The sequence below is a fragment of the Catharus ustulatus genome, chromosome 4, assembly GCF_009819885.2.
Source record: "Catharus ustulatus isolate bCatUst1 chromosome 4, bCatUst1.pri.v2, whole genome shotgun sequence".
NCBI lineage: Eukaryota > Metazoa > Chordata > Aves > Passeriformes > Turdidae > Catharus > Catharus ustulatus.
The window spans coordinates 22,745,662-22,952,579 of record NC_046224.1 but is presented as its reverse complement, the minus strand read 5'-3'; the positions used below and the strand labels follow the sequence as shown (position 1 = coordinate 22,952,579).

General features: G+C 47.7%; 13 protein-coding genes across 15 annotated transcripts; 6 read left to right on the top strand and 7 right to left on the bottom strand.

The window, feature by feature from the left end:
- Nucleotides 1-8,406: 8,406 nt before the first annotated feature.
- On the bottom strand, nucleotides 8,407-17,229 carry TOB2 (transducer of ERBB2, 2). Its single transcript, XM_033058765.2, has 2 exons — nucleotides 16,965-17,229; nucleotides 8,407-12,861 (listed from the first exon to the last, which is right to left on the bottom strand). The coding sequence occupies exon 2, from the start codon at nucleotides 12,773-12,775 to the stop codon at nucleotides 11,753-11,755; it is 1,023 nt and encodes a 340-aa protein (XP_032914656.1). The 5' UTR covers nucleotides 12,776-12,861; nucleotides 16,965-17,229; the 3' UTR covers nucleotides 8,407-11,752.
- A 5,106-nt stretch (nucleotides 17,230-22,335) lies between these two features.
- On the bottom strand, nucleotides 22,336-28,944 carry PHF5A (PHD finger protein 5A). The gene is made up of 4 exons (XM_033058766.2): nucleotides 28,714-28,944; nucleotides 27,563-27,586; nucleotides 25,975-26,141; nucleotides 22,336-23,020 (listed from the first exon to the last, which is right to left on the bottom strand). Exons 1-4 carry the CDS (start codon nucleotides 28,763-28,765, stop codon nucleotides 22,931-22,933), a joined length of 333 nt encoding a protein of 110 aa, XP_032914657.1. The 5' UTR covers nucleotides 28,766-28,944; the 3' UTR covers nucleotides 22,336-22,930.
- A 94-nt stretch (nucleotides 28,945-29,038) lies between these two features.
- ACO2 (aconitase 2) lies at nucleotides 29,039-51,202 on the top strand. Its single transcript, XM_033058763.1, has 18 exons — nucleotides 29,039-29,143; nucleotides 34,745-34,887; nucleotides 35,936-36,194; nucleotides 38,322-38,414; nucleotides 40,354-40,512; nucleotides 40,707-40,857; nucleotides 42,034-42,138; nucleotides 42,404-42,495; nucleotides 42,780-42,885; nucleotides 43,970-44,127; nucleotides 45,190-45,263; nucleotides 45,955-46,066; nucleotides 46,243-46,365; nucleotides 46,568-46,723; nucleotides 48,701-48,892; nucleotides 49,733-49,865; nucleotides 50,174-50,295; nucleotides 50,705-51,202. The coding sequence occupies exons 1-18, from the start codon at nucleotides 29,108-29,110 to the stop codon at nucleotides 50,846-50,848; spliced, it is 2,358 nt and encodes a 785-aa protein (XP_032914654.1). The 5' UTR covers nucleotides 29,039-29,107; the 3' UTR covers nucleotides 50,849-51,202.
- Nucleotides 51,203-52,336: 1,134 nt separating this feature from the next.
- On the bottom strand, nucleotides 52,337-58,807 carry POLR3H (RNA polymerase III subunit H). The gene is made up of 6 exons (XM_033059055.1): nucleotides 58,510-58,807; nucleotides 57,261-57,357; nucleotides 55,556-55,642; nucleotides 54,518-54,581; nucleotides 53,705-53,912; nucleotides 52,337-53,215 (listed from the first exon to the last, which is right to left on the bottom strand). Exons 1-6 carry the CDS (start codon nucleotides 58,618-58,620, stop codon nucleotides 53,162-53,164), a joined length of 621 nt encoding a protein of 206 aa, XP_032914946.1. The 5' UTR covers nucleotides 58,621-58,807; the 3' UTR covers nucleotides 52,337-53,161.
- A 5,499-nt stretch (nucleotides 58,808-64,306) lies between these two features.
- Nucleotides 64,307-73,439, top strand: CSDC2 (cold shock domain containing C2). Its single transcript, XM_033058586.1, has 4 exons — nucleotides 64,307-64,577; nucleotides 70,691-70,956; nucleotides 71,184-71,306; nucleotides 71,571-73,439. The coding sequence occupies exons 2-4, from the start codon at nucleotides 70,781-70,783 to the stop codon at nucleotides 71,731-71,733; spliced, it is 462 nt and encodes a 153-aa protein (XP_032914477.1). The 5' UTR covers nucleotides 64,307-64,577; nucleotides 70,691-70,780; the 3' UTR covers nucleotides 71,734-73,439.
- A 303-nt stretch (nucleotides 73,440-73,742) lies between these two features.
- PMM1 (phosphomannomutase 1) lies at nucleotides 73,743-84,910 on the bottom strand. Its single transcript, XM_033058563.1, has 8 exons — nucleotides 84,815-84,910; nucleotides 84,602-84,719; nucleotides 83,678-83,754; nucleotides 83,447-83,538; nucleotides 81,147-81,246; nucleotides 80,293-80,368; nucleotides 77,458-77,573; nucleotides 73,743-76,700 (listed from the first exon to the last, which is right to left on the bottom strand). Exons 1-8 carry the CDS (start codon nucleotides 84,881-84,883, stop codon nucleotides 76,578-76,580), a joined length of 771 nt encoding a protein of 256 aa, XP_032914454.1. The 5' UTR covers nucleotides 84,884-84,910; the 3' UTR covers nucleotides 73,743-76,577.
- Nucleotides 84,911-87,882: 2,972 nt separating this feature from the next.
- Nucleotides 87,883-103,196, bottom strand: DESI1 (desumoylating isopeptidase 1). The gene is made up of 6 exons (XM_033057796.2): nucleotides 102,894-103,196; nucleotides 94,699-94,720; nucleotides 93,731-93,800; nucleotides 92,981-93,090; nucleotides 92,116-92,238; nucleotides 87,883-90,975 (listed from the first exon to the last, which is right to left on the bottom strand). The coding sequence occupies exons 1-6, from the start codon at nucleotides 103,165-103,167 to the stop codon at nucleotides 90,882-90,884; spliced, it is 693 nt and encodes a 230-aa protein (XP_032913687.1). The 5' UTR covers nucleotides 103,168-103,196; the 3' UTR covers nucleotides 87,883-90,881.
- A 247-nt stretch (nucleotides 103,197-103,443) lies between these two features.
- On the top strand, nucleotides 103,444-116,536 carry XRCC6 (X-ray repair cross complementing 6). The gene is made up of 12 exons (XM_033057849.2): nucleotides 103,444-103,604; nucleotides 103,714-103,823; nucleotides 103,922-104,060; nucleotides 106,314-106,568; nucleotides 107,412-107,595; nucleotides 108,905-109,091; nucleotides 110,324-110,492; nucleotides 111,616-111,777; nucleotides 112,673-112,802; nucleotides 113,503-113,603; nucleotides 115,182-115,295; nucleotides 116,053-116,536. Exons 1-12 carry the CDS (start codon nucleotides 103,517-103,519, stop codon nucleotides 116,247-116,249), a joined length of 1,836 nt encoding a protein of 611 aa, XP_032913740.1. The 5' UTR covers nucleotides 103,444-103,516; the 3' UTR covers nucleotides 116,250-116,536.
- Nucleotides 116,537-118,324: 1,788 nt separating this feature from the next.
- On the bottom strand, nucleotides 118,325-121,384 carry SNU13 (small nuclear ribonucleoprotein 13). Its single transcript, XM_033057850.1, has 3 exons — nucleotides 121,295-121,384; nucleotides 120,356-120,476; nucleotides 118,325-119,781 (listed from the first exon to the last, which is right to left on the bottom strand). Exons 1-3 carry the CDS (start codon nucleotides 121,295-121,297, stop codon nucleotides 119,519-119,521), a joined length of 387 nt encoding a protein of 128 aa, XP_032913741.1. The 5' UTR covers nucleotides 121,298-121,384; the 3' UTR covers nucleotides 118,325-119,518.
- Nucleotides 121,385-121,458: 74 nt separating this feature from the next.
- On the top strand, nucleotides 121,459-158,646 carry MEI1 (meiotic double-stranded break formation protein 1). The gene is made up of 31 exons (XM_033057645.1): nucleotides 121,459-121,584; nucleotides 121,837-121,960; nucleotides 123,615-123,665; nucleotides 125,518-125,591; nucleotides 126,356-126,461; nucleotides 127,013-127,216; nucleotides 128,388-128,518; nucleotides 129,029-129,143; nucleotides 129,937-130,053; nucleotides 130,561-130,660; nucleotides 133,127-133,261; nucleotides 133,807-133,921; nucleotides 135,442-135,557; nucleotides 136,599-136,740; nucleotides 138,174-138,285; nucleotides 138,961-139,021; nucleotides 140,244-140,338; nucleotides 141,000-141,174; nucleotides 141,285-141,432; nucleotides 141,986-142,258; nucleotides 145,274-145,439; nucleotides 147,449-147,553; nucleotides 149,217-149,327; nucleotides 149,888-150,069; nucleotides 152,428-152,509; nucleotides 152,968-153,173; nucleotides 153,896-153,977; nucleotides 155,958-156,064; nucleotides 156,889-157,020; nucleotides 157,188-157,297; nucleotides 158,561-158,646. Exons 1-31 carry the CDS (start codon nucleotides 121,459-121,461, stop codon nucleotides 158,604-158,606), a joined length of 3,849 nt encoding a protein of 1,282 aa, XP_032913536.1. The 3' UTR covers nucleotides 158,607-158,646.
- A 170-nt stretch (nucleotides 158,647-158,816) lies between these two features.
- CCDC134 (coiled-coil domain containing 134) lies at nucleotides 158,817-166,515 on the top strand. Of its 2 annotated transcripts, none has more exons than XM_033058684.2 (7): nucleotides 158,817-159,248; nucleotides 162,756-162,873; nucleotides 163,686-163,807; nucleotides 164,014-164,098; nucleotides 164,332-164,513; nucleotides 164,755-164,826; nucleotides 165,187-166,515. In XM_033058684.2, the coding sequence occupies exons 1-7, from the start codon at nucleotides 158,817-158,819 to the stop codon at nucleotides 165,310-165,312; spliced, it is 1,137 nt and encodes a 378-aa protein (XP_032914575.1). In that variant the 3' UTR covers nucleotides 165,313-166,515. The 2 variants fall into 2 exon arrangements, with proteins under 2 accessions (XP_032914575.1, XP_032914576.1); XM_033058685.1 differs by lacking the exon at nucleotides 158,817-159,248 and adding an exon at nucleotides 159,886-159,906.
- SREBF2 (sterol regulatory element binding transcription factor 2) lies at nucleotides 166,484-191,799 on the top strand. Of its 2 annotated transcripts, none has more exons than XM_033058682.2 (19): nucleotides 166,484-166,607; nucleotides 171,339-171,737; nucleotides 172,623-172,804; nucleotides 173,933-174,073; nucleotides 175,911-176,132; nucleotides 177,222-177,336; nucleotides 177,520-177,701; nucleotides 178,467-178,659; nucleotides 179,602-179,783; nucleotides 180,447-180,720; nucleotides 181,061-181,230; nucleotides 181,463-181,631; nucleotides 182,197-182,317; nucleotides 183,817-183,926; nucleotides 185,203-185,335; nucleotides 185,841-186,009; nucleotides 187,175-187,360; nucleotides 188,232-188,343; nucleotides 188,963-191,799. In XM_033058682.2, the coding sequence occupies exons 1-19, from the start codon at nucleotides 166,571-166,573 to the stop codon at nucleotides 189,181-189,183; spliced, it is 3,318 nt and encodes a 1,105-aa protein (XP_032914573.1). In that variant the 5' UTR covers nucleotides 166,484-166,570; the 3' UTR covers nucleotides 189,184-191,799. The 2 variants fall into 2 exon arrangements, with proteins under 2 accessions (XP_032914573.1, XP_032914572.1); XM_033058681.2 differs by lacking the exon at nucleotides 166,484-166,607 and adding an exon at nucleotides 166,951-167,121.
- A 596-nt stretch (nucleotides 191,800-192,395) lies between these two features.
- Nucleotides 192,396-202,045, bottom strand: SHISA8 (shisa family member 8). Its single transcript, XM_033059048.1, is given in 5 exon segments — nucleotides 192,396-193,190; nucleotides 193,726-193,866; nucleotides 193,973-194,097; nucleotides 201,236-201,594; nucleotides 201,596-202,045. Coding segments are annotated over 5 exon segments (1,128 nt in total). The 5' UTR covers nucleotides 201,785-202,045; the 3' UTR covers nucleotides 192,396-192,876.
- Between the last annotated feature and the right edge of the window lie 4,873 nt (nucleotides 202,046-206,918).

Sequence of the window (206,918 nt, the reverse complement as noted above, 5' to 3'; positions counted from 1 at the left end):
TGACTTGACTATCTCTGCAACATTTTAATTAGTCATTTCTGTCTTCCCTACCACGACATGGTATTAGTACAAAATTATTGTTATTAGTACAAAATGGCTGCCGTGACACCCACTGTCACACAGCTCTTTTCAAGATGGGGCTGTGTTTCAGCAGCAGTGGGTGTTTTTGGAACCATTGGGGGAAAGCAGCATCAATAGAATGGATGCAGACCCAAGAGCAGACTTTTGCACTCCTCCTCTTTGCAGCCCACTGAGGGCCTGACACCCAAGGGCTGTAATGCTCCCACAGAAGTCAGCTCTGATACCGAGTGCAGCAGAAGAGGAAATAGGTCCTCAGGAAGGGTGGCAAGGACAGGAGCTTGGGATGAAAAAGATTCAGAGGATCTATGTATCATGACTCCTCAAGCATAAGCAAGCAGAGCTGGATTTATACTCTGCTTTATGCAGAGCCCTGAAAGGAGCAGCTTGTACTTGTAGGGTAACACAGTATGGTTATCATAAAAACCTGGCTCCCTTTTTGGCTAGGGCAATTAGCCCATACTCAATGTTTCCATTAGTAAGAGAACTGAATGATGGCATTAGGTAGTTTGACATAATCCTGTTTGCCTACAAAGAAGGTACAAACTCCTGCTTCTGTAAGCACAGTAGGAGTCAAACTGCATCAACAGCTTCTTTGGTCATAGCTCTAAGCCTCTTTTTAACCAGTTCTTCAACCTGCTTGGAGAAAGCTCCTCAAGCTCTTGCTGCATGTCAAGTTGCACGTTCTTCACTGCACTGCCTGTACGCTCCTAGACAGTTTCCACCATCACTCTTCAGCCTCCTCTCCTCTCCTCTCCTCTCCTCTCCTCTCCTCTCCTCTCCTCTCCTCTCCTCTCCTCTCCTCTCCTCTCCTCTCCTCTCCTCTCCTCTCCTCTCCTCTCCTCTCCTCTCCTCTCCTCTCCTCTCCTCTCCTCTCCTCTCCTCTCCTCTCCTCTCCTCTCCTCTCCTCTCCTCTCCTCTCCTCTCCTCTCCTCTCCTCTCCTCTCCTCTCCTCTCCTCTCCTCTCCTCTCCTCTCCTCTCCTCTCCTCTCCTCTCCTCTCCTCTCCTCTCCTCTCCTCTCCTCTCCTCTCCTCTCCCTTCTACAGCTTTGCTTTGGGATCAGTAATTCCAGACACACAGTGCAGGAATTTGGTAAGACAGAGTTTCTTTCATCAGACAATGACATTTATTCCCCTCTATCATCATCATCATGTTGCATCAACATAAGTGACATGTAAATGCCCTGCTGCCACTTTGCTTCTGATTAAACACCTTTGGAGTTTAATGAGTTTTCCTCCTGCTGTAAATCAGTGGCCATGCTGTGGTCACTGCTGCAATCCCAAAATAATTTTGGACATCCTGGGAGGGGTGGCAGAGCCAAAAGCAGCTGAAGCATCCTTCAGAGGTTAAAGGTTGTTTTGGAGACTTCCACAAAGCAAGAACACACCTTGCAAAACCCATCATCCCAGCTGGTCAGCAAAGACTGGTCTCAACAAGCTGCTCCAAAAGTGCTCCCCTCATCTCCAGCCACACTTCTGCAATCCTCACATCTGCCACCTGCTCCATCATTAGCTCTTGAGCTGCAGCCAAAGACTGTGGCAACACCTGAGCTACTAATTGGGCTATTGCAGCAGTGGTAGCAGAGCAGGGATGCTGCTGCCAGCCAAGCCAGGATGGGCCAGTGTGCAGCCAGCACTCCCACTGTGCCACCTGCTGAGGCTGATGTTTTTGGAAATGCTGTTTTGCTGCATGGAGGGCAGCTGTTGCCAGACAGGCAAGGCATATGTGGGAAGTGAAGAAAACCAGGAAGAGCTTTAGAGGTGTGGGGGGGAAGGGAATCATCTACTTACCTAGGTGTGAATGGCACAAGGGAGATGGGTACAGCAGGAGGCAAAGGGGGAGATAGTGCTGCTCTCCCTTACACTCCACTGCTGGCTGCAGTGTGCTCCTAGGATCAGGCCACAGCGTTTAGGGAAAATAATCCCTTGGAGCAAAGAAGGTAGAGAGATGATGGAGAGGAGAAGGCTAGGATTTTGGAGAACGATGTTTCCCAAGTTCCCCAGGTGGATGAGCTCCTACCTGGGGAATGTAGCACGCATAGTGGCATTAGTTGGTGTCATATCCAGAGGGCTGGGCAGCCTTTCCATACCCTTGGGGTCTTCCTATATCTTTTAGCAGTATGTGAATGTAACAGCAAATATTACAGGGATACTGTTGCATCTGTTCACCTTCATTTCTACGCCACCCGCTGAACACATCCACAAAGCAGAGCAGACACACTCATCTGTGAGCCAGTTTGAGTGTTTTAACTCCCTGGGGGTCAGACCTGCTTTTCTTGACAAGGTGTGAAGAGGCCAGCATACACCTAGGACGAGTGAATGCTTTGGCAGGGCAGGCTCCAGGCAGGAGTGAAGACAGCTGCAACCCTGGGTAAGAGGCTTTTAAATGTTTGTGAGGTGGAGAGCCACAGCCCTGCAGCCTGCTCTGCTGGTGGAAGAGCCTAGAAAGCCAGCCCATGTCACCACCAAGATGAGTAAGATCCTGCCAAGTGCAAATTACCTCTAGGAGGATCAATTACTGCTTCCCCCACCAGTATTTGCAGGTGAAGAGAGTGGCCTCACCAGGCACGGGAGCAAAGGAAAAGCTTTCTGTGCATTTGGCTGGCAGGGGAGCAGCACAGCCTGCAGTGGAAACTCCTTTCTGTCTGCAGACCTTGCAGGGAGAGAGGATAACATTAAAGACAGTGAAATAAATTGGGGGAGTGGGGCTTGCTAATTGTACCTTCCTCAACAGAGTTGTATCACAGAAAAATACTGTGGGTTTGTTGGGGGTTTTTGTGAGGTCAGAGCCAGCTCCCTGTACCCAATTCTGTCAAGGTTAACAAGTGTCACTGGGTAGAACCATTGGGTTTTTGTCAACCAGGCAAACACAGTTGACACCCCTTCCCTTTGCCCTTTTACCTCCCAGCTGTGGAAGCCAAAAGGCACATCCAGCCATTTGTGGGAAGCTTTGTCACACCACTGAGGTGACATGGCCTTCCTCCAGTATAGTGCTGTGGTCTGGCTTTTGCGGCTTCCTCATGGGGTCCACCCCCACCAGCTCTTGCAGCCCCTATGAGGGCAGAGCAGCTCCGGAGAAGATGCTTGTGCAACTTTGTAGCACATTCCAGCTATGTTAAAAGAAAATATCCAGCTCCAACCAGTTCTGAACTATGAAGCTCTACTGGCCAGGCAAGGCAAGGGTCAGCACACAGTTACTAACACAGACCTCCACTTCCTAGTTATGCTTTGAAGACTGCTATTGTGGCCTTCAGACGGCCTCATTCAACCAGTTCGTTCCACTTTCCAGGAAAGCTCCATCACAGGTAAAGATCAATCAGGTGCTGCTGGAAAACCCACAGGTCTTAGCAGTTACTCTGTGCACTCAGAGGAGTCAACAGCTAAGTCTAAAGCACCCCACAATATAAAACACTGGAGGTCAAGTTTGGATGGACTCGGGTCCTTTCATAGTGTTTTAATGTGCACACTGGGAAGCCTGGAGTTGTTTCTTTAAAAATATGAAGTAACAAAATCTTTTCAGCTGTGATGTTGTCTGTGTGCTCACATAAATATGCGGTTAGTGGCTTTCTCCTGCAGTAAATACTGGCCTCGTATGACTGATGGAGTACCTGCTGGTTACATGCTGCATTATTCTCTGCTGGCAACAGAGCTCTTATAGCCCCCACTGTCACCTCTGTCACCATTGATTTTGGGAAGGTTTCTACATAAGTTCTGTAACTGGTCAAAAAATTTCCAAAACAAGTATCTCCATGAAAGAAAACTGAATTTTTCAAAGAGCACTGTACCTTTGGAGAAGACAATAATTCCAAGATGAAAAATAAAGTCTTATCAAAATAAAATAATCTTTCTCAGCTGGATTTGACTGGTTATTCTCAATGGTCAAGTCTCTCATATGAAGAACCAAGTGATGATGTCTCTCTTGCATGGTTTTATACACTTGATCTGTGGTATGATTTATAATCCAGACCATAATTTTCTTTGTTTGTGTTTCTAAAAACCTGCAATTTGTGGTTCACTGTGCTGATGTGTTAGCACTTAGACTATGGGTTACAGCATCCAATGCCTTGTCCAACAGTGACAGCTTACACTGCTCTCCTCAGCAGTGCAGATCCCCTTCAGCTCTGCCTTGGAGCATCACAGCCCACCTGTGTTCTTTCTGGTCATGTTAGATCCTATTTTGTCTGGGGTTGTCAAACCCTTTCCCTTCCTCAGTGACAGCTGGCAGCGGCATTGCTGCAAGGGATAAGCTGCCCATCCCCAGCATGTCTCCATCCCATCCCTTTGCATCACCTCCTTTCCCATTCAGAGCAGCTCCCGGCGCTGGAGGATCAGCGTGAGGCAGCAGAAGAGACCGATGGTTGCTGACCCCGTGCTCCTACTCCCTGTGAGTGCAGTGAAGCCATGGCCTCTCCCCAAGGCTCGGCATCTCCATGTCTGTGCTGGAGACAATGACAGCACTGTGACTCACTGTCCCCCTGTGAGATCTAGCCAGGTCCCCAGAGGGGAAACACCGTGCCAGGACCAGCCCAAACTGAGAGTCAGAGGAGGATCATGTATGAGAGTTTGACAAGCAGGAGCCACGTGGGGACAGGAAGGCTCTGCTTGGGCTGTGCTTGCAAGGAAGGAGGCCTGTGCAGCTGCTGCCCCTGTTGAGTAACTGGGAACATGCACCTTTTCACCAGATAGGGATGGGAAGAGGAGAGTTCCTGCCTCCCTTGCCTCCCTGTGACATCAGCACCTGTGTGTAAACACCTCAGATGTCCCTGGGGTGCTGTCCTTCCCTCTTCTCCTCAGTCCTTCCTTCATGTTTGTGGTCTTCCAGACACCACTGCTGCTCTTTCCCCCGTGTTCTCCACTGTGCTGCCAGTCTGTCCCCACAAGGCTGCCAACTCCACTTCTCCCATGGCAGATTGGGTCTCTGTGGTTCCCCTCAATTTTTCTGTGTGCCCTTCACTTGCCCAGCGCATTGTGCAAGTGCTGCCAGTTTGGATGTTGTAGGGGACGTCCAAAGCGCCCTCCTGGCTGCAGCTCAGCAGCACAGCAATGCTGGGCACAGGCAGGGACAGAGGATGACCTCGGCAGATTTTGGAAAGGCGCCCGAGGCCTGCTGTGACGCTGCTCATGCCTCTGAGGGAGCCCGCAACAGCACGTGTTGACACTGAACCCAACCACAGGAAGATCAGGAAATGTAAGAACGCCTGTTGCTGAGGGAAGCTGGACTGGGCCCTCGAGTGAATTTGCTGAGCTCTGCAACCGAGGCCCATGAAAGCAGCATTTCCTGCTGCAGCAACATTGCCCATTGCCCTCCCTACATCTTGTGTGGGTCATTTCAGGTTCATTTTTGTCTGATGAAAGCCCCAGCTGCACCTTCTGCAAGCAGTTTCTGGTTGATTCACTAGAAGGAAAACTTTGTCCTTGGTGGAAACACCCTGCCAAGTGGGAGGGACACACTCCCTCCTGAGGATCTGCTTCCTTCAGCAGTCAAACTGTGCCAGCAGCGTGAGGCCAACAAAAATAAGCACAAATGCCCCCCCCCCACCCCCCCAATTAGGACTCAGCAGCTGCAGAATACCATGGGGACTACTCTTGCCTTCTCAGAATTCAGTGAAGAGGGAGAAAGTTCCCCACACACTTTCACCTGTACCATTCCCGGCCCCTCCTCAAGGAAAAGAGGAAAAATTCAATCCTGACCTTCTTTTCCTACCTCACTTCTGTGCCTTCTGAGGGCTTCTTAGGGAAGAAAAAAAACCACATTTCTTCCTGACATACACATGTACCATGATGGAGTCACTTTTGCTGCTGGTAATGGCCACAGACAAAATGTGCCCTTCACTGACCAGTACAAAAGTACTATGTACGCCAGACAGGACTTATCCTACACTGGAGTGTCTCAGGGATGGAATGTGAAAGGTTCATTCTTCATCAGCTTTATAAAAATATCAGCTTTCTGGAGGTGACAACACAGGCAGTGGGGGTGGACACTGGAAGAACAGCTCTGCAAGGCTGGGGGTGAACATGCTCCTGGCCGTGTTTGAATTGGAGCCTAGCCACAGAAACCAAAGGAAAAAACACAAGGTTCTGGAGGTGGCTAACCTTGGCCACAGCCTGCAGCTGGGCTGGTAGCTGTGCTCTGGCAGAGGACACGTGGGGTGGAAAGACCTGTCTGGCCCTTTGCAACCGTGGCGTCAACCTTGCCCCTCACACCCGCTGAGGCCATGGGCAGTGCTGCGGCTGCAGCCATGTGAGTATGGAGCAGGTGGCATTGGCAGGAAAACTCCTCAGGGATGCCAAGGACTCGGCGGGTCCTGGCCCCCTCAACTAGTGGTGTTTTTCCACCTCTCGGTCCCGGCATGTCGGCAAGTTCTGGGACACGGGAAGGCACCCACTGGTGGCAGCACCTATGCCATGTGTTATTCAATCCCGATAATCCCAAGTCTCCAGGAGGCTCTGGGGTAGTACAAGATGGTCTCCTGTTGAACAAAACTCAGGCTATTTTGCCAGACCAGCTATTTGCTGTATTTTAAACACAGTCCATGCTTGCATAAGGCTTTTGCTCCAGGCACCAGCCCCTTCCTACTCCCCAAACAGCTTAATTCGAGTCAGATACTGCTGCTGCTGCTGTCACAGACTGAAAAGCCCAGGGCTGAAGTGTGGCATTTTCTACCGTAGCTGTCTGCTCCTTTCAGGCGGGCGCTTGCCTTCTTGGTGACTCAAGTTGCAAGTTTCCTTCTTAATAACGGAGTCCCCTATGACGAGTGTCTAAACAACACCCCACGCCCCTTGCTTTGGAGGCTTCAGGAGACTAGTCCCATCTTGTTGCCATGCCTTGCTGGAGCAAGCTGCTCTGGGACTGACTCGGTCACTGTCCAAACATCCAGCAAACTCCCACACCCAGGCACTACCCCACACTGGCACAACACGGGGCTCCAGCAGCTCCCCTCTGAAGGCTGAGCCTCTCCCTGCACACTGCACTACATGGGGTTCAGCTCCCTATGCTCTTCATGCTCTCTGAGACAGCACAGTGACAAATACCTCGGGAGGAACTAGGCTATACTAAACCTCTTCCCTAATCCCTGCCCAGGCTGCACAGCTATCAGCTGTAAACCAACTCCAGGCCCTACCTGTGCCTAAAAAGGGAAAGGCTCCATGCCTCCCTACGTCAGAACTGAGCAAATGCAGGGCAAGGATCAGGAAGGCACATAGTCACCCTCGATTTTCCATTTCCAGAAACGTGTCTAAGGGCAAGTATTTGTGCATGCTTTAGATAAATGATTACAAGGGGTTTGAGACACAAAGGGGAAAAAATAGTTTTGTTGCCTAGTGGAGTGTGACAGTCACGCGGCACGCAGTAGGCATGAGCAGCAGCCCAGCTCCTGGGGTTCGCAAAACCAAGGGCATAGCGCTCTTTCAGGAAGAAATTTAGGCTAGAGGGACTGAGGGGGCACGAGTAAGGATGCTACTGGGAGTCAGCTCCAGTTCCTTGTTTGGTTTTCCCAAGGACATTCAGAGTAGCTCCCTTCAACAGCTTTTTAAGGAGGCAGCATGGGGAACTTGAGGCACCCATCAAAGAGGGGGCAGCAGGAGTGTGGTGGGGATATGGAAGCTGGATCACACAGCCAGTGGCACATGTGGGGCACAACAGGCATTTCAGCATCTTCCTCAGCCATCTCATCTCCTTTTGCTGAAAAGGAGATACGGTCTCTTGAACAGAAATTCTGATTGAAACTGAGCAGTGAGCACTCACAGCAGGACAGAGCCTGCACATGTACCTTGATGTTCTGTTTGCTTATCAAGTACCTCAGCCACCCTAGGATAAGCACAGTCTGGTTTGTGCAGATGAGAAAGAAACCAACCAAAAATCAGCACCTCGCTGCCGGAAGCACTGCCATGGGGAGCTTCACCTACCCCATGTAGTGACACCACAGGGCTCCTAACCCAGCCTTATAGGTGATGGTCCGAATGAGCTGCCAAGAATTTGGGCATTTTAGGAACTCTGCTGCTTGACTTGAAGGCTCCCAAAGCACCCTCCTCTCCTCCCCCTGCTCTAGGAAGCTGAATCATGCCAAGACCAGGGATGGCCAGGCATATCACCACTTTTTCCTATGTACTACTATTCTTGGCAACAGGAGAGGTCACTGAGACAGCTGTCCTGGCCCTGTTGCACAATCCTGGGCATCACCAAGTTATTCCTAATGCTGTGAAACCAGGACCTTGTCTGCAAGGCTGACAGTGAGCTCCAGTTCATCCAAAGGCAGCTGTATCCCTCCTTACCCAAAACCAGGCATGTCCAAGGCGTTCTCTGCACTGAACACACACCACACGACAAACGGTTATTATATCATGCTTTTAATACAAACTTAAAAAAATCTGGAACAATAGAAACTGTACAGATTTGATCAACCTTTTTGTGGGGTTTTTGTTTGTTTTTAACTAAATCTCTAGACACACCAATATCCCGTTCCAAAATATTGCACAACATTCTGAATACAAAACTCTGATTGTATTCCTCCTTCGCTAAAGAAAAAAAAAAAAGAAGGAAAAAGAAAAAAGAAAAAGACAGAAACCCCCTGGTTCCCTCTCTCAGTAGTCCCCTTCTCCAAAAAACCCCAAGCAGAGCACACACACAGAAACCCTCCACTTGGAGACATACAGACTTCTGTCCTCTTTCACTCCTCTCCCACAAGGCAACTATCAATTCACTCCTTGGAGAGGGGCGGGAGGAAAGGGAGGCTGAGTGGGGAGAAAGGAATCTTCACCACTTCTTTTTTTTTTAAAGTTTTTTTCCTGAAAAAATATTTTTCTCTCCTCTTTTTAAGAAAAAATCTTGAAAAGAAAAAAATTACATTTTTTTACGTTAGAAATATACATATATTATATATACCTCTTACATTTTACAAATGTAGCAAATTATTCAATACAAACGGACATCAACAAAAAGAACATAAACCCATAAAAAATTAAAGTTAAAAAAAAAATCTTCTCTCTTCTCTTCCTAAGAAACCAGGTAAATTAGTGCAGGTTTTTAAAAAATAAAATTGAAGCTGAACGCCTACATCCAAGACTAGAAAAGACCTGAAAAGGCCATTAGTTTCCATTGCTGCCTGATGCTGGAGGAACATTTCTGAAGCACACTTTTTTCCTTTTAAGATGCAAAGAGGTTGGTCCCTCTTCTTTTCCTCCTTCCACTCACACCACTATTTTTAAAGCAGGTATAATGTGTGGCAGGGCAAAGCAGCATCAAAGCTTCACACACATAAGCAGGTGGACAGGGGACATCCCCACTTCTTCCCTCCCTCCCTGTGCTGGAGGAGAGTGTGCTGTCTCACGGCAGTGGCTTGCAGGTGGCTTTGCCAAATGTGGAGACAGTGGGGGGGGCAACTGGACCAGACCCTGCCATCAGGGGCTGAGCACCTCTCAGAGTCCAGTGCAGCATGTAGGGTGGCACCCAGCAGCACCCCATCAGGGAGAAGGACTCCATGGCAGTGGTAGCATCCGTTAAAAGCAGTGGGTTCAAAGGAAAGAAAAAAGGGAAACAACAGCTGGGCCATTCCTCACCAACTTGTCCTAGTCTGGAAGCCTTCAGGGTTGAGGTTGTGGGCACCAGCTTTGGGGAATCTGGCTGGGCTCTGCTCTCCTCACCCACCTGCTGCATTGGTCATAGCTCAATAGCAAGCAGCCTGCTTGGGAACCCATGCTGGGCACAAGGTCAGGACCATGTGCCCTATCACCCATCGAGAGGAAGGGTGCACTGGAAACTCTCCTTGGAGAGCTCTTGGCAGAGACAGCTTCCCTGGGACAGCCCATTACCTTCTGTAAATGCTCACTGGCAACACAATTACAAAAGGGCTGGAGTGCCTCCATCTCAGGGAAGGGAGCAGGAAAAGCACATGGCCAAGCTCATCTCACCTGAAAGAGATTTCTTGAAAGAGCACATTGGTTCCACAAGTGCAGGAGGAGTGGATTTCAGACTGTGCTTCAAGAAGGATCAGTACAAGAAAACCAAAACTCAAGTTTGGGAAGCAGCAAAAGCTTATTTTTCATTTAAACTGAGAACTTCTAAGACTGGAGTTTCATCCTCTCCATCTCTCTCCTCTTTGCACACTTTCATGCTCACACAGCAGCTGCCAAGAAGACCTCCCTTTCCACCTAAAAAGCCTCCACCCTTCCTGGACATGAAGCAGCCCTCCTTTGGCTTTCTGTGAGGGTGGGTTTCAGAGTCCTCAACACAGAAGGGATCAACAGCCACTACTGCCTGACTGCAGCACATCATCCTGGAGAAAGCTTCAAAATCCCAGATCTCATCCCCACTGTGAAGAGGTACTATACATTCACAGCCTGAGACGACCACTTGTCTTTGGAGAGCTCATCCCAGCTCTGCTCTAAGCTTGCTGCTGTCCATGCTGATGTGATCTGGCTGGAATGAGGAATCTACAATAGGTGCTTCCTTTTCTCACCGATCCATCACCTCCTCGTGTTTCTCCAGAAAGGCAAGGGAAGGGATTTAGTCAGGTGCATACCTGGCTGAAAGCATAAACTCTTATGCTACCACTCAAGACAGCAGCTTCAACAACATCACCTTATCTTCCTGAAAAGTTGTGCTGCCTCAATAACTAAAAAGGAAGGAATTTCCTCTCCAAGACAAGAAGATAAATTCACAGCAGATAATGAGAACTCTGACCTCTGAGGCCACCACCCCAAGTGAATGCTGGCCCCCGCTGCTTGGGGAAACCATCTGGGAAGTGGGGGCAAGATCCAAGTGGGGTCCAGCTGGTTCAGTGCCTCCTCCCCCAAGCCACAGAGAGAGGCAGGTGGTGTTTCTACACCACAAGGGCTGTCATCCAGACTGACTGGGCAGCCCTGAGAGAGCATAGAAAGGACCTCTTGCTCAGGTACAGAAAGGTCCAATAACCAGAGCCACTAAGCTCAAATTACTGTCCCCCTGTAGCCACAGCTGCAAGTACAGATGAGGAATGGAGCAGGAAGAAGCCATTTCACAGTAATGCTCTGCCCTGACTGTGACGTGCTGGGAGATGGTCAAGGAGAAGAGTTAGTGCTTTTCAGCACACAGACGGAGCAGCTGATGCCAGCTTGGGCTGGAGCCACAACAGCACAATGGTCTGCACCCATGGGCACAGGCGATGTTCTCCGTCTGCATGCAGATTCTAAGAGAAAAAGCAAGCTCACCCACCCATTCTGGCTAGCACGCAACAAGAGTGTGTGTGTCCTCACCAACACTGACTCATCCTCTTCTTGTCCCTCCTCCAGCACGGTGGTATGAAGATGACATCCCTACACCCAGGTGGAAGGACCCTGTGTCCAGCATGGGGCAGGGGGTGGTGCAGGGAATCAGGGGCATTGTGACCTACAGTTGCACCAGTCCTGGGCTGGGGTGGGGGAAGGGGGAACACAAACAAAAAGCCCAAGACTCATTTTAAGGAGTAAAAAAGTGAGTAGGAAAAAAAGCACAGGTACTGAGTTAAAAAACAATTCAGTGCTTCAGGAGCATTACCAGCACAGCGCAACAACACTGAGCTCTCTCTTTTCCCAAGAACCTATACTTGTAAGGTTTTAATATTTTTTGTATATTTCTATTTTTCTTTTCTCTCCCTCTTGTTTGTTTTGTTCTTGTTTCCCCCCTCCCTCCCTGCCCCAAAATACTCTCCTTCTTTTGTATTCAGTTGGCCAGGACGACAGGCTGGAACGACTGGCTAGGATACTGCATGGCATTCAGGTTGTAGCTGAGTCCTTCCACGAAGGGAGACTTCTCCAAAAAGAGGCTATTGGTGCTGCCACTGAAGACCTGAGCCATATCAAAGGTACCACCTGTGCTGGCGTTGAACTGCGATGCTGGCGGGATGTTGCTGGCCTGGCTCTCACTGGCAACACCATCGAAGAAGAGACTGCTGGCTCCCGGCGAGGCGCCGCTGTAAACGAACTCCTTGGCATTGGGGGAGAGCTGTGACTGTGGGGCTTGGCTCCCAGCGCTCCCGACGAAGTTCAGAGAGTGCATAGACAGGGAGAGGCCCTTGTGCTTCAGCAGGTTGGTGGTGGGAGACCTGACCATTCTCGGCTGCTGCACAGCCCCTGCTCCACCACCCCCTCCTCCGGCTCCTCCACCCTTCTTCATCTTGGTTGAGCCAAACTTGGTGGCAGCAAAGGTGGCAGTGGTGAAAGTGATGGGCTGCGCAGAGCGAGGGATGAAGGTGGGGCTGGGTGACTGGCCAAAGGAGGGGGATGGAGAGTTGGACAGCGAGTTGTCCTGGCTGCCGATCGGGACAAATACCTGGGCATCGGGGTTGAAGCTGCTCTTGATTTCTTTGTCCAGCTCTGTGGCACTGCAGCCCTCACTGTCATCTAGGTAGAGAACCTTAACAGAGCCTTTCTCACCAATCTGGTAGGAAACCTCAAAAGGATCAATCCAGACACTCAGCTCTTCTGGCACATTGGCACGCACATCCTCCACAGCCAGCCCACTCCGCTTGGCTGCCAGCTCCACCACCGGATCCACCGTCTCCCCTATATGAACACAGCGATAGCCAGATCCCTTCAGAGGTTTCTCTGGGTACCAGTGACCCTCATACTTCTTTTTCAATAGGCGCTCTAGCTCCTCACCAAACAGGTCTGCCCGCCTCCGAGGAAGCTTGTTGTACAGGTACGAGATGATGAAGTTAAGAGCAACTTTGATCTCCAGATGCATACTCTCTTCCCAGCGAGCAAGTCAGAGCAGTGTATTAAAAGTGACAAAATGACAGAAACATAGACAAATTTTGACTCCAAAGAGACCTAGGGAAAGAGAGAAAAGGATGGATGAAGAAAAGACAACTCTCCACCTGTTGAGATAAACAACTGCGCTTTTTAATGAACAAAGCAGAATGAGCAGTTTGCACAAATACTGACAAGTAATGCTCTCTAGGAGAGCCACCGCAAATCTACTGGTCTTCAAAACAGAGAATGCTGATAAGGAGAACTCTCCCTGCTCCTCTTTCAAAAGAAATAAGGGTGTAGCCACTACCTGCACACAAGTAGGCACATCACACTCGCCTCGCTGCCAAGCACTGCTGCTGTAACCCAGCAGGGCACTGTCTGCTCTGGCAGAGCTCTGTCAGCACATCTAACACACCTCTCCTGCCCTGGCACTTGGCTGCTTCCAGCACAGCTCACCTGCACCAGCCTCTCCAGAGCACAAGCACAGCACCTGAACAGCCTCGTGACTCGCTCAGCAGCTTTGTGCGGAGACCTGCTCGAGCTCAGGACGGCAGGGCCAGCCTCTCCTCCGGGTGGCCGGGTGGTTGTGCTGGGTGCCACGTCCTGCTGGCACAAGCACAGAAGGGATGAGAAGGAGCAAGGGAGGGTGCCGGAGCACCAGCTGCCAGCTCATGTTTACTATCCCCTGACTGGCAGGCACATTTCTTATTAAGTGTACCCAGTTGAGACTCTACCTAGCTACAAGCATAAAATCTCAGTTTAAGTCTGCTGAGGGGGGAAGAGTGGGACAGTAAATGTGCATAGGGTCACAAAATACATACATGCCAACAGCCTGTCGAATACAGTTTACATCACTTATCCCTGCACAGAAGAAAGATGAGCTCTGCCAGGATCAGGTACTACTTAATAAAAACTGAGATTGCTTGCCAAAGATTAAAGTAATCCTCCCTCCTCTCTCTCTCGCTGCCTTGTGAGGAAGTCTCCGAAATGGAGAGAACCCACAAAAGCACAATGCAAAACCACAACACTCAACTCTCCCATTATACACAGATTTGCAAACAATGTTTGTCTGGGTACAAAAAAAAAAAAAAAAAAAAAAACAACAAACGCAAACTAGGTATGTCAGCACTACACTCTGTCACTCATCCAAAGAAGATGAATCCCACAGATATTTTAAGAGGAAGCACACTTCCAGTAGCCTCCACACCTCTCCAGGGGAAAGAAGAATATCCAGTTTTTAATTGGCAGCTTAGTCAGAGGCCTCTCTGTCTTCAGCTGCCCTCACCTTGCTCAAAGAGACACACAGTGTTCAACCGTCTTCCTAAAATGGGCTTTAGGGATATTCTTGTACAGCACTCAAGCCAATGTTTATGATGTGTGACAATTATTTGGGGGTGGAGTACAAATATACATAGTCAGCATTCTCCTGAAAAATCCCCGCAGCACAACCAGGTATCCAGCTGGTCTAAGTCAGGAGGAATTGAAAAACTGACCAGACTTGTTCACTTGGTCTGGTTTAGTGGACAGGAAGGATCAAGTAATTTTAAAGAAGCCCTCAAATATTTCAAAGCTTTACTGCAAAAAGGGGATGCAGATTCTATGCTTTTTCTGTACTATTGTGTGTTCACAGAGGCTTAGCTTTAGGAAGATGGTAACCAGAAACAGATCCCACACCTCCGATCTGCCACCAAGGAGGTCTGGAAGGAACCCCCTTTGGGTTTGACTCAGCAACACAAGAACACACAGGAACAAGGGAGTGAAAAAGAATTCTTGCCTTTAAAACCTGCTTTAAGGAACTACTTTAATGTAACAAACTTTGGTAGGTCACTGCAACCTTACCAAGTCCAAGTAAGAACAGATGAACGCCAAAGAAATAAGCAACAACGGTTTTTCTAAGAACAGTTAAGAAGAAGCCATTTTCAGAAGGCAAAAGTCCTGGCACAGAGACAGAGCCTTTTCCACAGAAATTAAGTATGAAGCAAACCCCAAAAGAATACACTTAAACCCTAACAAGCTTGTACAGACTATACTACCTCAAGGGAGGATTACATGGAGCTCTCTAACTTCTTTGGCTTTGAGACATTTAAAAGAGAGGACACCTCGGGATCACAGAAAGTTAAGCAGGAAGAGAACAATGAGTTTTTTAGTCTTTTTATCTTGTGATAAATTCTAATTCAGATCCAAAATCTATTAAGAAATCAGATATTAAAGACTGGGAAAGGAACAGTAGCCAAAATTTGTTAACATCCTATTTACTATACAAACGTCTCAATATATTGAGGACCCCAGTTCCTCATCAACTTTTTGCAGAAAGTAGTGAGGAGGTACAATTATACATTATCTCCTTTTTTCTTTTCTCCCGTTTTCCTAAAAAGAGAATACTCTGTACCTTGTTTATGAAAAAGGTAAGTTAATTAGCCTAATAACACCAACAGCTGCCAAGGCAGTGGCGTACAATTGATACCTGCCAAAGGCACAAAAAAAAGTCACTGGCTCCTCAGGTTATTGACATGGCAAGATGCACTCCCGTAGGATCCCCTCAATCTCTTTCTACTGCACTGAAATATGATAAAATAATTTTCAAATTTTTTAAAAAACCCCCAAACCCACCAAAATCCAGCTGAAGCCGCATGACTCTGAGAAAAGAAACTACTGAATATCAATTTTAAGAGGTGTTGTGAGCAGTCTTCCATAAAGGCCAGCATTTTCAAAGTAAAGGCTTACTGTACATGGGCAGAACACTGAGGTGCTGGCAGGGAACAAAGAGCAGTTTCTCTGGTCTGCGGAGGGAAGGCAGGAGCCCCCTCAGACTCCCCATTTATGTGTATGCTGAAGGGGAGAGGCCAGACGATCACTTGTAATAGAGAAGAGCGAACATGGGAACGATTCCCTCTCCTCCAAGCTACACCAACACGGTGGGTGACCTTGCGGGCATTCCCCTTCGAGCTCCCGGAGGAGGCCCGGCCTGGGCTGGCCGCCGCCTCGGGACTTAGACGGCTGCCACAGCGGTCCCACAGCCGGACACACCCGTCTGGAAGGAGAGCGCCCTTCCCAGCACCTCTCCAAGGGCAGCTGAGAGGCTCCCCCCCGCCAGATGAACGGCCCTGGGGAGACGAGCCCCGTCCCCCCCCTCCACCCCCGGTAGCGCGGCCATCCCCGGTGCCCGGCCGGCCCCGGCACGCCGGGAGCTGTAGTCCTCGCCCCCCCTCCCCGCCCCGCGACCTACTTCTCCCCGGACTGCGGCTCCCGGCGCGCCCCGCGCCCGGCCCGGCGCGTCCCCCGGCGGGGCAGGGCACAAAATTTTCCAGGGCACATGCGCGCTGGGGCCCGCCCGCCCTTCCCGGCGCTGCCCACGGCCGGGAACACGCCCCGCGGCCCGGGACCGCCGGGCAGCCACCCCCTTCTCCCCTTCCCTTCCCCTCCCCGTCGGCAGGGACGGGCGGGCGCGTCCCCACCCCGCAGCTGCTTCCACCCCGCGGTTGCGGGACGGAGCCCGGGAGGCCAGAAGCCCAGTATCCTTCTGTCCCTCTCCCCCGCTGCTTGTCCCCTTCGCCCCAGTGGGGCACGCGAGGTCGCAAACAAGGTTCCCAATGGAGCGGTCGGATGGATGTGGATATGTCAACAAGGGAGCGCTCCTGGCCCCGCACACCCACCGGGGCACGGCAGATCGAGGTGTCCGGGGGAGATGGGGGGATGGGGGGGAAGCCCAGCCCAGCCCCGATAGAGCCTTTGTTGTCGCCGGGCTTCACCCCCTCGAAGCTCGTAGTGCACGAAAGGGAAGACCCCGGCAACATCACCCTCTGCCGAGAGCCCAGGCTGCCCACCACCGCCCTCGGGCCCAGCCTGCCTTTTTTGGGGCTGCTAGGGCTGGGGCTGAGCTGCATCCCGCTCCCGCCCCCCCGTCCCTCAAACTGGGCTATAAGGAACAAAATGGTGAACTAGAGCACTGAAAAGCGCACCCGACCCAGTGCCTTTCACCCTCAATCTTCTCCTCTGAAGACCCATTAATCCCCCCGGGGACCATAGCCGCACAATAACTTCGCGGACGGGCAGATCACTACCCCTAGTGGGGAGGGGGACGATGAGCCCCCTCAGACCGACCCCACAAAGAGAACGCGCGCTGGAGGGGTCCCGGCCCAAGAAGGGGTGTGGGGGAGGGAAGCACCCCCGGCCCCACTTACTTCGTCCTCGGCTCCAGGGCCGGCGGCTGCTGACGGCTGTCGCGGGGGCCGAGGGCGCTGCTGGTGGGTCTCTGCTGTGCCCCGTCTCTTTCGTCCCCTCCCTCCCTTGTCCCCGACGGCGCGGGGCGGGCCCGGTGCTGTGGTGTGGATGCCGCTGCTGTACCCCCAGAGCCGCCCGCGCCCTGGCCCCGAGTGAGCCAACTCACGGCAAACTTTCACCCTTAGCAACCTCTCGGCGCACGGATCCGCTCCCGCCCCGCGTGATGCGGCCGCGGGGGGCGGGCCGGGACTACTTCCCCCGCCCGTCGCCGTCCGCAGCGCCCCGGGATGGACGGAGGGGGGGCGGGCAGGCCGGCGAAGGCTGCTCTACTGCTGCTCGAGCTCCGGGAGTATCCCGGATCCGAGCTCAAGGAAGGAGGGAGGGGACCGCGGCCTTAGCGGGGATTGACCTGAGGATTCCCCCAAGCGGCTTAGCCTGAGGCGACGGGGGGGTTGGGAAAGGAATCGAACGGAGCGCGCAGGGACAGGGCCGGCCGGCGTGGCCCCCGCGCACCGTACGGCCAAGCCCCAGCTCAGTGGCAAGGCCAGTCCCGGGACTCCCGAAGGGGTAATTCCCTGCACATCCCAAGCGCGTCTGCGAAGAACCCCGTGGTGGAGCCCCCCGCCCCGCTACAGTGGAGGAGCTCGGGGAGACGCGCCCAAGGGCAATTCCAGCTCCCTCCATCGTTGCAAATCTCTCGGGATCCCCGGTCCCCCACGGGGGCGAGCAGCCCGGGGGGCTGCGAGTGCATCTCCCCGGGGAACAACGGGGCAAGGCCAAACCAGGCGGGCTAGTGTCACCGCGGGGAGAACAGGAGCAGCACTTCCACCTCCGCACCCCCGAGATGGGGACGGAGACCCCGCCCTCGGCACCGCCTCCCTGCCTCCCGGACTATTTCGTCTCTGCACGCCTGTGTCCCTCCGCCTCCAACAGAGCAGGGCCGGCCCCGCCGCGGCGGAGACGAGAGACCCGCAAGGTGCGCGAGCGCCGGCCATGCTAAAAATAACTGCGGCGTGTTAGCAACAGCCTTGCCATTGGCTGGCCAGGCCCGGCGGCGCCTTCGGATTGGAGCGCTGCCTCAGCCAGTGAGCCGAAGGGGGTGTGCGCGGTGGGCGCTGCCGGGCGCTGCCGGGCGCGGGGCCTGCCGGGAGATGTAGTCACAGGGGCGGCTGCGGCCTGCCCCGTGCCGGGTGTTCACCCCGCACCGCGGCGTTCGCGGGTTCGGGCAGGGCTCGGGGTTACAGGCTGTCCTGGGGAACGACAACCACAGTGACGGCTAGCCCTGGGACCATTGGCCGATGGCGGCACCTCCATCGCCAAAGGATGAGCTGCACCGCCCACCGGCAAGCTGAAGGCACTCTCAGCAATCACACAGACAGATCTGCACCCTTTATTTCAAAGCAGACCCATTACTAGTTCCAGGAATACGAAGAAAATGCTACAGGCATCCCCAGGCCGTGTATGTTACAGTCCAAGGTCACACCACCTTCCACACACACCACTTGGAAAAGCTGCTTACTGTCCACACATAAAGTAGCTTTTGACCCATGTAACACTCCAAAGTAGTGGAAGGCACACCAAAAACACTGTTTCCAGGCTCTCCCAGACACGTATCCTGCATCTTCCTCAGTGCTGACACAAGCAGAGAGTGACACAGACGTTACCACAGTCCCTGTTGCGGCAGGAGTAGCTGGCCTGGCAACCATCTCCCAAGTGCAAAAATACAAAGTTCATCTCTTGCCCCATTTCCACAACAGTCATCAGCCTCCTTCTGCGTTTGTCCTCCCTCATTCAGGAACATTTTACTGCCTTTACCAAGGAAGAGCATTTCTTTCGAGGCCAGCCAACACCATGTGTTAAGAAATCTATTAATTCTTTCCCAGCCACCAGCCACAGCAGCCAGCCTTGCTCATTTCCCCACTGATTACAGAAAAAAACAGTAACTTTTGAAGTTGGTTTTTCCTCTGCAGGGGAAAGGAAAAGAGAAGGGGAAGATTTATGAGAGCTATTATGAGCAGCCTTATTTTCGTCACTCCTATTTTAAAAGGAATTTAGTTACAAAAGAACACCTTTTTTTTTTTCCTTTTTTATATACTTTTTTTCAATTATTCCCTTGCTTTGCTGGAAACAAAACCATACTGTCAGCCAGAGATCAGGAAATTAAAATGACTGAGCTATTTTTAGCATCATTAAGCAAAAAAAAGGCAATTACATTTCTAAAATTCTATTATTGTTTTAATAAGGTGTTACTAAGAAGGTGTCACATATTAGGGCTCTTTAAAATACCTGTGCTTTGACCAAGCTCTTTTAATTATGGCATCGCCCTTGTACACATGCAGGCAGAGGAATTCTGTCACAGTATCTGCTCCTGCATTCTCAGCCATTTGGCTATTACGTCAAAGCAAAGCTCCTGTGTCACATGTGCGTGGGGAGGCGAGCAATTGCCAAGCCACTGGGACAGAGCTCGTTTGGTTGGGTTATTTAATACCAAGGAAGGGGAGTCAGTATAATTGGGCATAATTAATATTGCCATACCCTGAATCCTCTGTACATTCAATTCAGATGACAACCCCAAGGAAATGAAAAATTCTTTCCTGCTATTGAAAGAGGCAAACATCTCCAGCTGATGTCTGTAATGAGAAAATAACAGCTCCTGTGCAGATAAGGTTTCAGAAGCGAGATTTTGTCCATGCAGCTCCCACAGAAAAAGCTCATAGGCAGATTCCAGACTTCCACCTACCTTTTCTTTTTGTTTTGTCTCTCTTTAAAGAAAAGTAATGCTTGGGGCTCAAGGGCTTTGTCAAGACAAGGTCTAGGTGGATCAGGGAACTGGATGTATGTTACAGAGCTATTTGCTGAGCTCAGCTGTAGTTGTGGCTGGCAGTTGGTCTGAAGGGGTGTGTAACAGGGAACACCTACATTTCAGAACACAGCAGTGCCTTGTTAGTACTGGCAACAGAGGCCAATTTCTTAATAGGCCAAGAGGTCCCATGTTCTCTCCGTCAATGCAAATATTTGAAATTAAAGGAGCTTTTTTTTAACTTATTATGCAATATTTTACACCAAAAATATTTTAAAATGACACTACCTAGAAAAGTAACGGCAGGAAGACACATTTAGCTCCTTGCATTAGGATTTGAAGACAGCACCCTGGGGGTTCAGCTGCCACATTGACAAAGCTGTCCCTGCCTCTCCCACCTTTCCCTGCTATTGCCACACAAGTACTTCGCAGCTGGCAGCCAGGGAGCCCCTGAATCTGGCTGCATACAACTCCATGAAGTGATGAAGCCCTCCCAAAGCTTGGCCTGCACACAGCAGCAGGACGTGTCTTGTTTCATTTTCCTCTCGTGGGGAAGCTCGCCCTTTTAGCATGTGCTCTGGTCTCCAGTACTGTAAGGCAATCTCCTTCTCCTGGACAAATACTTTCAAATCTATTTAGGTGAAAAATAATGCACTTTTCTAGAGGCCCTGCCTAGGTGTCATGTACTGGTGCACAGAAATCATTACCAAGCAAGCAAGGTTGTGTTTTTCTGGGCTACACAAATGTGTCCATTACCCTTGTCTGAATTAGCAGCTTCAGGGCAATGTCCCATCCATGCTCTGAAAGTACCAGAAAGGCAGTGGCACTGAACTGATCTGTGCACCAGCAGCATTTGGCATGCTCCCCAGAGCTGTCTGAGCAAACAAGGCAAAGGGGAAAAAGCCTGTCCCTCCCTCTCTCCACCTGCCCAGTGACTCAGAACAACTAGAAATGGCAGCTTAACTCTCAGAATACAGACCGATATATCCAGCAGTCAGCGTCAGGGCATCAGGAGTGCCAAGAAAGTGAGTATGCTCAGCTGTTTTTGGGGATGGGGGAAGGGATGGGGACACTCGTACCTCTACAGCAAGCCCTGCCTGGCTGATCCTGCTAAATGACTAGGAACAAGGAGTGCTCTAAAATTAGCTCACTGGGGTGTATTGGTTTTGAGACAAAAAGTAATTCCTTACTTCATTTCCCTCCACCTTTACTGAAAAACTTTGTCATCTTCCAAATTTCTGGGAAAGAAAAAAAATGCATACAAACCTCCTGCGTTCCTAGTGAGATAATATGGGCAGCCTGACTGAGGGCAAGTGATAAATTCTGGTTGAAGTGATAAAGTTCCAGGTACAACAAATCTGCATGTCATGGCCTGCTTTTAAAGATACACAGAATTTAAAATGGCTGTTATCCTACATGGACTTCCCAGTCTGCAGAGGCAGTTGCATGTTCCCATAGCACTGCTTTGGGAGAATAGGTTTGCTGTAACCAATGAGCTAGATTGCTCTGAACATCTTGGCAAATGGCTTCCATCAGAAGGGGATAGATGTATAGGGGAACCATGGTGCAGGGAAGAAGATGTACTGATACTCTCAGAACTGCAAAAAGCTTGGAAGAGAAATCTGACAATAGCTGGGGGCAGGAGAGGGAGGAGCAGCTGAGATAGCTGGTAGGGCCAGTGACAGCTACAGCCAGCTGCAGCAGGGAAAAATTACTTTTGAGGGGCACTTGTGTGCTTTTCACTTTTATCCAATGACTGGAGCAGGTAGAAGAGGTATTTAAGCCAAAGACTAGTTAAAGGAATTGGTACTAGCCTCAAGGGAAAAGCTGAAATCCTGGCAAGAACACAAACCAAAAAGAGCTCTTGAGGCTCAGCACCCCAAGACTGCACAAAGACAACCATGTTAGTGCTCTGCTCAGACTACAAGCGCCTGAAGGACAGGGCACACTGAGCCAGGACCCTGATTTAACCATCTGAGGAGTGTACACACCCGTGGGGAACTCAGTTCCGCCTCTGCACAAAGGCGCCTGTTCCCAGATCTTTGCTGAGCCAACAGACTGCTTTTAGCCTGTACTGGTATTTGACAAACAAGCAGCCTCTGGTTTCCAGCACGCACACAGCCAATAGCCCAGAACACAATAGTTGGTTTCCCGTTACAGCAGGGAAGGCTTTAACTTATTCACAAGAACAGGATAGCGAGTCAAATAGCTTAGTAGGTTTTAGAAAGGGATTGGATGCTTGCATGGTGAAACAACATCCACAGCCGTATTAGCTGGGATAAGGGTTACAAGCTCAGCGATCCTCATGCTACGGGACAAAATGATCAGTGGCTGGGATCACAGGCAGACAAAAGCAACAGCCGTTCCCTGAAGCTCCTTGTGGCAAGGTCACGTGGTTATAAGCAGACACTGTCAGAAACCAGATAACCCATTGTGAAGTGCTAGCTGGGCTAATCCTCCGTGTCCCCAGAAAGCTCCAGAGAGGCTAGGCACAGAATGAACCAAAGAGAAATCCTAATTGTACAAAAAAATAAAAACCCAAAAGAAAAAGCTTTATTGGTATGCATCCTACAGAAATGGTTACAAGAAACGGCCTTGGAGTTATCAAAGAAAACACAGAACAGCTGTATTCTCCCTAGGAAGGTACCAGTCATGAGCAGGTTCCTTACAAAACAGGGCAGCATGGAAATATACTGGAGGAAGGGAGGAGGGGAGCAGATTGGTACTCTGTTCTCAGCACTGATGGACGGGGCAATTTCACACAATTGAAAGGAGGCCCAGTAGGAACAAGGTCCACATTAAAAACAGCACTTTCCATTTTTACATAGCTACTCTATGTGTATGTGCTTGCCCACTCTGCTTTGTATAGATATGAGCTGGGGTAACTACTAGCAGAGCTTCTACAAAGGCAAGAGACAGTAATCTTCATTTGCCCTCTCACATCATTGGTTCTGATCAGGTTTCAGTCCCCAGTCAGTCTGCTATTTCTCCAACCTCAAGTATATTACTAAATTTGTACTGCTTTAGGGGAAAAAAAAATCAACCAGTTTTCAATAAGAGTAAAGTCCAGAGATGTTCCAAGACCCTCTTGTCAACCCAACAGGAGGTAGCCACGTACAAATAGGATCACCTCTTCTTGAAGCCATACTTTTTCCTTTCATAGAAAAGATCTGTCTTGGAACTGCCCAGGTTGACGATCTTAGGGCAACCATCTCTCTGTAAGAAAAGAAAGTGCAAGTTAGGAAATGGGCAAACACAGAACATTATAGTTGTAGTAGGTTCTCAGTTCCCACACTCCTCTCCCACGTCCTCAACACAAGACAAATTGCTCTGCAGTGCTGGTTACCAGTAAGACAGTGGAACAGAGAAGAAGATGGATGTCTTTTCAGCATTACTGTAGGACATGCTCTCCCTGAGGGCCGAAATGGAAAACAGCTCATATAACATCAGCCATTTAATGAAAAAGATGCGCTGTGCCTCAAGACTGAATTCTTTGTAAATCAGGATATGCAGGACTTCTAGGGCCCAGAGGAATAACCTCTCCCCTCCTTAGCCAAGAAGAATCTTGCTGCCCTAGATGTCACCAAACCATTCTTGTGTTTAGGAGCCCCTCAGCTGTGACAGAACTGAATCTCAGATTTCTTGCATCCTGGATTGATCACTGCAAAGGTTGTAGTGTCAGCTACTCATAGCAGCTGCATAGATAAGTTCTTGTACCTGAATTCCACTAGATGGTGAGAAAAAAAAGCCACAAAAAAAAAAAAGCAAAGGGAGTAGGGGAGACCCTCCCGAGAGGTGTGCTTGCAAAACCAAATCAGAAATGTGCCTCTTGGTATACCTGGGAACATTTGCCTACGGGCTACCTGAGCCCAGCATCTGCATAATTCTTTAGGGCAAAACATTATGGCTGGCCACAGCAGCTGTGAGGGGCCCAGCAGGCAGAGGAACATGTGTCCTTGGCTGAAGTAGAAGCCTGAGTGCATTAGATTTAGAAAGCCCCTGGGCAGATGTCAGATGCTGTAGAATCTGCACCCAAGCTGCCTGGTTCCCATGCCAAAGATGCAATCTGGTGGGGAGGATCTGCATTATAGGAATAACAGGAGAGGTGGGGAACAGAAATCATCCCTCCCCCATACACCTGCCACAACCCATTTCTAGCTACTGTCTCCTTATTTCATTTTGAACCTCAATAGTAGGACTCTTTCAAGCCTTGCCTCCCACAATCCACGAGGTCTTGTTCAAATCTTGACAGCCTTATTGCAGGGCTCTGTTCATTCTTCCACCTCCTCCTAAGGACACAGCTCATGAGCACCCTCCTTTCTCCAAGAAAAGATTACTATTTGCAACTCACAGATGTCCTGGGTGACAAGGTGGGATTCTGGCCCTTACCCACAGATGGAAGTAGGCTGAAACAATATTTCATTCTTTTCTCCACCACAATAAATGAACCAAGAGTAACCAGGTCCTTTGTTTAGTGCCCAATAGCATTCCACCTCTGCCATCCATTTTATTTCCTTTCTTGTTTCACTATCTTTTCCAGACTTTATCTGAGGATGATGAAAGTGCTGTGGCTGAAACTGTGGAGTGTTAAAAGCTTCAGATAGAGAGCTCTGCCCATTTTCTTATTCACATCAGCACCAGATACCATAATTGTGACAGGCAGCAGCACACTTAATTTTTCTCCTTCTGGGCTCCCTATGCTTGTACCAGCACTTTTCAATTCTGCAACAAATCATGTCAAATCTGCTCTTTCAGATCTGCGACATGTAACATTTGAGTTTTCTGCCACAGAGCAACTTTCTTCACTCCCAGCAGCATTCACCCAGGTGTCAAAATACTCCAGACCTGTTATTCCCCTCTAACTCTATGTTTTCTACAGTCTTCCCTGAGAGAACAGCTGGTTATTTCACACCTGAACCAAACAGGTAATACAGGTGATCTTAGGTTATGAAAAACACCTGTTGGGAATCCATATGAATTGGTAAAAATAAAACCAAGCCTATTTTACTCATGAGTTATAAAGCCAGGTATCTTCATTCCAAAGGCAAGTGAACAAAACTGTTTCTTACAGCATTTATAAAGTAGGAGGCAGCATCACCATCACAGCACTTATATCCATATTTAGATACAGAGAAAAATTATGGTCTTGCTAGATCTAGTGACTAAATTCAAATGAAGACCTGCTCCTGTTCTGGATTTGGTTGCAAGCCTCTAGAGAAAACAGACACTGGAGAGAATTAAAGCAGCAACTCACTTATCTGAGTACTCTCCTATAAATCACTCTGAACCACTCTCAACACGTTCTTCACAGTCATTAGGGTGTGTAGAAAATTACACTTGCAAAGCACCAAACAACTTTTAACTGACACTCTCACAGATACCAGGCCTATATTCTGTTATAGCAGAACTGTAAGCATCCTGTTCTTGTTCTTCTGTAAGGTCTTTCTAATGATTTGTTGCAGTTCATGTCCTGCATTCATTGTGTTAGATTATTAACGAAAGTATTACAAGGGGTGAACAGATTTCACATGGGCAGTGGCTTCCAGCACAATATTATAAAAGATGATAGCTCTGCCTATAGACCATTACACCAAAAAGCATTAGCAGAAAGAGACATATCTACAATACAGACCATTCCAGAAAAGAATATGAAAATAAAAATTGTATACCATTGAAATTATACAAGAAGCATCAAACTTGTGAAACACAATTACCAGTGGAGACACTGGACACTAAGGACCAACTTTAACTTGTTATTCAAAGGAAAACAAAGGTTTTGATTCCACAGGCCTTATAGTACCATATGTGTTCTCACACAGTAGTTCATAGTGGTCTTCTGGTGAGGAGCTGCTTCTGCCACTGCCTTGAGGTGTCTGCAATATTTCTGACACTAGTGAAACCTAGGCTGGAGCTGTAGTAAGATAACAGCCTGAAGTGGTAACAGGCAGTGTGTGGAGGAAATGAGCTGTGAGTGTGCAAAATAGTCAGAGACTCTTAGAATGAAGAGAGTTACAATACCTCAAAATGCTTTGCAAACACAGAGACCTATCAACAGGGAAGAAAGGTCTGAGGTATCCCAAACGAGTGCCAATCCTCCCAGCACTAATTTCGGCAGCTCCAAGCCCCTAAAAGGTAAGCATGGCTACTATGTAGCCAGGATGGCAACTTACATCTTTTTCCTGGATGGTGCACTCCTTGCAGTAGTAGGCGTCGGACACTCCAGGCCCCCCGCAAATGACGCATCGGCCCTGGTAGGAGCCGTAGTTACACTCGTCACAGATGCGCACCAGCGTGCAGGGCCGCACGTACGAGTCACAGATCACGCACTTGCCATCACCTGCGAGCACAGCACAGCCTTCGGTTACAGAATGTCCTTTTTGCCACCCTCACATCAGAGAAAAAGCTTCCTGGTCAAATAAATTTTCTGTACAATCAAAGACAATACCGCTGAACTGCAGAAATGTGCCTTGCAGGCACAGGGCACAACTTTGTATTGCACACAGACTCGAGAGGAACAAGGGCTGTGGCTGGCAGTATTTGAGGGTTTTTTAAAACTTAGTCGTACATTCACAGTCAGAGAAGAAACCCAAAATTCCTTCTTTGTGATTTGCCAAGACTTACTCAGATTGAATCACTACTTTTATTCTACAACTTTTCCTGACTTATCCACTTGCAAAAGAAAAAAAGCCAGACTGACAGGCTGACAGGACTAGAGCCCTTACCTACACAGAAGCAGCAGTATAAGCTTCTCCCGCAGTGCTACATCAACAAAAGTCTGGAGTTACTACCCTCAAAGTGATAAGAGATTGTACTCTTTAATCCTTCATCTGTGAGAAGGCCAAAGAAAGGGCAAACTGGCATAAGCAGCCATTTCACAAAAGCTGCTCTTGCACTCTCACAAGGAACTGAGTGAAATTCAAGTACTCATATCATACAGGCAAGGAGCCATCAAATGCCAGTGACGGTTTCTGCTGAGCTGGACCTTAACCAAAACATTGACCTACGGATGAAAGGCTTCATATCCTATTACCAGTTCCCAAGGTATTTAATCCTGACTCCCCCAAACAGCTTGCCTAACCTGCTCTTAAATCCCTGGCGTGACAGCCCTCAGCTACTACCAATGGGAATCTGTTTCACTGTCAGGTGCTCTTGGAAATGATCTTGCTTCCTCCTACCACTTTACTTATTCTCACACTCTTTTTGAGTCACAAACTACTCACCTCGTTTGTTCTGTTCCCCTACATGACCTAATGACAGATCACAAGGATCTAACAACCGATCATATTCTTTCTTCCCTTTCACAGCTAAGTATTTGATTCTGTGGAGTTTTTTCCTGCTCTAACTTCAGATATTTGCCCTCCATTTCTCCTTCTAGATGCTAATGGAAACCTTTCTCACAGTATGATGAAGGCAGAAACAAAAAATGCATTTTTTCCCCCTGCTTTGAAATGATCAGGATGATATTTTGGTATTACAGATTACAAGGATCCAATGAAGCAGTCACTGTAGCCTCAGCCACTGGAAATGCTGGCAGCAGGTACTCTAAAACTGGCTTTGTGTGAGAGTCTGTTTGAGCTTGCAACTTTTTAAATATTCCTTGAGCTACGCTTGCAACGTTAATGTAATTGTTCCCTTCTCAAAGAGTGACATCAAGTTTGTGGTTAAAGCAAAAAATAGATTCCAACCTTCGAATCCAAACTGCATGCTGTAACCACAACACCATGTTCTCAAGCAACTAAATGTGGATGCTGTACTTACATTTTTCACAGAGTCTTCCAATTGCTGGGAAAAAAAAAGAAAACAATTATTTGAGGCAGGAGAAAAATCTAAGTAACGACAAGCTGGAATGTCAAATAATTATCTTCTGCAATGAGCAGTCTTTAAAAAGATTAAAGATCAAACCACAGAAACAGTTTGAGCATAAATACAAACATTCATGATAAACAATATATATCCTCCTGGAGACATTTACCAAGACCAAAGACGCACTATAAAAGCACAATGACACCCCTCTGCCATAAGAAAACCTACATTCGTCATTCCATTTCAAACACCGTCCGTGTCTGAAGGAAATGCTGCACATGAGTCTTGGCACAGCTTTTACACTGGTTTTAGTGGGGGGGGGAGGAAATCAAGTGTTTGTTTAAAGCAGCCAAAACACCTTTTTGGCTTTAGAACATGAAAGTAGTTAAATGCATCTTAGAAATCTCGTCACTTGTCTGGGACAAGCACAACAATGATGTTAGGAACTAGGAACTTGGATAAATGCCATAAATATCGAGTTTCAAAGACTAGATGTCCACATTCACAAAGACTAAACAGTGATTCGGCTGAAGTCTGAGAGACAAGGGACTTGTCAGGACATGACTTTTCAACATAGTCAGATAGTTAGAAGCACTGACTATTCTAAAAAGTGATTTCCTATGGACAGTGCAGCTGAACATTTTGCGTTTATGGATCTTGCAGAAAGCTGCTCGCTAAATTTGCTTTTCCAAGGAGTGACAAAAACCTGGAAGGGATACCTCAACTTCTAATCTTGTAAAAGAGTTCTCTGAATTTTACCCAAAGGCGGACTCAGATGCAACAAGGATAAACCACGTTATCCGTATTACAGAGGTAACGCGGAGGATAACTTTTGTCTCGCAGCCAGAAAGATGCTCTCAAATGCTGCTGGATCCGTAATGCACGGCAGGACATCGAGACAAAAGGAAAATAAAAGGAAAGCAGAAGACGGAGGGAGCGAGGAGGGGGCGGCGCACGCTCCTCTTTCTCCTCCCTCGGCCGGGCCTAGCGGCCGCGCGCGCCCAACGCCGGGAACGGGCCCACACGCGCGCGCCTCCCGCTCGCCCCGCGGCGGGAAAAGGGGCGAAGAACCACCCAGTCCTCATCCCCCAGCCCCCGGGACTCACCCACACCCGCCTGCTTGCGGCAGAAGATGAGGTCCGGGTGGTGCTTGGCCATAGCGAGGCGACTCCCGCCCGGCGCTGCTCCTGCGGCCCCCCGGAGCCCTCACGGCCGCACCGCCCCCGGGTCCTGGCCGGAGTGAAAGCAGCGCCTGCCAAAGCGCCTCCTCCGAGAGGGAAAACGCTGGGGCATGCCGAGATAAACCCTTCCCCCTAAAGCCACTCCATCTTTAACCTTTCCCGCCCAGAATAGCCCCGCGTGGCAGCCGACGACCCTCTCCCTGTCGCGGGTGTCTCCCTGCCAGGACCCGCGCGGTCCCGCCCCCGCGCGCGCGCCGGAGATGTCAAAGGGGCCGCGTGACGCCATCGCGGCGCGACTCCATCTTTGTCAGTGAACAAAATGGCGCCGTACTGCGTGCTGGCGGCTCGGCTGAGGGTGAGTGGCGGCGGCGGGCGGGGCAGACAGCGGGCGGGACGGGCGGCGGGGATTGCGGCAGGGACAAGATCACTGCCCGCTGGGCGGCCGGGAGGGTGGCCGCTCGCCCACAGCCTCGGGGTCGGACCGTCCCCGCCTCCGCGTGTAGGTCAGCGTGTCCCCGCTGCGGCCCCACGCCCCGTTTCCATGGCGATGGTGGGGCGGCCGCGGCTTTTTTGGCGGCGGCGGCGTGGCCGCTGCTCGGGCTCTGGGGCACGGCGTGTCCCGCCAGCGGGCCCGACCGGCCGTCAAGGTGAGTGCAAGGTGAACGGGGCGGCGGGGACGCGGCCCGGCGCCGCCGCCTCCCCCGTCCGCCCGGACCCTGCCGCGGTGAGCTGGAGTCGCTGTCAGAGCTCCGGGCCTAGCAGGGCAGAGAGCCCGAGGGCACGGGCCCGAACGGTGAAATAAAAGGTCTTTCCCCGGGGCAGGCATTTTTCTTTCCCTCGTCTTTTATTGCTTCCACTTTTGGGCGTGCGGCAGCCCAAGGTGACGCCTTGTGGTGTGAGTGAGCTGTCTTTTGACTACTTTGCTTCAAAAATCCTCCTTTTGATACAAACAGAGGCCCCTGGGTGACAAAGATGCCAGCATCTCTGTATAAATGGGAGCTAGGAAGGCTGAAGAAGCAGGCGGGTCAGGCACACAAATTGCCTTTTTTTTCTCGGAGCCGTGATAGTGGCTCGTACAGTCTTGTCTGTCATGACCTCTAAAACTCACCTTTGCTAGTAATATGATCTTGCCATGGAGATTGCTTTCCTTGAGACTTTGTTGTGTTTAGTGTCTACTCAGTAATAAAGTTTTCATGATCTTTTAAAGCCTATAAGGCAGATACCAGGTGCAATTTTCTGTTTAGGGTTCCTAAGGATAAGGAAGCCTTTGCTCCCCTGTGATAAAGGCAGGCAGCGTAACTTCTCAGTTTACCACTTGTGACCTTGGCCAATGTGTTCCCCTTTCTACCCTTTCTTAGGGAACTGAAGTAAGAATTTGGTTGGCTTTTAGTATTCTAAAAGTGTTTTGTGAATCTTAATTCTAGTTTTGTTATCACTGTCTTACTTTAGGGGTAGATATTTTAGAAAAGTATAGGGATTTTTAAATTTAAATGACAGGTACAGAACAGCACCATTTCAGTTAGGTTGGTATATTTGTTCTTAGCTGTTAAATAGTTTTTAATTTGTACTTTGAACAGAAATGACTACTCATAAAATGAAGACAAATCTCTTATTAGGGCAATGAATTGGTTCTTTTTTATGGTGTGACATTGCATGAGAACAAGCAATAAAATTAATTAACAAGCAATAAAATTAATATTGTATGATGCAAAGCAAAGGCTGTGCTGGCACAGTTGATATGGAGAACTTAGTATTCCAGGAGGTTGTCATCTATTATCAGGCTCGGGGTGCATATTTCTTTCCCCCCTGTGAAGGGCTAAATCTGGGATGGAAATCAAATGTGCCTCTAGGTGATGTCTTTAGGAGGCAAGGTTGTTTTGCCCCTGTGTAGCAGCCTAGAGATTAATGAATGTGACCATCATGTTGTCACTCACTGTGATAGTCCCAGCTTTGACCATGGCACATATTACTGCTATTGGTTCTGTTTGCCTCCCATTCTGGAACTGCAGAGAAATCTTGTCTCTGAGGGAAATAAATTTGAATTAGCCTGATTTGGACTGACTGTCCTATTTAAAGTATAGTTCTAATAGCATCAGAGAGTCAGGATCTCTTTTCTGCCTACCTGAGATAATGCTTTTAGTAGCATTCCATTTTTTGGGCCACACTGGCTGAAGATTGACTGAAAGGGAAGACTGTAAAACTCTAAACTGCCTGAAATATCAGGTTTATTGAAGGCATTGTGGGTAAATACTGAAATTATACATGGGCAGCTTTGTGTATCTGGAAGAAATGTTGGCCAGGGCTAAACTGATCTTCAGAACCATAATTTTGGTTTCTCTTTTGAGGTGGGTCTAGAAAATGAGCCTGCATTTACAGTTTGATTATACCACACTGCTTTTTTTTTTTTTTTTAAAAGCTGAATCATGATGAATGTTGAAAACTTGGCCAGTGTTCTTAGATCAGGGAAGACAAGGAGAGATGGTATTTTGGATTTCAGCTGGGATTTCTAGGACAGATTTCCCAGATAGGAGTGCATATAACACAGTTGTTACTCTTCTGAACGTGAGCTTTTGCTTTTGCCTTACTGGCTGCCAAAATGCAAGTTATTTTCTGAATTCAGACTCCCCTTGCATCTGGAACGTTCACTGTAGTGAGCTAAATGGAAGATAGCTACATTAAAATCTGTAAAGAGGAGTGTTAGCTTTCTTACAGAGATTTCAGAAATAATGACCCATTTATTAGACTTCTTTCTGTCTTTTAAGGAAGCTTTTCACCTTGTGAAATACCAGTAGGCTTAGGAGCCCTGTAATGATTGCTGCCGTTCCTTTTACTGAAATTTGAACAAGAACACTTCAGCTGGAATAAGGGAGTCAGTAGCCAGGTGAGAGGAGGTCACTTGGCAGCTGTTTGGACAGCCTGGAAATAAACAGTTCCTGGATAAAAGGGAAAATGTATAGATTGATGGCTGCCTACTTCCTTCGCCTGTTGGGCTCAAGGCACTTCTCACTACTTAGTAAAAAAACACCATGGAAGCCCCCTCAAAGCACTGGTACATTCCCTTTGGAGAAGAGTGAGAGGAAATGAGGCTGGGAACTGTCAGGCTTGTCAGTCGCTTTTCCTTAATCTTGCAGGTCTGTCACCCCATTTCTGAGAATGCAATAGAAGGACAGGCATGGAGAATAGGCAGGTGTGATGAGTGATATACTGTAGATTCTTTGTGAGGAGAGATCAGACTTTTGAACCAATCAGTTTATGCTTGTGGCTTGGTGGTGAGTGGTGGTGGTGCCTTAGGACTTGCTGGGTGCCAACATGAGAACAACCATATTGAATCAAGTTAATTCCCTTCAGAAATATGGGATTAGATTTATATCCTGGTAAAATGAAGGCGGCACTTTTTAAATAGGTGCCTTTTAAAATTCTTGTGTAGAGAAAAATTAGTCTACTGAAGCTGATTGTTCTAGGCAGTTATCTTCCCTGGTCATATTGGCCATTACAGAAACACACCTTCAGTTTTCCAGACTTCTCCAGGTCCAGACAGAATCCTTTACCTTACACATGCTCTCTTCCTGCTTCTGGTAGCCTGAAGCTGTGGTCAGCAGGATTCAACTACTTTGTATTACTGATTTGTGGTTACCAGCTGCACACTGACATAGTATTAGAAAAATTATTACATTTCATTGTGCCATTTCATGAGGTGAAAGACCCATAGACCTGTATGTTCAAACTGAAAAGATTTTACCTGAATTTTGTCTGAAAAGTTTTCTTGTACCTCTTTTTGGAGTACCCTGCTTCAGATTTCTATTTTAATTGGCTTTGGTCCCAAGGCAAGAGGAAGATGCAATGAAGCCTCTGCTGTTACTTTTATTTGCATATCTGTTTTTCTCTATGATGAATTAAGAAGAGATTACTACATTAAACCACAATACATTTCCTGGCCTGGGAAAGAGATTATTTTTCCATGAACAGTGATTAAATAGCTCAGTGGTTTTTATTCCAGCCACTCCAGCAGTTGGAGACTTTCACAAAACAGTGGATATCTTGTGAGGTAAAAAAAAAAAAGGCCAGAACAAAGCAAACATGAAAGTTATGTGGCTATTAGGTAAAGAGCAGCTTTGCCTAGTTTGTATATTAAACAATGAGAAGCTGGGTGGTGTTTGATTTGGTGTGGGTGGTTGTTCTGGGGGTTATGTTGGTGATGTAAGAGGTAAAGGTCTTAAGTCTGACACCTGTGATAAGTTCTGGAAGTTCTGAAGTTAAAGTGCACAGCACAGTGAAATTTCATGACTGGGTTTCCCATGCACTCATGGAGGAGCAGTGCCCTCTTTGTACCACCAGGTTCACTTTCCTCTGATATTCTTTCATGACAGTGGTGTGCAGCTGCTGTAGGTCTGTACTGCTTCTACCAAAAGCTCTTTGTATAATGGCCTGGGATAATTTGGTAAAAATGCAAACTGCACCCTTATTGCTAGTGCGCTGAGTAGTGTCATCTTGCCTACCTTTCCTAAAATTTTTGTTGCAAAAGATACTGACAAGTGTTATCAAAAGGACAGTAAAACAAGAGATTTGGCTAAAAATTGGTGATGTCTCTTTGATTATGATTGTATCAGGCAATCTTTTCAATGCTGGTAACAAGAAAGCTGGAAAAAATATTCACAGGGAAACATTAAAATGCTTGAATAGGTTTAAAGAATTAAATAGGGTTTTTTGACAGTGGTAAGGGAAGAAAAACCAGTAGTAGGTACAATGAATGTGTTCTGAACAAGGAATATTTACAGTCACACATGCAAAAGGGGTGTTTAATGTAATACCGTTATATTTATTAACCTGTACTTAGCAAAACTTTGTAACTCTGAAGTAGTGGATGAATAGAAAAAGTGGGATTAAGGTGTAACACTGGAAGAGGAGGAGCTCTAAACTCTTTTCCTCAGTCTGTTTCCAGGCTTCTAGTGCTGATGAGTGAGACTTTGAAAGCATGTAAGAAATGCATGTGCCAAATCCTTGGAAGTTTTTATGGAGGCTGCTGTCTGACTCAGTTTTCAAAGCTGCGTGAGAGCTTTTAGCCCTGGGCACTGACCTGTCTCTTTCAGGTCGGATGCTGTAAAGGTGCCTTACCATAGCCTGCCCTTTTCCTGTGTTCCAGGAAAGTGTCTCACTGTGGAGGCTGCCAAGTGAAATTTGGGCTTTTTTTTTACCCCTGGCACTTTCTGCTAATGCATTCAGCTCACAGTACAGTTCACCTGTCATGCAGTTAACTCACCTGTAGGGTAAGCGCAAAGCTTTTCAGAGGTGAAAGGTGAGAGTGCCTTTGTGAGAGTGAGGAAAAGAGCACCTGGGTCAGTGCAGCCAGGCTGGTGGAGCTGGTGTGTTTTTTCCACATCTTGCTTCTCCTGCTCTGTGTTACATTGTAGATCAGGCCTTTACACCAAAGTCTCCTTGGGGAAATTTAATTAGTCTTGTAGAACTATGGAGGGACTCTGCCCAGGAAACCTAGTGTGTGATAGTGGAACAGAACCCTGTCTACCTGCTAGTCCTTCTATGTCAGCTCAATGCCAGCAAGCAAATACAAACCTAGGGATAGTTTACTTTAGAAGCAGCATTGGTTCTTCTCCACCATGATTCTGATGTGTCAAGAATATGGCAAACTGGTGCTTTCTTGAGAACTGGCTCTGCATTGCCTGAAAGCAGATTTCTCATTTGAAAGCATAAGGCATCTGGTGCAACAAATAAAAATGTGGAATTATGTAGTAAATGCTGTCTGTTCTGGGTACCAGATAATATGCAGTATTGTATGATGAAATGTATTCAGGTGTCTTTAAAAACCTTTGCAATTTTTCTGTTCCTTGATCTGTAAAATGCCAGTAACAAAAACTTAAAGACATTTTTGATTCAGTAGCAATTGATATATTACAGAAATTCACTCTGCAGGGTTCCAGTGCTAATACTCTCCTCTTTACAGCATGCCTTGAATAGTGGGGTACGACGCTACCATGTTGCTCCTGTCCTGTGCCAGCGGGCCAAGGTGGCCATGAGCCACTTTGAACCTAATGAATACATAAATTATGAAAAGCTGGAGAAGAACATCAACATTGTCCGTAAGAGGTAAGAGTGGAGAAGGGAAGAAGGGAGGGGTCAATGTATTGAATTGAACTCTACAGTGGCAGGAGAAGCAGAAAAATTGTCGTGGAGCCCAGGCAGAAGGAATGTTTACCAGGGAAAGCAGCACTGAACAGAGGCAGTTATAAATACAGTGAAGCATGAATTGTAATGTCTCCTCATAATGGTGGGGCACTGTGGGAAGGGTTGAATTATGTGAGGAAGCACTGCAACATGCAGAGAACCAGGCCAGTGCAGAGGAGGTGCTAGAAAAGGCTTCATCCTCTTTGTTTAATACCCTTGTTGAGGAGTCTTCACATTGGCCCTTGCTTCTTTCTGGGGCAGCAGCATGTGGGCAAAGGGTGTTATAGGCTAATGCTTCTTTGCGCTGTGTTCTGCTGTAGGTGTTAGGCATGGAACAAAGGGCTAGGAATTCATAGCATATGTAAACATAGTGACCTTAATCTGCTGATAGAGGCTTGTGTGCCTGCTAATTTGTCATTCCTGCTCCACTTGCTGTGGTTTGTATGACTTGTCCTTCAGTCTTCGTGTCCCTTGTTAAGTGCAGTAGCTCTCATTTCAGATTGGTGTGTTGATTTAGTTACTTCTCAGAAGATGTTGCTACATACATAAATAGATTCCTCAGCTGATACAGCTACTGGATGAAAGGTCTGAGGTCATGAAACTCCACTTAGTTGTATTTGCTGTGGGATCTGGTATTTGTGAATTGAGTCTGACCTCTGTCTCACCTCTACTTTTGCTGTCCTGAAGTATGACTCAAGAAGTGAGCAGTCAATGCTTTTTTTTACAGTGTAGGAAGATTAGAAAAGAAAGCATAAAATGACATCAATTCATATGTTTTTGAACTTCATGAACTGAACTCTTGTTTTAACCATGTGCATGTTGATATTTTAGTGCTGTAAGAAAGCATGAAGGTTTCTGTGTGCTAATAGGTCTTAACAATCTGAGCAATATAGGGAAGCATTCTGTTACGTGCTTAAAAGGGCAAATGTTGAAGTACACAAGATGCAGATACTAAAATTACTCTCCCCAGGCTGGACCGCCCTCTGACCTTGTCTGAGAAGATTGTATATGGACACCTGGATGACCCAGCAAAACAGGAGATTGAGCGCGGCAAGACCTATCTACGCTTACGGCCAGACCGCGTGGCCATGCAGGATGCCACAGCTCAGATGGCAATGCTTCAGTTCATCAGCAGCGGGCTGCCAAAAGTGGCTGTGCCTTCCACCATCCACTGTGATCACCTCATTGAGGCCCAGTCAGGTGGTGAAAAGGATCTTAAAAGAGCCAAGGTCACTATTGCAGAGACTTAACTTCTGTCTGTTTGAAAATGTCCTTCCAGTTGAAGGAAGAACTTTAATTTTTTTTTTTCCCCAGAAGGACAGCCAGGAGTCAGATATGGTAAAAGATTGCTTGTGGTGGTCAGATGCAGTGAAGAAACAGACTAAATGGATTTTTGGGAGGTTTTCAGCTCAGATGCATCCATTACATGGTTTAAAGGACCATGAATGTGGGAAAAACTAGTCTTAAGTTGTTAGTGATGGAAGCCCAGATCATGTGTGTTCTGGAGAGAGAAGGTATTTCAGCTAAAGGAGAGAAAAAAAATTATTTCAAAATGAAAAAAGGAAGTAGGATTACTCTATGTTGCCGTATAGCGGTGTGAAAAACTTAATGAACATATGTCTGCATTGCACTGCTATATCCTGTGAGGGGGAGGCAAGTAGTTACTTTCCCAAACCATTTGCTAGTGATTATCTGAAGAGCAATAACCGAATCATGTGCAGCTTTCATGGCTCATGGGTATAGTATAAATGTGTAAAAATATGGAGGATGTTGGGTTTTATTTGGGAATTTCAAAGTGTTGTTTGTCCAACAACCATTTTAAATTTTTCTACTCAGTTGTTTTACTGCTTATTCCTCCCCAGATGAGCTTCTGTAATATATAGACACATTTACCTCTGACCAACATACCACAATGCATCTACCAAGGAAATCTTGTTACTCCAAGTGGACTTAGCCTAGGTCCGCTGTCAGAGCCAGGTGGAATTGGACCTTGAATGTTGATACCAGAATTTGCAAACAGTAAACAGGGGTCAGCTGCATTTTAAGATTTTAGTCCACATCCATTTTCAGAAACTTGTGATGTTGAAGTATCTGCTTTTGGCTTTCTTCAGTGGGCCACAATAAAGCAACTTGCACCACTCAGGAGGGATTTGGGGAGTTCTTGCTCTGCTTGTCTCAGTCCTAAGTTGTGCAATTAACAATTTGAGACTTAACTAAATCAGACAGTTTCTTTTCTCCCATTCACCTACTGTTTTCCCCTTTCCCCTATTCCTGCATTTATTCTCAATGGTGCAGTTATATTTGCTGCGGCCCTGAATTGAGCTGAGTCCCTTCTTTTCCATCCACTCTGTGCAGAGCAAGTAAAGGTCCTGCCTTCTTCTGACTGGCTTCTGCTGCTGCCAGTTGGCACACAATGAATGCTGGCGGGCCAGAGGGTGGTTTGGATTTACTGGGGGAGGGATGCACAAACAGAGTGGAGTGACCCAACTCCCAGTGGAAAATGAGGCTTAAAGAGCTGCTGCCGCCTCTTGGGAAACTTCAGCAAATGTGTGCTGAGACAATTCTTCAATTATCTCGTTTCCCTTTCCCTTTATTCTGAAGCTTAGCTGCATGAGAACAGTCTTTAAGAAATTCTCTCCTTCTAGTGCTTATCTTATCTACTCCAGCACTCTTCTGCCAAGAACTGTTAGAATATAATACTGTCATACTTCCTTGGCAACCGTGGTTTTTCTCACAACCAATTTTCACGGTGTGACCTCCACCAACAATAGTGACAGTGCAGCAAGAAAGGCAGCATTGTGTGAGTCTTAAAGAGGGGAGTTGCTAGAATGACAAATGACACTCACCAAGTCCCCGGGCAGCGAACAACTTCCAGTTCCATTTCTTAATCTGTACAAATAAAGCCAGAATATTTATCTGAGGGATTTGAAATGTCTCCAAAGCATCTGTATAGGACAAAGAACACCTGGTAGAGAAGGAAGGAGGGGCTAGAATGAGTGAGGGAAACAGGCTTAAAAAAAGCCCATGAGAATAGGAAAAGTAAGCACAGCATTTTTAAATGCCTCATTAGCAGAGTTTTCCTTAAATTGTGCTGTTTGGAATTAGAAACTAAAAAAAATATGTTTTTAGTAGAGCTACAGGTGGGATGAAATTAAATGGCCTGTTACAACTGTGTCAAACAGTCTTAATCTTAACCTTTTGGTTTTAAAAATTATGTGCACCTCCCTCCATTTGCTGCAAAACTAGAAGCAAGCTACAGGCAGGCATGTGAGAGAAGGGAACATGTTTAAACAATTTTTTGTTGTATGGAAGAACAAAATGTGGTACTAATGCTCTGTGCTTTTCTGTGTGAATAGGACATAAACCAGGAGGTGTACAACTTTCTATCAACGGCTGGTGCCAAATACGGAGTGGGATTCTGGAAACCTGGGTCAGGAATCATTCACCAGGTAAAGCGTGTGTTTGCGGTCTTTGAATATGCAGTGGGGTCTTTTACCTTAGGGTGGAGAGGGAGCTCAAGTACAAACCCTTAGAGAATTTCACTGGTTTAGGGGAGCAACTTATTTTGCTTGAGGCAGGCGAGGTTTCTTACTTGCTCTCTCTCAATTATCTTGACAACAGTGGGGTTTTTTTAAAGGTTATTTTGGTCAAACTGTAACCTGATGTGTGATTAGGTAGTGCCAACAGCATGTCATGTGAATCTCAGAAGCTTGAAATACCTTAACTGCTTGTGGGCTGTCTCCTCTTTGTACAATTGAGACAGTAAGGTGAGGCTGTGAAGCTGGCTACATAGGGTTAATTTGAATAGCTCTTGGTGGTAAGGAAAGCAGCCTTGGGAACATACTTTTTTTAGGGTTATGATGTATGCATTTAGTTCTGTAAAACCCAAAAGAGTATATGGGGACACAACAGAGCAGCATACTTCAAGTACTCAAGAGTGGCAACACATAAGGAGTTGCTAGGTGAATTTGAATAAAATGCAAAACAGTTTCCAAGTCTGAGATTCTCTTGTTATTACAGTTGAATCTAAAAAAGAATATGACAGTCCCAAGAAAATTTACCACTTAATGAGGCTTTTTGTGTTTTTTTTTTTAAAACCAACGTCTCTGTCAGGATGTCCCTAATTTGCTTCTGGTTGGTTTGCTCTGAGAGTCCAGTAGTCATTTTTTATTGTTCCTCTGAGTCTCAGGCAGCATAAGTTGAAGCAAAAGCATGAAGCAAAAGGAGTGGAGAATGGATTGGTAAGCATCCTGTCAGCAGGGAACTTGGGACCAGGTGCAGTCAAGAGCTCTCTGCTATGTTTTCTTAGCTGCAGAATGAGTTACTAAGGCTACCCTAATGTGATGCAACAGATGAGCTGAACTCTTCAAAAGGTTACGGGAACACCTCGGGTCATTTGTGTCCTGAAACCACTTGTAATATCTGTCACGCGGCAGCATAGCTCCGTGCTGTGGTTACAATCTTCGTGTGGCTGATTTTCTCTGGCTGGAGAAAACTGGTCCTGTTGTACAGCTTCAGAGTGCAACTCTGCCAAAGTGGGGCCTTGAGAGTGACCTTTCTCACACAACTACATTAATGTTACTACAAGAATATAAAGCTGAAAGTTCTGAAAGCAGAGCCTTGGTCTTTTTTGGTAAAGGACTGCCTTCGTTCTATTCAAGCTGTTCTGTGATGCACGTGCTGTAGGTTCTGTGCTTCCCGTAAAGGCTGTCCTACTGTTGGTGTGGCACATGAGCAGTGAGAAGTTCATTAGCTTGACTTTTCTACAGTGTTGCTACCACAGAAATCTCGTTTTTTCATCAATTAATCATTTTGTAGTTTTGTTAATAGTTGAAAAGTCTTGCATGGAACTGGTAGCAGCAATAAGGGAAGGGCAGCCTCTTGGTGACATGGTGAGAAGTTCTTCTACATAATTAAGTTTTTGCTGGCAGTATGGATTGGAGGAGCCTGTTGGTATTCTACTGCCACGGGAGCGCAAAGGCTATGGAAGGGCTCGCTAGCATTGGATAAGTGAACTGACTTGCTCAGCTGTTAATTAAGGGTATGGAGATTATGGAACATACTCTTGAGCCCTAACAAAAGTAGCACCTTAGCAGAAGCCTAAACTGGAAGGAAAAAGAGGAGATTGTTTTCTAATTTTTTTATTTTCCTGGGTTGAGCAAGGATCCTGGGGCTGAGACTTGGTACCTTGTTCTGCCATTACATCCTCCACAAGGAGTTTGAAACAAAGGAGAACTTCCAATCCAATCCAAATTCAGTTGTTCTCTTCCTACTGAAATCTGCAAATACAAACTGATCTAAACTTCTGTTCTTGTTTTCTTTCTGCTATCTTCCCCCTCTTTTTCCACGAAACAAGCAAATAAACAATCAATCAATTTTTATTTTCAGATCATTCTGGAGAACTACTCCTACCCTGGGGTTATGCTGATTGGCACAGATTCACACACCCCCAACGGAGGTGGCTTGGGGGGAATCTGCATCGGTGTGGGTGGAGCTGATGCTGTGGATGTCATGGCAGGAATCCCTTGGGAGCTCAAATGCCCAAAGGTAGGAGCAGAAGGAATATTAAGCTTTGATGCCAAGGGTGAGATATATGATGTGTAAGGAGCATTGATTTTCAAGCACTACCTGTATAAGGCACCAGATACCTTTGCAGTGTGACAGGAGAACTATATACTGTTACCTTTCTGACAGGAAGTGATGTCAGTATTTTTTTTTTTCCCCTCACTGATATTGCTCAGGTTATTGGTGTAAAACTGACTGGAAAGCTCTCAGGCTGGACTTCTCCTAAAGATGTGATCCTGAAAGTAGCTGGCATCCTCACTGTCAAGGGTGGAACGGGCGCCATCATTGAATACCATGGGCCGGGTGTGGATTCAATCTCCTGCACAGGTAGGTCAACACAGATCTCTTATCTGAGTGGATTGTTGGTGGAGCTGGGTGTTCAGGTATCTGTGGAGGCTGGGAAGGGAACCAAACAAGAAGTACTAAATGTTTTCCCTTACCCTGACCCAGCAGTTTGTACATGGCAAACTGGAAGAGTGGCGTAATGAGATAGCGCTCCCTCTCAGTCAATCTTCTTGTGGTTTTGAGAACACGGAATGGTTAATTGTGAAGAATCCTGTAAGGTGGTGTGTCAGGATAAGAGTAAGGGGGGCTGTATTCCAGTGTATGCTTAGAGGGTGGAGATGTCAGCAATAAAGGAATACATTTTCATTTCAGCCTAAAATAGGCTGTGAATAGAAAAACAGGTTAATGGGAGTATATGTGTGACAGCTCTAAACAAAGAGCAGAGGTTCTGAGACCAGAAAACAGTTTGTAACATGCAGTTTATACTAGCTAATTATGGATCTTGGATGCTGAATTTGAACTAGCAAAAATTGCAGTCCTCTGTAATATGCTAGTTAGGACCAAATTGGAAGAAATGTGTCTTCCTTTAGCTTGAAGTGTAGCCTTCAAGCTGGACTTCTCTCAGTTTGTGTGACTTGGCTACAGCTTGGAATACTTGGTTTTACAAACTGACAGCAATTTGGGATTTTTCTTCTGTGAAATCAGAGGAATTTTATATCTGTTTCTAGCTTGTTAAATGTAAAACAGGAGCTTCTACAGCTTCATTGCCGTGCCCTTGGAAGGGGTGGTTGATCCCAGTGCTGTGAGCAGATATATGGGATTTTTAAATTGTATTCTGTCACTGGAAGCATCTTATTCAGTCCATTAAATTTCTCAATAATGTCTGGCTCCTTCAGTAAAGATAAATGAGATAGTAGGGAGGGACAGGACACTCATTGCAGTGGTTCCTTGTTATACTGGTGTCTGCAGATGTCAGTGTAACTTTTGGCTCATTACGTCCACAAGAGTCTGGTTGCAGGCTCTGTATTGATCAGAAATGTAGGGGGCTGACCCTGCCATTATGTTGTCAGTGTCCTCTCAGCTGTGGTTTTAGGTTTCTGTGGCTGATGGCCTGATCTCTCTTAGCTTTGCCATTTTTTGCATATACTCACTTTTGGAGAATTGGGTGGCCTTGGGCTTTCTCATTTGACCCTGTGATCTCTTCTCCCACTTCTCTAGGAATGGCAACAATCTGTAACATGGGGGCTGAAATCGGAGCTACCACGTCCATCTTCCCTTACAATGAACGCATGAAGAAATACTTGGGCAAGACTGGGCGAGCTGGTAAGAGGATTTGGGGATTGAAGTGGGTAGAAGTATGGGTTCAACTGAAGATGTATTCTGGGAGCAGTATCCTCCTACAGTGTTGTCTGATGTGAGTTTTGACCTTGTGTGGTCCTGTAGGTCATCTGCTACAAGTAAGGAGTCTGTAGATGAGGTGGCTGGGGAATTACCCAGAGGACCCCCCCCTATGTTTAGTTGTTTTAGACTTTTTTTTTCCTCCGTCATATTTGCTGCACTCTTCATATCTTCCTTATTTTTATTCTAGATATAGCTGCACTAGCGGATGAATTCAAGCAACACTTGGTACCAGATTCTGGTTGTCAGTATGACCAGGTGATAGAAATCAACCTCAGTGAGGTAAGGCTTCCTTTCTTCTTGCCATCTTGAATACTGTGACATGACTCTGCTTTGTGTGAACGAGGACCAAGCTGGGAGTTTGATGCAACACCCCTGGTGCTGTGCTAGAACATTTAAAATACATTCAGGTCTGCTTCACTGAACAGCTTGTGCTCCAATGTTCATGTAGGAGAATCCTAGTTAAACAACTTTCAGATAGAGCTGTGAAAGGAATTGATTTGCTGCTGTGTTTTGGGGTTATTCTTTGTTGCTGTGATTTCTGACTTTGTCACTGTTTCTTAAAGCTGAAACCGCATATCAATGGACCTTTCACACCAGACCTGGCGCACCCTGTGTCAGATATTGGTGCTGTGGCAGAAAAGGAGGGCTGGCCTGTTGATATCAGAGTTGGTGGGTAGCATTTGCTCTTTCCTCTGCCTTCATATTTGTGGTATAAACATTATTGTCTTGGGATAAGCTGTTGGTCACATAGCTTGGGATCCAGTTTTTTGCTGTATGTCCTTTGACCTTGGTGCAGTGTCATCTCTTCATGACTGTAAGAATTTTCTGGGAAGCGTAGTGACCATATTGGACCAAGTGTGTAGGATGAGATCCAGGATAGCAGGAGGGATTTTAATCTCAAGAGATAGACCAGGTTTTCTTCCCTTTTTGAAACTTTTGAATGTTTGGATTGACAGGAATGTTACCCATTGAAGATTGCTTTTGTTAAAAGTCTGTGGCATGGATTTGCCTGTTGCAGAGATTTGTCAGGAGCATGATTGTCAGCATTCCCAGCAGTTGGCTGTTGAACTCTTGGGACATAGTAAAGTTAGTACTTGCTGTCCTAAAAAGTAGGCTTGGAAATTTATGTACTTGCTTTTGGGATGGTAACTTGTGGGCTGGCTTCTCAACTGTTGCTGGTGGAGTAGAGGAAGGAATGAAAAGAACGGAAATACGTTGTAAAGCCATATCCCAGGTGGGAAGTTTATTATATGATAGTGTTACATATAGGATACAGTTACAGCAGCTGTAACTGAAAGAGAATTTTTGTTTTGCTGCTTAACACCAGAATGCTGTCAGGATGGTAAAGCATGTCCTCATGTGGTCTTCACACTACAACAAAGATATTTTCATAATTTCCTCCATTTCTTGCCATCTTTCTTTGAAGCTTTTTCTGTCTTTGTGGAACAATACCTCTCTTTGGTTATTTGCTTACCCAAAGTGCAAGTAGATGACGCTCAGGTCTTGTAAAACAATAACCTAGTTAGATTAGACTAGTTGACTGGGTAGTGTGCTCAGACTATGCAACCTCCAGGGCTGGACACAGTATATTGCTGGGAGGCTTGGCAGTGTTAGTTCCTGAAGCCCTTTCAGATTCCTTATCAGCAGAAAAGGTGGTTGTCCCTTGTTTGTTCTTCTGGGAGACAGGTCAGGGAGAATCTTCCAAGTACCAAGGCTGCAGTAACCACCACCCTGTTTCTGTCAAACACCACAGGCTTGATTGGCAGCTGCACCAACTCCAGCTATGAGGACATGGGACGCTCTGCAGCAGTGGCAAAACAGGCACTCGCGCATGGATTGAAGTGCAAATCCATGTTCACAATCACACCAGGGTCAGAGCAGATCCGTGCCACCATTGAAAGAGACGGTTATGTGAGTATGGCTGCTCTTTGCACTTCAAACAGAAAGGGTTAAATTCTTTAGGACAGTACTGAGGGGGCCAGAGTTAACTAATGGAAACCTCCAAAACTTCGTCTTCACTTATTGCTGGAGGTGCAATTACTGATGTAGTAACTGGTCTTGTGCTGCTGTGCCCTTGGGTCCTGCCATCATGCTGACAGTGTTTTGACCTGATACCTTTACTACCTGGGCATGCAACAACAGGATTAAAACTGAGCAAAGCTCAAAGGATCTTGGGCCCTGAGGAGATAACAGTATGCATAGCAAGCGCTGCCTCATGCCCCTGGGATTTTGTAGATGGCCATGGCTGACAAAGGGCTGCAATCCACATTTATCCCAATATATAAGGAGAGCATGCCCTTTTGTTGGAAGGTGGCTCCCAGTTTAGACCAAACTTACGGCAAAACTCATATTGGCTTTAAAATGAATGCTTCTGTTGAAGAAGCATTGCCTACTTTCTTCCTTTTTTCTGTGCAAAAAAAAAATGTTGTTTTAATTAGCTTTACTATTTAGTAAATTTTAGGTGCTGTCATAGTGGGAGGACCAAGTCTGTACATATGGATATATCCAGCCAATGCTTGATGGCTCGTCCAACCAAGTCTTACCTTTCAAGTTATACCTTTCCTTACCAGCTGCCCCTTTAATTGAGTTGTTTGCTGAGTAGACTGAGCAGGCACACATACTTGCCTGCACTGTTGCTAGTTTTCTCCTTACATGGACAGGAAGTCTATAGAATACAAATCAAACCAGACACTGTCCTTCAGTCAAATGTCTGTAAGTAGCTGGATTGCTCAAGTTGAAGCAGGCAGAGAATGAGAACATCATGGCAAGTCATCCTGTGCTCTGCCCCAGTGTTAACTTACAGTCTTACTGAGGTCAAACCCCATGTATTTATAAAAGTGACTCAAAACTGAAACAAGGAAGGGAATTTTCTCAGGCTTGGTACTTCCTGTTAGTGTCTTCTTCCCCTGAAAGAGCAACCCCAGAAACTCATTCCAGGCATTCTATGGTAACAAAGTTGTTTTCTGCACCCAGGCAAAAATCCTGCGAGAAGTTGGAGGTTTGGTTCTTGCTAATGCTTGTGGACCATGCATCGGCCAGTGGGACAGGTAAAATGAAAGATGGACCTCACTCTAGCTTTGTATCTTTTAGTTCCCAAAATGCTCTGTGAAGCCTGATTTAACTGCAAATACAACACACTGGTAATTAAATATTAAAAAACAGCTGGCCCTAGCTGTCTGGTATGTACTGAAGGAGGCAAAAAGTAGGACTACAGATTTATACTGAGCCTTTAGGTGAATACAGCTGCAGAATGGACACACATTGTGGAGGCTTTTTGTAGAAGGCAAAGAATGGGGAGAAAGATTCGTTGTCTATGAGAGAATGGACTGAAGTTTTCATGGTCCTTTTGAAATATGAAAAATTAATTGGTCCAACTTCAGTCATTGGAGTGGCAGAGAGAGAAATTCCCAATAGAAGGGATGGGAGGCACATTCTTATGTTGCTTTATCATGGCTGACCATGGGATATCTAAAGGCAATGTCATTAGTTGATTATTGTTTAGACAGTTCAACAATGAACAACATGGGCTGTGAAAACTACTGCAAGAATCAGTGTTTGACTCAAGTTTGCATTCATTCATTTTGGGTCTGTGCTTATGAGTGGAAATCATGTAGAGGCACCAGCTCATGTTTCTAAGATACTGATATCTGCCAAAACCAAGCTGGGGGATTCTAGCAGTGAGACATCTGGAAGCAGTATTCCTTTTGGATCTGATGAGCATGTTTGCTTCTTTCACAGGAAGGACATCAAGAAAGGAGAGAAAAATACAATAGTTACGTCCTACAACCGGAATTTCACAGGTCGCAATGATGCCAATCCAGAGACTCACGCATTTGTGACTTCTCCGGAGGTAAGAAACAGCCAGAGGAGGGGCTGTGGAATAGTTCAGGGTGCCTGCAGAAGAGGTCCAGTGTGCCTTGTTTAGTAGCTTGGCTGGTGGCTTTGAGACTTATATGTAGGACCTTCAGATGAAGTAATGGGAGGTATAATATGCCTTTAAATTTGTAAATTGTTTTTTTCTTTCAGATTGTCACAGCCCTGTCCATCGCTGGCACTCTAAAATTTAACCCTGAGACAGATTACTTGACAGGAGCAGATGGGAAGAAGTTTAAACTAGAAGCACCTGATGCAGATGAGCTGCCCAAGATGGTAACTGCTCTCTCTGGGGGCAGAGGGAGGGAAGACCTGACACAAGCAGCGTTTTATTTATATTGAGGGAACTTGCATGTGCTGACCTTTTCCGTGACACATGATGGTAGAGCTAGAATGGGCACAGTTGCCTGAATTGGCTTGTTCTTCACATGCTGTTGGGGGTGGCTGAGGCTGATGATTTTCCTTTCTTCTTTGGAAGGAGTTTGACCCAGGCCAGGACACCTATCAGTACCCTCCCAAGGACGGCAGTGGGCAGCGTGTGGATGTGAGCCCCACCAGCCAGCGTCTCCAGCTTCTTGAGCCCTTTGATAAGTGGGATGGCAAGGATCTAGAAGACATGCTGATCCTCATCAAGGTCAGGAACAAAGTGGGGGAGCATCAGCTATGACAGGTCTGCTTGAACAGGGGTTTGCACAGCAACTGCTAGAAGCTTTGGATGTGCCTTTGAGATACCTGATTCCTTCCCCTACAACCACATTGTTACAGAAAGGGAAGTAAGGGTCTTTCTTTCTTCCTTGTGTTTCCTTCTAATACTTCTTTCTATTATAGCTAAGTGACTCTTCTCCTTTGCGCTAGTGGTTTGCTAGTACCATGCAAAAGCAAGCTTGTTATGGCATGTAATATGATCCTGCCCAAACCATGCAGTCTGCAGAATTTGTCCCAGTTACAACCTGCAATAGAAAGGTGGATGGGTTCTTTAATTAGCATCTCTAATACTGACTGTTCTAAGATGTATTTTGTCTGAAATGAGGTCATTGGGAACTTTTCATCCATCAGTATGCATGTTCTCTTCCCACTTTATAGAAATTACTTCACACTTGTTAAACATTGCAATTTGGTCTTTCAATGGAGGCGTGGGTTTCTCCTCACTGCCTGAGGTGAGTTAACAGATGGAAACTTCAGTTGATATGGTGAGGGGTTCTGAAATGCAATCCCTTATGAACTGACCTTTGGGAACATTCCTGATTCTCAGTGACAGAGTTGGAGGTACTCCCAAGAGCTGTACTGCTGTGCAATAGTTTTTTGACACTGGCAATTCCATTATAAGCACTTTAGAACTTACCAGTTGGAAGGCCGTTATCTCTGGTTGGGAATTCTGTTCTTACAAGCTGAGAAGGCTTATGTGCAGTTGGGAAACTTAGAGGGTAACACTTGGCATCTTGTTGAAGTTCCTCAGCAGGGAGGCTGATCTGTAGCAGGAAGGGCTTAGGCTTAATTGTTTTTTGTACCTGAACAACCTGCTGCTGAGGGAAGTAAGGACACAGCAGGAGATGTCATGGTTAAGCAAATTTTTGTAATTTGCCCTTTGGAAGGGGGATGTTCTTACCCAATGGATGCAGAATGACCAGTGTGTTCTGCTTTAGAGTGCCGTGATTCTGTAACTGAGGTGCTTTTCTGGGATTTATGCCTTTAAAAAGAGATATGATAATCACAGAATGGGTTAGGTTTGAAAGGACCCACAGTGGTCATCTGGTCCAAACTCCCTGCTCAAGCAGGGTCATCCCGGAGTACATGGCACAGGATTGTGTCCAGATGGTTCTTGAATATCTCCAGTGAGAGAGACTCTGCAACCTCTCTGGGCAATCTGTTCCAGTGTGGTCACTGCACAGTAAAGAATGTTCCTCATGTTCAGGTGGAACTTCTGTGCCTCAGTTTCTGCCCTATTGCCTCTTGTCCTATTGCTTGACACCAATGAGCAGAGCCTGGCTCCACACTCTTGACACCCTCTCTTCAGATACTTACAGATACTGTAAATGAAGGTCCTTTCTCATTTGTGTCTTCTTGAGGCTGAACAGGAGATGCTCCAGTCCCATAATCGCCTTTGTTGCCCTCCCCTGGACCTGCTCTAGGAACTCCATGTCTCTCTTGTACTGGGGAGCCCAGAACTGGACACAGAGGTGGCCTCACTAGGGCTGCGTAGAGGGACAGGATCATCTCCCTCGACCAGCTGGCAATGCTCTTCCTAATGCACCCCGGGATACCGTTGGCTTTCTTGGCCACATGGGCACACTGCTGGCTCATGGACAGCTTGTTGTCCACTGGGACCCCCAGGTCTTTCTCTGCAGAGCCACTTTCCAGCAGGTCAGCCCTCAGCCTGTGCTGGTGCATGGAGTTACTCTTTCCCAGGTGCAGGACCCTGAACCTGTCCTTGCTAAACTTCAGACAGTTGTCTGCCTACCTCTTTAACCTGTTGAGGTCTTTCTGAAGGGTTGCAGAGCCCTCTGGAATATCAACCACTCCTCCCAATTAATGCTTCACGGTTAAAAGTGTTGAGGAACGGTCAAGTACATTCCTCCATCCTGAGACATTCTTCTCTTCTACTATGCTTTAGGTAAAAGGGAAATGCACCACTGATCATATTTCTGCAGCCGGACCATGGCTTAAATTCCGTGGCCATCTGGACAACATCTCCAACAACCTGCTCATTGGTGCTATCAACATCGAAAACGGCAAAGCCAACTCTGTGCGGAACGCATTAACCCAGGAGTTTGGCCCAGTTCCAGACACAGCCCGTTACTACAAGGTAAGACGTTCCCCTCACACATCTATTTTAAGAGGATGTTTACACTTTGGGCAGTCTGTGCCAAAAATAAGGAGCTCACCCTCGTGCTCTCAAGTAACAGCAGCTGCGAATTCATTCAGCATTGAGGCATTTTCTTGGTACTTTCTCTAATGATTGCAATTCCTGTTGGCGATTCTGTCCCTGCCTGCTAGGGGGAAGAAGGAGGAGGATCTCATGACTCAGAGGGGACCAGAAATCATAGATGAAAGAGGAAGAACTCCTTTAGGCTCTGCACACCTTACAAAGCATGGGTGTCATCAGACTAACCGAATCTTGCCTCCTGGAATGCTTCACCTGTGACTAGTCTAATGTTTAATGTTTAAAGAAATTATGGTCTTATCCCCTTTATTCTTTAACACTAGGCTTCAAATCTCAAGAAGTGTCCTTTTACCCTCTGGACAACTTGGCAGTTGTTTCTGATTGGCTCTTTCAGTAGAGAGAGGTTAAAATTTTCCATATCCCTTCCTGAAGTAGAGCAGAGGTCATGGCTTGTGGAAACACTGGTCTGGCATAGCATGGTGGAAGGAGAGGTGGCAGGAAAAGGAAAGAAAAGATTTGCTCTGGATCCCAAGACCGATCCTGTTCAGCCTTTGTCAGCAAAGATGGCAATGCCTAACTGCTGTGAAGCACTAAATTCCTTTATTTATCTCCTTTCTCAGAACCCAAGAGAGTCTTCTGGGAAAAAGTGTCATAGCATAGTACTGCCAGTGAAGTGCTGAAATTAGATACGTGGTTGGGTATTTATTGTTAATTCCTCACTTGAGTGGCTGCACAAATGTCAATGTGTGTCTTTTCTCACAGAAAATGGGTGTCAAATGGGCAGTAATTGGGGATGAAAACTATGGTGAGGGATCAAGCCGGGAGCACGCAGCATTGGAGCCACGTCACTTGGGAGGAAGGGTCATCATCACCAAGAGCTTTGCCAGGATCCATGGTGAGTCAGGGTTCCCCTGTGGTGTTTGTAAACAGGATGTGTTTGGTTTGAGTGGAAGCGGTGTTCATACCTTGCCCAGGGGTCAACACCTACAGGCATGAACCCTCCCTGCTGACAGATGGCAAGGTCCCTCCTGTCAGGAGTCCTGTTACATACCTGGTTAGATATGCCACAAACAGCTGATATGCTGATTTTGCTACAAAGATAGTAATTGTTGCTGGAATAGTACTCTGAGAAGTACTGGGCAGCCAGAAGGTAATCCTGCTTCCCTGGAGTTACAAGTGTGGTTGGTGGTTTGTTCTCCACAGAAACCAATCTGAAGAAGCAAGGTCTACTGCCTCTCACTTTTGCTGATCCAGCAGACTATAACAAGATTCATCCTGTGGATAAGCTGAGCATTGTGGGATTGAAAGACTTTGCACCTGGAAAGGTAACTGTCTGGGTGTCTTGCCCTACGCTTGGGGGCAGGGATGTGCCACTGATGGGGATCAGTGGTGAGTTGTGTGCTTGTGAGGCAGCACTGGCACTGATGAGCAGTGCTGCCTGCCAGCCAGGTGAGACACGGTGGGCCAGGAGATACAGGGCAGGTCAGAATCAGTGGTGGTCTGAACAGTTAAAGAGAAACCTTTGTACGATACTCTGAATTCCTGGACTTGTTGCGTTAAGCATGAGAGTTCCCTAGAAGGAACTGCAACCTCACTTTTATATTAAGATCCATCCTGAGCTGCACTTTTCCCTTTTCATCCCTTTAAAACCATATAGAAGTTTTCCTGTGAGAAGCTTTAGATAACCTTCTCCCTTGAAAGAGAAGGGAAAATAAAACTGTCTTTTTCCTTTAGCCTCTGAAATGCATCATCAAACATCCCAATGGGAGCCAAGAAACAATCATGCTGAACCACACCTTCAATGAATCGCAGATCGAGTGGTTTCAGGCTGGCAGTGCCCTGAACAGAATGAAGGAGCTGCAGCAGAAATCAAGCTAAGTGCGCACAATGCCCCAGTGCACTGGACTCGATTCAGCTTTGGCATTTTCATGAAAGTGCAATTCCATGCCTACTGTTGGAATAAATGTCTGATCAAATGTAACCATAGCTTCCTTTTTGTTATAGTACTTCCTCTTCACTGACACTATGAAAAGGGAGTGCAGCTAGGCTTACTTTTGTCTTTTAAATTTCCCGGCTCCCTTTTTCTATTTTGGCTCAATTTCAGTTTTCCCACAGTTATTTATATTTGGAAATAACCAGCGAAGGTGGGTTTGTCTGCTCAGTTGGTTGTTTTCTGCCCATTCACTTTACTGATGGCTAAGACTTAAAATGAAAATAAAGAATGTGACCATCTCTTCTGTCATGTGGTAATTGTACTCATCATCCTAATCCCTGTCAGTGTTGCTGGGAGGGGGGGAAAGAACTTCTTGTAAATCACTGCTATATGGAGATAAAAAAACAAATGGAACAATAACGCAGTGTGGTAAAAAAAGAGCCCTCACCACTGTCCTGGACTGTTTAGCTCTTGCCATTAACTTACTTCAGGCTACATTTGTGATTATGACCACCTTCCCTCCTACATTCCTGTCCAGGGCAACAATGCCACTATTGCAGTGATGACAGACTTTCAGATACTGCTGTATCTGCTTTCCCAGCACTGTGCACTTAGCTAGTTTCCTAAAGCACAGCTTAGAGCACATGTTGAGGAGTCTCTAATGAGAGCAGCACACAAAACCACATCACTACCCCCTCACTATATTCCTGGGAGCCCTGACCCTGTCCAAAAGGAGCTGAGCAAAACAGCTACCTGGAGTCGCTGGACTGTTTTCTTCCCCTTGCCCTGGAACTACCCCAGAACAGCCTGTGTGAAAGCTCCTCACTTGTTTCACCCAAATTTCCACCTATACATATAGCTGTGGGGTTTCTGCAAACAGTTGTTTCTACCACAGCTAGATAGTTGCATGTGTGAGCACTGCTGCTCTGTAGGTGGCATTCAGTAAGCTTATTGTGTGCACAGATGGACCTCAGTTACTATGTGAGCCTAAAGAATTCTAGGCTCCCTTTTAATTAGGGCATTGCACCAGGAATAACAGTTGAGAATTAAGGGGTTCTAGCGGCACTGCAGGGAGGGTGCTGATGACTCAGGCTTTGTTTTCACAGTTGGAGGTTAAGCAGACCCACTATCCCAGGGAATTACAGCTCCTTCCTGCCAAACGTGGCTGGCTTTGTAATTATGTGCAACATCACTCTCTTGGCAATGGGCCCTGCATAGATTTTACTCACTGTTTTGTTCCCTCCTTTCCTTGTACTGCTGTCAGGGAGGGTGATGGCAATTGTTTGGCATTGGCTGTTAGCACAGAGCAAAGCAATGGTCTCAAATCTGTCTGCCTTGAAATCCAAGTAGCTAAACTGCAGGAGGCAAGTGTTTCCTTCCTGCTAGGCAGGAAGCTAATAGTTCCTCCACAAATTGTACAGGAAAGCAGGCTGTGTGGTTTTTACTATTTATTTCATTTATGGTATTAACACCCCCCCACAAACAAGGATTTAGCTTGATCAACATAGCCTTGGTCCACTTCAGTCCATAATTTCGTATTTTCAGTCAAACTCCTGCAAAGTTTAGCTTATTCTGCATAAATACAGCCCACCCAAAAAAGTCATTCCATTCAGCACAATAAGCAGCCTGTAGTTTTCCAAAGTGGTCATCTTCACTAAGCCTGGGTTACTTTTGGGTAAACTGTCATTCCTGTTCCTTCTGGCTGACTTCATCCATGGGTAAAGTTCCCATTCTTAGCAGAACACCAGCACCTCCCCTGCTCTCCCAGCAGCAGCATTTTCCAGGTCACCAGAGTACCACACCTCTACTAACTCTAGCCTTTTCTAGCCTTCTTCATTTCCTGTCAAAAGAAGGGCAGGTTTCTAATCCTCTGAGAACAAGCTGCCAGCCTAAGGAGTGGTATTTCTCAACAGGTATTCTCTTCTGCCTTTACTCATTGAAGTCAACTCCTTCCTTAATTCAGGCAAGTGAAGGCCTCCACAATTTTCCCTCTGGGGCAGGAGACCAAAGCTCCAGCTGAGTTTGTAGCTGCTGTGTTCAAGGCTTTTTGTGCCTGTAAATTCACTTCTACACATCAGTGAAGACATTACTTGAAAGCAACCGTCTCTCTCTGGCAGCTTGGAAGCTGAAGGAAAAACAGAAAATGGCAGGTCTAATTCCTTATTCAGCTTCAGAGGAGCAATGAGCACCAGCAGGGTCCCATTATCCCCCAAAATATCCCCCGGAAAGACTTTCTGTGGAGCAGGCTCTGATGACAGCTAACTGTTTGTCCACCACGACAGGAGGCCCAGGCCAGGCTCACTGATTGATCCCTGTTCAGAGAGAGAAAACGAGAGCATGCAGTTGTAAACTCCATAGAGAATAGAGGAAAATGCCTAAAAATACAACATCTCTCCCTTTAAAGCTATGGAACACAGCTGCCACTGGTTCAGATCCACCTTTCTCATGCATTGTACTCAGGTGGGTTTTATGCCAGAGCACTGCAAGGAAAGACTGTTCAGCTGCCACATAAACCTTGATGTGTTGCTCCCAGCTCTGTACTCTTCATGCAGACACAGTTTGCTTTAAACCAGCCTCCCAGGGGGAGCCAGCAACAACCACGACGTGTTCCCGTGAAAACACTCAGAAAACAGAGCAACCACAAAGAACAACCTCATTTCTCCCCTTTTCTACTCCTTCCATTTTGTGACTGCTTCATGGTCAGCTTAAAGCAATCAGTCCCTTTGGGAAAGGCATGCTATTTCAGGCACTGAATACACCACAACACTCACAAGGCTGTAAGAATTAATGCACATAGTTACCACAAGAGTGTAGGGTGCCTCTTTCTTCTGGACTTCTTCTGCGGCATTTGAAGTGGAAGCCTCTGCAGAGCTTGGACCGGTCGGTGACGTATCAACAAACGTTTCATCCACAACTCGGAAGCGGATCTCTTCCCCAATGTCCATGTAAAGGTCATGGGCCCCTTCTTCTGTCTCGTATTCCCATACCCACACCTGCTCTGCTTCATCACTGGCCAAGGATTAAGGAGGGAAACAGTATTCTGCTTCACAGATCACTTTCTGACAGTTCTGAGAATAGACTGGATTCAAAGCCTTTCCACAGTTACTTCCCAAACTGCCATGTGCTTTCCAACATGAGCAGCCCAGGACCCCCATTATCCTGATTTTCCTGGATCAAGCTGTATGCTGCTGGTCTACACATCCCCTCAAAAAACCTAGCAACAGAAAAGACCCCAGACAAGCAAAACTCCTCAGACTCAAGACAACCTCGCCTACCACACTGAAGTACATCAGACACACACGTATGTAGACATTACACGATGTGGTAAAAGCTGCACTCTATCTTCAGCAGCAGCCAAGACTGGAGGCGGGGATTACAGCTGGGCAGGGGACACTGCCATTCATTTCTATCAGTGGGCACAATGATCCTGCAAAACCTAATGAGCGTGAGGGCCTGTCTAGCTGCGATAACAGTCTGTGGGACTTGCCCGACAGAAGGGCTTAGCTTCTGCTGCTGAGCACCTTCATTGTTGCAGTAGTGAATGCCTGTTGGGCCAGCACTGCACAATCTTTTGAAATGAAGTAGTAAAGTTATCAAAGGTGATCAAAGGATACAACTTAGCTGGCTGCTGCAGGGATTCTGGTGGGATGACAATATCATCAAAGAATCCAATAGAAACTGTGGAGAAAAGAATGTGGTTAAGACTGAAACAATTCTTTGCAAATGATGTTCCACAGTGACTCCTAAAATGCATTTCTAGGTTTATTCTCCTTCCTCTCTCAGGAAGGACATTGAGATTATGCAGGAATTATCCTTTGAGCCACAACGCTCAATTTCAGTTGGCAGCAGGGCAACCACCCAGCTGAAAGTACACAGAGCAACAGAGGACACAGTCTTCGTGCCCGCTGGGAAAGGAAAAGGTTGTTTGGAGCAGGAATGGAAATGAAAGTGTTCCAAGAAATGAGTCAGATGCTATAGAGGTCTGTGACAAAAAAGAGCTTAGAAATCACAGATGTAGTATGTTAAATAAAGACCAATATAAAGTTAAAACAGCCCCCTATCCCCCTTGAGATTTCATGATGTTGAATTCTATCAGGGAATGGACCATGCCCAAATTCAGCAACAAAGCAGCCAAGGTAACCTTACTGTCCTAATTTAACAACTGAGCAGCAGAGCTCCCTTGCATGGAAGACTCCTGGAGAAAAGGAAAGCAACTCATCAATTATATATTCCATGACTCTGCCAGCACTTTGTGCTCACAGACATTTCCCTGACGTGTTTTCAGGTATAGAAAATGAACCCAAGTTTGCACAGTACTATAGGAAAAATACATCACACCAACATAAGCCAATAGTTCCACTTTGGAAAAAACTAATTCTGTTAACTGAAGCAAGGAAAGGAATACAGTCTACACTGCAGACGGGCTTGCCTGTTATTCTCGGGCAAAAGGAAAAGGGAGCGTGGACAAAACCATCAGGATCAGGGAAGCTGCCAGGCTCAAGGTACCAAGCACCCTCAGATCAGGGCAGCAGTAGAGACCTGTAATAGCCATTAAGCAGCCCACAGAGAGCATTATGGCAGCCAAAATCTGTCTCAAGAGACCCAAGAACTCTGCAGCTCACGTGTCCCTAATGTCAGAAGTTGTGGTTTACCGTGGACGCCATCCTGGCTGCAGCTTTTAATCTGTCCAATCAGAATCTCATCCAGGAAGGGATGGAAGACCACATAGCGGAAATGCACTTAAAAGAAAACAGATCATTAATGTTATGTCCATGTTAGTAAACTACAGTCCTCCCACAGGGTGGCAGCCATTAAAACAAAATCCCACATCCTGTATGCCCTCTAAAACACCAAGCTTCTTTTACAACCTCTTTACAGGCACTGATTAGATAGAAAAATGGGAATAAGAGCTCTGATTCCTAACTGGTTTGTATAAATTCTGGCAGCAGCTGATCAGCAGTGTTCTCTTCCCATCTCCTCAGTTTTGCAAGAAGTTCACAGAAAGAAAGTGTAAGATGATAAACATGGAGTATGGCCTCTGATCAGCTTATGACGGAAGCACAACGCTTCATGGTCAAGACTATCAGCTGAAGTTACACTTTCTCGTAACACTTCTGCCTTTTATCTTTGTCTGCAATGTTGTATTTCCATTAAATGAAATATTTTAAATCAAGTACTATCAGATTAAAGGTTCTCTAACATAACTGGATTTTTTCCTCCAAGCAAGATAAAATATTTCCAACTAAGCACTTGGCATTTACTATTACAAGAATGCTACACTAAGACAATCTCAGCCAAACGATGCTTCTGAGAAATTGAACATCATTTTAGCTGTACCTCCTCAGTGCTCCTCTTTTAAACTAGGCAGTGCATTTAAGAAAGAGTGGGACCAGACACAGTGGGATTTATCAAAGTGCTACCCCAGATTCTGAAAGCAGACTTTTTTCCCCAAGCTGAAAGAGAAAAGTTCCCTTCTTTCAGTTCAAGGAGTAATTCTAAGTTGAGAAGCTGAATGGAGATTAAAGCAAGCAGGAAAGCCTGACATCCTCCTTCAGTGTTAGAGAAGCTTTTCTTTGCAGGAAATTACTTTGATTCTTTTTTTTTTGAGTTAAAATTTAGACAAGAGGAGGCACACATAGTCAGTGCAGTTTCCTTCTAACAGGAGATATTTCTTGTGCTCAACCTATGTTTCCACACTGTAAACTGAAACCAGAAAAATGCATCTCTTACCAGTTTAAACCCTCATTTTAACTTAAAAGAGATAGTCTTTTATGCACTTACTTACAGTTTTTACTCAGATTTGCTAAGAGTCAAAGTAAAAAAATCAGTCATTTCTTATTTAAAAAAAAATCACTAGAAATGTATGATGAACCAGATCTGTCTAAGTTGCAACTAAAGTGGCATAAAACTTCCAGCTAGTACAAGAGCATTAAATGTTGTGCAAATGCTATATGTGGAAACAGGTTTCAACATCCTAGCTAGGGAAAATAAGCTTCAAAAAGAAAAAAATACCAGAGAGAAATGTGGACCAATTATTACAACTTATTTTCTGTGTGCAGACTTTCAATAATTTTCAACTAAATTAACCCTTTCCTTACCCCACACCTATGGCTGTAATTGTAGAACAGAGATGGGCTGCTGCAGAAGGCAAGGACTGGCTATTTAAAGCTGTATTTGTATCCAAAACTGCAAAGAAAATAAGAGACTTTCACCATGTTTCTCCTGCCCTCCTAGCAGGAACAGAGTTAAGGCTGTGAACTTAAGGTTGTTACTTTCCCTAACAACTGAACTCAGCTTCCATTTCCAGATCATTAATTAACCTTCTGGAACACGATATAACTGAGGAAAAGCACTTACCTTTGGTATGTGATGCACCATCACCAGGAAATATGTATGAATCTTCCAGCTTTGTGATATCATACAGACAGATGCAGAGCCCAACATTGTATACGACCTGATAAAAGAAAAAAAAAATAAGAGCAGTAAATCAAGCAAGCCACCAGGTAAAATCAAGCAAACTATGGAATTTATACATTATGCATACCTTTTCAAAAGGCAGCAACAGAGGGATGCCAAGATGGGATGGAGGCTGTTTTGGAACACCACCAGCAGCATAGGGGAACCCCAACCCAAGTGTTGCGGGAGAACATTTTCACTGGCATTGGAAAGAACACTGCTACAAAGAGAAACCCTTGGGGAAATTGTCAGTGGTGAGAGAACTTGAGCTGCTAAGACAGCAAACAGCTCCCCATCATTCACCAGCCCCACAGCTGGTCCAAATGCTAAACATGCTTTTTGCTAGCCTTATGCTCTCAGCAGACGCTTCTCTAGCCTCGCCTTTGTCTTGTATTATATTAGCTTTGGGGAGACACAAGGCAATTCTTGGTTTCTCTGCTACTTCTGAGACAGCTTCGCTGCCAACAAAATGTGAGGCATCTACCAGTCAGCAGTGGATGAAGGAAGACTTTTGCTTTTCATAACCTGCCTGTATAATCTTATATTCACAACCCTTCAGGTTGCTCTTTTGAGTTCCTTTTATGTTGACAGCTGCATTTTGAGTTTTGCACCTGCCTCGTGTTGAAAGCCATATGCTAATCACAGTCCCAGGGGTGCACAGGGAAACTCTGACCCCCAGGTCCGCCAGAAAACTTTTTATATCCTGCACCAAAGGCCAACTTCTTACTGCCACCATGTATCTCAATTACTAAGCACAGACCAAATCAGCTATTAACAGCTTCATTTCTCTTCCAGTATTACTTCTCTACATGTGTTTCTATAGTATTTCTTTCTTTAAACTTCCCACTGGATGGATTAGTTTGTATTTGCTTTTCAGGTTGCATTTTGGATTGTTCCTTTTAGCACAAACCAGCAGCTGCTCTCACTTTTCTTCCATGCTTCTCTGCCCCATCTGGTGTCTCAGAATCTTCCCATGACAACATCAGCCATCAGAAAAATGTCCCCTTTGAGATAATACGTGGCTCTTTGTTTACACTCGTAGGGGCTGGCCTTCTCATCTAAACCCACGCTCCTCAGCAGGCACAGGTAAAAGGAAGAAATGCTGGATGTTGTGATGCCTGCATCAACCTATACGTGACCCACGCTTTACCTTATTGGCCAATTTCTTGTTTAGCTCTTCAGCAATGGATTCGTTCAGTTTCCTTTCAAACTGCCAGGGAGGAATTCTCACAGTGTCAGTCATCTCCACCAGGACAAACATGGTGGTGGGGGGCGAGGAGACGCCAACAGCCTCGGGAATTGGAGCGCTGCGACCGGGCCTGGGAAGGCACGCCAAAGTGTGGCACGGAGCCCGGCGGGGCGGTGTCCCGGCTGTCCCGAGGGAAAAGCGGCGGGAGCGGCCGGGAGCTCCCCTCACGCACCGGCCGCACGCGGAGCCGCGCGCCCCGGCCTCGCGCCGCTTCCGGGGCCGCCGCAGCCAATCGCGCTCGGCTGGCGGGGCGCGCGCCCTGATTGACACGGCGCGGGGCGGGGCGGGGCGCCGGCCGCCATTTTGTCCCTCCTCAGCGGGGCGGGGCCGGGCCGGGCCGGCCTTGCCACACGCTGTCACCGGAGCGGGGGAGTATCCGGCGACCCCCGCAGGGACTGGTTTTGGTAATATAAACGTGGAAAGGAGCTCAGCACCCTGGCGTGCTTTGCAGGGATGCTGTGTAATTCCTTCCTTCCCTCCCGACAGGTGGGTCCCCGGGCGCTATCTCCCGTGCCACAGCTAGAATGATTCTCAACTGCGATTATTCTGATTTAATTTATCATTTTCGTAAACTTCAAGCCAGATAGGCGATGACAGATCACAGAAGCACAGAACAGGTCAGATAGGAAGGGACCATTGTGGGGGATGTCTGGTCCGACCTCTCTGCTCAAGTATGGTTGAAAAATAACATACAGAATATAAATTTTCAGAGAAAGTCTTCTATGCGTCCTATGTAGATAAAGAATGCCTGCTTTTCTAATGCTTCAGATTGTGTTAGGAAGTTTATTTCCCAGCCATTTTGGTATCACTGTCATCCCCGAGCACATGGCACAGGAATTGCATCCAGAGCATTCTTGCATCCTCTCTCCAGTGAGGGAAACTCCACACCCTCTCTGGGCAATCTGTTCAGTGTGGTCACTGCACAATAAAAAAGTCCTTCACGTTCAGGTGGAACTTCCTGTGCATCAGTTTCTGCCCCATTGCCTCTTGTCCTATTACTTGGCGCCACCGAGAAGAGCCTGGCTCCAACCTCTTGCCACCCTTCATCAGCTGATACACATTGATGAGGTCCCCTCTCAGTCTTCTCAAGCCTGAACACATCCAGGTCCCTCAACCTTTCCTCCTAAGAGAAGCTCCAGTCCCCTGATTATCCCTGTTGCCCTCTGCTGGACCTGCTGCAGGAGCTCCATGTCCCTCTTGCGCTCAGGAGCCCAAAGATGAAAGTCTCTGCCTCTCTGATAGCCATTTCTTCAGCTGTTTCCCCATATCTCCAGCAAAGCCAGGTGGGTTTATAATCCTCTTTGCACCTGGACATTCCTCACAGCTGTGTCTGCCCAGTGCTTAGGTCAAAGTGCTTTTCAGGTACAAGCTGCCACCATGCAGAGCTGGAATAATTTGTGAGCATTAATTGCCAAAAAGAAACCAACCCTCATAGTATAATTTTTGAGGCCTTGGTGCGTTCTGCAGTGAGGGAATCAGTGTGAGGGAGAAGCAGCATGAGGGATGGCAGAAAACAAGGGGGTGTGCTAACGTCTGAGGTTTGTCAGGGAAAATGAAAGGAAGTTGTTTGAAGTGTGTTTAAAAAAAGATCCGCCAGGAAAACCAAACATCCCTGGCTGACAGTGAAAACTGCACTGTCAGCATCATGGCTTTGATGCGAAGGCTAAGTGTGTCATCCCCCACAGTCCCCAGCAGCGAGTGGTGGGACAGTAACGAGCAGTTTAGGTAAGAAATCATTAAATGTTGAGCTGTCTGGGAAAGGGAGGGGGAAACAAGGTTGGAAATACCCTGGTTAGGCCTCATTAAGACGATACCTGTCTTGGACAAAGAGGTGTTGATCTCTTCTCAATTACTCTGTTTCATCAGGGTCTATTGGGTTGTGGGGTTGGTTTTTTTTTTTAAATAAATGTGGCTGGTCTGCCCATGTTTGGCATGTTTGTATTAAATAGGGGGCCAGAAACAGGATTTCCCCTGTCACCTGGGAAGAGCAGCATTTTTCTTGGAGCAGCATCTACTGTCTCAGCAAGGAGCTCTGCTGCCAGCACAGCAGACACTACTCTATCAGAACACCTCAACCCAAATCCCCAGCGTTACTTGTTCTTCTTGTCCTACTTCAGGAAGCCTTACAAAGGCTCCTTTCTCCTGCACTCCAGTCACGGCTGCGCTAATCTCAGCGCAGCACAGTTTTGCTGGCACACATGCCGCATCCCTTGCTGTTCTGTGCTGGCCTCATGCAGGTCTGGCAATGCAAGGCTTGACCTTTATCTAGTGCAGCTTTTGCAGGTGTCTGTAGGTACTTTTTCCAAAGAGCGAATTGTTCTCAAGCCTGTCGTGATGGCAAGGGAAGAAATAGCTTTGGTATCACACAAGGAGAGAATTTAGGCACTCCTGTTTTTGGCAAGGTGGTCACTCGATGCGTTTATATAAGAACTGTAGGGTTAAGTGGGACTTAGGGTTAGGGGTTTAGGGAATACTAGACTGAAATACCTGGGAGAATATGGGAGATGGAGAGAAGTGGATTCCTTTTCTAGCCCATTCTTGAGCTAACATTTTCCATGCATCCAATAACCGTGCCCCACTGGGTGCTTTTGCGTGCCCAATATGAAGCAGACACATCTCCCTTCAGCCTTATCCACAGCCCCCAAAAAACAGCTGTGTGAGCAGCAGGTCTGCAGGGCCTCTCTTCATCCTGTCTTGGGTCTATGGTCCAAGTGAGGTGGGTCCTCTATGAGTGAGGTCTTTTGTGTGCTGCTTGCAGCAAATGTGCAGAATCTCCTGTGACTGCTAACAAGGGTTGAATGCTGTGGGCCACTCCTCAGTAACGATTTCTCTTCTCTGTGCAACTGTGTATTTTGGTGAAACTTGCAGGTACTTTGGTTTCATGCTGGGGAGACTGAATTGAACTGTGTGCAGAGCAAGCTGGTGATGGCAGTGTTGGTTGAGCTTCACTGCCTCTGGTACCAGGCTACAACCACCCCAGAGCCAAGTCTGGCTGCCAGTGTCTCAGCTTCCACCAGCAACACCCCAGGCGGTGGGAAATGATTTCCAGTCTCACTTTCCTCAGGTAGCCCCTCCCCAGTCCCAAATGGTGCGTGCCTAGGCTGTCTATAAATGACAGATGTTGCTCTGTTCCCACTTAGGTTTTCTCCCTGGAGGAATGCCATATTTCATAAGTGCTGTCTTCAATGTAAAAATATAAATAAAATCCAAATTATGCTCTGTAAAATATGGGTGCTGCTTCAACTCAGCTAATGGTAGTGCTCAGAGTTACACTGTATTTATTGCTGCTGCTGAAGTGTCTTGCTGTTGGAGATGATGTGAACAGTTTTGTTTTGCTGAGTTGTCTCCTTTTCTCCCAGTAGTACTGACATGGTGAATATCCAAAAATCCACAGTACCTGTACATATCTTTTTACACATAGCCATAAAGTCTCTAGGGTCTCTCTTAGCAGTATTGGGGCTTTTCCAGTATCTCAGAGCATGGGTCTCAGTTGCTGGGTTGGTTGGGTTTTTTTTTTTGGTTTTGGTTTTTTTGGGGGTTTTTTTGGGTTTTTTTTTTTTTGATTATTTAAGCTTTAGCCACTGGAATCCAGGGTTTGCAGACAAGTTTTTCTGTCCCTCAGAGAAAATACCAGACATTTCTCATTCTCTTGATTGTACAGGAAAACTGGAAAATAATATTTGAAGTTATAATATTTGAAGGATTGGAACTTTTGGGGAAAATGAAAGGAGCCCCCAAACTACTTGGTTTAAGATCTACTCTGTCCCCACATGCCCATGGCTCTTGGAGAAAACTGGCTCAGGGATGCTAGGGGAGGTGAGTGGTAATTTGCATCTCGACTGTTCTGGCCCTTATTTGATTGACTCCAAAGGAATTATGTATCTTTTCACATAAAAAGTCCTCTGCACTCCTGCCTTTGCTTCCATCTCTGCAGGCATCTCTGGCACCCCCACTCCCACTCTCTGTTTGATCAAAGCTTCCCCTCTTCTGCTTTTATCATTTTTAAAGCATGCCTGCTTTAGAGTCTCTGCCTCCTCTGCTGCAGCACATGCCCAGAGTCACCTTCCAGCCAAATGTACTTCGAGTTCCCCGTGCCTTTTCCATCAAGAGCCTTTATGTGGGACAGCCAAAGTTGTCCCCCAAGAAAGGAGAAGCCGTCTCCAGAGAAACTCAGAGTGGAGACTGAGCGCTGGCTGGGGGTCTCCTCCCCTTCTTTTGCAGAGTTCTGAAGAGTAGACTGGAGAGATAAGACTTGTGGTGTCTGTAGGGCATGAATGGGGCTCCTGTTCTGTCATGGAGAACTACTTGAAAAGCCACGGACAGAGCGTGATGGGCAATGGCAGAACCCACCGGCACTTGGAGTTTCAGTGCTTGTTGGCCTTGGCTGTTCTCTTCTGCCTGTGGAGCTTTCTTCTGCATTACAATTCATTGACAGGAGAGAGAGAAGTGCTTTGTGATCTCATCCCTCCATCCAAGCTCTTGAGACAGCCCCATATCAACACCCAGTGGATGGATGGATGGATGGATGGATGGATGGATGGATGGATGGATGGATGGATGGATGGATACAGCCAGGTGGAGCAGCTATGACCCTGTCTCCTGACTCTGTGCCATGCCTTGTGGTTCCCACAGAACTTGTGCGCCACCCTGCAGCCCTGAGGGTTGTTTGTGGAACAGTTCCAGTTGGCATCACCATGTTCAGCTACTTAGAATGTATCAAGGAAAGAGTTTAAGGAAACAAAAGCAACCCATGACCCACCCCATGTCACACGATGTCCGATGTCCGTATCAGCTCCCTGCAGCACTGACAATACATGATGGTTGTTCGGGTTGTTGTAAATTTTATTTCAGGATCACAGGAACTTGCTTGGTAAAGTGCTGATGTTGACTACCTTTCTACTTCAAAATGAGGCTGATATCACCTACATCGCCCCCGAGTTATGCCTACCCAGCCTGTTCTTACCAGCCTCCAGTGATGGAGACCCTGGTGCTTGGCCAGGCAATCTACTTGAGTAATTAACTGTCTGTTCTGTTAGAAAGTGTTTCCTAATGTCTTACATCAATCTTACTCTTTGTAATTTAAACCATATTACTCCTTGTCCTAATCCCCAATGGAATCAGCAAATGATCTGCCCTCATCCCACTGCTTTACACCCCGACTAGAAAGTCTCAGGCCAATTCATGGCACAGCCTCTGACCGTGGCTCCCCTGAGCACGGTCACACAAGCACAGGGGAAAACAGAAAGGAGAGGTCTTTTGGCACAGTGCGCTGATAGAAACGAGACCCTTAGGAAGCACCTGGGTTTGTGATGGCTGGCTGGGAGCCCGGAGGGAGTGGGGCAGTAGGATGGATTTGCGGCATGCGCCTCCTGTTCTCTCCTGCTGCATGGGGGCTGACTGCGGTACCCGGGGTGCTTGGGAAGGAGGGAAGAGCGGCTGCAGGGCACCAGTGAGACTTGGGGTTACAGGGGAGAGGTTTCACTCACTGTGAGGGACCCTGTCTGCATCCCTGCCCGCAGTGTACACCCCATCCTGCTGTCCCTACAGCCTGTGGGGCTGCCCCTGCGTCCGGCTGTGCCACCAATGTGCGTCACTTCGAGCAACCGGGGCGATGCAGCCCCCCGGGGCCGATCCTCGTCACCTCCGGGCCCCCATACAGACTTTCTCCTTTAAGCCTAGCTAGCTCAGAAATGACCAGGCTGATCCCTCCCACCTGCCCGCTCCCCCTGGCCCGGCCCTGACGTCAGGGGAAGGCGTGCGGATGCGTGTGTGTTCGAGGCGCACATCATCCACACATCAGATACCGCAGATCCATCAGCCGGCAGGCAGGCAGGCAGCCGAGAAAGCCCCCGGAGCTGGGCTGCAGGCGAGACCGCTGCTCCTCGCAAGGCAGCGGAGGAGCGTCCAGCCCCTCCGAACACCGATGCTCTGCAGAGCGCAGCTCCAGGGAGCCCGTCGCTGCTGAGGAGGTGAGTAAGGGGAGGCACAATGGCCATGCACCGCGCCCGGGCTATTGTAGCTGGGGATTAAACTTCACAGACCTCCTTTTTCCTTGAAACCTGCTTTTTCCTTTTGACGGTGGAGAGGTGAGAGGATGAAGTGTGACTTCCCACCTCCGGTGTGATTATTCCCCACCAGCCTCAGGAACAATAACTCCCCTGGGGGTGGCGGCGGCGGCAATGTTGCACGTCTGCTTTGGCTTAGGGGCAAATAATCCAGGGCTTTGCCATGGAGGGCTGAGCTCATCTGGGATCCAGCTCTCTGATTACCGGGTGAGCGGGAGGCAATTTGTGAAAAATCTGACTTATTAAAGTAGTGATGGGGGCTGAAATTGGGATTTCTTTGGGCTGGCTGCACTATTCCTGCAGATGGCAAGTTAGATCCACAAAGGAGGAAGGAAGGACACAGACGAAGATGTTTGTGCCAGGTCTTTGAACAGATGCTATGCTAATTAAAAAAAAAAAAAATCACAAGAAAGCAAACAAATCTCAAACTTGGTATTTGGGAATGATGATTATCCATACATGCTTAAAAGATAAATCAAGCCTCCATGATGGTTTCTCCTTTTGCTTCTCCTTTGCATCTGTCAGCCTGCTTGCTGTCCCTCATGGCCTCCCTGAGAACTGGGCAGCCCTGCACACTCTCCATAAGGGAGCTTTTTATAATCAATCCGTAAAGGTGACATTCATATTTTAGCGCTAAGCATGCTGTATCGTAGGCGAGACTATCTCAGCAAAGATCTCTGGAGTTGGGAGTATGATTGGCTTAGCTGGGGAGGGGATGCTGTCAGTGTGCATTGCCCAAAAACCACCTAGTTTTATTTCCCTATAGTATTTTTTTCTCATCAAATGTGTTTGTAATAGGCAGGGTAGGTGAGAAAATGGCTTTGGTTGGTATTTAACTCTTAACATGATCTGGTAACTAAAAACGGGAGAGGGAGGAGCTGAGAGGCTTTCATTAGCATCGGACAGAGACAGCATTTATAAAAATCTGCCAGACACCAAGGCTGTGAGCCTTCTCCAAGGAAGGAAGGATGGAGAAACATAGCCCAGCCAGTGTTGTGGTGGCCCTGCTCGTGGTAACCCCTGCCTGGAGCCATCGTGGTTCCCCAGCTGATTCCTGCCCTTCATGGTAGCCCCCCTGGGATCTCTGCTGGCCACTGTGTTGTTGTTGGGTCCCTCAGCAGGTGAATATGCCCAGCAGCCAAAAAATGGAATTTTTGTTTTTGCATTGAGCTCTGGGGACCCGCTCATGCGTCCGGAGGGGTGTAGCTCTTCTCTGTTTCAGCCTGTGTCTAGACAAGCTAGGTCTGGGGGGGCATCAGCCTCCCTGAGAATGGCAGCGGGCCAGAGCATTGCTTTCTGTGCTCCATAGGGTGAGGAGATGGCTGCTGGCAGCTGGCCGTGGAGATGGGGTGTCTTTTTGACATACAGAGACCTTTTTTTCCACTGGGGCAGATTTAGAGAAGTAGTAAACCTGATTTCTGTACTTGGGCGACCAGCAGTTGCAAGGGATGGAGAAAAGGTGATGGAGAGTGGCCTGTGCAGGAGATTGCTGCAAAAGGCAGCAGAGGGAAAATAACCTCCAGCTCCTTGGCTGGGGGAGCAATGGCACTCGGGAGAGCCGAGTGTGGTGGCAGGCAGCATCCGAGCTGCGTATTTACAAAGAGAAGCGGCGGCGTGAAAGGGAATTGCCCATAAAGGCGACGGTCTGGCCAACCGAAGGGTCACGTCCAGAGCCGGAGCGTGACGGCCGCCAGCAAAGCGGCCACCCATCCGCCAATCCATCCTGGGCGTCCCGGGGGTTCCAGCGCATGGGAAAGAGCACAAAGAAACGCCTCACGGGAGGGCCGACTCACCGAGGGCGATTAAGCTAATTAAATATGTATTCCCCCGCCCGGGCGAGGGAGCGTGAGGGGGTTTTTTTTATTATTTTTCCGCTGCCACTAATGAACGGGGAGTGGCAGACAGAGGCTGCTGCCTCTTCAAAAGGCTCTTTCCCCGCTTCTAGGGGGCCTTGAAAGGCTGTTTAGTTAAACAAGGTCATAGCCAGCACCCAAGTCAATGTGTTTGGCTTTAAAGAAGGGGAGAGAGACAGTGATTTTATTTGATAAACCGCAGACCTTTCAGTCGCTGTTGATGAATGGGGTACTTGGATCTTGAGATAAAAGCTGATGTGTCTACTGCCTGTCTGCCTTAATTGGCCTGGGTTTCCTGCCTCCGCCTGCAAGGGCTCCTGACTGTCAGCTCCGCTTGCTCAGGAGCCTGCCCACCAAAAAAATATAAAAGCAAAGCTGGCTTCTGCAGCCAAAGAAGACCCAGTCACCAAAGGGCTCTGGGGTTTGGCTTTGAGATGTTTTTTTTGAGGGGAGGAGGGAAGGTGGACAGGGTAGGAACTGGTTTTTTTTATGAAGAGCATCCTTCCAGGCAGCCCTGGGCTTGCAGCCACTTGCCTCCTTGGCTCGGAGGACTGTCGGACTCGGGAGACCCTCGGAGCAAAGCCACCAAGAGGAGACGGGGAGGAGCGAGGTGGAGGTCCAGCAGTGGTGGTGGAGGGTGGTTATGCTGGAAAGGCTTCCCGTGCCCCGTGGCAGAGCCGGGCTGCTGCAGTCTCTGCTTGCTTCCTCAAGTGACCCGGATTTTGTCCCTGCACTCTATACGTGCGTGGGATGGATATATTGTCCTGGGGTGGTGTCAGACAGGTCGGGAGAGACCTGAGGTGGGGAGAGATGCTCCCATCTGCAGCAGAGATTACTGTGACCACAGGAGATTGAGGAGAGGGTGAAAATGCCTCTTGTGCAGGTACTCCCTCCATGCCCTCTGCTGGCGCTACACTGTGGAGGAATGACTGGGGAGAGGATGGTGGGGTGAAGAGCAGGGAGGGAAGGAGAACAGTAGAGGTTTTCCCCGATCTGCGTCTGGGCTAGGAGGGGAGGAGACACTGGCGAAGATATGCTTGTGTTCCCACTCTTCTCTCAGCCTGCTTTTGCCCCGAGTTTAATTTCCTCGGTGTCTTTGTTTGCAGCAGGGATTTAAATGAAGTGGGAGGTAGGATACGACCCTGAAGTCCCCCATGTGCCAAAGCTCCTATTCAGCCTCAGCTTCATCAGCACCACCAAAGCCAGGAATTCAGCTGCTGGGCACCAAGGCTGACCAATAAATCTGAGATGCTTGATCCAAGTGCTGAAGAGGGGCAGAGTGCTGCTGGCTGAATGAGACAGCCTTGGCGTGGCCCCAGTATAGGGATCTCTGCTCCAGCCCTTGCTCCAAGCAGGAGTTAGAGCGGGCAATTCCATGACATGTCCAGGCAGTGCATTTGCCAAGGATGGGGATCCCACAGCTTTGCTGTGTCCTGTCCCAGTGTTTATCCCAGTGAGCTGCCAACCTACACCACGGCTTCCCTGCAACATCTCCATGGGCCATCCAGAGAGCCCTCAGAGTGCCTGTGTGGAATTGCACCTCGCTTGTTCTCCCACAAAGAGCAAGCTCAGCCCCTGGGGGCAAACAGCAGCCCAGGAAGGCACCCTCTTCCGCTGCTGCCCCCTCTGTCTCTGGAGCAGACCGTCTGCCTCCTCAGCAGTGCCCAGCATGCTCCCATTCTTCGCCACCATTCGTCCCCCAAAACAGGGAGCCTTCCAGGGCACCTGAGTCTGGGCTGGTCCCACAGCTGAACCTGGGACAAACCCATTCTTGGTTGCCGCTTCACCAGCCCACACGGTTTTGTCCCTGCAAGCTCCCCCTCCTGCACACCCCCTTGCCTCGTATTTTAATTTTGCCTCTGGGAAACTTCCATTTTTCCAGCCACTTGTGGATGCCAACAACTCCCTTGGCATACTAATAGTTTGCTCCAAGCATCCTTATTCAGGTTACATACCCTCCATTGTCCCTAAGCTGGTGGGGGAACGGAAAGGCCTCCTCTGTCAGAGAAAGCCGCACAGAGGAGGCGCACCATGGTGAGGCCATTTTCATAGTGATGGCTTCATGATGTGACAGACAACTGAGGGCCATTACCCCCAAATCATCCCACTTTTCCAATTCTGACACCTCCTAGGAAGGTCACAAACCGTGCAGCATTGCATGGGGATCACATCACTATTTGCTGTCCTAAAGTGGCCAGGCTGCTTGCCAGTGCAGGCAGGGCAGTCAAATGAGGGCACAGATGGGAGCTGTGAAGCAGTTTGGTGTCTGGTCTGGCATTGGGATGTCTCGCTCGGGTGCTCCCTGAGCCTCTCTGAGCTCCTTAGGCATGGAGGAAGGAGACAGTGAGCCTTAGCCTGGAAATGGGAGAAGGAGATGCTGAGCCAGGGTATGGGGGAAATAGTTAGTGAACCTGGTCATGGAGGCAGAAAATGCTGAGCCTGTCAGGCCAGGAGCTGAGCAGCTCCCGTGTGGGCTGGGATGCGGAACAAAGGCTGGTGTGCATGCTTCCTTCAGTTGCTGCATGGAGGAGAGGAGCCACTAAAGCACAGGAAGGGTTTGGTGTGTGTCTGGGTGGGGAGCCAGGAAGGGGAAAGACAGTTTGGAGGGGTTTGCAGCCACAAGTGGAAGTTGTCTCAGAGGGCAAGAGGAACGTGGTGGCTTCTGCCTTGGAGTAGGACTCTAGTGTGGCCCTTACTGCCTGAGTCTGGGGGTGAAGCTCTGCAGGGCTGAGAGGGGGTAGCTGTCAGGAAGCTGGCTAAGGCTTATATGGCAGAATCCAAGCTGGACTAGCAGCCATGGGGGCCCAGTGGCAGGCACAGCCCCTGGAAGAGGAAGAAAGTGGAGGTGGGTGAGTGGAACAGGAATTGCCTGGTCCCTCCTTGAAACTTCAGCTGCTCTAGAAATCTTTTCCCACGTCCTTGGTGCCTGCTAATTTCAGAGTGAAGGTGACCCCCTTTTGCACATCCCCCCAGGGCCTTCGTGTCTCAAAAGGCCACGGTGAGTCAGAAAAGAAATTAAATATTCTCTGTGTTTCCTGGTGTGTGTGGGTGTTGTCCCAAAAGATGCTGCATGCCCCAGCAGGGTGGAAAAGGGCTGATGGGAGTGTGGGGAAGGTGATATCTCCATGGGATATTGGGCTCCTCAGCTCCGGGTGATGGAAACTCCTGAGCCTGAGGAGCAATGGAAATGAGTGAGCCCCCACACAGTGCACCCAAGAGAGGTGCCCTCAAGCATCCCTCTGGCATGGGGCACCCTGGGACAGAGGCACCAGCGTCAGATGCAGAAAGCAATTTGAATAAAAATCAACAGAGCAAGGCCTTTCTGAGCAAGCAGCTGCAGTACTGATCACACATCAGAGCATCTGGTAGGCTTAAAAATGCACAACCCCTCCAATTTCATGCTGGGGTGCTTCAGCAAGGACAAGAGTGCCCACAATTGTGATTGCTTTGTCTGCAGGCTTTCTGCCCCTTAGGGCTTTAACTCCTTGCGAATGCCATGATGCCTTCAGAAACTGATGATGGTGGCAGCAGGAGGTTGTGCTTGTGTAGTGGCTCGACTGAGGTGCCTGAGAGGCATGAGGGCTGCTGGCAGCCTCCCACATTCTCCTGGTGTTCCTTCTTCCTGTAGGAATGTGCCTGGATGGGCAGCAGCTGCTGGATGGGGTTGGGGTTGTGTCCTAAGTCCTATGGGGCTGAAGTAACCTCCTGTGCTGAGAAGACCTCAGACCCCTGACCTTGATGTACTGACCTGTTGTCTCAGCCTTTTTTCTTCATGTTTTTATCAGAAATCTCTGAGACTGGAGGCCCAGACATGCTGGCACTGCATGGGCATCCTTCCCGAAATGGTCCCTGCCTGTGGCAGCCCATCCTCCACTGCTTCTTTTCCCAGGGTGTGCTTTTTAGTGATTTCTCAAATATATGGGATTATTTTGGCAATAAAAAGGTTGAACAAACCAGGTTCTTCTCTTGGGATTGATTTTCTGGAACATCCCAGGTGATATTCCAAGCTGAAAGATTGCTGGAGATTGCTGTCCAACACTGAAGGCTGGCAGCATGCTCCCTGCTTCCACAAATGGCTGGGAGCTGAGGGACAATTCCTGACAGCAAATTGTGCCAGAAACCTCGCAGAAAATCCTGTAACCCCCAGCCCCTTTTGCTCCCCAGGTCACCAGCAGTAGGCCCACACGCCTGGGCATCCTTTCTCCTGCTGCCCACCCACCCGATCCCAAAACGGAGGAACCCACTGACCCCACCATGTCATCGGACCCCAGCGCCCCGCCGGCAGTGCCACCCCTGCACTCCCCCAAGTCACCGGTGTGGCCCACCTTCCCCTTCCAGCGGGAGGGCAGCCGCATCTGGGAGCGGGGCAACCTCCTGCTACGGGATCTGCCCAGCCCCCTCCCCACCAAGAGGACCAGGACCTACTCGGCGTAAGTACCCAGCGGGTTTGGGACTGTCCAGTTGAGCTGCAGAGTCCTTGGCACCTGGTGCACTTTGCCAGTGCTGTGACCACCATCGCTGCACACACCTGCCCAGAGTGCTGTGAGTGGGTGCCATGCGCTCGGCCTGGAACCATCGTGCTCATAGCAAAAATCTCTCCCTGTGCCGCCTCCTGGGCAAGTGCCACCAGTGAAAAATCTTCCCTTTCCTCCTGTAGGACAGCGCGTGCCTCCGCTGGCCCCATTTTCAAGGGTGTCTGCAAGCAGTTCTCTCGCTCCCAGGGCCACGGGTTTATCACCCCAGAGAATGGCACTGAGGACATTTTCGTGCATGTGTCTGAGTAAGTCCCAGGGCTGTGTGGTGCTGGAAGACTCCAGGGGAGCCATGCCATTAGCATGGGGCTGGAGATTTGTGGGCTGGGGTGTGGATGTCTCCATGGGGGGGACGTGGGGTTCTGTACCCTCCATCACCTGTTTTCTTTTCCAAGACACAACTGGTGGGTGAGGTGCCTTCCTTCATTCTGGGTGGTTTGGGGCAGGGGTCCATCTCTTGGCTGCAGCACCACCACTACCACCACCACCACCTCTCCTTTCCTCTCCTGCAGCATTGAGGGAGAGTATGTCCCAGTGGAGGGGGACGAGGTGACGTACAAGATCTGCCCCATCCCTCCCAAGAACCAGAAGTTCCAGGCAGTGGAGGTGGTCCTCACCAACCTGGCACCCCACACGAAGCACGAGACATGGTCTGGCCAGATCATCGGCTCCTAGGCGCCCAGGGGGGCTGCCAGCCACTCAGCCCCATGGAACAAGCCTGCCCAGCTGCTTGCAAGGGGTGTGGGGGGAGCCAAGGCAGCGGCGGGGCCGGGGCTGCCCCCAAACATGCAGGCGTTCGCGTTCAGTGTCTTTTATAAGGTTACGGTTTCCTTTCTCTGTGTGTGTTTGTAAGTGTCTGTCGAGGGGGACAGGGGAAGCAGAGCCCTCCCTGACTGTCCCCCAGCTCCGGGGGCAGCACCGAGCCCCATGATCCATTCCTTGCTCCTGAGGCCATAGGGAACAGAGGAACCAGTCCTATGCCCCAGCCCTCCAGCTCTACTGGGCTGAAGCAGGTGCTGAGAGCAGGAGGGGAGAGCCTGGGTGGCTCTGCTCATCCTCCTGAACTCCACTCTGGCAAGATGGGCACCCCTCTTGGTCCATAGTGGGACAGCAGCAGTGGGACATGTCCTGGTGCAGGGACAACAGGGTGGTGTGGGGTGGCATATCACTGTGCGGGGTCTGGGTGGCTGAGACTCATCCCCATCACTGGCAGCTCACAGCACCCACCTGAGCCACATCCCTCCATCACAAGATCTCAGGTCAGTGGTGCCATGGCGAGGTGACTGGTTAATAGAAGGCAAAAATTTAGTTTTAAGAGGCAGTCAGCTGCTGACAGGGCACCTGGGGTGCTTGGTGCTGTGCCTGGGGGGCTGCACCCAGGCATGAGGCAGGGGGCACTTGGCACCTCTGTGCTCCCCACTGCTGCTGGGCAGTAACGCACTTTTCTTGGCTCAGTACTGACATGGTTTTGGGGAGACAGACACTTTCTCCTCCTTCTCTTGCCCCCCGGCCCCCTGGGGACCCCCTTCCTATGTGTGTGTGTGTGTGTGTGCATGTCTGTAGCTTGCTGGGGTGGTGAGGAGCTGAGGGGTCTGTGCAGCCTCGGCCATGGGGTGAGCGCAGCCACCTCCTCCCCAGCCCCTCGGTGTAGGCAGGGTCTTGTATACAAAGCACAAACTTTGTTTTTGGTCTTTTCTGCCATACTCTGGTCAGGTGGGCTCCCACAGCCCCAGGGAGCAACAGGGCAGAGGGGACTGGGACAGGGACAGCATGCACTGGGCTGGTCCTGAGCTCACTCCAGGGAAATGGTGCTGATGCTCCAGGAATTACCAGCATCTTAAGGGGTTCAAAGCAGGGTTGGGGACAGTAAGGTGCCAACAGGTTCCTCTGAGCAGGGCAGGAGGTGATAGGTAGCTCCTGGAGCACCGTGACAGCAGGAGCTGCTGGCACTGCTGGTGTTTGACATGGATGGAGTGGGGTGTTTGCCACCTTTTATTGCTGCTGCTGTTGCCGATAGGGCTAAGTGGGGAGAGAAACAGAGCAAGGCTGGTGCCACGCAGGACAGCTGGGCCCTGCGGATTTGGGAGGACCACCCATACAAGTGTGGGGATTGCCCCGGGACCCTCCCACCCCTCTCACTGCCAACCTGAAGCCTGGCTCTCCCAGGGGCTGTGGCAATTATGGCTCAGGCTCTAGCTATCCCCAGGACATGCAGTCAGCTTGGCCAAGGCAAACTGTTGGAATTTTTTTTTGTTTTTGGAAATAAACTAAAACCCTAGACTTGTTGGTGTTTTTACAACTCTGGTGTGGTTCCGCCTGTCTGACCATATGTCAACCTTTGTAACATTGGCAATAAACCATTAAAAGTGACTTTCCCATGAGCCCTGCCCATCCTGGCTCTTTGTCCTCTGTGCATGTGTCACAGTGACTGTCTCAGGTAAAGGACCTGGAGCACCCTGGAATTTATCCGGACATCAGAATGGACTCACCCACAGTATGTCCCCAGGGGGGTTGGAGATATTCCACACTCTGGGCCTGGGACAGGAGGCTGCTGCTCACCCTGAGGGGTGACCAGGAGTGGGGCTGCTCCTCCACTGCTGTGGGGACTTCGAAGTGTGTCTTGCCGGTTGTCTGGCTCACTTTCACTCCACACAGCCCAGCAGAAAGCACACACTGACTCCAAATGCTGCGTGTTGTGGCTTTAATAGGATTGATTTTAATTTTTTTAATATACATATCTATGTATTTAAATATATTTCTCATTTAACAGTTGTCATCAGCCAGACAGGAGCTGCCCATCTCACACTGATATGGATCCATACAGCAAGACAGTCCTGAGCGTGGGGCCTGCCACGTCTGCTCACTCACATCCATGGGGAGAAACCCCTACTTATGCTGTGGGCACCCACCATGAGAGGAGCATCATGGCAAAGGGGTCTCAGGGACAGCCATGAAATGCCTTTCCCTCCAAAGGTGCAAGTCACCTCAGCCCCCAAGGTCACCATGGTGCCCCACGCAGTCAGGGCCAGACCTTGCTCTTCACTCATCACTAGCTCACTAGAGGTCCTTCTGGCTATGAACAGACTTATAGGAAAAATAAACTCCCCAAGACTCACACATAACCTGATCCACAGTGAAACAGAGAGGAAGGAATCACAAAACACATTTCCTCCATGAAGGTTGCAGTGGAGGGCCAAAACCCGTGACTGGTGAAAAGGGTATCCTGCATATGAGCATCTCCAACAGGTCCTCTTCTCCCACACAGAAATCTTCCCTGGGTAGAAAGACGAATTTGTGGAACTGTTGGGGATTTCTGGATGCCAGGCAGACTGCTGTGCTCATGCAAACGTGCTGCATGAGAGATCTGATGTGCTGTAGTTAGGAGGTGGTCAGGTGGAGGAGACAGCACCCCAGCAGCACTGGTCATGCAGTATCCCTGCTCCTGTGGCCAGGCAGCAGTGCCAAGGGCCACCAGGGACTCTGCCCATGGCAATGTGGGAGCCCTGCCCTGGGTCTAAAAGCACCAGTGTCTCTCGCCTGAGGAGGATGGTGGTGCCTTGTGTAGGTGGCGGTAGGCAGCTGAGAAACTTCTCCCTGCAGTCCAGCTGCCAGTGGAAAATGGAGAGCCATTATGAGGAAAACTAGGAACAGAAGAAAGAGGGGAGAGAAAACAGGACCAAGAGATGGGACAGTGCCATACCAGCAGGGATGGTGTGAGAAAGGCTCCTGGGGAACAATGGGGGAGGGTTTGCAGAAACCTCCAGCATTCTCCAGGTCCACAAACGACAGATCTGTGTATCCTGAGGAGCTACGAGCAGGCCATCTCCCTGGAGCAGACCCCTGAGCTCCTTTTGAGCACCAAGTTGTGACAACTGTCACCAGTGGCCACACACCACAATGTAATTGCTGGGAATAAAAGGACAATGTGAAGGAGAAGGTCAAAGGCTGAAGGAGCGATGTGTAGATTTGCAACCCACAAAGCTCCAGGGAGAGAACAGGACATATGACAATTGCACTGGACATCCTGTCTCCCTAAAGGTGAGCCTGTAAACTGAGTGTGTGGGATGAGATGGGAAGGAAGAGCAAGCTTGGAGGGCACTGCTGAGCAGGTACCTCTGGCAGGTCTCTGAACCAGGTATGGCTGGTGTTGGCTCCTGCTGAAAATGTCTCTGGTAGCAGGATGGAAAGCTGAGCACTGGGGAGGGAAGGGGACTTGGTCTGTTATGAATGCCCTGGGTAAGGTTTCATAAGGACACATCTCTCTTGTGAGGAGAGACTGTGAGATCTGGGCCTATTTAGTCTAGAGAAGACTGAGAGAGGATCTCATTAATGCATATAAATATTTCAAAGGCAGATGCCAAGAGGATGGTGCCAGATTCTCTTTGGTGGTGCCCAACAGAAGGATGAGCAATGGCCATGAACTAAAACACATGAGGCTCCACTTCAACATGAGGAAGAACTTCTTTACATTGAGGGTGGCAGAGCACTGGAACAGGCTTCCCAGGGAGACTGGGGAGTCTCCTTTTCCAGAGACATTAAAAACCCACCTGGACACATTCCTGTTACCTGCTCAGAGTGACCATGCCTTGGCAGGAGGGTTAGATTAGATGATTTACAGAGGTCTTTTCCAACCCTAACAATTCTATGATTCTGTGGTGCCCAATTTCCACAGGAGTGGGAAGACCACTGGAAAGCCTTCTACCCCAAACTGTTCCATAGCATGAAGTGCCAGGATGCTACAGCTGTGCCAGGCAAGGTCTGACTTGAAAATAGAGAGTAATATAGAAAATAAACCCTAAGTGTTTTTTTGTAAGCTAAAGAGAAGAACTGGTTTCTTCATGGACCCGAACAAAGCTCAGAGCAGCAGCCCAGTCATGTTAAAGCTATCGTTCCCAGGTCATCTGCAGGGAGGGATTGGCACACTGTGGCAATGAGGGGAAGGACATGGTAACCTCTCCATTAGAAAGCACAATGGTACAACAAACTGGGATCTCAGCTGCTCCTTCCTACTACAGGATTGAAGCAAACAGCCTTCCTGGCCTCCTGCAAAGGAACAACTCTGGGGAATGCCTCGAGCCTCAGCAACTCCAGCCTCTCTGGCCAAGGTGCAAGGGGGAGAGAAAGGTGAGCCACGAGTTTCCTCATGCACAAGTGTTAAGAGAAACCAAGTGGAAAAAGAGAGGAGAGGGAGTGCAGGACAGACACACACTCACTCTTTGGCCCTTTCAAATGCTTTCCAACCACAAAAGCATCTGCATCACCGCCCACCACAGCTGAGCTGTCAAGAGAAGTTTCTCTGGAGGCGAGGAGGGTCTGGTGCCATGACCCCACACACCGGGAGCGCTGAGGGGCTGCTCAGCCAAGGCCCCCTCCTGCCACCCACCCACACTCACATGTGACATCCTGACCAGCTCTGTCAAGTGGTTTTTGGTCTACCCTGAGCAGATTCCTCAAATGAAGGTGCTTTTCCTGGTGGGGGAAGAGGGTGGGACTGGGGTAGGGCTGCAGGGACTGGGCAGTCAGCATTCGTTTGCTCTTTCTGGAAAGAAGATTTCGCGGCATCGCTGAACTGTGTCCTGTGGGGACTGGACACTATGTCCTACAGTGCGGGGATCGTCATAGATTTCATAATCGTTCCCTCCCTGCAGGGGAATAGAAAACAGGGACAGCATTAGCAGGGTCTTGCCAGAACAACCTCATCTATGAATCCACATTTTGCTCTGTCCGTGGGAAGCTGGGCTGGGAGCCAGCGGCTGGGCAGACAGGGACTTGGTGGGCAGGGGCAGGCAGGGCTTTGCTGGCCCACAGGGGCAGAAGAGGCTGGGCTGGGAGCTCTGCTCCCTCCCTCTTGCCTCCCTCTTCGATGTCAGGGGAGGAGCATAGAAGAGATGGGAAAGGTCAAAGATCAGCAAAGCTTGTCCAGGAGCCTGGATTAACCCCATCCTGCCTGTGGAGGGGCGAGCAGAAGGTGGGATCAGCACATTTGGGGAGCAGAGGCTGCCAGCATCTGGGAAGAGCTGAGTGGATGACCAAGCTGATCTACAGCAGTAAGGAAGTATCATCATCCACTGCTCTAAAGGGAAGATGAAGCTGTCCCTGCTGTTGAGGAGTCCTCTCCTAACTGCTGGGGGCTTGTGTTCTGGGTCATGCAGGTCACAGGAGTGGCTGTTGGCCTCCTGAGGATGCTGGGGCAAGGAAAGCAGTGCTTTCAGTGAATCCAAGGTGATTTCTCCACGAACCAGCAGAGCCATCATGCGAGCACTGCAAACCCACAGCACAGGGCAGCATCTTCCCCCTTCACAGCACTACAGGTCTGTGTTGGCACCAGTGGGACCATAGGACCCATGATGGAGCAGCAGAAGAAGGCAGCCATGTGTGGGGCGAGTGGGGCATACTCACAGGGGTTGTCTCGTTCCCAAAGAAGTGGATGGTGTCGAATCTCTCGTCGTCAAGCACATTGAGGCAGTAGCGCTTGTCCCAGCCTTCTGGGAAGACATCAAAGCTGATCATGCCACCTGCCAGAAGAAGGGAGGCATCAGGCAATGTTGATGGGAGCTGGCAGGGTGTTCCCTCACCCTGGGATGGGCAGGGGCTGGATATCTGAGGCGAGCCCCCACCCCAAACATCAGCCACAAACACCAGTTCTGCCTTGGTGTTCCTCTTGGAACATGGCTAGGATAGTGCCAGAGGCTGTTCCTATGACAACAGGCTGCAGTGACATCAGCATGGCTGGGGTGACACTAGCACAGCTGCCCAGGCAAGCCAGAACCAGAGGGCTCTTCCCAAGAGAGGCATCTTTGGGGGGGAGATTTTGGGTCACGCCTTGCAGATAGCACCAGCACATTCTGTGTCCCAACACAGGACAATGACTGTGGAGACTGGCACCAAACTCTCTCCCAGGCTCCTGCTAGACATCACTGGCAGGTGATGGTTCTAAAACCACTCTTCTGATGCTCCTTAACTGTGCAGGGACTGGGGGCTCCTGCATGCTCTCTCTGCACACTGATCAAGGACCTAGCCATGGAGGTACATGAACCCGTTGGCGTCATCAGGGCATGACCCCGACCTGTCACCTCTTGACACAAGTTTAGTGAGGATTGTCAACATCTGGAGAGGCACCAATTCACATGTGAGCAAGCAAGGGAGCTTTCCCAGAGAACATGTATATGGACATGGACACCCACAGCCACCAAGGGTTAACAAACCTCCCAGCCCTTGCTCTTAGACCAGGCTGAGTTTACCCCAGCACTTTTGCTGCCTTTTGGGGGTGCCTGGAGGCAGCATCTTCCTCATCCTCTCAAGGTACCCACAGGCTGCAGAGACCCTTGTCCCAGCACCATGACAGGAGACATGCTCAACCCAAAATAAATGCTGCAACTTAGGGCACATGTATGTTTAGGTCTCACTCAGAGCCAGAGGTATGGGGATTTGAGCTGGTATGTGTGACCTCCTGCCGGTCAGCTTGTCTTCTCCAGGTAATCTACTGGAGTATCCGCCAGAAATCCTGGAGTTTCATACTCTCCTTCTTAAATGATAATCCTACCTCTCTAAGGAAGAGGGTGAGTAGAGAGATAATCACAGGGTCAGTTCCTGCTGAAGGAGAGGCACCAACACCCCAGATTGCTCAAACATACAAATCCTGATGCCATGCACCTCCCCTTCCTGGCTGTTTAGAGTGTTCCTATTGGTTTGGGGATCCTGAACCAAGCCTCACTGGAGCCTGAGAAGATAGGGATGGAGCTTGTATGTCCACCTTGAAGCAGAGAAACTGGACAGGGCACTGTGATAAGGATAGGAGCAAGTGCCCTAATGAGCTCAGGGGTGGGGATGGCCCCAGGCTTGCAGCAGAATCCAGCATCAGAGCAGGAGCTAAACTTGGTGACATCCTCTTGTTTTGCATCCAAAGCCATTTACCTGTAAAAACCACTGCATTTCACTGCATTCTAGCCCTCTAAACAGAGCTGGGCAGCAGGAAGGGGCTCCTGATGCCAGCTGGAACAAGTAAGAAACAAAGGGAGAAGGGGTGGTGTGAACCAGCCAGCACTGTTACTCCCCTAGGTAGAGCAGCCCTGGGGGGCTGCAGGGAGACCTCCCACCACCTCTGGTCTTGCATTCTCGCCAGCCAGGGAGAAGGCACACAGAGCCAGCCTGGCAGAAGAGCTACATTTTTGTATGGCCTTTTTTCAGATGCCTGACCTGAGACACCCCACATTTTCTTTGTGGAGGAGCAGGGGGCCCACAGCTACCCTTCATGTTTTTACACAACAGGCCTGAGCTCTTCATGGCAGCTTCCCAAAGCCCAAGGAGAAAGATCCATTGTCCAGCTCTCACACCCTGTGCTTGAGGGCACACAGCAGCAGGGGACCTTGTCTTTCTCTGCTGTGACAAATGGTGTGTGCCAGTGCTGTGGGCAGCAAAGGATGCCCCTGGCAGAGTGCTGAAGGCAAGCAAAGGCTCTCAGAGAAAAGTTCTTGGAGGATCAGAGTGCCTGGGGTGTCACTCACTGCCTCAGTCTCACCACCCCCTTGCCTTTTGGCTGGGTTGCCACATGGGACGTTCTTATCTCACAGCCCTGCAGAGGATCCTCTTCCAGCATCATACCCACAACCTACACACCCTCGTTTTCCTCCCTGTCTTGGCCAGACACCCAGGATTGCTCAAGCCCCTCCTTCAGCTCCACACCTTTGGTAAGCTGGCCGTCAGAACCATCCCAAGAAGTGGCCCTACAAAAGCCTGTGGCAGAGAGCTGCAATCTCTTACCCCTTGTCAGCTCTCTCTCCAGGAAGAAAGATGTTTCCCTTGCAGCTAACTAACAAGAAAACCCCAGAGCCAAGACATGCATTAGGCTCCTGTCCCATTCCTAGAGAAGAGTGCATGTGCTTGGGGCTTTGCTGGCTTCCCTGCTGCTGATGCTTGAGCCAGAACAGATCCATTGGGCAGCACTGGGCTCCACTGACTGAGATTAAGGCAGGAATAATGTCAGGGGATGGAAATCTGTCTGTCTGGCCGATTCCCAGGGAGGGAAGTCTGCAGCACGGCTTATTCTCTGCACGGATGCAGACCTCATGGATGCAAACGTGACTCCCCTGTGGCAGCTCTCCAGGACTAAAAGCTCCTTCTGCTCATCCCAGGGTTTCCTGACACTCAGAGTGAACAGTTGGGATTCCTGCTCCCCTTCACAGAATTTTATGGGAAACATGACAAAGGCAAAGCCAAGGAAGCCCACCCGCTCACCTCGAGAGAAACGCAGGCCTTTGCCAGCAAATTCCCTCTGCAAGGCGGCCACAAACTTCTCCCGTATCCGCTCTTTCTGTGAGGATAAGGAGGAAAGAAAAGAGGGTTTGAATAATTAGATGTTGACAGTTTCCCAGAATCCACTGTAACCTGTCTGCTGGGTAACTCTGCTCCCTCCCTACCTGCACTGGGCCCCAGTCCCGTTCCATTTAGCCAGCTTCCACCATTCCTGCCCACCAGCTCACTCTGCTGGGAGGAGCAGATCCCAGACCTTCCTTGGCAATGAAATGCAACTGCTTCAGTTTCCCACAGCCCAGTTCATAACCCAAAGCCTCCAGTTTTGCTTAAAACGTCTTGCAAAGACCAGCTGATCCCTCAACCCCGAGAAAGTTTCCCCAGGCAGAAACTGGAATGAGCATGGCCAAATCCTCTAGAGAACTGCCCAGTAGATCTGCCATGGCACTCTCAGTTTGGAAAGCCCATTAGTTCCAGCTCTGTTGGGGCTGGGGAAGTGGGAGAGAGAAGACAGCTGCTGGGCCATCTCTGTGTACTGTAAAGGAGGAAACACGCTGTTAAACAGCTGCCTTATTCCCTAAGGCTCTCCCAAAGCACAGAGAATCCTGCTGGCCACCTCCTTGCATTGGTGGTCCCCAATGAAATCAAGTTTCTTCCATTCAGCTGTGCCTTCTCCTGGGTTTCCTGGCTCCCAGTTCTGTCTCCTCCCTGTTGCATATGCAGAGCTCAAACTTGGACCTCCCTTCTCCTTGGGGACGGGCAGGAGCACGTAAGACCTGAGATCTGTGATTGTGCAAAACCAGCCAAGGGGAGGGTGAGCCCAGGTCTGGTCCTTGTACCTTGTCCAGCTCGGAGAACTCGATTCTCTCCTCTGGGGTGCAGCTCCGACCGATGGGGGAGATGTTCAACATTCCATTGCGAAACTCAATGAAGGTCCCTCTGTGGGTGGGCAAAGGCACAAATTAATGGGGCAGGGAGAAAAGAACAACCTTTCCAGGAGAATGGCTGCTTAGCGAGGCTCTGCAAGAACATGCAGGAGGAGAGAGCCATGCCCACTCCTGAGTGCTTCACAACAGGCACAGATCAGGCATCAACAACTGCTTAAGGTCCCCAGGAGCTCAATTTTTTTATAAATAGAGAGTGTGAGAGAAGAAAAATAAAGAGTCCCTCTGTGCCCTGGGGACAGGCTGGAAGCAATGAGCTTAGGGAAAATGACAGGTAACATTTTCTAATGTGATAACTGCAAGGACAGCTATTGCCTGGCCTGGACCAGCTGCCTGATGAGGCTGTGGCACCTCTACCCCACGAGGCTCAAGAAATGCTGTGGGCGCTGGGGGAAGATGGCAGTACTTTGGGGCAGTGGGATGGCTGGATGGTCAGTGTAACTTGCTGTTGATGTCCGGCAGCAGGCTGAGGAGCAATCAGGGCCTCCTCAAGGGACAGGAATCAGGGTCTTCATATCTCCCATTTGACCCCTGCACCTTTGACTCAGGTCTTATCTAAGCCTGCACAGACAGGATCCAGTTCCTGCTTGCCATCCTCACCTTGTGCTGGGGTCACTTTTTGACTGCTTCCTTGGTGGGGTGGTTGAAAGCACTGAGCTGGCAGAAAACTGCTCCCTTCTTTTCTCGCTAGTAAAAACTCAGCTACTTCTGTTTGCTTGTCAAAGGGTCAGACAGCTATACCAGCACTGGTGGGGCAGAAACAACAGGGGATGGCATCCCTGTCAGTGTGAAAACAGACTGAAATTCTTGTGCTGGAGAGGGAGATCCCCTCCCCTGTCCAGCTGATGACCCCAACCTTATTGCCCCTCCTAGCCCTGCCTGCTGTTTCTCTGTGATACACTGCTTACCATCCTGAGTCTGGAAGAAAAGTTCTCCCCCTCCTGACACAGCGAGGAACCTCATGGAATGGACACACAGGCAGCCATGCCTGCAGCCTGGGAGCAGGATCTCTGAGGCACTGAGGGTTTGGTGGCTCATACTCCAGGCCAGGACTCAGGAGATGTGGGTTAAAGTCCTTGCTTTGCTAGAAATCCCCTAAGCCTAAATCCACAGAGATACTTGGGAGGTGAAACTACACTAAGGCTGTTGGGCAACCAGAGAGCAATGAGGCAGCCAAACAGCCTTGAGGGTTCTGGGTCCTAGCCCATGTTTTCGGGGGCCCATTCTGCCAGCAGTCCTGTTGCAACGAGGCACCCTAGCCCCTCTCACTGGTCCTTGAACTGCCACATGGCGACTCATATTAAGCAACTAATCTGGATCACAGTTTAGCAACTTCTAGCAAATTAATTTTGACCCAACAGCTTGCCTGCTTGGGTTCATTGTACAAACACAGGGGGAGAACAGGAAAAAAATCAGCCATGGCAAGGAGAGGGCAGAGTTTCTGCTCCCAACAGCCCTGGGTGACTCACATGTTCTTGAAACTGTGGTCTGAGGTGAGGTCTGACCCTGCATCCAGGCTGGTTTAACTGCAGGCTGCCTCTGAAAGAGGCCCTCCTGCTCCTTCCACCTTCATGCCATCGGTTCTCTCTCTCTTTCTGTGCTCATAGACTGAGCTGATCCAATGGAAGATTATCCTGTCTTCTCCTGGTAGTGGTCTGGTCTTCCTTCAGCAGAGGTGTACCAACCTAGCTCACCATCTGGCTGCTGGATCTCAAGGGCAAGAGCAGAGAGGAACACAGGGTAGGGAGCAGAGCAGGGCCAGCCAGCAACATTGGGTTAGAAACAGTGTGATACTCTGTGCTCAGGGGCTGGACTTCCCATCTTAAGATCCATTGTTTGCCTGGTTGGAAACACACTACCAGTGATGCCTGATGCCCTGACCAGTAAGAAGCTGGTACCATTGTCCTTAATGAGATACACAGGGCGGCTGCACCCTGCTTCCCAGCGAGGAAAATCCAAGGGGCAAAAGAGCAAACATTATGCTAAAGCATAGTGCAGACTCTTCAGAACAAAGACACTCCTCCATTATTTGCCCAAGGTGACCAGCTCAGGGAGACAGTGATCCTACACAGCCTCTGGACATAAAACCTGCAGCAAGACAAGCTCTGTAGATCTGCTCTGTTTAGGAGAGACCTGGAGCTCAGCTCCCCAGAAATCAGTGTTATATTTCCACTCGCATACAGTTGAGCTGTTACCGTTTCTTGGGCAGCTTCAGCAGTGCCATGTAGTTGAGACAGAAGTTGATCAGATCCTGCAGCAGCTCCTCCCCCAAGTGGTCCTGAATGGCCTGCAGAAATAGAAGGGCAAGTGAAGATGCCTGACTTCCCATGAAGCCCACCTAGAAGAGGTAGCAACTGGGGAGAAGAGGCTGCCCATTTGCCTGGGTAGGGCAGGAGAGCCATGGCTGCAAAGGGAGCTGGACTTACCTGCTTGGAGACCAGCTGCCCATTCTTGTATTGCACTGTGCCGTTCTCTGCGAAGACGTAGTCAAACTTGTCAATGACTGAGAGGGAAGGAAAAAAAGAGGAAACATTACTACTGCCTGGGAAAAGGGGCAAAAAGGACTGGGATCAGGACCGAGTTCCTTAGTACTGTGCTTTCCACAGCTCCTGGGCTCTGCAAAGGGCCACTGGCCATCCTATGCTTCCCACGAAGTGGATGAGGAGATTATCTTCTGCTCATGGGTGGGGAGGTGACGCATGCAGGGGGAAACGACCTGACAGAGGTCACGGGCTGAATCAGTTGCAGTACAGAGATAAGGGCTCAAAAATGTTATGCTTTCAACTACATACGTGCTACTCTGCTGTCTGCTGTGTCCTCCCCGCTGCCAGGCTGATGGGGTGATGTGGTTACTGGTTATCTAACTCCAGCCCTCCCAGCAACCCAGACACGCAGCACTGGCGACTCAGCAATCAGCCTCAGCCGGGAATTTCTCGGCCTCCCTCCACTAGCGAAGTGGAAGGCAGAGCTTGGAGCCCAGTGGCGCTTGTCATCCATGCCGGAGAACACGGCGGAGGAGGCAGGCGCTGCCCCCTTGCCCTCCCACTCCTTACTGTACCCCATAATCCCATTGGAAAGTGGCGAGGAACCTGCGGGAACCCCACCATGGAGCAGCAGGGAGGCGAAAACTGCCCCGGCGGGTGTCAAGCTGTCAGAGCTCTGAGGCAGCTCGTACAAAATTGACGCTGGAGCCGGCGGCAGGGATTGCAGCATCCCCGCCTGCCCTCCAAACACGGGCTCAGGGAGCCAAGCAGCAGCTCCCGCCTGGGCACGGCCAGCCACGGCAAGGGCAGCCTCGGGGCTGGATTTAGCGAAGGGTAACCCCGGGAGACCTCGTCCGCCGCGCTCACCTTCGTCCCCTTCCCCCAGCTGCTCGGCTATCTTGGCATAGTCGGAGCCTCCCACCACGCCGATGTGCACCCTCTCCCGCAGCTCCCGCAGGAACGCGTCCACCTCCGGCTCGATTTTCTGGCGGGGAAGCAGCGGTGAGGCCGCAGCCGGCGGGACGAGCTCCGCCTCGCCGGCCGAGTCCCCCCAAGCCCCGCGCCCCCGCGCCTCGCTACCTGCCGGGCCGGCGTCAGGGTCCCGTCCACGTCGAAGAGACAGAGCACCCGGCCCCGCGCCGCCGCCATCGCGGGCTCTGCGGGCGGGGGGCGGGCCCGCGGCAGTGATGGCGGCCGCCCGCCCTCAGGGGCCGCGCGGGGGCCGTGCCGCCCTGCCCGGCACCCCCGGCTGCTGCCCGCGTCTCCACCGCCCTCGCAAGGATGCGCTGAGGTGCGGGTCTTGGACGGCTTCTCCGCCTTAAACCCCTTCAGAGCCTGGAGTTCGGGTGCGTGTGTGGTGCGTCTCTTCAATTTGCTGTTATTACTGCAGTGCTCCCCGGAACCGAGGGGCTGTGGGGTCTGGACTGGGCTACCTGATAAGCTCAGCTCCTCTGAGGTTTTCTGTGAAGGGGACAGGAGCAGCACGTACTCTCCTAGTCAGTGCCTCACCTTGCTTTTCCAGTAGAATGCTGTTAATATTTTTACTAGGGAAGGGAAAATACCCTCTGTACAAAGCCAGTAGGTTTTGCTTTAACCCGCCTACCATTTAGCCCACGAGTCATTTAGGATTTAATTAGACCATCTGGTCAGACCATTTTCATATGGCGCCCTATTACGCTGGCCTGATGCTGACAGTCAGCCCTGTACTGCTCCTCCTCCCTGGTCTCTTACAGTAATTCCCGAATTATTTTCCAACCTGAATTATTTTCCAAAATCAAAACCAGCCTATATGGAACGTCCAAAGCTTTCTGCTCAACAGTTAGCTTGCATTCTCTTCCCCCAACAGCACTCAGTGTGCTGAGCTACGTTGTAACTGGGGAGAGATTTATTATTCTTTTAGAGTCTGACTGGTTCTAATTTGCTCCAGGATATCATGCAACCCCTTTTCGCAGTTCTTCACCAGATTCCTTTCAAAAGGAAGCATTCAGGTGGCTTCACAGATTGTTTTTTTCTTGTTTGTGGTTCATGATGTTCCTGCTCACACTCACTGGTGGGGGTACGTACAGAAACAATGTTAATAATTTACTTTTGTGCCATTGCCTTGGACAAGGTTTACCAAAATATCCTCAGCTACCTTCTGGGGAGACATTAGCTGAGTCCACCAGGACAGCTATATCCATACTGTTTCTGTGAGTTGCCTCCACAACACAGCGAGTCAGGAAGTCTTGGATGGGCGTTTCATGCGTTACTCACCCCAGCATTGCTATTTCTGTGGCCTTCTGGATCAAACCCTGCTTAGGGGCTCCTACCTCTGGAAAGGTGTACTCTTTTTCTCAGATGCCTGGAAGCTCCCAGAATGGTTTCTTAGTGTCTAGCTACTCTATGCAGTTGAGTGCTGAGTTTTGAGTTGAGTTTAGGGTTATGGTCATTTATAGCACTTGTCAAAGTGTGGTTACACATTTATCATCAGTTAGTGTGGATATTCACACAGCAGAGGCGTGAGCTAATGCCCAGGACTCTCAAAGGACAGCCATGGGGTCAGACACACAGTGAACTCCCGGGGTTTCAGGAATGCAAACCTTTATTTTTTATAAACCATGACACGGTATGAGGAGGACACTTCCCGTGTCTGGGTGGAAGTGGTGTGGAGTTAGAAAACCTGTTGTAGCAGCACTGGGTTCTGCTGTAGCCCAAGCTGCTCCATGGTCTTGTCTCCTGGCTGCTCCTACCTGCAGCTTTCTTATCTGGGAGAGAAATCCCTTGAGCCTCTTGCACTGACATTACTCTGGGTACCCCAAAAGTGGGAGCTGCTCTCCTGAGGCTCAGGTGCATCCCTGTGCTGCAAGGCAGCAGTGCCACCTTGGGACACTTTCCCGAATTGGGAGGTTTGCTAAAATACGGGACAGTGTTCACATTTTCACATTCCTGCAGTACCACTGGGTTTATGCTACCCAGGAGAACTCCTGAAACCTGAACTACCTACCGTGCTTCCTCAGCTTGGCATGCGGCTTTAGGGAGTCTCTTCACAGGAGGCACCTTGGAGCCATTTGGTATCAGCTGGTGAGGAACTGCAACAACTTGGTTTCCCTGGGAGCAATAAACCTGGGTTGTGCTGAAGTGCAAGCTGTCCACATCTGTGCCTGCTTCCTAAGCCAGCTTAGCTCTGAGAACAGGACCACCGTGGCTCCTCCGGTTGATATCCGCTTGATTATAGGCAGGAAAGGCCAGGAAATTTTGTTTGAAGTTTAGAAGGCAAGCGGCTGTAAGCTCTGGCTTAGACTCTGTCTAGAGCTGCCATTAAGGTCAAGGTTTTCATTTTAGTTTTAAAATTTAATGTAACAAATATATTAAAAAAAATTAAAATACCTGTTTCCAGGTATTTTATGTGAGGCCAGTACTAGTACTTGGTAGCAAACCAGCACCACATCTGAAGAACACGGCCAAAATAATCACAATAGCACATCTCTGTTACAATCTCCTTCTGTTACAAGACCTTGTCTGTACTGCACTGATACAGACTGTTACACAAACAGCAAACTGTGTGGTTTATCATTTGGATGCCATCAATAAGCATGCAGAAAGCTGAACCAAGCAGAATGAATTTCTTTCCCAGAGCCAAATGTTTTAGGGAGTGCCACATAAACCTCCCCAATATCCCAGAGGAAGCTCCAGAGGAACCCAGCCATGAAGACTACTTTTTACTCTACTGCTTTTTTCCTTTCTTTTCCCTTTTGAAAGTAGCATCAAGGCAATCAGGAAAATACTTTTTTTTCCAAAACATTCTGTTGGGCCTCTTCTTCAACAGCAGTCATTGGACATTTCATACTTGCAGACTTAGATGACCAAGGGCTGAACAAAAGCTATGCTGTCAGAACATCTTCATTCACCTCATCCAAGCTGTGTCAAGCCTCAGGGATATGGTTTTAAATACCATGGTACTTACAGAACAAAAAAATTCCTAAACTTAAATGAAAATATTGCCTTTGGCCAGTTAGAGCAAAGGGCAGTTGCCACCACTACTTCCAGCAGCAGCACCTGGCACAAACTGCTTGGACAATTTCTCATGCTTCACTTTCCAGGTAGGACCAGAGCGAAGATAATAATGACGGCTGGGCAGCTGTGTGGGCACATGCAATCAATCAGAAAAATGTGTTGTATTTCTTTTTATTGTAATAGAAAAAAACCCACAAGTAAATCAAAACATCACTTTCTGCCTAAAGACATTATTAACATTTTTAAAATGGCACTGGGGAACCTCAGCAATACAAGACAGATTAGTAAGTGTGGGCAGAAGGGTTCTGTTCCCTTTCAGGAGTTCAGTATCCCTGCCCCTTTGTCCATCAGCTGGCTGAAGTTCATCACCTATATACATTTACATACACTTCTCAGTCTAATATGTTTTCAGCTGGGTGGAACATTGAGGGCACAGTCCTGCAATTTACACTTAACCATCTTTGGAGAAAAGAGGTTTCCTAAAAGTCCTACAGGGGTCTCATTACCCAGTAAGACCAAGCAAAGAGGACTCCCCCTTACAGTTATTTTGCCACAAAACACAAGAGTAGGTCCAGAGCCCAGGAGCTCTTTGACTATTGCAAACAATATATGGGTGAGTGAAATTTTATCCAGTGACCTTAAAGTAGGAGCATTATCTCTGCAAAGGGGCTGCTCAGGAGGGTAAAAGGCAGATTGCAAAATGCACGGGGTGAATGTCTTTCTTTTCTTTCCTGCCCTGAGAATATGCAAAAAGTCCTGAAGTAGGCAGCAAGCAGAAACTAGGCTCAGGACACCCAAAGTGGTGGACATACAGGGCATATCCTCATGGTGTGTGTGGGGCAGAAACCATGGCACCAGTGCTTCCATCACAGGCAGCTATGCCTGAAGTGACAGTTTGCTGAAAGGCAAGCAAGCACAGCTGTGCTGCTTGCAGGTACCAAAGGAGCACACCAGGATATTGGGCTGCACTGTGTCAGCTCGAGTGCACCTGCTCAGATGAGGAAGTTCTGAGATCTCTGACATGATCTACAGCATTTTGTGGCACAGTCATGTGTGTAGTAAGATGAAAGGCTGGTTACTCTTCACAGACATGTATGGGAAAAGACATAATACATATACTAGACAGGAAGACTAAGCTATGGCTTAGCAAAACCAGATACCAATCTTTCCTCCAGGACCATCAAAAGGCATCCATAACTGACTTTCATAGAATGTTTTCTGCAAACAGAACGTTTGGGGGAGGAAAGATTGAAAGCTTTTGCATAAAGCCATCTGTAGTAACTGCTACAGTTATCTCTGAGTCTAGTCCATCAAATTAAATGCTTAAGGAGAAGTTGATGGCACAAGTTGAGAATGACATGGAAAAGAAGCATCTGGGCTGCAGGGGCCACTGCTGTGCACTGAGAGCAGGTAAACATGAAACAGCAGAATGGCCTGATAATATCCTATTCCCATCTGTGCACAGGCTTCACCAGGTGCAGGACAACAGAGTACTTGACAGTGACACAATTGTAGTTTTCATCTATTCCAGCCCCTCAAAAATACAAACTGTTATAGTCCACACAGAGAAACAATGTGATACATTTATCAATCTGCATTATTCTGGGAGAAAGAACCCAGTAAAGACAAGACATCTCCTTTAGGTATGTAAGAAGTTTCCAGTGCAGGAAGTTTGAGATGCAGGACTGAACTTGCAGCAATACTTTTCATAAGAAAGCACTGGACAAAGGGCTGTACATTTGCATAGATGCCTTTCTGGCAGCATCTGGGATGTGCAATCCCCATTTACTGAGCATCAGCAGTGTTCTGGGGTTTGTCTGATGTCTTTCTTATATTCTTTCCTAAATGTAACTGCTACAAAATTGTTCAAGAAAGTAGTGTATATACATGCATGAAAAGAAAACATTGTGCCTATTTTTTCATTCCCCTGTTCTTTCCCACTGCAAGTAATTGCAAAGCTCTAAAAATCTTAAACTAGCAGATGCAGTATTGATATAATCAAAAGTTAATCTAAGGACAGGACTGTTTCTGTATGTACCCCAAGAAACTCAGTTGTTCCACAGAAAAGCTTAATTTTACTCTTCCTCGTTTTCTTACATTTGGGGAGACCTAGATCTTACTTCTCTTAAGGAGAGCCCTGATGTGTTTGACTGCTTTGGAAAGGGCAGCACTATTAATGAAAGTTGGAATTCCTACTGTGTCTGCAATTGGATATTGAAGGCAGAATTGATCCAACTGGTATTGTCATGCAGTTGCCATGCTACTCCTGCCTTACTGTACCATAACTCTGGCTTTGTAAGGGGCGGGGGAAAAACCCAAGAAAACACAGCTCTTAGCACTAACAAGGTTCTGTCTATCTGCTGATAAGCTTATGTGTGAGAAAAGGAAACATTTCACTTCATTTACTTTCACCTGAAATTTGTCTCTACCACTTCTACTCATGAGATTCTGTTCTTTCAGCTGGTTCTTTCCCATAACTCTTGGATTACATTACGAGGCTCTTGGTAACCTTCAGCTCCAGGTTCCCTCCCACCACAGCAAGTCCCACTGCATTTCAGCTTCTCTGTGTGACACTGACATATGGTTCAGCTTCATCACCTTTCCCATGCACCTGTGCCACTGCAAATATTCTAATCAGATGAGTTCAGCTCTTCCCCTGAGGAAATGTCAGTGAAATAAGCAGACTAATCCTGGGACACCTTCACTTCCTAGGCTACCAATACTTGCTCTTCTTTTTTTTTGCTAGACTTCAGCAAATGCCCCATAATAGAGGCAGTGACAAGACAAAGACAAGATGCAAGTCTGCAAGGAATGGCCAGGACATCCCCTTATTCACTTCAAGTTGTGTAATGGGCGTTGAATGCTCATGGAATGAATTTCCACTTACCAGCATAGGAGTTACGTAGAAAGTGTCAGCTTACTTGGACAAGACAGCCTTTATAAATTAGTATAATACTATTAGAAATTATGGCAATATTTTTGGTAGCATTGTCTTACATGCACCCTGATAAATTCTCTCCCCAGGAAATTTTAAAACTCGTCTTGTAACTTCTTTAGAGTTAATCCTCATGAGAAATTATAAAATAGAAATCTGGTAGATTTGTGTTTAAAAAGGAAGAGGCCTGGTGAGGCTGGGCACACTAGGTCACTCCTGTTAGCTCTGTCCATTATGTCTGCTGAAGGTATTTCCTCCAGGTGGCTGGATCTGGATGGAGTCCAGGAGGGGCCTTAAAGCTTGTCCAAAAGGTCTGAGAAGGTAAAGAAATAAACATCTCAAACAGTTTACTTGGTCAACAACTCCCATTTACCACTGAAGTGCACTCACTTCCTAGACTGAAATCAAACCAGCATTCTAGAAGCAAATTTGAAGAAAAGACTTCCACTACAAACTAAAGCAAAGTAATTTAACTTACTAGTTTACTGTTCAATAACTAAGAAACTTAAACATGATTTTATGTAAGGCAGTTCTGAGTCCTAACATGCCTACACTGCTAATGTAATACTGTCTGAAACCAGCTCTCAGTAATTCATTCTATTTAAGTGTGCAAACAAAATCTCTGTTATGCAACTGCAGTGTTCCATTAAGTACATCAATACTGAGTCCTGCCAAAGAATAGCCTCTAACTTAAAAGACAACGGTTCAACACTCCCAGAATAATTTCTGTTGCAATCTGTAGCACCTGGTTTGGCTTTCAGTAAGACTCACTCTGTTACAGACTTTATCTGATTTTGAGAGGTCTGAAGTGCTAAGAGTCCAGGGTAGAAGATACATGTCTCACAAATAATGTGCTATACCACTGTTACGAGAAGTAAGACCTAAATGATGGAGTTCACAGCATCCTACTGGGATCCTCACTAGCTGAGAGTTAAAAAACCCCAAAACCATCTGAGTTACCAGGCAGGAATTCTTCATTTCCATTTTTTTAATATCCTCTTTTTTCATTCAATCCTAGCTTTAAAACTGCAGCATTAATTTAAAAAATGTATCTGCCCTGCCTCTCCACAAGCAAATTGACACCTCCAGTGCAATTATGGTGCTTTAGAGAAATGACTTTTAACAGATACTGGTTGTCTAAGAGGGAAAAAGCCCCTTGCACTGTTTTCTGAAACTTTCCAAGCTTGTCTGGTCACATATAAGAGACCATCACAAAATAGCTAGCTTAAGTTAAAGGCAGAAGAACAACCTTCTCTTGTCTGCTTTGGAACACCAGTGCCAGTTAGCACTTGTCATACAGTGTTGCAAGTGTTGATGTAAAGAAAATTGCATCCTCTCCTTAATCTTATGCTGGTTCTCAGACAGATCCATCAGAAACTGGTACTGCTGGCTCTGTCAAATGTTTAAGCATTGGAACAAAGCAGCCACAGAGAGGAGGGGCATCCATACTCACGTGGCAAGAACTTCAGATGGAAGGTCAGTGATGTAGGAAGGGATTTTTTTTCCTGTCAGAAACTGTGCCACTTCATTACTGAAGGTGTTGCAGTTATGTTCAAAGAGGTTATAAGACTCTCCTCTGTGCCACAGAAAAGAAATTGAAACAAAAAACCCCACAGATTCAGCAATAAATCTTACAAGCAGAAGAACTTACACCCTTAATGAAGAACATCTCCTTACATTAGCACATCCTCCCCCTCCCCTAAAGAATTCTAAGGCAAATAGGTAAAATACAGACATCAATTCACCCTCAAATTCAATTGAATCAGGATGGAAAATTACATCTCTCTGCACCTTTGACTTTAATACAACCATTTTTGGGAGAATAGGTGAGGTTTCTTCAATTAAAACCACAGTAGCAGTAACAAGAAGTCACAGGAATTATTGACTCTGAAAGACAGCCAGAACACTACATGCTGTGGTTTCCTCTTCTTGTGAGAAGCAGAGTAGACTCTTTAACAGTCAAGACCTTGCTTCTACTCCTGTGAAAATTGGCAGCTTTACTACAGTGACTACTATGACTCACAGGACAAACTGCTATTTACTGAGAGATTTCATTTTCCCTGGTGATTCTCCCAAAAGCATTTCAGGCACTATACGATTTTACAAAACACATTGTGAAAGACTTCCCAGAAGAATGTTTTCCCAGCCTAGAAGGTAGCTCCTTGTGTGTATTGATGCATCAATGCAGTCCGTATTTGAAGAGTATCAAATGAGAAAGTAGACAGCAGCTCTGTGTGCTGCGTTGGTTTCATAACACCTTCCACCATTCTGCACCTTTCTGGTATACAGGTTTTCCAGTACAAGCTGTTATTACTTACCGGAACATAGATTCCCCCAAAGAGGAAAGGTATTCCAGAAAAATTTCTTCAGTGACTTCAGTGTTCCCCAGATCAACAACTGTGTCTGGAGGGCCAAGAAGTGTCCCTCCCTGTAAAAATGAACAGCCAGAAGATAATGTCAAATGATCAGGTGAATTCTGTAGGAGGACTCTACTGAATAAAGCTATCATGGCTTGTCCAGGAAAAAAGAAGGAACTTCTGGTATGTTTGTCAAGCAAAAAGCCCTGCTGGTCTCCCTTGTTCTGCACTCAAGAGAATGAGAAGAAATATGCAACTTCCATTTCAGCTGGAAAAAATGCCTCTTTGGCTGAAAGCTCTAAGCTGTGGCAAAATTCTGCTTTAGAAGCACGGCGCATCCATTTTACCTCTTTATGAACAGAACAGAAAACATCATAATTTGGGACTTTTTTCACTCTTAAAAAGTCTGCATGTAATACTTAATGATACAGAATTGGACATAGTGTCACTCTGGCAAAGCAGCTGCAAAAGGTGTTCTGGATAGACAGACTCTACCAGAAGAAGCAACCCTCAATGTGAATTGAGTTGGGCTTAAACCCACTGTCCATGCTCCCTTTCCCATGGTTTTCCCTGGGAAACCATGACAAGCAGCTGGCTTCAGCATCTGTCTCAATTTAGAAGTCTTTTGCTGCTTTTCTAAAAGACAGTAAAACAAGCAATTCTGATCAGGTAACACTATAAAAAATTATGAGAAAATTAAATTTAACTTACAGGTGCACAGCTGGAGATTCCTCCGCTGCCATAGAAGAATTCATCCTTATGGACTATTATGGAGGTGTGCCTGCCACAGAGAACAAAAAAAAAAAATTGAAATACAGGAAAAAAGTACATAAATCACTGATAAATTTATGAGCTCAAGGACATAACAAAGGGAATAATTGAAAGAAAAGGTCAATGTGTTTCTGTGAGTGGGAGCAGGATCTGCTGGGGCATGAATGCATATGGAAGCAATGATTATTAAGCCTACTGCAATTCTGCAAGCAGTTAGGAAAGAACAGGTTTAGCTAAGAGCCCAGGCATGAGCCACCTCAGCTAACGGGCTGAGAGCGAGGTCAGCCCTCAGAGACAGAACTAGCCCTGCTACGACACTGACAGAGACTTCTCATTGGCTGAGAAGCTGGTCAGACAACCACTGGAGATGGATCAGTAGAGAGGAAAATGGATGGACAAGGGTTTAGGGGTTTTCTTGCCCCTAACAAAACCATGAACAAGCCCTCTTCATGTGTTATCAAAATTCTTGGTACGAATTATAGGAAATTAGAGGGGTTTTTTTTTGTGACTGAATATAGATACTGCTCTTATATGACAAAAGACCTGATCCTGTAATACCTTCCCACCTACTCTTTTACTCTCATGTTTAGTCCTGCCTGGAATTGTAAGACAAAGTGCTGGGACAAGGACACTATCTTACCCTTGAGAAAGTACACAGGTGCACAAAAACACAACAACTTCTACTAACACCTTTTTCCATGGAGTCCACTGAGCTTTGAACAGTGATTTAACTAGCACCTGACTGCACATCATCTTACTGCCAATCTGTATTCAGGAACAAAAAGTGCCTTGGTCTCTCTTCCACAACAAAATTTTCTTAAGATCTGAAGCATATATAACTGCATATTGAAAATACTTCCTACACCAGTGTTTTACACACATTATGCAATTTAAATCTAATCACTTACCAGATGCCATCCAGCTGTTTCCCTGTATGCAGAGAAAAGAAGAGTTATTAGTAATGTATTTTCCAGATTTCAGCCTACTTTCTGTCAATCACTTAGGAGCCATGTTTATTATTTCACCATGACAGCAACATCAAAGATTTAATCCAGAGTTGCTTCTAAAAAATCCAGAATATCTTTCAAATTAACTACTCAATCCACACTACCGTTGTACTTCTTTCCTCCTGGTAGGCAGAGGTAGCAATGCCATCCATCCTATCCTGCCAGTGCTTACCTTCCTTAGGTGTTTTTCTACAGACCAACAAAGAAAACATTTTCCTAAAATTAGAGTCTTCAAACAGGAGCAGAAGAGTTGAATTTGACAGAATTCATAACTGCAGGCAGCTGGCCAGCACAGTGTATTCAGTTCTCTTCTCCAGTAACTGATGAGAGGTCTGACTTAAACATATGACCAGTGGTGGTATGTATTCCATGATTTCTTCCTTTTCCTTCCCTCCCCCTGCCCTTAAAATTTAGTTTAAGTGGGAACTGAGGTAGAAAAGTACAACACTGAAATTTATACAATTTATAAAGCTATGGGTTTTTTTCAGAACACAGCAGCAAAGACTTGCTTGTCAGACACCACTACACTGATAATATAATTGTGTCTCAGAGAAAAGGTCTCTTTTAAATGTGTTTCCAGTTCCCAATGAGCAGGAGACCTAAACCTCTCTGTTGTTCACAGTAGGATCTCAAGATTAAACCTCTTTCTGAAAGGTCACCCAGAGCTTTAACTGCTCTAGGCTCAATTATTTTATCTATTGTAACTGAAAGGCTTGGTCCCTGGTACCGTCCTTTTGGGAGCTTGTAGGGAGCCAGTGCACGCTGTGGGAGATGTGCTGTAACTTTATTTCCTGGACAAGGTGCATAACCTCTAAAAGCAGAATTAGAACAGAAAAACTGCATGTGTACCAACATTTGGTATTCTCTTGAACCCAAGCACTAGACTGAGTAATCCTCTGCCACAAGAAAAAGCAATCACTAACACTTTTTTTTCCACTCAAGTCTGAAGCAAAATAGGTACCTGCTTCAGATGAGGGTCATGGAAGAGTAGAGGCAGGGAAAAGGCTGTTGTGACAACAGAGACATCAGCTGAGGTGAGCACACATAGTTTTGAAGCAGGTGGACTGATCTGTCACTCCCATGGATCCCAGCCAGGCAGCAAACACATTCCCTGTCAACCCATCGCACAGAAATGAAGGCTTGGAGTAGGATGAAGGCCAAAAGAGAGTGGCAATAATGACAGAAGCAGAACAGTGTGTTGCAGTATCTCAGAAGCACCTGCTGGCCCTTCAGCATGTCCCACTGTTGTGCTTTGTGATCCTTTGGCCCTTGTTCCACATGTTCTCCACGAGAGGTTTCACTTGGCACTCTGGAGCTGCCAGCACCCACTGGCCCTGCAGGCTCAGCACCACAGGTAGCACAGGCCTCTGGTTGGCTCTACCCTTTGGCTTTGCCCAGTTAGTGTTCTGTGTATCTATTAACAAATTATTACACATTTGCTCATGATAAATAACTTTTACACTAGAAACTTGAACTTTATCCTTCAGATCAGAGAAACAAACCATTTCAAAGGTAGCACATATTAGAATTGTGCCTGTTCTTTGCATGCTAATTTGAAAGAACATTTTAGTATTTACTTTCACACACACCTGCAGAAAATAATAACAAAAGACTTTTCAGAGAGTTGCCACTTTGTACCTAGATTCTGTATGCAGGTGAAAGAGCTACAGTAGATATTGACAATGTCAAATATGCTGCCAGGACCTGCTCATCCAATTACACCACCTACCTGAAAAGATCATTGCAGCAAAGGCTGCACAATGAGCTGCTCTAGCAAGGTTGCAGCCCACAGCTCAAGGGAGGTGACTCCGTCCTCCAGTTTGACACATCTGGAGTGCTGTGCCCACTTTTGGATCCCCACAGTACAAAAGACACTGACATACCAGGCTGGAGCACTTACTGTACTGAAGAAGACCTGAGAAAACTGGTATGTTCATCCTCAAGAAGAGAAAGCATCTGTATTCCTGTCTACAAGTACTCAACAGGTATGGATCAAAGGGGACCCTTGCTCTATTCAGATACACAGTGAAAGGCAACAGGTGCTAGGTGGAAAATGGGAAATTCACAATTCAGTAGGAAGCAGGGAAAACATTTGTCATGAAGGTGGTCAAACACTGGAGCAGGAGTCCAGAAAGTGTATGAGATTTCAATCCCTGAAGATACTTAGAACTCTGCTGTCCAGGGCCCTGAAGAACTTGCTCTTGTTGGCTCTGCCTTTAGCAGGACTTCTTCTAGAGGTCCCTTTTCATCAAAGTAATTGTCTGATTGTATGTACAAAACCTACCCAGAATTCGGGAATTGGACTTTGCTTTGGACTGCAGTCCAATCTTTACTGCTACACATGAAGTCTGTAGCAGTCCAAAGGCAGCAACTGCCAGGGCAATAACAGAACGGCTTTTGGCAAAGTGAAGCTGCCTGTCTTCACAAGGCAGGTCTGTCTGTGGCTGCTCAGCTCAGTCAGTTTGTGCCAACACTGATTTGAAAATCTTAATGAAGCTGCAGACCCATTATTTTTCCTTGGCTCCTAGAAGTCATTAACCAGGATGGTATTGTGGAAAACACACACCAGATCTGCAGCACTACTGACAATAAGGCATCTGTGGTAGATCTCCAGCCTGCTGCAGACAAAATATAATCCCTTTCTTCCACTGATAAACTGTGTTTGGTCAGAGGCAGGGCATATGTCTTCAGTGACAGCACTGGGTGAATCCCATGCTAAGAAACCTGCCATATTGGCCACGTATGCATCACCCAGAGATATCCAAGGCTGAGAACTTTTGGTAAGCTGCTGCAGTACCCCGGGCTTCACAGCTGGCTGTTGTCATTTCAACTCAAACTGAGCCACAGACGAAAAAATCAATGGCCACCAGTGTCTGAGGAACTTAGGCAGCTCCCTTTCCTGCTTCTCAGCAAGAATCTCAGTGTTGTTTGTCTGTCATGTAAGAGTTTATATACAGACCTTCACAGACAAAATCATCTTCCTCCTGAAGTTTTGCCTCTGATGGGGATCCTCCTCTATGACTCTTCTTGCCCTTTCTCCCAGACTTAGACACTGCATAGAACACGTGACAGCTCACCACCAGTGCCACCCTGACAAGCTCAGGTAGAGCACTTGGGCCAGCCTGCACTAAGGAGTTATGTTTTGCCTTCTGCTTGACATTGCCCACTATACACAAAATATTTTGCCCAGAGCCTCTGTGTGTTGATACACACAACAGCCCCAAGAGCATGACCAAGCAAGGCTACAGCATTGCTGGGAGTGCTAAGACAAAAGTTGTATCCAGGCCTTGCAGCAACACTTTCCAATAAAACTCCTTCTGGCAGCACTGTCCAGCTTAAAAACCAGAAGCTCAAGCTTGCCACGAACCTCCCCAAATAATCCTGCAGTGCAATAGGGCTCACATTCCATAATCAACTGAGTGGACTGTAAGAAGGAACTGCAAACACTATCCAGGATACTGGCAGATATCATAATGTTTCCTGTTCTTACACTACTTGCCACAACACTCCAAACTCCTGTGGTCACTGCAATGTGGGTGGAACTGTGTGCTGCCACCAAAACCAAGCCATTTACTCATAACCTGAGGCTGTCTATTACTACACAGAGATTCTCCAGTAATTTCCATCAGAGCTGCAAAAGTCTTTGCAGCATTAAATTGCAGGCATTATCCTTCACTCAATACCTACAGTAAAGCTAATCCAAAGGATGCACGTGCTTATAATGCTCATAATGCCCTGATGGGATGATGCACTTTTGGGAGCTTACTGTATCTGGAGGGTATCAAGCTGAGTTTGATCTGCATCCGTTCCAAGCCAATGCAAGTCAAGATACCTTGCTTTTGTCACGTGAAAAGCTATTGTGTTATATTTGTGAGAGTTTAGGGGGACCTGTCAGTCTTTGGAAATGTGATCACTATGACTTTTGAGCATTTTTTTGCCTGTTCTTGTCTGGGGATGGTTTTGTTTATTTACTTTTGTACTTTTCCCTTGTTGATGTGCTTCGGTGGCTCTTTCCTGAAAATACTCACTAGAACCTGGAGGGAGATGCCAGTTCAGCATAAATCTGTGTGCTTAAGCATCTCAAAGATTCAATTTGTTTCAATAAGGCAGAGTATCATCTAGCAAGTAAACAAGTTTTTATATTTACTGTTTTATGTTTTTTTTAAATAACATTCATATCTCAAATACTTTAGTGCTGTTTACATGAGCCAGAAACCTACGAGAAAAATAGAACATAAACAATTCCAGGACCCTCAGCTTAGTCACAGGAACATGGAAAATGCAGTAGTTAGATTAGTTTCTTGTAAAATCAGTTCAGGAGACTGTAATTGTTTGGATACAGGGGTATTTTGAAAGAACAAGCAAGCCCATATAATTTTAGAATACAATCAAACGGGATTATTCCATGCTTAGATTTGTCTGGAAGGCCAAGCACAAGGGAGATTAGATGCTCACCACTCTTTTTTATCATCGCAGTAATTTATTAATCTCGAGGGCCAAACTATGTTGATTATTCCTGCGCATTTTAAACATCAAATGAAAGTGGCATTTGTATATTAATGCAAATTATTATGCTGAAGGGCAGAAGACTTCTGAGACATGAGGGAAGGAACTGTCTGTGCAGATGGGCACTTAGTTTACCCCATTTGGAGTTTAGGCCATCCAACCCTCAGTGCAAGATCTATGCCTGCTGTTGAGCTATTAAGAAATAATAGGAAGCTCAGTATCTTTAACGATATATCTGTGCTTTGTAATGGATATGCAAGCCCTAGAAGACCATAAAATACTCTAAAAAATAAAAGTAGTGAACTGGTCTCCTGTGGAATCAAAGTAATACAATTCAGCCAACCAGCATGAGTATATCTAGCAGTGCATTGTTATTTGCATATTGCATATTGTAATTTCCCTAGGACAATCCATGAAGATTCCTGCCTTTTTTGAATTGAAAATTACTCTAATTAGGCAAGCACTTTCTTCTATGTGCTATCCAGGGTGCTCAACCAAAGCAAAATAAAAAAAACCTAAGGGAGAGGAGAGGGAGGAGGCTGCTTCAATTCCCTTCTCCTTGAGGTGCCTAGACAGACCCAGAAGCAGGCTATATTGGGGGAGGGTAACACACGTGATTTTCATGAAATCCCCAGCAAATGCTGGGAGCAAAGCTGATAGTGTCATTCTGAAACAATTCAAAACTGTTCAGAACAGATGGAGGAGAAGCAGGGAAATGTGCTGGTCTGGGAAAATGGAACCAAGAAGAAGGCACCTCCTTTCAGCAGTTACCTTTCGCTCCAATTCCCTCTGGGTTGTTAAGTCCCCACAGTTGAATGCACCACTTAAAAATTTCAACCAAAACATACTCCCAGTCCACTCAATGTTAATTTATATTACACTGAGCCAGAGCTGCTGTGGTTAACCAAGCTCCCAGCTCACTCTGTGAGTCACAAAAGCAGTAAGTTACAGGACAGGAGAACTTTAAGCCTATGATGCAACAGGATTTTAATTTTCCTTGAAGACTTCTCTGCCTTTGGACATCTATTTCAAAATCAGCACTGCAAGCTGAACTATTTTTTTTTCCTCTTTACCCTCCACAGAATCAGGTGGATTATGTTTTCTGTCTTGGCAACAGAAATCTTACTGCATTCAGGTCAACATACCACGTAGTTGAACAAACAAATGTAGTTACAGACTGAGAGTGGGGGAAAGAGGACCAACAGTAGCTATTGAGAAGATGCAATATAAAAATTAAATGTGCTGCTTCTGATACCAAAGGCAATTGAACTACAATTTTTGGTCATGTATACTTCAGAACAGAAATATTCACTAAATTGCAGGAAGCTTACAGAAAAGTAAGAAGAATAAAAGCAGGCTGGGTAGAAAAAACAAAGACTGCCCAAGGGACAGGACTAAGTCACTCTAAAGCCTCCTATGAACTGTGCTAAATGTCTCTCCCTTCCAGATTCACCGTTAAATAACAACAGAGAGAACTGATACTGAAAAAGTCAGTATAACATTTAGCAGTGAGAGCTGATCCCTGAAGGCTGTGCTGACAGCTCACAATACCTCTGGACCCTAACAGCACAACAGAAGACACAGTGCAGTGATGCTCTGGCAGCAGTCAGTCTCATAAGGCAGGATTCATCCCCCTCTGGCAAGGGGACTGGGCTGCTGTTTCAAGCCTGACAGAAATTGATTTTAGCACAGTCAATTACCGTATTTATTTTTTTTCTTTCTAAACCAATGTATTTCAATTTAGGCAATATTACAGAATTATCACTCAAAGCAAAAGCATTGTTTCAAACTTGGCATTGATGAAAAGAATACTCTAAGTAAAGATGCCAAGTATAAATCCTTTAAGAAATCATCTGGAACAGAGCTGACTGTGAATGCACAGAAGAGACAACGTGAAGGAAGGAAAGAAGGAAGAAAGAAGGACTTGTTTTACAGACAATCATGTCACTGGATCCACACAATCTCAAATGTTCTGCAGTCTGCATTGTCACTGTGACCACGCGGGCCTAGTTGGCCACATTCCATGAACACATCTGAACTCAGTTACCAGGCAGTACTAGCAAGTAGCACTTCCCCTATGACCCAGAAGTGTTCAGGCTTTTAAGCTTTCCTTCTCACTGCTCAGACTCCCAGAAATTTACCACCAAACTGCATCACAAGCACAAAGTTTTCAAGTTGTTGTTTGAATATATTAGAAAACATCAAAAATGAAATCATGCACTATGTGTTTTTATGAGAAATTCAGAAAGCTACAAGATCCCAAGACTGGCTTTATAGGTAAGAGGGGAGCTAAACAGCCTTTGCTTGAGCTATGTGAAGATTGGCATGGAGATAATTATAGTGGCAAGCTATCTCTATTAGAGTTTTTGCTTGGACCAACACTTTGAAATAAGAGTGGTTAAATCCTACTCAACTCAAACACAGGTAAATCTCAAGATCATAACTCTTAGCACATGATAAAACATGGCTATTTCACCTGATAGGTGAAAAGCTACTTCCCTAAGGGCTACAACAGAAGCAACTCTGACCACATAAAAACTTTTGAGGTTATCCAGTGCAGGAAACACATATCTCCCAAAGTGGTTGCTGCTGTCTGGCTAACAGAGCACCACACACATATTTTCTTCTCAACTTTGCAAGCCTATCGTTGACCTGCATGAAACCTCACGCTAAGAATTGTCTGGACTTTCATTTTAAACTCGCAGGAAATCACAGAGTCTCCTCATAGGGCAGATGAGCAAAATGAATGCCAACAAACTGTAAAACAAGATTACACAGAGCCATCTGTTCAGACACTGAGCCTGTAGAGAAGTCTCATCCCACACAGACTGCTGGTCTGACACGGGCCAGAATCTGCTCGTAACAGGTATAGAACACTCTTGTTGCATTCCTAATTCATGCTTCCAAAACTTAAAGCAAACCCTGTTTCCTTTCCATCCCAAGTTTCAGGTTATGTTGGAAACGCACACAATCCCGACGAGACATCCGGCAGACTCTTAAAAACTCTCAGGAGGAGAGGGCGGACTGCTGCACATCACCAGCCCAGCCCGGCCCCGCCACAACATGGAGCCGTTCGAACTCAGTAACCTTGTAAATCGCAGGCGTCTTTCTTCAGCTCAGCCTTCCTGCCGCGGCGCCACGGCAGCCGGGAGCTGAGCTGTCCCCCCCTTGGGCGGCCAAGGAACACTTTTAATCTGCCGTTTGTAAATACCAGCGGCAACGGGCGGCTGGGGGAGAAGAGGCTGGACCAAGAGCAGCTGGATCTGCCGCACTGACAAAGCTCATCCTGACAGCGGGGTGAAGGCTCCTGCAGCCAAACCCCGCTATAATCCCAAGCACCGGGCCAGCCCCGCACATCCCAAGCCGTGCTGCTCCCGCCGGACACCGCCGCCGCCCGGCGCGCCCTCAGGGAGCCTTCCCCGGCGGGCCGCTCCCTCCGGAGAACGATGCCGGGCGGGGATCGCAACCCCCGGGGCAGGAGGCGGCGACTTCGGCCCCTTTCCCGGCGCGGCAAAGCCGGGCCGCGGCGGTCAGTGGCGGAACGCGAGCCCCCGGGAGTCGCTGCCCCGGCGCCCCCGCCGTGCTCTTACCCAGCATCAGGGGGCTGAGGCGCCGGGCCATGCCCTTGGACAGGTCGTACACATAGAGCTTCACGGGGTGCAGCGCCAGCGGTTCCTCCATGAGGCTGCGGGCGCGGCCGCCGGGCGGCAGCCGTAGCCCTTGCGGACAAGGTTGATCGGCCCTTCCCTCCGGGAGTCGGAGGGGAACGGGAGAAAAGGACGGCCCCGGTGCCGGTCCCCGGCGCAGCGGCCCCAGCCGTGAGATGACAGACGGGGAGGAAGGGGCGATGCTGGCGGAGCGCATGCGCGGCCGCCCCGTCGCTGCGCGACGGTGCCAGGGGGCGGAGCTAGAGCCGGGGCGCAGAGACGGACAAGTCCCGCTGTCGTTGGCTGAGGCTCGGAGACGCGCACAGCGCGTGAGGAGCTCCCGCCTTCGCTGCCCCACTGCAGCCAATCCGCGCGCAGGGGAGGTGCGGCTGCCGCGGGAGGGGCGGGGCCCGGCGCTCTCCCGCTGTCGCCATTGGTCAGGGCTGTTACGGGGGCGGGGTGATCTGGCGAGCGGCGGTTGGCTGAGCGTCAGCGGGGCCGTGCGGCTCGGGCGCTGCGTCTGGCGGGAGCTTCCTGAGCCCCTCCGGCGGCGGTGCCGCGGAGCCATGGCGGGGTGGGGGTCGTTCTACCGGGGCGAGGGGCTGGAGGAGGAGGAGGAGCAGCAAATAGAGGAGGAAGGGGCCGAGGCGGTCGGTAAGGGCCTCCCACCCCCTCACAGAGGGCAGCTCGGGGCCTGCTGCCGGCTTTCGAGGCTTCACGGGCGGAGGGGCCGCTGCTAAAACTGTTTCCCCCCGTTCCGTAGCGGATCAGAGGTTTTCGGGCCGGGACAGCCTCATCTTCTTGGTGGATGCTTCCAAGGCCATGTTCGAGTCCGACGGGAACGCAGAGACTCCTTTCGACATGACCATACAGGTAGGGATGGATAAGCTGCTAATTGCCAAGGTTAGACTTTCACACTCCTTACTGAAATCTGTTTTCTTCTAATTTTGACCCGCGTGCGTTTTTTTCAGTGCATCCGGAATGTGTATACCAGCAAAATTATCAGCAGTGACAGGGACCTGTTAAGTGTTGTGTTCTATGGTACAGAAAACAACAAGAATTCGGCAGATTTCAAGCACATTTATGTTCTCCAGGAGCTGGACAATCCAGGTAAAATGGTATGAAGGTTGTGTATAAAAGATGGAGTAAGGAAATCACTGTAGTAACATTGTCAGTAACTGATCTCTCTAAAATCAGATAAGTTCTTGTTACTGAAATCCACTGTTGGTGGTGGGGATAGATTTAGATATTTAATGAAAGCTTAGAAACTTCATGAGATCCTAGTGTTTTCTTTCAGAGTTGGTTCAGATCCTTTTCTATACCTTTTCTTATATTTTAATGTGGTGGCTTCACTTGCTGTCTGCTAAACCTAGGAGTATCTCAGCAGAACTCTTGAGTGTCCGTCAGAAAAGTGCATGTCCATGCTAAGGCATCACAGATTCCAGCTGATGGAGAACATCACAGGATGGCTTAGACTGGATGGGATTTTGAAGGTCATCTTGCCCAGCCCTCTTGCTCAAGCAGTGTCAGCTAGAACAGGTGGTTCAATATGGTAGCCTGTTTGGGGTGTTCCATCTTTTATTTACATAATAAGCTCTGCAGTTGTTGAATTTCACTCTTTCATTTTCTTAATATTACATGCTATCTGCTTGATAACAAGTGCTGGTTGCTGAATTGGAAAGGCAGTAGGAGAAGTGCAAAGAATACATGCTAGTGGTGACAGTTTGGCAGTTGAGTCTTCTGGGGGAATTTTGTCTGCAACTTTTAATAGCAACCTTTATCTCTGAGGACTTTTGATTACATTTTCTTTACTACAGGGTGCAGGTTTAATGACACACAGGCTTTTCCTGAAAGAATTGTGCCTTGTCCTATTTTCAGAATTCATTACAATGGAGACCTGACAGGACTGCCTTAGGTTTTTCTCCCTTTTCTGCCAGACAGTGTGTTATTCTCCTCCTTCCCTGCTTGTCCTTTCTTCCATTTTAGAGGCAGTAGCCTCGCCATATGGATAAAAACAGCACAGGTGAAAGGTGGGTGTTGTTCTGGTGCCTTGAGAGGCTCCCTAGAACAGAGGCTAGACAGTGTTAAAGGAATAAGGTAGGTATTGATTAAAAGGCCTTCAGAGGACACGCCTTGGGCAGTACAAGAGCCTGGCTGTGGCTCCATCCAAGATGCACACCCGGTCACGAGTTTTCACTCTTCTATAAGTTTTGGTCCATTTACATATTTGGGTTAATTTTCCAATTACAGCTTCAGGTTTTGAAGTCCCATCCTCCGAGACTGCTTTCTTCAATTTGCTGTTGTTTGCACTTTTGGAGCCTGGAGCTGCCATGGTGTCCTTGGTTCTCAGGCTGGAAAAGGATTGTTTTGTCTAACTAAACTGTGAGGAGAACTTGCTAACGCTTTATATGAAGTTCAGAGTTATATACCAATGCAGTACAGAATCTAGAAAATATGAAAGCTAAAACTTAAGGCATCAGTTCCAAAGGAACAGAATTGTGTATTTGCTGCTCCTGGAGACCAGTGTGCTCTAGAGAAGGAAGAGGTGCTCTAGGTTATTACAGGGTACATAATTATGAACATTTTCATTAAAGGACAGAGGAGATGAAAATAAAATAGTAAAGGGAGAGGAAAACACTTTCAAATGAAATTTTGTAAGTGCTGTAGAGTCAAAATGAAGGACAAAGGAAGAAGCTGCAGAATACAGTGGCTGAAAAATGAAAGCTTCCATTGTAGATGAACAGGAGAAAACAGAACCTGCTGTTAAACAGGTGGGAAAAGGAGTCTTAGCTGGGTTGAAGTAAACCTCAGAGCTGCAACAAGGCTGTGGATAGCTGACCTGAATGTTGCTGTGATCTGTGGGCTTCTTCTTCACCTCTGTATGGATCCTCTCTGACATGAGGAGCGAGGAAGGAAGAGGAGGAGCTCTCCACCTTCCCAGCATGCTGTGGAGATTCAGGATGCATTTCAGGCTCCTTTCTTTCTGTGGTGGTGCAGCAGTCTGCTGTGCCTTTGCAGCTTGCTGTCTTTGCTGCTGAGCACTTGGCATTCAGTGGAAATTGTTTGCAATACTTTGATCCTTGTCTGTTGCCCTTCCCCACAGAAAGAGCCCACACTGGTGCCAGGGCATTTTGTGCCCTCTTGGCCCTGGCAGGTGCTTTCAGTGGTAACTGGCTTGTGATATTGCAGATGTTAGGCCATGCTGGACAGTTTTCTCAGCCAGGTGTTGGAAGGACACTGCCACAGAGGCACTTGGGAGCATTCCTTGGACATCAGCTGCAAGGGACCTTGGTGCATACTTAGAAGAGCTCGTGGTATTTCTTTCAATATTTCTAATGCATGTGAATGCTGTTGCTCCTCCAGGTGCAAAGCGTGTTCTAGAGCTGGACCAATACAGGGGAGATGAAGGACGAGCACTTTTCCGGGAGAACTTCGGCCATAACGCTGACTATTCACTGGGTGAAGCTCTCTGGGCCTGCTCGAATCTCTTCAGTGATGTCCGAGTCAAGCTGAGCCATAAGAGGATCATGCTCTTCACCAACGAGGATGACCCTCATGCCAATGACAGTGCTAAAGCCAAGCTGGCCAGGACCAGAGCTGGTGATCTGAGGGACACAGGTCATTATTTCCCCTTTTAATTTTAGACAAAATAAATGTGATGAAGCTTTGCAGCAGATGTTAACTGCTAGCTTGTGGTGGAAAAAGATGTAAAATCATCGGAGCTGAGGAATGTTTCTGAAAGTTTCTAAATTAGAAATTTGGCCTCTAATCTAAATTAGAATATGTATTTTCTCATCTGGTATCCAGTAGCTGGCACTTGTTTTCTAGGATCTCTTTCTAGTTTGATAGCATAAAGACATGAGAGGGACAAGAAAATAAACTTTTTTTTTGTTATTGTACCATTTTCCAGGAAGGGAATAATAACACCAAGTTAACACAAAAGGAAAATTACTTTAATGGTTCCATTTTGAATTAGCTGAAGAACATCAGCCTGAGCTCAGAGAGTAGACAGCATTAGTTCAGCAGTGTAGCTGAGGTAACCAGTGTTTTTGCAATTCAGGATATGTCCTAAGCTAAAAGCTGTGAACCTTCCTTAATCTTATAACTAAGGGAAAGGGGATTTTCTGAACTTGTTACTCCCCTCTATGCCTGACGTGAGATTATGTTTTATAGGAGCTTATCAGAGCCATTTCATATTCAGTGCTGTCCAGATTCTTAATTAGAGAGGAAACATTTTCTATTCTGCATTGTTTTGACTGAAGTTAAAGAACTTGTTTTGCCTCTTGCCCTGGAATCACCCCTTTCTCTAGAATATTTCACATCTGGTAGAGATGACAATTTGGAGCTTATTCTTACTTAAATAATTTGTGTAGATAGAGAAATTTGAGAGTGCTGAGATACATGCTGATGCAAGAAAAGAGTAGTCTCTGATCCTGTTCCTATCTCTTCCATGGTTTCTAGGTATCATCTTGGACTTGATGCACTTGAAGAAGCCTGGAGGATTCGATATCTCTTTGTTCTACAGGGATATTATAAATGTAGCAGAGGATGAGGACCTTGGGATCCAACCTAAAGAGTCAGAGAAACTGGAACATCTCATGAAGAAAGTACGAGCAAAGGAGACAAAGAAGCGGACTTTGGTCAGGTTTGTGACTAGTTATGATACATTGTTCAGTGCAGACACCTGATGTTATTTTCAGACTGCATCTCACTTTCCTCTTCTGAAATGATTGGTGCTTACATTCCTCAGTCTTAATTATTCAGTCCAAGATTGGTGTTTCTTCTGTAGTTTCCAAGGATATTTGTGGATGAGAAGAGCAGAGTAGACCTCTTTTTTCCCTCTGTGTGATCTGTATTGAGCTTAGTCAGAAATGATAATTTGTTAAAAAATTACATCGTTGGCAAGTACTTACCTAAAAAGCTGCAACATTAAAAATAGTTTATAGTGAAATCTTAGTGATTGAAATTAGGTTTTCTTGCCAGTACTAACTTAAAACTCATCTGAATGTGAATGCTGGGTACTTTGACCTGTTATTAAATAGTGATATGTTGCCAGTCTGTCTAGGCACTTGGCATGGATTCACACAGCCTTGATATTTCTAATCTTCTACTAAAAGATTAGAGATACTTAAGAGAGATTAAAGGGATCTTGACAAAGCAGATAGAAAGTATTTTTGGAACCACATGCTCCATAACAGTTGTTTTTTTAGGGAGTGAGTTCATAGCAGAATGATGTGGAAGCACAGTAAGGGAATTAACTTCAAGGCCTAATGTTTTTTTCCCAGTAAGTATTTATAAAGTATCCCAACCTGAGCTGTTGTCACTGACATTCTTGTTCCTTCTTGCAGCTTTATTTTCTTTTCTGGGAATGTTCCTCGAGTTTTCTAATAGCTGGGGAGGAAGAATTCCATACCAGTGATGCCTTTTACAAGAGAGGAAGTAGCATTTGTAACCCACTGTTCTGCTCTCATAAGTTGAACTTCTATTTTTAAACTTTTATATCTAATTTTTCCTCTAATGTCTGATTTATATTTTTTACTTAAATCTTGGTATTGTTTGTCTGAGTGGGTTTTTTGTGGGAGAATTTTGCCTTCTGCACAAACAGCTATGAGAATTCATGCACATTACAGTAAACATGACTGGGGTACCCAAAAGGGGACTTGTCCTGTGCTGTATTTGAGCATAGCTGCCCTTCAGTAAAAAGAAAGGTCAAAGAAATATGGTAAATTACTTGTGTTTAGATAACTTTTATGACCAGAAATTATGCTATTGCAAGAATATTTTTATGCAAGTGAGATTATGACTCAAATGATAGTATGTTTCCAAAGATATATGTGATTTTGGGGGAGCAGAACAGGAGAAGGTCAGAGGAAATAACTTACATGAGGAGGTGATTTTCTTCTGAAGTAGTGATCTTTCAGGAATCTCAAGTCTGTATCTGCTTTTTTACACAGGCTGAATCTGTATCTGAGCAACAATGTGGCACTTTCTGTGGGTGTTTACAACCTTATTCACAAAGCTTATAAACCATATCCGGTGAAGCTTTATCGGGAAACTAATGAACCAGTCAAAACCAAAACAAGGATGTTCAGTGGAAAAACAGGCAGCTTGCTCCTGCCCAGTGACACTAAAAGGGCTCAGGTAACATATGATTATGTGCTTGCTCTTTCTTGTCTCTGTGATATGTGAGAGAGATGCCAATTCCCTGGCTGCTTTTGTTTATATTGCACTTTCAAGATGAGATACAGAAATATTTGCATCTGTATGCGCCTGGGGACAGGCTGGTTGTATTTTGAGCTCTGCAGGGTGAGAGGGGTTGTTTCCCTGGCCTGACTGTCATGGGAAGGCATGGCTGCTGGTGGAAGTGCTGTCAGGAACTCAGGTCATTTCTTTCTGTAAGGCAGAGCGAGGCTGTCAGAGCCCGACCTTGTGTGACCCTGTGCCATTGCAGCTGCCGCCAGCTTTTGATTCCTTAGGGGTGGGTTTGGTCCATGTTGTTAAACATACAAGTGTGAATCACAGGGGAGTTGGAACTGTTTTCCAAACAGAAGGCATGTTACCTTTGGAGTGTTTTGTATAGATTTTTCTTTGTTTTGCCTCCCTACTTGACAATTTGGCTGATGTAAATTGAGTGTCCTGTTCTGATCAGGCACAGCTTTATTTCAAAGCAGGCTATATAGTTGCTAGGTATACTGTCACAAATGCACTTTGTGTCTTCTTCCATGTTGTCTTAAAATGAAGTATTAACTCTATTTCTAGTGGATATTAGTTTCTTGAAATAAATTATAGTGATAAACAGAAAGCTGAGCATTAAGCCCTCATGTCTACCTTCAGCAGCTGGACTATAATATGGTTTTGATTTTTGTGATTGCATGAGTGGTGCTACAGAAACATTGTTTCTCAGTCACTATTTCTGTCAGGAGTGGATAGCTGACATGCATCTGCTGAAGCAAGTTTACAATTGGACAGGACCTCTGAAATCAAAGTCTGATTCAGCCTGCCCAGAACAAGACTCACAGAACCAGATCAGGTTGCTCAGGGCTTTTTTTGGGACAACTCTGAAGAACTCCAGAGATGAAATGTGACAGCCTCTCTGTATCAGGGCTTAGCCATTTTCTTGGAAAAGTGCATTTTGCTTATGTTCAAGTGGAATTTCCCTTGGGATAATGGTCACAGGCTGTCAGTTGCCATTTTGGTGTGCACTGCTCATGAGGGTTTACACTGTCTTGTCTATAACCTTCTTTTAAGTAGTGGAACGCAGCAATTGCATCCTCTTCCTGCACTTCCTGCCCTGTCCTGCCACCTGGTCCCCGTTTTTTTTTTTTTTTTTTTTAAATGCTGGCAGCCCTATCATCTGCTCTTCCCTGGTTTAGACATATGGAAACCGACAGATTGTGCTGGAGAAAGAGGAGACAGAAGAATTAAAACGGTTCGATTCTCCAGGTTTGTTTCTGATTGGCTTCAAACCACTTTCAGTGCTCAAACAGCACCACCATATCAGGCCCTCCCAGTTCATCTATCCTGAGGAGTCCCTGGTGAGAGGTAAGCAAAGATGTCAAGAGAAGATTTACCACCTTGCTTTAGTGTAACCAGCTGATTCTTCTGTGTTTAAGCAGGGATCATTGGGTGTAAAAGCTTTGTCTAACTTAAAAACTTGCTAATGTTAAGAAGATCTGAATTAACTGTTATTACCCCTTTCAGCTGCAGATATTTCTTGTTTTCTTCTATAACAGAAGAGCCTGTTGTGCTGCTTGTCCATGGTGACAAGCAGCTAATTAAACCATGGGATGTAGTCACAAAGTACTTGTTTTAGCCATTCATGAAAGTGAGGGATCCTAGTACCTGACAACAAGGCAAAAGTGGTTAAAAAATCCCAAACAAAACCAGCCAACAACAAAAAAGGAAAAACCTAAACCCCAAACTAGGGGAGATAATTGTTCTTTCTAAGTCTGTATCACCTAGGAGTGGAAACATGATACTCAGTATATTTGAATTAACAGCACTTTACAAGCTTGTAAAGAGAGAAGGCAAGGACATGTAGAACTGCTTCTTTTTGCCTTTTTGTATGTATACATACCTCTGTTTATCTAGAAATATATCCCAAGCTGCAGTAGTAAGAAAAAACCTTTAGCTCCTCAGTCTAGCAGTGGATGAAGAGGGCTGAGTTATGACCAAAGGCTTTTCAGTGTCTGACTAAAGAAGAACCCCTATGCTTGCCTCTCTATCTACAGTTTCCTGGCTCAACTACTTTATTTATCAGTTTTTCCCTGACCACCATGTCTGGTGAAATACATCTGAGGCAAACGTGTGCCTCAGGAATTGTACTGAAGTTTGAATTTGTCGTGTGTTACTTCTACAAAAGGTCTATGATGTGCTTCTCTTGTGATGTCCCATCAAACAGAAATAGACTTTGTAGATAAAATTTCACAGGATTCCATTGCTCAGATGGTAGTGATTTCAGTTCTTCCACCAGAACTTGCACTGCTGGTTGGGAGAGACTCACTAACATTGTCCATTTTGAGTCTTTTCCCTTCCAAAATTTATTTCTACAATAATGCAAGCATTTGAAAGAAGTCACAGCTTTTAAATCTGTAATATCTAGAATTATATTCCAGAACAAAGGAGGAAAGCTGTCAGTCTAACCAATTCACTCTTTCCTTTGCAGGGAGTACCACACTGTTTAATGCCCTATTGATGAAGTGCTCAGAGAGGGAGATGATGATGCTGTGCAGGTACACCCCTCGCCGCAATGTGCCTCCTCGCTTTGTGGCCCTGGTTCCCCAGGAGGAAGAGCTGGATGAGCAGAAAGTGCAGATAGCCCCTCCAGGTATGGGAAGAGATGCTGCCTTTTCCCTGCATGAATGGATGTAGTCAGTGTAATGGCATCCTGTATTGAGGGAAAATATTCTTAATGGCACCACTCCTTAAAACTGGGGAAAATGCTTTCCAACGTTCCTTTTCTTCAGTTTTGTCAATGTAAGCTTCTGATGCAGAATCTATTTTTAAAGCCCCAGTTGCATCAGTGCTTGCTGAGATATGACCTGGCTAGGGTGTTTTCCTTGCCTTCTACCTCTTTTAGCAGATTCAAATAACTGATGTAGAAATGAAATGCCTTTTTTTCCTGTTTGTCCTGTAAGACAGAATATCTTTTCCTGAATTATGTTGTATCCTTGAATACGTTGTAAAGTATTAAATAAATAAATAATCTTGCATATAGTGAGCCTCATGCCACGTCAGCTGAGTGGGGAATGATTAGGGAGCACACTCTGCTGTTTTGCATTTTCTTACCTCTTTAAGTGCAAAAACATCTAAGAGAATGTAAAGTAGGGAAGTAACACTGCTTGTGTACAAAGTCAAGTATTTCAGAATAATGTGGACGATAATTTGATTTTCAAACAAATCTTTTTCAAACTCATACCCAGTAAGAGGTGGGAGAGGTGGATTAGTTGATGTCCTGCATAGAAAGCAAGTCACTGGTATCCAACTATGAGCTTAGTCTGAATGTCTTTCACAAAGCCATTAGTGATGGTTATAAACATTGAGATTGGGATTGAGTGTCATGCTGTAGGCACTTGGAAGCATTATGGATTGCTGTTGTTAACAACAAAATAGGTAGTTTGGAGTCATCAGACTCAGACGATAACCATATTGGTTTCTCCCATAAATTATGTTGAGACCATACTTCTGTGTAACTGTTGTCTTCCTCCCTCTCTTCTGTATAGGTTTCCACCTGATTTTTCTACCCTATGCAGATGATAAACGTAAGGTTGATTTTACAGAAAATGTGCCAGCCAGCCAAGAGCAGGTAGACAAAATGAAGGAAATAATTCAGAAGCTGCGGTTCAAGTACAGGTACCTGGAGATAAATCGGGTGCAGGGGGTGGCATGGGGAAGAAAGCACAACCATTGCTTGCTCTGTTGCGCGTGTTGTTCAGCTGTGGTGTTCCTGAGATGAGATTTTGATGTATTTTGATAGAAATTGCTTCTCTTTGCAGTAGCTTTGTCCAAACTTTATTCTTAATCATTCTGGATACCCAGGCACCACAATGCTTTATGTAGCACATTCTGGAGTTCTTTGTAGAATTGCTCTTGTTCTCTGGGCTGTTGTTATTTGTTGCAGAGGTATCACATTTTATTGTGGTTCTGCCACTCTACAGCAGATCAGACCCAGATCATTTAAATTAGAACACTTTAGAACAAGAGTTAGGCCTTTTTTTTTCATTATAGCTAGGATAAATGCTATGAAGTACTTGCATGGGAAATTTATTTTCCTAGATATGTGGAAGCCACCATAACTTACTAAAGTATAATGCCACTATCCCCTTTTGCCTCATACAACTTTATAACTCTCACACAGCATTCTTATGTGGTTGATACATGCTAGGATAGTGATTCAGCAGGTAAACTGAAAAGAGGAAAAGCAGTTCTGATGCGATGGATTGCTGTATGGGAAAGAGGGAAGTTTTATTCTGAAATAAGTTGATGGTAGATCTTAAGTGTTTTGTCTGTCTTCTTGGCAGCATGCATTGACGTTTTGGGGGATTCTTGACAGGGCTGACAGCTTTGAGAACCCAGTTTTGCAGCAGCACTTCAGGAATTTAGAGGCTTTGGCGCTGGATATGATGGAACCAGAGCAAGCTGAGGATCTTACAAGTGAGAACTATTGGCGGGTGTGAAGGGAGGCAGGGTAGGGGACTCGTGACTTTGTTATAAGTCAGATATGTGCTACTACAAACCCAAATGTCTTTTAAGAAATATTTCAGTTGTGTGCAGTTGCACTATGTAGGATTCTGGATGCGTCCATTCTGAAATACTGAATCCTTATTTTCTATGCTGTCACTTTTAAGGTAAAGAAAAAAATTGCTCACTTTACCATACAGAATTAAAATTGAATCAACTTTTTCCTATGGTGCGAAATGTTTTCTCTGAAATTCCTCTCTTCAAGATTCTCATTAATATTTCAGTGTGATAAATGGGCCAAATGAAGATAACTATTCTGCTGAGGGCAGTGCTGCCACCTAGTGACTGGGAGAGTTTATATTTAAGTGTCTTGTATCATCTCAGAGTGGGTCAGGAGGGAAGGACCCCAGTGGTCATCTGGTCCAACCTCCCTGCTCAAGCAGGGTTATCCAACAGCACATTGCACAGGGTTAGTTCCAGGTTGTTCTTCAATTATTTCTCCAGTGAGGAATATTCTACAACCTCTGTGGGTGACCTGTTTCAGTGCTCAGTCAACTTCTCAGTAAAGTTCTTCCTCAAGTTCAGGTGGCTCTTCCTGTGCTCCAGTTTCTGCCCATTGCCTTTTGTCCTATTGCTTGGCACCACCAAGAGCCTGGCACTATGGTCTTGACACCCTCCCTTCAGATACTTAGATGCATTGATGAGGTTCCCCTCTCAGTCATCTCTTCTGGAGGCTGAACAGGCCCAGTTCCTTCAGACTTTCCACATAAAGAAGATGTTCCAGTCCTTTAATCATCTTTGTTGTCTTCTGCTGGACCCATTCCAGAAGCTCCATGTCTCTCTTGTACCAAGGAGCTCAGAACTGGACACAGCATTCCAGATGGCTCTTGATGTTGCTTAGAGCTGTAAATTTCTCATTTGAGAGTATCATAACACAAGTATTTGCATTTTTGCATGCTTGCAGGATGCTTGAAGACCAGTTATTACAGAAGCACAGTTGTGTCAGGTGATGTTTCTGAAAAAACAGTCAGACTTGTTAGCACCAGTGCAGCTTTAAGAAGCAGCTGTTCTTTATTACAGTGCTGGATGCATGAGGGGATATCCCCACCAAAATCGTGCATCTCTAGTACAGAAAAAGCTGTTTATGTAGGTTTTCCTAGAAGAAACATACATGTGGTAATAATTTCCCCAAAATCATTAATGTGTGAGTTCCCCTTTGTGCACATGTTTTTCTGTCCTAGGGGTCTCTCTGGTGGTTATAGATCCTAAAGTTACCCTAAAGTGCTTGATGAACTGATGTCATTTCCCTATACAGAGTGGAGTTGGCATAGCTAGGCTGGTTCATATTTTGTGAGTGCCTTCTTGGTGAATGCTTAACATGATCCTGCAAAATAAAGGATTTTGTGGTTCCATATACTAATGGTTTTGTAGAATGAGTGTTGTATTTTTCCCTCCAGGTGAGCTGATAGTTCATCTGGCAACAGGGATGGTCTTGTAGACTTTCTTGTGGTCACACTGCTTCTGAGAGGGCAAATCTTTGTCTTTTGCCAGTGCCAAAGTCTGAACAGATGAGCCACAGGCTGGGCAACCTGGTGGATGAGTTTAAGCAGCTGGTTTATCCCCCTGGCTACAATCCTGATGTGAAGGCTGTAAAGCGAAAACAAGGTGAGTAATGGTGGTTCAGACACAAAACATAATGTCTGTATTCTGTTTAGAAGCCTCTGAAGTGGTTTCAGTTTGTCTCATAGTTTAAAGAAGCTGCTTGTGCAACAATTCTGCTGATCTCCACAACGAAGTATTATATCCAGTATTGATTCTTAGAGAGTAGAGAATATTGTGGTATCCAGTTGGAGAGTTGCTGGAGTGACAAACTGCAGAGTGAAGTATAGGAAGTAACATAGGTAAATGCAGAATATGTGTATTTAATATTGGGAACTTTCTGTTCTATGACAGAATAGTAAAATCACTCGTGCTTTCAGTTTGTTGGTGAGGGAGCAGACTTTATGTGTGGGCTGTTTAGCAAGTCCAAGATGGGCATCTTAAGGGCTAAATGTGTAAGTAATGCTGAAGTCCGTGTGTAATTTGGGAGTCTATGAAAGACTGCATAAAGTGAGTGTCACTTAGCTGAGCTCCCTCTGGAATCATTGCCTTCTGCTGTCTCAACAAGAATCCCTTAGAAGTTTCATTTGGAGGGGTGCTGTTTTCATCAGAACACAAAGTTTCATACATCAGTTAAGATCACTCCTATCAATAAAATACTGCATAACTTACATAGTGATACCTGTTTCTCAAAAGAAAACACAGAAACTACATCTGTGAGTGAGTGGTTGTTAAAGCACCATGTGCTAATGGCCATTAACTATGGTATGTATAAGAAATATTGATTTTTAAAATCTTTGTGATCTAAAATCTGTCTTTCTAGATTCTGATGGTCAAACTGAGAAGAAGCCCAAGGTGGAAGTCTCGAAAGATGAGCTGTGGAATCATGTGCAGAAGGGCACTCTAGGCAAGTTCACTGTACCTGTCCTGAAGGATGCATGTAGGCTTTTAGGGCTGAGGTGTGGAAGCAAGAAGCAGGAGCTTGTGGATGCTTTAACTGAATACTTTAATGAACGCTAAGCTGGAGAGGAAGGCTCTGGTTTACTTCTGTCTGCCTAGAATTTTGATTGTCTTATGTGGGTGCTGTGTCTGTTTAATCTTGCTATGAAAGAGACAGCAACTAAATGCTGCTCTGCCTAGCAGTGAAGCTTTTTACTTAGTTGTGAAACATCTCTGCAAAGCTGGATTCTGTTGACAGTAGCTAAAGGCAGAACTAAATTCCCTGTGAACTCTGGTCACCCACTGCACATGGACAGAGATGTGCCTTGCTGGTTTCTTAATAAAAGTTTGGACCTTTTCCTTTGCAACACTGACTGTGCTGTCCCTGCATCATAAAGGCAGCAGAACTCACTTCAGTGTAAGAAAACACAATGATCTGTGTTAATGGCACCACATGAATTCAAGCAGCAGGTTGAGTCTGTGTCCTAACAGAGGTATGAATATGTATTATTCTCCAAAACAGCCAGTATCAGTACTAGTAATAAAATTGGGTTCTTTTCTGCCGTCACCGTTACAAGTATTATCAGCAGATCTTAAAAGAAAAAAAAATTGTTACTGGGAAGCAGTATCCAATCCCTTGGGCAAAAGCTGCCACTTAAATCTGCTCACACAGGTCTTCCACTTTTAAATGATAATAGCAAAAGCTGGTTTAAAAATGGAAAACAAATTTTGTTCCCTGGAAGGCTGCAAGCATTTATCCCAATTAAATTGCTGAGATGGTATAGAGCTTTTCCACCACTCTAAGTGAGTATGAGTCAGACTATTGTGCAGGCTTCTGTACTCAAATCTGTGCTTTAAAAATAGAAGAATAGCAAGTTGTGGAGAGAGAGCCCTTGCTCCATACAGTATTTTTACTTTTCTAGTTGTACTTATGAAGGCTGCAGCTGGGTGTTTGGGGTTTTAGACTTCCATCCTTGGTGTGCCCCATCTGTCTTGCAGTGCAAGGTGACTAAAACCAATAAACAGTTGTTGCTTTTGCTTTAGGAAATTACTAATTGTTTAGTGAAACTCTTAACTTTCTATGGGACACAAACATTGGATACCTGAGGTGTCCATTTTGGTCTGCACAGAGTTTTTAGTGCCCAGAGATTCCTGTGTGTGGCTTGCAAAATGTCCTGTGACCAGTCTGTAGTGTGGCACATGGAGCTAGCTGTGACCACCCTTCTGGCACTGTGACTGTCCTAGCTGTGCCAGCACACTGCTCACTTCTACCTCCACAATTCCTCCAGAGAGCAGCTAGCCTGCATTGAGTTCTGCAGTACTGAAACTACATTACCTGTTAAGTTTCCAATCAGCCTGGATTAATTATTTTTAATAAAGATTTGCCTAAGCACTCAATTTATTTTGCCCTTGGGCAAAGAAGTTACTGTAAATGTTTGTCTTAGCAAGGCTTGAAGAGTGGAATAGTGAGACTATCCTGTCTGTAATTTTGTGAATTGAATTCTGCAGATATCCTTGTTAACATCTCTCTTGGCTTTCTAACCTTCGGGCACACTATGTTCCAGGCATTGGATGATTGTGGCATGCTTTAGGTTATTAGATCAGCCTCCTGCCTTTTTTTTTTTTTCGTTGTTGTTTTTAATAGCAGGCTATCACATTAAACAGAAGTTTAAAAGGGATGGCAATGGAGTGTTTCAGAGCAGAAAAAGACCATTTTGCTTGCTTAAGTATCCTTTATTTCTGCTCCTTATGTGCTTTCTCTTACATCAGCTGTCTTGATACAATAGGGCAAATTCTTGGCAAAGCTGTACTTCTAAACACAACTAGCTCAACAGTCAGCATCAGTAGAACGGAACAGGAGCCCTTCGCCCTTCTAAACCTCTATAAGGATTCTGAAGTATTTGTATTGAGTTCACCTCAGCAAGGATTACTGGTATCAGCCATTTAAAAAACATACAAACGTGGTATCTTCAGTCTTTCATGAGCAGACTTCATCTGCTTGGGATGTACTTACTAAAGGTACGAAGTTAGTGCCTCTGTGGAAACATTACAGGAAAATTTATTTTCCTTTCTCCTATTGCACCTAATGGACTTTATGCACTATTTTGCTTTGGCATCCTGCAATAGAAAACAGGTTTGATATTCCAACACAGGAGTTTAAACTTTTCTCATCGGAGCAGAAGTGGGTTTATTAAACAATATGCATTTAACTAAAAACTAGGTCCATAAAACCACCACTCATCCACACTGCTGTTGGTGCTCCATGCTGCTTTTCCAGGACATGAGATGATATAGCATTCTCTTCTTGAGACACATATTATCTGAAAAATTACTTGTTCTCTGTTTCCTTGGCCATGACATAAAAGGGTTCATCTTCAGTCAGGTGCCTAGAGTGAAGTAGCTAAAAAGCATGGCACTTGCTATAATTAACAGCCAGATGTAGGGTATTTGTCAGCCACAACAGGCTGCTCTCTGCCATGTGTTTTGTACTTAACTTCCCTAGGAAGCCCAACCTCAGTGGTAACAGTCATGCAAAGAAAACTGAGTAGGGAGTACAAATTACTGCACTGCACTAGCTTTTAGGTAACCTGTGAGCAACTTAGCTTTACAAGCAGAAACACTCCAGTTAGTTGCAAATATTTCACCAAGGGAATGACAATTCTATTTAGCTTTGCAGCATTTTTATTTTTTCTTAAAAAGTCAGTATTTAAAAATAATCAAGTTAAGAGAGTTCCCCTTGTATACTGCCAGAAGATTTCTGCTCCCCGTGCATCTCTCACAGAAGTCTCTTGTCTGGTTTCAAGGACAAAGGCTGTGCTACGTGCGCTGATCTTGGCTCCATCTGGTACACAGTAGGTGCTGCCTGCCTTTTACCTGCCTGTGCTGCTCTTATTGACTCCAGCAGCCTGAACACAGGGAACCTTTTCCTCAGTAGCCTAAACCGTTCAGAAACGCGGAGTTACTCACACCTGCTGGAGGCTGAAGCTTAGCAGAAATACTGCAACACAGAGAAAACTGACAGGTGGGTTGAAAAAGCCCTGAGCAGGCAGACAGGAAGACAAAGGGGGGACTTTTTTTTTTCTGTTCTTCTAAACATAAAACAGGAAACACAGTTGTACAGTCACTTTTCAATAAGTAATACAATGAGAATGAATCTATTGGAGTGGAAAAATAGAAAAGTGGGGAGATAGGAGGCAGAAACACTAATAATTGAGCCATTATGAAACAAAAATGTGGCATTTTGAAATTGATATCAACATTGATATCAAAACTATCATCTCAACTGAAGCTAAACATTAATTTCCCCTAATTTGCACTTTTCTGTTTCGAACACACACACTCATGGGCACTTAGACCAACAGTCTTTCTATAGCTTGCTGTACAGACTGGATCTGAGGCTTTAGCTGTGATCCCTCCTTGATGGTGATGGAGCAGGCGATGACAGGCCGGGAAACTCCGCATGCCCGGCCCAGGGCTTGCTTGGAGCGCACAAACACATAAGGTACATTCTTGTCCTCGCAGAGAAGAGGGAGGTGCAGGATGATCTCCAAGGGCTCTGCATCTGCTGCCATCACAATGAACTCTGCTATCCCTCTGTTCAGTGTTTTGGTGGCTGTAAAAGAAACTGGAGAGTCAGTCCAGGTCTTTCTGGAAAGCACATCTAATGTAAAACAACTTCAGGAGATGCTGAAAGTGGCATCAGTGGGAAGATTGCATGGGACATGGGTTCTAAGAGATTACTGAGTTTCTGTCCTGAGGGATGAGGATAGAAATTACAAGTTTGACTAGGTGAGGCTCCAAGCAACTGTGAAGGGAGCCACTCTATGAGCAGGTTGCACTAGAGGTACCTTCAAACCCAAATCTTGTATGGTTCTGAACTGGCTAGGTGTCTGGTAATCCCAGTGCCACACCACTGAAGCATACATGATTACAAACCACGCACCAGAAACACAATTTGGGAAATCTACCAGAGCTGCATATAAATGTCATAAAGATTACAGATTAGTTCTGTCCCTGAATATTGTTAAAGCAGGCTTGAAGGAGGAGAAAGGAGACAGACCTGCAATATCCAGATCTATATAAAAATGAGTGATTCACAGCTATAGAGAAAATACAGTCTCTACCCCTGGCATCTCACAAAATCCTTGTTATGACTTGTAGCACACTTTTTAACATACAAGTCTCACCTTCATTGGCTCCTTTGCGTAGCTGCTTATAGTTGCAGGATTGCTGCACCAGATCCAGCAGTGTTTTGGTGAGCTGTGCATCAGCCAGCGGGTAAGCTTTGGGATTCACTTCTGCCTCACTCTAACGGAAGAAGTAAAGAATATAACAATAGGAGCAAAGGAAGCTTTAGTCTGATCAACATTGCACAGGCATCATGTCCACCATATATATCGATTTCTGGAGTTGTGTCTCATCTGCTCTGGCCATATAGGAGAAACACCATTACATTTTACTCCTAAAAAAGTAAGGATTCTTCTTGTATCAAAGTAAAGGGGAAGACTAAGAAAGATACGCTTCTCATCAAAGTAAAGAGTGTATCTACTCACAACCTACACCCTACAATCCAGCAGCAGTGCACTTACAGGGCAGTCTGCAGGCGTTTTGTACCACAAAGACTACACAAAATGAAGCACTTGAGTGCACCTTAACAGTATAAATTAACAGCCTAAAAATTCTGAAGAAATCACCAGAAGAGCACGTATCAGGGTTACTCCCGCAAACCACAAGTCGCTTCTAAACGTTAGCACGGGCAGCGGGGTGGCACAGCAGCGAGGTCACAGGCGGTGTTAGCGAGCGGCGCTGGCAGAACCGCGGCCTCTCTGGCTCCCAGCACGGCACGGGGGTGACCCAGACACCGAGTCCCCCGTTACCGGGTGTGCCCAGGACCGCCAGCCGCCCGGACTGCCAGCTCCCCGGGCCTCCTCCGCCGCAGCGGCCGCACCTCCGCCCGCCCGCACGGCCTCCACGTGCTGCCCGCCGCGCAGCCGGGACGCGGCCTCCCTGTACCCCAGGCCCTCCGGAGGAAGAGGGGCAGGAAGAGGAGAAGGAAGAACAGGAGAAGGAGGAGGAAGAGGAGAAGAAGGAGGAGGAAGAGGAGGCTGGGGCCCGACGCCACTCACCATGGCCGCGGCGCGGTGGCTGCAGTCGGGCCGAGCGCGCTCTGAGGGAAGAGGCGGGAGCGCTGCTGCGGCCGCCGGAAGGGAGGCGGTGCCGGGGGCGGCCCCGGGGCGGAGCCGCCATCTCCGCGGGGGGCGGAGCCGCCCGGCAGTCCCGGCAGCGGCCGATGGCGGAGGGGGCGCAGGGGGCGGCGGGGGCCTGCGGTGACCATGGGCCGCGCTGGGCGCTGCCGCTCCGCCCGCCGCTCTGCCTCGCCTGCTCCGTGGAGACCCTGGGCGACGGCAGCGCCTCGGTGGGCAGCGCCTGCCCCGCCGCCCCTTCCCGTGTGCGGCTGGGCCGCGGAGCCCCCTCAGCGGGCCCCGCCCCGCCGGCTGGGCCGCCGCTCTGCGGCGCTCGGTTTGGGGCCGGGGCCCGGCCCGTGTGGCCTTTGGCCAGCACTGTCGCCTCGGCGCCCGGGCCCCGGTGGTCCTTTTCCCCTCAGGGTGGTGGGAGCAGCGCGGGGCTCGGGCCCAAGGCCTAACGGGCTGCTGTGTTTGATCCGTAGCTGGTGCGCAAGAAGCACGTCCTGTCCCGTCTCCAGGATGCCCTGGCCTGGCAGGCGCTGCCAGTCGTCCAGCTGCTGGCACAAGACGAGAGGGTGTGCTTGCATTTAATAGGAACTCTCTTTGGTAAGAGCTCTGCTGAGGCCTGGTACAGCAGCAGGGAGAAGGCAGTTACCTTTTGTTGAATACCTGTGAAGCTTCCCCACAATTGAAGCCAAAAAAAAAGAGCAGTGGAATATTGAGGTGCCTATCTCCATACGTTCACCATTCTTTTAAGTGTGTAATTACTCCCTTCAGAAATACCTGTCACTGATTTAGAATAGGTTAATTAATTTTCTCATTCCCCAAGGTGCAGGATTGGCATGTTCATAAAGTTCTTGCAATTCTCCAAAGTATCTTGACATAACTGTAAAGTCCTTCTGGAAAATAGGGAGTGCCTGGCATTTTGCTCTTTCCTGAATGCCCTCCATTCTGGTCTCATGCCTCTGGAGTTACATGAAGATACAGAAATCAAATTGTGAGCTTAAAAAGATGTTGCGGGATTTTATATCAAATGTGCAAAACACAAATCTATGTAGTCGGGTTTTTTTACGCCATCACTTTACATTTGTAGAAATCTTTGTTGCTGTACGACTAAAACCTGCTGCTTTCTGGTGAGTCAGCCTCAGCAAAATAGTGTTCAGCAGGATGTCAGAAAGTGTCTATTCAGTAAATCTCTGTGTTCTTGAACTTCTCTTACTGGTTTCTGTTTGTATAGCAGGGAAATGTCTTTGAAACTTCTAAAATCTTGATGGAGAAGAAATAATGGTCTAAATGAGGGAACAGTAATGCAGGAAGGGAAAGGTAGAAGGTAGAAATAAGAGTGCCTTCAAAGAGCAAATATACCAGATTGCTTTAATTCCACCATCTCATTTGCACATCACAGATAGTTATTGTTTTTTGGGGTAGGGTAACCTACAAGACCCTATCCTTGCCTTGACACACTGAATAGTTCAGTTGATTGCCCATAAGTTGTATTGTGTGCGTTTTGTAAGCAACTTTGTTAGAAACAATTTTATGCGGTTTTCATTCTTTTAATTGCACAAATTTATTTAATACATAATCCTTCAGGGTAGTGGAAAGAGTGATGATTGTGGCCAATTCAACCCTACACTGTATGGTGCTAACACAAAATACCCCAGAAGACAGGGATGCTGTGCTTGCATTTCAATGCTCTTGTCTGCTTTAATAATTCTCTGAGAAGAGAATTCTCTGTATGATTGGGTGGTTTGAGGACAGCTTTGGGTTTTACTGTACTTGGTATAACTCTTAAAGCAATTGAAATCCCAGTCTAAACTTGTAACTACAAACAATGGCATGTTCATTTTCAAAAGAGCTTGGATGAACCAAGGATCATTTAGCGCAAGAATTTAAGAGGGACCTCTATCATTCCAGAGTGTTGTTTCAGATATATAATACTGGATACACACAGTGAGATGTGGGGGTGGCAGCAGTTACATGTTCCCTGACATAGGTGGAGCCATTGACTTCAACTATAATGCACATAAAGAATTTGCAAGAGAACCGAGTGTCTCATGTCCCTGTATCCTGCTTATGAAGGCACCTTTTGGGGTACTCCCAGAGAGTATGCACCCTCACCTGACAAAATCAGGCTGGTGTGAAGCAGAGAAAACAAAACAGTTCTGAAAAAAAATTCATCTCTTTTTAACAAGAAGGAATTACAGCACTGGTGATCAGAAGCAGGAATGAATTCCATGACCTTTTGTGGTTTATCTTGTAGGGATGTTGCATTCTGTGGAAGACAGCAGTGCCCTGAACCTGTTAGTTGAAGGTGAGAGACAAATGCCGCATCTCAATTACTGCCAGTTTGTGAAGGAGAGAATCTGTCTCATCTGATACCTATAATGAGATGCTCAGCTTCGACACGGCTTCAGTGGGGAAGACCGTCTATATCTGTCCAACAAAAATGAGTGGTCTGCTCCAATACTGGAGGGGAGGGAGTGTGTGTATGTTTAAATATTTAACATTTCTCTCACAGGTTCTGTGTGTGTTATGAATTTAGTATCAGATGGGTAACTGTGCCTCAACTTTGGCATCTTTGGACCTGACCAAATTGTCAAAGCAAATGGAAATCTAAAGGGTCTACTGCTTTCTCCTTAGGAGTAGAGGGTGTTTGTGATTTAGCTGTACAGACTATAGATGCCTCTTTGGGAGCACTCCCTCATTTGAAAACTGAAGAAAATATTTGCAGGGCTGAAAAAGGAACCTCTGTAGTCCAGTTAACCATGGGCAACTCTGCTGAGTCTAGAGATACCAGCAATGCAATGATGCATTTCATGTCCAGCCGTGAAAGGTAAAAGGAACTGAAAACTTTTTCCAAAGGGATTTTAGTTTTCAGACACTTGCTTGAAATGGGGTTGAAAAGTGGAGAAGTCTTTCTGTCATGTTACTAGTCTGTTGAGAAATGAATGCTCTCTAACAGAGCAGTTTTAAATTAGTGTTGCCTAAGTCTTGAGAGTTCTTTTTTTTTAAATTTCTGAGAGTTTGGGGCAAGAAAGGGCTATTAAGCCATCTATAAATAACCTGTCTCCTGTCTCAGACATGCTTCTGCTGAGATGTGCAGCTCTGTAGCTGAAGTAGGTCTAGTATTGCCTTGGATTTACCAAGAAATGAACCCAATAGTCTCTGGTATTTCTTTTTAGAATGCTTTCCTAGGATACTGATCAAAAGTGTAGGTTTTCCAAATGAGTCATACCATGACAGCAAGCTACATCCAAGACAGCCTTACCAAATCTTGTGTAGAAATGTGCACAGTGTCTGAGTAATGGGGCTGTTGCCAAAATTTTATCTGCTGAACATTCAGGTGCCAGTTCTAAAAGTACTGGAAGAGGAACTTTGCTTCCTGCAACTGGTCTGCTGGTATATGTGTGGAGGCACAGGCAGCCTGCCAGCATCAGGCAACTCCCTTGTGATTTTGTTAGGGAAACCCCAGGTGATGTGTTGCCACTGCATGGCAAACATAATTTCTTGCTGATTCTTCATATTAGTACAGAGCTGACAGAGTTCTTAAAGTTTCAGTGAACCAATAATAACAGCACTTACTTGGGGCTGAGGAGGTGAACGGCACCACTGTGGTGACTGGCTCCTTGCTTTCTGGTATGGTGTATGAGAGAACTGCAGTGGGGAGATAGACTTCACTTACCTTAGGGACAGTAGCAGCTGAAGGAGGAGCTCTGAGTGTGAATCTAAGGATCCTCAACAGTTTCAGTTCTGATATCTTCTCTGGAAGGATGCATTTTTAAAGGCCAGTTTTTATACAGAAGGAAGCCTGGTCTATACGATTACCATAGCTTTTTTTGTTTTTAAGCTAGGTATTTTTCCCCTTCCTTTCCCGATTCCTTGCATTTGCTTGCTGTCCTGAGGCTCAGTTTGTCGCTTGCAGCTCATTTCCATGCATGGTTTGTAGTGTAGCTGAAGCAGGACTGATGGAATGATGCCTCAGGGAGCTTGAGCTGGGCTATCAGAAGTAATAGTGCTGGGAATGCTGCTGTAACCCTGCTCTCTCAGCACGTCTGTGCTCATTTCATTTCTAAGCTCTTTGCTCACTGGTCTGCTAAAGCCCCGTGGAAGATGGATTGTGAGTACTCTTGTGTGTGTAGTACTGATCCTGTTTTTTTGCCTAGTTCTGGTGCGGCTTGTTGTGGAGCTGAAGTCAGAGCAATACTTACACTGCATTTTGGATGAAAGTCAGAAGGAGGTCAGTGAAGATGAGTTCTCCTTCCTTCTAGTCTTTCAGAGGTTGAGGAATGAGTGGCCCTGTAAGACTGGGATGTAGCAGTGGAATCACAGAATTATAGAATGTTTTGGGTTGGAAGGGACCTTAAAAATCATCTAGTTCCAACCCTCCTGGCATGGGCAGGGGCGTCTTCCACTAGACCAGGCTCAAAGCCCCATCCAACCTGACTTTGTATGTCCTAATACCAGTTCCCAACTGTGATGTAGGCAGTGTTAGTGTCTACTGTGGAGTTTTTATATTGTTCTCATGATGCCTTGTGGCCATAGGGCTTCATGATACCCTTATGAAGCTCTGTGGTTTCCTGAGATCCTTCTTTCCCTACTTTACTGTTTCAGTAAAGGAGCTTTCCCAACCTGTGCCATGGGCTCATACTCTCTTCATTCCTAAGTTTATGATGGTCCCACGGGGTACAAATAAAGGGAAGTAGCAAAAGTGGTGAGAAATTATTCTGGTTCATCTGCTCATGTAAGAGATGGAGGGGAGAAAGAGGAAAAGGAACAACAAGCAAGCAATTCCTTGAATTTATTTAAAGACATTTTTGAGACTTAGTGTGTTATTCGGGGTTTTCCTGTGGTTTATCCTAAGTGGTGAAGAGGACCCATCTTTGGAAAAGATCCTGTCCTGGAAAATTGTGCATCACTGAGAACTTGCTGGTTTGGGTGCATTTCTGCCTTTGTACTGTGTCCTCATCAATGAAACATTTTCCTTCGCTGTCTCCTTTACAGCTGTGCAAGGCAGCTACCATGAGAAGCAGCCTGCCCACGTTTTCTCTCCTCGGCAAGCTGGCAGATGCCATCCCAGGCTTTGCTGATATACTTGTGGTAAAGCACAGTGAGTAGTGTGTCATGTCCCACTGAAGGGTGGTATTCACAGCTCTAGTACACATGAATGCATGCACTCTCCTGTCCCCCAGACGAGTTCATGAAGCCTGTTACACAAGAAGCCTGTCCAGAAGTCAGAGTGGCATTCAGGCCTCCTGAGATACATGTCAGAACCTTCATAGCAGGCTTGTTATCATGCTTTTAGCCAGGCAAAAGCAACCTCTGTGAACTGGGGTTGTGGGTCTGCCTCACAGGCAACATACATTTAGACTTTTTTTTCCTTGATCCAGTGCTTGGGGGTCTGGTGAGCAAGCTGAACTCTTTGTGGAGGGAGCTGGGATGATGTATCTTCATATGGTGAACAGTGAGCTCCACTAGCTGTTCATTACTTCATTCATTACTGTACCTCTGCTCAGAGGGACAGATGGTGCTGAGCACATCACCTAATTCATTAACCACATACACCAGTCTGTCCAGTAGGCTTTTGCAAGTTTTCAAGGGAAACAGGTTGGTGCTTTTAAAATGTCACTGAATGTTTACTGTTCCTGTTCCCCATACTAGATAATTTAGTGGATCATCTGCTGATGGGCTTGACATACCCAAATGAAGGTATAAAGGCTGCTGTCTGCTACTTGTATGGCAAACTGTACTCCTCTCCTGTTGGCAAAGAACGGCTCTCAGGACACTTTGAAGAAAGGCTGTGTGGTGTCTTCTTGAATACTCTGGAGTGTGCACAGACAAAGGAGCTGCAGGTTAATTGTTTGGGTAAGGCATTGCTGAGAGAAACTGCATGGTGCAAGGGAAGGCTTAGAATGAGGAAGAAATCCTTGGCTGGTTTAGATGCTCTAATGTGGGTTGTTCCATAGAGGATCTTTTTGCTGCTTGTCCAAAGCCATCAATCCTTTCTGTTACTCCATAGCAATGAAATGTCCCAGACCTGCTGCTGAGCACCCTCAGGCTCCTGTGTTCTCTCATTCCTCACATTTGCTCATCACTGACTAATCTTCAGTCTCTTCAGAGCTTGTGGGCTCTTCAGGGCCTGATCATCCCTCAATGATTGCAAATACTGTGCACAGGCAGGTGGGTTTTGTAGAGCAGTGGGATGGAGTCTAAAAAATACAGTCTTAAGATGTGAGGCATCATGTTAATTAGATATAGAGTTAATGTGGAAGTGGCACTTTCTTGCAGTTGTCCTTCCAATTGTGTATTTCAGCTGTTGCTGAGGAGCACAGTTTCAGCCTTTCTGACATTGCTTGTTTGTAAACCATCCAGGGAATTAATTTTTCTGGAAGGAGTCAAGCAGGAACTGTATTACTCCTCAGCTTATCTATTCAACTACTAGAAATAGATTATGATTCCTTTGAAAGTAGATTCTGTAGCTCAGATGATACCCCTGAGAATGTGTACTGATGATTTTCATAAATACCTGTGGCAGTGATCCATACTGTTGTAGGGAGGGAGTTCTTTGCTGTAGCTGAACACAACTGTTTCTATAAGAGCCTATGAAAATAGAAAGGGAAGGTAAATGCCTGTTCTCCAGGAAGTGTTCTGGGGAAAATGTCGTTGTGGTCACTGACTGCTTGGAGAAGAATGCAGATCAAGAGCTCTCCCAAGAAACAGTTTAAGGTGTGGTTACTAACAGAAGGTAATGCAAGTAGAGGGCTCCTGAGATGCACCCGTGTACATACATGACTCTGAGAAGGAACAGAGAGCAGATCAGACCAGCAAAAAGTATCAGCAACAAGGGGTTGCAAGATGTGGGGGTCATGGCAGTATCTGGCGATACAGTGAGAAGAAGCTCCCTAAACTGGAGGTGAGGCCCTCCAGGAGAGGGGTGGAAGTTAACATGAAGTCTTAGTCTGTAAATACTCGTGTGTTAATATAATCCTCACTGTGCTGCTCACTATGGTGCTCATTCTTGTTCCCCCTTTTGCAGGTTTGCTAAAGGAGCTGCTAAAATCTGAACATTTTGTATCTAGTCTTATGAATAATTCAAAGACAGAGGAGGAGACTGAGAATCCTGACTTTTTAGAAGGGGAAAATCCACTGCCACTTGTTCTGAAAAAGGTGATTGCTGAAGTAGTAGTGAATTGTTGGAACACAAATAATTTGCTGTAATGAACTTGTAATGAACCTTTATCTAAGGTTCATTATAAAAAAGCAGTGTTCTGCTACCAACACCAGCAATAGATGCTGCACTGAGAAATGGGGATACCTCTGTTGATCACCTTCTTGTTCATTCCTGTGTCTTGGAATGATGAAAATTTTACTCCTGGCCTTAACTGATTTCATTCACTTACACTTAAGGTCTGATACAGCACATGCAGCACCAGCATGACTAAGCCTGGGGGCAGAACTATTTTTACTCATGATCTACTCTGTTGTGGTTCTCATGTGCTTTTTTGAGTCTCTTTGGTTCAGTGTTTGATCTTACCTTAGCAAGTTTAATCTATGAAATAAATGCCAAAAGAAAGATCTTAATTTATGGTTTAAATTTTAAAAAGTAGAACAAAGTGTTTCCTACTCATAGCTGCGTAGCTAACTTCCTTTCTCCTTTTGTCTTTTGCTTCCCAACAGCTCTTGCTGACCAGAGATGAGATGCTACAGGCAGCGAGTTCTCACTGTATGGCTGCAGTGCTGGTTCACTCTCCTAGCAGATATGCTCCTGCTTTTATCCATGCAGATGTCCCAGGTGAACAAATGCAGTAGCATCTTATTGTTCATTTCCCAGTATCAAAGCTGCCCCTGGCTGTTTGGTTTAGGAATCAGTCTGGCTCCATGAAACCCACGGTGGCATGATGTGGTGTCCGTTTTATATCAGGTGATTTTAGGAGTAGAAGAGCAGAGTTTGTTTTCTACTGAAAATTTAGAAGGAGATGTCACCAGGCAGAATGAAGTTTCCACAGAGAGAATTTGACCAAGTCCTTGTGGTCAAGGTCCTTCTTGCAGGACCTTAGATGCAAGCCTAAGCAAACTGGGTTTCCATGTCATTCCACTAAATATTGTAAGTTTGCTCAGATTTTGGTTTAGGATTTAGCTTTAGAATGCAACTATGGGAGATGATTTATTATTTCTCTGTAATCCCAAAAGACAGAAATACTTTCATGATACAAATTCTTTGGGAGATGAAAAAGTCATGAGGAATAAAAGGTCACTGCATCTGTGGTAAAGCTTGCTTTGTGGCTTTTCATCTGTGCCAAAGGCTCGATCCACGATTCAGCTCCTTCCTACTGAGTTTGTGCTGGGAAGATGCCTGCCCATGGGTCTCTGCTCTCCAGTTACCTCTTTTTGAAGACTAGCATACCCCTGAGCATCTGCTCTGTTCTCCATTCCTGCCATTTCATAGTACAGCCGTTCTCCCTATGGCTGTTGCTATGTTTCCTCGTTTCCTCCTTCTTCCTCCGCTCTGTTCTAGGAGCAGCTGTGCCATGCTGTGAGCAGCCCGCCTCTTACCAGGGTGACCTTATTTGTGTGTATGTTTGCAGAGTTCCTCTTTGAGTGTCTGTTGTGCAAAAGTGAAATCCTCATCTGGTCAGTGTACTGCTGCCTGCTCCTCCTGACTGAAGAGCGCCTTTTCTTCTCCAAGTGTCACACCGTCTATGGTGAGTCATCAACCTTTCTGACAGAGTGACTGCAGTAATTCTTCTGCCTCTAGCTGAATTCCAGCGCTTTACACACAGTCACAATTTCCAGTCAGGATGGATAAAGGACTAAAAATAAGTACCTATCAGACATGTTTGTGATGTCCAACGTAGCTTGAATTTATAGTGTCATTGTCCTAATGAGTTTTTGATGAGCATTAATTCATTATAATAACCAGTTACAATGATTCACACACTCTGAGTTACTATTAAGTATTTTTGTGTATATGCCAAGAGTAGATTTGGGAAGAATGGTTAAATTCCTGTGGGACTTACCTCCAGCAGTGAAGGCTGAGGCATGTTATGAGAAAGCTGAGTGAACACTCAACAGTTTTGGACAGTTGTTTCTGTCAGTAGCTCAGAAAAATAATAGTTCAAATCCTTCTTCTTTTTAAAAATAAATTTTGCTTCCATTCTGGAATCTAAAACATTAAAAGCCTCTCTGTGACTTCTTTTGAATGTGTACAGGCATTGAATCTCTGGTGAGGAGTCTCCAGGGTGTCCTGCTGCTGAACAATGTGGAGTTGAACAAACAAGGGCTCTTGCTCTTCACTGAAATACTGAAACGGTAAGGAAGTACCCTATCAGACTTGCACAGGCAGAGTTTGGTACCCCAAAGTGGAGACTGTGGGACTTTGCTTTTTAAGATTTTCTTCCAAAACCAGATATCTACACACAAGAGTTTTTGTGTTTAAAAGATGGTGCTGAACAATCTCATCTCCTTTAGTCTTTCAAAGAAGGGCCTGATGGTTGTTTCCGAACCTCCCAGCTTGTCCTGTCTGTGCTTACAAACACCACTATATCTTCTTCCTGCTTCCTTGCCACTCAGGGGGTGAAATCTCTTTTCAACTGTAAACAGAACAGCAGAGAAGGCCGGGAAGGTCTAGGCGTATGGGAGCAGGCCAGCTCCTGCTAAATGTGCCTCTGTGACAAAACAAAGCATGCAAATTCCATGGCCTCTGGTCTTCTATCATCATCTGAGCTAAATTCAAACTGCAAAAACAAATTCTAGGCTGAAATATTAATGTCTTCTGTCACTTTTTTCCTCTTGTTTTCTGCTAAGAAATAATACACACTGGCTTGTTTTTCTTCTGTGCTTCCTGTTCTTGCCTCTATGATCTTGTTCCAATCCTGTCATGCTAGTGACAGAGTCTCGTTTTTGCCACTTAGATCCCCCAAGAGAGCCCTTGAGCAGAATTTTGGAAATGTCATAATCAATTTTGTATCAAGTGGCAGGGTAAAAAGGAGAAGAAAAAGCAACAGTACTAGAACAGCGTAGTGATGCTAGTGTGGGATCTGTCAAAAAGAGAAACCAGGATGTGGGGAACACTAATTACAGCATTTATGCTTGTAAAACAAAGAGAACACTCTGTGCAGTTACTCAGATTTTCTAGAACACCCATTCTTTTCTCTGAGCTTTACCTTGGAAATCATGTTTTATTTAAAATTATCTCATGGGGGGAAAGGGATCTTGTGCTGGAACATCTCATCTTGGTTTTAGCTTGCAGCTGGATTCCTCTTGTGTAAGTAATCCACACATTCTGGTGAGGTCCATGCAGGACGTGCTGCTCTCCTTGGCAGTATGTCAGGAATGTTGGGTAGCTCTCTCTGGAGTGACCCTTGTCTCTCCCATCATAATCAAAGTGGCAGGTGCAGTTTGGGACCCAAAAATGAGAGGTTGCAGGAAGCTACAAGAGTGCTACCCTTCACACTTTTCCCCCAGGCCCTGAAGATACCACAGTGCACCATATTGAAAGTGGGTTTGTGCATCTTGAATGAGTCAGCAATACTCCTCCCTGCATGAGTCAGTGAAGACTTTTTTCTTCCTGATGTGTTTTACTTGAGAATGTTAATGATTAAAGAAAGGAAATACAGAGGATTAATAGAATTACCAGTGTAAGCAGAAGCAACTTGGAAGTTCAGTGCATCATTTGTGGCTTGGCTTTTGATGTCTGAGTTCCACAAGTCCTTTTCCTTGCCATGCCCACCTCACAGCTTTTTCTCACAGCAGAATGTGAGGTGGCTGCAAAGCTGGGTTCCATCCCACTGAGTGACTAAAAAGAGTGGTTCTTTCTCTGTTTCTTTTTTGCCATGTAACTGGGCCACTGGTGTAATTTCTACTGAAGTTCACTTTGCTTGCTTTCCCATTTGTGCATGAGAGCATGTGCTCCTGGCTTGTTTCAGTCGGGCACAACTGAAAATTGAATAACAGGGAATACTTTTGGCTCCCAAATCCAGCTCCTGTCATGCTGTGCTGCTTTTCTTGCTTCACTTTGGAGGGACCCTCTGGCAGGCTGATAGTGCCTTTTGTCTGCATGTAACTGCCTATCTTGCCCCTGCCCTCCCAGCTGTGCCTACTTGCCAGGAGCTAAATGAGCACAGTCTGCCATTTATACATCTCTGTCCAATAATGGGATTAATGGCCTGTTGTCCCTCCATGCTCTCATGTTGAATGCTCAAAGGTGTTGGGCCACTGATAACCAAAAGAAGGACTGTCAAAACAGTTGGATTGTGTTTATTTTCCTGATTACTTTTCAAGTTTGTGAAGGTTCCTGTCCTGGCAGCATCTGGCATTAGGAATGTGGTGAGAAAAGCTATTCTCATGGCATTGTCCTTATTCTAGGACGGCGATGTTTGCTTATATACTTAAAAATATAAGTTGCTAGATGAACTCACAAATGCCAGAGCAGATGGTCTGAGCATAAAGTCCTAGGCACAAAGATCACTGTATTTTGCAAAGCTTGTTTTTCTTGTGCTTTTCATGTCAGTGTTCTGGAGTAGTCACACAGTTATCCATTCTGTGGGTGTTTTATCATGGTAGTGCTTCAGACTGGCTGAAATTTCCTCTTTATAGCAAACCCTCTACCTGCTCAAGTCTAAGAATACCTCCTTGAGAGCCGCTGGCTCTCAACACTGAAAAACATGGCTGCAGTCTCATGGCCGTCCATGGCTGTCCATTTGTTGAAATGAGGGAAGGGCACTACAGTTACCTAATTCTGACATTCTCCTTGTTTACTTTGTTTCTTCTTCACAGGCAACCAGTGGAAATCAAATTATTCACAAACCGAGGTGTATGTATAGAAGCCATTGATGTTTTGATGGAGACGGTGAACTGCCCAGTGCTGGAGGTGGCGGTGGAGGCTGTGAAAGCTGTGGCAGCTTTCCTGAGGTAGGCAGGAATGTATTTGCAGACTTTTCTTCAGATGGGTCTGTTGATATCATCTTGGGCTTTGCAGTTCCCCCGTGGCTGTGTGGGTGAATGTGCTCTGCAGTGGGACTTGTGGCTGAGACAGGCGTGGGTACAGCAGAGCCAGCTTCCCACCCTCCTCAGGAAAGCTGCCAGAGCAATGAAGCTGTGGCAAGCAGCAAGTCATTGCAGCAAGGACCTGGTGTTCCAGGCAGGCTTGTACAGCAGCTGCTGTGGCTTGATCATTCTGTGCCCCATACAGATGGATAAGAATAATAAACATAAGACTCTGGATAGTCATGGGCTTCCTGACTGTAGTGGGAACAGACAGAGCACTGAGGGTGTGTTTGGGCTCATGTGTGGGTGAAGGCACTATTCAGATACTGTGACCTTACTATGCTCTGCTGGAGAGAAGTGACAGTGGCCTGTTTCCATCAGAAGAGCAGTTATTTCTGATGGTGTTGCCTTCCTAGTGGAATGTCCCCAGCATTGGACTGTGCATCTTGTCTTTCTATTCTCTTGTTAAGGAAGGACCATCTGAGCTGCCCTCCAGTCCCATATGAAGAGCTGCAGAAGCTTCTGGAGGCAGTGCTGAAGCGATGTGCTGACCTTTCCCCACCACAGAGTAGTAAGAGGCATGCAGTAAGTCAAAAGTTGTTGCTTGTTGGTAGGACTGAGCAGGACAGGGATGATCTTCCTAGGACACTGTGTGGATGTTTTATACATGTTCCATCCCCTTACTTACATCCCTGATGACTGTTTGGTTCTCTGCTATTTCTTTCGATCTTCTTGCTTTGAGATGGTACCAGACTTTGAAGCAGATGAAGATGGATGCTGGTGAATGTTATCTTTCTGAATCAGTGAAGTTCTGTGGAGCACCACTTGAGCTGCTCTCTTTGTGTCTAGTACTCCAAAGTCATTTGAACTTCCCCTTCTTCCCACTCCCACCTTGTAGGCAATCTATTTTTTCAGCAATGAACATTCCTTCTTCTGTGTTCAGATCAAGAGTGTCATCCTACATGCGCTGTGATTCCTCAGCAAGGGAGTTGCTAGCCACTATTTGAGCTATAAATCCTTTCTTGTTCCTAGTATCTGTAGTTAGTGTGTTGTGCTGCTGGGACCTCTGCACTTCTGAGAAGGGCCCCAGGTCCAGATGGCTAATGAAGACGCAGGGGCTGAGCCTTCTTGCTGTAGGCTTAGAGCCATGTAGGTTTAGATTGCATGCCAGTAGTGACAAGAACATCTCAATGCTCAAAAGAGTAGCAGAACTTCAAATTCTTGATGAACTACTTCTAGACCCAAGTTCTGTGGTACCAGATACTGGCCTTCTCTGCCTGAAGAGGGCACAAGTGCTTTCTGTCCAATAGGCAGTAGCTGGCCAGTCAGTTTGCACACACACAGAACTAGGTGTCCCTTTCAGAATTAGGAGCTTCAGAGGAAGGAAATTAGGTAGTGAGGATATCCAGGCTGTGTTTAAAAGGAGAAAAGGGGAAACGATTATACATTTGCCAAGTTATCTCAGCATGAAATGGAGGACTTCTAAACTGCCAGGCACCAGTGTGTAGCTGTGGCCTCCTCTGGTATTATGGATAAGACCACCACAACACGTTAAGGCTTAAAGGCAGATTTTGAGTTCCAAGTTATTCCCAATTTGGGCAAATGATTGACTCTGATGCTTCGGTTGGTTTCAGGCTTAAGTCAGTGGGATGCTGTGTGGGAACAAGAATTAGTACGTGGATAGCTGCTTAAAACTCTGAACCAAAGTAGAAGAACTTCTAAGATTTCATTGCTAAGCAAGAGAATAACTATTCTGTATTGTCTAAAGAGTATTTGGAAGAAAGAAAAATTTTAAAAATATGAAGTTTTCTCAGAAGGATTTAAAACTCTATTGGCTGAAATGCTTAAAACTCAGATCAAATAATGGCAATACAGACTCTAAAGCAAGGCAGTGCAGAATTAGCAGCTCTGTAACTCTGTCCTCCCTAGGAAGAGCACACAAGCTGTTGCACTCTGCCCTCTCTGGGGGAAGCACAGTAGTAAAAAAATTGTTGTGAAGAAGTGAAGTGAAATCTGTTGTTCCTCCTGCTGCTGGTGGCAGAGGAGAAAGCTGTTTTTTTTCGGAAAGTGGACGTAAGATTTTAAAGACCTCTCTCCTTCAACAGGGCGATCTATTCTCAGTGTCTCAGAGTCACCCAGCAAACAGGAATCTTGGTAGAGTTCCTCAGAGACAGGGTCAGTTCTTGCTGAATACCCTGGAAAGTTTCAGAAATGCTTGCAGGTGAGGACAAGTCAGGAAGATGTGTGAGTGGGTGGTGTGTGTCCATGTCTGTCCATTCTTCTGTCCTTGCAACTGTGTTCCTCCAACCTGTCCCACCACAGAAATATCACAGGTGAATTCAGTGCATGGCACTGGTCAGTGAAACAGCAGAGTGAGGGATGTGTATTAATAGTGGAAGTTTTGTGACATCTGGATATGTCTCGAATGAAATTTGCTTGGGACCTATCAGTTTTTTCATGTATTTGGGCTTTGGGGGACTGCTTGAAAATTCACCAAAACGGCTGATAGTGTGAGAGCTATTAGAAGGTATGTGTGAAACCAGATTCCTGTGCTATGTGGTTTCACTGCCAGAAGGGATTGACCATATAACCAATGTATTTCTGCTCCAGATGCCAGCCTTGGATTTGCTCGTGCGCCTGTGACCTGTTACTGAAAATGGGTTTATAGGCACCAACTTTACCTCTTTTGCTGGATCAGAGTTATTTGGCACCCTTATCTGCGCAGCAGACAGTGGTAGATGAGTTTGTGTCTGAATCAGGATGAATCAGGACCAGTTTTTAGAGTGGTCTGGCCAAATTAGTTTTTGCCTTGCATCATTTGGGTTGGCTGAGATAATTCAGTCAGAAGCAGACACGCCTTTCTGCACTGACCCAGAGTCTTGAGGTGGTGTTAGAGGGCACTTGGGTTCTCTAATGGATTTTATATCTGCTAAATAGTCACCTGGCTGATTTTCACAAAGTTTGCTATATTGTGCACTCTGGTGTGGCTTTCAGCCACACCAGAGCTTCCCACAGCAGATGCTTTCTTCACAGAAACTGTTTCTTGCTTTCCCAATGTGTATTGTTGTGCAACCTTGATGACTTCTAATAGCTTCACTCAAGAGGTGAAGCAGACTGTGATTACCAGATTCCTCTGTTTCTAACCCACTGAGCGTTTATGGGTCTTTTATGGTGAAATTGTAATGAAAATGTAGTATCTCCTGGCTTCCTTTACAGAGTGAGGAGGTTTCTTCTCTCCTCTGTTATCCATTTGTGTTTGTAGGTTAGCAGTACAATTCCAGGGTGACTTCATGGCCCAGGAGAACGCTTTCACTGCCCCCAACTCTGAGAGCAAAGACACACTAAGCAACTTCTCTGAGTTCCTGTTGAGGATTTGTGACAGTCTCTGCATCCCCATGGTCATGGTAGGATTTCTTTTGAATTTGGTCTGTTCCAGGGGTAACTGGAGAGGTGCTTTCAAGCACCTAGAGTGGGTTGCACAAATGGTTTTTTTGGGAAGAGGATGTGTCAGGTAAACCAAGAACAACTGTGGCGTTTGCTGCTTTTCCACAGCCAAATGTGAAATTATATAGTTCATGCAAAATTATATAGTTCATGTACCATAGTGTATGGTCTCAGAGGGTGCAGAAATTCATAAAGTTTCCATGTAGATGTCAGTGTCTTTCTTCAGACTGTGCAATCCCATAGCCTACCTGCTGTGCTGTGGGATCCATTGCAGTTCTGGATGTTGCAGAAAATGAAGAGTGCCTGAACTGCTGTTTCCCCTTCTGCCACTTTTTCAAAACTTGCCAGTGTCCTAGAGAGCAGCCATGTTTTGCACCTGCAATTTCATTTTTATGCTTCTTCCAGAAGGTGCTGTTGAGGCTACCCAGTCTGCACAGCAAGGGCAGTATTAAGCATTGTGCCTTGCTAAGGTGACATGATTTAAAAAGTACCTGTGGAGACTCATGAGTGCTTTAGTGCTCCATACAGTCCTGTCCCTAACACACTTCAAGCACAGTTGTCAAAACAATGTGACTTTTGTTCTGGTTCCTAACCTTTAGTAAGGTTTGCTTGTGCTTTGTGACAGGTACAGGTACCTGACAGGTACAGGTGTATGGATTCTTGCAGTTGTTAGGAGCTTGGAAATGTTTTGGTTGGTGTTTTTGTAACCAATCTCTTGGTAGGCAGCTGCAGTGGCACTACTGTTCTCCTCCCTGACAGGAGGGTGCAGTGCATGTCCAGTTTGGCAAAGCTGGAGTCAGTGTGTGCTGTTTCTTGCTCATTGAACTTGAGTAAAAATTAATGGACTGTGAGAAGATTGTCCTGTGACCTTCAACAAGAGTGAGTTGAGTCATTCTGTTCTAAACAGTTGAGGGCTGGACTCTGTAGAGAGCTCAAATGCCTGTGTTTGCCACTTCTCAATGAAATGCTGAAGCACAGGTGTTAAATGTTGCTGAAATCAGCTGCACTTAAACATATGTCCCATGTTGTATAGGAGAATTAGCCATCTGACCTATAAGAGCAGTAACTTCCAGGACAATGTGGGCAGTAATGTCAGTCACTGTGCATTAAGGCCTAACTGGTTGCCTGTTGGAATTCAGAAGAAGTTTCTTGTCTGGTGTGATGTCTTGTGGAGTTACCAGCACAGCTCATAGCGCTGGCCGTGGGGAGTGTTAGTTGCATTCAGAGTGCTCTGTGAGCCTGCTCTGCTGCCAGGCATTTTGGTAAAAGAGCTGCTCCTCCATTTGTTTGGATTTAGAAACCTGACTTTCTGGGCAGGCAGGAGACTGGAAGAAAGCTGATGCCTTCAGTGCTTATAGCATCTTGTGCACCTGATCTATTGATCTTTCCACAGAGCTATCTGGAAAGGGCTGTCAGCCCGTCAGTGGCAGAGGTTTTCATCTCGGCACTCAATACCCTCTTTACAGTGGTGCCAAGCATGCGGAATAAGTTCTCCAAGAAGCTGGGTATGAGGGTATTGTGGGATCATGTTCTCTGAGCTCTTAACTGGTGGAACTTGCTGCTACTGCATATTACTGAGGCAATGAGCCTAACATTGAGATTTTGTGTGGAAGATTCTATTACATGTTTATATGAGTAAGAATAGAGTGCATAGTCATGTTCAGCAGGATGGAAAAGTTATTTGGTCTAGCAATGATGATGGGACAGGTTTTATTTTGGATAAGAATGTTGTGTCAGCTTTATCCTTCCCTCTGGAATAATTCAGAATTGAATTGGCTGTTCCTGTAGACAGGGATTATGCTGGAATTGTTGGTGGGATTTTACTATGTAGAAATCCTAGTTTAGTCTATGTATGCCTTATTCTTCACACATCAGAGAGGGGATGTAGACAATTCCTCTGTTTTAAACACATGAAACTGGCAAATCTTCACTTTTCCTCCCGAGAAAACAGATGAATCTCAGACACTCCCCTCACACCCAAACTTGTTTATTTAGTTTACACACCCAAACCAAGTTTACTCTGAGAGGCAGCCTGATATATGTGTTCTTACTGAGGTGGCCTGTCCTCTTCACCAGGCTTATTTGGAGATGTGTGGGGGCGGTTATGGGACCTGCCTACTATTTTTCTTATCGTACATGTTCTGTGCTGCTTTGACATTTCTGTCTTGCTTTCTGTCTAGCATCCTCATCCTTCATCCGACTGACACTGGAGCTGAAGGCCAGATTTTGCTCTGTACAGAGGTATTGTGACACGTGCATTGTAAATGGGCCAAAAATTTCCAGATGGGAAAGTAGATTATGCCTTATCTAATACACCTGATTAGGCAAGATGAGCTGAAAGACTCAAGAATGGTTGTGTCTTACTGAAAAATATAAATGGTTACTGACAATGGAAGAGCTTGATGTGGGAGAAGGGAGAAGCAGTTTGGTAGGGGGCGGATGGATTTACACCGCATCGTGAGAATTCTCTGCTCTGTCGTGAGTTCACAGAAAGACATAAAACAGCCTGACTTTGGAGCAGTCAGATCAGTGGGTGTTCTGAAGAGAAGTACCAGTAGCATCAGTTCCATCTGACCTCTGGCTTCCTAGGCATATACTACCACTGTTGCTGTTCCTCATAGTGTGATAGTGTATTAGAAATGGGGAGGAGGAGGATGACTTCAGCAGCAGGCATTGCAAAGGATCTCCTGTAGTAGAGGCTATGATTTCTAGGTTGAGTATTTGGGGTGACTCTCTGGGTCTGCAGAGATGTTTTACCTCTTTCCTGGGACTGTCCCTCATTAAAAAAGTAAACAAAGCACACAGCACTCCTAATCCAACTTACTAGTGTGGAATTCGAGTGAGGGAATTTGTGCCTGTGAATGGTGTGTGGTGGGAGTGATTTAGGTCTCTGAATAGAGCAATCTGCCGTGCCAAGGATGGTGTGTTACAGATGTCTGGTTATGTCCTGTTCTGCGAGGAAGTGGATGGAGGGAAAGAAATACCTAGAAATAGCTGTTCTCACCCTTGCAGTTAATATTTTGGCGTTCTTCAGTGTTCATCCCTGGCAATGACATTGCTAAAAAACCTAAGTGTTGTTTGTCAGTGGAATCATGTATTGCAAGCTACCCTTAAACTCCTCCCGTTCTCTGCAGCGTTAAGGGTCCTGTCCTTACGGGGCTCCCTGTATAAACAAGGTGTGATGGTTGTGAGAGTACCCCACTGTATTCAAATTGGCCCAAGGTATGAACATGTTCGCTGTTGTCAGTTCACACACCCACCACATCTGTGAGCTGACAGGCCATTGGGAACTCATCATTTTCCTGGAAGCCTAGGCTGGCTCCTAGAGTCTTCTAGTGATGGGGCAGATGCTTGTATGTGATCATTCAGTAAAATGAGTTTCTGGCAGACAATGTGTGATATTAGAAGTAGGAAGAGGATATTTCTAGCCTTTTTTACTGTCTCTTTCTGCTCTTCTTCACAGTAATCCTGTCCTGAATCACACCTGTTCCAGCTTCCTCTGTAGCTTATGCCTGAACCTTTACTCAGCCACAGACAAGAGGAGAACTTCTCAGGAGGGCAAGTTTGGAGAAAGAAAAAAAATATTTCATTTAATTTGAGGCCCTGCCACCCTCTGTTTAGGCAAAAAGTAAAAAAAAATGGAAAAGGACAAAGGAGAAGGGAAAAGAGGACACACATAGCTTGAGTGAGAGATCTTTTTCCCCAGCTTGTTTTTAAGCTGGTCCAGCAAGGACCAGCACAGAAAACACTCACAAAATGCCTTTTAAAGAGTTTGGAACCCTACCTGAAAGAATGCATTTCATCTGCCTATGGTTTTTGTTTATATGGGGGCATTTATTAGCACAGCTCTCCGTGCTTAGTTGAAACAAAATTCCTTGCCACATAGTCACTCATATCTGCAGATTAAGGTAATTTTTTTCCTTCTGGCATGCTCTATAAAGCTTTACCAAGGTAACTCCCAAACAAATGAGACTAAAGTTGCTACATCAGAAAAGCCACTCTTCCCATTAGCAGTGGTAGATCACCATACAGGCAGCATCAGCAAAGGGATCAGAATCTCAAGCAGAAGTGTCTTTTCATCCTTAAACCCAGCTGTTAAAACAGGTCTCACACCACTGTTGATGCCAAATCATATAGGTGTGCTTGGTATATGCAGACTGTGGAGTTGTTCCATAGACATTGCTCGTAATTTCCTGCCTGCTTATATTTTTATTTCTAGAGCAAGACATGTCTGAGCTCCTGCTGAAGGGTCTACCTCAGTTAAACTACACCATTGCTGAAAGCCTTCTCCTCCTGTCTGAGACCCCTGAGCCTTTCATTTTGGATCAGTCTCTTTGCAGCCACCAGCACTGTTTCATACTACTTTTATACTTTGCCTACACCTTCGGGGACAGGTGAGCCAAGAATATACAAAGCAAGTGGGTTTGTGACCATTACATACCATGTATTGGTGGGTAAAACATATCTATTGTTACTGTTTCCACTCCAATCTCCTTCAATGCAGGTTTGTTCCAGATGCAGAATTATTTCTAGCTGTAAGAAATTTTCTCCTATCAGCACAGGACCATGGAGACTGTCCCCCACCATACATACTCAGAGCTGCATTTTATCTCCTTGCTGTCTGTCAGGACAAAGGCAAAGCCCTGGATGTGGTAAAAAATTTCATTCCTACCTCTTGGAATCTTTTTGTTGAAACTAAGGTTTTTCCCCACTCACATCAATCTTTTTGTAGAAAGTGTTTAGGCATAGATGGTGAGCAGCAAATGAGTGAAGACTGTGCAGCACATCTACACTCTGGAAAGTTGACTGTGAAAATCCACGGGGGAATCTAGATTTGACAGAATAAACTTGTGTATGTGTGGGAAGTGTAATTGCGTTGGATAGGCTGTGAAATCACATACAGAATATAATAAATTTCATAGCTTTGGTCTCCCAAACACATCTCCAGCCTCTGCAGCAGGCTTTCTAGTGTTCCCATATGGCTCTTTGCTGCTGCACAGCTTTGAGCTCTGTATAAAGCCTACAAGTTTCTTAGCCTTTGTGATGCAAATGGGCTTCACAAAATGATGCTTAGCTGATGTATTTGATTGTCTGCTGAAAAGGCAGTGTGACTTTCTCATAGTAGTCTCATCAATTCAGGTGTTTTATATTCAGTATTAGTGATTATTTTGTTCTCTGTCCCACTTTCCCTTTCCCTCTTACCAGAGGTCTTTGTCTGCCATCAAAAGGATCCTGGATAATCTTCCAGATCTGAGCTTGGTCTATGTCCATTGTCCTCTCCTGCTGAAATTCTTCCTGCGCTACCCTGAACTTATGGGGAGATTTGGACACCAAGTCCTCCAACTCTGGTTTTCCTGGGAAGACTGCAAGCAAACTGAGGCTGATGAAGCTGATTTTGGCACATCCAGTCAGCTGAATACTGCTAACCCATTGCTTCCCATACTGAAGAGCAATTCCAGCATTTTGCTCATTTTACTGGTATGTGGCTTTCACAAGGATGGGCTGTTATCCTGGCCCTGATTTTGGGGGCTTTGTGGTTCTTAAAGCTTTTAGTGATGTTATGAAGCCAAGGATTTCGATAGAAGGGGCTTCCACAGACTTCCACCTGCCAGAGAAGCCTTATGTGGAAAATGGGACTGTGTATGTGTGTTATCTCTTTCTTTGTCATCCATCTACTGTGACAGGAAGGGATCCTCTGAGTGCTGTCTGGAGAGGATCTGAAGGGTCCTGCTGATGTATGCCATGGAAAATCCCATTCCTTCCTCTATCCAGGTGCACAGCTGGGTACTTCAGATTCTTCAGTGCCAGCCTTTGAAGAAGCTGTTTTGCAAATTTGGGAGCAATGCTTTGCTACTGATAGATGAGAAGGGTATGATGAACAAGAACTTTGAAAAAGCAGTGTGCAGAAAGCAACATGTCTTGAAAAAACAGTGTGCAGTGAGCAACATGTCTTGAGGGCACAGCTTTCTGTTTGAGGTTTTCATTTTGTCTGGTTTTAACTGGAGAGACTTGTCAGAGAATTTTGAAGTACTGTTGAGTTTTCAGGACTGCAGATAACATGTTTCATTGTTCTTAAAAGATAAAATAAAAGTCTCATGACAGGGAAAATTAATCAGTGCAGGAGAGAAAGGGGCCTTGAAGTAGCAGGTTAATGTGTTTGCCTTTAGCTGGTGTAATGAGCTCTGTTAACCCATGTAATCATGACACAATCTGTGTCCTGATGGCTTAGAGGCTTTCTCTCACTTCCACTGCTCTCACCTTCCTGTCACCTCTACCAGTCAGTGGCCTCTTGTCCCATGACTGTTGAGCCAGTCACATAGTAAATATTTGCTAACTTTTCCACAGAAGAACATGAGATTTGCCTAAAAGGACAAATTTTTTGATATTTTTTCTCCAGTCATTAGAGAAATTAAAACTAACTATAATTGAGAATGCAAACCCATGTCAGAGATGGTAAAAAAGTAAGAGGAGGCAAGGTTTGACTCTGAGAGGGCATCCATTGTGCATTACAGAACGTGGTTGTTCTGATCTGAGAGGCTATGGAGTAAATTTTAATACCTGAGGTTACTGAAATGACTGACAGGAGGGCTCTCATGTAGGCCAGTCCTTTCACAGTTGGGATGATATTACAGAGTAGGTAACAGCATCCAGGCATTTGATACCATTGCAGAGCATTAGTAAAAGTGATCAATGAGTTTACGTATCAGGACAAATTAAGGAGATGAGGTGTCCCATGAGGCTTGTCCACACTGTTACCTTTAGCAGTAGTTCTGGAACCTATCACTCCATAAACTGAGCAGGTCTGTCAATGAGCAAAACATAAACAGCATCTCCCTTCACTGAATGGTGCAACATTCCTGCTTTCTCTTTTCTGTCTTGCCATATGCTTTTGCAGAAATAAATGCATTTAGCTCTGTTCCAGTCTTTAAAGTGAGTTGTAATAAATCACAGGCTTTGACAATTCACCTTTCAGTGTGGAAGAGCATAATCAATCTGAATTTAGGTGGAGTAATAAAACAGTGCAATATGCAGGGATAAATATACTCTCAGATATAAAGAAAACTTATGAGATGAATAACCTAAGCCTCAGAATGCACTAGTGGAGTGGAAAGGCCTCTGCATGGTACAGTGAAACAAAAATGAATGTCCTTCCAAGGATGACTTATTTGCTTATCTGCTTTAAATAATTGTCTGGATTAGATATAACAGATGGTTAGTGACTTCATCTGAGACCTTGAGTTCTGGGTAGGAAGGAACCTATTAACACAATGGTGCATTTGCCAGGGCCAGCAAGGCTATGGCCATTGGTTCATGTCATTTTGTGCTGTGTGTGTTCATCTGGGAGTGAATGTAGTCATGATGACACACTGTCCCGCTTGTCTTCTCCATGCTCCAGGTCTGTGGTGCTCTCTCAGGGAACAGAGACATTAGATTACATTCCTGAATGTCATATGGAGCAGATCTATGTCAGCAGAGATGATTGTGCAGACATCTCCCTGCCCTTTATTTGTGAAGGTCTCTGGTAAAGGCAGGAATTCGGCTCAGAACTAGAGAGCTTTTTCTGGCACAGACAGCCTATTCTTATTGTACTTGCTTTCCCTGGGTATAGGGTCCCACAGCCATTTCCTCTGCATCATCCAAGTTTGGGTGCATTACTGCTGTGTGATAGGGGAAGGCAGCTGGGAGAGGCAGCAAGCTGTCCAGGCAGTCTGTCAGCTCTGTTGCTGAGACCAGTTTCCTGTTTACCTCTTCATCTCCACCATTTGCAATGCAGTAGCCAGGACTACTGCAGGAAGAGAGGAAAGGTAGTGCTGACCTAATATGTGTTGAGATGGTCATATTATGTCAGCACTAGCAGGCGTTTTCTGTCTGCCTCTGTACATGCTGTGCAAGTGAATTTAATGTTACACACCTCAACATGAAGACTATGCCCAAATTAAGGCTGCTGGCTGTGGGATTCAGCTCAGAGACTCCAGACAGAACCCCGTAGTCAAGAGGCAGGGTTGTGAGCTGTGTACATCGCTCTTCCCTTTCCTGTGATTGCTTGTTTGCCAAGCTTATGTATGTTTCATGCACATACAAGGCTGCCAGCCTTTTAAAAGTTAGGAACTATGGACTGACTCATAAGCTTCATTTTAGGCAAGTATCTTTAATATGCAAGCTGATTTTTCTAAACAACAAGAAGGGCAGAGATGTCAGAGGTTCTGTTCTCTTGTTTAGGTCTTATTTGTCTAAAACTGTGACCTGAAATGTATGTTACCCTTACACTTACAGAGCTAAATACTTCTTTAAATGGGATATTACTCAGAGGTGCCTAACAGACATGAGTCCTTCTGATTTATGCACTTCTCTGTTTAATTAGGACGTACTTAATCTGAATGGTGCTTTATTAGGCTGTTTCCCAAGGCACCAGATTAGCATAATGGTATTAAATAGTGATGACTTCTGCCTAATCAGGATAGAAGGGTAATGTGTGTGTTTGTTCCTTTGCAGGACCTGGTCAGCTCAAGCTCCGTGGAAGTGGCTTGGAAGGTGTTGATGACTCTGAGGACCTTCCTGGAAAGAAATGAGGATGTCCTTGTCTGTGACCTCCTTCGGAGCCGATTTTTACAGATTCTGCAGCAGCAGCTGGTAGAGAGCAGTTCAGCCACCCTACAAGGTGACCCCACCTGTGTGACTTGGTCTTGCTATAAGATCAACTAGCTGTAGGTACACAGTCTGGGATAGAATGGTTTTGAACTGCTGATGTAGCTTCACTACTTACCCGCATGAGGAAATTTATGGACAGAACTGTGCTAATTTAGTTTCCTTTTCCAGAGATTCATTTTTAAGTGAGAGCCTTTTTTCTAATTTAGGTTATTCTGACTTCAAACTGTGATTGTTAAACCAAGGCAAGGTTCTTGTATACTGCTATCAGTGTTCAAATGGAGAGCTGTGCTGGTAAATCTTCCTGCTTTAATGGGGGCCCAGCTGGTGGCTGATAGACATCCTTCTTTTTGCCTCTTCTTTGTGCAAAACAACTGGGTGTGCCTAAGTATACACAGTTCCCAGGACACAGAGACCAGGAGCAAGGATTGAATGATTCGTGATACTGATCCCCAAACAGGGACTGTGGTATCACCAGATCTTACAACTCAGTTAAATCTTTCAAAGGGAGCAAGGCTGTGACTCCGGAAAATCCCTGTTTTCCCTACTAGCCTGGTCTGTTGTCCCATTATGAAAGGTGCTGTGCAAAGCAGTCTGTGAACTTCAACTGAAAGAGGGAGCAATGCTAGGATGTCCTTGGCTCCTTTAGGATTGGGACTTAGCACAAGTTTTAGTTGTTCTGGTGGGGGGCACCAATGCTTTTAACAGCTTTGCTCTGTTTCAGGTGTTCTGTTATTCAGCAGTTGGGATGGAGACAACAAGAGGGAAGTAGTTTTGCCTTACCTCCAGCAAAGTCAGTAGACTGGAGAACAGGGGCATTGAAAGTAGGAGCATGGTAGAGCATGAGGCTACAAGATCTGCGAGATCTGATCTTGTTTGGAATTCTGCATGTTTGAACTTGTTGTGTCTCTCTGTTGCTGATCTAGGGATGCCAGGAGCTATGGGGAGGCAAAGTATCCATTTCCTATAATGGAGGTCAGACCTATTCCTCTAAACCACTGGTGATGGAGGTGGAACACTGAGCTAGAGGAGCTTTTGCAAGATTTGAGCCCTTCTGCTGCTAATAATATGTGTAGCTCTTCATATTTCATCTTGAACTTGTTAATTGACATCCTGGCAACCCATCCAGAAAGTCAAACAGCAGATGTACTCTGGAGATAGACTTCCTTGTCTTTCAGCACACAGGCAGTTCCCTGCGAGGCCTGGGATAGTTAAGTCCAGGGGATTTGCATCCTTATTCAAACAGCAGCCTGCTTTTAGACAAGAAAGAGACCCAACAGTGGCACTCTATCAGGAGTGTGTTAACATTAAAGACACCCATGCCTGTTGCCTCCTCAAAACTGAAAACTAATGAACCTTTCTGAAAACATTTACTGGAGGTGATAGTTGCTTACTGTAGGTATGGCTGTATACAATACAAAATCCTTACCTGTTTACAGCACTGCAAAAAAAAATGGATAGTAGGGAGAGGATTGCCTGGGGGGTTGGTGGTTTATGTAGCCCCATTTTTTTTACATACAGACTCGCTGTGTGAGGTTCTCGCTTCTGTCCCTGTGGAGTGGGATGGGATGGACAGCATTTTTCCAGTCTCCCAAGATGGAGGAGATCAAATGCTGTGCAGCTGGGCTGCTGTCAAAAGTGTGACAGTGATGGTCAAGTGGACAGGAAGAGGGCAGTGTAGAAAGGGCTAATGACTTCTGGCTTATTAGCAGTATCAATTTCAAAGTGTGAGGAACATGCTCCCTACATGGCTCATGATGGGTGTAAATGACCCTAGTCTCCTTTTTCTCCCTTCTTTATTTGCTCCTAAAATGTTGCTGTGAGGATTCATGTATAACTAAACCAGAGTGGCAGAAAGGAGACCTGATCCAGAGAGAATTGTGGAGATGAGAATAAAGTTGGGGCTCTGTGTGTTTGTGTGTGTCTTTATTCCGAAGCCAGAAAATTAACAATTCCTGGCACACTTTAAGATACAACAGTTTGGAGTTCACTGAGAAGCTAAGCTGTGTGTGCCCTTCTTAGCTAACAGGAACCTGCCTGTTTTGCTGAGCCTTCTTTTCCTGGTGCAGTTGCGGAGCAAGGGCGTAAGGGAGCTGGACAGCACAGATTTGAGGCTGCTTCACCAGGGTGAGTATATGCATCCATCTTCTCCCAGGGAAGTGTTTGTTAATTGTTCCATTAGATGTTTAGGGGCTTGCTCTTTGTCCTTTGAGAGAAGATTGACCTTGCATTATAGTAATGGTTGCTTTTAGAAACTTTCATAGCCAGAGCATTGTAAAAAGTTGTGGTAACTAATTCAGTTAACAAAACCCAGGTTCTCTTCCTCTTGCTTTTACAATACATTTTTTGTCTGAAACCTCACAAGGTGGCCAAAGTATTCCCCTGACCATGACGTGATTTCAGGGTCAGTGGCTGTTGTTGGTTTGGCACATGACTGCATGGCTGGTGTGCTTCCTGAATCATCCTTTCCTGTCCATCCATGCTATAAGTCTTGTGGGGTTCAGGCCACAATCATGTCCTGTTAATCAGCTATCAGGGACCAGCAGTCTAGTGAAACTGGGCTTTCCTTGCAGTGTGAATCCAGAGTATAAGGCTCCCAACCAACTGCAGGGCTTGCCCACTTCACCTCAAAGACAGAAGAGCAGCCTGTGTTTCTTTACCGTACCATAACCTGCTGTCTTGTCTGGGGATCCTTGGTCCCTTCTGCCTTCTTACTTGGCTATTGGAGGTTCACACAGGCTGTGAGAAAGAACAGATACTAGGAGGAAAATTCAGCTGATCATCCTCTCATCTCTTCCCTGCTCTGACAAATTAGTCTTTCCAGCAGATTTTGAAGGACTGACTATCCCCTTCAATTTGAAATGTTTCATATCTCAGGGCTGCTTGTGTTGCTTTGTAAAGAAGTGGCATTTCTCAGACATTCGTTAGCCAAGGGAACTGGGGGTGTGGAAGAACCACGGACTCTTTTTCCCAGCCTTTTTAGCTGCTCTGATTTTAGAGCACAGCTCACCTCCCAGGAGTCAAAGGCTCCTTTTACTCTTGCTTTCTGCTTTGTATTTTTCCGCACAACTCTCTCCCTACCCCCGCCACCCCATTTATTTCCCCCTTGACTTCCAGACTGTTCTCTCCAGGGGTGGATGTGCAAGATACTCTTCTCTAATGAGGCCTCTTAGATGGAAGGGGTGTGTTGGTGTGTGTTTATTGAGAATTGCTTACTCAAATTGTAAGCTCTTCAAAAGATCTCCAATGACAGTTTTGCTGAGCCCTGCAGACCTGGATTTCCCTCCCTAACTCTTATTAAACATCGTTGCTAAGTGTTTAGTATTTACAACAAACATGACATTTTACTCCTAGTGTGAGCAAAGTTGGTGAGAGTGGAGGAGCACAGCTCTCCACAGCTTTCCCCAGTCTGGTCACCATGAGAGACTGTCACATCCTTGTTTATGTTTGTTCTAGTACTAGAATCAAACTCACACTGTGGAAACAGATAACTCATGCTGCAGTTTTTTTCACTGTGGAAACAGATAACCTAAAGTCCATTGCTCTTGGATTTATTACTGCCCAATGTGATCTATGCCCTCTAATATACCCTTTTCAATTCCCCCCCCTTATCATCCTCCATTGCACTGTCCACTCTAAAGCAAACACTGTAGGGCAGATGCCTGTTGCTTTGTCTGTACCATACTCTGTTTACTTTGTCTGAATTCTGTCCCCACTGACTGACTTCTTTCATTTGCTCAGGTGCTCTGTTAAGTTGATGTCCTTGTTACACATGTTCTTTTGTTTCCAGTCAGTAATCTCTGTGGGAAGTGCAGGCCAAGGGACACTGACCTCCTGCAGCCATCCTTGAATTTTTTGTACTGGAGCCTTCATCAGACAACACCTTGTAGTCAACAGAGAGGTGAGGGAAGATTGTGTTGATTGCTAAGTTAATTTTAGTGAGGTTGTAGCTTGACAATCAGAGAATGTATTCTAACTGTTCAGCAGGTAATGTGGATGTTTCCCCATCCAGACACAGCATTATAATTAAAGACAATTTCGTACTTTGGATGAGGTTTTTTAGGTTAAGGAGTTTGGTTTGGTTTTGCTGCCTTGTGATGATTCAAGATTTGGCTGCTGAAAGACAAAATCACTGTATTTTTCTTGTTCATAAACACAGCAGTGGGCCTGTGATGCCTAGCTTGAAATATCCTGGTATTGTCATAGTTCAAAAAATTAAACAATACTAGGGAACAGCCCTAACTAACCTTCCTACTGTGTTATTAGCTGATTAACTGGCTGAGCAGTTACTTGTGCTCTGGGAGATGAATACCAGTAGCTGGAGAGCCTTACTCAGATGAGCTGTGGCAGCTGGGGTACCTCGCTGCAGCAGGGGTGTGCTCTGCACTTCTTTTATGCTTGTCAAGCTGGTTTAACCTGTGCCATCCCATCACCCTCTCTGATTATGTTTCTCCCATGCAGCAGTGGCTGTGTTGCTCTCCAATGTCTCTTTGCTAGAACTCCTGCAGAAGGTTTTGGAATGCACATGGCTGTGGTCCCCTCCTTCCAGACCTGCCTACCTGTCATCTGAGGATGCCTTGCTGTGCTCCGGATGGCTGTTGGTGGCATCCCTTTTGCTTTATCAGCATCGCTACAACACTGAGGTTAGAACCACTCTAGTGTTCAGAGTCAGCGTGTGGATAAAGATAAACCTTAAAAATAAATATGTGTGTATATATATATATTTATATATAAATGTTCTGCTTTGGCCTGTAATGTGATTGCATTGATTTCTCTTCTGTTGTTGTCCACAAGTTATTCCCTGCTGCACCTCTCCAGCAGAATTGGATGCTAGCATGTCACTGAAGGTCTGAGTCACGAATCATTGAAGAGTTAAAGAAGGGAAAAAATCCTTTGGGGAGAAGTGCATACCTAGCTTTCCTGATCTAAATCACTTTCCTCTTCAGGACAGGGCAAAATAAATTTAAAAACCTTTCTCAAGGGAAGACTGCGGGTGGAAGGCACATCTTCCCACGTTGTGAACTGCTTTTTTGTTACTAAAATGATCAATAGGGAAATAGAACCTATTATTGGCAAGTTAAATGTTCAATATTAGCTAGCTCTTATGCATGTGGGCAGTGTTCATTGTATTTGATGTTTTGCTGTCCAACAAGACATCTAAGCTGGAGTTGTCAGCTAATAATGGAATTACAGCTTCGAAGGAAGCACTTTCCAATGACCATACAAGGGAAAATGTTTCCTTTTGAAGTATCTAGCCAGACCTCTCTTGATATGGAGTTAGAGAGCATGTGATGAATTGTGAACTCTGCTCTTGCAGTTATGCCCAGCAGAATATGCTCTTTGGGAGCTGGTACACCTGTCTGCAGATGATAAAATCTCATTAAAGACATGCATGCATGTGCACAGAAAATGAAGGGTTGGATTTCTGAGGGAAGATATTTTCCAGAAGACCAGCCCAGATCAAGTCTGCACCCATTACTTGATCAGCATGCAGCCTCTGCTAAGGGCTTAGAGCATGGTACTTGTACAGACTGTCAGCTGTGGGAATGCAGCCTGACCCTGCTCTATGAGCTGCTAAGTACAGCCTGCCTTCTCATTTTTCAAGTCAGGGCTGTGTCTGGTGTTGTGCCAGTCCCAAACATTCTAGTGTCAAGTGTCAAGTGTTGAGCTTCATCTTCTGGGAGTGATGCTCTCAGCTCATATTGATCCTTGAAGTGTAATCATTTAGCAGCTTATAAGCTTGTTGCTTGGTTTTATCGATACCACTGGCTTGATGTGCTATGATATACAACCCAGAAATGTTTTTGCATCAGAGATGAGAAAAGAAACTACAGATATAGCTGGGAAATGGAAATGGTTCAAGGCTGCTTCAGTGTTTCTAAGCTTCAGCATTTCTAAGTGTCAGTGTTTCTAATGTGCTGAAGGGGAGGAAGAGTCATTTCTCTTGCTTCTTTCTGCTGTTCAGTGTAGCAGGAGCTGCACAAAGCATCCTGGAGACTCTCGTAAGAGCACCTTTGTGGCTGTGAATGTGAGCTTATGACAGACTGTCTCCCTGAGCCTGCAGTTTTTTAGAGGAGAACAGTGGCTTCAAGAAATGACCACATTCACCTCAGGCTGATGTTAATAGTGAGGACTTGTCTGGCCATAGCTAACTTACATCTTAACTGTGTTACTGCTGCTGGCTTTGCCCTGTGAATAAACAGGGCTCATGGATGGTAGGCTATTAAAGGCTGGCTTGTCAGTTCTAAAATGAGTAGCCACTGCCACCATGTTGCAGGAGCTAGTCCTAGTTCTCCTGTGGAATATTTCTCCCTTCAGAAGAGTATTTAAGGGAGTCAGCCCTGTGATCTTTATGCCTGCCTTCCCATATCAACTCTCTGGCTTATTGAAGAGTTTGAACCCCTCTGGTGTTTTCTGAGGCTTCGTGCCATTGCTTTTGAATGCCTATTTCCAAAGGAAACAATGTATTGCAGATTTCCCTCTCAAGCTGACCTTTCCTGTTTTATCTAGTTGCCAAGTCTGTAAACTCCTCTGCCACTTTCACCCATGCAATAGTTTCTATTGCTGGGCTCTCGGCAGGCCCCAGCTCCAGCAGGCAAAGACAGCTTCTGGCCACTGCTGGTTTTTGGCTGCCTGGCTCCTCAGTCTTGCTGCCTGGCTCTGTGGCTAAGGTAGAGCCATATTTGGTGGTGGCTGTTCCTGCCATTTCATGTGCTTGGCAGGCTGACAGCCACATGCCAGAGGTCCTGCAGGGAGTAGTGAGAACAAGGCAGACAAGGTAGGCTGTGGTTTGGAAGCCCTGCAGCTCAGGAACTTAGTGATGAGTGAAACATGAGAGTCCAGTAATGTAACTCTCCCTTCTGTGTCAGCCTCCTGAAACCCTGTTGCTGTTCCCTTGGTTTTCAGTGGTCATCATGGTGTCATCTAAGAAGTAGAAGTATATAATGGAGCTTTCTATCTGCTCCAATCCACCACCATTTTTCTATTTAATTCTCTTCTAGGTTCACCAGACACTCTCTGTAGACCTTACAGAAGTTCTGAATGCAGTCATCTTCAGGAATAAGAAGCCAATCCTGCTGTTAGGTATTGTGCATCTGTTAGGATGATTTGTCTGGAAGCAGCCACTAGTACCATGATACAAACAAGGGAGAAGTGGTGACTATGGAGTGGATTGGTGGGGATGCTGGAGAGAATCTGGAAACTTTGGTCCATTTGACTTTGTAAATGTATAACTGGTGGTGAGAAAGAGCAAAAGGAAACTGTCCAAAGTTCTTCTGTGTTTGAACAGATCTTCTTTGGAGGTTGGTAGTGACATCTGGAACTGAATGTGAACTGTGTTAGTGTCTCAAAAAAGGAGATGAACAAGGAAGCTCATGTTGCCATTCCTGTCTATAGCTGTCAGCAGCTGCCAGACAACTCTGGTGGGCTATTAAGCTCACATTTTCTCTCATCACCCTCTCCCATGCTATTGCACAGGCACAACATGCAGGGTAGAGCAGAGAAGAACACTGACACACACTAATAAGCCTCTCCCTGTCTAGTGAGCATCATGCAATTCCTGAGAGCTGTCCTGCGACAGAACTTCTCCTCCTCCCTGCTGGTGATTGTTGCCCAAAACACAGTCCCAAGTGCTACTCAGCCACAGCCATCATCTCTGCAGGACACTGCTTTGCATCCCCTTGCCATGCAGCAGGTCTTCTCACTTGTTGTCAGTCTGCAGAACCTTCTGGTGCATGTCCAGTTGCAGGTATATAAAATAGGACTTCTGGAACAACAGTAGTGTTGGGCTTCAAGCAGAAACATTCACCTAAGGAGAAGCCACCCTGTTGCAGAATCAAAGGGGCTGCCTGTTTGTTTTTTCTTCTGCCTGCATTTTCCACCCCCAACAGATGTGTGATGAGGAGGAGGGAAAATGCTCTTGCTGCAGTACAGTGCAGTGAGAAAGAGGGTAAATCAAGCTATGCGGTGCTCCCTGCTGCTGAACTGGGTAGCTGAAATTCTGTGTACCGATGATGATTTCTGTCTTCCCATCTCTTTCTCTGCAGGGATGACACATCCATAGGGACAGATGTGGGAAAAGTATAACAAATCCCAGTCCATCCCCCATACCCCTGGCAGGGTGCTTTTGGGGGTACTAAGTGCATCAGCATACATTTAACTTGCTCAAGTGATGCTGGGCTCCAGGGGTAGTACATCAGTTTACATTTAACTCTTAAGCTATGTTGGGCTCCCATCTTTATTCTTTGGAGGCTGTTACTTATTATTTTTCAGTCTCAAAATAAGCAGCCGTACCTCTGTCTGGCTCCTTGATGTGACAGATAATTTGCAGCACATTGCATCCCTTGAAGGAGATGAAAGGTGTTATTTTCCTGTGCTGCATACTCATCTGATCTTGGCACTTTATGAATTTTCCTCTTGCAATAGCTGTTGACTGGTTGTTTGTTTTTTTTCTTTTTCTTGCTATTCCAGAAAGATTTGCTGCTCTCTCAGGCAGTGGTTGCCTGCCTAGAAACCTTAGTGGAATACCTGTATGTGAAGAACCAGGATGTTGGTAAAGTCTTCATGCTCTTTCTTCTCTTAGTTTCTCTCCTGCAGTGATTTTGAGCTCTTTGTTCTCTACCCAGTAGAACTCTGGAAAAAATGTGCAATGAGTTTATGCCAAATAAGAAAAATTATTTGTGTGCCTAAAGTTAATATTGTGCTTTGTGGGATGAGATCAAAGTGCTTGGCTCCCCTGCAGACATTAACCTTCACTTTGGCTCTGGACACCAAGATGCTTTCTAGAAGGTAAAAAGTAGTTCTCTAATCCTGTAAGAGGGAAAGGTTTGGGAATGGAAGGAGTGTAGGAATAGTCTTTGACTTTCAGGCCAACTGTATCAAGACTTTAGGTCATAAACATATGGGAGGGAGGATCTGAACATGATGTGTCTTACAAAAGGACAGTGGTGATCATAGTTTGGCCCTGAAGGAAGGGAAGGGAAAACAGGGTGCTAGGGAATGAAAGATGGATGTTCTGGATTTCCGGGGGTGAATTCCTACCTTGGTTTCCAGCGTGCATGCTAATGTATACAATGTTTTCATTACAACATAATATGACTGTTGTACAGTTGGGGGCAAGATTAGACCCTTCTGCTTATTGTCAGCCTCCTGTCAGGAAGTCCAGGTGCTAGCTCTGTTCTTAAACCAGAAAGTTCTCTATACCCTGACATGTTGTTCACTTCAGTTGTTTAAACACTAATAGAGAGGGGAATGGAGTGAATGACCACCCAGCAAAAGGGACACCGGTGGGAGAGAGGAAGTGGTTGGATAAAGATGTAATACTGCAGATGAGTGACAGCCAGTAGTTGAGGGGAGGCTACTAAAAGGCTGAATTAAAAAAAAAAAGAAGTTATGGGGAGGCTCTGCTGATTTGGGAGTAAACTAATGAAATGCTGCTGCAGCAACAGCTGTACCTGTCACTTTGGCTGCCATGGTGCTAAAGTTCATAACAGCAATAACAAGAGTCTTCTTATTCCAAGCAGAGTGAGGGCCATAACTGTATTTGACTGAAAGATGCAAGAACACTGGAAAGAGTCTGTTCTGGACTCTGCCTCTAGGAATTGATTCACTTGGCTTTCTAAAACCCTCTTTTGGTCCAGAGATATTCCCAAATGTGCAGAGCAGGCTCATGCACAGTGCTGGTACTTTCTCATTTTCCCCAGATGACAGATATCTCCCAAATATTTTACATTATTTTTCAGTGTTGTTTTCCTTTAGAAAAGATTCTTGTATTGGCAATAGGGAGGTTATGTGACTGCCAGTGAAAAAGAGACCTTTCTAACACTCTGGTGAGTTGCTGCAGTATAACAATTATATCAGCTGACCTATTTGTCCATGCCATGCTCCTAACCTGTAAAAAATACAAGGTAATAACATTTTAATTTCAGCCTTCAGTGAAAGACTTTGTGCCATCGCACACTTACGGCCTTACCTAATATATGTTATCATGTATGTTCTTTAGTAAAAACATTTTCTCTACTGACTGCATTGCCACCATCAGCCTGGCTGGTCCCCATAGTCTGCTATCTGATGCAGATCCAGGCTCAGTTTGTTCAGCTTCTGTTATAGGGCTTTCTTCATTACCCAGAGGGTATTCTGCAGCTAAATAAAAACTGAGGTCGGGAGAATTGTCCTCATATTGGAACCAGAGGGTATTATTTTTAAAACCCCAGGCTAAAGATATTCCTTCACTGTTTTATGACATGCACCCCAGGAGAAGGTTTCTCTTCTTGTACCAGCACAAAGATGGACAATATGTATTTTCTACTTTGAAAAGCTACTAAGCTTTTGTCCTCTTGACTGAACTCTTGCCCAGAGAGTGACAGATTAAAAAGCAAGTAAGAACAGTGCAAAACATCCCCTCAGTGTTTCACAGCATGGAGTCTAGGAGAGAAAACGTGGGGTCAGTATTGAAGACTGTCCTTAGCTGGGTTCAGTCTGTCACTTGGGCAGTTTTACAGCTGTCTTTGATTGACTTCTCCTTCTCTCCCAGCTCTACACGTTGCTTCACAGCCATGGCACCGATTCCTGCTCTTCACACTACTCAGTGGGGGCCAGAAGTCCTTTCTGCAGCCAGAAGTTCTCAGGCTGATGACTTTGGTGAGCAGCAGAAGGGTGGGCTGTTCCCTGTCTTTCCCAGTATGTTGGTATAATGCACATGGACTGGTTGTTGGTACTTAACATGCTATGCAGCACAGTCCCTGACACTGCTGTGGCTTTGTCTGGGACTATATTTGTGCCCTATATTAATAATGATACTTTCAAGCGGACTGCCACACCCTGCAGAAACTGACTGCGGTCAGTGAGCACCTCCTGTTCTTCTGGTGTTGGTAACATTTATTTATATCATCTAGAGGACCCCCTGGGGAGGAGAGGGGAAACTTGCAGACAACGTGCAACTGCCGTTACCAGTCAGGGAGCAAGCTGGCTGCTTGGAATCACAGCTTGTCTCCCATCTCGACCTTACAGACCTGACTTTTCAGGGCAGGGAGTTAGTGCAGTGTACTGCCCTCCTGTACGTGGGATCTGTGGGCTGGAGGGGGAATGTGATCCTACCCAGCAGAAATACTGAAGATACAGCTCTTGTGGCAGTGAATGAGAAGAAGGGGTTATTAAAGTGAACCTTCCCCCTCCAATTATAAGATGGGTCTGTGAGTATTTGCTGTTCTTACTTCAGTTTTAAAAGGGTACCTCATTTATTTTAGTTCCTTCCCAGCTTAAACCAAAATAAGTCTGGCTATAAATCAGAGCACCATCAACATAGATACTTGCACTGGTTCCATTAGAAGTGGTATAAAAATCAAGCCTGTGGTTAAAGGTGCTGCAGTAATGATGCATAGAAGAGTTCCTTGCAAGTGATGAGTCAGTGTTGCACTCTGTGGGTCTTCAACTATTTAATGTCTCTATTTTTTCCTTTGTTCAAGTTTGTGAGATACCAGAGCAGCAATATTATTTCTCAAAAAGAAATTAGCCAGATTATTCAGGAGGCAGCAGAAGCCAACATAGCAGAGCTGTCTGAGGCCACGTCTTGTGCTCTTCAGCTCTTCCTTTCCCAGGTAAGAGAGCAGTGACTGTTTAGGAGAATGGGAAGGGAACCCCTAGGTGTTTGCTTTGACCTTTGAAGATCTCATTGCTCTGTGTGGAGGTGAGAGAGGGAGTCTGAAGGAGCAAGCCCAACAGTTTTATGTTGTTCTGGAAATCATTCTTTTTTCTGACACCTCAGATTCAGAGCAGTCGTTACCAGGTGGAGCCAGAACATTCAGGGATCATTCAGACCTTGCTGGATCGCCTCTTGGGACAGAGGACCACATGTGTAAAGCATCAGGACATTGTGTATCCTTTGATAGTTGGTGTGTGCAGCAGGTGTAACACAGGTGGATACTTAATCTAATGCTCCTTCCCTTGTTCCAGCTGAAGGCAAACAAAATTGAAAAATTCTGAGGTTTCTACACTTGGCTAATTTTGGGATGAAAGATTTTATCATGTCCTAATCTGAGAAGACATTTCAGAAATGAGGAGACAGTTGGGATTAAAGATGGGTCTGTGTGCTGAGCTTGCATCCATCTATAAAGCAGAGGTGGTCTGATGAAAGGGGAGCAGGCTTGGGAGTCTCTGCATTCCAAGCAGTAACAATCCCTGTATTGATTTTCTTGGAGGATGAGCGATGAGTTAATCTCTGTTTGCATGCCATCTAGTGCCAGTATGCCCATGAAGTAGTAGAAACCCAAATATGACTCAGGCACTTTCAAAATGCAGAGAGCATTTGGGAACCACTGAGTGGAGTTACCACATTTTATTCTGTTTGGGCCTAGAGTCCACCTTTGTGAATTAAATCCTCTTCTCTGGCAATGGAGGCAGGGGCCACTCCCAGATGCCTTGTGGAGAAAGAGGGAACATGATGCAGTATTTGGTTTTTTTCTCAGACTTTTTTTTGCCTTCCTGTTTTCATCACGCTGCATTGCCTCAAACATGTAGCAGTGATGGAAGTGGCCGTGGCAGTAATTTCCTGTGGATGTGGGGACTTCCTTCACTATGGGGCACTGTCATCAGCCATGTGCAGGGTATGTGGTGGGTGAGGTGTTTGTCCTGTGAGGAGTAGCTTGTCCTCATTCTTACCCCCAATGTGATATTACTGCTCTGTTGTGGGACATTCAGAGGGCAAGTTGTCCTGGTGGAGGCCATCAAGCCCCTCTCCACTCCATTTTGCTTCTCTGTACAGGGATGAAGGAATTTGGATGAGAGGTTTTGTTATATTGCTGAAGTTACTTTTCATTTCTGACTTTTTTCATGTATTAAGAAACCTTCAAATCTTGGTGGTTAGGAAGGATCTTAGATGCACTGGAAGTGCAACAGTGGGGATATGTGAATAAGATAGTCATGGTCATCGAAGACAAAATCCTCCGGTTCCAATGGAGCTTTGACTTTTCTTCAGGTTTACCTACACTGATGTTTATCACATATGTTGGGAGTGAGGTTCCATGGCTTGGGGAGGGTTGGTTTAATAATGAAAACTTCCTGTCAGTGGTATGTCGAATGTGGGAATTCCCATAGCATGCATGCCTTTCCTTTGGTTTCTGCTCATGCTGTCAATGATAGATGTCTGGGAAGCGTGGCAGTATCTCTCTCACACATTGGAGATTGAAATGAGAAGACAGAGTGCACAGAGCAGAGGAGCAAAGCAAGAATGTAGCAGGAGACCCCATCCTGCCTTTCATTCTTAGTGAGTAGTACAGAGAGGATGGACAAAGGAAGTTCCTTGTTGCTCATTTTGAGAAAAAGGTTTGTTGAAATTAAAAAGTTCTGTTACTGAAACGCCTCCGTTTCCCATTCTGTGTGGGATAAAGCTTGGTTGATGCCCTTCATCTATCAAAATACAGACCTGCCTGGGGAAACGAAGTCGTACAGGGATGCTGTGGAAGAGGTGCTCTGCTCACCTGCCATGGCTGATGGGGCTACGGGACGGTTCCTTTGCTCTGGGCTGGAAGGGGCGGTGGGGGCTCAGATACGCTACATGTCCCATAGGGATGAGGAGGCTTCTTCCAAGTTAAGAGTGACTCCTTCCACTACAACCCCAGCCCCGCTGTCCTGTTGCCCCCAGTCGCAACAAGTGCCCGCCGGTGCGTGGCCGGTGGCGGTGGCGGGGCGGAGCGGGGGCTCAGGAAGTGACACGGCGGGGCGGAGCGGCGAAGCGGCGGTGGCAGCGGCAGCAGCAGCAGCAGCAGCAGCAGCATGGCAGCGCGGCGGGCGTGAGCACCGGCCTCGGCACCCGGCACCCGGCCCGCAGGTGGGGACCGCCCGCGCCGCCCGGGAGCCATCCCCGCCCCGGGAGGCCCAGGGGGAGCTGCCCGGCCGTGGCGGGGCAGGAGGGAAGGGCGGGAGCAGTCCTGGGGCCCCTCCGAGGAAGGGGGTGGAGGTGGCTGGTGCTCCCCGAGCGAGACCCGGGAGGGCCGTCCCGCCGGGCAGCCGGGGTGGCCGATGAGCGGGGCGGGCAGTGCGGCCCCGGCGCATCTCCCTGGACCCTGGGTTAAAGGGCTGTGCCCGACGGGCTCTGCCTGGCATCGCCGCCTGCTCGCCCCGCTCCTCGTCCCGCGCTGGAGCCGCGGGAGGAGCGCACCGCCGCGGCTCCTGGGAGCTGCCGTCCCCCCGAGGGTTCGCATCCTCCCGTGTGCCGCCTGCTCCGTCCGCTTGACACGGCTCCGGGTGGGTTTCCCGCAGCGCGGCCGGGGTAGGCTCGGCTAACGCGCTTTGCGCTCCACCGTCCCTGTGTGATTGCCTTTACTTTCAGGTTGCGGGAGAATCCTCATCTTCCCCTGCCCCGGCCGCCCGAGCTGATCAGGGTGCTTCTTGAACCCTCCGACACGACGGGAGGCACGAGGGTGGGCTGGGATGGACCCATTCCTGCTGGAAATCACAGCAGGAAATCGGGGCTCCCAAACCCTGTGGTACGCGATCTCCTGGGCTTGGTGGCTGGGAGACTTTGGAGACAAGCGAGTGTAAATGGCCAGTGCTGTTTGAACTGAAGCAGCTGGTCCTGTAAGCCATATCGATATGTCCTCCTAGAGGAGTCTGAGCAGCAGTATTTCACTTCTGAAGCTTTTGGTTCACCTGTAACAAGAGATTAATCCTCATCTGGTTGTTGGAGAAGTGCCTCGGGAATGTATTCGTGGGGCAGGGAGTTTTTATTCCTTGTTTTGCCACAGCATGCTTCTGGTGAAGGATGATGCTTTCCCCCCTATATTTCAGTGCCTGTAGAGGGGAAGTTGTGAGCGGGGGGCGGTCGTGCAAATGTTCTCCTGGGAACCAAAGCATTGCAGCATGGCTCTGCCTTGCAAGCTCATTAAGTGAATAAATCTCAGGGATGCTTGGTTCAGATGGGGCTCCTGCAGGAAAATTTATAAAGTAATTGAAAACATTTTAATGAGAAGTACTAACCATCTATTACACGGCATCTGTTGTCATGTCTTTGGAAAAACACATCTAAATTAAGAGGTTGGGAGACAGTGAGACAGACTGGTGGGCTTGCTGCTGAAACAGCCAGCTGGCCAGGGCTGCAAGGTAATGTTGGTGGAAACTCCATTCCATCTGTAGCATCAGGCTAGGCCCTGGCTGCCTGGACTGCTCTGGGAGCATCAGGCAGAGCTGTCTTTGGCAGAAATCAATTCAGGGAGGAGCAGGGAGAAGAGAGGAGCAGGTCTGCAGTGTTTCTGTCTCATCTCGTCCCTCAGCAGGTGTGAAGACATGAGAGAGAGTTTGTGGGCAAAGCATGGAGGAACATCTGCAAGCAGCTTTGGTATCTCTGCTGTTACATAGTGTGGCCTGGAGAGGAAGGGATGTTCTCTGTTGTTAAAATGGGTTGAAATTGCCAGGGCAGTGGAAGGAAATAAGTCTGAAGTGGTCCCACATGGCATCAGCAGCCCCAAGTTCTGTATGGGTGAGAGAAACACCTGGGCCTTGCTTGATTTTCACAACATGTTTTAGCCCTGATGTACAATGACAAATAAATAGCTTTGATGTGAGAACGAATCCCAGCAGATCAGATGAGAAGGTGATAGGCTTCCAGAATGGTGTGGTTCTCCAGTCCTCTACTTCTGACCTTGTCCCATGGGACAATCTTTAGGGCTGGTGCAGGAGGACCTGAATACATTTTCGTTGAAAGCACTGACCATCTCTACCCCAGCATCTGCTGTTGTGTCTCTGAAGAAGCCCATCACTGTTCTGAGACTCGGAAGCAGCCAGGCAGGCTGGTGGACCTTGTGCTGCAGCAGCTGGCTGTTTGGCAGCTGCTTCAGCCAAGAGCTGTGCTTTGCTCTGTTGCTGCCTTGAATAGGATTTTTTGCAGCTCATCTTTCCCTTTGTAATACCTGTGGAACATCCTCCAGCCACCCAACTCCAGTGTTGGAAATGGGGGATACAGCAGCTGCTGATCTAATCAGGCATGCCAGGACTGCCACAGGCAGCATGGTAGAGCTGTTGTGGGCAGCATTTTTGCTCTTTGCCTTCCAGCCTGGTCTGGAGGCCACTGGCTGCCTGCAGTGTCTCTTTCCAGTTCTCCATGAGCATGGCAAATAGCCAGCCTAGTCCTTATGGTGGTATGTCTGATCCCAGGGGCACACAGGAGCCTGGGTCCCAGGGCAATCACTCTTTGTGCTTTTGCATTGCTGCATTTCCTCCTCCCCCAGAGCTTGGGAGGTGGCGAGCAGCTGTGTGGGGCTCTGCATAGGGGAGACCTGTGCCACCTCACTGAGCCAGGCCTTGGGTCATGGTTTTTGGCAGAGTGAAGCAGTCTCTTGGAAGCTGACCAGGCTGGTAGGTCCAACAGAGCATCTGTTTGCCTGGGCTGGAGAATTTTCCTTACAGCCTTGGCATGTTGGTATGCTTTGTGGCATTCAGGATTGCTGGAATATGGCTTAAGCCTCACACCACAGTGGGAAGAGGGGGACAGATCCCAAGCCTGGCATGGGGTTTTGTGCCACTGTCCTGGCTCTGCACCGTGTCAGAAACATGGGGCATGTTGTTGAGCCCACACCAGGGGCAGACAGGTCTTCAGTAATTCTGTTTGTATCTACTCTGGTCTGTTCCTTTTCAGGGGTGTTGCCTTTTACAAAGCACAACAGCAAAATATTTCAGAGGGTTTCTTATGTTTGTCTGACACTGTTCCCCTGCCTTTGCCAGGGGTGTGAAGATGCTTGGCTTGGCCTCGGCAGAAGGTGCATGGTGGGAGCTGCTGCTGATCCTTGCAGGACTGGGAGAGCTGCTGGTGCTGCCTGCTTTGCCTCTTTCATGGGCTTGGAGTTGAAGAAATTATATTTGTTTAAAAAAGAAAAGCAACAAGAAAAGAACAAGGGATTTGGTTTTGTTTCAGTGTTAGGGCATTACAGGGACAGGTTTGGCTGGGCAGGCAAACTCAGACTCAAGAGGGCAAGAGGACTCAAGGCTGCTCTGCCTTGCAAACCCAGAAAAAAACTAGCTGTTATTTTTGGAAGAAGGGGTAGAACTTAATTTTTCTGCTGGATCAGTGCTGGGTCAGATGCCTGGGGGCTGGTATTGCAGACAGGTAGAGAGAAGAGGGAGACCAGGGCTTCACTTGCAGGGGAGAGCAGGCTGGCTGTAGCATCAACATGTGGCTCTGCTCTGGCCACTGTATCCCTCAGACCCCTCATGGGGACAAGGGAAAGGTGGGCAGGGACCCCGGTGCCAAGGCAGTGCACCATCAGTCCCTGTCATTGTGTGACTTCTCTTTTTGGTATGTCTCCTCACTGATCATTGGTTTTGTTGGTCTGTTTTCTTCCAGGCTGCAGAGGCCAACATGGATTTTCTCATCATCTGCCCCTTTCTACTGGCATTGCTGCTGTCCCAGGGCAGCTTCACAGATCTGGAGAAACAGAGAGTAGACTCTGGCTTGGAAATCTGTATCCTCTGCAGCCTGTCCCTCATGACCACATATGCATTAAAGGATATGGAGGCTGGAGGGAGCACATGCATGGGGAAAGGGTTAGAGACCATGGAAAGGGGCACAAGGAAGTGGAAAAGAGAGGATCCAAAAGCACTGGGAAGTTGCTGCTTTGTCCTTATGCAGATGGGCTTTAGCCAAGCCGCTGGGTATGCTAACTGAGTGCCTGGCTTGGTGTAGGAGCAGAAATGGCAGTGATGCCTGGTGTTCTTTCTGCTCCATTGTGCTGGGCACTGAGCACATTTCCCAGTCTGCTGTTGGAATTGGCATCACCAGCCAGAAGGCAGAGCACACCTGCACATTTCAGTGCTTTGCAGTCACCAGCTGGGATGGTGGAAGGGGATTCCTGGGCTTGTGGCACTCAGTCTCCTCGGTGCCACAAGCACTTTTTGCCCATGAGGAGGTGGGCTAATGCAAGCCCTTCTTAGCACACAGCAGCATCCCCTTGTGAACAGGCAAAGTATGCAAAGATAATGAATATGTGGAGACACATGGGGAAGGTGGCAGTTCATGCTCTTCTCCAACCCATCAGCCAGAGCATGGACTGGCAAGTAGAAAGCTCCCCACAAGCTCTCAGCATTGTTAAGGGCCCTGGTGGGATGTTTGGGTGAGGGGTTCACTGGAAATCTGTGTTTCATCCTGGCTCAGGTACTGCCATTTAGACACCTCATGGAGAATTGTGGGGGCTGGGATGGTGATGGGGACCCGGTGGAGGGGGGAGAGCAGCAGTGTGGTGGGAGAGTGTTGACAGTGCCCTTGACAGTGCTGCAGATAAGAAGCTGTTTGAGGTGAAGCGCAAGGACCAGATGAATGCTCTGAAGAACTTGATTGAGCTCAATGACGTCAACCAGCAGTACAAAATCATTGACATCATGCTCAAGGGACTCTTCAAAGTAAGCCACAATGCAAGCTGCACTCTGAGCCCACAAGGGTGGGCAGAAATGAGAAGGGCTGGGGGCTTCTGTGGAGGGTGTGGCAGGTGGGCTTTAGGATCTGAAGGGAGGATGCCATGGGGTTTCAAAGTGGGGCAGCTGTGACAGCACCTCCAGGGTGCAGGGCAGGGCTGGCAGGACAGGGCAGTAACCAAGGGCTCTGGCAGGTGCTGGAGGACTCACGTGCTGTGCTGATCGCTGCCGATGTGCCTCCTGATGGGCCCTTCCCTCAGGATGAGAAGATAAAGGATGGTAAGTCCTCTCTGTTTTTTACCCCCTCCTTTTTCTGGTGCTCTGGTGCACCACAGACATTCTTCCGGGATCATTGCTGGGGTAGGTACAAAGCCTCTGTGTGTTCAGACCAGACCTGGGCTGCTCCCTGTCTGTTGGGGGACCTTATTGCTGCCTCTCTGACCAGTTCATCCTGGGGAGCCTGTTGGTTTGCCTTCAGCCTGCGCTGATGGGGCTGGTGGCTGTCTCTACAGCATATTCCCATGTGGTGGAGAACACTGCTTTCTTTGGGGATGTTGTCCTGCGCTTCCCCAAGATTGTACACCACTACTTTGACCGCAACTCCAACTGGAACAGCCTCATCCGCTGGGGCATCGGCTTCTGCAACCTGACGGGTGTGTTCGAGCAGGGACCCCACTCCCAGGTCCTGCGGCTGGTATGGCTCTTCATCCTGTCTGCTGCGACCCCCCTCTGCTGCTAGGCTGGGGGAGGTGAAGGTTTTGGTGTAAAAGGAAGGCAGGGACCTCGTGTGTGGGTGCTGTCCTTGAGCTGAGGGTTGGGGGAAGAGCAGAGAGCATAGATGGGACTGGTGGGAGAGTAGGGGATCCTGGTCACACAGTTGGGGGATGCGAGTGGAAGGCACCACTCCTCAATGAGGTCTCCCCTTTGCTCTGCAGATGGCTCAGGAACTAGGAATCAGTGAGAAATCTCCCGATTACCGCAATCCCTTTAAAACGGACCAGTCAGAGGTAAGATGGCAATGCTGCCAGCTTGCCTCATGGGCTTCTGCATCCATGTTGCAGCTGGCTGGGGAGTGGAATGAGTGGCTTGTGGGAAATGGCCAAAAGCCCCTGTCAACTGAATAAGCATGTCTGAAACACAAACACTGAATTCCCCATCTGTGGTCTACTTTGGGCACCTGATGCTCTCTCTTCCCTTCTGTGGCCACCTGCCTCGTGGTCGACACTCTGTTTTCCTTGTGCTGCATCTGTGTTCAAAGCTCCCTGGACTGTGAGGCTTATGTGTTGGCTTTGGTGGGTTTGGAGGGGTTATGCCTCTGAGAGGCTCTGGGCGCTCCCCCATGCTGACCCCTTGCTGTCAACCCACAGTTTTTCCCCAGTGCTGACACCTTTCAGAAGGCGCTGCGGGATGAGGAGAAGAGGAGGAAGAAGGAAGAGAAGCGGAAGGAGATCCGCAAGGGCCCACGCATATCCCGCTCACAGTCGGAGCTGTAGCGTGCTGGGACTTGGTGCCTTGCAGTGGGGGTGACACCACTGGGTCACAGAGTGGCTCGCTTCCTTCTTGGCAGCCATTCCCTTTCCATTTGTGCTGTGGGTTTTGTTTTGTTGCCTTTCGTTGTTGTTCAGTGGAGGTTGGGTGGTGGTGCTGGTGGGTTGCCCCAAAGGGGCTAAATTGGAATAGATACCCTTTCTGCAGAGGTAAAGCACAGACATGACAGCACCGGGGCCATCCGCTGGTCAGGGTGTTGCTGCCTGTGGTGAAGTAAGGTGTGGGAGACACTGCTCTGGTGGAGCCCAGGGATCCCTCCTCACTGCAGCACACCCCACGCTGAATGTGCCTCCTCCAGCACGGGTGGGCTGGGGAGTGCTTCACACCAAACAGCCTCATGAGCAATGCTGCTTCTCTCAGTTTTGCTTTTCATTTTGTTAAACGGGTGATCTCATTGGCATCCCCCACTGGGTTCTACCTGGTCTCTGCACAGCTGCTACCTCTGCCAGATCAGACCTCCCCTTTTCCCAGCAGCTGTTTCACCGAGCAACACACGTTTTATTGTCGAGATGCAGTTGAAAATGCCGATGGCAGCTGTTCCTGGCCTATGGCATCCCGTGGTCACCACAGGTCATTCCTGCAGAGAGGCAAATGCCCGGTGAATTTTTGGACAGAAGAAATTTCAGTATTTTGCCTCTTGGCAGCCAGTGGGTGGCTGTAGTGCAAGCAGTGCTGATGCTGAAGATGCTGGGGAGCCAGCCCTGAGCCACTGAGAGCCTGTCCTGTAGCCCATGCCCCATCCCTTCTCTCTGGCGCTCATCCTCGCTAAATGAGTCCCCGAAGCCCCTTGTCAGGGGACAGCCAGATGAGGGCATGTGGTGATCGCAAGGCCGAAGTAAGGAGGGAGCCAAGCGAGGGGCTGCGACCCTGCACCGTGTGTCTGGGCTGCCGTGGGGGCAGAGCTGAGGGCTGACCCCAGTACCCGGCACGGCCACCCTGTGATTCCTCCTCCCCCGGGCTGATGCTCGCACGGAGCAGGTCCTTACCCAAGGAACGGCTGCTCTGTGCCGGGCTGGCGGCATCGCAGCTTTTGAGGAAAGGGAAACGTCCCGAATTTTTTAACAGCAGAGCCAAGTCCCTCCAATGTGGGGAGGGGGTGGCAGTGGGCGCATTTTGGTTGTTCTTGAATAAAATTGACTTTATTATTATTTTTTTTTTAAGTAGAAGAATCCTGGCTTTTGCTCCCGTTGCTGGAGGGAGCGGATGTGCGCCAGAGCGCGTCGAGGCGGCCCCTCAGGAGGTGAGGGTCCGTGGGCGCTGCGGAGGGAAGGACAAACCCCGAGCTCTACCCACCGCCGCCTTGCAGCTGGCCCTTCTGCCGTGCATCCCGGGCCGCGAGCCCTGCCCCGGCCGCGTTTCCCGTGGGCGGTGGTGCCGCTCCCACACGCGCGGCGGTGCCGCCCCCTCATGAATAATGGCGGCCCGCGGGCGGGGCGGGCTATGCTAATGGCAGCTGCTGATCGCTGACGCGCCATCACACCACGCGCCGCTGCAGCCGCCCATTGGCCGGGGGCGACCTGGTCTCATTGACAACAAACCGCGGGGGGCGCGGGCGCCGGGGCCGCGGGGGCGGGGCTGCGGGCCGGCCCAAGATGGCGCGGGGTCGGCGGCGCCCGCCGGCAGCGGCAGCAGCCTCCGCCTGAGCGCCCGGGGCGGCGGCGGGCCCTGCGCCATGGAGGGCGGCGAGCTGGCCGCCGAGAGCATGGACACCCTGACTGAGCTGGGCGACGAGCTCACCCTGGGCGACATCGACGGTAGGCGCCGCGGGAAGGAGCGGGGGATGGGGTGGAGACAGTGCGCGTGGGCTCCCCACGCGTGTTGGGGGAGCGCTCGGGTCTCCCCGCGCGGGCCCGCGGCTGCTGGGGTAGGAGGCGTGGGTGGGTGGTCCTTGGATCGTGCTTCTGGAGTGGTCAGGGTGGGTGCGCTTCCCGCACGGCGCTGGATCCCCCGTCCCGGGTGGGTACAGGCGGGGGCAAGGAGCGCGTTCGCCGGGCAGCGCTCGCCTGGCGAGCGGCCTCGCGTGTCTGCCCTGCCAGGGCAGCGCTTCCGAGCGGCTTTGGTGGGGCTGCCGCTCGCCTGGAGTCGAGGCTGTGGCCGCAGGAAGGCGGTGGGGATGTGGGGGAACGAGCCCTGGCTTCCCCGGTGTCCGGCGCGGGCAGGGCTCGGGGAAAGTGCTGACCGTGTCCCCTGCTCCTGCCGCAGACCCGCGGGGCAAGCGGCGCTGCCCGCGATCCCCTCGTGTTTCCTCGTGGCTCTCTTAAAGTCGGTGCTTAACCATGGCTGGAGCTGTGCCTCCACCAGTGCCCGTGGGAGGCCGAGCCTCCAAGCCCTCCTGCGTCGAAACAGCTCTAACTGCTTAAATGTCTCATTTTCCCTGTCATCTTAAAACTTTACTGCATCGCTGGCACAGCTCAGACCTCTGAGAAAACCCCTGTTTTCCATCCAAGTGCAGCAAAATGAAGCGCCTGCGTGTGACGCCTGTTTTATGTATATTTTTGGCGACACCAAGAAGCTTCTGTAAACCCCACTTAAAATGACATTTCTTGGTGTGGTCTGTGGTGTAGGCTGGTGGAGATGAGCTTCTGCCTTAACTCACTGCTCTGCTGGGCTGTAATCCCAAACAGAGCTCAGTTTTGGCGGTGTCCAAAATATCCTTGTTTAGCAGCTGGGAGATAAAATTTTTCCAGTACTTTTAGATTTCTGTTTGACACTGATTTGCCACATAGTTGGGGGGAAAATTTATACTCCTTTTTTTCTTTTGTCATAAAAGAAGAATGTTTCTTATAAGAGTGCACTGGGCTTAGTTATTGCTCATAAAGTTTGATAGTGCGCATTGAAGGTGGTGTTTGCTGTTGTTTAAGCACCAGGGAATTAGTTCTCAGGTTCCACACGGAAACTGAGACGAATTGATGAACCCAGCAATGGCTCCGAACTGAGGTGTGCCCTGGGAGGTGTGATTCAGAACGATGAGTAACTTAGGAAAACGAGCTTCACTTTCCTCCCCACCTCCAGGGGTGGATTTTCCTGGGGAAGGCAGGGGGAAGATACATGGCAATCCTGCTTTTTTTGTGCTCCAGCATTGATTCATCTCAGGGTTTGAAATTTTGCAAGGATTTTCATTTGTTTTTTAAGTCCTCTTCTGGGTGTTCCACTCCATTCAGACTGAGGGACTCCTCGCTGCCTGTTGCGTGGATTTTGATTCTTTGTGGTGGATGTGCTCTGGGATGTCCTTGCTCACTGGGTTCATGCTTCAAGACAGGGCACGAGGGTGGCCAGGGCGCCCCAGTGCTGAGCCCAAAGGCTCTGCCTCTCGCCCCAGCACAGGCTCTTCCATCAGCCATGGGCTGCAGGCAGGGAACTGCTGGGTGACATGGGAGAACGAGGTTTGTGTCGGTAGGAGGTCGAAGCACATCAGGGTTGTGAACAGAGAGGTTGTTTCTGTTGAGGTTAGGATCTCTGCTGCTTTCTGTTTCTCAGAGCACAGCCTCTCCAGGAGCGTGAGGAAGAGCAGCCTCTGTGCTGGAGAGCTGAGCCACCGCCTGGGAGAGGCAGCTGAAGCCCAGCCCTTGCCTTTCTGCCAGGTATTCAGGCCCTAGGCTGATGAAAGTGGCAGAAGCCTTTGGTGGGCTCAGTTTTGCTTTTGTAATACTTTGTTGACATTTTTTAGCCTTAGGTTGGGCTGGGATTTTTTTTCTGTAGCTTTAGGGTCTGAGACCTCTCTACCACAGAGGATGCAGGTGCTCTGGTGGCACCGAGTTTATCACTCATGGCTCCAGAAGCACCTGAGGTTTCTCACAGTCAGTTTAGATAGTCTGATTTCTGGGTAGGCAAAGGTCTTTTAAAAAGCAGAAAATTAGATTTTGGGTGTTGGCTGTTTCTCTTGCTTTTAATTTTTTGTGTGTTTTTATTAGGAAGGCTCTTGACTCCTTGAAAAGAGGTGGGTTTGATCTCCTGGCAGTCTTAATTCTTTAAGCTTTAGACTTCTTGTGTTTAGTCAAAGTTAAGTCTGTCATAAAGATGTGATTTAACTTGTGAGAGCAGGAGTAGTTTTTAAAATGAGATATTAAATCTGCTGCATTGAACACAACATTCTTTAAAACACAGTGCTTGAAATTTTGTTCTTAGGCTGAAATTCATTCTCCCAGAGCCAATCTCATCTGATTTATGTTTACTCAGTACTTGCAGTTGTGCTGTCTGATAGTGAAATAGCAATACATCAAATGCAGAGTTTGGGAAGTAGTTTGGATTATCAATTTTGTCATGGTGAGGGATTTTTGGGATGGTCTTAGCTGAAGTTAGTTGGAATGTGAAGAGCAGTTTAATACCCATCTAGATATCAGTCTTGAAACAGCCTTCCTTTCTCTGGTAGTGTTTTGTGGAAGCCAGTTAAGGCAATGCATTAAAAAATCCTTTCATTTCTCTAGTGAAGAGTGGAGACAAGGGTTTGTTTGGTCCAGCTGGTCCCCGAGGGTGGCTGCTGCCCCATGCTGGGGGAGCTGTGCGTCCCCACTCAGCGTCAGGTTAATAACAGGTCAGGAGGACACCTCCCAGGCTTCTCCCTCCAATAGACTCTAGTTCTTGAGAGCAGTGGTCATGGCCAGTGTTTAAATGTGTGTCAGGGTGTGGAGGGATTGCTATCAAAAGGGAAGACTAGTAGTATCACAGAAATATGTTGAAATGTGTGTTGAGGGAGCAAGAGGCTTGGAGGAGGATTCATCCCTTTGCTCTGTTTTAGACAAAGGAGTGTCAGGCAAATTAATTGGATAATGTGTGGGTGGCATTTCAGAGAGCTGAGCAAATTAATAGCCCTCTTATTGCTGGGACATAATCCATGGAAACTTCTTGTTAAAAGTTTACTGCTTCAAACCTACTTAATAAATCACAGCAGTGACATCCTTTGGGGTTTGTGAATAAGAAAGGTCCTGGTGTAAGGAGCCCTTTGCTACATTTTTTCCTATAAATCAGAAATCTATTTTTTGCTTCCTAAACACATATTTATTATTTTTTATAATGTCTCTTAGGTTTGTGGGTCCCCTCTTTTCCTGTTTCCATTAAAAAATTAAAAAGGACTTTCAGAAAACCATGGAAGAGCTAGTGCAGCATGGGCAGGTCCTGGGGTGGGGAAGAATGTCTGATTCCTCACACCACACTGCCTGCACACTGATCAAGGAAAGCATTCATATGTCTTAAGGTGCCTAATTGGATTAAATTAGATTAGATGGAGGGAAGAGGAAGCTCTGCTTATGAGCAATAATCTCTTGGTTGTGAAATATTCACCTTTAGGGGGAAGGCCTATAGTGCTGCAGTAGGAGTCTCCATCCTGGAGAAGTTGGGATGGAGAGAACCTGTTGTGTGGTGATTGCAGGCAGAAAACCAACATAGCAAGTTATTCTGATGTTTTAAACACATGCATGGGTTTATCTTGCTACAGTTTTATAAAGTAGTGTTTCCTTTCATAGTTTTTCCTCAATTTTTGTTATGCTTGTAAGTAAAAGAAGGATAAAATGAATTCTTATCCTGTCTCTTCTTTTCCAGATACTCAGTGGGGCACTGAGATAGGGGATTTGAATGCTCCCAAAAGTTGGGTGAGAGAATGGTTAGTGCTGGAATTGTGGAGATGCTTGGTTTCTTCCTTCTGTGAGGGTTAGACTGAAGGAGTGATGGAACAAGACTCTAATATTTTAAATATATATTGGAGATGGCTTTAAGTTCTAGTCTATGCTTGGATCTTGTCTGGAAAAGTGTTGTGAGAAGGTCTTTTTGCCTTGAACAGCAGCAGCAGTGCTGTGCTGCTGGCCATGTCCTGGTCTCTCTCTCTGGAGGTGTCGCATTGGTCTGATGTTCTCTGAAGGTTTGAAGGACCCAGAGCTCCCTTCTGGCAACACACACCATAACTGCATGATGTAAATGCCAGGTGTCAAAGTATGCAGGTGACAAAATAGTGCTGAACGAATTTTCTTCTGTTTTACAGAGATGCTGCAGTTTGTCAGTAACCAGGCCGGAGACTTTCCAGACCTGTTTTCGGATCCCTTGTGCAGCACCTTCCAGGGCGGCAACAGCAATGGCAGCAGCAATGGCAGCAGCAGTGGGACCCTGGAGCCGCAGTTGCAGCGGCCCTACAGCCAGGTGCAGCTCCAAAGCTTCCCGCCACCCTCTGCATCCCCCCAGCTCCAGAGCCTGCCAGTGAAAGCAGTGCAGACGACCCCTCCAGCCCCTCCACGCTCGGCCCCTGTCCTGCAGCCACGGCCCTCTGTGCAGCCTCAGCTCCAGCAGCAGACTGTCATGATTACACCAACGTTCAGCTCTGCTCCCCAGACCAGGATTATCCAGCAGCCAGTCATCTACCAGAATGCAGCCACAAGCTTCCAAGGTAGTGTTTGCAGTACTCAGGCTACAGGTGTGCCTGGTACTCACGAGATTCCAGGATGCTCAGGCTGTAGGTGTGCCTGGTGCACTTGTAGTAAATGGCATCAGTGTTCAAACTCCAAGTGCATCCTCAGCCATGACAAGCCTGATGATCCTTTTTTTGTGATGCTGCCTGTGGGGTGTCCCTTCTTCTACCTGCATGGCTTTGGAGTTGGGGAGCATGAGAAATTGTCAGGAATGAGATCTTAAGTAATTGCTTGCTCTTCTCCTCTGCCTGGCCTTCTGCCCTATGGCTCTTGGGAGGCTTGAGAAAAGAGGTCTTAAAACGTTGCTGGCAACCCTGTTCTCCCACTGGTGGGTGCACTGGGCAGATCCAGTCTGTTCCACACAGCAGTCTGGAATGGAGACACATTTTATCTACCAAACCCTGGAGCTCAGTACTTGCACTGAACAGAGGCACCTGTAGAATATTTAGTGATCTTCCCTTGTGAATGGTGGATGACTTGATCCTCTTCAGTAAGTTGTGATTCTTTACATGACAGATAGGATCTTACGGTCCACTGAGACCAGGGGTTGGGAAAGTGCAGGTTGGCTGTCCTATATAAGTCCTCTGAAGCAGAATTCTGTGCTATCAGACTGAAGGATTTTGGCTCTGTTTTCTCTTAGCTGATCCTCTGTGCCTCCTGGAAAGCTGCTATCCTAGGTGCAGTGTCTTCTTGCAGAAGGCACCAAAGCATCTGGAAGCTTCCCAACATGTGGGATGTGTTAGATGAATGCTGCCTACTAAAAAGCTCTGGGAAGAAGAGGAGTGATGCTTAGGAGCATTTCCAGGCACCAGGAGGGAGACATGTGTCTCTCAACCATTTCTGACATCTCTTCTGCTTTTCAGTTCTGCAGCCTCAAGTCCAGAGCCTGGTCACGTCCTCGCAGGTTCAGCCGGTTACAATCCAGCAGCAGGTGCAGACGGTGCAGGCCCAGCGAGTGCTGACACAGGCTGCCAACGGCACCATCCAGACTTTAACGCCGGCCACGGTCCAGACTGTTGCTGCACCACAGGTCCAGCAAGTTCCGGTAAGTAAAAGTGTGGAATTATGCAGGGATCCAGCAGAACAAGAAAATGCTTTTGTGGGTCTGGTCCCCTGGCTTGCCTGGGGAGAAGTGGTGAAGCTGTAGGGCTGGCAATTCTGGCTAGGATTGCTTCTGCACAAATGTTTTTAAACCTGAGAGGTATTTCTAGCCAGCCTGTGTCCCAGAAGCATTTTACTTCATGCAGGTCATGTGTGAGAGTCCCTGTTGTGACATGTGATGTGACTTCTGGGCAATGCTCGGCAGCTGTTTTCAGTAAAACAGTAACTAAATGCAGTCTAATTTTTTTTTTTTTAAACTTGGTACTTCCAAACCCAGTTGGAAACTTTACTTGAACAGGCTTTCTTTGACTTTTACCTAGTCCTTTGCATATCCATCACCTCTACCACCTTTTATGAAAACTGGTTGATACTGAAATGTGTACTTCTAATTCTTCTATCGTGGTTTTTTAATAGTTTTACTGTTACAGTGCCATGTGATTTTTTTTCACTCTTGTGCATCTTTGTATTAAAGAAAAATGTTTCAGTATGACGAAGTTGCTATGGTTCAGTTGTACTATGCCATCTCTGGTGTTCTCAGAGAGTCAGCATGGTATTTGAAAAAAATAAGAGCAAAATAACTTACAGTGGGTTTTGATCTGGTGGATGTTAAAGGTACAGATCCTTTTGGTGAAATTGCAGGGAGAAGCTACTGTGGGTGTTTGCCAAAGCAGACAGTCCTAGCTGTGTTAGACTGAATACTCAGACAGTTAATGTAGAGAGCTAATTATAGGTGTAACTGGAGAGGGGAAAGCAGCTTTTCCATCAGCTCTTGTGTGTTTTTACATACTTGTTTACTTCTGGTGACTGGTTTGAAAACCGCTGTCCTGGTCATTCTGCCCCACTCTATCCAGTGCTGTTCAGACTGTCTCCTGCTCAGAGTTTGCACTGGGGCCGATGGAAGGCGTCCATCGATGATGCAGGGTGCAAGTCAGAGAAATACTCACTCCGCTCTTTTGCCAACCGCTGAGTTTTAAAGCTATTACAACTCTGCCAGTGCTTACCTCTGGCTACTGAGATCAGGAAGGAAATCCATGCCTGCTCTCCTCTTCACCTGTAACTCTTTTCAACCTAGGTTCTCGTCCAACCTCAGATCATAAAAACGGATTCCCTGGTCTTGACAACCCTGAAAACAGATGGCAATCCTGTTATGGCTGCAGTACAGAACCCAGCACTCACAGCACTCACTGCTCCCATTCAGACCACAGCTCTGCAGGTACCCTATGGATGTCTTTCCATCCCTGTCCTCACTAATGTCCATTCCTATTAATGCAAGGACAAGCTTTGTGCTTTAGTGTTCTGCAGTGGTGCAGACAAGAAGGGATTTTGAGGGCTGTTGTACACACGTCCAGGGCAAGTACTACCCTGTTTCTGTCAAGGCTAAACACACAGATTGTACTGTTTGGCAGCCTTTCCATGGCCAGTAAGCAAAGATCAAGGGCACGTTTCTGTTTACCTTTTTCTGGTACTACAGGGAGAGGAATATGACCTAAAAACTCAGTCTGTTTTTTAAGTCAAAAGCTAACTTGCTCAGAGTACCTGTGGAACTTCCTTTTGCCCCTCAGTAGTGTCTAATAGTGGTATATTAAATGTGACAACTAATTAAACTACTTTTCAGAGAGCATTTGCAGGGAGGGTTTGTTACAATCATTTGAGGTGGCAATTCTGCTTCATGGCCTCCACTTCTAATCAAGTCTAAGAAATGTCTGCCCCCAAAGAAACATTTATTATTATCTTGTATGTTCTGAACAGATATCTTTGTATAAATGTTTACTGGGGGAGATAAACTTGTCAGTGTGGACCTACATTTTGACTTATTTTGCAATAGCATGGTATGCTTCTTAGATACTTACTACCAACCCGGCTAAAATCTTCAACTGATCTGCTTGCTTTTAGATGGTGTTTTCACACAACTTGAGGCTTACAAGGTTTTATCTATCTGAGGCATGTTTGAACACATTGAAATTAGGTGGATATTAGCCAAGAAAAGGTATAGGACTTAAATTGACTTATTTGTCAAGTTCCAACTTGAAGTGAAACTAGATTAATTTCTAGTATCCCAATTAGAAGACTATTTCAGAGTCAAAATTGTTTCTGAAATTGCTCATGGCTTGTTTATTCTTGTGGCCAGCTGCTCTAGGCTAGTTGTTACTATGTTTGTCGTTTGCACATGTATGTGTATGTTTGACAGAAATAACTTACTCTTCATAGCTACTTGCTTCCCTGATCCTTTGTGTATTTCAGAGAACACATGTGTCCTTCTAAATCTTGCTTTGCTGGATTAAGCAGACTAAACTTCCTTTCATTACAGCTGTCCTAGGAGCCCCTCTGTGCAACTCTTCTGGTGGGATTCATCATATTTTATCTCTGAGTACATACTGCTTTAGCTTGCTGTAGATGGTCTGTCCTACATCTGGATGCCCAAGTTTGAGCTTTTCATTCTGCTGTATATCACTCACTAGTCTTAGTTCCTCATATTAAGACATTTTTATAGCTTATGGGTTTGTGTTTGTTTTGTTTTGGTTTTTTTTGTTTGTTTGTTTTTTTTTAGTCAAATTGAAATCAATTTGAGCTGCCTTCCTCAAGCCAATGATTGTTTTTTCATAGTTGGAGCCTTTCTAGCATTGTTGTTACTAGTGTCACTGAAAGTCGTGTAGGCTGTGCTGTTTTCATGACTATTTGTCCAAAGAAAAGATGGATTTGGACACTTGGATTGCAGAGATTGTAGGAACAAGGAGGAGCTTTAGTCCCTTTCTCTATTTAAGTGGATGAACAGAGCGTAGTATTGGCAGAAGTGTTGATGCGCTTGGAGAACAAGAGATGTTCTTATTCCACAGTGACCAGTGTGGGAGCCAGAGTGACAGATTTTTCCTGTGTTGCTGTGCCAATGCTTGTACCAGCTAAAAAAGATGGAAGGAATTTGGCATCTCACACGTTTTCTGAGCTGTACCAACTTTTCCTGATTCTTCTTTGTTTGCTCCTTCTTTTGCCATCATAAACCTTATCTAAGTTGGCTGATTGCTCTTGACACTTGTTACGCGTGGTCTTTGTAGACCCTGGTTGGGAGCAATGGGACCATTTTGACCACAATGCCAGTGATGGTGGGACAAGAAAAGGTGCCTATTAAACAAGTTCCTGGGGGTGTCAAGCAACCTGAACCACCTAAGGAAGGAGAGAGGAGAACAACTCACAACATCATTGAAAAGCGCTACCGGTCGTCCATAAATGACAAAATCATTGAGCTGAAGGACCTTGTCATGGGGACAGATGCCAAGGTAAATATGGGGAGTAAGTGCAAATATGGTGTCGTAAATGCTTTGTCTTCAGGTGCTCATTTGTCTATGAAGTGAAGCATTTGGGTACATGCAGCTGTTAGTAGCATGCACATGTGTGTTGGGTAAGACTGGTGAGAATCACAGGTGCTTAATAATTGTATTCAGGAAAGGTCATCTGTTAAATATTAATTTTACTATGCTAGTGGTACTATTTCTTGAAAATGAGCTATACCTTATGCATTTGTTGTTAGGTCTAACTTAAAATAGCCCCTCTAGATAAAATATCCAAGTGGATGTTTTGATAACTCTGCCAAACCAGATCTTGCTTCAATTAAATTTCCTTTTCATGTGACTGCAATAAGGATGAGGCTTTACAGAGCTTTCCAATTTATTTCCTTTATACATTGAGCTATAAAAAGTGCTTGCTCAATTATTGAAATAACATATTGGAAACACATATTCAGTGTTTGTTGCTATTCTCTTTACCTCATGCTGGTAAGGCAGGCAGTAGTGTTCTTGATACCTTCTCTGACTGCTGCACAAATAAGTGCACTAGTGAAGTAACCTCCTGTGGCTGGAAGTGGAGGCTTTTAAAAATATGAGTAGTGTGCAGTGGCTTCATAGTACTTTCAGCTTGTGTTTAGGAGGTAAACTTTCCCACTGCTGCTGGAAGCAAGGATTTGCATGGAAATGGCCAAGTGAATAAGGCAAGGAGGGAACTACTTATCTCACAATTTAGCAGTGGTCAAACTTGTTCTATCCCAGAATTGATCCACTTCATTTATGAACTGTGGTATTTTCAAAGGACTGTTTCTGGCTGAAATCTGAGTGTGAACTCCATTGTAATTTGGATGTTAATCTGTTTCCATTGTACTGTTTTTAAAAGATCTTAGAGAGACCCCATTCTTGTGTATCTTTGATACCTTGACTATATAGCATCTTTCCTAAAGGTTCCTCTGCAGCTGCTGAGAGATCCTTTATACCCTTTTCTTTCACCACGTGATACAAAGGTTGTAGTATTTCTAAGGCAGGAGTGATCCTTTGCTACTCTTGATACAAACTGCTTTTTATACATTTAATTTCTTACAGATGCACAAGTCTGGAGTCCTGAGAAAAGCCATTGACTACATTAAATACCTGCAGCAGGCTAACCATAAGCTGAGGCAGGAGAACATGGTTCTGAAGCTGGCTAACCAAAAAAACAGTAAGTTGTGGAGGCTCTGTAGCAGAGGGGTGGCAGTCAACACGGATGTAGGATGTATTTTGCAATTTCTTATGTTGTATTGATAGTGGCTAGTGTTGCTCCAGATGACAGAGCCAGTCTGAGAGCTACTGACAGGAGTCAGGATGGAGAAACATGTACGTAGTGCACTCTGATTTTTTTCAGAGCTGTTGAAGGGCATTGACCTGAGCAGTCTGGTTGACAACGATGTAGATCTGAAGATAGATGACTTCAACCAGAATGTGCTGCTGATGTCTCCTCCAGCCTCTGATTCAGGATCCCAGGCTGGCTTCTCTCCCTATTCCATTGATTCAGAGCCAGGAAGCCCACTCCTTGATGATGCAAAGGTATTTGTGACTTTGATTTTCAAATTCAAGGTATCTCCTTCAGGATATGTAAGAGCCAGAACTTAAATTCTACTTCTCGAGAGTGGAACCAGCAGACATCTGGCAAGCAGATTTATAGGGCTTAGAGATCCTTTGTAAGGATGAGGAAGGTTCAAGTGTGTGTTTTATCTTTCTTTAAGTTATTGAGACTATTTCCTGAGCTGTATTACCTGAATCCCACCTTAGCTGCTGGAAGAACTGTGCTTATCATTCAGCCCCTGTACAGTGTCTGTGGACTTACAGTGCATGTTCATTACCCAAGGAGCCCATGGCATTCTAGGATATGTATGTCTAGTGAGTAAAGCAGGAGAACTTGGAAATGGATGATGAGACCATAAGTAATCAGAGTAACAAAAAGCTGTTGGCTGTCTTTGGCTTATGGATTTGTTTTGTGGATATCACAGAGCTGAGTTTTCTGGGAGATCCTCGAAAGAGTAAGGGCAGCAAAGGTTAATCCTAGCCTAGGCCAGGGATACAGTTACAGTTAATACCTGAAATAACTGGACACAGAAGGAAGTTGAAGGCAGTCAGATATTTCAGCGTTATCTTACTCAGCTAGAAAAGCTGTACTGGAGTTCTTGCTCATCTGGAGCTCAAAAGCAGATTTATGCATGTTCAGTTTCTCCTTCTTCCCTACTCCTTCCTTGGCATAAACATTTTTTGTGCTCCAGAACGGTAATTATTGGGTTTTTTCTCCTTTTTCTCTCTGTTCCTATTCCCTTGAAGGTTAAAGATGAGCCTGACTCTCCTCCTGTGGCACTTGGCATGGTGGATCGCTCTCGAATACTCCTCTGTGCTCTCACATTCCTTTGCCTTTCCTTCAATCCACTTACATCCCTCCTGGATGGCCGAGGAACCCCTGAGCCTGACAGCCTGGTGCGCCATGGCTCTGGCAGGAACATGCTGACGATTGAGTCAGGTAAAAAACTACCATGGTTTGGGCCACAGAAGGATGTTCAGCCTAACGTGGCCTCCCTAAAAGCCTCCTGCAGCTGCAAAGGCCATGAGGTGAACAGTTGCTGTGGTTCAGCAGGATGGGTTTGTGTGTTCAGGGAGTTTTATGACCTTTGTTTAATGGGTGAGGAGGGGCAGTAACTGCAGGGCAGGGCATGGAAGGAGAGCCAACTTGGATATGGCTCCAATTCAAATCCAGTGTTGTTCTTGCATAAGACCAGCCATGGCTCAGCGTGGTGAGGTTGAGCTACCTGTTTGTAGCCCAGCAGTCTGGGCTTTTGGCATAGGCCCTTGAAAAATAGTTCAGGGTAAGAGGTGTCCTCCTGTCCTCACCAGTCTTTGAGGCATATTCACTTTGTATTTGCTTTCAAGGTAACTGAGTGTTTTTTGTCACTTATACATAAAATATTACTACACTGTTGCTATGGAGTCTTGCAACTGGCTTGTTGATACACTCATTCCATAAAATTGTTAGTTAAAAGTACAGCTTAGGAGAGGGTGGGGAATGCTGTAGGCATGCGGTTGTTTTCCTGACTGGTAAATATGGTTCCTTGGTGTCACTTAGTAAATTTAACTAAGATTGGGAAATTATACCGGAGTCTTAAGTTCCTGTGGGTGTGTCTTACAGAAAAATCAGAAGATTGCTCTTGAAAAATGAAGTGCTGATTAGTTTTACAAGACTCATGTATAAAAAAATTAATCATGTAGTTGGAAATGTTGAGGCTTGGAGTTTGGATGAAGAGATGTTGGTATAGGTGTTTCCTGATTGAACTGCAGTCTTTGCAAAAGCTGATTAAACATGTGGCAAGCATGGCAAGACATCCTTTGGGGTCTATGCTTGTTATATTGCCAGGCTTTTGGTGTCCAGGTTAGATTTTAATTTTCCCTTTTGGGTTATCCATTGTAGATGCAGCTGGCTGGTTCGGTTGGATGATGCCCACCCTAATCCTGTGGCTTGTGAATGGAGTGATTGTACTGAGCGTGTTCATAAAGCTCCTTGTGCACGGAGAGCCGGTGACCCGGCTGCACTCGAGGTCCTCGGTCACCTTTTGGAGGCACCGCAAGCAAGCAGACCTGGATTTGGCACGGGTAAAGTTGACTTGTTCTGCATCAAATGCATCTTTTAGATGGGGTTGTGGGTAAATGTTTCCCAATGAGGCAGTGGCTTGGCACTTGCAAGAGCATGGTATTCCTTGAGTGGATCATCCTGTATGATTTCAGAGAAACTGTTGCCAGGTTGTTCTGAGCAGGTTACTGTCCTACTCAGCCTAAGATAGTGAAGCATGGAAGCAATGGAAGAGGCTCCTGACTTCTGTCCTTGTTGCTGGCTACTGCATCTTGTATCAATTTCTGGCAGCAGCACTTTGGTTTTTGTCCAGAATCTGGCCTCTGCTATGTCTCCGTCTGCTGTCCTCCAGCCTCTTGGAAATCCTGTTTATTGCTAAGGAAACATTTGGCTTTTGATACAGGGACCCTGCAATTTCCATGGTGTTTGACAAGGAAGCTTTTTTCATCTAGTGCTGATTTGTGTCACAGGCAGTGCAGGATCAGAACCATGTGTAGAAAGTATGTTTAGGGCCAGATTTCAAGCTGGCATAAACTGCTGTTATGTTTTCAGTTTCTACGTTGATGTCCCTCTGCTAAAGATCTTGTCCTGACTTGCACATCAGTGTCTTGCTCCCAGTGCCAAGGAGGTCCAGAGTGTCTCTGATAGTGATTTTGTTGCTGAACCTTTCATTGTGTTATTTGCAGGGTGATTTTTCTGCAGCTGCATCAAACCTGCAGACGTGCCTGTCGGTACTTGGGCGAGCCCTGCCAGCTTCCCGCCTGGACTTGGCCTGCAGCCTGTCCTGGAATGTGATCCGCTATAGCCTGCAGAAGCTGGCGCTGGTGCGGTGGTTGCTGAAGAGGACTTCTCACCAGTGGCGGGCAAGGGAGGCCACTGCAGGATTCGAGGATGAGGCCAAGACCAGTGCTCGGGATGCAGCCCTGGCATATCACAAGCTCCATCAGCTCCACATAACAGGTGAGAGCAGAGGTAGCAGATCTACTGTCTGGTTTGTCTGAGTGAGGAGACTTGGAGCTGATCCTGGAGCATACTGGGAGAGCACTGCAGCCTCTCTCCTCTGGGTGGGGCTGATGTTAGAAATTAGCCTGACAAATTTTAGGAACCATTTACTAAACACAAACAGGTTCATGCAATAAAAGAACTCTGTAAGAACAGCTGAAGCAACAGCAGTGTTAGCTTCTCATGTCAACAGGTTCTTGTTGTTCCTTCAGGATAGTAGCCCTGCAAATTATGGTAGTATTTAGTAGCTGGTACTACTGATTAAAAATTAACACTTTTCCTTCTCCTGGTGGTACAGGTAAACTTCCCTCCAGCTCAGCTTACTCGGGCTTGCACATGGCATTGTGTGCTGTGAATCTGGCCGAGTGTGCAGAAGAAAAAATCCCACCCAGCACAATGGCAGAAATCCACCTGACAGCTGCAGTTGGCTTGAAAACCCGCTGTGGAGGCAAGCTTGGTTTTCTAGCGGTGAGTTATTTTCCCTGATCACACCCTCAAGCAGAGATCTAGGGAAGCCTGGAAGCTGGCATTGCTGTATCTTGGAGAGGGCATCTGCTAACACTACAATTATTATATGACCTGTAATTACGATACAAGCTGTAATTACAATACGAGCTGTAATTACAATACGATCTTTGTCCTTGGTGCCACTGCTCTTTCCCTAGATATTGTTCTCATTCTTGTCCTCTCCTTTCACCAGAGCTACTTTCTAAGCCAGGCTCAAAGCCTGTGCAGCTCGGAGCGAAGTGCCATTCCCGACTCATTGCGTTGGCTGTGCCACCCCCTGGGACAGAAGTTTTTTGTGGAGCGAAGCTGGACGGTGAAGTCTGCTGCGAAGGAGAGTCTGTACTGCACGCAAAGGAATCCTGGTGAGAGCTGTGCATTTCCCAAGTGTGTGGCATCCCAGCATTTTGAACCTGGTGGTCTCTCCGCTCTTGTCTGGGACAAAAGCGGGTGTCGTTTGAGCGTGTGTTGTTTTAGCCTCACCCTGCCTGTGGTTCTGATGGGTGAGAGGGCATGGGGAGCTGAGACATCTCCTCAGCCTGCAGGGTCTGGCTTGCCTCGCTTTGTATGTTGTGCTGTGTCATACTGCTTTTCTCTTTATCTGCTGGAACACACCCCAAAGGTGGCCCTGAATGTCTGGGGAGTGATTTTGGGGTGATCCTCTGCAGAGCAGTGTCCTCAATGTTTTACTGAGAGGCTGAAGTGCCAGAGGGATCTTTGGCCAAAGGCTGCAGCTTTACAAGTGGATTGAAAGGATAACAAAACCCTAAAAACTTAATCTCTAAATAATTCCATTTAGTTTCATGAGAATTTCCCTCTACTATTCTTCCTCATGCTCTTCCCTACATTTTGATTCTTCTTTCTGCACGTATTGGGAGGTGTTGATGGTGATATGCCAGTTAAATGGTTTGGTTTATCCTTCTTCTCTAGCGGATCCCATTGCACAAGTCCATCAGGCATTCTGTGAGAACCTGCTAGAGCGAGCAGTGGATTCACTCGTGAAGCCTCAGACTAGGAAAGAGGTAGCAGGACAAGAGGAGGAGGAGTCGTGGTGAGTATGTGTGGCCCACTGGGCACTGCTGGCCACAGCAGCAGGCTCCGAGGCAGAGCTCGTAACCACTGACTGAGTGCTGTGGGACAAACTGGATGGTTAGTCTTTGTTAAAGGCTTGGAATGACAACACTAGTGTGACCACTACGGTTTATTACCAGAGCAAGCTCTACCTTTTTGTATTAAAACCTCTCAAGTCAAGGGTGAACCTGGGAGTGGTGGGGATTTCTGATGTTAACTGGGGTAATACTGGTTGATTATTCAACTCAATGGATGGCACTTTCTCTGCTGAGACAAAGTTTAATGTTCAGAAGGACTAAAATTTGCAGGCACCTACCTCTTGTATATACCAGGACATATGTCCAGGGCTTTTAGAGTGTGAAGATCTGGCATGTCACAGAATGAGCCCACCAGCTTGCTACTTTGTGCATGAGTGTTCTTCTGAGTGTGACATTTACGCACAGTGAAGAATCAAACAGATGTGTGGCAGTAGGAGGAAAGATGATGTTGAACATAATTCTCATTGTCTCTAAGCTCTTTGACCAAATGAAAGCAGAAAATAAGGGGGAAACAGCAGCATTTTTATTGAACCATGTTCAGCTTTTTCCTGGACTCCACAGGAAGCAGGACCCCAACCTTTGCCAGTAACTCAGCACTGTTTCTAGCTGATCTCCAGATATGCTGGTGCCAGGCAAATATTATATACATATATGGAAGCTCTGTAAGGATCCTATTCCCAGAAAGTGTGGGTAAAAGCCTCAGATCGGAAGATAACCCAATTTCCCTACCTGTGTAGGAAAAATACTGTACCTTTAGTTTTGGATTTTTTCCCAATCTCATCTTTCCTGGCAGAGAAGGAGTAACAGTTTGGTTTAATTGCTTGCAATCAGATGCTGCTGTTGAGAGATGGTAGCAGGATTTGTATAATGGAGCTGAATTGTCACTATACTTGAGGGAGTTCTGTCTCCTTATGGGAAGGACTAGCTTTAGGAAAATTGCAAGCTTTTTTGTCCCACTCTAGGGGTGGTAGCTCAAGATCTTGATCTCTTGCATGTCCCAGTAAATTAGGTCATTGCTGCATATGCTGTTTTCTCTGACCAGTGCTGAGAACATGCTGTTACTGCCATTCATACATATTTGCATATATATAAATAATCAGAGAAGTGTAGTTCAGCCTCTTTTGGAGGCAGTGATTGAAAAGGACCATGTAATCGGCTTGTAACATATGTCTATGTTTGAGGTGAGATTTGAGGTTAAATCTAGTTCTATGCTGGTGGTCATAAAAGGGGAGATGTGAACCTGTTCCTCTCAGAGCATTGCTCTGCAGTTCTACTCGTGGGGTGGTCTCTTCACCGCCAGCAGTGTTGTGTTACTTGTAGAGCTTGAACTTTCTGTGGGCTTAATGGGTCAGCACTGTTTAAACATGACTTGTGAACAAGAAGGGGCTTGGTATCTTCTGTTTGACAACATAGCAAAGATCTGCCTTGTTCCTTGTTTCAGTGAATTCTCGGGTGCCATGGAGTACCTGAAATTGCTCAACTCTTTCTTGGACTCAATGGGAAGTGGAGCCCCACCCTTTGCCAGCAATTCTGTACTCAAGTCTGCCCTGGGTAAGTCTGCCAGAACTGAAGCTCTTTCAGATGCAGGATCTAGTGCCAATACAAATTCCCTCTCCCTACCACCTCCCAAACTCTAGCCAAGGAGAAATGCAGTCCTTGGAGTGAAGCCTGATTGCATGCCAGTGTGGTACCACAGCCCAGACTGGGAGAAGGTGATTAAGAAGGCTTATAAATTTGTGTTGTAATGCTGAGTGCCCAGCCAGGACTGCTGCTATTTGTATTGTTGGGCAATATTTTATTTCCAATCTGAACCCTGTGCCCTCACCTGAGAGTTGCTCCTAGCAATGCAAAGCGAGAGGAAGGGTGGAGCATATAAACAAACATAGCAGCACTGCAGTTGAAGTGCAGGAAGGGTTTTTTTCCATTTAATAATTACCTATTGAACTGGGTTGTCCCCACTTTCACAATGGCTGTCAGATATATTCCTCAGTCTCCAGAGATCTGCAGCCTCTGCTGTGGCAAGCTCTGGGTGTATGTTGGAAGATGCTTGTTTTGGTCCCTTGGTGTGTATTTAAGTGGGACAGCAAGGGCTGCAGAATCCCTCTGAGGCATGTGCTCATCTGGGCTGGGTTGGTAACAGGCTGCTGGAGTATTTGTTTTGCATGGTGTTGGTACAGGCAGCACTTGGCAGCTCACTGGGATGCTGGTGCAGCTTTAGACACAGACTGACTGCTGTATCTAAAATATATAGAGCAAGCATAGTAGGAAAATGAAATAATTATTTTTTAAAAGGGAAGTTTGGGTGAGTATTGCAATAGAATTGAAAAGTGGGTTAGAGTAGCAGAACATAAGTCCTTTGGCCCTAAATAGGCTTTGGGAAGTTTTTGAAGGGATGTTAAATAGTGAAGGAAATTACATGGGGAACCTGATATACTGTCTTGATGGTCATTAGTGCCAGTCATGAGTGTATATATGAGTGGAGTTGTTATTTTGGGGTGGTGAGTGGAGATCATTGTCAGGAAGGAAGTCAACAGATTTCTAGACAAGGTAGTGGGACACATTCTTGTTGACAAGATACAAACATGCCATCCAAAACTCTGGTTGCAGTCAGATGTAGGATGTTTGCATACTGCCAAGCTCCTTTGTGTTCTTGCAGCGCATTTCAGCATTCGCATAGATGGCTGAGTTCCCGTGGGATCAATTTGGGTTCATTAGTATCAATGCCAGCAGAAGGCTCTGGCAAGGGCCTGTGATACCTGTCCACTTCTCCAAGTGTGAGGGAGCTGGGTGTGCTCTGCTGGGCTGCATCCACTGTTCTGTTTTGCAGGTCCGGACGTGGTGTGCCGGTGGTGGTCAGCAGCCGTGGCTATGGCAATCGCTTGGCTAAGAGGGGATGATGCAGCTGTGAGGTCGCACTTTGCTGAAGTGGAACGCATGCCAAAGTCCCTGGAGACATCAGAGTGCGTAGGCCTCACACACTTTTCAAACTGCTGCTCCTTCTAAACAGGGGCAACTCCTTCCCCTCATGCTGTCCTGTAGGGTCACACTTACCTGCGCTCTGGAGCTGCATAACTCTTGTGCTCTGCAGGTGCCAATGTGCTCAGTAGTTCATGTGTATCTCAAGGCTTGCAGACTGACAGTAAAGCTGTGGACTGGAAGTCACAGTCATAGTTACTTCTTTAGGGATGTCTTTTGGCTTTGTTCTAATTGCACAGTCTCCCACCTTCCAAAGTCAAACAAAACTCACATGATGATGGAAAGGATGGTGTCACCATCTCTGTTCTTTTGCACTAAAGAATCTTTGCCAGCTTTCTCTCATTTCTGTGTGCTGTCTGTGTAGGTGAGGAACAATTGCTGTCTTTTTTCTGTCTAAGGAGTGATGATATCTCTTGAAGGTGGGAGAGTGAAAGCTGATGCTGTGGTAGCATAACATGGTATTTGAAAGCAACCTGCTTTCTCTTTCAGGAATGCCCTGGTGAAAGCTACCTTTTACATGTGTAAAGCCATGCAGGCCTCTCTATCTGGGAAGGCAGATGGACAGCAGAGCTCCCTGGGTCACTGTGAGAGGGCCAGCAGTCACTTGTGGAACAGCCTTAACATGAGTAGTGGCATGTCCAGCACTGTCCTCAACCATGTAAGCATTATAAGCCCTGGGATAACACATGGTCTGTCTTGATTGTAAGGTTGCTGCAGGTGTGTCACTTCCCTGTTGTAGCTGCATTCTCCGTTCACTGTATATCACGGGATTAGAGGAGAGACTTCTTCCCCATCCCTGAAAAGGACATTGCTATCATTCTGCTTGTACTGTATGGGGGAGCAGAGCCACAAATAGTGTCATCTCCCTGGGCACTGTGTCAGCTCTTGCTCCTCTTGTGCCAGTCACTGTCACCCCTTTCTGGTGCTTTGACTGGTTTGAATTTGGCCCTGCATAGGTGGAAAATACCCATCTCTCTCTTCCAGGTCAAGTTGGTAATACCTGTAAAACAGGACATGACTAAGTTGAGTCTGCTCTGTTCAGGCCACACTCATGAATGTTTGAATCTTCTGACATGGAAGTGTTACTATGCTGTGCTACTCCTGAGTTTGTATGGGGCTTGTTTCTCTTCTTTCCAGGTTTACATAAAACTGGAGCTTCTCTCCATGGCATAATGGGACATGGTTCTGGTCCCTTTCGTCGTTACTGGGTGGCAGCTGTAGTGCATTGTAGTTGCATTGCATGTTGTGGCAGTGACTGTGCAATGTTTCTGCAGTGCAGTACAGAGGCACTCTCTGTTCAGCAGCCCAGGCAGAGAGCCCTCCCAGAGCCGGGAGCGGTGCTAGGGGGCAGCAGCAGATGGGGAAAAGGGGTTTGGCAGCCGCTGTCGGCTGTGCCAAGACTGCCTCTTTTTTCTCTACAGGTTAGCACGGCTGTCTTTGCAGTTTCCCACTAGTTAGCGTCACTGGGCAGGAAAGCCTTTGCAGGAGGCTGTGTTTCCATGGGATCAGTTTGCATTTGTTAGCATTGATCCCAGTGAAAAGTGCAGTCAAGGGCATGTAACTGATGCAATGTGTCTGTGGCACATGGTTTCTTTTCTTGACGTCTTGGTCCAGAGATGCCACTTGGGCACAGTGCAAATGCCTGTTCCCTTTGGTGCACTGTGGTAGGGGTGACACAGTGGGGAGGGCAGGGGAGCACCCCAGGAGGGCAGGAGGTGCCGTGGCTGCCTTCCCATGGGCCGTGTCAGCAACCATGTAGCTTGTTACTCACCCAATGCTACGTGTTACTAAAAGTGCGTGCCTGGGCATCTTGGCTCTTGCAGATGATCCAGCTGCTGACCTGTGACTTGCTGCTGTCCCTCCGCACCAGCCTGTGGCAGAAGCAGGCGAATGCCAGCCAGGCACTGGGTGAGACCTACCACGCCTCGGCCCCCGAGCTGACGGGCTTCCAGCGCGACCTCGGCAGCCTGCGCAAGCTGGCCCACAGCTTCAGACCCGCCTACCGCAAGGTGATGCTCGCCTCTCCACCTCCAACTTGTCTATACCCCTTTCTGGGGGTGATGGGAAGCTTGGAAACATTGGGTGTATGTGAGCTTGTGTGGTTTGGATACTTAGAGTGGGATGCTCTTCCACTACCAGCCTCCATACTTGGTGTTGGTGGGTGATGAGAGATGCTCCCATGGGAGTTAAGTGCATGTGGGGAAGTATCTACTTTAGTTTCTGCATAGAAAACCATCAGCACATGTGCATTACCAAATACCATGGCATGCTGTTTATTAAGGTAGCTTCAGACTGGGTCTGTCCCTCTGGGAAGTGGAAGGAAGCTTCCTTAGCTGTGCTGACTCTGCTGAGTAGCTGGAGGATCAGATGCTTTCTGCGTCTGTAGAGCCCTGGTGCTTTTCTGGGCATTTCCCTGCTTCTGTTCAGTTCATCTAGTTTTAAGCCTCTGTAGAGGTAGTAGAGTCTAATACTTGGACACGAGAGTTGTCCTGGTTTTGTCCAAACTCTGGATTTCAATGTTTGATGCTGTTAGCAAAGCACTGCCCTAGCAGCATATGTTGAGAATCCTGCCTGGACCACAGTGCCCAAGTTTGTTCTCACATTTTTCTGCCCTGTTCCCTGCTCTCAATCCTCCCCCTTTCCAGGCCACTCACAGTTAGGTGTCAATTTTTTTTTTTTCCTTCCTCATGGTTGCCCTGACCTGTAAATTCCCCAGAGACAGGTGGAAAGATGAGGGAGGTGCGTGGAAATGGGTCTCTGCTTTTGTCAAGGTGTCAATGCTATGCTCTTGAAATGTGGTGGCTGAGGGATGACAGTTCAGCCACAGCATCGTCCCTGTGCCAGGCCACCTCTCATCTTCCATCCTGCCTTCCCTTCCAGGTCTTCCTCCACGAGGCCACCGTGCGCCTGATGGCCGGTGCCAGCCCTACCCGCACCCACCAGCTGCTGGAGCACAGCTTGAGGCGGCGCACGCCCCAGAGCAGCAAACAAGGTCAGCCCTGGGGCCCCACTGTCTGTGGGGCTGGGAGGGGTCAGTGCTTGGGCAAGGTGTGGGGGTATAGATACAACCTGCAGTGTCTTCTGCTGTGTCAGGATAATGAGCTTCCATCAGCCTGTGGCTCAGTGCAATGATTCTGCCATGTTCTCTACAAGCCAGCTAATGTGAGCTGCCAGCCCTGGGCTGGAGGTGTCAGTGAACAGATTGGAAAACATTTGCTTTCATGAAACTACACGTGCACAAAACTTGATAGTCTGGCGTTTGGAGCAGTCAGTGCAAAGGCAGAAGTTGGAATTCTAAAGGGAAGAACCAAAAGATGAAGGATATGAGGGAACGGGCAAACATGCATGCCAGTGTTGGGATGAGCCCTAGGAAGTGAATTGAAAGGAACTGTCTCTGTGGAAGACAGGACTGACAGTTCCTACCTGACTCTAGCTCAGAGTGTTCTCCTCTGCTAGCCTAAAGATCCTCAGGGTGCCCCCTGCTCTAGGCTTGGCCTGGGGGTGCCAGCCAGAGAAGCCTGTGCTCAGTGGTGGCACTTGAGAGCCTGTGTAGTGGTTTTTCTCATGCAGGTGGTAGCTCTGAGTTTTCTCTCTTTACTGTTTGCCCATAGGTGAACTGGACACGTTGCCAGGCCAAAGGGAGCGAGCCACAGCCATCCTGTTGGCCTGTCGTCATCTGCCCCTGTCCTTCCTGTCCTCACCAGGCCAGCGGGCGGTGCTGCTGGCCGAGGCTGCGCGCACACTGGAGAAGGTGGGGGACAAACGCTCCTGCAACGACTGCCAGCAGATGATCGTCAAGCTCAGTGGGGGCACGGCCATCGCTGCCTCCTAATGCCGGCATGGGTTCCCTTTGTGCAAAGACAGCCTGGTTGAGCATCAGCCTGGACTTCCCTTCAGGAGCTTAGAAGAAGTGCTAGGTTAGGGCTGTGCTGGTGGGATCAGGATGGGGTGGGAGAGGGAGGGAGGGTTTTGGGTTTGATTACTTTCTAAACTTGCCCCAGGTTTAGCTTTACTAGCCTCCTTGCCTGTTTTCAGGCACTGCAGCGGGAATCTAATTGTGGTTTTTGTCACTATGCCTGGGGCTGTTGAGAAGCGCTACCCCGACACAAATCACCCATCCCTGCTTGGGAGAGAAGCCCACAAGCCCACGGCATAGAGAAGTGGCACATCCTGTGTCTGTCCTCAGGGGTATTTTGTTCCCTTTCCAAACACCTCTGCAGAAAGGAAAGCTCTGGGGAGGGCAGAGGATCTGTTCAGGCCTTGTCCTGTGGGGCTGTTGGGGCCTAAGGCTGTTCCCAAAAGAGAGAGGAAGGCACCAGCTTTCCTTGAGTTGTGTGTCAGGAAACTGAAGCCCCCTAGACCCAACTTACCTAGGTGCTCTGGGAGTATCGCTTGGGGCCAGTACTGCCTGGAAAATTTCTCTACAGTTTTTATACAGGTTTTTTTATAGGAATGTTTGTGGCTTTACAAAAACATGGGGAACAATGCAGCAGATTTCCCTTCCCTACTGCTTCATGCATCTTTTCCTGTGATAGCTGCCTCTGGTTTTCAGCAGGGGGTGTGTTTGTAGCAACCTGCAACAAGCAGAGCCTGGTAGAAGACCTTGGCATCCCTGGTCATCTGGTGCTGGGTGGCAGCAGAGGTGGACATGCTGTGCCCTGCACTTGGCATGAAGAGTGAATGCTTCTCTGTGCCTTTTTGTTGAAACAAATTTTTAGAAACAGTTTTTTTATTTAACTCAACTTCAAGTCCCAGAACTTGTCTTCAGTTGTTTCTCCTTACCTTCTGCAACTGCTCCACAGCTCCTGCAGGATTTGGGAGGCATTGGTTCAGGGTGCAAGTCTCCCAGCTTTGCTACCATTGCTATTCTGAGCAGTTTGACTTGCAGGTGTTGAATTGAATTCCAGGAGTGGGAGGCAGATTTAGGACAGGGAGAGAACGGTTTGCCCTCTTTCTCTCTGCCTTTCCTGTTGCATCTCTCCAAAGAAGTGCAGAGTGGTTGCCCTCTCACACGTGCATATGTGTAAACCAGCCTTTAGCAAGGGACATTGCTGTCTCTCCATGCATACAGCCAGCATGTTCTCCACGTTGGCAGCTCGAAGCATTTTGATACAGGCAGCCATCCAAACACATCCTGTCCCAGTCAAGCCTGTACTGCCCAACTCCTGCGAACTTGGACTGTTTTGCAAGAAGCTTTTGCATGTATCCAGCTTTTGCAGAGAGGCATGGGCTCCTTCAAAATGAGAGGAGAAAGATAGGGGCTTGTGGTTTCCCTTTGCACAGAGTCTTTTGGCATCTGGGAGGACCATTTCATGTGCTACAGTAATTGAACACAGGTAATGCTAGTCCTGGAGTTGCCCAGCTTCAAGAAGATGGGAACTGGGGCCAGGAGAAACTTGTGTCCCAGCAAAGCCTGTTCCCAGTGATTGTGATCTGTAACTGTGGACAAAAGTGTGGGGACTCGAAGGTGTTTACCTCCCTCCCCCACTTTATTTAGGGAATAGCTGGTGGATACGCAGCTGCAATCACTGATACTGCCCTATAGGCAGGGGTGTCCCTTGCTTCCTGGAGTCAGTGGTTGGAGGGGGAGCTCATTGTTTGAGGGGAAGAGGTTGCTCTTGAGACTGTCTGATCAGTGTAGGGGATGCTCTGGTGGCAGCAGCTTCAGCTTTGAGCAGGTACCCTAAGTGTGCAGAACAGCTCTGAGTCTCTACACATTTTTGCTCATTCCTAATTTTTCTAGTTTATCAGTGATCCTATTTTGGGGAGTAGATTGTTTCTTCCTGATATTTTTCCTCTTCCATGGCTCTTGTGCTGTCTTCCTTGTCATGGAGTTTTTTTTCCCTAAAATACAGAAACTCCTTGCCTGTGGCAACCTCTGAGTTATCTTGCATTTCTCCAGGTCTGCGTACAGCACGTGGGCAGCCCTGTGCTTTAGTAAAATGGGAGGTAAGGCTTTGGGAAAGCACTGTTGCTGAGGTTTCACTTTGTCACTAATGGTAGTCTGAGCCCTGGGGGCTGGGCCGCAGGGAGTACTGGCTGGGCCAGGAGCTGGGAGGAGCAGTTGGGCTGAAACCCAGGTAAAGTAGCATGAAGCTCCGAGGGTCCTAGCATGACTGGTATGTCTCTGCCCCCTCTAGAGCAAGGGATCTTTGCCCTGTTTTTTTCTACACTGTCCAAAAACTTGCTGTCCATCTGTCCCTACAACTTTTTTTATATGTGTGTGTGTATATACTGTAACTTTTTGGTTTGTGGGTGGGAGGAAATTGTTTTATGGATTATGTGAAGAAAGTCTATTTATCCATATGGAGTTCAGAGTAGGGATGCTTTGTGATATGAGATGCAACTGGTGGTGGGGAAGTTCCCCAGGGAACATAACTGCTGTCTGAAAACCCTGTTCCAGGACTCCTGAGCATCTGTTACCTAATAAAGATGAATGTTACCACCACCTCCCACCTGCCCTCTTTCTCTTAGCTCTATTCTCCCACTCAGCAGCTGCTCTTAAGCAGAGGTGAGCTTGAAAAGTCCTTTAGAGACATAAAACCTCACAGGTGCCTCGGGAAGCTGTTAGTTCTTTGTCTGGATAACCTAGAGAAGAGAACTGTATGGCTTGCAGTCAGAGTCCCTCACTGGAGCAAGTGTGGTGTCTCCATGCTCCTCTGGAAGCAACTCAAGGGGATGATGGCTCGAGCAGAGCCAAACAAGGTGGAGCTGGGCCAGAAGCCTGCAATTTTAGGAGCTTCTCTGGGGGAGGAAGGCTGTTACCTGACCTTGTTTTAGAACAATGTCCTTTCGCTCCATCTCTGTTGCTCTGCTCCCCCTGGTAAAACTCTGTCAGAACCATTAAACTTCAGACAGAGGAGATACGTTTTTTGTGCAGCTGCTTGAAGGGTTTTGCAGTTGGCCCTGGGAGCTGTATTCCCACCATGTCCCACATCGCAGGGGATCCCCAGCCCTGTGGGGGAGTGGGCTTTGCACCCTGCAGCCCCGGGGGAAGGTTTTGTGAGCGGTGTGGAGTTGCTCAGCCAATTCATACCAAGGCCATACAGTTTAATGTGTTATTTATTGACAAGGTGGGGGCTGGGGCAGTGGGGAAGGGAGGAGGCTGGTGAGGGAAAGGGGCTGCTCGGGCTTTGCTGGCAGTATGGGGGGGCGGTGCTTTGAGGCAGTTGCTCTTCCCGCACCTAGTCAGAGTAACCAGGTGCAGCTGCCTGGCCCCAGCAGGCTCTTTTCCCAGTCTGTCCAGCACTGGCCCCCGTCCCCTGAGCAGGGTACGGCTCTGCCAGTGTGTCCCCGGCTCAGCCTCTTCCGGTGTGGGCTGAGAACCCTTGAAACTCGTTGCCCGATGAGTCCCCAGTGCCTCCTGGATGGTGAAGCGCAGCTGGCAGTCGCCATCCCTGGGGTCAGGAAGGAAGGCGCGTCTCCCGCTCTGGCCAGCGTCGCAGTTTGTGTAAGTCCTGTGCTGCTCTCCTCCCGTGGGCTCCCCGCCTGAGGGGACAGCCCCAGTCCCCGAGGGCACTGGCCGTCAGACGGTGACCTCGGTCTTGCTGTTGGTGGCGAGGTGCCGGGGGTGCTGCCCGTACAGCGACGTGGAGGGGCCGAAGGCCTCGGGTGGCCCCTCAGAGCGCAGGGAGGCCAGGCCCGGCCGGCGGGGGCCGCGGTGGGGGGCCCCCTCCCAGCCCCCTGGGAAGGCCAGACCCCCTGGCACCTTGGGGCCCTTGGCCTTGGGCAGGGGGCAGCCCTCAGCCAGCCCCGGGGTCTCGGCTGGGAAGGTCAGTGTGCTGGCAGGGGGTGGCTCCAGCCCCCCGAACCGCCTGTAGAAGTCCTCGGTGGCGCTCTCTGTGGGGACAGGTGTGCGGTGTCACCCCTCCAGGGACAGCCCCTTCTGCTGGCACAGGAGGGACCGGGGAGGGTGCAGTGGTGGAGAAGGCTGGGACGGGGCTGTAGGAGGGATTCTGAGTGGTAATTGGCTGGGGGGAATATTGGCAATGAACTGGATGGGCAATGCTTTTGGGAGGTCCTGGGGAACCGACTGCTGGGCAGTGCAGTGTGTCCATGTGGATCCTGGACCCTGATGAGGTGGGCAGTGCTTCAGGTCTGTGTGGGATCCTGGGTGCTGATTGACTGGGAAGTGCGGTGAGTCCGTGGGGGACCCTGGGCCCTGACTGGCTGGGCAGCACAACTGGCAGGTGGAGTGGTGGAGGAGCTGCAGAGTTTCTGCTGTGAGCAGCCAGCCCAGGAGCATTGGGAAACTGGGGTGCTTGTCCTGCCTGTGCTGTTCTGTGATCCCCATGCCCCTCCCCACTTGGTTTTTGGGGTCAACAGCATGCATGTCCCTGGCCACCATCCCACCCCACATGGCAGTGGCACTCACCTCCAACCTTGAGGGTGGTGTAGGAAGTGTAGTCCGGGGCTGACAGGGCCAGGCTGCTGGCCAGCGGCAGGCGCTTGCCGTGGCTGTGGGGCCGCCCCACTGAGGGGGCAATGGCCACTGCGTTGTTCAAGGGTGGCTTTTCTGGAGGGGCAGAGATGGGTGGGGGCTCAGCCGTAATCTGTGCCCTCCCACACCGCCTTTATTCACTCAAGGGAACTTATTTTTCCCCACCACTCCAGCGCCTTACCTGAGCTGTTTCTGGGGGGCCCCCGGGCCAGCCCCTCACCCAGGGGGACCTGCACACCCCCCATGAGGCTGTCCATGTTCTCAGAGGGACTGTGGCCTGGCTGCTTCAGCAGATCTGTCAGTGTCCTGAAGAGGGGTTGAAGGGCTGTTAGAACAATATCCTGCTCCCCTGAGACCCCTAATGCATCCCAGCCCTGAACTCCACTCTTTGAAAGGCAGAGCTAGGCAGCCTGGGGCTAGGAAAGAGCCACTGGGAGCAGTGCACCCAGGTTACTAATCCAGCTGTTGCAGGAGGGGGAACAAGTCTAATTGGGATCTGGCTGGGGCTGAGCCCTCCCAGAGCAAGGGGCATCAATTGGTAAGAGAGGTGAGAGAGATGCGTGGCTTGGAGCAGGCTGCAATGGTATGGTGAACTGAGACAGAGGAAACTGATCTGATGGAAGCTGGAGCAACACCTCTGGAATGTTCCCCTGGAGCAAGAGTCTGGTGGAACAGGGAAGAGGAGGCAACACCTCCACTCTAGTCCGTTCAAAACAGAGAAAACCCCAAGGAAGGGATTAGAGAGACCCCTTGTCTCTTCGGCGAAGGAAATCAACTAGTGGCAGCTTCTGGCGCAGGCACTGTCTGTGCATAACACCCTCCTTGTAAGGAACAGCATTAAACATTAAACACCATTACATAAGATAGAGCCCTATTTTGTTTAACATTCATGGACAGAGATTCTGCAGTCCCACCACAGCATGCTGGCAGTGCCAGAGTGAGGCACAGCAGTGGTGCTGGAGCAGGGCATGCCAGCAATGCTGGAGCAAGGCACACCCGTGCTGGTGGTGCCAGAGGAGGGTACAACAGCAGTGGAAGAGGGAGCACGTTGGCAGTGCTGGAACAGGACCTAGCCACGTGCCACTGCAGCCTTTGGCAGCAAGTCCCATGACAGGATGGGATGCTCCTGCTGGCACAGAGCTTTGTGATGGTGTGATGAGAAGACACACCATTCCCCCTGCAGACACCATCCCTGCACGACTGCAAGAGTGCAGGGGTGTCCACTCAGGCCTTTTTTTGGCTCGCTAATCCCCAGCTCACTGTCAGCATGCTCGCACCTCGAAGGCTCTGGCTGGCTCACAGACACACACCGTGAGCTGACGGTTAGCAAGTGGTTGGACGATAAAACAGCAGATTAAACTCAACATACATAAATGCAAATTGGAGAGGAAACGGGGAGTAATCCTGACTTGGTAGATGTGTCAGCTCATGGCACCAAAGTGCTCAAAAACCTAGCAAATGTGATGCTTGGAATTTCCAGGAAAAGCAGTGAGAACAAAGGAGAAAGCAATGAGTTGTGCCTGGGGGATGCTTATGCATGTGGGGACCTGAGGGAGCCTTTTCTCTCCCTGTTTGGCATCAGTCAGCACCACAGGGCAGGAGCAAGAGCAAAGCTACAAGGAGGGGTCACTTGCCCTGTGGGATCATTCTTGGGAAGCTTTGTGTAGCAGTCCCTCTGGGATCACTTAATCTCCAGATGGGCCAAGAGAACCCTGATAGAGCTGAAGAAATTGAAATGAGTGAGGAACAAACCCTGGCAGCTGACCAGCTGGAAGGCAGCTTGGCAGAAAAGGGCCTGGGGATCCTGTTGGACACCAAGTTAACCATGAGCCAGCAGAGTGCCCTTGGGACAAAGGCGCTGAATGGTTTCCTGGTCTGCATCAGGCAAAGTGTTGCCAACAGGTCTGAGGAAGGTGATCTTTCCTCTCTGCTCAGCACTGGTTAAGGCCACATCTCTGGAGTAATGGCTCCAGCACAATACAGGAGAAGCATTGATGTACAGGAGAGAGTCCAGGGAAGGGCCACAAAGATGACACTGGAGTGTTTTTATATGAGGAGAGGCTGAGAGAGCTGAGACTGTTCAGCCAGGACAAGAGAAGGTTTTGGGGGTTCTTATCAATGTACATGAGTATCTGAAGGGAGAGTGCAACAAGGACAGCATCAAGCTGACAAGAGGTAACAGGTGCAAACAGAAACAGGAAATTGTTTAAACAGAAGAACCAACTTTTTTTCCCTGCAGGAGTAGTTAAATGCTTAACCAGGCTGCCTGGGGAGGCTGTGGCACCTCCATCCTGCAGCTATTTAAAGCCTGCACCTCCCCAGGAACCTTCCTGCAACAGACGGACCCAACCAGGGTTCCGGCCATGGATGCTGCAGTCGGAGAAACTCTGGGCGCAAGCCTGGGCGGGCAGTGGGCTGTGCCTATGCAGAGCAGGGGGAGGCAGGTCCTCCGAGGCCATGGGTGTGGGCTGTCAACTCGGGGAGCTGCTGCACTGTCAGCTCCCACCTTCCCTGGGGTGCACTGCTCACCAGCCCCTCCCCACTGGACGCTGCCTGCTCTTGCCTGTCCCTGGGGCCAGTGCTCAAACAGGCTTGTTTCAACAGGAAGTTCAATGCGATTTGACCTATTTTTTAAATTATTTTTTTCTTTTCCTCGGGTCTATTTATGAAGCTTGAGCAATCCTTTATCTATGACTTCTCTCCACATAAATCTGTCAATGCTCTTTCTCATAAACGTGCCCTCCATGCTGACGTCTCAGGGCATGTGGGCAATAATGATTAACAACACTGGCTCAAGCAGCAATTAATGAGCTATTTTGCTAAGGTGAGAAGCCTGCACGAGTCCCAGCACCAGCAACACTGGGATTCGCCCTGCTCTTGCACTATGAGTAGTGCCACTGGCCAGGGCTGCCAGTAGGGCTCTCAGGGACTGCACCCCTTCCCTGGCTCATCCCCAGCTGATACAGTGCAGGGAATGTGGACATGGAGAGTGATACTAAGGAGAAGCTGTTGTCTCACTGACCATCACCTTGGGGGTGTTGAGCCTCAGTCTGGTCCTGTGGCTGGGGGGCTTGAGGAAGGTCAAGTCACCTGGTGATCTACAGCACCGAGATGGATCTGGAGTGCAGATGGAGGAAGGGAACAGAGAATAGATGTAGCTTTAGATCTTCACTGCTCGTTTGCAAAACGTTCTGATGAATGGTACCACTGAGGCCTCCATCTACACTCTGGCTGTGGATGCAGAGTACATGAGGCCATGTGTGCAGGTGGCTCGCCACCCAGCTTGCCTGAGCGTCAACTGGGCGGGCACGCAGCCACCTGGGTGGCAAGCCTAATCATGCTTAAGGTTGCAACAAAGTTGCCCCAAAACAGCTTAGTGCAAGACCTGAGACCACGCACAGAGGCAGATACAGAACCAAGAACGCTGGAGGCCAAGAGAGCTTCACAGCAGAAGCCATGCATGAAGCACTCAGTGCTCCTGATCCATCCACAAGGGATGTGCCTGTGTGGGAGCAGGACGCTGACCTGGCACAGCAGCCCAGCCTAGGGCATGACTCACTTTTGGGAGTCCCAAACTCCATACTTGGCAAGCCCAGCAGGAGAGCAAGTCCTGGCAAGGGGGCAGGGAGCAATGGGAAGAGACAGGAGCACAGCCTCCAGAAGAGAGATGATGGACTAATGGGGTGAAGTGACATTGCCATGAGCTGGAGTGAACACTTGGTAGGGATACAGAAGGTGGCAGCCACTGGATGGGTGGAGTGATGAGCTTTGGAGCAGACGTGCAGCATTGCAGGAGGCACAGAGCACGCTGCAGCCACAGGTGAGCATCCGAGCAGGTCACACCACCTCTGCACCCGTGAGACCCTCATCTTCACATCCCCAGAGACATTTCCCACAGTTTACACCATGTCTGCTCAGGGCAGGGGCGCTCATCCGTGCAACCGAGTGGCACAGGCACTGTGGGACACCTGCCCGGTGGGGCTGGTACACTCAGGGCTGCCCAGGATGGCATAGGGTTATCAAGGTGTCTTTGCAAAATGGGAGTTGCAGTGGTGGGTATTGGAACTTGGGCAAAGTGGAAATGAGCATCCCCAAACATTATGCTCAGTCTAGAGACAGATCTCCATGTTTCCTTCCCTACTGGAGCTGGATCCTCTTTTGTCCCCCAGAGAGTCAGGGCAGCACGTGATAGCACACCACACTGCCTGCAAACACTTTGTCTACGTCTTCACCACTACCTGCTACCGTGGACATCAACTGCAGGCATGGCCCTGGACTTGAGCATTGCCAGAGAAACACCAGCATGGCTGGAGGCACAGTGGGGCCAAATTTGAGGACCCCAAATAGGATGGGAGATCCAGGGAGTGAAAAGCCAGAATTGAGCACTTATCTACTGCAGCTGCTCCTGACAGCTGTTTTGCCCCTCTCCAGAATCCTCCCTACTCTCTAGGAGACTGCTCCTTGCCCGGTTCTTCCCATAGGGTTGTTCACACCAGCTACAAATTTGCAATTCCCACCCAGGAGGTTTTCTGGGAAAGATCTGGGGCGCGTGCTTGCTCTCAGTGTGATGGGCACAGACAGATCCTGGAGGCCCCCAAGGACCCAACGTCCTCGGAGATCCGGGGACTGAAGAAAAACACAGGCAGGTGTTCCTGACTCAACGCGGGGTTTGGCCAGGCTAAGCGAGTGCCGGGGACAGATGCCAAGCATGAGCCGAGCAGGAAGGAGAGGGGATTGCAGGAGCTGCCATAAGGCCCTGCAGGAGGAAGGCGGATGAGGACGGGAGGACAAACCAGGTAGCTGCAGTCGCTTGAGCACCCACTTCCCTGGGTGGACCAGCAGCCAAATCCATGAGGAGACAAAGACATGTTGGAGATGGCCAAGGTGTGGGGGGGTCTCGGGACAAGCTGGACACAGACTCAGGTGTCTCCATCAGGGAGGAGCTAATGGACTTTTTGCACCTGGTCACTCTTCTTGGGTTTGGACCAGAACCAGAACCATGACAAACAACATCTGGAAGTGCAGAAGTGGTGCAAGAAACCTGCAAGCAGCAGCGGTGGGAGCTGTCCAGGGCACCATGAAGTGCTCCCCAGGAGTGGAAAAACCCTGGAGGGAGGGAGGAGTAGGAATGGAAATCAAGAGGATCGTGCAACAGGGAACTGGCCCGAGGCCATGATGCGGTGCCCAAGGAGCAAATGAGAAGCTCCTACCTGAGGCACCGGGAGGGAGGCGAGGTGGCACTGCCCATGCCTTGGGCCATGCGTGGGTACAGTGGCAAGGCAGGTAGAAATAGCCCTGCTGTCTCAGAGGCACCAAGGCAAAGCGTATTCCCCCAGCTACACAGGCACAGTGGAATGGAGGTGACAGTATCCCTTTTTGCATGCTGATGCCGTGTAGTCATCCTTTGGCACTGTCTCCATCAGCACAGCACCCAGGAAGTCATGTCAGCCTGGTGTCTTGCCTCGTTCCTGGGGCTCTGCGCCTGAACCACCACTCCTGCCCTGCCACAGCTTTCCAGTCACCATCCCTGTGGAACCAGACCTGCTCATAGCTTGCACGGAAGGACACAGGGCACAGAAGAGGGCAAGACTTCTCCTGATTTCTGCAGTGATGGAGGTGCCCTTCTGATTTTGTCCCTCAAAGGTGGATGAGAAAAACTCACCTTCTCCCGGTCTGTATGCTAGCGCCCAAAAGATCTGTGGCTTTATGGAGAGCAGGCACCTGTCTCTCCAAACTGAGTGCGAAAATTCAGGCTTGCATGAGTTTAGAGGGGAGGGGACACAAGGGGAAACACACAGCTCCAGCAGCGCAGAATTGAGGTTACCCACAGAAAACAGTCCCTGGTGAGTGGCAGCAGTCCCACCAGAATCTGATGGTGGGAGAAGGCAATACCCAGTGGCAGGGGATGAGGACAAGGGTCTGGGTGTCCCAGGGTCTGACCCCTCCCCGAATATCTCCTTCCCAGGAGGTGGGGGGGATGACCAAAAAAAGACGCGTTGGCAGGCGAGTGGAAGGGGAGTCAGGAGGCTGGCGGAGGCCGTATTGATCCTGTCAAGGTGCCAGCACTTCCTCAGGCAACGCAGGGGGAGGCGCGGGCACGGAGCAGCACACAGCTAGGTTCCCTGCCAAGGTGGGGGCACAGCATGGATCCCCCCAAAACTGCCTCTTGTGTCTCGGGTCCTGTGACCCTCCTCCATGATGCAGTATGACCTTCCTCCAACCAGGGGTGATCAGCCTCTGCTTTCTTGGGTGGGGGCAAGAAGTAGGATGGGTCTGGATGTGGGGCGCAGCACTTGGTAGCGCATAAGCCCCAAATGGGCAGGGGAAGAAGGTGCCTCAGGGGAAGGAGAGAGTGTGTTGGTGCTGGGGGTTGCAATCTGGGCAGATGCCTGATCCTCCCGATAAAATAATTTCCACCAGCCCTGCTCTTGCTTTTTTTAAAAGCTAAAATCCCTTAACAAAATGGCATGAAAATGGGTTTCTCCCCAGGCTTGATGTCCTCACTGGGAAGATGCAAAGTAGAGCCCCAAAATGGGGAAAGAAGCATGTATTGGCAGCAGGAGGGAGAGAAGATGCACCGACAGCCACAGCAGCAGCGCAGGAGTTGGGGGAGATGCAGGGGGTCTCCAGTGCCAAAGTGTGTCTGACACCTTGACCTTCCCCCCCACCAGCTGTGTCAGCCCCAGGAGTGGGCTGAAAAGCAGAGGTTGGAGCCACAGGGCATGGGCTCCAGGAAGAAGCTGCCCAACTTTCCGCTGGAGGGTGCGCTCCAGGGGGTATGCGAGTGTGGATGCCCCCTGCAAGGGCGTTGTCCTACGCTGGTGCACAGAGCAGACACCAGGCCACACCCCTGCACGCACACACACACACACACACACACACACGCATGTGCACACGTGTGCACACATGCACATGGAGTTGGCGCAGCAGCCACAGTGGAACTGTCATTGCCACCTCGTCTCCCCCAGCACTGCAAGCAAGGCTGTGATCAAGGGGACTGCAGTCCAGAGTCACCCCACTCACAGTCAGACCTGATCTCACCTTCCTGGGACATTGGGAACCACAGATTTGTTAGGTGGGGGGGGGAAAGCCACATCCTATAGCTCACATATCACCCACCCCACTGGCTGGTGGGTTGGCACTCCTGAGCCAGGGACATGCCTCTCAAGAGACAGAGCAGGTCATTTTGTGAGGAGATAGGTGTACAACCACCCCTTCTTGTGGAGGCTGTCCTGGCTGCCAGCCCTCCCTACCAGGTTAGTGGGCTGCAGCCAACCCACCCCCTGATGTCTCAACATGCTGGGATAGGGATTTTAGGGATCGCCTCGCCCTCTTGACAGTCCCAAGGTGAAGCCAGGGCTCAGTCTACACAACGGGCTAGGAACATGAGCTGCCACCCATGGGGAGAGGAAGCGGGGAAGCTGGGGGGACTGGACCCCTTTACCTGGAGACGGTCATTTCTGTCTGGGGACCCTGTGCCTTCTCCAGGCCCAGCTTGGTGAAGATGCCCACCAGCACCATGATGGCCACCACACCGCAGATGATGTAGACGATCATGTTGGTCTTGTCACGAGTGGGGTCCTCGGGGGTCTCGTCCACCCGGGCAGGCGGTTGGCCCGTGTTGACCCAGTTGGGGGTGTCGTAGTTAGAGCAGCCACTCTGGTCCAGCCGCCCGGGCTTGAATTGGCAGCAGAAGCGGTACCCGCAGGTCCCGCAGCAGTACTGGTAGATGCCGGCGTTGCAGTTGAATGGTGGGTCCCACTGCCCCATCACGTCGTAGTACCCGCGGCAGCGGTCCCCCCCCCTGTGGTGCCGCTCCGGTGGGCGCGGGAACCGTGGTCTCCGGCGGCGGTGCCTGGCTGCTGTTCCCGCTCTCCCCGGGACCCCCGGTGCTGGGCTCGCCGCTCCACACCCGGGCCGGCTCCAGCAGCACCAGGCAGCAAATACCCACAACGTAGCTCGGCTCCATTCGCCCGCGGCTCTGGGGGGCCATCCGGGCGAGGAGACGAGTTAGAGCCGCTCGCCCGGGACCGGCCGCATGGCCGCCGAAGAGCCCCGATGGAAGAGAAACGGGCTGGGGAGAAGGGGGGCGTAATCGAGGGAAGGCAAAAAAGGGTAGAAAAAAAGAAGTGGAGGAAAAAAAAAAAGTGCGAGGGGACGTACCCCCTCCCCGTTTCTCCCCAGATCGGTCGATGGGCAGAGATTCAGAGCAGGGGGCGAGGCGGGCGGCATGGGAGAGCCGCCGCCTCCCGCCGGCCGGGGAGGGGACGCGGCGGCGGGCGGCGGGAGCGGGCGGGCGGGTCGGGCGCTGGCGGCCGCCCCATCCCTGCGCCTCCCGGCACCGCGCTCCGCCGAGGAGACAGGCAGGAGAGAGAAGGGAGAAGCAGCAAAAGCCCTTCGCACCAGGGCGGGAGGAGCAGCAGCAGGAGGAGGAGGAGTGCGGGGGAGAGGGGGAGGGAGCCAGCGCGGCCAGGGAGGCGCGGGGGGCTCGGCTCCCCCGCCGCCTGACAGCCTCCCGAGGAAATCGGAGAAGGTCCTTCACCGAGTCCTCTGCCAGGCTCCCCGCCGCCACCGGGCGGCAGGACACCCGCCCTCCCCGTCGGGCAGCCGCCGCGGGCGGCCGGGCACGCGTGGCACCAGTCCCGCCTGCCCCCGAGCACCAGCAAACCCCGCCGCGGCACCCCCACTCGCCCGGACGGGAGCTGCGGGCCGCAGGCTGGCACTTGGTGGTACAGGAGGGGTGTATGCTGGTGGGACAGAGTCCCCGGGGTGGTGGCGTGCCCTTCTGCAGCCCCTCAGCGTGGGGACACTTAGGGAAGGGGGGAGAGCGGCAGTCCCAGTCCCTTGTGAACATCAGAGTATCCCCTAAGGGGAGCTGTTGACGGAAGGGCTCTAGGATGGGCAAAGTGGGGGGCTACTGGAGCACCAGTGCAAAGTCATCCTCCACAGAATCACAATGATTTTCAGTCAGCCACTGGCTGGCCCTGTGCTTGTACTTCGAAATTCAGACTGTCTGGGGAATGTGCACCCACTACTCTGGTCTCTGGCTGGAGCAACCCATAAAGGTGGTATTCATCCTCACTGCCGGCTCCTCTTCCCAGAACGGCATGATTTGCTTTTCCTGCTCAGAGGCCATTGCGGCAAGAGCAGGGTAGGGCAAACTGGGGCGCCATCGGGCCCCTTGCCCAGCACTAACACATTGTACAGCCTGTAGCAAGGATGGCTGGGGTGAGGGGCAATGACATACGGGAGCTGTGGCTGCAGCCTCATCACCTCCAGACAAACCTAAATCCTCTACTAGGGAAGGTCAGCAAATCTGGCATCACCACTGTGTTCTTGGGCATATATTCCCTCCATGCTTTGTGAGAGAGAGGGTGAATAATGCGTTGTCTTGTCCTGCCCTGTTGGTACTCTAACCTGAGGGATGTGGCTGCTCTCAGGCTGCATCTCAGGGGGCAAGCTGAGGGTCTCACATGGGATGAAACACTCCATCATCATCCTGCGTGTGCATCACGGCAATCTGATATTTCAGGCTGGAGCTTTGCACAAACAGCTTCCCACCCCATCGAGGGTGAAACACTTGTGTGTTTTGCTGCGGGATGGATTTAGGGGATAAAATATCCTTTCCCTATTCACAAATCCTGAGCTCTGCAGGCCCCCGGTCGCTTCCCATCTGGAGTCTGGCAAAAGTCAAAGACATTGAAAGCATGGATGAGGAGAGCAGCTGGAGTGGGGGACGTGTCCGATCGGCCCCCAGTGCCTCAGCCTGATAGAGATCCATTAGGTAAGGTAGCTTGTAGCCTCCAGAGCTTCCTGAAAGAGATAGAAATCTAGTGAGGCGGAAGAAAACTGCTCCTCTCCAAAAGCCACACTTTCCCTGCATCTGGGAGGGCTCTCTGATGAAAGGCTCCATCGTCTGGAAGTTGGAGACAGGGGGGTTGTTACCACTAATAGCCGAAAGCAGCATCGGCCTTGAGAGAAGCTGCGCAAGCAAAGTTTGCTGCTGCCCAGGTAACGCCAGCAATCGTTTCCCCGGCACCGGGTCATTGCTCCCGACGTGTGTGCGAGCAGAGTCGCCCCGGGGGCCCGGAGAGTTTAACAGACTGTTAACAGGCAGAGCGAAAAACTGGCCAAAATCGGGGAGTTTGCTGGAAAATGGTTGCCTGGCATGACCTGGGAGAAAGAGAACGGATTTAAGGCGGGGGGAGTGGGGAGGGTGTTTACTGAGTGTGAAGCAGCCGATTTAAAGGGTCTCTGGGAGCGAGAAGGAAGGAGGAAGAGCCGCTCGCAGGCGTTAGCTGCGTGCATCCACCCAGAAGGAAACCAAAACCAAGGGCACGGTGCGGAGGAGCACCCGCCCAGCACGTCCCCGGAGCGCAGGGCCGGCCGGGGCTGGCTCCGTGCAGTGCTGGCACCGGGGGCTGCAGCCCGCAGCCCCGCTGAGCCGTCAGCTCATCTTTGTCAAATAAACGACCCAGCCACTAGCTGCAGCCCCAAAGGGAGGGGGTTGTGAGAGGGAAATCCTGTAGCCCGGCACCTACACTCTCACATCATTGGGAAGCAGCGGCAGGACCCTCAGGAAAATTCAGGTCAGCAGGGACCTCCGGAGAAAAAGCAAAAAAACATGCTTGCAGCATCCGCGGGCACTTCTAGGGATGGGGATTTGGGAGAAGAGCTCAGTTAGACTTTGACCACTAGCCTTGGAGGATGTCACGGAAATATTCCCTGCAGTGACAATGCCACCCGGACTACAGAAGGGTGTCTCTGCGCCTGCAGAAATAGGATATACGGGCGGTTCAACACCGAGCGGGGAGGGATACGCCGAGCGCTGACACTGTAAACAGATTGTTTCTGGCAGGGCACGGTGATCTGGAGAAGATCTTCTCTGTCACAGCCAGAGAGCCCGACAGACCCAGATCCCCGCTGATCATGGGGGTGCAAGCCTAGCAGAGCTGCCAGGCTCTTGCCCGAGGAGCAGTAGGAGGCGGGAGCCATCACCATCATCAGTGTGAAGTAAAGCCCTGGGAGCCTCCCTGAATGTGGGAGGATTTGGGGTGCAGTCAGCTCCTGAGAAAAGCTATCAGTGGATGTTTGGAACCCCAAAGCTATCCAGCCAGCCCCCACCCCGGGGAATCAGAGACACTTTGCCCCCCAAAAAAGTGATTTTTACCGTGCAGGACTGAGCTGGACCCAGGGCCAAGGGGTGAATGAGGAAAAGGGTGCTGCTGTGGGGTGGATGCCCCATCTTGAAGGGCTGTGCTGTGATAGGAGGACTCCACCACCTCATGCTTGTGTGTTGAGGAGTGCTGCCAGACTGAATTTTGCTGTTTGCAAATCAGCAGCTAACACCCGACATCATCAGCTAGGAAGAGCTGAAGGCGAAGGAAGGCTGTCAGGAAGAGCTTCCAGCATGCGCTGCGACACTGTCCCCTGCCTGGAGGCAGAGGAGAGGCAGAGCTCCTGCCATCATCCCTGGGGGTACATGGAGCGTGTGCATCCTCCCACTACCCCCACCATTCCCCAGGATACACCAGAGAAACCTGCTTCCCTCTGAAACTTCAGTTACTGAAGCTGGTTCTGTTCCAGCCAGGTCTAGAACCGGGGAAGAGTCTCCCCTTGCCTTTGTCTCTGTGAGGGAATTTTCTTTGGCCATCAGCATCCTGATCAAAAGTTCTGAGTTTTCTCAGACCTATTGTCTAGGATTGGGATAAGGGACCCTTGGACTGTGACGAGTGCTGGGCTAATGCGAGATAAGATGCTACTTCCCTCCTCAAATTATCAGAGGCTCAATGGAGATCTTGGGTTACTGGTGTTGGAAAACTAAAGCAGGGGAAAGCTAAATGCACTGGGGGAGGCACAGAGATGAGGTGGCTGAGCCCAGAGCAGCCACCATCCCTCCTATTTCCAGCCCAGTGTGCACAAGGGTTTTATTCTCCTGCCTGTGCTTGATGCTCTGGCTGTAAAACGGCTGTAAAAGAACAACTGTGCCTCATAACGGCTTATAGAGAACACAGAAACATATGTGCTTTACCATTACCATCATAACTGCAAACATTCAAAAGTTGAGATTTGCAAGCTTCCAGCTTCCCAAAAGCAGCTGGATTTGAATCCAAATGACATCCAGAGGAATGAGGAGAAAATCAGCTCAAAGCAAGGGCTTATTTTTAATTTATGTCGCAGTATGGGTAAGCAGGATTTGGGCTGGAAGCCCGAGCTCCCTCAGCTGCCACTGTTACAGGGCAGCCGTGCCTCCAGATACAGCACAAAGGTCCATGAGCATCAACTGTGACCCCCAGGCTGTCTGCATAGGGACTTTGCATTTAGGATTAAGCTTGGAAATAGTGCTGGTAAATGCTCCCCCTTTGCAGGCACTTGGTACCCATCAGCTCGCTAGCCCAGGGGTTTTGCTGGCACACTCTGGAGGTTGTGTTGGGGATGGCTGCAGAGTCTTTGCAGCCCTCTTTACACACATCTGAGCTTCAAGACAGCAAGTGGGACGCTGGATCCAAAACTGTCCCTCTCACTGGTTCCTGCAGGCTTAGCAGGAGCGCTCCAGCCTCAAATCTCCTTCTACGTTGGGCTTGTGCAGCAGGTCCCGCTGCTGTTCTGGGTGGAGCCCGAGTCTTTACTCCTTTCCTCTTTAAAGCGAGTTTCTACCAGTTTTTCAAGTATTAAAAAGCCATATAAACACCTGGAAGCAGCAATGCACAGCCCAGCTTACTTGAAGTGCACTGGCATCTCTGGCTACGCTCCCTCTCTCCACCCCCTCCGCTCTCACCCCTGACCACCTCTCATGCAACGCGCTGATTCAAACCACAATCATTTAGGGCAAAATACAGCCAAAGAGAGAAAGAATGAGAGCAGCCATCACGGTGCGGGGCATCCTTAGGGCTCATCGTAACATCTGTGCGTGAAGGGGGGTCTGCTGCAGGGAGGATGGGAGGTAGCGGGGCCAGCCCCAGGCTGCTCTAGCCAGCTGTGGAGCAATAAAAACCAGACCGTGACAGCAAAAGGGACTCAGTGCTTCCTCTCCCGTGCTTGAGGACCTGAGATGGTGGTGGTGGCAGTGAGCTGTTGGGGTTTGCTGGGATGGGGGATTTAGGGCGAGCCGAGGCAGGGTCTGCAGG

Excerpts from the sequence above, each read along its gene's own strand:
- CSDC2 (XM_033058586.1), top strand. The coding sequence starts at position 70,781 with ATGTCATCGGACCCCAGCGCCCCGCCGGCAGTGCCACCCCTGCACTCC. Across the intron at positions 70,957-71,183 it reads AGGACCAGGACCTACTCGGC|GACAGCGCGTGCCTCCGCTG; the intron begins GTAAGTACCCAG and ends TTCCTCCTGTAG. Across the intron at positions 71,307-71,570 it reads ATTTTCGTGCATGTGTCTGA|CATTGAGGGAGAGTATGTCC; the intron begins GTAAGTCCCAGG and ends CCTCTCCTGCAG.
- SNU13 (XM_033057850.1), bottom strand. Across the intron at positions 119,782-120,355 it reads ACGCAAAGGAGCCAATGAAG|CCACCAAAACACTGAACAGA; the intron begins GTGAGACTTGTA and ends TTTCTTTTACAG.
- DESI1 (XM_033057796.2), bottom strand. The coding sequence starts at position 103,167 with ATGCGCTCCGCCAGCATCGCCCCTTCCTCCCCGTCTGTCATCTCACGG. Across the intron at positions 94,721-102,893 it reads CCTCAGCCCCCTGATGCTGG|GGAAACAGCTGGATGGCATC; the intron begins GTAAGAGCACGG and ends CTCTGCATACAG. Across the intron at positions 92,239-92,980 it reads TTGGGGGAATCTATGTTCCG|AGGAGAGTCTTATAACCTCT; the intron begins GTAAGTAATAAC and ends TCTGTGGCACAG.
- MEI1 (XM_033057645.1), top strand. The coding sequence starts at position 121,459 with ATGGCGGAGGGGGCGCAGGGGGCGGCGGGGGCCTGCGGTGACCATGGG. Across the intron at positions 135,558-136,598 it reads AGTTTCAGAAATGCTTGCAG|GTTAGCAGTACAATTCCAGG; the intron begins GTGAGGACAAGT and ends TTGTGTTTGTAG. Across the intron at positions 153,978-155,957 it reads TGTGAAGAACCAGGATGTTG|CTCTACACGTTGCTTCACAG; the intron begins GTAAAGTCTTCA and ends CTTCTCTCCCAG.
- XRCC6 (XM_033057849.2), top strand. The coding sequence starts at position 103,517 with ATGGCGGGGTGGGGGTCGTTCTACCGGGGCGAGGGGCTGGAGGAGGAG. Across the intron at positions 103,824-103,921 it reads CTTTCGACATGACCATACAG|TGCATCCGGAATGTGTATAC; the intron begins GTAGGGATGGAT and ends CGTTTTTTTCAG. Across the intron at positions 112,803-113,502 it reads AAGCTGCGGTTCAAGTACAG|GGCTGACAGCTTTGAGAACC; the intron begins GTACCTGGAGAT and ends GATTCTTGACAG.
- TOB2 (XM_033058765.2), bottom strand. The coding sequence starts at position 12,775 with ATGCATCTGGAGATCAAAGTTGCTCTTAACTTCATCATCTCGTACCTG.
- ACO2 (XM_033058763.1), top strand. The coding sequence starts at position 29,108 with ATGGCGCCGTACTGCGTGCTGGCGGCTCGGCTGAGG. Across the intron at positions 42,886-43,969 it reads GCCTGTTGATATCAGAGTTG|GCTTGATTGGCAGCTGCACC; the intron begins GTGGGTAGCATT and ends CAAACACCACAG. Across the intron at positions 46,067-46,242 it reads CATTTGTGACTTCTCCGGAG|ATTGTCACAGCCCTGTCCAT; the intron begins GTAAGAAACAGC and ends TTTTTCTTTCAG.
- POLR3H (XM_033059055.1), bottom strand. The coding sequence starts at position 58,620 with ATGTTTGTCCTGGTGGAGATGACTGACACTGTGAGAATTCCTCCCTGG. Across the intron at positions 55,643-57,260 it reads TGGTGCATCACATACCAAAG|TGCATTTCCGCTATGTGGTC; the intron begins GTAAGTGCTTTT and ends TTTTCTTTTAAG. Across the intron at positions 53,216-53,704 it reads AGGCACCCTACACTCTTGTG|GGATCAATCAGTGAGCCTGG; the intron begins GTAACTATGTGC and ends CTCTCTGAACAG.
- PHF5A (XM_033058766.2), bottom strand. The coding sequence starts at position 28,765 with ATGGCCAAGCACCACCCGGACCTCATCTTCTGCCGCAAGCAGGCGGGT. Across the intron at positions 27,587-28,713 it reads CCGCAAGCAGGCGGGTGTGG|CAATTGGAAGACTCTGTGAA; the intron begins GTGAGTCCCGGG and ends TTTTTTTCCCAG. Across the intron at positions 26,142-27,562 it reads TGGAAGACTCTGTGAAAAAT|GTGATGGCAAGTGCGTGATC; the intron begins GTAAGTACAGCA and ends CTGTGCTCGCAG.
- PMM1 (XM_033058563.1), bottom strand. The coding sequence starts at position 84,883 with ATGGCGGCGGCGCGGGGCCGGGTGCTCTGTCTCTTCGACGTGGACGGG. Across the intron at positions 84,720-84,814 it reads CCCTGACGCCGGCCCGGCAG|AAAATCGAGCCGGAGGTGGA; the intron begins GTAGCGAGGCGC and ends CTTCCCCGCCAG. Across the intron at positions 76,701-77,457 it reads TTGGGAACGAGACAACCCCT|GGAGGGAACGATTATGAAAT; the intron begins GTGAGTATGCCC and ends ATTCCCCTGCAG.
- SREBF2 (XM_033058681.2), top strand. The coding sequence starts at position 167,040 with ATGGAGGGCGGCGAGCTGGCCGCCGAGAGCATGGACACCCTGACTGAG. Across the intron at positions 174,074-175,910 it reads TTCAGACCACAGCTCTGCAG|ACCCTGGTTGGGAGCAATGG; the intron begins GTACCCTATGGA and ends TGGTCTTTGTAG. Across the intron at positions 179,784-180,446 it reads CAGACCTGGATTTGGCACGG|GGTGATTTTTCTGCAGCTGC; the intron begins GTAAAGTTGACT and ends TGTTATTTGCAG.
- CCDC134 (XM_033058684.2), top strand. The coding sequence starts at position 158,817 with ATGCCCTTCATCTATCAAAATACAGACCTGCCTGGGGAAACGAAGTCG. Across the intron at positions 162,874-163,685 it reads AGACTCTGGCTTGGAAATCT|ATAAGAAGCTGTTTGAGGTG; the intron begins GTATCCTCTGCA and ends ACAGTGCTGCAG. Across the intron at positions 163,808-164,013 it reads TGCTCAAGGGACTCTTCAAA|GTGCTGGAGGACTCACGTGC; the intron begins GTAAGCCACAAT and ends GGGCTCTGGCAG.